The 280,282-nt window shown below is 54.9% G+C and overlaps 16 protein-coding genes, 1 long non-coding RNA gene and 1 pseudogene across 23 annotated transcripts in view; 9 read left to right on the top strand and 9 right to left on the bottom strand.

Moving 5' to 3' along the window:
* Window positions 1–50,772, top strand: part of LOC311202886 (butyrophilin subfamily 1 member A1-like) — a gene marked incomplete at both ends in the record, with an annotated part of 73,595 nt that extends 22,823 nt beyond the window's left edge. The window contains 6 exons of the mRNA XM_084277534.1: window positions 46,912–47,265; window positions 47,604–47,879; window positions 48,129–48,242; window positions 48,459–48,552; window positions 49,585–49,610; window positions 50,084–50,772. Of these exons, the coding sequence (XP_084133660.1) occupies window positions 46,912–47,265; window positions 47,604–47,879; window positions 48,129–48,242; window positions 48,459–48,552; window positions 49,585–49,610; window positions 50,084–50,772 (1,553 nt within the window). The remainder of the gene's footprint in view (window positions 1–46,911; window positions 47,266–47,603; window positions 47,880–48,128; window positions 48,243–48,458; window positions 48,553–49,584; window positions 49,611–50,083) is intronic.
* LOC311202955 (class I histocompatibility antigen, F10 alpha chain-like) overlaps window positions 1–64,980 on the top strand; it is a gene marked incomplete at both ends in the record, with an annotated part of 113,981 nt that extends 49,001 nt beyond the window's left edge. Inside the window, 5 exons of the mRNA XM_084277597.1 lie at window positions 62,397–62,660; window positions 63,412–63,687; window positions 63,764–64,036; window positions 64,119–64,223; window positions 64,928–64,980. Coding sequence (XP_084133723.1) covers window positions 62,397–62,660; window positions 63,412–63,687; window positions 63,764–64,036; window positions 64,119–64,223; window positions 64,928–64,980 — 971 coding nt within the window. The remainder of the gene's footprint in view (window positions 1–62,396; window positions 62,661–63,411; window positions 63,688–63,763; window positions 64,037–64,118; window positions 64,224–64,927) is intronic.
* Window positions 17,007–18,857, bottom strand: LOC311202798 (class I histocompatibility antigen, F10 alpha chain-like). 6 transcript variants are annotated; one of them, XR_014617930.1, is made up of 6 exons: window positions 18,679–18,857; window positions 18,330–18,602; window positions 18,125–18,247; window positions 17,893–17,966; window positions 17,567–17,715; window positions 17,020–17,124 (listed from the first exon to the last, which is right to left on the bottom strand). XR_014617930.1 is itself a non-coding variant. In XM_084277450.1 (5 exons), exons 1-4 carry the CDS (start codon window positions 18,845–18,847, stop codon window positions 17,926–17,928), a joined length of 606 nt encoding a protein of 201 aa, XP_084133576.1. In that variant the 5' UTR covers window positions 18,848–18,857; the 3' UTR covers window positions 17,007–17,124; window positions 17,893–17,925. The 6 variants fall into 6 exon arrangements, 2 of the variants coding, with proteins under 2 accessions (XP_084133576.1, XP_084133577.1); XM_084277450.1 differs by lacking the exon at window positions 17,567–17,715 and having other exon boundaries at window positions 17,007–17,124; XR_014617929.1 differs by having other exon boundaries at window positions 17,893–18,247.
* A 472-nt stretch (window positions 64,981–65,452) lies between the features above and the next one.
* Window positions 65,453–82,474, bottom strand: LOC311202954 (class I histocompatibility antigen, F10 alpha chain-like; the record flags this gene model as incomplete). The annotated part of the gene is made up of 6 exons (XM_084277596.1): window positions 65,453–65,637; window positions 71,932–72,036; window positions 72,120–72,392; window positions 72,469–72,744; window positions 73,382–73,645; window positions 82,360–82,474. The coding sequence occupies 6 exons, from the start codon at window positions 82,472–82,474 to the stop codon at window positions 65,453–65,455; spliced, it is 1,218 nt and encodes a 405-aa protein (XP_084133722.1).
* A 6,259-nt stretch (window positions 82,475–88,733) lies between these two features.
* LOC311202953 (butyrophilin subfamily 3 member A2-like) lies at window positions 88,734–90,386 on the top strand (the record flags this gene model as incomplete). Its single annotated transcript, XM_084277595.1, has 3 exons — window positions 88,734–88,995; window positions 89,331–89,555; window positions 90,352–90,386. 3 exons carry the CDS (start codon window positions 88,734–88,736, stop codon window positions 90,384–90,386), a joined length of 522 nt encoding a protein of 173 aa, XP_084133721.1.
* Window positions 90,387–111,528: 21,142 nt separating this feature from the next.
* LOC311202791 (class I histocompatibility antigen, F10 alpha chain-like) lies at window positions 111,529–113,703 on the top strand (the record flags this gene model as incomplete). The annotated part of the gene is made up of 4 exons (XM_084277442.1): window positions 111,529–111,604; window positions 112,095–112,358; window positions 113,098–113,373; window positions 113,450–113,703. Coding segments are annotated over exons 1-4 (858 nt in total), but the record flags the coding sequence as incomplete, so codon positions are not given.
* A 7,477-nt stretch (window positions 113,704–121,180) lies between these two features.
* LOC311202952 (class I histocompatibility antigen, F10 alpha chain-like) lies at window positions 121,181–254,427 on the top strand (the record flags this gene model as incomplete). Its single annotated transcript, XM_084277594.1, is given in 7 exon segments — window positions 121,181–121,244; window positions 239,381–239,644; window positions 241,828–242,103; window positions 242,180–242,452; window positions 254,067–254,098; window positions 254,100–254,189; window positions 254,389–254,427. Coding segments are annotated over 7 exon segments (1,038 nt in total).
* LOC311202885 (butyrophilin subfamily 1 member A1-like) lies at window positions 122,598–128,901 on the top strand (the record flags this gene model as incomplete). The annotated part of the gene is made up of 7 exons (XM_084277533.1): window positions 122,598–122,604; window positions 124,969–125,052; window positions 125,409–125,756; window positions 126,097–126,378; window positions 126,617–126,721; window positions 127,234–127,266; window positions 127,740–128,901. The coding sequence occupies 7 exons, from the start codon at window positions 122,598–122,600 to the stop codon at window positions 128,276–128,278; spliced, it is 1,398 nt and encodes a 465-aa protein (XP_084133659.1). The 3' UTR covers window positions 128,279–128,901.
* LOC311202881 (butyrophilin subfamily 3 member A2-like) lies at window positions 139,732–210,355 on the bottom strand (the record flags this gene model as incomplete). The annotated part of the gene is made up of 6 exons (XM_084277529.1): window positions 139,732–140,417; window positions 140,887–140,919; window positions 141,852–141,956; window positions 142,206–142,487; window positions 142,836–143,183; window positions 210,283–210,355. 6 exons carry the CDS (start codon window positions 210,353–210,355, stop codon window positions 139,732–139,734), a joined length of 1,527 nt encoding a protein of 508 aa, XP_084133655.1.
* LOC311202884 (leukotriene B4 receptor 1-like) lies at window positions 146,435–149,027 on the bottom strand (the record flags this gene model as incomplete). The annotated part of the gene is made up of 2 exons (XM_084277532.1): window positions 146,435–146,478; window positions 148,058–149,027. 2 exons carry the CDS (start codon window positions 149,025–149,027, stop codon window positions 146,435–146,437), a joined length of 1,014 nt encoding a protein of 337 aa, XP_084133658.1.
* LOC311202883 (olfactory receptor 14C36-like) lies at window positions 157,498–158,433 on the top strand (the record flags this gene model as incomplete). The annotated part of the gene is made up of 1 exon (XM_084277531.1): window positions 157,498–158,433. One exon carries the CDS (start codon window positions 157,498–157,500, stop codon window positions 158,431–158,433), a length of 936 nt encoding a protein of 311 aa, XP_084133657.1.
* Window positions 163,900–166,881, bottom strand: LOC311202805 (class I histocompatibility antigen, F10 alpha chain-like; the record flags this gene model as incomplete). The annotated part of the gene is made up of 6 exons (XM_084277467.1): window positions 163,900–164,153; window positions 164,370–164,396; window positions 164,534–164,974; window positions 165,051–165,326; window positions 166,065–166,328; window positions 166,818–166,881. The coding sequence occupies 4 exons, from the start codon at window positions 166,879–166,881 to the stop codon at window positions 164,559–164,561; spliced, it is 1,020 nt and encodes a 339-aa protein (XP_084133593.1). The 3' UTR covers window positions 163,900–164,153; window positions 164,370–164,396; window positions 164,534–164,558.
* LOC311202882 (class I histocompatibility antigen, F10 alpha chain-like) lies at window positions 168,281–172,447 on the top strand (the record flags this gene model as incomplete). The annotated part of the gene is made up of 7 exons (XM_084277530.1): window positions 168,281–168,393; window positions 168,950–169,203; window positions 169,623–169,886; window positions 170,546–170,821; window positions 170,898–171,170; window positions 171,250–171,354; window positions 172,440–172,447. 7 exons carry the CDS (start codon window positions 168,281–168,283, stop codon window positions 172,445–172,447), a joined length of 1,293 nt encoding a protein of 430 aa, XP_084133656.1.
* Window positions 187,447–190,069, bottom strand: LOC311202969. The gene is made up of 6 exons (XR_014617948.1): window positions 189,940–190,069; window positions 189,773–189,793; window positions 189,388–189,408; window positions 189,013–189,033; window positions 188,617–188,637; window positions 187,447–188,510 (listed from the first exon to the last, which is right to left on the bottom strand). It is a non-coding gene; the product is annotated as an uncharacterized lncRNA (long non-coding RNA).
* On the bottom strand, window positions 230,053–232,872 carry LOC311202880 (class I histocompatibility antigen, F10 alpha chain-like; the record flags this gene model as incomplete). Its single annotated transcript, XM_084277528.1, has 8 exons — window positions 230,053–230,057; window positions 230,224–230,253; window positions 230,552–230,578; window positions 230,716–230,817; window positions 230,900–231,172; window positions 231,249–231,524; window positions 232,194–232,457; window positions 232,809–232,872. 8 exons carry the CDS (start codon window positions 232,870–232,872, stop codon window positions 230,053–230,055), a joined length of 1,041 nt encoding a protein of 346 aa, XP_084133654.1.
* A 6,410-nt stretch (window positions 254,428–260,837) lies between the features above and the next one.
* Window positions 260,838–263,578, bottom strand: LOC311202951 (butyrophilin subfamily 1 member A1-like; annotated as a pseudogene). Its single transcript has 5 exons — window positions 263,524–263,578; window positions 262,386–262,406; window positions 262,122–262,154; window positions 261,008–261,622; window positions 260,838–260,866 (listed from the first exon to the last, which is right to left on the bottom strand). The product of its transcript is annotated as a butyrophilin subfamily 1 member A1-like (transcript).
* A 472-nt stretch (window positions 263,579–264,050) lies between these two features.
* On the top strand, window positions 264,051–266,841 carry LOC311202950 (class I histocompatibility antigen, F10 alpha chain-like; the record flags this gene model as incomplete). The annotated part of the gene is made up of 6 exons (XM_084277593.1): window positions 264,051–264,114; window positions 264,624–264,887; window positions 265,594–265,869; window positions 265,946–266,218; window positions 266,300–266,404; window positions 266,813–266,841. 6 exons carry the CDS (start codon window positions 264,051–264,053, stop codon window positions 266,839–266,841), a joined length of 1,011 nt encoding a protein of 336 aa, XP_084133719.1.
* A 6,423-nt stretch (window positions 266,842–273,264) lies between these two features.
* Window positions 273,265–279,892, bottom strand: LOC311202949 (ADP-ribosylhydrolase ARH1-like; the record flags this gene model as incomplete). Its single annotated transcript, XM_084277592.1, has 10 exons — window positions 273,265–273,837; window positions 274,528–274,711; window positions 274,783–274,862; window positions 276,084–276,189; window positions 276,274–276,372; window positions 277,381–277,629; window positions 277,686–277,759; window positions 279,404–279,478; window positions 279,567–279,651; window positions 279,805–279,892. 10 exons carry the CDS (start codon window positions 279,890–279,892, stop codon window positions 273,465–273,467), a joined length of 1,413 nt encoding a protein of 470 aa, XP_084133718.1. The 3' UTR covers window positions 273,265–273,464.
* Window positions 279,893–280,282: the final 390 nt, after the last annotated feature.

Below are 280,282 nucleotides of genomic sequence, written 5' to 3'. Positions count from 1 at the left end.
AGGTGGTGAGCACTGAGCCCATGCAGACAGGTAGAGAAGGTTTATTGGTCTGAAACCATTAGGTGGGCACTGAGAATGTTCCCCGCCCTCAGCCTCCACAGAGGAACATTGAGAGCATCGCCTGCCCTGAGGCCATGCAGACAGGCATTGAAAAGAAGTCTCCTCCTCTGAGACCACATGGACAGGTGTTGAACCAAACACCTCCTGGTTTGAGGTGACACAAACAGTCACTGACTAAAGGGACTCAACTCTGAACTATCATCATTACGCTTGCAGGTGAGGAGACATGGTGGATGTCTACACAGTGGACTCTTGTCTTGAGAGGGAGCAGAAGCAAAAATAACCTGGTCCCATCCCTGACAGGGCTGTGAGATGCAGGCAACACTTTTATCCATCAGGCAGGTGGAGACATCTGTTCCCTTGTGGCTCCTGTGCTGGCATGATGGGGCTAAGTGGGAGGAACTAGAAGGCAGGGAAGCCCAGCACCTGTCATCCATTGCTGGGGACTCAGAGATTGATGGACTGGAAGAGGGACAGCTTCCTGCAAACTCTAATTGAGTTTGAAGGCAAAGTCTCCTCTCAAGGAAGATCGGGTAACCCAGCAAGAGAAGTGGTCCACCAGCATGGAATGAACCTGGTACCTGAGGGCATTCATGGTTGTCTGCAGTGACCCAGAAAATACTCAGGCCTCAGGCCCCTCAGGATGACACCCAGCATGCAGAGTCTGTACAGCGGATGTTGGTGTGGAGTACAGTGATGGGTGCCAGCAAACTGGCTGTGGTGGACTGGGTGGACATCAAGGCACCAACTGTCCATTGCACGGAGGATGACAGGAGAATATGGATGGTGTCCCTCCCTCGTTCATGGAAGCCCACCTTTAGATACTGATGAGCATTGATCAGAGCCTCTCTCGGTTTTTCTCCAGATTAAACAGCCCCAGCTCCATCAGCCTTTCCTCATATGAGAGATGCTCCAGTCCCCTCATCATCTGTGTACCCTCCACTGGACTGTTTCCAGGAGTTCCAGTCATTGGTGAATCCATGCTGACCATTCCTGATAACCTTTGTTTCCTCCACATGCTTATTGATGACCCAGAAGAAGCTGTTCCATCACCTTTCCAGGGATGGAGGTGAGGCTCACTGGCCTGCAGTTTCCTTCATCCTCCTCCTGGCCCTTGTGAAAGACTGGAGCAATGTTGGCTTTCCTCCAGTCTTTCCTGGGGCAGGGCTGAGAGGGACGTCTGCTCCTGCAGCACTGAGGAGAGGAGTGTGGGCAGCGTCTGCAGAAGGGGAGGGGCTCTCGCCAGCAGGATGGGACCACACACAGCTCCCCACTGCAGCCTCCTGCTCTGCCCCACTGCCCCTCTCCAGGAGTTGCTGCAAATCTGTTACTGACTCTAAATGACAGGAAATATTCTAAACCCCCTGCAGAAAAAGTCGCTCACTGGATGGACACGAGCTGCCCAATGCAGCAGGCTGCCCAGTAAAGCAGTTGCACCTTTGCCCAGTTTGAGGTGCAGATTTACTATCTGTGGGTGGGACTTGAGGCTCCACCCCCAGGCAATGAGCTGAAGTTCTGTATCCTCCTACCAAAGTCCAGGGTCAGAAAATACAGCTGTAAGCAGGACCTGGCGACAAAACAGCAAAGTGAAAGCAACACCCAACCCATCCCCACCTGGTTGGCATGTGCTGGAGGTGGCTTTTCCTGGAACTGTGCCTCTCCCAGCAGCCTGTGCTGGGAAACAGCACTGGGTGAGGTTTAGCACCTCAGGAGGTGTTTCCTGTCACAGAAAGGCCTGATGTCCTTGTGTATGATCATTGTCACTGATTTTCCACCTGAGCCAGGGCCACTGGGTCCATCTGAGAGGGTGTGGGGTGTCTCAGGACATTGGTCTGTTCTGGAGGAAAAGGCAGGAGCCCATCAGTCCCAGGAATAAAAAGAGGAGAAGGAAGGGAAATTAAGTGGTGACCTTGTGTGGAAGGTGGGACAAGAGGACAAGGTAGGGCTCGGCACTTCAAGGGTTGGGATGTGCCAACTGTGCCCTGTTCCCTCAGGTACCTCAGATCCCTGGGCAGGACGTGGCCCCAACAGCCCTTCCCCATGCAGCGGCAGCTTGTTCCCAGCAGAAGGCCTTGGGTCCTGTATCCATAGCAGGGTGTGGGTATGGGGGCTCTATGGTGCCATACCCAGACCAAGGCAAGACCCTTTGACCTACAGGAAACTGCAGGCTGGTCAGTCTCACCTCTGTGCCTGGCAAGATCATGAAGCAGATTCTCCTGGAAACTATGCTCAGGAACATGGAGAATGAGGAGGTGACTGGGGACAGCCAACATAGCTTTACTAAGGGCAGTTTGTGCCTGACAAATCTGGTGGCCTTCTATGATGGAGTAACAGAGATGGTGGAGAAGTGAAGAGAGACAGACATGTCTTTGTCTTCCTGGACTTCTACAAGGCATTGGACACTGCCCAGCACAACATCCTTGTCTTTAACTTGGAGAGACGTGGGTTCGATGGATGGACTGTGCGGTGCTGGATAAATGACTGCACTCAAATTGCTGTGGTCAGCAGCTCAGTGTCAGTGTGTGCTGGCAGCTCAGAAGGCCACCCGTGTCCTGGGCTGGGTCAAGAACAGTGTGGCTGGCAGGTCAAGGGAGGTGATTCTGCCCCTCTACTCTCCTCTCGTGAGACCCCACCTGGAGTCCTGCATCCAGCTCAGGGGGCCCCAGTACAGGAAAGACATGGAGCTGTTGGAGTGAGGCCAGAGGAGAGCCACAAAGATGATCAAGGGGCTAGAGAGCCTCTCCTTGTTCAGCCTGGAGAAGAAAAGGCTCTGGGGACACCTCATTACGGCCTAACAATACTTAAAGGGATCCTAGAGGAAAGTGGGAGAGGGGCTGTTCACAAGGGAGTGTAGTGATAGGACAAGGGCTTCAAGCTGGAAGAGGGCAGGTTTAGATTAGATATTAGGCAGAAATTCCTTACTCTGAGGGTGGTGAGGCCCTGGCACAGGTTCTCCACAGAGGTTGTGGAAGGCCCATCTGTGGAAGTGTTTAAGGCCAGGCTGGATGAGGTTTTGGGTAACCTGATCTAGTGATGGGTGTCCCTGCCCATGGCTGGGGGGTTGGAACAGGATGGTATTTGAGGTCCCTTCTGAACCAAAGCATTCTATGACTCTATGATTCTATGACCCCAGGGCTGTCATGGAGACCAGCCCCAGGGGTGTCCAGGAAGGGCAGAAAGTGGGTTAGGAGGCAGAAAAAGGGCCATAAAAAACCTCAAAGTCAGTTCAGTGGGGGGGTACCATCCCTGGCCATTCTCTCTGTTACTGTGGTGGTTTGGCTCTGGCTGGAGGCCAGACGCCCACCAGAGTCAGCCTATCACTCCCCTTTTCAGTTGGACAAGGGAGAAAATAGATATTGAGGCTCAGGAGTGGAGATAAGGACAGGGAGAGATCATCCCATAATCAATGACATGGGTAAAACAGACTCAACACAGAGTGAAGGATAGAAAACTCTCTAATTTATTACTCTACACACTGAGAGAAACTGGAGTTGGATAATGAGAAGTGTGACCAGATCTTAAAGCAGCTCTCCCCCCCCCCCTCCATTCTTAGCAGACTTTAGTCAGGATTTTGCTCCCTTCTTCCCCCACATTGTGGCACAGAGAGGGGCAGGGACTGGGGGAATGGGGGTTTGGTCAGTTCCTTGCAAGTTTGTTTCCTTCTTGGCTGGGGGAGGGGCATTCATTCCACACCCTCCCCCTGCTGCACCCTGCTGTCCCACCAACGGCAGACAGTCCTTCACGAACTTCTCCAAAGTGACTCCTTTCCCACAGGGCTTCAGCTCTTCCCCAGCTGCCCCAGTGTGGGTCACTGCTGTGGGTGCAGTCATAAATCACAATGTCTCTCAGTCCCAGTCCTCCACGGGGTCACCAGCCTCCCCCAGTAAACCTGTTCCAGCACAAATCTCTCTCTTGCTCATCTCTGTGTCTCTGTCGCTCTCCATCGGCTGGAAGTGCTGGCAGGGGCTTGCTCCAGTGAGGTCACAGCATCTCCTGTCTGTCTCCCCCTGCTTCAACCAGTGTGGGGCCTCTCCATGGGCTGCAGGTGGGGTCTCTGTCTTTTCCATGGGCTGTGGGGTGACACCTGCTCCACCATGGGTTTCTCCACGGGCTGTAGGGGCATCTTTCTCTCCAGGATCTGGGATGCCTACTCCCCACCCCTCACCAGCCTTGGTGTCTGCAGAGCTCGTTACATCTTCTCACTCCCTTCTCTGGGGGCAAAATGCAGCTGCTTGCGGGTTTTTCCTCCTAAATGTGGTTCCCAGAGGTGCTGTCACCATCGCCGATTGGTTCCCCTGGTCAGCAGCTACTCTGGCCTTGAGTTGGCTGATGTTCAGTCTCCAGAGCCTGCAGAGAGCTGTAGCTGGTCCTCACAGCAGCCATTTTCTGCAGCCCCTCTCTTCTCTCCCAGCTACTCAAAACTGCTACATGGGGACACAGGGTGCTGGCAGAGTTGGGGGATTCCCAGAACCAAGACAAGGGGAGGCCTGAGTTGTGTGTGCGCCCAGCCTCCCAACCCCTGCCCCATGCTCACCCTGCAGGGAGCTGCCCCCAGGCTCCTGCTCCAACCACTGCTCCAAGCTCACTGCAAATCCCCTTCAGTGGCAGCCGGGAATCAGAACAAGTTCTCCAGGAATTCTTACAGCCGGACTTCATGTGCACAAGGAAAACTTTGTTGAAGTCCATCTTGCTCTGCTTGGGCAGGGTGGGTTGGAGCAGGGCTGAGAGGGACATCTGCTCCTGTGGCACTGAGGAGAGGAGTGTGGTCAGTGTCTACAGGAGGACAGGGTCTCTGTGGGGCTGCTGATGGGCTTGAAAGATGGTCAGGAAATGCTGTCCCTGAGTCAAATCTCTGGTCCCTATGTCTGCAACAAAAAACAGAGGCAGATGATCTCTCCATTGAACAGGATGTTGGGAAAGTGATGATCTCGACCCCCCCTGTCAGCATCAGTGAAGGTCTCCAGCCCCCGCTGGCAGTCCAGACAGACCCAGAATGGGGTCCAGATGGGCACCAGAGATACATGGGAGGAGAGGTGACAGAACTAAACTTCCCGAAGCACAGTCACACCCCCCAGATCTCTCCTTCAGGCCTCAGGGCAATATCCCCCATCTTCCTCTCAGAGTCCCTGACTACCCCCACAACCCACCCAGAATCACCTCCCAAATTGCCCTTCACCTCCACCTCCCAGCAGCACCCCCCTCCATGAACCCTCCTGGCCAGAAAGTAAATCTCGGAGGGGTGTCTGGCAGGTTCTGCCATGCTCTTTCCCTTTCTTGCACTTCTGTCCACTGACAGGATCTCATCCCAGGACCAGCACCAGCACAGCAGCGGCTGAACTTGGTCCTGTGACAACACACCATGGTGGGGCTGTGGCCCCAGTGTGCAAGAACAGGATGGGGAGGCAGAGCCTGGCTCTGTGCAGTGCCTGGGGTGTCAGAGGGTTGATGTCTCCTCTTGGCCCCCCCGATGGAGCTCACAAGGGGTGGAACAGGCAAGAATACAGTGGAGAAACAGGCTAGTGTCACAGTCTGGAGAGTGGGAGTCACCAAACACACCCAGGCACGGCCAGTCCTGCATACTGGCCAGCCCAGATGTGCCTTGCACACAAGGAAAGGAAGGAGAGCCACCCAGAGGAGCAACCAACTATCCAGTTACCTGGGCTGTGGGGAAGAAAAACCTGTTCCCAGGATACAAGGAGAGAGGAGAGCTGGTCACATCCCAGAGCCTGTCTCCAGCAGCTCTGGGCAGGTGAGAGGGTCCATCCTCATGCTGGTCTACCGGAGCTGCCCACCCTCACAGAAACATTGCCTTGGGCATTCCCAGACATAGGGAGGGAGATGATTGGCAAGGAGGGAAAGTGCTAAGCATAAAGACCATGGGAAAGGACCCCATGCCGTGCTGGAGCTCATGGACACTCACCCATCACTCTTGCATGCAATTCTTGTGGAAAGCAAAAGCAAAAAGAAGCCAATTTTGATCACGAGACAGATTTTCATTCAATGAGGGTGTGTCCTCATCCCTTCTGTCCTTTGCAGAAAGAGCTTTTTGATGAAGGCAAAATGTCCTTCTGACACAAACGTACCTTTCCTTCTCCAGAGAGCAACACTGAGGCAAATGAACCCAACCAAGAACACAAGGAGCACACCCATACCAGCCATCCAGGGACGGGCATCACGGAAAAAGGGAGCTGAGAAACAAACAGATCCATAGGAAAGGGGACTCACTTACACTCCTGTTTGTGGGGAGAAGGACCAAGAGACCCCCGCCCCACATCTCCCAGCCCTTCTCCCAGGATCCCTGGACTCATGGGGACAGAGTTCTCTCTCCTCATGGAAATACCAACACTACCTTGAAGCACACGAAGCTCAGGTTTTGTCACGCCCATCAACTGATTGGAAGGTGTGCACCCCTCCTGTGCCCCTACACCCCCACACTTCACCCCAAGCCCAGACCAAAGCTGCTCCAAGCAAGGCAGCAAACCCCTGCCCTGCTCCAGCACCGCAGGGGCTGGCTGCAGCCGTCATACCGGAGATGTGCAGGGACGCCTCCTGCTCCTGGTCGACGCGGCTGTTCCTGACCACGCAGGACCATTTCCCATCTCTGGTCCCTGTCACCACAATGAGCTCTTCGATGTGAAACAGGCCCCTTGCATCAGAGAAATATTGTTGGGAGACAGATGGGAGATGTTTTCCGTCACGATCCTTCCACAGCATCTCCGGTTGTGGGAACCATCCAGCTGATCGACACACCATCCGGATGCCTCCGCCCTCGTAATCCTCCAGAGAGAGCTGAGGGACAGAGCCTGTGGCTGGGGAAGAGCCCGTGGTTAGGGTCAGGTAAGGATGAGCTCAGCTCAAATGCCAGGACTGCATCCCATAGCAGAACCATCACAGGTCACATGGCAGCTGCGGGACCGGCCACAAAACCCACACCAACTTGTGCAGGGACTGCAGAGCATTGATCCCAACAGCGTCCAAACAGATCTCCCACCAAGCATCCTGGCAGAGCAAGACTGAGCTGCTGTACTTCAGCACCTCAAGGCTTTTTCTGCACAGACCTGTCTGTTTAAGAAGCCCCAAGGCTTCCAGACAAAGTACAAAGTCTCCTGCAGCACAGGGGGACAGGACAGAGGTCTGGGAGGGACACACAAGCCCAGGGACACTGGGACCACCCCCTAGAAAAACCACATCAGCAACGAACCTGCTACCTCCAGATCCACTGTAGCCTCTCTAGAGGAGAAACCATCTGTCACGGTGCAGACGTACTGACCATCATCAGAGGGTCTCAACCCAGAGATTCGCAAGTCCAGGCTTCCACTGGAGAGACCATCTCGGACCAACTCTGTCCTCCCAACATATTCCTCCATCTGCTCCCTGGAGAGGTCCTCCCCATGTCGGTAGTGGTGCACCGTTTCAGAGACCCGTTTCCGGATCCACCTGATGTCCCAGCTCTGAGCATCCATGGCTGGGGACAACTGACATCGCAGCACGACATCCTGCCCCACGGTGCCACGGAGAGGGTGGCCTGGTCCTGCCACATTCAAGTCAGCTTGGCCATGGAAAAGGACACAGAGACATGGAGAATGCATCGATGTTAATTTCGGGTACTGCAGGCCAGGGCTGAGCTTGGTGTGAGCGGGGCACGCTCCATGCCACAGGAGTTGCTTTGCCCTCGAGTGATCCAGAGACTCTGGTGAAACTGGAGCTGTCCTGGCAGAGCTCAAAGGAGAAGTTTTCCCAGCAGCAGGACCCTGCTCCAGAAAACAACCGCCACCCCAGCCAGCCCTGGTGAGAGCAAGAACTGTTTGAAGGGACCACTACAGGACAGGACTTAAGGGGTACCCAAGGCGAGGGATGTAAGGCTTAAATAGCCCAAGAGAAAGCAAAATCCACACAGGACTGAACTCTGGAGATGGCTTCCCCCACCCCACAGCAGCTCCCTGCCCCACATCTGCCACCAGGAACCAGTGAAAGCCCCACCAGCCCTGCAGGATCCCTACCTGATCCCAGCCGGAGCATGTGGAGAGTCACCCAATACCTCAGGAAGTCCCTGAGGTTCACTGGGAGCCGCATCTTCATCCACACTGGAGAGGAGGGAGGGGAAGAGAGGCAGAAGAGGGTGAAGAGGTTTATAGCCACCCAGGAGAGGCTGGTGAAGAACGGTTGCACCTGGCCCAAAGAGGCTCTTCAATCCCCAAACCCCTTCACAAGCAACTTGATGATGGAAGAAATCGGTGCTCCATGGCAGGATGGGACCATGTCTCTCTGTTGCAGCCCCTTCTCTGCCCCACTGCCCCTCTCCAGGAGTTATTGCAAATCCGTTACTGTGAATGGCAGGAAATATTCTAAAACCCCTGCAGAAGGAGAAGATGCTCACTGGATGGACACGAGCTGCCAGATGCAGCAGGCTGCCCAGTAAAGCACACCTTTGCCCAGTTTCAGGTGCAGATTTACCATCTGTGGGTGTGACTTGAGGCTCCACCCCCAGGCAATGCGCTGAAGTTCTGTATCCAGAGTCAGAAAACACAGCTGTAAGCAGGACCTGGAGACAACACAGCAAAGTGAAAGCAGCATCCTCCCTGTCCCCGCCTGGCTGGCACGTGCTGAAGGTGGCTTTTCCTGGAACTGTGCCTCTCCCAGCAGCCTGTGCTGGGAAACAGCACTGGGCGAGGTTTGGCACCTCAGGAGGTGTTTCCCATCACAGAAATGCCTGATGTCCTTGTGCATGGCCACTGTCACTGATGCAGTGAGCAAACCCTGACCAGACCCTGGTGAATAGTCCACCTGAGCCAGGGCCACTGGGTCCATCTGAGGGGGTGTGTGGGGGTCTCAGGACATTGGTCTGTTCTGGAGGAAAAGGCAGGAGCCCATCAGTCCCAGGACACACAAAAGGAGGAGAATGGAGGGAAACGAAACCATGAGCTGGTGGGGAGTGTGGGAGATTTGGACAAGATAGGCTGTGGATGTTTCTTGAAGGCCATCAAGGTTGAAGGACAGCCTGTGTGGATACGCTACTCCTGAGCTAAGAGGGCACCAAACGAAGAATGATTTCATCCTCAATTATGCTTGTGCTTTGCACTCCTGTGCTGGGTGAGCACAGGAGCTAAATTTACATGCAATCCTAAAGCAAAATCTTTCATAGACTTTAAACAAAACTAATTGTTGGGTTTGCACACACCTTCTAGAAGAGGGTGGCACAGGATGGCCCCTTATAGGAGTCCCTATACTGTTCAAGACAAATTGGAATACTTTGTGGATTAATCCACTATATACTGACAAAAATAATACTCACCTCCAAGTTTTAGAGGTAGAAAATCCAAATTTGGCTGAGGTAAAGTGTAGGACTATCAGTAAGACACAATCAGAGGGTTATATTTCCATAGGTCATTGCCCAAACTGCAGCTGGTCAATGCATGTGTACAGGAAAAAGCAATTTGGATATTGGAATATGCCTAGGGGACAGGGAGGGCACTGGTTGTGTGGAAAGGAAGCAAGAAAGGCCCTTCCCCCTGATGGATAGGAACCTGCACGGTAGGGCCCATGATTCCATGCAGTACTATAACCAACAGTTGAGAAGGGAAGGGTCAGAACTTTCCTAAAATGGACAAGAAGAACCCCCAGTGCCATAGCAATAAGGCCTACCATAGATTCCATAGTCTGGCTAGATGGTTTCTTCCTTGGTTAGGAGTAAGGGAATTAGAAAAGATAATGATAAACATTTCAGCTGCCATAGAAAACACTGAAACTCTGACCATAGGTGCAATCCAGGCTTTGCAAATAGAAACAGCTTATCCAAAGCAGTTATGCAAAACCAAATGGCTCTAGATCTGTTATTGACCCCTCGAGGAGGAGTGTGCATAATCATCAACACTGGCTGTTGTACATCTGTTAATCAAGAAGAATGAGTTGAGATGGATTTAGAGATAACCTGGGAAAACCCCCATATATTACATGAAGTAGCCCAAGATGGTTCTACTTTTGGATTTGAAGAAATATGGGCCAAACTTACCTCCTGGCTTCCTGATTTAAATTGGCTTCAGAAATTGTTTGTCCTTTCGATAGGACTGGGGATATTTATACCCCTAACTTGTATTCTAATTCAGTGTGCCTTTTGGCACTGCAAACATTCTGTGGGCAGTTATGAAGAATGGAAAAGAAACAAATTGAAACACGGCATAATCAGTGGCAAATATTGTAAAAGGACATTAGCAAAGGACAGAATATTGTAGGCTGTGAAAGAATTCACAGAGGGAAATGAAAAGCAGGGAATGAAGGAATGAAGGAGACCAATGAAAAGGACAGGGAATTCCTTAAAGGCCAAACTGATACTTTGTTCTAATCACATAGATAAATGAGCAAATTGTGGAAACTCATCAAGTATGATTGGTTTTAGTCATGTAGAGAGATGAGGACATTGTACACACTGATCAACTATGTAATCTATCCATTAAGCCTATTAACATTTAACCACCTGATTATCAAACCACTTCTTGGATCACAAGGAGTCAAGTCATTGATATCAAAAGAGTAATAAAAGAGGGTCAATCAGCAAACACCTAAGGAGGAGTGTTTTCTTCATCCCTTGGCCACCAGAGGACCCCCGAAGCCCAGCAGGAAGAACTATTACACATGCAACAAAAGCTCTGATGTATATAAATGATGTTGAATGTTTATGTAGATTAGCTCTTGTAAGTTGTATTGAATATGCATGATTTTGTAACATAACTTCTCTAGCATCTCATTAATTCGTTGGGGCACTCATGGTGGAGCGATCTCCAGTGCTGCCCAGCGCTGCAATGAAGAGTATCTGCTTAACAGTTACATCAGACTCTGACTGCTGAGTAAATTATCACACATGGATGGGACATGCCAGCCATGCCCTGTCCCTCTGCTCTCTTTCCTTGGGGACCTCAGAATGCTTCCCCAGCTGTCCCCAACCACCCAGCCCCACAGAGGGGCAGCCCATCCCCAACAGATGGGGTGCCAGGGGGCCTGGGATGCCAGGGGGCTCCAGGGTGCCATTCCCAGACCTGGGCAGCAGGACGAGGGTGAGCCCCATTGACATGTCAGATTGATTGGACCCAGCCCCAGGGGTGTCCAGGAAGGGCAGAAGGGGGATAGGAGAGATAAAAAGGGCCAGCAAACACACAAAATTGGTGCAGTTGGGGGATTACACCCCCAGATATCCTCTGTTTGTTTATTACATACCAGCAGCAGCATCATGGCGAGCTGGTCTGAGCATCAACACTGGCTCCAAGCAGTCGGGTGCCTGTGTTCAACTTTGTTCTTGCTTCCCGTAGCTCCAGCCCCTTTGTGAGCATCCCCCACCCCTTCCCATGGCCTGAAGGGCTCAGCCACCCCTGAACCCTGCTCACAGCACCTTCCCATCACATCCCATCCTATCACATCCCATTCAAACCTACCCAAATTCCATCCCATCCAAATCTATCCCACACCACCCCATCCCAACTGAACCCACCCCACCCCCCTCTTACCTGATCCCAGCAATGTGGCTCTGCTGACACACTGGGCCCTGCAGCACCAGTCACAGTGATCAATAGTGCTAAATATCACTTCCCAAGAGTCCCAGGTTGGGATGTTCTTCCCCTGCTCAGGAGTTTTCTCTTCTGCTGCCCCTAAAGCCGTTCTGTTACAAAGGGGCTTTTGTGCACAGAGCCCAGTCCCTAAACCAGCCACGAGCTGCTACCGCCTGTACCAAGTGCCCAGCTGGGAGGGGCAGGAGGGAAACACACCTCAGGCTTGATCCCAACAGGATTGTGTGGCGTGGAAGGATGTGGACAGAGGAGGTGTGTCCTGGGGACACAGGGTGCTAGCAGATTTGGGGCTCTCCAGAACCAAGACAAGGGGAGGCCTGAGTTGTGAGTGCTGCTGGTCTCCCACCCACTGCCCTGTGTTCACCCTGCAGGGAGCTGCCCCCAGGCTCCTGGTCCAACCCCTCTGCAAATCTCCTTCAGGGGCAGTCAGGAATCAGGACAAACCCCCCAGGAATCTCCACAGCCAGACACCATATTCACCTGCAAACCTTATTGAAGCCTGACCTGCTCTGCCTGGCCAGGATGGGCTGGGGCTGGGACGAGAGGGACATCTGTTCTTGCGGCACTGGGGAGAGGAGCACAGGCAGTGTCTGTAAAAGGGCACAGGCTCTGTGAGGCTACAGAGGGGTGGAAGGAGGTGCAGAGGTGCTGTCCATGAGGAACAGCTCAGTTCCCTCTGTCTCCAACCAAAGCCAGGGGTGGATGACCTCTCCTTTGAATGAGGCTGGTGGGAAAGTGAAGATACTGACGCCACTTGTCAGGATCAGTGAAAATCACCAGCCCCCATGGGCAGTCCAGACAGACACAGAATCTGCTGGGGACTAGGAACAGGGACAGGGGACTGCAAGGAGAGGTGAGCGACACAAACTGCTGCACACAGTGCCTCACCCCCAGATCCCTCCTTCAAGCCATATACCCCTTCCTCTTCACAGAGTCCCTGGCCACCCCAACCACGAATCACCTGCCATCTCCCACTTCACCTCTGCCTCCCAGCATTCCCTTCCATCCATGAACCCCTCCTGGCCCAGCACACAGCACCAAAAAGTAAATCCATGAGGGGTGTTGTGGAGGTTCTGCCATGCTCTTTCCTTTCTCACACTTCTCCCATCCTTGGGCAGGACAAGCTTGAGGTGAGCCATGTTGAGACCCAAGGTCATGACATCCTCAAGAACAGGAGGAGCCAGAGCATCAGGGACAGAGCTCAGCGCTGGGCAGGTTTCACCACCCTGGGGCCAGGATCTGCCCTGCACAGCAGGAGACAGGGCATCTCTTTCCTCCAAGAGATTCCATCTGGGTCCCCTCTATCCCTTCCTCCAAGTCGTTGGTGAATATACAGAACAGGGCTGGACCTGCAATGAATATGCATGTCCTGGGATGATGTAAGGTGATCACCCAATTAAAGGGCTAGAGAAACTACCCTGCTCCCTCCCTTTCTCCACCTCCCCCACTCCATGTCCCTCCCTCTCCACCTTTCCCTTCCAAGCAGCACGGTGCAAATAGTAGGTGATGAGGTAATTACTGACAATTGTGGTGGGTGGCTCTAATCCTGTAACAAAATAATCCTGACAGGGGCAAAGATCCCAACCAACCCTTTGATTGCACAAAGCAATTGAAAACTTTCTTCTGCAGTCCTAAAAGTAGGGGTTTACATTAAATTTGAGCAATGTAGTTTATTGGTTTCGGGGTGTTAGCCAGACAAAGGCACCATTTTTCAAGATTTGGTTGTCTGGGGGTTTGGTTGGTTTTTTCCACAAGGGAAATGATTTTTTTTTTCCTGGGGGGCACTAAAATAATAATTGCTTAAACATTTAGTTCTTCTTGAGGTGGACTTTAAGTTCAGATTGGATTCGTTTGGAGGAAAAAAACAGAGGAAAAACCAGAGGAAAAACAGACAGGAAAAGGAGAGAACAAAAGGGAGAAGGGGGTTGGGGTTGGAAGAAAGTGAAAGGGGAAGTAAGACCCCAAAAAAGGAGAAGAAATGGGAAATTAGAAACGGGGTGGTAGAAAAAAAGGGGGGGAAATAAAGAGGGAAAAGGGAGAAAGTTAAAATAAGAAATGAAGAAAAAGGGGGGGGAGGTTAAAAAAGGGGGGAAGGGTATAAAGGAGGGATAAAGGTAAGAAAACAAAGGGAAAAGGTGAAAAAGAGAGGGGAAAAGGGAAAAAATCCCGAATGGATGAGGATCACCCCATCCTTCCTTACCCTGGGGACTGGGTGGGTTCGGGTCTGCCTTCCCCACCCATGGCAACTGCGCAGGTACCACGGAGCCCCGTGCTGAGCCGGCGGGGGATGCGCGGGGCTGGGGGATGCTGAGCCCCGGCCATGGCCGGGCTGGAGCGGGTGCAGGTAGGGAGGAGCCGGGGGTGTCGGGCAGGGGCAACACTCGGACCCTGTGCAGCCGGGGGAAGGGGGACTGGCCGCAGAGGAAGGAGGGGGCCTGACCTCAGGGCTGGGGGTTACTGTGGGGGGGAACGTTGGGGCACCGAGTTTTTCCTTAATTTGTTTTTGTTTTTTAAATTTTTCGAGCTTTGTGTCTGACTTGGGCTTTTTGAATTTAGTTCATCACCTTTAATTGTGTTTCTCACCTCGAGGTTTGCTGGGTTTTTAAACTTTATTATTAATGTTATTACTTTAGGATATTTTTTTTCTTTGATTTATTTTTTTAAATTTAATTTTTTTTATTTTAAATTTTATTTCTTAGCATTAAATTTTATTTTTTACTTTGCTTTTTTATTTTCTCTCTTAGTTTTCTTTTAAGATTTGTTCTCAGTTTGGTTTTTGTTTGATTTTCTTTCTTTTTTTTAAAAAACATGTTATTTGGTTTTATAATTTTACTTATTTTTTATTTTAGTTCTTTTTAGGTTTTGTTTTTCAGTTGGATATTTTTAATTTCCCTTCCTTGTTTTGTTTGTTTGTTTGTTTTAATTTTAGTTCTTTACTTTGTATTTTGGGTCTTAGTTCTGGGGTTTTTTTCTCCTTCTTTCATTTTGGTTGCTTTGGTTTAGTTGTTTAACTTTTAAACTGTTGCCACCTTGAGGCCACTTTACAGCCTCTCTGCGCACTCCCCAACCCCCGCCCTGTAACTCTCACATCCTGCCCGGTGCCTGAGGCTCTCCAGGAGGAAACCGCCACCATGGAGAAGGGACAATCCACCCTCCCATCCCTGGGGCAACTTGGTGGTGTCCCCTGTGGGTTTTGAGAGGCCAGAGGACTTCCCCAAGCATCTCTCCTGATGCTGCCGTTCCCTGGGAGCTCCTGGCTCCGACCCCCGAAGCTCCTTTGAACAGAAATCTGACTTTTTCTCCCCATTTAGGGGGTCCTGCATCTGTGTCAGAGGATGGCAGTGGGCTTCCAGGACTCATCCCCGTTGGGGTTGGGATGCCCCAGGGGATGGTTTGTGTTTGCTCTTCCTCTCCCAACCGCGGGAAGGAACGTTTTGTTCCCAGGCTGACGGGGATGACACCAGGAAAGGTGAAGGTGCTGCCTGTGCTCATGGGATAGTTGCAGGAGGGCAGAGCCAACCCGAAACCTCATTTGGTTTCCTTTCTCCAGCTCTGAAGCAGCACCTCATGGAGCTTCTGTGGCTCCTCTGGGCACAATGCTCGATAGTGAGGTGGTTTTCCTCAGCACCCACCATCCCTCACACACCATTCAGGTCCTCCAAGCATCCCAGCCTGGGTAGGAGGATGCTCTGCTGGGAGGCGATCTACAGGTCCTGCCTGGGAGCTGGGGCTCAGCAGCTCTTCTGTCAGAAACATTTCCTAGTGAGTGATGAGGCACTGGCACAAGATGCCCTGAGCAGCCCTGTGGATGCCCTGTCATTGGCAGAGTTCAGGGTCAAGTTGTGAGAACCTGGTTGAATTGAAGATGTCCCTCCTGAAGCCACAGAATCCATTTGCTCCTTTGCTCTGCCTGGTTGGAGGCAGGACCCCTTTTCCTTACCAGAGCATTTATTAACTGTCTCCTGTAATTGCAAACCAGGTGGCTTTTCATCTAGAGAGCAGTCCACGTGTCTTGCCCGGCTACAGTGCAAGGACTGATCACAGGGACGATCCTACAGTGGTCCAACATGGCCTTTCCATAGCACTGGGTGTGAGGTTGACCCCACGGAGACATACAGCCACCAGGTCAGGATGAGGAGAGGTGTCCTCAGTATATCCACCAGCCCTGGGGAATTGCTCAGCAGCAACTGGAGCAGGGATCTTCCTGATGGTCTGTTTTCAGCCAGTTTTTCTCTGCAATTCTTGTACCTGGGCTCCCACGACTGAGGTAGAGGCACCACCCATATTCTCATGTCCTCTCCATGGTTATGGACAGTTGGTGCCTCAATGTCTGCCCAGTCCACCACAGCCAGTTTGCTGGCACCCATCACTGTACACCACACCAACATCTGCTGCAGAGACTGTGCGTGCTGAGTGTCATCCTGATCTTTGGGGGCCTGAGTACTGTCCAGATCACTGCAGCCCAGCACAAATGCCCTCAGGTACCTTCCACACTGGTGGACCACTTCCTTGGCTGCGTTATGCGATCTTCCTTGAAAGGATACTTTGCCTTCACGCTCAGTTGGAGCCATCTCCAGAGGCTGCACGAGGCTGCCCCCTTCTGTTACATCAATGCCACAGTCCCCAGCAATAGATAAATGCTGGGCTTCCCAGCCTTCTGGGTTTCTCCCTCTGACCCAACCATGCCAGCACGGGAGCCACAAGGGAACAGATGTCTCCACCTGCCTGATGGATAAAAGCATTGCCCACATCTCACAGTCCTGTCAGGGATGGGACCAGGTTGCTTCTGCCTCTGCTCCCTCTCAGGGCAAGAGTCCACTGTGTGGATGTCCACCATGTCTCCTCATTTGCCTCAGGGAAGGAGCCCTTCTTCTCAGTGCCCATCTGCAAGACCTCAGGGCAAGAGACTTCTTTGCAATAACTGTGTGGCCTCCAGGCAGGAGGCCTCCTTAGTGCACATCTAGATGGTTTCAGAGGAAGAAACTTTCTTCTCAGTGCCTGTCTGTGAGGGCTCAGAGCTCATCACCTCCACAGGGCGATGGCCCAAGAAGAGTTGGCAAAACATCTCTTTTTTTCCTTTTTAACATCAGGCATGATGTGCTACAGCCTGGAATATTTCTCATTAGATTGGGGCACGTGTGTGATTGTGTCCATTTATGACATCACACTGTGCCACCACTGCTGAGATCCATCACTGTGATACCAATCCAGTTTCTATCAAAAATCCTTGTAAGGGGTTGGCTCTGGCTGCATAGAAGGTGCCCACAGAGCTTCTTCATCACTCCCCTCCTCAGCAGGGCAGGGAGGGGAGGAGAAAAAGATGGAACAGGAACAAACTCCAAACCAAGGAGCTGAATAAAGCAAAAGCCTCAGGCAGAAGTAAAGGAAAACCAAAAGTTTTATTCACTGTTTCCCCACCAGCATTTATTCCCCATCAGCAGGTGATGTCTGGCCATTTCCCAGGAAAAGGGGCTCCAGTATGTGCAGCGGTTGCTCCAGAAAGCCAGCCCTGTAAATAACAAACATCCTCTGCTCATCCTCCTTTCTCTCAGCTTTCATAATCGAGCAGATGCCACAGGGTTTGGAATATCCCTTTGGTAAGTTGGGGTCAGCTGTCCTGGCTGTGTCCCCTCCCAAGGTCTTGCCCACTCACAGCCTCCTGGCCAGGGGTATGTTGGAGAGACAGCCTGGATGCTGGGCCAGCCCCGCTCCCCAGCAGCCAAATCCCTGGGCTGGTACCAACACCCTGCTCACTCCTGATGCACAGCATGGCCAGGGCTGCTGGGGGAAATGAACTCCACCTCAGCCAGACCCAACCCAGTCCTAAACACGGCACCATGATGGGCTGCTGGGAAGAAACCCAGCTCTATCCCAGGGAAAAACACCTCTACCCCATGATCCAAGGCTGGGAAACAAGCACAGGAAGGAAGTAAGGCAAACAAGGCATTTACCCCAGCCAGAAGAGCCACCAGTGTAGCACCATGTGCTGGTGCAGCATGATCAGCTCATTGCAAGCAGCTCCCAGCCTCTCCAGTTGGTGACAGCGCAGGGGCCACATCCAGGTCCCCCGGTCACTCATGGAGCAGTAAGACTGTGATCACTGCACGGATGGGAGGAAGAGACAGTGTCACCCAGGGAAAAGTCTCTGTCCCCAATACTCTGCTATAGTGGTCTCAGCGTGTCCCCCCCCAGCCCAGTGTCACTCTGACCATGGGTCTCAAGGGGGAGCACAGAGAGCTGGGCCTGCCCCATCCACCCCTCCAGTCCCATGTCATACCTTTGGCCAAGCTGCCAGAGCTCCCATCCGTGTCTATGGAGGAGAAACAGCTGCGAGCTGCCACGTCGTGCTATCTGTGGGCACAGTGCACATAAGAGGAGAGAGAAAGAAGCATCAGCATCCACTGTGCTTCACCATCAGGCTAGGAAGCTCTCCAGAGTGCTGTGTCTTGTGCTCACAGTTCCTACCAGCCCCCTGGGCTCTGCCTTCCTCCCACACCCTGGGGCTTTACCTATACTTCCAGATGCTTTACATCTGCACTTCCAGATGATGAATCCAGTGATGCTGATGACAGCCAGGATGGCAAGGGGAACAACCACCCACAGCATGATGGCCAGTGAGTTGGACTCTGGCTCTGGGAATGAGCAGGGTGGTGAGGAGGGGAAGGGCAGTACCCCCAGCCCACCCCTCCACATGCCCAAGGCCACCAGACTCACCCCACACAAAGACCCCCGGCTCGCCCAGGCTGACGTGCTCCACACGGCACCGGTACTTGTCCTGCTCCCCAGGAGGGGCCTCAATGGACACCCAGGTGTAGTAGGTGCCATCGCTGTTGGGCACGATGCTGCCTCGCTGGGTCTCCTGGTCCCTGACCTCACCATCCTTCAGCCAGCTGATGGTGATGGGCCGTGGGTAGAAGCCGTAAGCGCGGCAGTGCAAGGTCAGGATCCCCTGGGTCTCCTTCTTCGACACTCGGACCGTGGGGGTCTCTGGGGAGGGGGTGGCAGTGAGGGTTGGCACACACATCCACGCTGGCCCATCCCCAGGGTCCCCATCTCCACTCACCATTCCTCTCCAGCATGGCCTGCCCATAGCTCATGTATTTCATCAGCCACTCAGGGCAGATGTTCTCCAGGTAGTCCTTCATGTGCTTAATGGGAGTCCTGTCTGCCTCCCAGTTCCTCTTGGTGATTTGTGCTGCTGCATCTGCTGCAGTCAATGTCATTGTGTCCATGTCGAAGGCAATGAAGTCCCTCCCATTGTAGGCAATTTGCCAATACCCCCTGGTGCTATTGTCCTCCAGGAGGTCACAGCTGACTCTGCTCTGCAGTGTGTGAGCCCCTGAAACACGACCAGAGAGATGGGCCTGAGGGGCTGCTGTAGGCCTGGGCCTTCAGTGGGGCAAGGCCCCCCTAGCAGCACCCCCCACTCCATCTCTGTGTGATCCCCAAGGGAGTTGGGCACTGACACGAGAGCTGCCTCCATCCTGACCAGGGCCAACAGCACTTGGGGCATCATGTAAAGCTGTGACACAGAGCCCCGGCACCCAGGACATGGCTGAGCTGGCACCCAGCCCCTCAGAACCCTGGAACAGCAAGGGGATGGGACAGAGTCCTGAATGCTGGGTAAGCGAGCAGATAGGAGATGGCATGGGTTGCAGGAGCCCCTCTGGCTCTGGGGTGGGGTGTACAAAGGAATGGTGATGGGCTGGGATATGGGATGGGAACCCCTCTGGTTCTGGGGGTATTCACTGCCACAGGATGGTGAGGGCTGAGATACGGCAGCCAGGCCTGGGATGGGGTGCTGGGCATGGTGGGGAGAAGGCCAGAATGTGCTTGGTGGGGCACCCAGAGGCCTCCCTGGATCTGGCAGAAAGGATCCCATGGAGTGTGGGGCTGGGGAACAGGGGTGCTTGGAGTGCTCTGCCAACAGCACTGGGCTGGGAAGGATCGGCACATCCCAGTGCAGCAGCATGAGGAAGGGTAATATCTTCATGGGGGAGGAGGGAGTGGAGATCTCCCATCCCACAGAGCCCCTTCCCAGCCCACACTCACCCCCACTCTGGTTGTAGCGGCTCTGCAGTGTGTCCAGGTTCACTGTGGAAATCTGCTGATTGGTCTGTTCAATCTGGGTCTGCTCGTCCCAGTGCTGCTGGTCCAGGTTGGCCGCCATCCAGTCTGCCCGGGGCACCGTCCTCCCCTTCTCGCTGTCGTAGCGCGAAATGAGGTTCCCGTCCACGTACCCCATGGACACAAACTGGGGTACTCCTGGGCTGGGCTCTGACACTGCGGTGTGGAAGTAGCGCAGGGAGTGGAGCTCTGTGGGAACACAGGGGTCAGTGAGGGGTGGGGGGTGCAGGGTGAGGGTGCCCACAGTGATGGGGTGCAGGAGTGGGTGGTGAGCCTGGGTGGGGTTCCCAGTGCAGCAGATTGGGGTGCGGGGGTCAGCTTCAAGGGGAAGTGTCTGGTGGGAGGAATCTGTGTCCAGGATGGGGTTCTGCTTCCCATGAAGGGAAGCCGGAGGGTCCTGGTGATGAGGAAAGGGGGGGCTCTGTCAATGAAGGACCCAAGGTTCCCAGGAAGGGGGTCCAAGGGGGTCTCTGGCACAAAGGAGAAACTGATCTGTGGGAGCGTCTGGGAAGGGGATGGAAAGGGATGGAAGAGGATGGGAGTGTTCCAAGGGGGCACCCATTCTCTGGGGAGAGTGACTGGGGGTCTCTGCGCCGCAGGGTGGTCCAGTGTGCAGGGAATGGAGAACTGTTATCAAGAAACTGCGTCCAGTGGGGTTCCTGGGACCCACCCGCACTTACCACACGCCGCCCAGCCAAGGACCCTCAGCAGCAGAAGCAGCCCCAGTGCCCGGTCCAGCCCCATCCATCCTCTCCGGGTCCCAAATGTTCTGAGCCAAAGGAGCCCCACTCCAGGACAAACCTCGCTGCCAGCCCCGCCCCGAGACCTGCGATTGGCTGCGCCACCACCCGCCCACCAATGGCAGCCAGAGACTCTTACCAGTAACTCCCCCATGGGACCGCCTAGCCCCCCCACCCCCTCAGGGTCCCAGATCCCCCCCACAGCCCCATTTCACCTGTATACCCCAGGCTGGGGTCACCCCTAGGCACCCCATGTCGCAGTTCTTCCCCCCACACCAGTGCCACTCTCATCCCCTACCCTGGGACACCCTGAGACACCCAGACCTGTCTGTGGCAGGGGGACCCAGGCATCTGGCACCCCGTGGCTCTCCCCACCTGGCTCTAGCATCATGTGGGTTTGCGGGTGAAACAGATGGGACAAGGATAAAAACCTTCCAGAGAGTGTGGGCACCTCTGGGGCTTGGGCTAGCTGTGCCTTGTCCCTGCTGTCCCTCATGCACTGGGTCACTTGTGTCTGCCATCACCTGTGTCCTGTGTGCCTCAGGCTTGGCAGCGCTCCTGCCTGGCACTGCTCATACTGCATCTCCTGCACAGGTCCATCAGCTTACCAGTTCAAACCACTAAAACCACCTTCCAGAAGGATCTGGACTATCTTCTGCCCTGTCTCAGAGAATTCCTCTGCTCTCCTGCCCCATATGATGATGTCATCAGTGTACTGCAGGTGCTCTGGGGCTTCACCCCTTCCAGCGCAGTCAGGGTTAACCCCGGGGCAGATGGTGGGGCTGTGTTTCCACCTCTGGGACAGTCGATTCCAGGTGGATTGGGCACCCTTCCAGGGACAGCAAACTGTGCCCTGCTCTCTGCTGCCAAAGGCATCCAGAAAAATGCAGTAGTGATATCAACTGGGGCGTCCCACTGTGCTGCCTCTGACTCCAGTTCCTGCTGGAGCTCCAGCATGTCCAGCACAGCAGCGCTCGTGGGCAGTGTGACTCCATCCAGCCCACGACAGCCTGCTGTCAGCCTCCACTCTCCACTGGACTTCACACTGTTCTTAACAGAGGAAGCTCTCTGTGCCGGCACACATCAAGGGTCTGAGTCCAAGCCAGTGCAGAACACCCTGTGCCCACCTGAGCAGCGGGTACCCAGGCTGGGTCTCACTTTGCTGGTACTCAGGGACAAGTGCCCAGAGCCCAGGGGGACAGGAGGGCAGGGCTGCTGCCCATCCATCCCAGAGCTGGCTCAGTGGGCACAGCTCCGGCAGCGCTCGGCAGGGCCCCAGCCACGGGACACGGGGAAAGCTGGGAACTCCGAGCAGGTCGGTGCAGTGTGATACGAGGAGGACACGGGCACAGCCCGGTGCCTGGATACTCCCCGCTGCTGGTGCACGGGCTGAGCCCATCCCAGGGTCAGACTGTCCACCCTGGGGTAGCTGGGGGCTGCTGGGCATAGCAGTTCCTGTCAGGATGCTGCCCAGAAGGGCTCCCGACTCCCACTGACTCGGCACGGCTGAGCCACAGTGGGAAGTGGAGAGTCACAAGCACCAGTTCACAATGGGCAGCGGGGAAAAGGAGGGGGGACACTGGGAGCACTGAGGGCTCGTGGAAACTAGACCTAGAGAAACAGACCCCACAGGCTTCCACACACACATCCCCACCGTTGCCCACATCCTCAACGTACACCAAACGCACAGCAGAAACTCACACCAGAGCAGCAAGAGCCCTTCCTCAAGGTGGGCACAGGGGAAGGACAAGGGCTGGAGGGACAAACACAATGAGTGTTATGACTCAGCAAAGTGCAGGCACCTTCTGGCAGAGGCTGGAGCTGCTGGTAGAAATAGAATGTTTCAAGAGGGACCTTTTGTTTCCCGTGCAGCAGAACTGTGCTCAGAGGCTCACAGTTTCCGTTTGTGTAAAACCCAGTTTAAAACCACCTTCTATGTTCAACAACCATTCTCTTTGTGGTTTTTCTTGGTTTTGTGGGATTTTTTTCCTGTCTAACTGTCCTGCCCTGTTGTGTGAGGTTCTGTGACAGTTGCTAATTCCTTACAATTAGAGTTAGTGTTGATCTTGCAGTGTGTGTAATGCTGTGTTTGGGATTTCGGGTGTTGGTACCACCCTGATGGTTTAATTCATAGGCTCATATAATCATAGAATGTCCTTTTTAAAGCCATGCAATTCTTTTGTCCCTTTCATAGAATCATAGAATAGCATGGGTTGGAAGGGACCCCAAGGATCCTAGAGCTCCAACCCCCCTGCCACAGGCAGGGCCACCAACCTCCAGGCCTGGATCTACACAAGGTTGCCCAGGGCCCCAGCCAACCTGGCCTTGAACACTTCCAGGGATGGGGCATCCACTCTCTGGGCAGCCTGTTCCAGCACCTCACCACTCTCTCTGTGAAAAACTTCCCCCTAATATCTACTCTAAACCAACCTTCCTTTAGTTTTAATCCATTCCCCCTTGTCCTGCCATTGTCTATCCTTTTAAACAGTTGAATCCCCTCCTGCTTATAAGCTCCCTTCAGGTACTGGAAGGCTGCAATGAGGTTCCCCTGCAGCCTTTTCTTCTCCAGGCTGAACAAGCCCAGCTCCCTCAGCCTCTCTTCGTAGGGCAGGTGCTCCAGCCCTCTAATCATCTTTGTGGCTCCTGTGAACCCTCTCCAACAGTTCCACATCTTTCTTGTATTGGGGGCTCCAGCTCTGGACACAGGACTCCAGATGGGGCCTCGCAAGGGCAGAGCAGAGAGGGACAATCCCCTCCCTGTCCCTGCTGGCCACTCCTCTTCTGATGGAGCCCAGGATACCATTGGCCTTCCAAGCTGCAAGAGCACACTGCTGGCTCATGTCAAGTTTCTCATCCACCATAATCCCCAAGTCCTTCTCAGCAGGGCTACTCTCAAGAAGCTCTTCTCCCAGTCTGTATCTGTGTCTGGGATTCTTCAGGCCCAAGTGCAGCACCTGACACTTGGCAATGTTGAACCTCATTAGGTTCCCCCAGTTCCACCTTTCCAGCCTGTCAAGATCCCTCTGGATGGCTTCCTTTCCTTCTAGAGTGTCAACCACACCACTCAGCTTGGTGTCATCCACAAACTTGCTGAGGGTGCACTCAATTCCATCATTGATGTCATTGATAAAGATGTTAAAGAGCACTGGTCCCAAGACAGACCCCTGGGGGACATCACTGGTCACCGGCCTCCACCTGGACATAGACCCATTGACCACAACCCTTTGTCTATATTCTGTCAACCAGTTTCTTATCCACTGGATGGTCCACCCATTAAATCCACATCTCTCCAATTTAGAGATAAGGTAGATGACCTCTGTCCTGTCCCTTTGTGCCACAGGACACCCTACATGTTTTCTGGAAGCGTTAGGGCTTCTTGAGCAAAGATGCGTTGTTACAGGTGCTGCCTTGAGATACTGAATCTCAGCAGATCAGTCTTGCTCTTCCAGGATGTCTGGGAAGTGATCTGGGGCTGTTGGGCACCAATGCTCTGTGTTTCTGTACAAGTTGGGGTGGGTTTGGTGGCCAGTCCTGCAGACCTGTTGGGACCTATGATGGTTCTGCTATTGGATGTGTTCATCACTTTGAGCTGAGGGCACACCTACCTGACTGTTGTGGTTTCCATGGCAAGGTGTTAGGGGTGGGGATAGGGACTGTAGGAGTTGACTTCTGCAAGAAACTCCTAGAAGCTTCCCCCAGGTCCAACAGAGCCAGTACCAGCCAGCTCAAGGACAGACCCACTGCTGACCAATGTCAAGCCAATCAGTGATAGTGGTAGTGCCTCTGTGATAACATATTTAAGAAGGATGCTGTGACACAGTGGGATGCCCACACTGGAGCCAGCTTGATGTTTGGTGACAGCAATGGCTGAACATACTCCTGGGCTGCCAGACACAGGGTATCATGGCTGTTCCTGTCCTGCAGTACTGCACAAGCTGGAACTCCACCATCACCTTGAGTCAAAGGAATTGTGACCTGTGGATGAGTCCCCAGAATAACAGGACACCCTAAAGTGTCCATGGCCAGGAATAAGTGCCCCACAGAGCCTCTGCCCTTCTGCAGCAGAAGAGGAAACTCCTGAAGGCCACGGTGTTCCCTTCTCCCCAAGACCTCTGGGCTTCTTTTCCCTTACTGCTTCTCCTTTATTTTTCTTTGGCCTCCTGTTTTTTTCCTTCATTGTCCTGAATCCCAGGTGGACTCAGTGGAACTGGCTTGGATGGACAATTTGCCAGGGTCTGGTCAGGGCTGTGCTCATTGCCTCAGCAACAATGGTCATACATGAGAACATCAGCCCATTTTGTGAAGGAAACATCTTCTAAAAGTGCTGAAACTCCCCTGGTGCTATTCTCCAGCACAAGCTGCTGTGAGAGGCACAGGGTGCCTCACATGCCAGCTACAGACAGTAAATCTGAAACTGACACTGGCTTAACGGTTGTTGAGGTTTTAGTCAGCCTGGTGCAGTTGGCAGCTCATGACCACAGAGGGTTTTGAATATTAATTTCATTTAGGGCCAGTAACAGTTTTGCAATAAAACCTGGTGAGAAACAGTGGGACAGAGTAGGGCGCCTCACCAGGGACTCATGCACAGTCCTGTCTTGCCATTTAGCACTGGTTTCTTCCACCATTGGGGTGCTTGGTCAGGGGGTTTGGGGATTTCAGAGTCTCTTTTGGGGGCAGGTGCAACCCTTCTTTGCCATCCCCTCTTGGGCAGGTGTAACCCCCATCGCCCACCTCTGCCTCCCTTACCCTCCCTTCTCTCCAGCACGGATGCAGATGTGGCTCCTGGTGAGCCCCAGAGGCCTCCTGAGGTATTGGGTGACTCTCCATGTGTTCCTGCAGGAAGGGATCCTGCAGGGCTGGAGGGGGCTTTTTCCTGCTCCAGGTGACAGATGTGGGACAGGGAACTGCCATGGGGCAGGGGAAGCCGAGGGAGCTGAGCCCCACATGGGTTTCACTTTCCTTTGGGCTCTTTACACTGTACATCCCTTGCCCTGTGTTCCCCTCCCGTCCTTTGAAAATCAGTAAGTCCAACCAATCCCATCCTAAGCTAAACCAGATCCCTAAGTACCTCATCTACCCTTTTTTTAAACTCATCCAGGGATGGTGACTCAATCCCCTCCTTGGGCAGCCTGTTCCAGCCCTGACAACTCTTGCAGTAAGAAATGTTTTTCTAATATCCAATCTAAACCTGCCCTGGCACAGCTTGAGGCCATTTCCCCTTGTACTATCTTCTGTCACCTGGCTGAAGAGACCAACACTCACCTCTACAACCTCCCTTCAGGTAGTTGTAGGTGGTGATAAGGTCTCCCCTTAGCTTCCTCTTCTCCAAACTCAACAGCCCCAGATCCCTCAGCTGTTCCTCATATGATTTGCCCTCCATCCCCTTCCCCAGCCTGGTTGCCCTTCTCTGGACTCTACACTTGGCCTTGTTAAACTTCATCCCGTTGGTCTCAGCCCATCAGTCCAGTCTGTTCAGATCCCTCAGAAGAGCCTCCCTACCCTCAGGCAGATCAACACTTCCTCCCAGCTCAGTGTCATCTGCAAACTGACTGAGGGAGCATTCAATCCCTTCATCCAGGTCATTGATAAAGATGTTGAATAGAACTGGATCCAGGACTGAGCCCTGGGGTGCCACTCGTGACCGGCCTCCAGCTGGATTTGGTTCCATTCACCACCACCCTTTGGGCCCATCCATCCATCCAGTTTTTAATCCAGCTGAGGGTCCACCTGTCCAGGCCAGTGGCAGCCAGTTTCTCAGTCAGAATGCTGTGAGAAACCTTGCAAAGGCTTTCCTGAAGTCCAGGTAGACACATCCACAGCCTTCCCCTCCTCCATTCAGCAGGTCACCTGGTCATAGAAGGCAATCAGGTTAGTTTGTCAGGATCTACCTTTTGTAAACCCATGTTGACTGGGCCTGATCCCCTGGCCATCGTGTGTGCTGCATAATTGCTCCCAGACTGACAGGCCTGGAGTTCCCTGGATCCTCCTTCTGGACCTTCTTATACATGGGTGTAACACCTGCCAGCCTCCAGTCAAGAGGAACTTCCCCAGTCTGCCAGGATTGCTGGGAGATCATGGAAAGGGGTTGGGCAAGCACATCTGCCAGCTCTCTCAGCACCCTTGGGTGGATCCCATCTGGCCTCATTGATCTGTAGGTGTCTAATTGGCCAAGTAGGTCACTAATCATTTCCTCTTGGATCATGGGAGCTTTGTTCTGCTCTCCCTCCCTGTCAGCCAGTTCTTGAGGATGAATACTCAGGGAACATCCAACTTTACTATTAAGACTGAGGTAAAGAAGGAATTAAGGACCTCAGCCTTCTCCTCATCCCTTGTCACTAATGTTCCCCCTGCATCCAATAAGGGCTGGAGATTCTCCTTGACCCTCCTTTTACTGTTAATATGTCTATAGAAGGACTTTATATTATTTTTCACAGAACTGGCCAGTCTGAGTTCCAGTTCAGCTTTAGCCCTTCTGACTTTCTCACTACGTAATCTCACTAAATTCCTGTAGTCATCCCAAGACACCTGCCCCTTCTTCAAAGCCCATATTTTTCCCTCTTTTCCTGAATATCTTCCCCAATCTCTCTACTCAGCCAAGCTGGCTTCCTTCCTCACTGACTCCTCTTCTGACAGACTGGGACAGCCTGCTCTTGTGCTGCCAATATTTCCTTCTTGAGGAGCATCCAGCCCTCTTGGACTCCTTTGCCCTCAAGGGCTGCCTCCCATGGGATCTTAGCGAGCAGCTTTCTGAAAAGTCCAAAGTCAGCCCTGTGGAAGTCTAAGGTGGCTGTTTTGCTGTCTCCCTTCCTTACTTCTCCTAGTACTAAGACGTCTCCTAATACTAACTAGGAGAACTAACTCATTCCTCTGGAAAGCAAAATCAAAAAGCAACAAGTGATCAGAGGGAACAACCACTCACCCCATGGCCGATCCTGCAGGAGCAGCCAGAAATCAGGGTTATTCCCCAATTCCTTCTTTCTGGAGAGTGGGACAAGACCTCCAGGAATGGTTCCCTGCCAGCCAATCCCACCATCAGCCTCTCTAGATTTCAGCATGAACATCAGGAACCCCCCCAAAAAACAAGTCCTTCCTAGGGGCTCCTGTGCCAGGAGGTTTTGGTGGGGGAAGGGGCCAGAAGGACTCACCCAGCTCTCTGGACAGCAGCGCTGAAAAGCAAAGCCGGAGGAAGAGGAGGTCAGGAGAGCAGCTTGCTTCCTCAGTGGGTACAGCTTCAGAGGGTCTCTGGGACCTTCCCTCCAGCCAGATGCTCTGCCCATGCTCCCTGTCCTCCCATCCACACCCCACTGTGTCCTTGTCCCCTTCTGTCCTTACCCAAAGAGTTTTTTGATGAAGGCAGCACGTTCTTTGGGAGCAAATGTACCTTTCCTCATCCAGAGAGAAGCTACAAGGCCAAGGAGTCCAACAAGAGAGCACAAGGAGCACGGCCAGACTGGCCATCCAAGAATGGGCAACGTGGAAAAAGGGAGCTGAGAAACAAACAGATCCACAGGGAAAGGGACCGAGTTCCAATCATGTCTGTGGGAAGAAGGACCTAGAGACCCCCAACCCACACCTCCCAGACCTTGTCCCAAAAGCCCTGGCCTCAAGGGAACAGGGTCCTCCCGTGCCCCACACCCCTACACTGCACCCCAAGCCCAGTCCAAAGCTGCTCCCAGCCAGGCAGCCACCCCCCGCCCTGCTCCAGCGCCGCAGGGGCTGGCTGCAGCCGTCTCACCGGAGATGCGCAGGGACGCCTCCTGCTCCTGGGCCAGGCGGCTGTTCCTGACCACACAGGACCAGTTCCCCTCTCTGGTCGCCGTCACCACGATGGCATCTTCGGTGTCGAACAGGCCCCTGGCATCAGGGGAACGTCTCTGGGAGACCGAGGGCACATGGTGCCCGTTGGGGTCTTTCCACAGCACCTCCGGTTGCAGGAACCATCCGGCCGATCGACACAGCACCCGGATGCCTCCGGCCTCGTAACCCTCCAGAGAGAGCTGAGGGCCAGAGTCTGTGGCTGGGGAAGAGCCCGGGGTTGGGGTCAGGGAGGGATGGGCTCAGTTCCAAGGTCACCACCACATCCCTGAGCAGACCCCTCACAGCTCCCACCAAACCCACCCCAACCTGTGCGGAAATCACTGAATTTTGATGCCCAACAGCCCCAGATCTCCCCACAAACCTCCCGGCACAGCAGCACAGAGCTGCCCAGCTTCAGCACCTCCAGGCAGCATCTGTATCCCCAAGACTGCAAGACACTGTACCAGTTCTCCTGGAGCACCAAGGGACGGGACAGGGGTCTGGGAGGGACACACGAGCCCAGGGACACCACAATCACCCCTGAATGCACCAGACACTAACCTACCACCTAGAGATTTATCAAAGCTTCTCCATAAGAGGCAGCATCCATCACAGTGCAGACATACTGACCATCATCAGAGGGTCTCAGCCCAGAGATTCACAAGTCCAGATGTCCGTTGAGAGACCATCTCTGATCAGCTCTGTCCTCCCAACATATTCTTCCATCTGCTCCCCAGACACATCCTCCCCATGTTGGTAGTGGTGCACCGTTTCGGAGACCCTGTGCCGGATCCACCTGATGTCCCAGCTCTGAGTGTCCATGGCTGGGGACAAGTGACACGGCAGCACCACGTCCTGCCCCACAGTGACACAGAGAGGGTGGACTGGTCCCACCACTGTGAAGTCAGCTTGACCATGGAGAAGGACACAAAGACAGGAGATGGTGCCTACTTTATTGAGGGTGTTGCAGTCCAGGTCTGAGCTTGGTGTGAGCAGGGTACACTCCATGCTGCAGGTGTTGCTTTGCCCTCCCATGGTCCAGAGACCCTGGAGAAACTGGAGAGGGAGTGGGAGGACTGGAAGGAGAAGGAGGTTTCCTAGGAACCTGCTCCAGAAAATTACCTCCACCCCAGCCAGCCCCGCTCCAGCCACAACAGCCAAGGGAAAGCAAAAGCATGGTGGGCTAAGCTCTGGGCTGGGCTCCCCCCGCCTTACGGCAACTCCTTCTCCACATCTGCCACCTGGAGCAGGCAAAAGCCCCCACCTCCTCCTGCAGGATCCCTACCTGATCCCAGCCGGAGTAAGTGGGAAGTCACCCAATACCTCAGGAGGTCCTCGGGGCTCACTGGGAGCCACATCAGCCAGGAGCTGGAGAGGAGGGAGGGGAAGGGAAGCAGAGGAGGGCGATGGGGGTCACAGCCACCCCAGCAAAGAAGGGCTGTCCCAGCCCCAAAGAGTCGCCAAAATCACAGAATCACAGAATCTTAGGGGCTGGAAGGGACCTCAAGAGATCATCAGGTCCAACCCCCCTGCCAAAGCAGGCTCCCTATCTCACATTACACAGATAGGCATCCAGACGAGACTTGAATATCTCCAGAGAAGGAGACTCAACCACCTCCCTGGGCAGCCTGTTCCACTGCTCTGTCACCCTTACTGTGAATAAGTTCTTCCGCATGTTGGTGCGGAACTTCCTATGCTCCAGCTTACAACCATTGCCCCTAGTCCTGTCCCCACAGACCACTGAAAACGGGCTGGCCAATTCCCCCTGCATCCCAAGTCTAAGATATTTATAAACACTAATTAGGTCCCCCCTTAGTCTTCTTTTCTCCAGGCTGAACAGACCTTTCTTTTTGAAAGAAAGCAGCCGTCTGCAGAGCATATAAAAAGGAATGGTTCTTTACAATAAATCGACTCTTGCTTGCATCAAGCTGTGTCCAGTCTCTCTCCATCGCCGCAACTCCCAGCAGCATTCTATCCCTTCCCATCCCATCATATCCCAACACAGCCCATCCCACCCCAAGTCAAGTCAAGTCAAATCAACAAGTCACCCCAAGGCACCTCAAGGCACCTCAACTGAACTCAGCTGAAGTGAACACCAGTCAACACTGGTCAACTGAAGCCAAGTCAAGTGAACTCAGCTCAACTGACACCAAACCAAACCAACCCCACACACATCCCAACCCACCCCATCCAAACCCAACACACCCCTACACTACCCCACCACCCCCAGCTCCACTGGAGCACCAAACTCCACAGCATCAGCAGCCGCCACACCAGTCAGTACTGGTAAATATCACTTTCCCAGAGCCCCGGGGCGGGGGGGGGAATCCTTTCCCTGCTCAGGACTTTCCTCTTCTGCTGCCCCTAAAGCCTGCTCCTGGTCCAGGCGGCGGTTCCTGACCACACAGGACCAGTTTCCCTCTCTGGTCCCCGTGACCACGATGACGTCTTCGGTGTCAAATAGGCCCCTGGCATCAGGGGAATGTCTCTGGGAGACCGAGGGGACACGGAACACCTCAAGGGAGCTCAAGTCAACTGAAGTTGTCTCAAGTCAACCCAAGTCAACCCAAGTGACCGCAAGTCAACACATCACCTCAAGTCAGCTCAAGTCAGCTGAAGTCAAGTCAAGTGAACTCAACTCAACTTCACTCAGATCAACCCAAACCAACCTCAGACACATCGTAACCCACCCCATCTCTACACCACCCCACTGCCCCCAGCTCCACTGCAGCAGAAATCCCCACAGCAGCAACAGCCACACCAGTCAGCACTGGTAAATATCACTTTTCCCAGAGCCCCAGGGGGGGAAATCCTTTCCTGGCTCAGGACTTTCCTCTTCTGCTGCCCCTAAAGCCGCTCTGGTACAAAGAGGCTTTCGTGCACAGAGCCCAGTCCCTAAACCCAGTCAGGAGCCACCACCTGTACCGAGTGCCCAGCTCAGAAGGGCAGGAGGGAAAGACACCTCAGGTTTTCTCCCAACTGGTGCAGAAGGATACAGAGCTGGGGTCTCAAGGGAGCACAGGGTGCTGGCAGAATTGGGGGTTCCCAGGACTAAGACAAGAGGGACCTGAGTTGCACATGCCCCCTCCATCACCTGCCCCGTGCTCACCCTGCTGGGAGATGCCCCCAGGCTCCTACTCCAACCACTGCTCCAAGCCCGCTGCAAATCCCCTTCAGCAACAGCCAGGAATGAGTACAACCCCCCAGGAACCCCCACAGCTGGACTCCATGTTCACACGCAAAGCTTTATTGAGTCCTGTCCTGCTCTGCCTGGGCAGGATGGGCTGGGGCAGGGCTGAGGGGGACATCTGCTCCTGTGGCAGGGAGGAGAGGAGTGTGGGCAGGGTCTGCAGAAGGGCAGGGGCTCTGTGGTGGTTGTGGGGGTGGAATGGGATCAGGAGCTTCTGGCCCTCAGATACAGCTCAGTTCCATCTGTCCACACCCCAAACGAGGGTCGGATGGTCTCTCCATTGAATGCGGCTGGTGGGAAAGTGAAGATCTCAGCCCCACTGTGACCATCGATGAAAGTCACCAGCCCCCGCAGATAGTCCAGACAGACCCAGACTCTGCTGGGGACCCGGGACACAGACAGGGGGGTGTGAGGAGAGGTGAGAGACACAAACTGCTCTAACAAGTGCCCAACCCCCCAGATCCCTTCTTCAGGGCTCAGTTCCATACCCTCCTTCCTGTTCAGAGAATCCCTGGCCACCCCCATAGCCCACTGTGAAGCACCACCCACCTCCTCCTTCACCTCCACCTCCCAGCAGTGCCTCCCCTCATTGAACCCCTCCCGGCCCAGGACACAGGCCCAAGACGTAAATCTCTGAGGGGTGTCGGGCAGGTTCTGCCATGTTGTTCCCCATCTCACACTTCTCCCATCCTCTGACAGGACAAGCTCAGGATGAGCCGTGTCAGGATCCAGGGTCACCACATCTGCAGGGACAGGAGGAGACAGAGCATCAGGGGCAGAGCTCAGCACTGGGCAGGTTTCACCCCCCTGGGGACAGGATCTGCCCCATGGGGTCGGACACGGATAATCTCCGTCCTCCAAGAGATCCCATCCCGGGGCTGATCCCAGTATGGCCACGGCCAAGTTGAGTTTCATGGGAAATGGTGATCGGTGGGGCTGTGGCACCAAAACAGAGGAGCAGGATGGGGAGGCAGCGGCTGGGTCTGGTTAGTGTCTGGGATGTCAGAGGGGAGATGGCTCCTCGAGGCCCTGCCAATGGAGCTCACGAGGGGTGGGACAGGCCAGAACACAGTGAGGGCACAGCCCAGTGTCACACTTGGGGTCTGGGAGTCACTCAATACACTCAGGCATGGCCAGTCCTGTGAACTGGCCAGCCCAGATGCCCCTTGGACATGAAGAATGGGAGGAGAACCCGCCAGAGTGGCACCCAAACCCCCAATTACCTGGAGTGTGGGGCAGCAGAAACTTCCTCCAGGCTACAAGGAGAGAGGAGAGCTGGTCACATCCCAGAGCCGGTCCCAGCAGCTCTGGGCAGGGCAGAGGGTCCATCCCTGCACTGGTCTCCTGGAGCTGCCCACCATCCCTGGCACATGGCCTTGGGCTTTCCCAGCCCCAGGGATGCCAGGATGTAGAGGATGGGAGAGGAGGGAAAGGGCTGAGTGCAGAGCTCTTGGGACAGGACCCCACACCATGCTGGATCTCAAAGACACACTCACCCAGTGCTGCATCTCGTTCCTCTGTGAAGGAAACAAAACCAAATATTTGATCATGTGGGACAGATTTTCATCCCATAACTCCTCATGTATGGCGGGGAGATATCAAGGGAGACCCCAGATTGTTTGTTTCTGAGTAGTACAAAGGAACCTAAGGGTCAGGAATTGCTCCCTACAGCATGGCCACATTCCAGAGCTGGTCCCCAGCAGCTCTGGGCAGGGCAGAGGGTCCATCCCTACACTGGTCTCCATGAGTTGCCCACCCTCCCAGGCACACGGCCTTGAGCTTTCCCAGATCCAGGGATGCTGGGATGGAGGGGATGGGCAGGGAGGAAAAGGGTCAAGTACAGTGTGCCCAGGACAGTACCAATGTTGTCCCAGAGCTCATGGACACTCACCCAGTGCTGCATCCCGTACCTCTGGAAAGGAAACAAATATTTTATCAGGTGGGATATATTTTCATGTCAGAATGGCTTATGAAGAGAAAACAGAGCTTGGGCAAAGACAGAATTCTTAATTTGGAACTGAGAAATGCCCCCAAAGCCCAGGAATGGCTCTCTGCCCACTTCGCCACACCCCAGAGCTGGTCCCCAGCAGCTCTGGGCAAGACAGAGGGTCCATCCTCACACTGGCCTCCCCAAGCTGCCCACCCTCCCAGTTACATGGCCTTGGGCTTTCCCAGACCCAGGGATGCAGGATGGAGAGGATGGGCAGGGAGGAAAAGGACCGAGCATAGAACTTCCAGGAAATGTACCCCACACTGTGCCAGAGCTCATGGACACTCATCCAATGCTGCATCTCTTTCCTCTGGAAAAAAAAAAAAAAACAACACAACAACAATCTTTGATCAGAGAGGACAGCTATTCATCCCAAAACTGCCCATGAATAGCCGTCAGATCTCAGGCAGAACCCCAATTCATTTGGGAAGGGAAAAATCCCCAAAACCCTAGGACTGGCTCCTTCCACCAGACTCACCCAGGGCTGCATTCCGTTCCCCTAGAAAGCAAAACCAAGAAGCCATGTGTGACCAGAGGGAACAACCACTCACCCCAGGGCTGATCCCACAGGAGCACACAGAGCTTGGGCTTATCCCCAGCTCCTTCTTTCAGGGGACTAGGAACAGAACGCCCGGCTCCTGGGAATGGCTCCCTGCCAGCAAATCCCCCATCAGCCATCCAGGCTTTCTGGAGCTCAACCCCAGTGTCAGGAACCCTCCATAACAATGTCCCTGCCCAGGGGTTCCTGTGCCAGGAGGTTTTGCTGGGGGAAGGGGCCACCAGGAGTCACCGAGCTCTCTGGAAAACAGCAGTGCTGAAAAGCAAAGCCAGAGGGAGAGGAGGTCAGGAGAGCAGCTGGATTCCTCAGTAGGAACAACTCCAAGAGGGTCTCTGGGACCGTCCCACCAGACAGGTGCTCTGGCCGTGCTCCCTGTCCTCCAGCCCTCACTCCACTGTGTCCTTGTCCCATTCTGCCCTTGCCCAAATAGCTTTTTGATGAAGGCAACATGTCCTTTGAGGGAAAACATACCTTTCCTTCTCCAGAGAGAAGCTCCAAGGCCAAGGAGCTCAACAGAGAGCGCAAGGACCATGTCCAGAGTGGATTTCCAGGGATGGGCATCGTGAAAAAAGGGAGCTGAGAAACAAAGAGGCCCACAGGGAAAGGGACCGATTTACACTCACATCCGTGGGGAGAAGGATGAAGAGACCCCCGCCCCACACCTCCAAGCCCTTGATCTGAGAGCCCCGAGCTCAAGGGGACAGACTTCCCACTCCCCCAAATCCCCACACTGCACCCCAAGCCCAGCCCAAAGCTGCTCCAAGCAAGGCAGCCACCCCCCGCCCTGCTCCAGCGCCGCAGGGGCTGGCTGCAGCCGTCGCACCGGAGATGTGCAGGGACGCCTCCTGCTCCTGGGCCAGGTGGCGGTTCCTGACCACACAGGACCAGTTCCCCTCTCCGGTCCCCGTCACCACGATGGCGTCTTCGGTGTCAAACAGGCCTCTGGCATCAGGGGAATGTCTCTGGGAGACCGAGGGGACACGGTGCCCGTTGGGGTCTCTCCACAGCACCTCCAGTTGCGGGAACCATCCGGCCGATCGACACAGCACCCGGATGCCTCCGGCCTCGTAACCCTCCAGAGAGAGCTGAGGGCCAGAGCCTGTGGCTGGGGAAGAGCCCAGAGTTGGGGTCAGGGAGGGATGGGCTCAGTTCCAAGGCCACCACCACATCCCCGAACAGACCCCTCACCGCTCCCACCAAACCCACCCCAACCTGGGCAGGAACCACCCAACGTTGATGCCCAACGGTCCCAGATCTCCCCCCAAACCTCCCGGCACAGCAAGACCGAGCTGCCCAGCTTCAACACCTCCAGGCATCGTCTGCACCCCCCCAAGGCTGCCAGACACCATGCCAGCTCTCCTGGGGGATGGGACAGGTGTCTGGGAGGGACACATGAGCCCAGGGACACCACGACCACCCCCGAAAACACCACACCAGACCCAAACCTGCCACCTCCAGATACACCAAATCTTCTCCATAAGAGGCACCATCTGTCATGGTGCAGATGTAATAACCATCATCAGAAGGTCTCAGCCCAGAGATTCGCAAGTCCAGGCTGCCTCTGGAGAGACCATCTCTGGCCAGCTCTGTCCTCCCAACATATTCTTCCATCTGCTCCCTAGACACGTCCTCCCCATGTCGGTAGTGGTGCACCTTTTCAGAGACCCTGTGCCGGATCCACCTGATGTCCCAGCTCTGAGCATCCACAGCTGGGGACAAGTGACACGGCAGCACGACATCCTGCCCCACGGTGACACAGAGAGGGTGGTCTGGTCCCACCACAAGTCAGCTTGGCCATGGAGAAGGACACAGAGACAGGAGATGGTGCCTATGTTAATGGAGGGTGTTGCAGGCCAGCTCTGAGCTTGGTGTGAGTGGGGCACGCTCCATGCTGTGGGCGTTGCTTTGCCCTCCCATGGCCCAGAGACCTCAGAGGAACTGGAGCGGAACTGGGAGGACTGGAAGGAGAAGGAGGTTTCCCAGGAACCTGCCCTAGAAAACGACTTCCACCCCAGCCAGCCCTGCTCCAGCTACAACAGCCAAGGGAAAGTGAAAGCATGCAGGGCTGAGCTCCAGGCTGGGCTCCCCCCACCCCATGGCAGCTCCTGCCCCACAGCTGCCATCCAGAGCACATGAAAGCCCCCACCAGCCCTGGAGGTTCCCTATCTGATCCCAGCTGGAGCACATGGAGAGTCACCCAATACCTCAGGAGGCCCCTGGGGCTCGTCGGGAGACACATCTGCTGCCACACTGGAGAGGAGTGAGGGGAAGGGAGGTAGAGGAGGGTGATTGGGGTCACAGGCACCCCAGAGGGGATCTGGCAAAGAAGGGCTGCCCCTGCCCCCAAAGAGGGGCTGAAGTCCCCAAAGCCCCTGCACCAGCACCACGATGGTGCCAGAAGCCAGTGCTCAAGGGCAGGGTGGGACCGCAGACGGGTCCCCAGGGCAGCCCCTGCTCTGCCCCACGGCCCCTCTCCAGGAGTTATCCCAAATCCCGTATCAGCTCGAAATGTAGGGAAATGTTCTAAATGCCCTGGAGAAGGGAATCTTCTCACAGGAAGGAAATGAGCTCTGGGACTCAGCAGGATGAGGAAAACATAGATTTCCTTTCAGGGGGTGGGATTTGAGGCCCTGTAGCACAAAAAATGAGCTGACATTCCACATCTTCCTGCCAAAGGCTTGAAAAGCTGGAATCTAAACTCAACAGCCTCGGTGTCTGTGAAGCGGGTCGGCTTTATCCCAGCACCAGGCAGACTGGAGATCGCTCCTTCGGATGCAGGAGCGCCACTTCAAGCCAAGTTTCTCATATTTCACAGAATCACAGAATCCCAAGGTTGGAAAAGACCTTTGAGGATCATCATGTACAACCAATCCAATCCTATGCTAAACCATATCCCTAAGTACCTCATCAACCATTTTATGAACAAACCCAGGGAAGGTGACTCAGCCCCTTCCTGGGCAGCCTGTTCCAGCCCTGACAACTCTTTCAGTAAAAATTTTTTTCTAATATCCAATCTAAATTTGCCCTGGCACAGCTTGAAGCCATTTCCCCTTGTCCCATCCCCTGTCCCCTGGCTGCAGAGACAATTGCCCACCTCTCTGCAACCTCCCTTCAGGTAGTTGTAGGAGATGGTAAGGTCTCCCCTCAGCCTCCTCTTCTCCAAACTAAACAGTCCCAGCTCCCTCAGCCACTGCTCATATGATTTACGCTCCAGCCCCTTCCCCAGCCTGGTTGCCCTTCTCTGGACTCACTTGAGGATCTCAATGTCCTTCTTATGGTGGGGAGCCCAGAACTGGACAAAGTACTTGAGGTGTGGCCTCACCAATACCCAGTACAGGGGCACACTCCCCTCCCCAGACCCACTGGCCACACTGTTTTTGATACAAGCCAAGATGCCATTGGCCTTCTTGGCTGCCTGGGCACACTGCTGGCTCATATTCAGCCTGCAGTGAACCAACACCCCCAGGTCCTTCTCTGCCTGACAGCTCTCCAGACAGTCTACCCCAAGCCTGTGGCGCTGCATGGGGTTGTTATGTCCCATGTGTGGCACTCTACACTTGGCCTTGTTAAACTTCATCCCCTTGGTCTCAGCCTATGGGTCCAGTCTGTCCAGATCCCTCTGAAGAGCCTCCCTACCCTCAGGCAGATCAACACTTCCTCCCAGCTCAGTGTCATCTGCAAACTTACTGAGGGAACATTCAATCCCTTCATCCAGGTCATTGATAATGATGTTGAACAGAACTGGACCCGGGACTGAGCCCTGGGGGACGCCACTCGTGACTGGCCTCCAGCTGGATTTGGTTCCATTCACCACCACCCTTTGGGCCCGGCCATCCAGCCAGTTTTTAACCCAGCTGAGGGTCTACCTGTCCAGGCCAATGGCAGCCAGTTTCTCAGTCAGAATGCTGTGAGAAACCGTGTCAAACTCTTTCCTGTCTCTCCATGTCCCCCACTATTCCTGTACTCTATCACTGTGGTGACCGGCAGAGAGCAACACCCAATTCGATATGAATTTCAGGTGAAGCCATTTAATGGGTGAAATCCCACAGATTAGAGACATTTGTTACTGCAAACGTGGCAAGCTGAAAAACTGCTAATGTAAACATAAAAAAAACCCTGCTAATGTAAACATACACTGTTTACTCCCCACTGATTGGTTAATGATTATAGCGAGTTCTGATGAACCCAGATTTCTAGTGGGCCTGTGCCACGAGCATTGACACCAGGGGCAAGGCCACCGGTGAACTGCTGACAGTCCAGGCACGACTGTACAAGCCCTTTAGCCTCAGCAACTGACAGGTGGTGTTGTCGTTGAAGCACCCTGGCAGATTGATGAAAGGATTCATGTGATCTTCGAGCCTGTGCACAGCGCTCTGCTGAGGGAGCAGCCCACGCTGGTGCTGCCAACCTGGCTGCTCTCTGATTGCCTTCTGCCAGACCCTGAGTTAGTCCCGTGTGGCTGCCAATATGGGTAATAAAGTACTGATGCTGTTGGTTAGACAGGAGGAGCCAGAATTCCTTAAACAATCTATATAATCTCTCATCTGAAACCCCTTTCAATAGTGCCCGTTCCATTCGGGTCACTATTCCCACCACACACAGGGAGTCACAGACCAGATGAACCGGTTCGGCTTTCCGCTTGTCACACACTCTCACAACCGCCTGCAGCTCCAGCTGCTGATTGAGGCTTGGGCTCCTTTGAATAGCAAATCCTGCCATTTCCCATGCTCCTGCCATGGAATCGCAGCCTTCTGAGCTCTTCCCCCTGCATCAGTGAACACTGGAACACCCCGAACCGCACACCCAGACAACAAGGGCTTTTCTTCTGTTGGACAGTTCTGTGCTGCTGTAGAGATTCTGTGTGGTGGGTAATGCACTTTCACTTCCCCTGCACGGTCTGATAAAGCTATTTGCAGGGCAGTGCTGTTCCTCAAGGCCCAAGCTAAATACTCTGCTGCTGATGGAACAACAATAAATGTGGGTTCTGTTCCTGCAGTTTCTACTACGTGATTGTGGCCTTTTGCACTGACCTGGGCTGTCGTCTCCAAACACAGAGTTACAGTTCCCTTTGGCTGCATGGGCAGGAACACCCATTCTAACAGCCTTAAGGGACCTTTGTCATTAGTCCACTGCATTATAATAGCAAACACATGTTCTGTTTGATTAACGACTGTGACTCCTATGTCCCACTCAGCATCCCATCCATGGGTATATGTGTTTTTGATTTTGTTACTAATGACTTCCAGGGCCTTTTTAGCTTATTCTGACAGGATTCTGGGTGCTCCTGCATCACCTCCTCCCTTTAGCAATGCCACTACAGGTTCTAATTCCCTATTCATAATGCCACACAATGGTCTAACCCAGTTAGTATCTCCAAGCAGCTTTTGAACATCATTTAACGTGCTGACCTCAGCTGGGATCTCAATCCTTTGGGGTGTTACGGTACTTTTATCAATCTGCCACCCCAGAGATTTCCACACTGGCTTCTTTTGAATTTTCTCTGGAGCAATCTGTAACCCCTTGCTTTTCAAATGCCCTGTCAACTCATGAATCAAACTTTCAGTGTCCAAGTTTTTTCCCACAATCAGTACCTCGTCCATGTGATGATAAAAGATGAGATCAGGATGGGCTCTTCGTGCTGGAGCAAGTGCCCAGGCTACATAAGCCTGGCACACAGTGGGTGAATTTTTCATGCCTTGTGGGAGCACCACCCAATGACACCTTTCCATGGGTTCAGTTTTGTTTACAGTAGGGACTGAAAAGGCAAATTTCTCATTGTCCTGGTTTTGGTCAGGATAGAGTTAATTTCATTTGTAACAGCAGATGAATGCTGTGTTTGAGAGTAAAATGGGAGTAGTGCTGATAACACCCTGATGTTTCTAGTTGCTGTCAGTCAAGGACTTTCTCAGCTCTTCATGAGAAAGGAGGGGCGAAGCCAGGACAGGTGACCGAGCTGACCAAAGAGAGTATTCCACGCCAGTTACGTCCTGCCCAGGATATCGGGGGCTGACGGGAGGAAGGCCTGGGGCGGCTCCGGGACGCGCGGTTCTTGGGGGACGGTCGGGTTCTGGGACGGCTCTGGGTGGCACGGCCTGAGTTGTGTGGTTTGGTGAGAAACTGCATTGTGTATCAACAGCTTCATATATTTTGCTTTGAAGTCCTGTTAGTATTGTTACATTGTATCTTTCTGTTATCTTAGTAAACTATCCTTATCCCAACCCATGGGCCTCTTAATTTCTTGATTTTGGGGTTATTTGCCCCTTTCTCTTCCTTTTTTTCCCTTCCCTTACTTCTCACCCCCCTTCCCTCTTCCCTTTAACCTGCTCTTTTCCTTAAAGGAGCAGGCAGCTACATGGATCTTGGCCCTCAGCCGGGGTGAAACCACGACAGTCTTTTTGGCGCCCAACGTGGGGCTCGAAAGGTTGGGATAACGGTAGATCTGACCCTGACCCAATTGTAATTAAGTCAAAGTTGTGATAAGTACTTTGATTTAAGCAGTCTCTGGTCATGATGCTCTGGTATGTCCTCACAAGGCTGTGCTCACAGCTGTGGCATAAAAAGCACCGTCTGTTGTATGCAATCCTAGCAGGATCCTTTAACATCCTGGGACTGCAGCTCCTGTTTTCGTTCCCGTACCTCATTTTGGTGTATTTTATGAAAACAGTTTATGATACAGTGATATCGATGATCGTGAACGTGTTCTGGTATGTGTATGAGATTTTGCTGCCCTCTCTATTCTTTAGACAGGGAGGAGTTAATAACGGCAGCTGGTATGGTGGGAGTACAGAAAGAAATATCTATGCTGCTTTCTCTTCCTTTGGGCTAAATACAACAGCTCTGGTAACAGTTTTTGAAAATTTCCAATATCCCTGGGATATTCAAACTAGCATTTTGCTGTTGTTATGTTTGGTGAATATGGTTCTGCTTTTGTTCAATATTAAGCAAAGGTTTATGAATACCACTCAAGAGTGTTCTGCGAGGCCAGATAATCACGAGTGGCAGGGTACGTGGCAGAGTATGGGCAACTACCTAGGCACTTTCTCACATCCGATGTTTTGGAGTTTCACTCCCGAACAGTTACAGGACCCTGATAAAGTGGCTGCATATCTGAAAAGAAATTGCCGTAAGTTTCCCAGAGATGCACAGCTCACTGCACTGTGCTGGGCCCTGGCCACTATTTACCAAACACTGCTTGATAGCAGGCAGCACTGTCAGAGGGAAAGGAAGGAAAACAGACCAGCAGAAACTGCAGCTACTGTAACCACTGGGACTAACACTGAGGCCACTGTAACTTCTGTGACTAGCACTGTGGCTACTGTAACCTGCCCAACTGATGCTGCAGCTACTGCTGCCTCTACAGCAGATACTGCTGGTAAAACAAAAAATCAACCCACATCAGTATCTGTTGCTCCCGTACGAAAGAGGAAATACACAAAGAGAGTTGTTCCTGTAGTGAAGGATGAGGATGAGGATGAAATTGAATCAGGGCCACCTGATGAAGGTCAGGATAAAGCAGGGTCATCTGATGAAGGTCAGGATAAAGCGGGGTCATCTGATGAATGTCCGGATGAAGCAGGGCCATCCACACCATCTCAGGATAAGGCAAAGCCATCCAAACCATCTCAGGATAAGGCAAAGCCATCTCAACCATCCCGGGATAAGGTTGTTCCATCTCAACCATCTCAGGATGAGGTTGTTGTCACACGATCCCTGTCCCTGAGTGAGCTGCGTGAAATTCGAAAAGATTTCAGCCGCCGCCCAGGTGAGCACATCATCACTTGGTTGCTCCGATGCTGGGATCACGGGGCCAGTAGTCTGGAATTAGATGGCAGGGAGGCCAAGCAGTTGGCATCCCTAGCTAGAGAAGGAGGCATTGATAAGGCAATTGGGGAAAAGCCTGAAATCCTCAGCCTCTGGAGGCGACTACTGTCAAGTGTGAGGGAAAGGTATCCCATAAAGGAATACATCACATGTCAAACACCCAAGTGTAACAACCTAGAGGCAGTTATCCAGCACCTGAGAGAATTAGCTGTACGGGAGATAATTTATTATGATCTGGACAACTCACAGCTTCCCTCTGATCCTGATGACGTCCTATGCACCCCAGATATGTGGCGTAAGGTTGTACGAAGTGCACCAGCAGGGCACACCAATTCATTGGCAACAATGGACTGGAGTGATACGTATCCACCAACCGTATCTGAGGTGTCCAGCCACCTTCGGAGATATCAGGACAATGTTTCTCTCTCTGTGATCGCAGCGGTAGAGAAACTGGTCAAGCGACTTGACGAAAATGTGTCCAACTCCCAACCCGTATGCAGCCATGTTGCAGCTATTGGGAGAAAGCGTCCATCGTCCCAGAAGGGAGGATACAGTAGGTACACACCGCGAGAGACGCTGTGGTTTTACCTGCGTGACCATGGTGAGGACATGAGTAAGTGGGGTATGCAGCCCACCACAGCCCTTCAAGCACGAGTAAATGAGCTGCGAGGTAAAAGAATCGCATGTGATTCTGCCAGGAAGAACGCTGCACCAGTGAACAGCCAACACAGTCAGCGACAATAGAGGTGCCCTGCCTCCAGCCAGGTGGAGGAGAGGGATAACCGTGTTTATTGGACTGTGTGGATCCGATGGCCTGGCACGTCAGACCCACAAGAGTACAAGGCTCTGGTGGATACTGGTGCCCAGTGTACGATAATGCCATCGAATCATGTTGGGACTGAACCTGTTAGCATTTTTGGAGTGACAGGGGGATCCCAACAATTGACTGTGTTAGAGGCTGAAATGAGCTTAACTGGGAAGGACTGGGAGAAACACCCAATTGTGACTGGCCCAGAAGCTCCGTGCATTTTAGGTATGGATTACCTCCGTAGAGGTTATTTTAAAGACCCAAAAGGGTACCGATGGGCTTTTGGAATAGCTGCTTTGGAGACAGAAGAAATTGAGCAATTGCGTGCCTTGCCTGGACTCTCAGACAATCCTTCTGTTGTGGGGTTGTTGAAGGTCAAAGAACAGCAAGTGCCAATTGCTACAACAACAGTGCACAGGAGACAATACCGTACTAACCGAGATTCCCTGATCCCCATCCATAAGCTGATTCGTCAACTGGAGAGTCAAGGAGTGATCAGCCGAACCCGCTCACCCTTTAACAGTCCCATATGGCCAGTGCGGAAGTCTGATGGAGAGTGGAGGCTGACAGTGGATTATCGTGGCCTAAATGAAGTCACTCCAGGTATGAGTGCTGCTGTACCGGACATGCTGGAACTGCAGTATGAACTGGAGTCAAAGGCAGCTAAGTGGTATGCCACAATTGACATTGCAAATGCTTTCTTCTCAATACCACTGGCACCAGAGTGCAGGCCACAGTTTGCTTTCACCTGGAGGGGCATCCAATACACATGGAATCGTCTGCCCCAGGGGTGGAAACACAGCCCTACCATCTGCCATGGACTGATTCAGACTACACTGGAAAAAGGTGAAGCCCCAGAGCACCTGCAGTATATTGATGACATCATTGTATGGGGCAATACAGCAGAGGAAGTATTTGAGAAAGGAAAAAGGATAATTCAAATCCTTTTAGAAGCTGGTTTTGCTATAAAACAGAGTAAAGTCAAGGGGCCTACGCAAGAAATCCAGTTTTTAGGAATAAAATGGCAGGATGGGCGTCGTCAGATCCCAATGGACATTATCAATAAAATAGCAGCTATGTCTCCACCAAGCAACAAAAAGGAAACACAAGCTTTCTTAGGTGTTATAGGTTTTTGGCGAATGCATGTCCCAAACTACAGTCTCATTGTGAGCCCACTCTACCACGTAACTCGGAAGAAGAATGATTTCCAATGGGGCCCTGAGCAGCAACAAGCCTTTGAGCAGATCAAACGCGAGATAGTCCATGCAGTGGCCCTTTGGCCTGTCCGGACAGGGACAGATGTTAAAAATGTGCTTTACACTGCGGCCGGGGAGAATGGACCTACCTGGAGTCTCTGGCAGAAAGCACAAGGGGAGACTCGAGGTCGACCGCTGGGGTTTTGGAGTCGGGCCTACAAAGGCTCTGAGGCCAATTACACTCCAACAGAAAAGGAAATACTGGCCGCCTATGAAGGGGTTCGAGCCGCTTCAGAAGTGATTGGAACTGAAGCCCAGCTCCTCCTGGCACCCCGACTGCCGGTGCTGGGCTGGATGTTCAAAGGGAAGGTCCCTTCTACACACCATGCCACTGACGCTACGTGGAGCAAGTGGGTTGCACTGATTACTCAGCGGGCTCGAATAGGAAACCCTAATCGCCCAGGAATCGTGGAAGTGATCACAGACTGGCCTGAAGGCAAAGACTTTGGGATGTCACCAGAGGATGAGGAGGTGACACGGGCTGAAGAAGCCCCACCTTACAACAAACTGCCAGAGAATGAGAAGCAATATGCCCTTTTCACTGATGGCTCCTGTCGCCTTGTGGGAAAGCAACGAAGATGGAAAGCTGCTGTATGGAGTCCTACAAGACGAGTAGCAGAAGCTACTGAAGGAAAAGGTGAATCAAGCCAGTTCGCTGAGGTGAAAGCTATACAGTTAGCCCTGGACATTGCTGAGAGAGAAAAGTGGCCGATGCTCTACCTTTATACTGATTCATGGATGGTAGCCAATGCCCTGTGGGGTTGGTTGCAGCAGTGGAAAAAGAACAACTGGCAGCGTAGAGGCAAACCCATATGGGCTGCTGACTTATGGCAAGATATTGCTGCCCGGTTAGAGAAACTTGTTGTAAAGGTACGTCATGTTGATGCCCATGTGCCTAAGAGTCGGGCCATGGAGGAACATCAAAACAACCATCAGGTAGATAAGGCTGCTAGGATTGAAGTGGCTCAAGTAGACCTAGACTGGCAACGTAAGGGTGAATTATTCCTAGCTCGATGGGCTCATGATTCCTCAGGTCATCAAGGGAGAGATGCAACATATAAATGGGCTCGAGATCGAGGGGTGGACTTAACCATGGATGCTATTGCACAAGTTATCCATGAATGTGAGACGTGTGCTGCAATCAAGCAAGCGAAGCGGGTGAAACCACGACACCTTGGCATTGCCACACCTTCCACCTGGCTGTGGGAATGCTCCAGGGTGGATGATGGAAGGCCTGATGTGTGAATGGCTCCTGATGTCTCTCCTGATAGGAGATGGAGATGTGGAAGGAATGCTCTCCTGATGTTGGCTCATTGCATTGTCATTAGGTCCTTGGCACGAGCCACTTTCAGCCTGAGGGGTGGTGGTGTGGTAGAAATGAGGTTTGGTAGATGAGAGGAGAAAGGTTTGGTAGATGGTAGGAAAAGCATGAGGCTTGGTAGGTGAGAGGAGAGGAATGAGGTTTGGTAGGTGAGAGGAAAAATTGGGGATACAGTTCTGTTGGTGATTATTAAGGCATACTTCCAGTACCTTACAGCTGCCCAAGGAGGCGGTTGGGTCACCAACTCTGCATGTGTTTAACAGATGGGTAGATGAGGTGCTCAGGAATATGGGTTAGTGGAGGATGGGTCTAGTCGGACATGATGTTCTCAAAGGTCTTTTCCAACCTGGTAACTCTGTGATTTGATGATTCCCACCATCTTTCCCCTTCCTTCTCCTCCTTTTTAAGTTCCTGGGGTTGACAGGCTTCTGCCTTTTCCTCCAGAACAGAACAATGTCCCAGGACCCCCAGACCCCCAGAGATGGACCCAGTGGCCCTGGCTCAGGTGAACAATTCACCAGGGTCTGGTCGGGGTTTGCTCACTGCCTCAGTGACAGTGGTCACACACAAGGACATCAACACTTTTTGGGAGGGGAAACAGCTCCTGAGCTGCCAAACCTCGCTGGGTGCTGTTTCCCAGCACAGGCTGCTGGGAGAGGCGCCGCTCTGGGAAAAGCCACCTCCAGCCCCGTCACCCAGGCAGATGGGTAGTCAGTTGGGGGTCCCTTCGATCTCTTGTCCCTGGGAGCTCCTTAACACTTTCCTTTCTGACTCTGGGCTTTGGTGCCTGGAGGCGGAACTTCAGCTCCTCATCTGGGGGATGGGGCACCATCTCTGCACAGGAATTCTGAAACTAGGCTAACTTCCCTTATTTACACCAGCCTATTGCAGCTGGCCAGCAGTGTAGCTTCCGTCTCACCAGCAACTTCTCCTTCCCCGAGGGCTTAAAAACATTTCCCTTCATTTCAAGCCGTTATCAGATTTGGGATAACTCCTGGAGAGGGGCCGTGGGGCAGAGCAGGGGCTGCCCTGGGGACCCGTCTGCGGTCCCATCCTGCCCTTGATCACCAGTTTCTGGTTCCATCAGGGTGCTGGTGCAGGGGCTCTGGGGATTTCAGCCCTTCTTTGGGGGCAGGGGCAGCCCTTTGCCAGATCCCCTCTGGAGTGGCTGTGACCCCAATCACCCTCCTCTACCTCCCTTCCCCTCCCTCCTCTCCAGTGTGGCTGCAGATGGGTCTCCCGGCGAGCCCCAGGGGCCTCCTGAGGTATTGGGTGACTCTCAACGTGCTCCAGCTGGTATCAGGTAGGGAACCTCTAGGGCTGGTGGGGGCTTTCATGTGCTCTGGATGGCAGCTGTGGGGCAGGAGCTGCCATGGGGTGGGGGGAGCCCAGCCTGGAGCTTGGCCCTGCATGCTTTCACTTTCTCTTGGCTGTTGTGGCTCACAGCAGGGCTGCTGGGGTGGAGGTCATTTTCTGGAGCAGGTCCCCGCCCCTGGGAAACCTCCTTCTCCTTCCAGTCCTTCCGCTCCTACTCCAATTTCTCCGTGGCCTCTGGACCATGGGAGGGCAAAGCAACACCCGTGGCATAGAGCATGCCCGGCTCTCACCAAGCTCTGCCCTGGCCTGCAACACCCTCAATTAACATAGGTGCCATCTCCTTGTCTCTGTGTCCTTCTCCATGTCCAAGCTGACTTCACAGTGGTGGGAGCAGACCACCCTCTCAGTGTCACCGTGGGGCAGGATGTTGTGCTGCCGTGTCACTTGTCCCCAGACATGGACGCTCAGAGCTGGGACATCAGGTGGATTCGGAAACAGGTCTCTGAAACGGTGCACCACTACCGACATGGGGAGGACGTGTATGGGGAGCAGATGGAGGAATATGTTGGGAGGACACAGCTGGTCAGAGATGGTCTCTCCAACGGAATCCTGGACTTGCGAATCTCTGGGCTGAGACCCTCTGATGATGGTTATTACCTCTGCACCGTGACCGACGGTGCCTCTTATGGAGAAGCTTTGGTGGAGCTGGAGGTTTCAGGTTTGTGTGTGGTGCGGTGTTTGCAGGGGTTGTTGTGGTGTCCCTGGGCCCGTTTATCCCTTCCAGACCCATGTCCTGTCCCTTGGTGCCCCAGGAGAGCTGGCACAGTGTCTGGCAGCCTTGCAGGGGTGCCTGGAGGCGCTGAAGCTGGGCAGCTCAGTCTTGCTGTGCCGGGAGGTTTTGGGGGAGATCTGGGGCTGTTGGGCATCAACGCTGGGTGGTTCCTGCACAGGTTGGGGTGGGTTTGGTGGGAGTTGTGAGGGGTCTGTTCTGGCATCTGGTGGTGGCCTTGGAGCTGAGCCCATGCCCACCTGATTCCAACCCTGGCTCTTCCCAAGCCACAGGCTCTGGCCCTCAGCTCTCTCTGGAGGGGTACGAGGCCGGAGGCATCCGGGTGCTGTGTCGATCGGCTGGATGGTTCCCACAACCGGAGGTGCTGTGGAAAGACCGCAACGGGCACCGTGTCCCCTCGGTCTCCCAGAGACGTTCCCCTGATGCCAGGGGCCTGTTTGACACTGAAGACGCCATCGTGGTGACGGGGACCAGAGATGGGAACTGGTCCTGTGTGGTCAGGAACCGCCGCCTGGCCCAGGAGCAGGAGGCGTCCCTGCGCATCTCCGGTGTGACGGCTGCAGCCAGCCCCTGCGGCGCTGGAGCAGGGCGGGGGGTGGCTGCCTTGCTGGGAGCAGCTTTGGTCTGGGCTTGGGGTGCAGCATGGGGGTGTGGGGGCATGGGAGGACTCTTTCCCCTTGAGACCAGGTCTCACAGGAAAAGGTCTGGGAGGTGTGGAGCGGGGGTCTCTTGGTTCTTCTCCCCACAGACACGAGTGTAAACTGGTCCCTTTCCCTGTGGATCTGTTTGTTTCTCAGCTCCCTTTTTCCACGATGCCCATCCCTGGATGGTCGGTCTGGGTGTGCTCCTCGTGGTCCTTGTATTCTCCATTGGGATCATTTGCCTTGGAGTTTCTCTCTGGAGAAGGAAAGGTACGTTTGCTCCCACAGGATGTGTTGTCTTCATCAAAAAGCTCTTTGGGCTGGGATGGAAGTGGACAAGGACATGGTGGGGTGTGGGTGGAGAGGACAGGGAGCACAGCAAGAGTGCCTGGCTGGTCGGAAGGTCCCAGAGACCCTCTTGAGCTGTTCCCACTGAGGAAGCAAGCTGCTCTCCTGACCTCCTCTTCCTCCGGCTTTGCTTTCCAGCGCTGCTGTTTTCTAGAGAGCTGGGTGAGTCCTTCTGGCCCCTTCCCCCGTCAAAACCTACTGGCACAGGAGACCCCAGGAAGGACTTGGCTCTGTGGGGTTCCTGACAGTGGGGCTGAGCTCCAGAGAGCCTGGGTAGACTGGCAGGGGGATGGGCTGGGAGCATGCCACTCCCAGGAGTGAGGTGGTCTGGTCCTACTCCCCAAAAAGAAGGAGTTTAGGATCAGCCCGAGCTCTGTGTGCTCTTGTGGGATCTGCCATGGGGTGAGTGTTTGTTCTCTCTGGTCACACATATTTTGCTGGTTTTGCTTTCCAGGGAAACGGGATGCAGCCCTGGGTGAGTCTGGTGGAAGGAGCCATTTCTGGTCTTTAGGGAGTTGTGCCAAAGAGGAATTTGGGGTCTGCCTGAGCTCTGACAGCTCCTCATGGGCAGTTGGGGCATGACAAAATGTCCCACCTGATCAAACATTGCTTTCTCTTTGCTTTCCAGAGGGACAAAATGCAGCCCTGAGTGAGTGTCCATGAGCTTCATCACATCATGGGGTCCTGGCCAGGATTTTGGTGCTTGGACCTTTCACCCTCCTCTCCATCCCCTGGGTCTGGGAATGCTCAAGGCCATGTGCCTGGAATGATGGGCAGCTTGGGGAGACCTGCGTGGGGGTGGACACTCTACCCTGCCCAAGTACTCCTGGTCCCAGTATGGAACATGACCAGCACGAGGGAAGCCATTCCTGGGGATATTTGGGGGGTGGTTCCATTTCCCACACAGCAGTTTGGGGTCTGCCCAAGCTCTTCCTGGGCAGTTCTGGGGTGACAAGCTCTGCCCTCTGATCAAATATCGCTTTTTATTTTAATTTCCAGTGGAACGAGATGCAGCCCTGGGTGAGTGTCCCTGAGCTCAGGCACAGCCTTGGGTCCTGTCCTGGGATCTCGGTGCTTGGCCCTTTCCCTCCCTGCCCATCCTCTTCATCCTGGCATCCCTGGGGCCAGGAAAGTCCAAGGCCATGTGTCTGGGAGGGTGGGCAGCTTAGGGGTACCAGCGCGGGTATTGACCCTCTCCCTGCCCAGAGCTGCTGGGACCCGCTCTGGGATGTGACCAGCTCTCCTCTCTCCTTGTAGCCTGGAGGAAGTTTCTGCTGCCCCACACTCCAGGTAACTGGGGCTTTGGGTGTCACTCAGGGGGGTTCTCCTCCTGTGCGTCGTGTGCAAGGGGCTACTGGGCTGGACAGTGCGTGGGACTGGCTGTGCCTGGGTATTTTGGGTGACTCCCCAACCCAGAGCGTGGCACCGGGCTGTAACCCTGCTCTCTTGTGGCCTGTTCCACCCTTTGTGAGCTCCATCAGTGAGGCCAAGAGGAGCCAATTCCCCCCTGACATCCCGGGCACTGCCTGGACCCAGCCGCTGCCTCCCCATCCTGCTCCTCCATGCTGGGGCCGCAGCCTGACTGGTGCCTGTTCCTATGGGAGTGAGCTCGGCCGTGGCCATGCTGGGACTGGCTCTGGGATGGGATCTCTTGCAGGAAGGAGATGCCCTGTGTCCTGCCCCGAAGGGCAGATTCTGTCCCCAGGGGGGTGAAACTGGCCCAGTGCTGAGCTCTGCCCCTGATGCTCTGGCTCCTCCTGCAGATGTGGTGACCCTGGATCCCAACACGGCTCATCCCAAACTTGTCCTGTCCCAGGATGGGAGAAGTGTGAGATGGGGACCAACAGAGCAGGACCTGCCTGACACTCCTCAGAGATTTACGTATCGGCCCTGCGTGGTGGGCCAGGAGGGGTTCAGTGAGGGGAGGCACTGCTGGGAGGTGGAGGTGAAGGGGGAGGTGGGAGGGGATTCATGGTGGGCTCTGGGGGTGGCCAGGGACTCTGTGAACAGGAAGGGGCATATGCACATGAGCTCCAAAGAAGGGATCTGGGGGGTGGAGCACTGGGAACGGAAGTTTCAGTCTCTCACCTCTCCTCGCACCCCCCTGTCCCTTTCCCGGGTCCCCAGCAGAGTCTGGGTCTGTCTTGACTGCCCACAGGGGCTGGTGACTTTCATCGATGGTCACAGTGGGGCCGAGATCTTCACTTTCCCACCAGCCTCATTCAATGGAGAGACCATCTGCCCATGGTTTGCTGTGTGGACAGATGGAACTGAGCTGTGTCTCAGGGACAGCACCTCCTGCCCCACTTCCATGCCGCCCACAGCCCTGCAGAGGCCCTGCCTTTCTGTAGACCCTGCCCACATTCCTCTCCTCCCTGCCACAGGAGCAAATGTCCCCCTCGTCCCTGCCCCAGCCCATTCTGCCCAGGCAGAGCAGGACAGGACTCAATAAAGCTTTGTGGGTGAACATGGAGTCTGGCTGTGGGGGTTCCTGGGATGGAATTGGATAGGATGCTGCTGGGAGTACGGTTAGGGGTGCCCAGACCCTCCAGGGCATGGGAAGGGGTGGTGGACGCCGAGGAATGGGTTGGGGCTGTGGCCACACACAAGCCCTTTTTGGGAGGGAAACACCTCCTGAGGTGCCAGACCTCACGTGGTGCTGTTCCCCAGCACAGGCTGTGGGAGAGGCACCGCTCCAGGAAAAGCCACCTCCAGCACCAGATCCCACACAGAGGCGGGGAGGAGGTTGGGGTCCCTTTGCTCTCTTGTCCCTGAGAGCTGTTTAATGCTTCATTTTATGAGTGTGAGCTTTTGTAGGAGGATGCAGAAGGTCAGCTCCTTGCCTGGGGTGAGGCCTCAAGTCCCACCCATATGTCTAAATGCAACACAGGGCAAATTCCCGTTATTTACATCAACCTGCTGCATCCTGCAGCTCGTTTCCACCCCACCAGCGACTTCTCTTTACCTAGGGGATTAAGAACACATCCCTTCATTTTGAGCCGTTATTGGATTTGGGATAACTCCCAGAGAGGGGCAGAGGGGCAGAGATCCTTGTAGCCTGGAAGAAGTTTCTGCTGCCCCACACTCCAGGCAATTAATAGCAGAGGTGGGAGGGCAGATTCCCTCCAAAGGATGGGCCCACTTGAGAGATGGCAGAATTATAAACCCCCCGCAAACAGGCACGTGGAGTTGTCAGAGAAAAACACAATAGGACACACTGGGGAGCAGACTCCCTGCTTAAATTTTAAATCAAAACATAATAGGGAAAAATCTCTGCACTAAAATCCAATAGTGACTCAGCAGTGTGGAAGGTGTTTGAAAAATCACCCCAAGACAGGTACCTGGGTGCAATTAGGGAATGTTGGAAAAGGAGACATACCAGGGCACCGCTGGCAAATTGATTTCTCTGAGCTCCCAAGAAAAGGGGGGTGCAGGTACTGATTGGGACTTGCTGACACCTTTTCCAGATGGCCAGAGGCATTTCCTTGTAGAACAAACAAAGCCAGAGGAACAACTGAAGTATTATTAAATGAGACAATACCTCGATCTGGGGTACCTGTGGTCATCTCATCAGACAGAGGTACTCTAGTGCACAAGTAGTGCAGCAGGTAAGCAAACTTTGGAGAATTCACTGGCAATTACATACACCCTGAAGGCTGCAAGCCAGCAGGCAGGAGAGGAATTAATCACATGAGAAAACAACAGAAAGGCAAAATATATCAATAAACAAACTTGTATTGCTATCAAGGACAACCTATTGCACGACTTGGGATACATGTGAAACCTAGAGCCAAGGAAAATGTGAGTCATCTTGAGATACTGTATGAGAGACCATTTCAGACTAAATGCCAAGGGAAGGACCTGGACTAAGTAGGAAATAATTAATTACAAGATTATAGAGTTACTTTGGGATGAATTGGGCCTGGGATTCGACCTACAGATACTAAAAGATGAGAACACTCAGTTCTGAGTTAGTGACAATAACTGTACTTGGAAAAAAGAAATCTCAAAGTTGTACCTGATCCAGAGCTCAGTTTAGGGGGTAATAACTGTGCTTGGAATGATGGATGGAGTGACTTGAGGATAAATAAGACTACTGTGGATGTGGCTCAGTGGAATTTCATAGGGCTGAATGTCACATGCATCAATTTTGTATGGGACTCAGTTACAAACCTCTGCTTCCTGAGGTACAGCCAGTGCACACAACAGTCCTTATGGGTGACACTGTGTGGGAACCTATCACAGACCCAACCTGCTCATGGTCCCTGCAAACTGCCCAGCAGATACTGGTGGTTATGTGGAGATGGCATTAATAGAAAACAGCTCCCTGTGGGATGGAGCAGAATGTGCACTATAGGACACAGACTCCTAGAGCAAGTTCTAGAATCAATCTCAAGTCCCTGGTGGTCAGCACCACCAGGCCAGCAGGTCCAGGGAGGTGACTGTGCCCCTGTACTCGGCACTGGTGAGGCTGCACCTTGAATTCTGTGTCACTTTGGGTTTTGTTTCTTTGATTTTCTTTCTTATTTTGTAAAATGTCATTGTTTGATTTCATAATTTAACTTTTTTTTTGTTTTAGTTCTTCAGGGGATTTATTTTAGTTCTTTTTAGGTTTTGTTTTTTGGTTGAATATTTTTAAATTTTTTTAGGTTTTATTTTTAATTTAATTCTTTGCTTTTATCTTGGCTGTTAGTCAGGTGTAGGGTTTTTCCCTTTCTCCTTTCATTTTGGTTACTTTGATTTTAATGGTTCAACTTTTAAAATGTTGCCACTTTGAGGCCACTTTACAGCCTCTCTGTGCCCTCCCCACCCCTTGCCAGTGCTGCCCAAGTGCCCGAGGCTCTCCAGGAGGTCACTCTCACCACACCACCATCACCAAGAAGCCTCGGACCTTCTCCAGCCCCTCCCCAGCCCTTCCAACAGGTAGGAACCCCCTGTGCTCAGTGATCTCCCTGGTGGTTTTTTGCAGGGGTGAGAGAACTCCCCCAAGGCCCAACCTGTCTCCTGGCACTGCCATTCCCTGGGAGCTCCTGGATCCGACCCCTGAAACTCCTTTGAACAGAAATACATTTTTTCTGCCTGTTTTGGGGGTCCTGCATCCATGTCAGAGGATCACAGTGCGCTTCCAGGACTCATCCCCATTGGGGTTGGGATCCCAAAGGGATGGTTTGTGTTTGCTCTTCCTGCCCCAACCCTGGGGACAAATGGCATTTTGATGGGGGTGACACCAGGAAAGGTGAAGGGCGGAGCCAACCTGAAATCTTGTTGGGTTTCCCTTCTCCAGCTCCCTCATGGAGCTTCTGCTGTTCCTCTGGGCACGGTGCTCGATAATGAGGTGGTTTTCCTCAGCACCCAACAGCCCTCAGACACCCGTTCAGGTGCTCCAAGCATCCCAGCCTGGGCAGGAGGATGCTCTTCTGGGAGGTGATCTGCTGGTCCTGCCTGGGAGCTGGGGCTCAGCGGCTCTTCTGGGCTCACACTGCCCTCTCCTGACACTTGGGGGTGGAGACGTCCCCGGGGCTCCTCCAGCCCTGAGACCTCGAGTTGTGGAATCACAGAATGCTCTGGGTTGGAAGGCACCTTTCAAGGGCATCTAGTCCAACCCCCTGCTGTGAGCAGGGACACCTTTCACTAGATCAGGTTGCTCAGAGCTTCATCAAGCCTGACCTTGAAGGGATGGAGCCTCCACCACCTCTCTGGGCAGCCTGTGCAGGGTACTGGAAGGGGCTCAGTGTCCAGGCTGAACCCCTCCAACTCTCTTCAGCCTGTCTTCATAGATACTTCACCCCTTGATAATCCATGTGACCTCCTCTGGACCCACTCCAAGAGGTCCATGTCCTCCTTTTGTTGAGGGCTCTAGAGCTGGAGTCAGTACTGCACTTGGGTCTCAGCAGAGCAGAGAGGGAGAATCACCTCTCTCAATGTGCTGGATGCTGCAGCCCAGGATGCACTGGGCCAAGTGCTTTTCTGCAGGGCTGCTCTCTATCACTTCATCCCCCAGCCTGTATTGGGAGCAAGGATTGTCCCAACCCAAGTGCAGGACCTTGAGCATGGCCCTGTTGAACTCCATGAGGCTTGCATGGGCCCCCCTCTCCAGCTGGTCCAGGTCCCTCTGGATGACATCTCATCAATCCAGTTGAGTTTTTGGGGCAGTTGGGTGGGTGAGGAAGGCTTTGCACTCTGGTTCATGTGGCTTTAAAGCTGCTGGGTCGTAAGATAAGGGACAGTGTTGGCTGGTTAGTCCCCAACCCTGGGGTAGCTGTGGGGATGCCAATGTCCAGCTGCAATAAAGAGCTGTGGGGTTTCCTGACAGCTCAGCTTGGCTCATCTATTGGAAAACTGATGGAGCAGAACATCTAGATCCTCTTTTAAAAAGCCTCTTTTTAGCTTCCAACCTTCAAAACTGTTTACCTATTTGAAGAAAAAAACATCCTGAAAACGAGGGGTCTCTGTACCCGAGTGTTTGATCTGTTTGCCTCATCTGTTTGATCTGATGGGGAGTTTTACAAACTCAGGTTTCCTTCCCCAGTTTCCCTCTTGTGCTCAGTGACATCTGTTTCTTATGTGGCCACCTTCAAAATGCACCACAGAGAATTTGGTGTGGCTGTGACAGCTTGTTTGTGGGTCTCCACTTTATAATAAGGTAAAACTGGGTTTCCATGAGTGTGGGATCATGATTTTATTGATCAAGGTTCAGAAAGGGCTTCTCTTCTCCAGGAGGGCGGAACAACTAACAATAGAAGTGCCTGAGGACTGGAGGAGAGCCAATGTCACTCCAGTCTTTAAAAAGGGCAAGAAGGAGGATCTGGGCAACTATAGGCCAGTCAGCCTCACTTCTGTCCCTGGAAAGGGGATGGAACAGCTTGTTCTGGATGCAATCTCCAAGCAATTGGATGAGAAGGTCATGAGGAGTAGTTAGCATGGATTCACCAAGGGGAGATCGTGCTCCACCAATCTCATAGCCTTCTATGATGTCATCACTGGCTGGGTAGATGGAGGGAGAGCAGTGGATGTCATCTACCTTGACTTCAGCAAGGCCTTTGATACTGTCTCCCATGACATCCTGATAGCAAAGCTGAGAGAGCATGGGATCGATGAGTGGGCAGTGAGGTGGGCTGAGAACTGGCTGTCGGACCAAGCCCAGAGGATGGTGATCAGTGGAGCAGAGTCTGACTGGTGACCTGTGACTAGCGGTGCTCCCCAGGGCTCAGTGTTGGGTCCAGTCTTGTTTAATATCTTCATTGATGACCTTGATTAGGGAACAGCATCCACCCTCAGCAGGTACCTGATGATACAGAGCTGGGAGGAGTGGCTGACACACAGGACACTGCGCTGCCATCCAGTGAGACCTGGACAGGCTGGAGAGCTGGGCAGGGAGAAACCAGATGAGGTTCAACAAAAGCAAGTGTAGAGTCTGGCACCTGGGAAGGAACAACCATTTGTATCAGTACAGGCTGGGGGATGACCTGCTGGAGAAGAGCTCTATGGAGAAGGACCTGGGGGTCCTGGTGGATGACAGGTTGGCCATGAGCCAGCAGTGTGCCCTGGTGGCTAAGAGAGCCAATGGGATCCTGGGGTGCATCCGGAGGAGTGTGGCCAGCAGGTCGAAGGAGGTGATCCTCCCCCTCTACTCTGCCCTGGTCAGGCCCCACCTGGAGTGTTGTGTCCAGTTCTGGGCTCCCTGGTATAAAAAGACAGGGATCTCCTGGAGAGAGTCCAGAGGAGGCTACAAAGATGATTAAGGGCCTGGAGCATCTCCCCTATGAGGAGAGGCTTAATAAGCTGGGGCTGTTCAGTCTTGAGAAGAGAAGACTAAGCGGGGATCTAATTAAAGTTTATAATTATCTGAAGCAGGGGATGCAGGGGGAATCAGCCAGCCCCTTTTCAGTGTCTGTGGGGACAGGACAAGGGGCAATGGCTGCAAATTGGAGCGCAGGAACTTTTTCACAGTGAGGATGAGGGAGCCCTGGGACAGGCTGCCCAGGGAGGTGGTGGAGTCTCCTTCTCTGGAGATATTCAAGACCCGCCTGGACGCTTATCTGAGTGATATGTCCTAGGGAGCTGCTTTGGCAGGGGGGTTGGACCCAATGATCTCTCGAGGTCCCTTCCAACCCCTACACTTCTATGATTCTATGATCTTGCAGGGTTGACTGGAGCTTTTGCCAACTCTGTGTGGCAGATGTGGGGCAGGGGTCTGCCATGAGGTAGGGGGAGCTGACCCGGGAGCTCGACCCCACATGGGTTTCACTCTCCCTTGGGGTCTTTATGCCATATGTCCCCCATCCTGGGTTCCCCTTCAGTCCTGTCATGCAGTGCTCCCCTCCGATGCTTCTTGATAGCACTGGGGCTGGATGGGGTAGAGGTCGTTTTCTGCAGTAGGTAACAACTCCCAGGAAACCTCCTTCACCTTTGAGTCATCCCAATCCTGCTCCAGTTTCTCCAGGGTCTCTGGACCATTGAATGCCAAGCAACACCCACGGCATTGTGTCCTGCTGATGCCAAGCTTGCCCCTTGCCTGCAATCCCCTAAATAAACATCAGCACAATCCTTGTGTCTCTGTGATTTTCTCCCTGGCCAAGTGTGGTGGTTCAGCCCCAAGGAGTGGCTGAGCACCACCAGCCACTTGCCCACCTCTCCCTTGGAGGAGAAACAGACAGAGCCCCAGTGGTTTGGGATAAGGACAGTCTATAAGGTAAAAGAAGAAAAAATAAAGGGGGAATTATTTTTAAATAAAAGGAAAAGGGGGGAATTATTTTTAAAAAGGAGGGAAAAGTTTTTTAAAAAAGAAGGCAAAAAATGGTGAAAAAAAGAAATAGGGTTAAAAAAAAGATAAAATATGTGATCAAAAAAAGAGAGAAGATACAAAGCTGGAAAAGGCATTTTTCTCCCCAGTGGGTGGGGGCTGCCCCATCCTTACTCACCCAGGGGCCGGGTGGGTTTGGGTCTGCCCTCCCCGCCCACGGTGGGCGCACAGGTACCGTGGAGCCCCACGCTGAGCAGGCGGGGGATGTGCAGGGCTGGGGGGTGCTGAGCCCCTGCCATGGCTGCGCTGGAGCCCGTTCAGGTAGGGAGGAGCCGGGGGTGTCAGGCAGGGGGAGCCCTTGGATAGGAGTGGGACCATCCACGGAGGTGGGGTCTGACCTCAGGGCTGGGTTTACTGCGAGGGGAACTTTGGGGCACCGAGTTTTTCCTTCCTTTGCTTTAAAAAACTAATCTTTTAAACTTTGTGTCTGACTTTGGCTTTTTGAATTTTAGTTCATCACTTCTAGTTGTATTTTAATTGTATTTCTCACCTCGTGGTTTGCTGGGTTTCTTTATTTCTGAGGTTTTAATTTTATTACTTTGGGATTTTGAATATTTTTCTTTGGTTTAATTTTTAATTCATTTTTTCTATAATTTTATTCCTTAGGTTTTAATGTTCTTGCTTTGCTCTTTTATTTTCTATTTAATGTTCTTTTAAGATTAGTTCCCACTTTTTTGTTTGTTTGTTTGTCTGATTTTATTTCTTTGGCTTTATAATTTTACCTATTTTGTATTATTTTAGTTCTTTGGGGGTTATTTTAGTTCTTTTGAGGTTTTGTTTTTCTGTTAGATATTTTTTAATTTCCCTCCCTTGTTTGTTTATTTGTTTAATTTTGGTTCTTTGCTTTATATTTTGGTTTCTATTTTAGTTACTTTGTTTTTAATGGTTTAACTTTTAAAACATTGCCACCTTGAGGCCGCTTTACAGCCTCTCTGCTTGGGGCACCTCAGTGGTCTCCACCGTGGCTTTATGTGGGGATGGGATGACTCCCCCAGACCCCGTCCTCTCTCCTGGCACTGCCATTCTTTGAGATCTCTTGGCTCTGACCACCAAAGCTCCTTTGAACTGAAATGTGTTTTTTTTCTCCCTGTTTTGGGGGTTCCACATCTGTCTCAGAGGGTCATGGTGGGCTTCTAGGTCTCATCCTTGTTGGGGTTGGGATACCCGAGGGGATGGTTTGTGTTTGCTCTTCCTGCCCCAACCCTGGGGACAAATGGTGTTTTGTTCCCAGGCTGATGAGGGTGACACCAGGAAAGGTGAAGGTGCTGCCTGTGCTCATGGGATGGTTGGGGGAGACGGGAGGCAACCTGAAACCTCATTCGGTTTCCCTTCTCCAGCTCTGAAGTGGAACCTCATGAAGCTTCTGCGACTCCTCTATGCACGGTGCTCGATAATGAGGTGGTTTTCCTCAGCACCCCAACAGCCATCAGTTCAGGTGCTCCAAGCATCCCAGCCTGGGCAGGAGGATACTCTTCTGGGAGACGAGCTGCTGGTCCTGCCTTGGAGCTGGGGCTCAGCTGCTCTTCTGGGCTCACACTGCCCTCTCCTGACACTTGGGGGTGGAGATGTCCCCAGGGCTCCTTCAGCTCTGAGACTCGAGCTGTGGAATCACAGAATGCTCTGGGGTGGAAGGCACCTTTGAAGGCCATCAAGTCCATGTCATGATGTGTTGTGTGTCCTGTCTGTGTGTGTCCCAGTGACCATGGACAACTTTCACTAGCTCAAGTTGCTCAGAGCTTCACCAAGCCTGACCTTGAATGCCTCCAGGGATGGAGCCTCCACCACCTCTCTGGGGAGCCTGGGCCAGCGTCCCACCACCCTCAGAGGGCAGAACTTCTTCCTCATGTCTCATCTAAACCTGCCCTGCTCTAGTTCAAAACCACCACCCCTCATCCTATCACTCCCTGCCCTTGGGAACAGTCCTTCCCAGCTTGCCTGTAGGTCCCTTCAGGGACTGGAAGGGGCTTTGAGGTCTCCCCTGAGCCTTTGCTTCTCCAGGTTGAACAGCCCCAACCCTCTCAGACTGTCTTTGTAAGAGAAGTGCTCCAGGATGATCAGAGGATCATACTTGTGGCCTCTTCTGGACCTGCTCCAAGAGGTCCATGTCCTTCTTGTGCTGAGGGCTCCAGATCCTTTCCCCCGGCCAGAGACCCTTGTCACCAGCCATGGGATATGACCAGACTGGCAGGGAGACACTGCTGTGGATTTGGAGAATTTTCTTAGTTCCCTTATAAGAAATTTGGGGTCTGCACTAGCTCTGCCTGATCTTCATGAGCAGTTATCACATAAAACATGGTCCCACCTGATCAAACACTTTTTCTTTCCTTTCCAGAGGAACAAGCTGCAGAAATAAGTGAGTCTCCATGAACTCCAGCACAGCGTGGGGTCCTGTCCTGGGCGATCTATGCTTGTCCCTTTCCCTCCTTTTCTTTACTCATCTCCTCTCCATGGTCACACAGGTAACACCACAGGATGCTCCAGTGTGGGTCTCTCCATCGCTCATCTCTGTATCTCTGTCTCTCTCCACGGGCTGCAAGTGCTGGCAGGGCTTGCTCCAACATGGGACAGAGTGTCTTCTGTATATCTCCCCCTGCTCCAGCAAGAGGCCTCTCTTCAGGCTGCAGGTGGGGTTTTGGCCTCTTCCATGGGCTGTGGGGGGACACCCACTCCACCATGGGTTTATCCAGGGGCTGCTGGGGCATCTTTCTCTCCAGCACCTGGGACACCTCCTCCCCCACTTCCCTGCCCTTGGTGTCTGCACAGCTTCTCACTCCCTTCTCTATGGGCAAAAGGCAGCTGCTTGCATTATTTCTCTCCTAAATGTGCTTCCCAGAGGCGCTGTGACCATCGCTGATGGGCTCGGCCTTGGTCAGCAGTAACTCTGGCCTTGAGCCAGCTGGTGTTTGCTTTGTGGGACCTGCAGAGAGCTGCTGGCTGCTTCTTGCAACAGCCACCCCTGCAGCCTCCCTTCTCCACCAGAACCCAGCCATACAAAGCAGTCAGACGCACTGGACTTCACCAGGATCGGTGGGTAACTGTGCATTGTCCAGGTCATATTAAACCACCTTCCGGGCCCTGTTCCCTCGGGTACCGGGGGCCTCTCTCCTTGGAGATCCTTCTGCCTGGCTGGCACACGCCACCTTCACTGCAGGGAAACCTTTCACGCCTGACAGGAGTCGCCGCCAGAGGCTGAGGGCTCGCATCTTCTCCCCCCTCGCCTTGTCCATGCCCCTTCCCCACACAGGGAGCCCGGCTGCTTGGCCTCCCTGCCCTCTAGTTCTGGGGGTCTGGCCCTGTTACCGCGGTATCAGAGCAGCCCCACCTGCCTTTCCTAGACTTCCTCCGCTCTGCCAGAGGCTGCCGCCTGTCCGGGGCCGCTCTTTGCAGCCGCCTGTCCGGGGCCGCTCTTTGCAGCCACGATTGGCTGCTTCCCCTGCCACTCGTGGGCTCTGCACACTGATTGTCTAGAGCAGAGCCCACTGCTCCTCTCCTCAAAGTTGACAGCAGCAGTGGACGTGCAGGTTGGTTCCGGGGGGTGCTGTTGCTGGGGGAGGGGCTGTGGGGGTGGGTTTGGGCTCCCCAAGTCCCCCCCTCCTATTCCCTGCTGGGACCCATCACTTGTGACTCCCAGCTTCCCGCTGTGGCTCAGCCATGCTGAGTCAGTGGGAGTCAGGAGCCCTTCCGGGCAGTGTCCTCACAGGAGCTGCTTTGCCCAGCTGCCCACAGACCCCCTGGGGTGAACAGTCTGACCCTGGGGCGGGCTCAGCCTGTGCGCCAGCAGCGGGGAGTATCCAGGCAGCGGTTGTGCCCGTGTCCTCCTCCTGTCACACCGCACCGACCCGGCTGGAGTTCCCCGCTTTCCCCGTGTCCCGTGGCTGGGGCCCTGCCGAGCGCTGCAGGAGCTGTGCCCGCCGAGCTGGCTCTGGGATGGCCGGGCAGCAGCTGAGCTTCAACACAGCCAAGTGCCTGCACCTGCATTTGGGTCATAATAACCCTATGCCATGCTACTGGCTTGGGGCAGAGTGGCTGGAAAGCTGCCTGGCTGAGAAGGACCTTTGGCCATTGACTGACAGCCAGTGGGACATGAGCCAGCAGTGTGCCCAAGGCATGGAGAAGGCCAGCGGCATCCTGGGCTGAGTTAAGAACAGTGCGGTGAGTAGGACTGGGGAGGTCGTTGTCCCACTGTGGTCGGCACTGGTGAGGCGACACCTTGAGTGCTGTGTTCAGGTTTGGGCCCCTCACCACAGAGAAGGCCACATTGCTGAGGGCTGGCCTCTCTCCTTCCTCCACAGGAGTTTCTCTTGTGCCTGAAGTGGAGAGTGGAGACTGGCAGCAGACTGTCATGGGCTGGATGGGGTCACACTGCCCATGAGTGCTGGGAGTCTAACTGGGAATAAGTGGGAAACGCTCCCCATTGCGAGTGGCCCAGAGGCTCCAATTGTCCTGGCCTGAACGACCTCCTGGGAGGGAATTTCAAGGACCCAAAATGGTCCCAGTGATCAGCTTTCGCTTCTGCCAACCTGCAGAGATGGGATCTGCCCAGCGCCCAGTGACACTGGTGGCCAGGTGGTGGCACAGCCAATCGCGGTGCCCGGGTGGTGGTTCAGCCAATCGCAGGGCTCGTGGTGGGACTTCCAGCGAGGTTTATACCGGAGCGGCTCTTTCGGCTCACGCGGTTGCGATGCCATAGTGGAACCATGTGGCCGGCCTGGGCGCTGGGACAGCTGCTGCTGTGGCTCCTCGGTGGGGCAGCATGCGGTGAGTGCGGATGGGGACCCGGAGACTTTCCCTGGGCGTCGGGACTCCCTGGACCCCCTTTCCTGACACCGGTGCTCCATTCCCCCGGCACCAGGACCCCATTTGACCCTCTTCCACCCCAAATAACCAGCACCACCCCAGCTCCCCTTCACTGGGCCCCAGGAAATCCCTCCAGACAAAGGGGGAACCTGGTATCCCGTATCAGGGACTGGAGGCTCCCCTAGAACGCTCCCTCCAGCCCTGCCTTCACTTTCCTAACCCCACCAGGCTCTTCCCCCAGATCTGTTTCTCCTTGGTGCCAGGGACCTCCCTGCACACCCCTTCCTGGGCACCTTGAGTCCCACCCCACACCCATCCCCCACCTCCGTTATTGACACCAGACCCTCCTGGTGTTCCCTGGAAGCAGAACCCCCTCCTGGACACATCTCGGTGCCCCAACCAGTCATATGCTCCCCACAACGTGGGCCCCCTCAGCCCAGACCCCCCAACCCTCACTGCCCCCCATCTCCCCACAGAGCTCCACTCGCTGCGCTACTTTGACATCGGGGTGTCAGAGCCCAGCCCAGGGGTGCCCGAGTTTGTCTTCGTGGGGTACGTCAACAGGAACCTCATTGTGCGCTACGACAGTGAGAGGGGGAGGACGGTGCCCCGGGCAGACTGGATGGCGGCCAACCTGGACCAGCAGTACTGGGACAAGGAGACCCAAAATGGACAGAACAGTCAGGAGATGAACCGTGTAGACCTCAACACACTGCAGAGCCGCTACAACCAGAGCAGGAGTGAGTGTGGGCTGGGTATGGGCTCTGTGGGATGGGAAACCTCAGAAGGCCCTTCACTGCACCACAATAGTGCCAAGGCCTGTGGACCTCCCCCTTTCCCCCCAGCCCAGTGACCAGCAGCCCATCCCAGGCCTGACCACCACATCCCACCCTTCACCATCCCTGTAGCAGTGGAGATCCCCCCAAAATAACGGGCTCCCACCCCATGTACCAGCCCCCCACCACTCCTGTGGTACTTTGTACCATCCACCCCAGCTTGTACTCTCCCATCCTTCAGCTTCACTGAGGTCAAGAAGCGTCAGCATGATGCACTCAGTCCAATGCTCTGACTTGTCCGGCCTGTGGGGAGTCAGGGCTTGCACTTAGTGATGCTTATGGATCCCTTACAACTCAGAAGTTTCTATGATTCGTATCCCCAAACCTAGAGCCAGAAGGGCTCCCCCAACACATCCCACCTCCTAATCCCCTTCCCCAACATTCAGGAACCTGTCCCATCCCCTTGCTATTGCAGTGTGCCATGGGCTGGGTGCCAGCCAGCCATGCCCTGGGTGCAGGGGTCTGTTTCGCAGCTTTATGTGACACCCCAAGTGCTGTGGGCCCTGGGCAGGGTGGGGGCAGCTCTTGTGTCAGTGCCTGATTCCCTTGGGCCTCACACAGGGATGTAGTGGGGCGTGCTGCCGCGGGGCCTTGCCCCACTGAAGGCCCAGGGCTGCAGCAGCCCCTCAGCCTGGTCTCCCTGCTTGTGTTTCAGGGGCTCACACACTGCAACACATGCATGGCTGTGACCTTCTGGAGGACAATAGCACCAGGGGGTATTGGCAGTATGCCTACGATGGGAGGCACTTCATTGCCTTTGACATGGACACGATGACGTTCACTGCGGCAGATCCAGCAGCACAAATCACCAAGAGGAACTGGGAGGCAGACGAGACTTTCACTGAGCATGTGAAGCACTACCTGGAGAGCACCTGTACCGAGTGGCTGAGGAAATATGTGAGCTATGGGCAGGCCGTGCTGGAGAGGAAAGGTGAGGGGAGATGGGGACCCTGGGGAGGGGCCAGAGTGGATGTGTGTGCCAGCCCTCACTGCCACCCCCTCCCCAGAGCCCCCCACGGTCCATGTGTTAAAGAAGGAGACCCAGGGGATCCTGACCTTGCACTGCCGCGCTTACGGCTTCTACCCACGGCCCATCACCATCAGCTGGCTGAAGGACGGTGAGGTCAGGGACCAGGAGACCCAGCGGGGCAGCATCGTGCCCAACAGCGACGGCACCTACTACACCTGGGTGTCCATCGAGGCCCCTCCTGGGGAGCAGGACAAGTACTGGTGCCGTGTGGAGCACGCCAGCCTGGCTGAGCCAGGGGTCTTTGTGTGGGGTGAGTCTGGTGGCCTTGGGCACATGAAAGAATGGGCTAGGGGTGTCCCCCTTCCCTTCCTCACAGCCCTTATCTTCCCCAGAGCCAGAGTCCAACTCATCGACCATCGTGCTGTGGGTGGTTGTTCCCCTTGCCATCCTGGCTGTCATTGGCATCACTGGATTCATCATCTGGAAGCGCAGATCAGGTAAAGCTCCAGGGTGTTGGAGGAATGCAGAGCCTAGAGAGCTGGTAGGGGCTGTGGTCATGAGCCACATCTCTCTTTAGAGCCCCTGAGCCTGAGGGTAAAGTGCAGTGGATGTTGATGCCTCTTCCCCTCTTCTCTTATGTGCACCGTGCCCACAGTGAGCACGAGGTGGCAGCTCGTGGCTGTTTCTCCCCCATAGACATGAATGGGATCTCGGGCAGCTTGGCCAAAGGTATGACATGGGACTGGGGGGGTGGATGGGGCAGGCCCAGCTCTCTGTGCTCCCCCTTGAGACCCATGGTCAGACCGACACTGGGCTGCTGGTGTGGGACGCTGAGACCACCATAGCAGAGGGTTGGGGACAGGGACTTTTCCCTGGGTGACACTGTCTCTTCCTGCCATCCTTGCAGTGATCACAGTCTTACTGCTCCATGAGCTTTGGGAGTGAGCATGGTGTTGGTACCAGCCCAGGGCTTTGGGTGCTGGGGAGCGGGGCTGGCCCAGCATCCAGGCTGTCTCTCCAACATCCCCCTCCCTTGTAGGCTGTGGGTGGGCAAGACCTTGGGAGGGGACACAGCCAGGACAGCTGACCCCAACTGACCAAAGCAATATTCCAAACCCTGTGCTATCTGCTCGGCCATAAAAGCTGAGAGGTGGATGAACAGGGGATGTTTATTACTGACCATGCTTGTGTTCTGGAGCAGCCGCTGCGCGTACTGAAGCCCGGCTGCCCGGGATGTTGCTGGGCATCTCCTGATGATGGGAAATAGCAAATGATTCTTATGCTTTTCTTTTGCTTCTCCACATGGCTTTTGCCTTACTGAACTACCTTAGTACTGCACCTACTACTACCTACCTACTGCACCTGATGCCACCGATCATCACCCTGTGCCCACCTTCTGCAGGCACTTACCTTTTTTGGCAGCAGAAGGGTACAAGCACTCACCAACACCTCCTGCCTCTACTGCAGTCTCCTTCCTTACCACTTCTTTCTGTGCGGATGCATCCGGAGTCTTGGGAGAGATTTTCTCTGTTGGACACTGGCTTTTTCTCTCAGAAGAGTCCCCACCATTTTGGCAGAGACCCAGAACACTTCCTTGGGCTGTGGACCTACAAGCAGACCTCGATCTCCCCTCTTTCAGTAGCAAACCATGGCGCTTGTCCTGCCTCTCCAAGCCTTGGTAAAAAGTCTCTCCCCATCTTTCTTGCTTCATGGGGAGCTGCAGCAGTCACAGCCAGGCAGCTGGGCCTGGACATTGCTGCCTGGGCAGACCCTCATTACGTAGATGTCCAAGAACTGTGTCCCTGGACAGCATCAAGACAAGGACCAAGGAGACCAGGTGGCTAAAATTGGAGATGCTCAGGTAGATCTGGACTGGGAAGGTAGTCGTGAGTTGTTCGTAGTTCCATGGGCCTGTGGGACATGGGGGCTGAGACACCACAGACAGGAGGGCTCATGATGGAGATTGGACCTGAACTGAGCACTGCAGCCATCACCCAGGTCATGCATCAAGGTTAATGATGCACCAGAATCGAGGCAGTGAAGCTTCCTGGAGCAAAGGACAGTGGACATGAGCATCCCTCACCAGGGCCCAAGCGATGGCCACCCCCTGCCACTGTCCCCCGAGATCTGTATCCCCAGCTCGCCCACCTCTGTGTGAGATGGGGGTCAGCGTGGGGACACAAGGACAATGAGTTTGGGGGTCACCTCCTTCCTGTGTCATAGCGCCAGGGCAAGCAGGTGATAAAGGTGTGGGCACCTGCCTGGGTGGCTGCCACTGTCACCTGTTCCCAGCTCCAGCTCTCCGGTCCATACACGATGCTGCGTGGAGTGAGCAGGAGAAGAGCAGCGGCTCCTGGGGGATGGCAGCCACATGCAGCAGAGGGGATGGCTGGGGACACGGCAGGGATGCCAGGGGGGATACGGTGAGGATATGGGAGGGGATGTGATGGGGACACAGGTGGGACAGGGCTGGGAACACGGCAGGGATGGGGCAAGGAGATGGTGGGGATGGGTGTGGCAGTACTGCTACCCTGAGGGAGCAGCAGCATTAAACACCAGCCGAGCGAGCTGGCAGCAAAGTCTTGTGCCTCTTGGTCTGGTTTGGTTTTAAATCGGTTGGAAGCAGCAGCGCTGAGGGACTGACAGGCTGACTCCTGTTCTTCCCTCTGCTGTCAGAGTGGATCCAAAGAATGTTTGTCAATAGGTGCTTTATAAATAAATAAATAGATAAATAAATATACAGTTAAATAAATAAAGTGTCTATATTTTTATCCCCCCTCACTGCAGAGGACATAGCAGGGGACTTGGCAGGGACATGGAAGGGAAAAATGAGGACACAGAAGGGAAAACTGAGGACACAGCAGGGATGCAGTGGTGACATGGCAGGGACATGATGGGGATGGGAATACAACGGGGATGCAGCTGGGCATGTGGGGGAGACATCTGGGGACACAGCAGTGATGTGTTTGGGACATGGTGGTGATGGCTGGGGACATTGCAGGGACATGGTGGGGATGTCCCATGGGCATGGCAGGGATATCTGGGGATGCATCGGGGATGGTTATTCACACGGTGTGCTGGTGAGCCATGGTAGGGATGGGGGGGTGACACCAGATGCAGTGGGGACCCATTGGGGATGGGTGGTGGCAACAGGTGGCAGTTGGGACCTGTTGAGGACATTGTGTGAAGGGTGGTGGCAGTACCTGGCTGTGCAGGTAGGTGAGGATTGACACCAGGGGCAAGGCCACTGGTGAACTGCTGACAGTCCAGGCACGACTGTACAAGCCCTTTAGCCTCAGCAACTGACAGGTGGTGTTGTCGTTGAAGCTCCCTGGCAGATTGATGAAAGGATTCCTGTGATCTCCGAGCCTGTGCACAGCGCTCTGCTGAGGGAGCAGCCCACGCTGGTGCTGCCAACCTGGCTGCTCTCTGATTGCCTCTGCCAGACCCTGAGTTAGTCCCGTGTGGCTGCCAATATGGGTAATAAAGTGCTGATGCTGTTGGTTAGACAGGAGGAGCCAGAATTCCTTAAACAATCTATATAATCTCTCATCTGAAACCCCTTTCAATAGTGCCCGTTCCATTCAGGTCACTATTCCCACCACACACAGGGAGTCACAGACCAGATGAACCGGTTCGGCTTTCCGCTTGTCACACACTCTCACAACCGCCTGCAGCTCCAGCTGCTGATTGAGGCTTGGGCTCCTTTGAATAGCAAATCCTGCCATTTCCCATGCTCCTGCCATGGAATCGCAGCCTTCTGAGCTCTTCCCCCTGCATCAGTGAACACTGGAACACCCCGAACCGCACACCCAGACAACAAGGGCTTTTCTTCTGTTGGACAGTTCTGTGCTGCTGTAGAGATTCTGTGTGGTGGGTAATGCACTTTCACTTCCCCTGCACGGTCTGATAAAGCTATTTGCAGGGCAGTGCTGTTCCTCAAGGCCCAAGCTGAATACTCTGCTGCTGATGGAACAACAATAAATGTGGGTTCTGTTCCTGCAGTTTCTACTACGTGATTGTGGCCTTTTGCACTGACCTGGGCTGTCGCCTCCAAACACAGAGTTACAGCTCCCTTTGGCTGCATGGGCAGGAACACCCATTCTAACAGCCTTAAGGGACCTTTGTCATTAGTCCACTGCATTATAATAGCAAACACATGTTCTGTTGCATTAACGACTGTGACTCCTATGTCCCACTCAGCATCCCATCGATGGGTATATGTATTTTTGATTTTATTACTAATGACTTCCAGGGCCTTTTTAGCTTCTTCTGACAGGATTCTGGGTGCTCCTGCACCACCTCCTCCCTTTAGCAATGCCACTACAGGTTCCAGTTCCCTATTCGTAATGCCACACAATGGTCTAACCCAGTTAGTATCTCCAAGCAGCTTTTGAGCATCATTTAACGTGCTGACCTCAGCTGGGATCTCAATCCTTTGGGGTGTTACGGTACTTTTATCAATCTGCCACCCCAGAGATTTCCACACTGGCTTCTTTTGAATTTTCTCTGGAGCAATCTGTAACCCCTTGCTTTCCAAATGCCCTGTCAGCTCATGAATCAAACTGTCAATGTCCAAGTTTTTTCCCACAATCAGTACCTCATCCATGTGATGATAAAAGATGAGATCAGGATGGGCTCTTCGTACTGGAGCAAGTGCCCAGGCTACATAAGCCTGGCACACAGTGGGTGAATTTTTCATGCCCTGTGGGAGCACCACCCAATGACACCTTTCCATGGGTTCAGTTTTGTTTACAGTAGGGACTGAAAAGGCAAATTTCTCATAATCATCAGGGTGTAAGGGAATAGTGAAAAAACAATCCAAACGTCCCAATTTTTAGGTCTCACGTTTGGAGGTGGCAGACCGGGCTGCGAAGCTCCCGCATCTTCCATCACTTCACTGACTTTTCTTACCTCGTGCACCAAGCGCCATCTCCCGTCCTGTTCAGGGATGGTAAAAATAGGCGAGTTCCACGGGCTTGTGGAGGGCTGGATGTGTCCCTTGGCCAGTTGCTCCTCTATTCAATCCTGGAAGTGGGCAAGTTTTTCTTTAGTAAGCGGCCATCGCTCGACCCAAACGGGGGGTTGTGTTTCCCAGGTGACTTTTCAAGGAAGCTGCCCACTTTCAATGGTCGCCATCCAAACTCCTTCTGCTCTGTGCCCAGCCTTGCTCTCAGTGGATAAACGCATCCCTGAGCCTGGGGCACATCCCAACAAATGCTGCCAACCGATTCCTCAGGAGACAGTGATTTCTGGGGGAGTTGGGTGGGAGGTGTGGATGGGAGCGGTGGGTGTAGAGACCAAGTGGGTCCCTGATCCGATGGCTGACAAGGCAGCTTCTGGCCAGGCGGCTTCTGGATCGTCTCCGTAGGGCTTTTGTCCGTGTGCACAGGCTCCTTGTCAGTGTCCATGGGCTCAGAGAAGGGGGGAAGAATGAAAAAAGAGTGGAAAGAGAGAGAGAGAGAGAGAGAGAGAGAGATTGCAGTATCTACCACCCCAGAGCTGCAGTGTCCTGTCAGTCCAGTGTCTTCAGGTCCAGTGGGGGAACGTTCCCTCCACGTTGGTCACCTCTGTTCTTTTATTGTGTTGTATTCACTCCTTCCAGGAATCAATCAGCATATTCCAAGAGCTACTTTGTTTAGCCACCCCCCCACGCAGTGGTGGTGTGCCTGCCCAGTACCGTCACTGGGAGGTTTCAGGTGGTCTTCAGGGGTCTCCAGGCCCCTCTCTCTTCCAGACCCCGGGTCTGGGCGCATGCGCAGGGCTTGGGTTAAATTCACTCAGCTCTGCATTGGGGGCCATAGGAAGGCAGGAAGCATCTGGAGTAACAACTGCCCAGGAGGTCCAAAGCACAACTTTGCTTAAAAGCCCATTCAGTTATAAAGCTTGCAAACAAAACCACACCACACTATATGCTCAGAGCAACAGATCACAATTAGTAGCATTTAGCAAAACTGGAAATGCTGTTGCTATTGAGTGCCAAGAATAAGGTTAGAAGGTCAGAGAGAGAAGAGAGTAAAACAGGAAAAATAAGATATCACCACCCAGGGATCCAGCAGGGATCAGCATAAAGTTGTAGCCCTTGGAGGGCAGGCATGCACCAGGTGTCCCAAATCTGTATCTTTTATGCTCTCTGGCCCCACCCTTCTGCAAGGCTGAGGTGGTTCATCCCCAACCAGGGGCTGAGCACTACTCACTCACTCCCAGAGGGGAAAGAGACAGAGCCTCCATGGGTTGGGATGAAGACAGTTTATTGACAAAATCACCATGAAAGTACAACAGTAACAGCCAATTACACTCACACCTGGTGATAACACAAAGTTCCTTACCAACCCAGTGATTACAGAGTGTTGCACAACACAAGGACCAACCCAACCCCAGTCACACTCAGACTGCTCTAGAGGCACCAAGCCACTGCCCCTCCCCAACTAGCCCCTTTGATGGGGAAGTGATGTCAGGTGGTGTGGAAAACAGCCCTGGCAAACTCATCTCACCTGTGCTGGCTACTTGGAGAGGTTGACTTTGGCCTGGCCACAGCCAGGACACAGGCTGAGCACATCTTATGCAGTGTCCTGGAAATGAGTCAGTGGGGAATGGGGATCCCAAGGGGTATTTGACCCCCTGACTGGGCTGATGGAGCAATGAACCCTTTCAGTTGCCTCACACAGGATTTTAGCAAGAAGGGGCTCTGCCTCCACAGGGCCCCACTCGCCTGTCACTGTTCCTTATCAGATAGGGACAGGATCCTGTTTGTCAGGGTGGCTGCTGCCTGAAGGGCTGTCCTTGCAGGGACAGTGTCCAGATGGTTTATCAAATGAGGAAGTATAATGTCCAGTTTTTCAGAACAGCTGCTTTGAGATCAAGACTCTACAGGCCCTTCCAGTCTTGGGATGGATGATGGAGGCCCAAGTCCAAGGCCCCACAGATGTTGGCAGGATCAAGCCCCTTGTGAAGTGAGACCCAGTCCACAAAATGTTACCCTGACTCTGCAGGTTCTGTTATAGAATCATAGAATGGTCTGGGTTGGGAGGGACCCCAAGGACCACAGAGCTCCAACCCCCCCTGCCACAGGCAGGGACACCAACCTTCAGGCCTGGATCTACACAAGGTTGCCCAGGGCCCCATCCAACCTGGCCTTGAACACCCCCAGGGACGGGGCATCCACCCCCCTCTCTGGGCAGCCTGTTCCAGCCCCTCACCACTCTCTCTGTAAAAAACTTCCCCCTAATATCTAATCTAAACCTTCCTTCCTTTAGTTTTAATCCATTCCCCCTTGTCCTGCCAGTGTCTATACTTTGAATAAGCTGATTCCCCTCCTGTTTCTCTGCTCCCTTCAGGTACTGGAAGGCTGCAATGAGGTCGCCCCACAGCCTTCTCTTCTCCAGGCTGAACCAGCCCAGCTCCCTCAGCCTCTCTTCGTAGGGGAGCTACTCCAGCCCTCTAATCATCTTCATGGCCTCCTCTGAACCCTTTCCAACATTTCCACATCTTTCTTGTATTGTGGGCCCCAGAACTCCAGATGGGGCCTCACAAGGGCAGAGCAGAGAGGGACAATCACCTCCCTGTCCCTGATGGGCACCCCTCTTTTGAGGGAGTCCAGGATACCATTGGCCTTCTGAGCTGCAGGAGCACACTGTGGGCTCATGTGAAGTTTCTCATCTACCAGAATCCCCAAGCTGTTATCTTGCAAGACAGATAGTTTGAGACAAACCACTCATCCCGGTAGCACAAAATGGTATCTGAAACAATACCCAGGAGGCCACATCCAGCTTCTCCATTCACTAATGGGACAGTAAGACTGGGATCACTGCAAAGATGGGAGGAAGAGACAGTGTCACCCAGGGAAAAGTCCCTGTCCCCAATCCTCTGCTATGGTGGTCTCAGTGTCCCCCACCAGTAGCCCAGTGTTGATCCAACCATGGGTCTCAAGGGGGAGCACAGAGAGCTGAGCCTCCCCATCCACCCCTCCAGTCCCATGTCATCCCTTTGGCCAAGCTGCCAGAGCTCCCATCCGTGTCTACAGGGGAGAAACAGCTGCGAGCTGCCACCTCGTGCTCGCTGTGAGCACAGTGCACATAAGAGAAGAGGGGAAGAGGCATCAACATCTACTGCACTTTACCATCAGGCTCAGGGGCTCTACAGAGAGTTGTGGCTCATGACCACAGCCCCCCGGCTCTGCCTTCCTCCCACACCCTGGGGATTTACCTGATCTGCACTTCCAGATGATGAATCCAGTGATGGCAATGACAGCCAGGATGGCAAGGGGAACAACCACCCACAGCACGATGGTCGATGAGTTGGACTCTGGCTCTGGGGATGAGCAGTGTGGTGAGGAAGGGAAGGGAAACCCCCCTCAGCCCACCCCTCCACATGTCCAAAGCCAACAGACTTACCCCACACAAAGACCCCTGGCTCAGCCAGGCTGGCGTGCTCCACACGGCACCGGTATTTGTCCTGCTCCCCAGGAGGCGCCTCGATGGACACCCAGGTGTAGTAGGTGCTGTCGCTGTTGGGCACGATGCTGCCCCGCTGGGTCTCCTGGTCCCTGACCTCACCGTCCTTCAGCCAGCTGATGCTGATGGGCCGTGGGTAGAAGCCGTAAGCGCGGCAGTGCAAGGTCAGGATACCCTGGGTCTCCTTCCCTGACACTCGGACCATGGGGGGCTCTGGGGAGGGGGTGGCAGTGAGGACTGGCACACACATGCACACTGGCCCCTCCCCAGGCTCCCCATCTCCCCTCACCTTTCCTCTCCAGCACAGCCTGCCCGTAGCTCAAGAATTTCCTCAGCCACTTGGGGCAGGTGTTCTCCAAGTAGTGCATCCTGTCCTGAGCTACAGTCCCATCTGCCTCCCACTTCCTCTTGGTGATTTGTGCTGCTGGATCTGCCGCAGTGAACGTCATCGTGTCCATGTCAAAGGCAATGAAGTCCCTCCCATTGTAGGCGTACTGCTCATACCCCCTGGTGCTATTGTCCTCCAGGAGGTCACAGCCGTGCATGCGCTGCAGTGTGTGAGTTCCTGAAATATGACCAGAGAACCAGGCCTGAGTGGCTGCTGCAGCCCCGGGCCTTCAGTGGGGCAAGGCCCCCAGCAGCAGACCTGCGTGAAGCCTGAGGGAATTGGGCACCAACAGGAGAGCTGCCCCCACCCTGCCCAGGGCCCACAGAACTTTGGGCATCATGTAAATTGTGACACAGATCCCATGTGCCCAGGGCGTGGCTGGGCTGGCACCCAGCCCCATGGCACCCTTCGACAGCAAGAGGATGGTACGGGGTCCTGAATGTTGTGGGGGCAGGGACAGGAGATGGGATGGGTTGGGGGAGCCCCTCTGGCTCTGGGGTGGTGGGTACAAAGTACCATAGGCAGGATGGGGGCTGAGAGCCCCTCTGGGTCTGGGGGTCTCCACTGCCAAGGGGACAGTGAGGAGTGGGATGTGGCAGCCAGGTCTGGGATAGGGTGTTGGGTACTGGGAGGGGTGAGGATGTACTTCGTGGGGAGGGCCTCCCCAGCTCTGGGACAGGGGCCCATCTCATGCTGGGAACCTGGTGACAGTGGCACCAGGCAGGGCAGAATCAGCTTCCCCAGGCTGGGAAGGGCTTTCTGAGGGGGGTGGAGCTCTCACGTCCCACAGAGCCCCAGCCCAGCCCACACTCACCCCCACTCTGGTTGTAGTGCTTCTGCAGTCTGGCCAGGCTCACGTGGACAATTCTCTGATTGTCCCGTCCGATCTGGGTCTGCTGGTCCCAGTGCTGCTGGTCCAGGTTGGCCGCCATCCAGTCTGCCCGGGGCACCGCCCTCCCCTTCTTGCTGTCGTAGCGCGAAATGAGGTTCCCGTCCACGTACCCCACGGACACAAACTGGGGTACTCCTGGGCTGGGCTCTGACACTGCAGTGTGGAAGTAGCGCAGGGAGTGGAGCTCTGTGGGGACACAGGGGGCAGTGAGGGGTGGGGGGTGCAGGGTGAGGGTGCCCATAGTGATGGGGTGCAGGAGTGGGTGTTGAGCCTGGGTAGGGTTCCCAGAGCAGCAGATTGGGGGCTGGGGGGGCAGCTTCAAGGGGAAGTGTCTGGTGGGGGGAATTTGTGTCCAGGATGGGGTCCTGCTTCCCATGAAGGGAATCCGGAGGGTCGTGGTGATGAGGAAAGGGGGGCCCTGTCAGTGAAGGACCCAACGTGCCCAGGAAGGGGGTCCAAGGGGGTGTCTGGCACCAAGGAGAAGCTGATCTGTGGGAGCGTCTGGGAAGGGGACGGAAAGGGATGGAAGAGGATGGGAGTGTTCCAAGGGGGCACCCATTCTCTGGGGAGAGTGACTGGGTGTCACTGTGCCCTGGGGTGGTCCAGTGTGCAGGGAATGGAGAACCGTTATCAAGAAACTGGATCCAGGGGGGTTCCTGGGACCCACCCGCACTTACCACACGCCGCCCAGCCGAGGACCCTCAGCAGCAGAAGCAGCCCCAGTGCCCGGTCCAGCCCCATCCATCCTCTCCGGGTCCCAGATGTTCTGAGCCAAAGGAGCCCTGCTCCAGGACAAACCTCTCTGCCAGCCCCGCCCCGAGACCCGCGATTGGCTGCGCCACCACCCGCCCACCAATGGCAGCCAGAGACTCTTACCAGTAACTCCTCCCACGGGACCGCCTAGCCCCCCCACCACCTCAGGGTCCCAGACCCCCCCACAGCCCCATTTAGCCTGTATCCCCCAGGCTGAGGTCACCCCTAGGCATCCCGAACACAGTTCTTCCCCCCACACCAGTGCTGTTCTCATCCCCTACCCTGGGACACCCTGAGACCCCCAGACCTGTCTGTCCCAGGGGGACCCAGGCATCTGGCACCCCGTGGCTCCCCCCACCTGGCTCTGACACCATGTGGGTTTGTGGGTGAAACAGATGGGACAATGATAAAAACCTTCCAGAGAGTGTGGGCACCCCTGGGGCTTGCAGGAGCTGTCCCTTGTCCCCGCTGTCCCTCATGCACTGGGTCACTTGTGTCTGCCATCACCTGTGTCCGGTGTGTCTAGGACCTGGCAGCGCTCCTGCCTGGCACTGCTTGTACTGCATCTCCTGCACAGGTCCATCAGCTTACCAGTCCAAACCAGAAAAAACACCTTCCAGAAGGATCTGGACTATCTTCTGACCTGTCTCAGAGAATTCCTCTGCTCTCCTGCCCCATACGATGATGTCATCAGCGTCCTGCAGGTGCTCTGGGGCTTCACCCCTTCCAGCACAGTCGGGATCAACCCAGGGCAGATCGTGGGGCTGTTTCCACCCCTGGGGCAGTTGATTCCAGGTGAATCAACCCTCCCAGGGACAGCAAACTGTGCCCTGCTCTCTGCTGCCAAAGGCGTCCAGAAAAATCCAGTAGTGATGTCAACTGGGGCGTCCCACTGTGCTGCCTCTGACTCCAGTTCCTGCTGGAGCTCCAGCATGTCCAGCACAGCAGCGCTCGTGGGCAGGGTGACTCCATCCAGCCCACGACAGCCTGCTGTCAGCCTCCACTCTCCACTGGACTTCACACTGTTCTTAACAGAGGAAGCTCTCTGTGCCCACACACATCAAGGATCTGAGTCCAAGCCAGTGCAGAACACCCTGCGCCAACCTGAGCAGGGGGTACCCAGGCTGGGTCTCACTTCGCTGGTACCCAGGGACGAGCACCTAGAGCCCAGAGGGACAGGAAGGCAGGGCTGCTGCCCATCCATCCCAGAGCTGGCTCGGCGGGCACAGCTCCGGCAGCGCTCGGCAGGGCCCCAGCCACGGGACACGGGGAAAGCTGGGAACTCCGAGCGGGTCGGTGCAGTGTGATACGAGGAGGACACGGGCACAGCCTGGTGCCTGGATACTCCCTGCTGCTGGTGCACAGGCTGAACCCGCCCCACGGTCAGACTGTTCACCCTGGGGGAGCTGGGGGCAGCCAGGCAAATGACGCTGCCCGGAAGGGCTCCCGACTCACACTGACTGAGACTCAGCAGGAAGCCGGGAGTCACAAGCAGCAGCCCTCAGTGGGCAGCAGGGAAAGGGAGGAGGGGACACGGGGAGTGCTGAGGGCTCGTGGAACTGAAACCTAAATAAACACACCCCAAAGCCTTCTTCACGCACATCCCCATCATTGCTCACATCTGCAACGTACACCAAACCCACATCAGCAACACTGACCTCCCCAAAACCTTCTGCAGAGACTGACAGACCTCATCTCCCATCGGTGAGTGCTTATGTGCTCTTTGAGTCATCAAGCACAAGTCTTAGGAGCTCTGAGTCAATGGTGTAGTACTGACATCCTGACCAACACGCTGAACCAGTGGCTCGTTAACGTCTGTTAGAGCCAGAGACGTTTCAGGTGGGGGGGTTGTTGGTTTTTTTTTCTTTTTTTTCTTTTTCCTGTCTCATAGTCCTGTCCTGTTCTGTGAGGTTCTGTGAGAGTTGCTCTCCCGTTTTCAGCAGGGTTAGAGTTAATGTTAATCTTGCAGTGAGTGTAGGGCTGTGTTAGGGATTTAGGGTGATGGAACCACCCTACTGGTTTAGTTGTTGCCAAGCAGTCAAGGACATTTCAGCTTCTCATCCTGCCCTGTCTCTGAGACGGGGGAGGCAGTCAGTAAGCTGGGAGCACAGCTCCTCCTGGCACTCCCAACTGCTGGTGCTGGGCTGGATGTTCAAAGCCCTCATGGTCCCCATGGCCCTCAAGACCCACAGAACCAGAGGGGCTCCCACACCCTGGGTTCAGTGTGTCTGTGTCACAGCTTTACATGATGCCCCAAGTGCTGTGGGCCCTGGGCAGGGTGGGGGCAGCTCTTGTTTCAGTGCCTGATTCCCCAGGCCTCACACAGGGCTGGAGTGGGGGGTGCTGATGGGGGGCCTTGCCCCACTGAAGGCCCAGGGCTGCAGCAGGCCCTCAGCCTCATTTCACTGAGGGGGCTCACACACTGCAGAGCACAGTCAGATGTGATCTGGAGGACAATAGCACCAGGGGTTATTGGTAAATCCCCTACAATGGGAGGGACTTCATTGCCTTTGACATGGAGAGCACCTGTAGCAAGTGGCCGAGCAAATACATGAGCTACGGGCAGGCCGTGCTGGAGAGAAAAGCTGAGAAGATCCTGACCTTGCACTGCTTTGCTTACAGCTTCTTCTCACAGCCCATCACCACCAGCTGGCTGAAGGACAGGAGAAAGTCTCCCCCACGAACCCCCAGGGGCTGCCTGAACACAGCCACTGCCTCCCCATCCTGCCCCTCTGTGCTGGGGCTGCAGCCCCACCAGCGCCTGTTTCCATGGGATGGAGCTTGGCCATGGCCCTGCTGGTGCTTCCCAAGGATGGGATGTCTAGGAGGAAGATGTCCCATCTCCTGCCCTGCGGGGCACATCCAGGCCCCAGCGTGGTGAAACCTGCTGAGCTCTGAGCTCTGCCCCTGATACTCTGGCTACTCCTGTCCCCAGCAGATGTGGTGTCCCTGGATCCCCAGGGGTCCTTAAAAGCCACAGATCTGGTTGTGCTGGAGAGGAGGAAGGGGAAGATAGTGGAGGGCAATGGGAGTTGCAGGTGCCCCAGATGGGACAGCAAAGAAGGGCTGCCCATGCCAAAGAGGCTCCAATATCTCCCAAATCCCCTGCACGAGCACCCTGACAGTGGAAGAAACCAGTCCTCGAGGACAGGATGGGAACACACAGCTCCCCAGTGCAGCCCCTGCTCTGCCCCACTGCCCCTCCCCGGGAGTTATTACAAATCCGTTACTGACTCTACAGGGCAGGAAATACAAATCTCCTGTGGAAAGGGAAGTTGCTCACCGGGTGCTCAGGAGCTGCCGGATGCACCAGGCTCCTGGCCCACAAAAACCACTGGGGAGAACACCGAGGTGCCCCAGGGATGGAATGGGAGCACGGGGGAGGGGGTCCTACCTGCCGGAAAGGCCGGGGGAGGGGCTGGAGAAGTGCCATGGCTTCTCAGTGGTGCAGTGATGGTGACCTCCTGGAAGGAGAGCTCCTGGTGACAGCTGCCTCCTGGGGGTGTCGGTTGGGGGGTGCACACAGAGAGGCTGTAAAGAGGCTTCAAAGTGACAACATTTGAAAAGTTAAACCGTTAAACCAAACTAACCAAAATCAAAGAAGGGGAGAAACCCACAACTGAGACCCAACATACAAAGGAGAGAACTAAAATTTTTAAAAAAACAAGTGAAATAAAAATATCCAAGCAAAAAACAAAACCTGAAAAGAACTAGAATAACCCCCAGAATAACTAAAATAAAACACAGGCAAAATTATGAAATCAAATAATTATTTACAAAATAAGAAAGAAAAATCAAAGAAACCAAAAAACCAAAGAACTAATCTTAAAAGGGAATCAAAAGAGAAAATAAAAAAGCTAAGTAAGAAATAAAATTTAATGCTAAGTAATAAAATTTTGAAGAAAAAACAAATTACAAATTTTAAAACAAAATTAAGCCAAGGAAAAAATAAAATCCCATAGTAATAAAACCTTAGGAATAAATTTTTAAAACCCAACAAACCACGAGGTGAGAAATACAATTAAAAGTGATGAACTAAACTTCAAAAAGCCAGAGTCAGACACAAAGCTTGAAATATTAACATAAAAAACCAACAAAAGAAGGTAAAACTTGTTGCCCTGACGTTCCCTCTGCAGTAGCCCCCAAGCCCTGAGGTCAGACCCCTCCTCCGCCGCCAGTTCCCCTTTCCTGTGGCTGCGCAGGGTCCAGGGGTTCCCCCTGCCCGACACCCTCCAGCTCCCCCCTACACGCGCTGGCACAGAGCGGGGCTCCGCGGTACCTGCGCACCTACTGTAGGTGAGGAGGGCAGACCCAAACCCGCCTGGCCCCCAGGGTGAGGGAGGATGGGGTGGCCCCCACTCACTGGGGAGAAAAATGCCTTTTCCAGATTTCCCTCTTCCCTCTATTTTTATTCATTTTTTTTATCTTTTTCCACTTCCATTTTAAACCCTATTCCTTTTTTTATAAACATTTTTTGCCTACTTTATAAAAAAAATTTTCCTCCTTTTTAAAAATAATCCCCCCCCATTTCCTCTTTCAAACATATTTTTTTCTTTTACATTTTTAACCTTATTTTTTTTACCTTTTTTCATATCCTTATCCCCTGTTTTACCCTGTTCCACCTTTTTTAAATCTCCCCCCACCCCCATTTACCTTTCTTGGTTTTTATTTCCTCTCTTCACCCCTTTGTTTCTTTCCCCCCTTCCCCCCTTCTTTCTCCCCCCCATCTTTCTTTCCCATTCCACACTTTCTTGCAAGAAAAGAAACAACAGGATGGGCATCTTCAGACCCCCATGGCAGTTATCAATAAAATAGCAGCCATGTCTCCACCAACCAACAAAAAGGAGACACAAGCTTTCCTAGGCACTGTGGGTTTCTGGAGAATGCATATCCCAAAACACAGTCTCATTGTCAACCCTCTCTACCATGTAACCCAGAAGAAGAAGGATTTCCAATGGGGCCCGAGCAGCAACAGGCCTTTGAACAGATCAGACAGGAGACAGTCCATGCAGTAGCCCTTGGGTCTGTCTGGACAGGGCCAGATCTAAAGAATGTGCTCTACACCACAGCCAGGGAGAATGGCCCTACCTGGAGTCTCTGGCAGAAAGCACCAGGGGAGAGTCGAGGCCGAGCGCTGGGGTTTGGAGTTGGGGCTACAGAGGATCCAAGGCCCACTGCACACCAACAGAAAAGGAAATACTGGCAGCATATGAAGGGATTCGAACTGCTTCAGAAGAGACTGGGACTGAAGCCCAGATCCTCCTGGCACCCTGACCGCTGGTGCTGGGCTGGATGTTCAAAGGGAAAGCCCCTTCCACATGCAGCAAGGGAAACAAAGCAACTGGCAGTGCAGAGGCAAACCCGTCTGGGATGCTCCACTGTGGCAAAACATCTCTGCCCAGGTAGAGAACCTGACTGTAAAAGTACAGCATGGAGATGCCCACATACCCAAGAGCCGAGCAGCTGAAGAACATCATAACAACTAGCAGGTTGATCAGGCTGCTAAGATTGAAGTGTAGACCTTGATTGGCAAAGTAGGGGTGAATTACTTATAGGTGTTGGGCCCATGACACCTCAGGCCATCAAGGAAGAAATGCCACAGATGGACATAGATGGGCTCGTGGTCACAGGTCATCCATGAATGTGAAACATGTGCCTCGATCAAGCAAGACAAGTGGTTAAAGTCTCTGTGGTATGGAGGACGATGGCTGAAACACAGACATGGAGAGGCCTGGCAGATCGATTCCATAACTCTCCCACAGACATGCCAAGGCAAGCCATGTGTGCTCACAATGGTAGAAGCAACCACTGGCTGGCTAGAAACTTCTCCTGTGCCACATACCACTGGCTGGAGCACCATCCTGGGTCTTGAGAAGAAAGTCCTCTGGTACCATGGCACTCCAGAAGGAATTGAGTCAGACAATGGAACCCTTTCCAGAATAATCTCATAGACACCTGGGCCAAAGAACACGGCATCGAATGGGTGTGTCATAGACCCTGCCATGCACCAGCCTCTGGGAAAATCGAGAGGTACAGTGGACTGATAAAAACTATGCTAAAAGCAATGGGTGGTGGGACCCTAAAAAACTCAGATATGCATTTACCCAAAGCCACATGGCTAGTTAACTCCAGATTGTTTAATAGTCAAGCTCACCCTGCCCAATCCAAACTCCCAGGTACTATAGAAGGGGATAAAGTCCCTGCAGTGTGCATGAAAAACCTGTTGGGGAAGAGAGTCTGGGTTGTTCCTGTTTCAGGCAATAGGAAACCCATTTGTGGGATTGCTTTTTCTCAGGGACCTGGGTGCACTTGTTGAGTGATGCAAAAGAATGGGGAAGTCCAGTGTGTACCCCAAGGGGATTTAATTTCAGCTGAGGACAGTAGCCCAGTTGTTGCTGTATAAAAAGTCAGTCCACGGTAGATGGTCTAAATAATCAATAAATGATGTTATGAACCTCCCAAATCAACTGAAAATGTAAGATCTGGGCATCATGTAGATGGTGTGGAAAAATGTCCTGGTTCTGGCCAGGATGGGGTTAACTTCCCCAAGAGGCCAGCACAAGTAAGCTGAGTTGCCCTGGGCTGTTTTCCACCACCACCTGAGAGCATGCCCCCCTAAAAAGGGTCTGGTCAGTGGCCAGTCAGCATGGCTCTGGTTCCTGGGCAGTCTGAGTGCAGCCAGCTGCAGGGTTGGTTTTTGTATGATTGCATTATCACCTTGTCAGGTTGGCAAAGTGCCCTCTATTATCATGGGGTGTGTGCATTTTGTCCCAGTCTTTTGTTTTTGTGGTGGTCATCAGTAGACTGTCCCTATCCCAACCCACCGGGGCTCTGTCTGTTTCTCCTCCAAGGAGTGGTGTCGTGTGAGAGCAGCTGGTGGTGCTCAGCCACTGCTTAGGGCTGAACCACCACACTTGGCCATGGAGAAAAATGCAAGGACATGAGGATTGTGCTTATGTTAATTTAGGGTGTTGCAGGCAAGAGGTGAGCTTGGTGTCAGCAGTACATGCTCCATGCCACAGGCATCGCTTGGTGCCCCAATGGGCTAGAGACACTAGAAAGACTGGAGTAGGAATTGTAGGACTTGAAGGAGAAGGAGGAATCCTGAGAGTGGTTACCTACTGCAGAAATTGACCTCCACCCCAGTCAGACCCTGTGATAGTGAGAAACGTTAGAGGGGAACACTGCAGGACAGGACTGAAGGGGAACCCAGGGTGAGGGACACATGGCATAAAGAGCCCAAGGGAAAGTGAAACGTGTGGGGTCAGGCTCTTGGGTAAGCTCCCCCCACCTCATGGCAGATCCCTGGCCCACATCTGTCACCTGGAGCAGGCAAAAACCCCTGCCAGCCCTGTGGGATCCCTACCTGATCCCAGACGGAGCATGTGGAGAGTCACCCAATTCCTCCTGAGACCCCCAGAGCTTGCCAGGAGCCACATCTGTGGCCGTTCTGGTCAGAAGAGAGGGGAAAGGAGGTTGAGGAAGGTGATGGGGGTTGCAGGCACCGAAGAGCAGATGGTGAGGAAGGGCTGTCCATGCCCTTAAAAGGCTCCCAAACCCCCTGCATGAGCACCCCGACAGAGGAAGAAACTGATGCTCGGGGGCAGGATGGGACCACACATGGCTCCTCAGTGCAGCCCCTGCTCTGCCCCACTGCCCCTCCCCAGGAGTTATTGCAAATCCGTTACTGACTCTACAGGGCAGGAAATACAAATCTCCTGTGGAAAGGGAAGTTGCTCACCGGGTGCTCAGGAGCTGCTGGATGCACCAGGCTGCTTTAAAACCCCATCCTCTGCTGGCTTTGAGGTGCAGATTTACGTCTGTGGGCAGGATTTGAGGCCCCACTGCCAGGCAAGGAGCTGAAATTCTGCTGTTCTCATTGCCCTGTGAACCCTAAGGTTGCTTTTGGACCCATGCCACCCCATGGGGAAGATGCCCAGGATGTGATATATCTGCTCATGGTTGTCCTGCCATCCTGGAGAAGGGAAGCACCCCACAGTGTTGCAGGAGCCACCCAGGCTGGGGTATATTTCTGCACCCAACCCCACCATCCTGCAACACCAGTGGGGCTTTGATGGTGGGATGCATGGGAATTCAGACCCACTGCATCTCTCCCTACGCACATGAACACCCTGAGACCACCCCACCTTCAGGCATGTCCCCTCCAGCTGCATGACTGGCATGGTCCAAGCTCTCCAGCCCCAGGTCCACCAAGTTCTCCAGCTGCTGGTTGGGGTGCAGGTGATTCCCCAGCATCCACATCCCCTATGTTCATGTTCAGGAGGATCGTACCTGCTCCAGACATTGTCAGATCCAGCTGGAGATGGAGGTGGAGTGGGGAGCCACTGGGGACTCCCACATCACTCTCCATCTTTCCCCACCTTGAGCAATCAAATCATCATCCCGCAATCCTGGAAACTCAGTTCTACTTTATTGCACCTCATTTAAAGTGAGGACCAGTTGAGTGATTGTGAGTGAGAATCAAGGGGCAGGCTAGTGTGAGTGACACTGTTGTTGGTGTTTACTACAGGCCCCCTGATCAGGAGGAGAGAGTTGACAATGCCTTCTACAAGCAGATAGGAGTCACCTCATGATCCCAGGTGCTGGTCCTTATGGGGAACTTCAATTACCCAGGTATTTGTTGTGTGAGCAACAGGGCCAGGCATGTGTGGTCCAGACAGGTTCTGCAGTGTGTGGAAGACAACTTTCTGATACAGATGGTGGAGGAGCTGACAAGGGGGGTAGGTACTGGATCTTGTTCTAACCAACGAGGATGGGCTCATTAGGGAATTAAAGATCAGGGGCAGCTTGGGACAAAGTGACCATGAGATGGTGGAGTTCAAGATCCTGGGTGGAAGAAGCAAGCCAAAAAGTAGGATAGCTACCCTGAACTTCAGAAGAGCAAACTTTGATCTCTTCTGCAACCTAATAGAAGCCATTCCGTGGGCTGTGCTGTTAGAAGGTACATTGAGCAGCTTATGCATGTCCGGTGAGTGACTTCCCTGTGTCCCACACCCTGGGTTCCCCTTCAGTCCTGTCCCGCAGTGCTCCCCTGAAAAGTTTCTCAATTGCAACTGGGCTAGCTGGGGTGGAGGTTGTTTTCTGGAGCAGGTTCCCACTCCAGGGAAAACTCCTCCTTCAAGTCATCCTACTTAATTTTCTCCAGGGTCTTTGGAACATTGGAGGGCAAAGCAATGTGAGTGGCATGGAGCATCCACTGCTCATGCCAACCTTCACCCTTGTCCGCAACACCCTAAATCAATCAACACACAATCTCCATGTCTCTGTATCCTTCTTTGTTGTCAAGCTGAATTCCAAGTGGTGGGAACAGGCCACCATCTCCATCTCACCATGGGGCAGGATGTCACGCTGCCTTGTCAGTTGTCCCCTGTCGTGGATCCTTGGAGCTTGGATATCAGGGGGATCCAGCACCATGTCTATGAAATGGTGCACCACTGATGAAATAGGGAGCTCCTGTCCAGGGAGCAGTTGGAGAAGCATGTTGGGATGACAGAGTTGGTCAGACATAGTCTCTCCATGTCTGGAGAGAAGTCTGGATTTGTGAATCTTGGGATGAGACCCTCTGATGGTTGTCAGTACATCTGCACAGTGAAATGTGGTGCCTTTTATGGAGAAAGTGGTGTATTTGGATGTGGCAGGTTTGTGGTTGGTGTGGTGTTGCCAGGGAGTGGTTCTGGTATCCCTGGACTTTTATGTCCCTCTCAGACCTCTGTCCTCTCCCTTTGTGCCACAGGACACCCTACATATTTTCTGGAAGCGTTAGGGCTTCTTGAGCAAAGATGGGTTATTGCAGATGCTGCCTTGAGATGCTGAATCTCAGTAGATCAGTCTTGCTGTGCCAGGGTGTTTGGAGGGAGATCTGGGGCTGTTGGGCATCAATGCTCTGTGTTTCTGCACAAGTTTTGTGGCCAGTCCTGCAGCCCTGTTGGGACCTGTGATGGTTCTGCTATTGGATGTGGTCATTGTCTTTGAGCTGAGGGCACACCTGCCTGACTGTTGTGGTTTCTGCACAGGCTGGAACTCCAGCATCACCTTGAATCAAAGGGACAGTAACCTGTGGATGAGTCCCCAGAATAGCAGGGCACCCCAAAGTGTCCATGGCCAGGAATTAGTGCCCCACAGAGCCTCTGCCCTTCTGCAGCAGAATACTCCTGAAGGTCACAGTGTTCCCTTCTCCCCAAGACCTCTGGGCTTCTTTTTCCTTCCTTCTTCTCCTTTATTTTTCTTTGAACTGATGGTCTCCTGCTTTTTTTCTCCATTGTCCTGAACCCCCAAATGTCCTAAAACCACCAATGTGAAAGAGATGGACTCAGTGGAACTGGCTCGGGTGGACAATTTGCCAGGGTCTGGTCAGGGCTGTGCTCATTGCCTCAGCAACAATGGTCATACATGAGAACATCAGCCCATTTTGGGAAGGAAACATCTTCTAAAAGTGCTGAAACTCCAGCACAAACTGCTGTGAGAAGCACAGGGTCACTCACATTCCAGCTACAGACAGTAAATCTGCAACTGACACTGGCTTAACGGTTGTTCAGGTTTTAGTCAGCCTGGTGCATCTGGCAGCTCGTGACCACAGGGGGTTTGAATATTACTTTCATTTAGGGCCAGTAACGGATTTGCAATAAATCCTGGTGAGGAACAGTGGGACAGAGTAGGGGGCTGCACCAGGGACCCATGCACAGTCCTGTCTTGCCATTGAGCACTGGTTTCTTCCACCATTGGGGTGCTCATGCAGGGGGTTTGGGGATTTCAGAGCCTCTTTTGGGGGCAGGTACAACCCTTCTTTGCCATCCCCTCTTGGGCAGGTGTAATCCCCATCGTCCACCTCTGCCTCCCTTACCCTCCCTTCTCTCCAGCACGGATGCAGATGTGGCTCGTGGTGAGCCCCGGAGGCCACAGTCTAAGGTGGCTGTTTTCCTGTCTCCCTTCCTTACTTCTCCTAGTACTAAGACTTCTCCTAATACTAACTAGGAGAACTAACTCATTCCTCTGGAAAGCAAAATCAAAAATCAACGAGTGATCAGAGGGAACAACCACTCAACCCATGGCTGATCCTGCTGGAGCAGCCAGAAATCAGGGTTATTCCTCTATTCCTTCTTTCTGGAGAGTGGGACAAGACCTCCAGGAATGGTTCCCTGCCAGCCAATCCCACAGTCAGCCCACCCAGCCTCTCTAGATTTCAGCATGAACATCAGGAACCCCCCAAAAACCAAGTCCTTCCCGTTGGCTCCTGTGCCAGGAGGTTTTGCTGGGGGAAGGGGCCAGAAGAACTCACCCAGCTCTCTGGAAAGCAGCGCTGAAAAGCAAAGCTGGAGGAAGAGGAATTAAGTAGAGCAGCTTGCTTCCTCAGTGGGAACAGCTTCAGAGGGTCTCTGGGACCTTCCCACCAGCCAGATGCTCCAGCTGTGATCCCTGTCCTCCCACCCACACCCCACTGTGTCCTTGTCCCCTTTCATCCTTACCCAAACTGTTTTTTGATGAAGGCAGCACGTCCTTTGGGGGCAAAGGTACCTTTCCTTCTCCAGACATAAGCTACAAGGCCAAGGACACCAACAAGAGAGCACAAGGAGCACACCCAGACTGGCCATCCAGGGACGGGCATCGTGGAAAAAGGGAGCTGAGAAACAAACAGATCCTGTTTGGGCTCAGCTCCAAGGCCACCACCACATCCCAGAGCAGACCCCTCACAGCTCCCACTGGGGCTGTGGGACTGGACACCAAACCCACCCCAACCTGTTCAGGAACTGCAGATTATGGATGCCCAATCATCCCAGAGCTCTCCTGCAAACCTCCTGGCACAACAAGTCCAACATGCCGAGCTTCAGCACCTCAAGGCAGCCTCTGCACTGATCAGTCCTCATTCAAGAAGCTCCAAGGCTTCCAGACAATGTACCAGGTCTCCTGTCACACAAAAAGTATGGGCCAGAGGTCTGGGAGGGACACACAAGCCCTGGGATACCATCGTCACCCCTGGAAACACCACAACAAGCACAAACCTGACATCTCCAGGCCCACCATAGCTTCTCCATAAGAGGCACCATCCATCACGGTGCAGACGTACTGACCATCATCAGAGGGTCTCAACCCAGAGATTCACAAGTCCAGGTGTTCTTTGGTGAGACCATCTCTGACCAACTCTGTCCTCCCAACATATTTCTCCATCTACTCCACGGACACGTCCTCCCCATTTTGGTAGTGGTGCACCGTTTCAGAAACCCTGTGCCAGATGCACCTGATGTCCCAGCTCCAAATATCCTCATCGGGGGACAAGTGACACTGCAGCATGACATACTGCCCCACAGTGACACAGAGAGTGTGGTCTGGTCCCACCACTCTGAGGTCAGCTTTGGATAAAGACACAGAGACACAGAGATCACACCTAGGTTCATTTAGGGAGGGGCATCTCCTTCCTCTGAGAGATCCTATCCCAGGGTCTGGCCCAGAACAGCCACAACCAGGCTCGGTCCCACGGGAACAGGCAACAGTGGGGTTGATGCCCCAGCATCAAGGAGCAGGATGGGGAGGCAGCGGCTGGGTCTGGGCAGTACCCAGACCATACAGTACCCCCAGCCAGAGCAGAATCACCTTGAGCAGGCTGTAGAGAACAGCATCCAGGCAGGTTTTGAAAGTCTTGAGATGGAGACTCTACAACCTCTCTGGCCATCCTGTCCCAGGGCTCTGCCACCCTCAGAGGAAAGAAGTTGCTCCTCGTGGTTAGGTGGAACTTCTTATATTCCCTATAAATACGTCCCTGGAGATATTCAAGATCAGGCTTGATGGGGCTCTGAGCAACCTGATCTATTGAAGATGTCCCTGCTCACTGCAGGGGGGCTGCACTAGATGTCCTTTAGAGGTCCCTTCCAACCTAACACATTCTATGATTCTACTTTCAAATTTCTGCCCATTGCCTCTTGTCCTGTCCCTGGGCACCACTGAACACAGACTGACCCCATCCTCATGATACCCACCCCTCAAATATTTATCAGCATTGAGAAGATCCACCCCCCACCTCAGTCTTCTCTAGGCTAAACAGTCTCAAGTCCCTCAGAGATGTTCTAGTCCCCTCAGCATGTTCATAGCCCTTTTTCGCACCCTCTCCAGGAGCTCCTTGTCTTTCTTGACCCAGGGGGCCCAGCACTGCATACAATATTCCTGATGAGGCCTCCTCAGGGCAGAGCAGGGGGGCAGGAGAACCTCTCTAACCTGCTGCCCACACATTTCTCTTCCCTGACCCTGAGGACACGTTGCTGGTCATGGTCAGCCTGAGTTCCACCAAGACTGCCATGTCTTCTTCCACAGCGCTGCTTCCCAGCAGGTCAGCTCCTAACCTGTACTGGTGCCAGGGGTTATTCCTTGAGAGGTGAAGGACTCTACACTGGCCCTTTGCTATTTTGTGCCTGGTTCCTGCTTCCAGCTTTAGTTATTGAGTTTGGGCTTTGGTAGGAGGGTGAAGAGCTTCAGCAAAGCACCTAGGGTGGGACTCAAGTCCTGCCCAGAAGCAGAAGTTCCAAACCACAAATATAAAATGATGAGTGATTCTGAGAAGCGTGTTTCATAGAGCAGACAATCCTCTCCTAGAGGATGCATCTTTTTTTTTGCGGGGGAGTTCATTATTTCCTGTCGTTTAGAGTCAGTAACAGAAATACCAGAAATCGAGGTAAGTGGAAGTGGGTGGCAGCAGGGGCTGCACTGGGGAGCCGTGTGTAGTCCCATGCTGCCCTTGAGCACTAGTTTCTTCAGCCATCATGCTCACGCAGAGGGTTTGGGGATTTTGGTGCCTCTTAGGGGGCAGGGAAAGCCCTTCTTTGCAAGCCCCTCTGGGGTGGCTGTAACCCCCATCACCCTCCTCTGCCTCCCTTCCTCTCCCTACAGTCCAGCACGGCCACAGATGTGGTTCCTGGCGAGCCCTGGGGACCTCCTGATGTACTGGGTGACTCTCCGCATCTTCCAGTTGTGTTCAGGTAGGGATCCTGTAGGGCTGGCAGGGGGTTTCATCTGCTATGGGTGGCAGATGTGGGGCAGGGAGCTCTGGTGGGGCAGGGGGACCCCAGTCCAGGGTGGGCCCTGCATAGCTTGACTTTCCCTTGGGCTCTTTACACTATATGTCCCTCACCCTGGGTTCCCCTCCAGTCCTGTCCTGCAGTGCTTCTATCAAACGGCTCTCACTTGCACCAGGGCTGGCTGGGGTGGTGGTCGTTTTCTGGAGCAGGTTCCTGCTCCCGGTAAACCTCCTTCTCCTTCCAATCCTCCCACTCCCGCTGCAGTTTCTCTGGGGTCTCTGGACCATGGGAGGGCAAAGCAACGCCCATGGCATGGAGCGTGCCTGGCTCATGCCAAACTCAGCCCTGGCCTGCAACACCCTCAATTAACATAGGTGCCATCTCCGTGTCTCTGTGTCCTTCTCCATGGCCAAGCTGACTTCACAGTGGTGGGACCAGGCCATGCTCTCCGTGTCACCGTGGGACAGGACATTGTGCTGCCGTGTCGCTTGTCCCCAGCCATGGACGCTCAGAGCTGGGAAATCAGGTGGATCTGGCACAGGGTCTCTGAAACGGTGCACCACTACCGACATGGGGAGGACCTGTTGTGGAAGCAGATGGAGGAATATGTTGGGAGGACAGAGCTGGTCAGAGATGGTCTTTCCAGTGGAAGCCTGGACTTGAGACTCTCTGGGCTGAGACCCTCTGATGATGGTCAGTACGTCTGCACTGTGACAGATGGTGCCTCCTATGGAGAAGCTTTGGTGGAGCTGCAGGTGACAGGTTTGTGTCTGGTGTGGTGTTTCCAGGGGTGGTCATGGTGCCCCTGGGCTCATGTGTCCTTCCCAGACCTGTGTCCCATCCCTTGGTGCCCCAGGAGAGCTGACACGGTGTCTGGTAGCCTTGGGGGTTGCAGAAACTGCCTTCAGGTGCTGAAGCTGGGCAGCTCAGTCTTGCTGTGCCGGGGAGATCTGGGGCTGTTGGGCATCAACACTCAGTGGTTCCTGCACAGGTTGGGGTGGGTTTGGTGGGAACTGCAATGGGTCTGCTCTGGGATGTGGTGGTGACCTTGGAGCTGAGCCCATCCCTCCCTGACCCAGTCCTCATCTCTTCCCCAGCCACAGGCTCTGGCCCTCAGCTCTCTCTAGAGGGTTACGAGGCCGGAGGCATCCGGGTGCTGTGTCAATCGACCGGATGGTTCCCGCAACCGGAGGTGCTGTGGAAAGACCCCAACGGGCACCGTGTCCCCTCGGTCTCCCAGAGATGTTCCCCTGATGCCAGGGGCCTGTTTGACATCGAAGATGCCATCGTGGTGACAGGAACCAGAGAGGGGAACTGGTCCTGTGTGGTCAGGAACCGCCGCCTGGCCCAGGAGCAGGAGGCGTCCCTGCACATCTCCGGTGCGACGGCTGCAGCCAGCCCCTGTGGCGCTGGAGCAGGGCGGGGGGTGGCTGCCTTGCTTGGAGCAGCTGGGTCTGGGCTTGGGGTGCAGTGTGGGGGTGTGGGGCACAAGGGGACTCTGTCCCCTTGAGGCCAGGGCTCGTGGGACAAGGGCTGGGAGGTGTGGGGCAAGGGTCTCTTGGTCCTTCTTCCCACAAACTTGAGTGTAAATTGATCCCTTTCCCTGCGGATCTGTTTGTTTCTCAGCTCCCTTTTTCCATGATGCCCGTCCCTGGATGGCCGCTCTGGGTGTGCTTCTTGTGCTCTCCATTGGGCTCCTTGGCCTCGGAGCTTATCTCTGGAGAAGGCAAAATACATTTGCACCTGAGGGACGTGTTGCCTTCATCAAAAAGCTCTTTGGGCAGGGACAGAAGGGTATGAGGAAATAGTGTGGTGTGGGTGGGAGGACAGGGAGCCTGGTTGGTGGGAAGGTCCCAGAGACCCTCTGGAACTGGCACAGGGGACCCGAGCAGGGACTACACTTTCGGGGTCCTAATGTTGGGGCTGAGCCCCAGAGAGCCTGGGTGGGCTGGCGGGGGATTTGCTGGCAGAGAGCCATTCCCATGAGCAAGGTGGTCTGGTCCTGCTCCCCAAGAAGGAGTTGGATCAGCCCGAGCTCCGTGTGCTCCTGTGGGATCAGCCCTGGGGTGAGTGTTTGTTCCTTCTGGTCACACATCACTTCTTGGTTTTGCTTTCCAGGGCAACGGGATGCAGCCCTGGACGAGTGTCCCTGAGCTCCAGCATGGCGTGGGGCCCTTTTCCTGGATGCTTTGTGCTCAGCCTTTTCCCTCCTTAATGGTCCTGTACATCCCGGCATCCATGGGGCTGGGAAAGCTCCAGGCCATGTGCCTGGGAGGGTGGGCAGGTCACGGAGACCAGTATTGGGCTGTATCCTCTTCCCTTACCACGGATCCTTGTGCACTAGCCATGAGATGTGATCAGGCTGCAGAGATCCATTCCTGGGCTTTGGGGGCTCTGTTTACTCTCTTATGAGCAGTCACCACATGAAAAGCTGTCCCCTTTCATAAACATCACTTGTGGGGGGTTTATTTGCAGATTAGGGATGTCAGGGACTTTATCTTCTGGGAACTTCAACATCAACAAAGCCCTTGATAAAATAAACTTCCCCATGAAGAGGAAGTTCTATTCTTAGCAGATACTGGGGCTGAAAAATCAACCATTCAAAAACTTCCAAAAGGAATAGACCAAGGGAAAAACCATATGTCAGTAGTAGGAGCAAAAGAAGAACCTTTTAAAGTGCCTATTTTAAAAGATGTAGAGGTAGCATTCAAATAATAGACCCGCACCGCCCAATCAGAATCAAACAATACCCTATCCCTATGGAGGGCTGGAAAGGATTAAAACCTGTAGTTGACAGACCTTTGGAACAAGGAACTCTAGACCCATGTATTTCACCTCACAACACGCCCATTCTCCCTGTAAAAAACCCAGATGGGTCATACCAGATGGTGCAGGACTGAAGAGCGGTACATCAGCCAACAATTACCAAATTCCCTGTGGTGGCAAATCCATATACCTTATTGAGTCATATATCTCCCAAACACACTTGGTATAGTGTCATAGATTTGAAGGATGCTTTTTGGACTTGTCCTCTGGATGAGGCATCGGTGGGAACCTGGCTGGCTGATCAAGGCCACAGCTACATATCACCACAGTCCTGCTTGGAAAACAGCCTTGAGAAATCACTAACAAAGGGCTAAAAGCATGGGAACATGAAACTGTAGCAAGAGCTCTGCATACTTAGAAATTCCGTTGTGGTGATGGAAACCTGATACGGTGCAGGTGGCCTTTCCCCTGTCGTGGTTTTACCCCAGCTGAGAGCGGAGATCCAGGACACCCCCCTCTATTCTGGCCCCTAGTTATGTAACCCTCAAAGGTATTATATAACATTATGTAGTATAATTATGTGTATAATATATATTTTATATAAAATACCTATATTTTATATAATATATTTTATATAAAATATTTATTTTATTTTTATAAAAATGTTATTATAAATATTCAATAAGAGAATGCAATATTTAATATGAATATAAATGTAATTATTATATAACTATATATTATATAACAGCAGCCGGCTTGAATAAAGTGAACTTGTCGCTTTTAACCTTATTGCTGTGCAGTCTTTTCCTAGCGCCTCTTTGCACTTCCAAAGCCCCTGGATATACATTATTTCCCAAGATCTGGATTTTGGAGGCAGGAACTCGCAACAGGCATCCAGAGATTATTTTGCTTTTCAATGGGAGGACCCCAATACGGGATGAAAACAACAATTAAGACAGACTGTGTTACCACAGGGGTTTACAGAGTCACCAAATCTATTTGGACAAACTTTAGAAAAAGTTCTGCAAGATTTCACTATGCCCAAGGAGGTAAAATTACTACAATATGTGGACGATCTATTAATAGCAGGAGAAACTGAAGAGGGGACCCGAAACGCCACCATTAAATTGCTAAACTTTTTAGGGGGAAAGGGATTAAAGGTGTCCCGATCTAAGCTACAGTTTGTAGAGCAGGAAGTAAAATACTTAGGACATTGACTAAGTAAGGGGAAGAAAAAGTTAAATCCTGATAGAGTATCTGGGATTCTATCCTTAAGACCCCCACAAACTAAAAAGGAGGTTAGGCAAGTATTGGGGTTATTAGGATATTGCAGACCATGGCTTGAAAATTATAGTGAAAAGGTAAAATTCCTATATGAGAAATTAACTAATAACCAGTTTAAGTGGTTTATTGAAGATGATAAAAATTTGAGGAAATAAAGAAGACATTAATACAAGCACCTGTATTGGACCTCCCAGATCTAGAAAAACCTTTTTATTTATTTGTAAATGCATCAAACCAGACAGCAAATGGAGTTCTTACTCAGGACTGGGCAGGAATCAAAAAACCCATGGGGTATTGTTCTAAATTTCTTGATCCACTAAGCAGGGGATGGCCTGCTGGTCTCCGAGCTTTGGTAGCTACAGCATTATCACTAGAAGAAGTTAGGAAGATCACCTTGAGCTCTCCTGTAAAGGTGTATACCCCACACAATGTCAGGGATGTTTCACAACAAAAAGCAGAGGAATGGTTAACAGGCAGCCGGATCCTAAAGTATGAAGTTGTATTAACAGACTCCCCAGACTTAGAATTGAGAGGGACCTCTGCCCAGAGCCCAGCAGTTGTTGGGAGAGCCCTGGAGGAATTGCTATGTAATTGCTTAGAAGTAATTGAGACCCAGAGTGAAGAGAGGCCAGACTGAAGAGATACCGAGTTGGGAGCTGGAGAAGAGCTGGTTATAGATGGCTCCTCACGAGTGAAAATTGGGATATGCAGAGGATGCGTGTGTATTTGGGGGGGGTGAGGTGTCTCTGTGTTTGGGGGTCCCTGCAGCCCCAGGGGAGGAGTGCAGTTCTGTCCCCCCCCCACCTCCACCGCGGTGCCAGCCCCCCCCGCACCCCTCCCCGCAGAAGTGGCAGATCCAGCTGGGGGGGGCGGCCCTGAACATCTTCCTGCTGCAGGTGCTCGTGGAGGTGACCCCCCCAGGACCCCTCCGGGCCCCACATACCTCCCCGACACCCGCATCATCCGGGCTCAAGGACGGCACAAGGGGCAGCGGGGACAAGGGACACCTTCCCCGAGCCCCAGGGGTGCCTGTGGGGAGAGGGTTTTATGGAATTCAACAAGGGCAAGTGCAGGGTCCTGCACCCAGGGAGGAACAGACCCCACCACCAGTACAGTTAGGGGTGACCAGCTGGGAAGCAGCTCTGGGGAAAAGCCCTGGGAATGCTGGTGGGCACCAGGCTGACCATGAGCCAGCAATGTGCCCTCATGGCTGAGAAAGCCAATGGCATCCTGAGTGGTATCAAGAGAAGTGTGGGCAGCAGGTCAGGGAAGTTCTCCTCCCCCTCTGCTCTGCCCTTTTGAGGTCTCATCTGGAATATTGTGCACAGCTCTGGGCTCCCTGGGTCATAAAGGACAGGATGCTCCTGGAGAGGGGACAGCAAAGGGCTACAGAGAGGCTGAGGGGATTAGAACATTTCTCTTATGAAGAGAGAATGAGGGACTCGGTCTCTCTCAGCCCAGAGAAGAGAAGACTGAGGGGGGATCTTCTCAATGCTGATAAATCCTTGAGGAGTGGGTATCAAGAGGATGGGATCAGACCTTTTTTTAGTGGTGCCCAGGGACAGAACAAGAGGCAATGGGCAAAAACTGGAATAGAGGAAGTTCCACCTAACCATGAGGGGGAAATTCTTTCCTGTGAGGGTGGCAGAGCACCAGGCCAGGCTGCCCAGAGAGGTTGTGGAGTCTCCATCTCTGGAGACATTCTAACCTCGTGATCCTGGATGCTGTCCTGTGCAGCCTGCTCAAGGTGATCCTGCTATGGCAGGCGTTTGGCTAGATGATGTCCAGAGGTCCCTGCCAACCCCGGTCAGCCTGTGTCTCTGTGACTGCGCCGTTAGGTGGAGCTGTCCCCCGCGCAGCCAGCGCTGCAATAGAGAATGCCTGTCGTCTGGCACCACACTGGTGTTCCGAGGTTTATTCCCGGGTTTCAGTGACAGAAGGAGACTTTAGTAACGGCAGGATGTTGCAGTGAGCACACACCCCCTTCTCCTGCTGAAAAGGTAAGTGTCTGCACAAGGTGGGCACTGGCTGATGGTCGGTTGTGTCAGGTGCCGGAGCTGCAGGAAACAGTTCCAAGGCTGAGCAGTGTGTGAGGGGCAGAGAAGGAGATGGGTGGTTTCATAACCTGCAAGTACCTGCAGTGGGCAGGCTGAGAATGAGGCACCTTGGACCCTGGTGACCCACAGAAGCAGGACTCTGCTTCAGCCTCCAGCTTCACTACCAAATCCAGATATGGAGCTTTAACAGCTGCAGACACCCACCAGCAAGCTCTGCAAGGAGAACCTGGAGCAGCAGCACACAGCAGGTACTGTAAGAAGAAACACCTGCAGTAGGTGAGTGTCTATTAAGGGTCACTGAGGTGCCCCTCTGCCACCATCAGTGCAGAACCAAGGAAGACTACTGCCCCAGGGCTGCAAGTGCAAAACTGATGCCATGAAAAGCAGCAATCAAAACTCTCTCCCCTTGGTGCTGTGAAGCAGGTATTTACTGCAGCACTGGGTGCACAGGGGATCGCTCCTCCTAATGTGCTCTGAACGAGCCAGTTGCACAGCTTATATGCAGGTTGTACACACATACTCATGGCCTTTCTCCAGAAATTATTAACAGAGTCATTACTTTTATCAGAATTTACTATCATTGGTTTCCACCCTTTCCCACATGTGTGCCACAGTCTTTAAGTGGTCTTCAGGGATCCTGGTCATTGTTTACTTTGTCCACTCATCTTCACCACAGTGTTTCTGCCATGAACTACAGCCCATAAAGACTGCATTCACAACACCGTGATGGATCCCAACAGTGGTGGCAGAGTGTGATGTTGAGACCGGGCGCAACAAGGCAGCTGACCCAAACACAGTGTTTCTTTGGGAACTGGCTGGTCATCCCTCTCCCTGTGGAGGTGGTGAGCACTGAGCCAAAGCAGACAGGTAGAGAAGGTTTCTTGGTCTGAAACCATGTAGGTGGGCGCTGAGAATGTCCCCCACCCTCAGCCCCCACAGAGGAACATTGAGAGCATCTCCTGCACTGAGGCCATGCAGACAGGCATTGAGAAGAAGTCTCTTCCTCTGAGACCACATGGACAGGTGTTGAGCCAAACACCTCCTGGTCTGAGGTGCCACAAACAGTCACTGACTAAAGGGACTCAACTCTGAACTATCATCATTACACTTGCAGGTGAGGAGACAGGGTGGACATCTACACAGTGGACTCTTGTCCTGAGAGGGAGCAGAGGCAGAAATAACCTGGTCCCATCCCTGACAGGGCTGTGAGATGCAGGTAACACTTTTGTCCATCAGGCAGGTGGAGACATTCGTTCCCTGGTGGCTCCTGTGCTGGCATGGTGGGGCTAAGAGGGAGGAACTAGAAGGCAGGGAAGCCCAGCACCTGTCAACCATTGCTGGGGACTCAGAGATTGATGGACTGGAAGAGGGGCAGCCTCCTGCAAACTCTAGTTGAATGAGGTGAAGAGGCAAAGTCTCCTCTCAAGGAAGATCGGGTAACCCAGCAAGGGAAGAAGTCCACCAGCGTGGAATGTACCTGGCACCTGAGGGCATTCATGGTTGTCTGCAGTGACCCAGAAAATACTCAGGCCTCAGGCCCCCAAAGATCAGAATGACACCCAGCATGCAGAGTCTGTACAGCGGATGTTGGTGTGGAGTACAGTGATGGGTGCCAGCAAACTGGCTGTGGTGGACTGGGTGAACATCAAGGCACCAACTGTCCATTGCACGGAGGATGACAGGGGAATATGGATGGTGTCCCTCCCTCGTTCATGGAAGCCCACCTTTAGATACTGATGAGCATTGATCAGAGCCTCTCTCGGTTTTTCTCCAGATTAAAATGTCTTTCACGGGGCAGTGCTGAGAGGGACGTCTGCTCCTGCAGCACTGAGGAGAGGAGTGTGGGCAGTGTCTGCAGAAGGGGAGGGGCTCTCGCCAGCAGGATGGGACCACACACAGCTCCCCACTGCAGCCTCTGCTCTGCCCCACTGCCCCTCACCAGGAGTTGCTGCAAATCTGTTACTGACTCTAAATGACAGGAAATATTCTAAATCCCCTGCAGAAAAAGTCGCTCACTGGATGGACACGAGCTGCCCGATGCAGCAGGCTGCCCAGTAATCATAGAATCATAGAATGGTCTGAGTTGGAAGGGACCCCAAGGATCACAGAGCTCCAACCCAGCTGCCACAGGCAGGGACACCAACCTCCAGGCCTGGATCTACACAAGGCTGCCCAGGGCCCCATCCAACCTGGCCTTGAAAAAGTAAAGCACACCTTTGCCCAGTTTGACGTGCAGATTTACCGTCTGTGGGTGTGACTTGAGGCTCCACCCCCAGGCAATGAGCTGAAGTTCTGTATCCTCCTACCAAAGTCCAGGGTCAGAAAATACTGCTGCAAGCAGGACCTGGGGACAACACAGCAAAGTGAAAGCAGCATCCTCCCTGTCCCCGCCTGGTTGGCATGTGCTGGAGGTGGCTTTTCCTGGAACTGTGCCTCTCCCAGCAGCCTGTGCTGGGAAACAGCACTGGGCGAGGTTTGGCACCTCATGGGGTGTTTCCCATCACAGAACGGCCTGATGTCCTTGTGTATGGCCACTGTCACTGATGCAAAGAGCAAACCCTGACCAGACCCTGGTGAATCGTCCACCTGAGCCAGGGCCACTGGGTCCATCTGAGAGGGTGTGGGCTGTCTCAGGACATTGGTCTGTTCTGGAGGAAGAGGCAGGAGCCCATCAGTCCCAGGAATAAAATGAGGAGAAGGAAGGGAAATTAAGTGGTGACCTTGTGTGGAAGGTGGGGCAAGAGGACAAGGTAGGGCTGGGGGTTTCAAGGGTTGGGATGTGCCAACTGTGCCCTGTTGCCTCAGGTACCTCAGATCCCTGGGCAGGACGTGTCCCCAACAGCCCATCCCCATGCAGGGGCAGCTTGTTCCCAGCAGAAGGCCTGGGGTCCTGTATCCGTAGCAGGGTGTGGGTATGGGGGCTCTATGGTGTCATACCCAGACCAAGGCAAGACCCTTTGACCTACAGGAAACTGCAGGCTGGTCAGTCTCACCTCTGTGCCTGGCAAGATCATGAAGCAGATTCTCCTGGAAACTATGCTCAGGAACATGGAGAATGAGGAGGTGACTGGGGACAGCCAACATGGCTTTACTAAGGGCAGTTTGTGCCTGACAAATCTGGTGGCCTTCTATGATGGAGTAACAGAGATGGTGGAGAAGTGAAGAGAGACAGACATGTCTTTGTCTTCCTGGACTTCTACAAGGCATTGGACACTGCCCAGCACAACATCCTGGTCTTTAACTTGGAGAGACGTGGGTTCGATGGATGGACTGTGCAGTGCTGGATAAATGACTGCACTCAAATTGCTGTGGTCAGCAGCTCAGTGTCAGTGTGTGCTGGCAGCTCAGAAGGCCACCTGTGTCCTGGGCTGGGTCAAGAACAGTGTGGCCGGCAGGTCAAGGGAGGTGATTCTGCCCCTCTACTCTCCTCTCGTGAGACCCCACCTGGAGTCCTGCATCTAGCTCAGGGGGCCCCAGTACAGGAAAGACATGGAGCTGTTGGAGTGAGGCCAGAGGAGAGCCATGAAGATGATCAAGGGGCTAGAGAGCCTCTCCTTGTTCAGCCTGGAGAAGAGAAGGCTCTGGGGACACCTCATTATGGCCTACCGATACTTAAAGGGATCCTAGAGGAAAGTGGGAGAGGGGCTGTTCACAAGGGAGTGTAGTGATAGGACAAGGGGCGAGGGCTTTAAGCTGGAAGAGGGCAGGTTTAGATTAGATATTAGGCAGAAATTCCTTACTCTGAGGGTGGTGAGGCCCTGGCACAGGTTCTCCACAGAGGTTGTGGAAGGCCCATCCATGGAAGTGTTTAAGGCCAGGCTGGATGAGCTTTTGGGTAACCTCATCTAGTGATGGGTGTCTCTGCCCATAGCTGTGAGGTCCCTTCCAACCCAAAGCATTCTATGACCCCAGGGCTGTCATGGAGACCAGCCCCAGCCCCAGGGGTGTCCAGGAAGGGCAACAAGTGGGTTAGGAGGCAGAAAAAGGGCCATAAAAAACCTCAAAGTCAGTTAAGTGTGGGGGAGGCATCCCTGGCCATTCTCTCTGCTACTGTGGTGGTTTGGCTCTGGCTGGAGGCCAGACACCCACCAAAGTCAGCCTATCACTCCCCTTTTCAGTTGGACAAGGGAGAAAATAGATATTGAGGCTCAGGAGTGGAGATAAGGACAGGGAGAGATCATCCCATAATCAACGACATGGGTAAAACAGACTCAACACAGAGTGAAGGATAGAAAACTCTCTAATTTATTACTCTACACACTGAGAAAAACTGGAGTTGGATAATGAGAAGTGTGATCAGATCTTAAAGCACCTCTCCCCCCTCCTCCATTCTTAGCAGACTTTAGTCAGGATTTTGCTCCCTTCTTCCCCCAAATTGTGGCACAGGGAGGGGCAGGGACTGGGGGAATGGAGGTTTGGTCTGTTCCTTGCAAATCTGTTTCCTTCTTGGCTGGGGGAGGGGCATTCTTTCCTCACCCTCCTTCTGCTGCACCGTGGGGTCCCACCCATGGCAGAGAGTCCTCTATGAACTTCTCCAACGTGAGTCCTTTCCCACAGGGCTTCAGCTCTTCCCCAGCTGCCCAAGCGTGGGTCACTGCTATGGGTGCAGTCATAAATCACAGTGTCTCTCAGTCCCAGTCCTCCACGGGGTCACCAGCCTCCCCCCAGTAAACCTGTTCCAGCACAAATCTCTCCCTTGCTCATCTCTGTGCCTCTGTCTCTCTCCATGGGCTGCAAGTGCTGGCAGGGGCTTGCTCCAGTGAGGTCACAGCATCTCCTGTCTGTCTCCCCCTGCTTCATCCAGCATGGGGCCTCTCCACGGGCTGCAGGTGGGATCTCTGCCTTTTCCATGGGCTGTGAGGGGACAACCGCTCCACCAGCGCCTGGACGCTGCAGGGGCATCTTTTTCTCCAGCACCTGGGGTGCCTACTCCCCACCCCTCACCAGCCTTGGTGTCTGCACAGCTCGTTACATCTTCTCACTCCCTTCTCTGGGGGCAAAATGCAGCTGCTTGCGGGTTTTTCCTCCTAAATGTGGTTCCTAGAGGTACTGTCACCATCGCTGATTGGCTCCCCTGGTCAGCAGCTACTCTGGCCTTGAGTTGGCTGATGTTCAGTCTCCAGAGCCTGCAGAGAGCTCTAGCTGCTCCTCACAGCAATAATTTTCTGCAGCCCTCTCTTCTCTCCCAGCTACTCAAAACTGCTACATGGGGACACAGGGTGCTGGCAGAGTTGGGGGATTCCCAGAACCAAGACAAGGGGAGGCCTGAGTTGTGTGTGCGCCCAGCCTCCCAACCCCTGCCCCATGCTCACCCTGCAGGGAGCTGCCCCCAGGCTCCTGCTCCAACCACTGCTCCAAGCTCACTGCAAATCCCCTTCAGCGGCAGCCAGGAATCAGGACAAATTCTCCAGAACTCCTACAGCCGGACTTCATGTGCACAAGGAAAACTTTGTTGAAGTCCTGCTTGGGCAGGGTGGGTTGGGGCAGGGCTGAGAGGGACATCTGCTCCTGTGGCACTGCGGAAAGGAGCACAGGCAGTGTCTATACAAAAACAGGGGCTCTGCGGTGCTGCTGATGGGCTCGAAAGATGGTCAGGAAATGCTGTCCCTAAGGCAGATCTCTGGTCCCTATGTCTGCAACAAAAAACAGAGGCAGATGATCTCTCCATTGAACAGGATGTTGGGAAAGTGATGATCTCGACCCCCCCTGTCAGCATCAGTGAAGGTCTCCAGCCCCCGCTGGCAGTCCAGACAGACCCAGAATGGGGTCCAGATGGGCACCAGAGATACATGGGAGGAGAGGTGACAGAACTAAACTTCCCGAAGCACAGTCACACCCCCCAGATCTCTCCTTCAGGCCTCAGGGCAATATCCCCCATCTTCCTCTCAGAGTCCCTGACTACCCCCATAACCCACCCAGAATCACCTCCCAAATTGCCCTTCACCTCCACCTCCCAGCAGCACCCCCCTCCATGAACCCTCCTGGCCAGAAAGTAAATCTCGGAGGGGTGTCTGGCAGGTTCTGCCATGCTCTTTCCCTTTCTTGCACTTCTGTCCACTGACAGGATCTCATCCCAGGACCAGCACCAGCACAGCAGCGGCTGAACTTGGTCCTGTGACAACACACCATGGTGGGGCTGTGGCCCCAGTGTGGAAGAACAGGACAGGGAGGCAGAGCCTGGCTCTGTGCAGTGCCTGGGGTGTCAGAGGGTTGATGTCTCCTCTTGGCCCCCCCGATGGAGCTCACAAGGGGTGGAACAGGCAAGAATACAGTGGGGAAACAGGCTAGTGTCACAGTCTGGAGAGTGGGAGTCGCCAAACACACCCAGGCACAGCCAGTCCTGCATACTGGCCAGCCCAGATGTGCCTTGCACACAAGGAAAGGAAGGAGAGCCACCCAGAGGAGCAACCAACTATCCAGTTACCTGGGCTGTGGGGAAGAAAAACCTGTTCCCAGGATAAAAGGAGAGAGGAGAGCTGGTCACATCCCAGAGCCTGTCTCCAGCAGCTCTGGGCAGGTGAGAGGGTCCATCCTCATGCTGGTCTACCGGAGCTGCCCACCCTCACAGAAACATTGCCTTGGGCATTCCCAGACTTAAGGAGGGAGATGATTGGCAAGGAGGGAAAGGGCTAAGAATAAAGACCATGGCAAAGGACCCCATGCCATGCTGGAGCTCATGGACACTCACCCATCACTCTTGCATGCAATTCTTGTGGAAAGCAAAAGCAAAAAGAAGCCAATTTTGATCACGAGACAGATTTTCATTCAATGAGGGTGTGTCCTCATCCCTTCTGTCCTTTGCAGAAAGAGCTTTTTGATGAAGGCAAAATGTCCTTCTGACACAGACTTACCTTTCCTTCTCCAGAGATAAACACTGAGGCAAATGAACCCAACTAAGAGCACAAGGAGCACACCCAGACCGGCCATCCAGGGACGGGCATCACAGAAAAATGGAGCTGAGAAACAAACAGATCCATAGGAAAGGGGACTCACTTACACTGCTGTTTGTGGGGAGAAGGACCAAGAGACCCCTGCCCCACATCTCCCAGCCCTTCTCCCAGGATCCCTGGACTCATGGGGACAGAGTTCTCTTTCCTCATGGAAATACCAACACTACCTTGAAGCACACGAGGCTCAGGTTTTGTCACGCCCATCAACTGATTGGAAGGTGTGCACCCCTCCTGTGCCCCTACACCCCCACACTTCACCCCAAGCCCAGACCAAAGCTGCTCCAAGCAAGGCAGCCAACCCCTGCCCTGCTCCAGCGCCGCAGGGGCTGGCTGCAGCCGTCATACCGGAGATGCGCAGGGATGCCTCCTGCTCCTGGTCGACGCGGCTGTTCCTGACCACGCAGGACCATTTCCCATCTCCAGTCCCTGTCACCACAATGAGCTCTTCGATGTGAAACAGGCCACTTGCATCAGAGAAATATTGTTGGGAGACAGATGGGAGATGTTTTCCGTCACGATCCTTCCACAGCATCTCCGGTTGTGGGAACCATCCAGCTGATCGACACACCATCCGGATGCCTCCGCCCTCGTAATCCTCCAGAGAGAGCTGAGGGACAGAGCCTGTGGCTGGGGAAGAGCCCGTGGTTAGGGTCAGGTAAGGATGAGCTCAGCTCAAATTCCAGGACTGCATCCCATAGCAGAACCATCACAGGTCACACGGCAGCTGCAGGACCGGCCACAAAACCCACACCAACTTGTGCAGGGACTGCAGAGCATTGATCCCAACAGCGTCCAAACAGATCTCCCACCAAACATCCTGGCAGAGCAAGACTGAGCTGCTGTACTTCAGCACCTCAAGGCTTTTTCTGCACAGACCTGTCTGTTCAAGAAGCCCCAAGGCTTCCAGACAAAGTACAAAGTCTCCCGCAGCACAGAGGGACAGGACAGAGGTCTGGGAGGGACACACAAGCCCAGGGACACTGGGACCACCCCCTAGAAAAACCACATCAGCAACGAACCTGCTACCTCCAGATCCACTGTAGCCTCTCTAGAGGAGAAACCATCTGTCACCATGCAGACGTACTGACCGTCATCAGAGGGTCTCAGCCCAGAGATTCGCAAGTCCAGGCTTCCACTGGAGAGACCATCTCTGACCAACTCTGTCCTCCCAACATATTCCTCCATCTGCTCCCTGGAGAGGTCCTCCCCATGTCGGTAGTGGTGCACCGTTTCAGAGACCCGTTTCCGGATCCACCTGATGTCCCAGCTCTGAGCATCCATGGCTGGGGACAACTGACATCGCAGCACGACATCCTGCCCCACGGTGACACGGAGAGGGTGGCCTGGTCCTGCCACATTCAAGTCAGCTTGGCCATGGAAAAGGACACAGAGACATGGAGAATGCATCGATGTTAATTTCGGGTACTGCAGGCCAGGGCTGAGCTTGGTGTGAGCGGGGCACGCTCCATGCCACAGGAGTTGCTTTGCCCTCGAGTGATCCAGAGACTCAGGTGAAACTGGAGCTGTCCTGGCAGAGCTCAAAGGAGAAGTTTTCCCAGCAGCAGGACCCTGCTCCAGAAAACAACCGCCACCCCAGCCAGCCCTGGTGAGAGCAAGAACTGTTTGAAGGGACCACTACAGGACAGGACTTAAGGGGTACCCAAGGTGAGGGATGTAAGGCTTAAATAGCCCAAGAGAAAGCAAAATCCACACAGGACTGAACTCTGGAGATGGCTTCCCCCACCCCACAGCAGCTCCCTGCCCCACATCTGCCACCAGGAACCAGTGAAAGCCCCACCAGCCCTGCAGGATCCCTACCTGATCCCAGCCGGAGCATGTGGAGAGTCACCCAATACCTCAGGAAGTCCCTGAGGTTCACTGGGAGCCACATCTTCATCCACACTGGAGAGGAGGGAGGGGAAGAGAGGCAGAGGAGGGTGAAGAGGTTTATAGCCACCCAGGAGAGGCTGGTGAAGAACGGTTGCACCTGGCCCAAAGAGGCTCTTCAATCCCCAAACCCCTTCACAAGCAACTTGATGATGGAAGAAATCGGTGCTCCATGGCAGGATGGGACCACGTCTCTCTGTTGCAGCCCCTGCTCTGCCCCACTGCCCCTCTCCAGGAGTTATTGCAAATCCGTTACTGTGAATGGCAGGAAATAGTCTAAATCCCCTGCAGAAGGAGAAGATGCTCACTGGATGGACACGAGCTGCCAGATGCAGCAGGCTGCCCAGTAAAGCACACCTTTGCCCAGTTTCAGGTGCAGATTTACCATCTGTGGGTGTGACTTGAGGCTCCACCCCCAGGCAATGCGCTGAAGTTCTGTATCCAGAGTCAGAAAACACAGCTGTAAACAGGACCTGGAGACAACACAGCAAAGTGAAAGCAGCATCCTCCCTGTCCCCGCCTGGTTGGCATGTGCTGGAGGTGGCTTTTCCTGGAACTGTGCCTCTCCCAGCTGCCTGTGCTGGGAAACAGCACTGGGTGAGGTTTGGCACCTCAGGAGGTGTTTCCCATCACAGAAACGCCTGATCTCCTTGTGCATGGCCACTGTCACTGATGCAGTGAGCAAACCCTGACCAGACCCTGGTGAATTGTCCACCTGAGCCAGAGCCACTGGGTCCATCCGAGAGGGTTTGGGGGCCTCAGGACATTGGTCTGTTCTGGAGGAAGAGGCAGGAGCCCATCAGTCCCAGGACACAGAAAAGGAGAAGGAAGGGAAATGAAGCCATGAGCTGGTGGGGAGTGTGGGAGATTTGGACAAGATAGGCTGGAGATGCTTCTTGATGGCCATCAAGGTTGAAGGACAGCCTGTGTGGATACGCTACTCCTGAGCTAAGGGGCCACCAAACGAAGAACGATTTCATTCTCAATTATGCTTGTGCTTTGCAGTCACACTGGGTGAGCAGAGGACCTAAATTTACATGCAATCCTAAAGCAAAATATTTCATAGACTTTAACAAAACTAATTGTTGGGTTTGCACACACCTTCTAGAAGAGGGTGGCACAGGATGGCCCCTTATAGGAGTCCCTATACAGTTCAAGACAAATCGGAATACTTTGTGGATTAATCCACTATATACTGACAAAAATAATACTCACCTCCAATTTTAAGAGGTAGAAAATCCAAATTTGCCTGAGGTAAAGTGTAGAACTATCAGTAAGACACAATCAGAGGGTTGTATTTCCATAGGTCGTTGCCCAAACTGCAGCTGGTCAATGTATGTGTACAGGAAAAAGCAATTTGGATATTGGAATATGCCTAAGTAGGGGACAGGGAGGGCACTGGTTGTGTGGAAAGGAAGCAAGAAAGGCCCTTCCCCCTGATGGATAGGAACCTGCATGGTAGGGGCCATGATTCCATGCAGTACTATAACCAACAGTTCAGAAGGGAAGGGTCAGAACTTTCCTAAAATGGACAAGAAGAACCCCCAGTGCCATAGCAATAAGGCCTACCATAGATTCCATAGTCTGGCTAGATGGTTTCTTCCTTGGTTAGGAGTAAGGGAATTAGAAAAGATAATGATAAACATTTCAGCTGCCATAGAAAACACTGAAACTCTGACAATAGGTGCAATACAGGCTTTGCAAATAGAAACAGCTTATCCAAAGCAGTTATGCAAAACCAAATGGCTCCAGATCTGTTATTGGCCCCTCGAGGAGGAGTGTGCACAATAATCAACACTGGCTGTTGTACATCTGTTAATCAAGAAGAACGAGTTGAGATGAATTTACAGATAACCTGGGAAACCCCCCATATATTACATGAAGTAGCCCAAGATGGTTCTACTTTTGGATTTGAAGAAATATGGGCCAAACTTACCTCCTGGCTTCCCGATTTAAATTGGCTTAAGAAATTGTTTGTCCTTTTGATAGGACTGGGGATATTTATACCCCTAACTTGTATTCTAATTCAGTGTGCCTTTTGGCACTGCAAACATTCTGTGGGCAGTTATGAAGAATGGAAAAGAAACAAATTGAAACATGGCATAATCAGGGGCAAATATTGTAAAAGGACATTACCAAAGGACAGAATATTGTAGGCTGTGAAAGAATTCACAGAGGGAAATGAAAAGCAGGGAATGAAGGAATGAAGGAGACCAGTGAAAAGGACTGGGAATTCCTTAAAGGCCAAACTGATAATTTGTTCTAATCACATAGATAAATGAGCAAATTGTGTAAACTCATTAAGTATGATTGGTTTTAGTCATGTAGAGAGATGAGGACATTGTACTCACTGATCAACTATGTAATCTATCCATTAAGCCTATTAACATTTAACCACCTGATTATCAAACTGCTTCTTGGATCACAAGGAGTCAAGTCATTGATATCAAAAGAGTAATAAAAGGCAGTCAATCAGCAAACACCTAAGGAGGAGTGTTTTCTTCATCCCTTGGCCACCTGAGGACCCCCAAAGCCCACGAGAAAGAACTACTACACATACAACAAAAGCCCTGGTGTATATAAATGATGTTGAATGTTTATGTAGATTAGCTCTTGTAAGTTGTATTGAATATGCATGATTTTGTAACATAACTTCTCTAGCATCTCATTAATTCGTTGGGGCACTCATGGTGGAGTGATCCCCAGTGCTGCCCAGCGCTGCAATGAAGAGTATCTGCTTAACAGTTACATCAGACTCTGACTGCTGAGTAAATTATCACACATGGATGGGACATGCCAGCCATGCCCTGTCCCTCTGCTCTCTTCCCTTGGGGACCTCAGAATGCTTCCCCAGCTGTCCTCAACCACCCAGCCCCACACAGGGGCTGCCCATCCCCAACAGATGGGGTGCCATGGGGCCTGGGATGCCAGGGGGCTCCAGGGTGCCATTCCCAGACCTGGGCAGCAGGACGAGGGTGAGCCCCATTGACATGTCAGATTGATTGGACCCAGCCCCAGGGGTGTCCAGGAAGGGCAGAAGGGGGATAGGAGAGAGAAAAAGGGCCAGCAAACACACAAAATTGGTGCAGTTGGGGGATCACACCCCCAGATATCCTCTGTTTGTTTATTACATACCAGCAGCAGCATCATGGCGAGCTGGTCTGAGCATCAACACTGGCTCCGAGCAGTCGGGTGCCTGTGTTCAACTTTGTTCTTGCTTCCCGTAGCTCCAGCCCCTTTGTGAGCATCCCCCACCCCTTCCCATGGCCTGAAGGGCTCAGCCACCCCTGAACCCTGCTCACAGCACCTTCCCATCACATCCCATCCTATCACATCCCATTCAAACCTACCCAAATTCCATCCCATCCAAATCTATCCCACACCACCCCATCCCAACTGAACCCACCCCACCCCCCTCTTACCTGATCCCAGCAATGTGGCTCTGCTGACACACTGGGCCCTGAGCACCAGTCACAGTGATCAATAGTGCTAAATATCACTTCCCAAGAGTCCCAGGTTGGGATGTTCTTCCCCTGCTCAGGAGTTTTCTCTTCTGCTGCCCCTAAAGCCGTTCTGTTACAAAGGGGCTTTTGTGCACAGAGCCCAGTCCCTAAACCAGCCATGAGCTGCTACCGCCTGTACCAAGTGCCCAGCTGGGAGGGGCAGGAGGGAAACACACCTCAGGCTTGATCCCAACAGGATTGTGTGGCGTGGAAGGATGTGGACAGAGGAGGTGTGTCCTGGGGACACAGGGTGCTAGCAGATTTGGGGCTCTCCAGAACCAAGACAAGGGGATGCCTGAGTTGTGAGTGCTGCTGGCCTTCCACCCCCTGCCCTGTGTTCACCCTGCAGCGAGCTGCCCCCAGGCTCCTACTCCAACCCCGCTGCAAATCCCCTTCAGTGGCAGCCAGGAATCAGGACAAACCCCTCAGGAATCTCCACAGCCAGACACCATATTCACCTGCAAACCTTACTGAAGCCTGACCTGCTCTGCCTGGCCAGGATGGGTTGGGGCTGGGACGAGAGGGACATCTGCTCCTGCGGCACTGAGGAGAGGAGCACAGGCAGTGTCTGTAGAAGGGCACGGGCTCTGTGAGGCTGCAGAGGGGTGGAAGGAGGTGCAGAGGTGCTGTCCATGAGGAACAGCTCAGTTCCCTCTGTCTCCAGCCAAAGCCAGGGGTGGATGACCTCTCCATTGAATGAGGCTGGTGGGAAAGTGAAGATACTGATGCCACTTGTCAGGATCAGTGAAAGTCACCAGCCCCCATGGGCAGTCCAGACAGACACAGAATCTGCTGGGGACTAGGAACAGGGACAGACAACTGCAAGGAGAGGTGAGAGACACAAACTGCTGCACACAGTGCCCCACCCCCAGATCCCTCCTTCAGGCCATATACCCCTTCCTCTTCACTGAGTCCCTGGCCACCCCAACCACGAATCACCTGCCATCTCCCACTTCACCTCTGCCTCCATCAGTGCCTTCCATCCATGAACCCCTCCTGGCCCAGCACACAGCACCAAAAAGTAAATCCCTGAAGGGTGTTGTGGAGGTTCTGCCATGCTCTTTCCTTTCTCACACTTCTCCCATCCTTGGGCAGGACAAGCTTGAGATGAGCCATGTTGAGACCCAGGGTCATGACATCCTCAAGAACAGGAGGAGCCAGAGCATCAGGGACAGAGCTCAGTGCTGGGCAGGTTTCACCACCCTGGGGCCAGGATCTGCCCTGCACAGCAGGAGACAGGGCATCTCTTTCCTCCAGGAGATTCCATCTGGGTCCCCTCCATCCCTTCCTCCAAGTTGTTGGTGAATATACAGAACAAGGCTGGACCTGCAATGAATATGCATGTCCTGGGATGATGTAAGGTGATCGCCCAATTAAAGGGCTACAGAAACTACCCTGCTCCCTCCCTCTCTCCACCTCCCCCACTCCATGTCCCTCCCTCTCCACCTTTCCCTTCCAAGCAGCACGGTGCTAATAGTAGGTGATGAGGTAATTACTGCCCGATTAGTGACAATTGTGGTAGGTGGCTCTAATCCTGTAACAAGATAATCCTGACAGGGGCAAAGATCCCAACTAACCCTTTGATTGCACAAAGCAATTGAAAACTTTCTTCTGCAGTCCTAAAATTAGGGGTTTTCATCAATTTTGAGGAAATTATTGATTTTGGGCAGAGGCATAACAAAACCATCCTTTTTTTAAGGTTTGGGGTTTGGTGGGGTTTTTCCCACAAAGGAAATTTTTTTTTTTTTTTTTTTCTGGGAAGGTTGAGACATCTTTTTGTGGAGGCACTAAAATAACAATTTCTTAAACATTTAGTTCTTCCTGAGGTGGACTTTGAGTTCAGATTGGGTTTGTCAGCCTCAAATAACTTCAAATGGAAATTTCAGGCATTGTCGTTATGGAGGAAAAAACAGTGAAAAGCAGACAGAAAAAGGGGAGAATAAAAGGGGCATGAAGGGGGTGAGTGGAAGAAAGTGGAAGGGGAAATAAGATCCAAAAAAGGGAGAAGAAATGGGAAAATAGAAAGGGGGTGGAAGAAAAAAATAAAGGGGGGGGATAAAGGAGGGAAAGGATAAAGGAGGGAAAGGGAGAAAGTAAAAGTAACAAATATGCAAAAAAAAAAGGAGAGGAAAGGTTAAAATAAAGGGGGGAGGAGAGAAAAGTGGGATAAAGGTAAGGGGGGAAAACAAAGGGAAAATATGAAAAAGAGGGAAAAGGCAAAGTTGGAAAAGGTGTTTTTCTCCCCAGTGGGTGGGGGCCGCCCCATCCTTCCTCACTCTCGGGGCCGGGTGGGTTCGGGTCTGCCCTCCCCACCCACAGCAAACGTGGAGGTACCGCGGAGCCCCGCGCTGAGCCAGTTGGGGATGCGCAGGGCTGGGGCGTGCTGAGCCCCGGCCATGGCCGTGCTGGAGCCGGCGCAGGTAGGGAGGAGGTGGGGGTGTCAGGCAGAGGGAGCCCTCAGACCCTGCGCAGCCTGGGAGGAGGGGGACCGGCTGTTGATGGCGGGGGTCAGACCTCAGGGCTGGGGGTTACTGCGGAGGGAATGTCAGGGCGCTGAGTTTTTCCTTCCTTTGCTCTTTATAAAAAAGAAACTGTTAAGCTGTGTGTCTGACTGACTTTGAAATTTTTGTTCCGAGGTTTCAATTTTGTTACTTTTAAAAAGTTATTTTGTTTTAATTTTTTAAAATTTTATTTCTCTCTTTATTTTTAGTTCTTAGTTTTTTATTTCTTATTTAGATTTTATTTCTTATTTAAAAAAATCATTATTTGGCTTCATAGTTTTATTTTAGATCTTTGGGTTTTTATTTTAGTTCTTTTTAATTTTTGTCTTTCCATTGGGAATTTTTAAATTCACTTCTTTATTGGATTGTTTTGAGTATCTTAAATCTTGATTCTTTGCTTTTTATTTTGGTTCTTAGTAATGGGTTTTTTCCCACCTTTTCCTTTCATCTTGGTTACTTTGGTTTTCATGGTTTAATTTTTCAAATGTTCCCCCCTACCCGTGTGTTCCCAAGGCTCTCCAGGAGGTCACTGTCGCCGCCACCACCAAGAAGCCACCGAGAAGCCCAGCAGACAGGATGTTGGTGATGATCACTCTGTCATCCTCCCCCGTGTCCCACCTGTACGTCCCTGTGTCCATATGTCATTGACCCACCCATGTATTCCTATGCCTCCTGTGTCCCCCTCAATCTCATTGTGCTCCATGTCTCTGATGTCCCTCCCATATCCACCCATGTCTTCCTGTGTCCCCTCATGTCTTTCCACATGACCTTCTGTGTTGCTGCCCCATGTCCTCTGTCTCCTGTTTCCTATCCCTCTATTGCCCTATCCCCTTGCATCCCCCCCATGCACCCCTGTTTCCCTCCTGTGTCCCTGTATCCCTCCTCAACTCCCTGCCATATCATCTTCTGTCCTTCTGTGTCCCTAAGGTCCCTCTCATGTCCCCCTGTGCCCCCATGTCTTCACATGTCGCCTGTGTTTCCCCGTGTTCCCTTGTGCCTCCAGTGTCCCCATGTCCATACGATCTCCCCCCAACCACCTGTTCTTCCTGTGTCCCCCATGTCCCCCCTACCCTTCCCGTGTCCTCCATGTCTTTATATGTCCCCCTGTGCCCCTCCCATTACCCTGTGTCCCAGCCATGTCTTCCCATCCTGTCGTGCCCCCCATGTCCCCCCTGTACGTGTCCTTTGTCCCCCATCTCTGTCACTTGTTCTTTGTTTCCCCAGCGCCCCCGGTTTTCACACATGGGAGCAGCAGCTGCCCCAGCACTGGTAGATTCTCAGCACCCAACGTCTCTCAGACACCCGTTCAGGTGCTCCAAGCATCCCAGCCTGGCAGGAGGATGCTCTGCTGGGAGGTGATCTGCTCGTCCTGGCTGGGAGCTGGGGCTCAGCGGCTCTTCTGGGCTCACACTGCCCTCTCCTGACACTTGGGGGTGGTGACGTCCCCAGGGCTCCTCCAGCCCTGAGACCTCGAGTTGTGGAATCACAGAATGCTATAGGTTGGAAGGGACCTTTAAAGGCATCTAGTCCAACCTGTCTACGGTGAGCAGGGACACCTTTCACTCCATCAGGTTGCTCAGAGCTTCATCAAGCCTGATCTTGAATGCCTCCAGGGATGGAGCCTCCACCACCTCTGTGAGCCCTGTGTGAGGCCTGGGGAATTGAGCACCAACACTAGAGCTGCCCCCACCCTGCCCAGGGCCCACAGCACTTGGAGCATCATGTAAAGCTGTGACACAGACCCTCTGTGCCCAGGGCATGGCTGGGCTGGCACCCAGCCCCACGGCACCCTGTGACAGCAAGGGGATGGGACAGGGTCCTGGATGTCATGGTGTCAGGGATAGGAGATAGGATGGGTTGGGTTCGGGGAGTCACAGGGTGCCAGACGGCTGGGACCCCCCCAGGACAGGCATGTCTGAGGGTCTCGGGGTGCCCCAGGAGAAGGGGCCGAGAGTGGGACTGGGGTGGGGGGAAGAATTTTGGGGACGCAGGGGTGACCCCAGGCTGGAGGACACAGGCGAAGTCGGGCCGTGGGGGGGTCTGGGTCCTGAGGAGGGGTGGGGGGGCTGAGGGCCGGGCGGCCCCTTGGGGAGTCCCGGGCTGAGGGTCTGGGGGGCAGAGGGGCTGTGCCCGACCCCCACGCTGCTTTTGGCACTTTTGCTTCTGCCAACCTGCAGAGACAGGATCTGCCCGGTGTCCGGTGATGTCAGATGCGTTGGCGGGTGGGTGGTGGCAGAGCCAATCGCGGGGCTCGGGTGGTAACAGAGCCAATCGCGGTGCTCGGGGCGGGGCTGGCCCCGAGGTCTGTCCCGGCGCGGGGCTCGTTCGGCTCCTGTGGTCGGGGATCCGGAGCAGAGCGATGGGCCCGGGCCGGGTGCTGGGTCTGGGGCTGCTGCTGGGGCTCCTCGGCGGGGCAGCGTGCGGTGAGTGCGGGCGGGGAGCCTGATGACACCCTGCGTGCCAGAACCCCCCTGACCCCCTTTCCTGGGTTCCGGTGCTCCATTCCACGGGCAGTGGGGCCTCTCATGATCCACCTCCACCCCGGGGCACCAGGACCTCCCCAGGTTCACCTTCCCTGGGCCACGGGGACCCCTCTGGGATCAGGGCATCTCCAGTCCCCCTCTCTGCATCCCTAGGCTCCCACTGCACCTCGCCTGATCTGCTGCTCATTGACCCTGTGGATCCCCCTTCCAGGGCACTGCTGGGGCCCCCTGCGATTGACACCAGGGACCCCATGTCTTCCCAACCCAGCAAACAGGACCCCCTCCTGGACACACCTGACTGCAACCAACATCCCCCCACCTGTCACATCCCCCCTGAAGCTGCCACCTACACTGGGACCCCCAACCAGCCTCACTGCCTAAACCTGGACCCCCACCCCCCCACCCCTCATCATACCCTGTATCCCCACAGAGCTCCACTCCCTGCGCTACTTCCACGTCGGGGTGTCAGAGCCCAGCCCGGGGGTGCCCGAGTTTGTGTCTGTGGGGTACGTGGATGGGAACCTCATTTCACGCTACGACAGCGAGACGAGGAGGATGGTGCCCCGGGAAGTCTGGATGGCGGCCAACCTGGACCAGCTGTACTGGGACCAGCAGACCCAGGTTGGACAGAGCAATCAGGGAATTATCCGTGTAAACCTGGACACACTGCGGAGCCGCTACAACCAGAGTGGGAGTGAGTGTGGGCTGGGATGCAGCACCATGGGACAGGAGGACTCACAAGACCCACTTCCCCACAAGACCGTACCCTTCCCCACACTACTGCCCTGTGCCAACCCTTCCCTGCCTGGTGCCATTTTCTGAGGGCTCCCAGCCCAGATGTCCTGCAGCAGGAGGGGGCCATGGCTGCCTGTCCCAACCCTACAGTCCTTGGGATCCCTTGTTCCACAGCTGGGGAGGCTTCTGGGTGCCCCACCCAGGATACACCCTCCCCATCAGTGCCCACAACCCTATCACAGGAGAGGCCACAACATCCCACCCATCACCATCCCTGTGGCAGTGGAGACTCCCAGAACCAGAGGGGCTTCCACCCCATGTCCCAGCCCCTCACCATTCCTTTAGAACTTTGTAGCCCCCACCCCAAAGCCAGAGGGGCTCCCACAACCCATCCCATCTCCTGTCCCTGCCCCCACAACTTTCACAACCCTGTCCTATCACCTTACTGTCCCAGGGATCTGTGGGGCTCAGTGCCAGCCCAGCCATACCCTGGGCTGAGAGGGTCTGTGTCAGAGCTGTACGTGACGTCCCGAGTGCTGTGGGCCCTGGGCAGGGTGGGGGCAGCTGTTGTGTCGGTGCCCAATTCCCTTGGGGCTCACACAGGGCTGGAGTGGGGGGTGCTGCCGGGGGGGCCTTACCCCACTGAAGGCCCAGGGCTGCAACAGCCCCTCAGCCCCATCTCCCTGGTCGTGTTTCAGGGGCTCACACACTGCAGCACATGCACGGCTGTGACCTCCTGGAGGATGGCAGCATTAGGGGGTATCAGCAAATCGCCTACGATGGGAGGGACTTCATTGCCTTCGACATGGACACGATGACGTTCACTGCGGCAGATGCAGCAGCACAAATCACCAAGAGGAAGTGGGAGGCAGACGGGACTGTCGCTGAGCGCGTGAAGCACTACCTGGAGAGCACCTGTACCGAGTGGCTGAGGAAATACGTGAGCTATGGGCAGGCTGTGCTGGAGAGGAAAGGTGAGGGGAGATGGGGACCCTGGGGAGGGGCCAGTGTGGATGTGTGTGCCAGCCCTCACTGCCACCCCCTCCCCAGAGCCCCCCACAGTCCGAGTGTTGAAGAAGGAGACCCAGGGGAACCTGACCTTGCACTGCCGCGCTTACGGCTTCTACCCACGGCCCATCACCATCAGCTGGCTGAAGGACGCTGAGGTCAGGGACCGGGAGACCCAGCGGGGCAGCATCGTGCCCAACAGCGACGGCACCTACTACACCTGGGTGTCCATCGAGGCCCCTCCTGGGGAGCAGGACAAGTACCAGTGCCGTGTGGAGCACGCCAGCCTGGCTGAGCCAGGGGTCTTTACAATGGGTGAGTCTGGTGGCCTTGGGCACACAGAAGGGTTCCCCTCCTCACCGCCCTTCTCATCCCCAGAGCCAGAGTCCAACTCATCGACCATGTTACTGGGGATGCTTCTTCCCCTCGGTATCTTTGTTGTCATCGCCATCATTTGATTCCTCATCTGCAAGTATAATGCAGGTAAATCCCCAGAGTGTGGGAGGAAGACAGTGCCCAGAGGGCTGGCAGGGGCTGCAGGCATGGGCTTCAGTGCTCTGAGGAGCTCCTGAGCCTGAGGGTGAAGCACGGCAGATGATGATTCCTCTTTCTCTCTGCAGGGATGAAGGGCTATGGCAAGGCACCAAGTGAGTACTGGGGTGAGGTCTGGCTCCAGCCACTGCCCAGTGCCGGGGCAGTCTCGTGACTCTGGTTTCTGGCTGCTCACAACGTTTCCCCATCCCCTTTTTCCCTTGTCACCAGTCCCCAGGCTGGGGGAGGGGAGCACTCAGACTCCCAGAGCAGAGGGTTGGGGACAAGGAGGCTCCCCTGGGTGACACTGTCACTTCCTCCTGTCCCTTCAGTGATCCCCACATAACTGATCCACGACGGTTGGGGAGCTGGATGTGTTCCCCCGATGCCAAGGTGCTGGAGGCAGCTGGAGCTGATCACACTGCACCTGCCCACACTGCTGCGCTGGTGGCTCTGCTGGCTGTGGGAAATGCCTTGTTTCCCATGCTTTGGTAATTGCAGAATCCCATTTTTAGCATTGTTTTAATTTTGAAAGTGAATTCTTCTGCATGTGCACAAGCAATAAATGGTCCTAACCCTCTGGTGAGCTGTGCCTCCTCTCCTGGTTACTGGTCTGCTCTCACAGCCTTGAGTCAAGGGCTGTGCTGGTTTTCCCTTGGCTAGTGCTGGGTTTCTTCCCAGCAGCCCAGTGTGGTGTCATGTTTAGGACTGAGTTGGGTCTGAAGGTGTAGTTCATTTTCCCCCAGCAGCCCTGGCCATGCTGTGCATTGGGAGTGAGCAGGGTGTTGGTACCAGCCCAGGGATTTGGTTGCTGGAGAGTGGGGCTGGCCCAGCATCCAGGCTGTCTCTCCAGCATCCCCCTTTCTGGTAGGCTGTGGGTGGGCAAGACCTTGGGAGGGGACAGGACAGCTGACCCCAAAAACCAAAGTGATATTCCAAACCATGTGGTGTCTGCTCGGCCATAAAAGCTGAGAGGAAGGAGGAAAATGGGACCTTCATTATTTATGACTTTTGTCTTCTGGAGCAACTGTTGTGACTATTGAAGCCTGGCTTTCCTGTGGTTTGGATTTCTGAGGCAAAGTTTGGGGGGCAACCACAGGGGTGGCTTCTGCAAGAAGCTCCTAGAAGCTTCCTTCAGGTCTGATAGAGCCAATACCAGCCAGCTCAAGGACAGACCCACCGCTGATCAACACCAAGCCAATCAGTGACTGTGGTAGTGCTTCTGTGATAACGTATTTAAGGAAAAATCCAGCAAGTGTCAGCTTTTTGCTGCCAGAGAAATGAGTGAGAAGGTGTGAGAAACTTTGCAGCCACCAAGGTCAACGAGGAGAGGCAGGAGGTGCTCCAGATGAGAGATTCCCTTGCAACCCCTGGAGAAGACCGTGGCCAGGCAGGTTGTCCCTCTACAGCCCATGGAAGATGATGGGGAGCAGAGATCCCATGTGCAGCCCGTGGAGGACCCCATGCTGGAGCAGTTGGAGACACCTGAACAATGCTGTGGAAAGGCCATGTTGGAGCAAGCTCCTGGCAGGACCTGCAGCCTGTGGAGAGAGTCTCACACCAGAGCAGGTTTGCTGGGGGACTTGTGACTCCGTGGGGAACCAGGCTGGAGCAGTCTCATGCTGAAGGTCTGTACCCCATGGAAGTGACCCACGCTGGGGCAGCTGGTGAAGAGCTGAAGATGCATGGGAAAGGATTCACGTTGAAGTTCAAGGAGGACTGTCTCTTGTGAGAGGGACCTCATGCTGGGGCAGGGGAAGTATGTGGAGGAAGCAGCAGAGACAACGCATTATGAACTGACCACAACCCCCCATTCCCTGTTCCCCTCATCCCCCTGTGCTACTCAGCAGGAGGAAGGAGAGAAATTATGAATAAAGTTGAGCCTGGGGAGAAGGGAAGTGTGAGGAGAGGGGTGTTAAGGTTTGGTTTTATTTCTCTTTATCCTGCTCTGTTTTGATTGGGTTAATAAATTAGATGCATTTTATCCCGTGCTCAGTCTGTTTTACCCATGATGCTAATTGCAGAACGATCTCTTTCTGTCCTTATCTCGACCCATAAGCCTCTCATTATATATTTTCTCTTCCCTGTCCTGCTTAGGAGGTGAGTGGTAGAGTGGCATTATGAGCATTGAGAAGATCCCCCTCAGTCCTCTCTTCTCTGGGCTAAACAGCCCCAAATCCCTCAGCCTCTCTCTGTCAGAGATGTTCTGGTCCCCTCAGCATCTCCATAGCCCTTTGTTGTTCCCTCTCCAGGAGCTCCCTGTCCTTCCTGCCCCGCAGAGCCCAGCACTGCCCACACTATTCCCGATGAGGCCTCCCCAAGGTAGAGCAGAGGGGCAGGAGAACCTCCCTGACTTCTCTTGATACCCCCCGGGATGTCATTGGCTTTCTAGGCCACGAGGACACGTTGCTGGTCATGGTCAGCTTGGTGCCCACCAGCACTCCCAGGGCTTTTCCCCAGAGCTGCTTCCCAGCAGGTCACCCCTAACTGTCCTGGTGCTGGGGGGTATAACTCCCTGTGTGCAGGACTCTGCACTTGTCCTCCTTGAATTCAGTAAGATCAGTCCCTGCCCAGCTCTCCAGCCTTTCCAGAGCTTGCTGGATGGCAGCACAGCCTCCAGGCATGTCAGGCACTACTCCCAGTTCGGTGTCACTCCATCCTTTCATCCAGTATGGGCCTGAGAGACTGAGAGATGTTCACAGAGAGAACAGTGAAGCTGTGTAACAGGCTGCCCAGGGAGGTGGAATCATCATCCCTTGGGCTGTTCAAAAACCACATAGATATGGTGCTTCAGGGGAAGGTTTAGAGGTTACAAGTGTGTAGGGCTGAAGGTTGGACTTGATGATCTTGAAGGTCTTTTCCAACCTTGATGATTCTATGAAACTAAGAGGCTTTTTAGCCTCTAAAGTAGAACCTAGATGTTCCCCTCCATCAGGTTCCCAATGCCTGGGCCAAGCCCAGTGGTCCCCAAACCCCAGAGCCTTCCATCCCAGTGGGATGTTGGCATCCCTGCAGCCACCCCAGGGTTGGGGACTGACTAACCACTCCTGTCCCTTAGCTTATGACCCAGAACTCTAAAGCCACATGAACCAGAGCAAAAAGTATTCCTCACCCACTCAAGTGCCCCAAAAACTCAACCAGAATCAACTTTCCACCTTGCCCATTCCCCTCCTGGACCCATGACAGGGTCCCATACTGGGACCAGTGGTGTTTAATACCTTCATCAATGACATCAACAGTGGGACCGAGTGCACCCTCAGCAAGTTTGCAGATGACACCAAGCTGAGCGGAAGGGCAACACACCAGAGAGATGGGATGTCATCCAGAGGGACCTGGACAAGCTGGAGAGATGGGCTCATGCAAACCCCATGCAGTTCAACAAGGTCCTCCACTTGGGTCAGGACAGACCTCACTACCAATACAGGCTGGGGGTGATGGGATAGAGCAGCCCTGTGGAAAAGGACTTGGGGTGCATGACCCAGTGATGTGCCAGTCCCATCCTGGCTGCATCACCAGAAGTGTGGCCAGCAGCTTGAGAGAGGTGATTCTCCCCCTCTGCTCTGCTGAGACCCCACCTACAGTGCTGGGTCCAGCTCTGGAGCCCTCAGCACAAGAAGGACACGGACCTCTTGGAGCAGGACCAGAGGAGGCCACAAGGATGATCAGAGGGCTGGAGCACTTCTCTTACAAAGGCAGCGGAGAGGGTTGGAGCTGTTCAGCCCAGAGAAGAGAAGGCTCAAGGGAGACCTCACAGGTCCTTCCAGTCCCTGGAGGGACCTACAGGCAAGCTGGGAAGGACTGTTCCCAGGGTCTTGGAGAGATAGGATGAGGGGTGATGGTTTTAAACTAGAGCAGGGCAGGTTTAGGTGAGACATGAGGAAGAAGTTCTGCCCTCTGAGGGTGGTGGGACACTGGCCCAGGCTCCCCAGAGAGGTGATGGAGGCTCCATCCCTGGAGGCATTCAAGGTCAGGCTTCATGAAGCTCTGACCAACTTGATCTAGTGAAAGTTGTCCATGGTCACTGGGACACACACAGACAGGACACACGACACGTCATGACATGGACTTGATGGCCTTCAAAGGTGCCTTCCACCCCAGAGCATTCTGTGATTCCACAGCTCGAGGTCTCAGGGCTGGAGGAGCCCTGGGGACATCTCTACCCCCAAGTGTCAGGACAGGGCAGTGTGAGCCCAGAAGAGCCGCTAAGCCCCAGCTCCCAGGCAGGACCAGCAGATCACCTCCCAGCAGAGCATCCTCCTGCCCCGGCTGGGATGCTTGGAGCACCTGAACGGGTGTCTGAGGGCTGTTGGGGTGCTGAGGAAACCCACCTCATTATTGAGTACCGTGCATAGAGGAGTCGCAGAAGCTCCATGAGGTTCCATTTCAGAGCTGGAGAAGGGAAACCGAATGAGGTTTCAGGTTGGCTCTGCCCTCCCCCAACTGTCCCATGAGCACAGGCAGCACCTTCACCTTTCCTGGTGTCACCCCCATCAGCCTGGGAACAAAACACCATTTGTCCCCAGGGTTGGGATGGGAAGAGCAAACACAAACCATCCCCTTGGGCAACCCAACCCCAACGAGGATGAGACCTGGAAGCCCACCATGACCCTCTGACATGCATGTGGAACCCCCAAAACAGGGAGAAAAAACCCACATTTCAGTTCAAAGGAGCTTTGGTGGTTAGAGCCAAGAGATCTCAAAGACGGGCACTGCCAGGAGAGAGGTTGGGGTCTGGGGGAGTCATCCCACCCCCACAAAAAGCCACCGCGGAGACCACCGAGGTGCCCCAAGCAGAGAGGCTGTAAAGCGGCCTCAAGGTGGCAACATTTTAAAAGTTAAACCCTTAAAACCAAAGTAACCAAAATGAAAAGGGAAGAGGAAAAGCCCCACAACTGAGACCCAAAATACAAAGAAAAGAATCAAAATTAAACAAACAAACAAACAAACAAGGGAGGAAAATTAAAAAATATCCAACAGAAAAACAAAACCTCAAAAGAACTAAAATAACCCCCAAAGAACTAAAATAATACAAAATAGGTAAAATTATAAAGCCAAAGAAATAAAATCAGAGAAACAAAAAAAAAAAAAAAAAAAGTGGGTACTAATCTTAAAAGAAAATTAAAGAGAAAATAAAAGAGCAAAGTAAGAAAATTAAAACCTAAGGAATAAAATTATAGAAAAAATGAAATAAAAATTAAACCAAAGAAAAATATTTAAAATCCCAAAGTAATAAAATTAAACCCTCAGAAATAAAGAAACCCAGCAGACCACGAGGTGAGAAACACAATTAAAATACCATTAAAAGTGATGAACTAAAATTCAAAAAGCCAAAGTCAGACACAAAGTTTAAAAGATTAGTTTTTTAAAGCAAAGGAAGGAAAAACTCGGTGCCCCAACGTTCCCCTCGCAGTAAACCCAGCCCTGAGGTCAGACCCCACCTCCGCGGATGGTCCCACTCCTATCCGAGGGCTCCCCCTGCCCGACACCCCCGGCTCCTCCCTACCTGAACCGGCTCCAGCGCAGCCATGGCCGGGGCTCAGCACCCCCCAGCCCTGCACATCCCCTGCCTGCTCAGTGTGGGGCTCCACGGTACCTGTGCGCCCACCGTGGGCGGGGAGGGCAGACCCAAACCAACCTGGCCCCTGGGTGAGTAAGGATGGGGCAGTCCCCACCCACTGGGGAGAAAAATGCCTTTTCCAGCTTTGCCTCTTCTCTCTTTTTTTGATCACGTATTTTATCTTTTTTTTAACCCTATTTCTTTTTTTCGCCATTTTTTGCCTTCTTTTTTAAAAACTTTTTCCTCCTTTTTAAAAATATTTCCCCCCTTTTCCTTTTGTTTAAAAATAATTCCCCCTTTATTTTTTCTTCTTTTACCTTACAGACTGTCCTTGTCCCGAACCACTGGGGCTCTGTCTGTTTCTCCTCCAAGGGAGAGGTGAGCAAGTGACTGGTGGTGCTCAGCCACTGCTTGGGGCTGAACCACCACACTTGGCTAGGGAGAAAATCAGAGAGACGCAAGAATTGTGCTTATGTTTATTTAGGGGATTGCAGGCAAGGGGCAAGCTTGGCATCAGCAGTACACAATGCTGCAGGTGTTGCTTGGCCCTTCAATGGTCCAGCAACCCTGGAGACACTGGAGCAGAGTGGGATGACTCAAAGGAGAAGAAAGTTTCCTGGGAGTGGTTACCTACTGCAGAAAACGACCTCTACCCCAGCCAGCCCCAGTGCTATCAAGAAGCATTGGAGGGGAGCACTGCAGGACAGGACTGAAGGGGAACCCAGGATGGGGGACATATGGCATAAAGAGCCCAAGGGAAAGTGAAACCCATGTGGGGTTGAGCTCCCAGGTCAGCTCCACCTACTTCATGGCAGACCCCTGCCCCACATCTGCCACACAGAGCAGGCAAAAGCTCTGGTTGGCCCTGCAGGATCCCTACCTGATCCCAGCGAAACTATGTGGAGAGTCACCCAATAGCTCAGGAGATCCCCAGGGCTCACTGGGAGCCACAGCTGTGGCCGTGCTGGAGAGGAGGAAGGGGGAGAAAGTGGAGGGCAATGAGGGTTGCTGGTGCTCCAGATGGGATGTCAAAGAAGGGCTGCCCATGCCCTAAAGAGGTTCCAATACCCTGTATATGGTCTGTCTGTATAAATATGGAAGTTTTTATTTAAAGGGCACAGACATTGGAGGAGCGAGTCCCTCTGTGCCCGGTGCTGCGATAAAGAGTCCCCGCTGAACAGCCACCAAGGCTGCTGAGTTTTGATTCTGGCTTTTCGAGGGTTCAGTGCCCGGGGGAAGGGGCTGAGAGCGGGGCCGGGCTGGGGTAGGAAGAACCGTGAGTTGAGGGGCCCAGGGGTGACCCCAGGCTGGGGGATACGGGTGAAGTGGGGCCGTAGGGTGGTCTGGGGCCCTGAGGAAGGGTCAGGGGGCTGAGGGCTGGACAGACCCATAGGGAGTCCTGGGCCGAGGGTACTGGGGTGGGGTGGGGAGTGGGGGACCAACGACACGACGACACATGACTGTGCCCGCCCCCTGCGCTACTTTAGGCGCGTTTGCTTGCTTCTGCCAACCTGCAGAGACTGGATCTGCCTGCCGGACGGTGACATCCCACACATCTCGGGCTGCCATTGGCAGGCGGGTGGTGGCGGAGCCATTGGCAGGGGTGGGGCTGGCAGCCAGGTCTGTTCTGGAGCGGGGCTCGTTGGCCTCCTCTGGCTGATGTGGTCATGCCCCGGAGCGGAACGATGTGGCCAGGCTGGGAGCTGGGTCTGGGGCTGCTGCTGGTGGTCCTTGGTTGGGCAGTGTGTGGTGAGTGCAGGGGAGCCTTTTCCCTGGGCTCCAGTGCTCCATTCACCGGGCACCAAGACCCCTCTTGACCTACCTCCACCCTGGGCTCCCCTTCCCTGGGCCCCGGGAACTCCCCCCGGGCAAAGGCAGCCCGTGGTCCCTCCACAAGACAGCGGGTACTCCCTTGGAACGCTCCCCCCACCCCTGCACCTCGGTCCGGCTTTGCCTTCCCCCTGGTCAGGGACCAGGAGACCCAGCGGGGCAGCATCGTGCCCAACAGCGACGGCACCTACTACACCTGGGTGTCCATCGAGGCCCCTCCTGGGGAGCAGGACAAGTACTGGTGCCGTGTGGAGCACGCCAGCCTGGCTGAGCCGGGGGTCTTTGTGTGGGGTGAGTCTGGTGGCCTTGGGCACGTGGAGGGGTGGGCTGGGAGGGTTCCCCTTCCCCTCCTCACTGCCCTGCTTATCCCCAGAGCCGGTGTCCAACTCATCGACCATCGTGCTGTGGGTGGTCGTTGCTGTCCTGGCTGTCATCATCATTGGCATCATTGGATTTGTCATCTGGAAGCGCAGATCAGGTAAAGCCCCAGGGTGTGGGAGGAAGGCAGAGCCTGGGGGGCTGGCAGGGGCTGTGGGCACAAGCCTCAGCGCTCTGGGGAGCCCCCGAGACTGATGGTGAGGTGCAGTAGATGCTGATGCCTCTTTTTCTCTGCAGAGACTACAGGCTATGGCAAGGCACCAAGCGAGTACAGGGGTCAGGTCTGGCTCCAGCCACTGCCCAGTGGCAGTGGTCTCGTAGCTCTGGTTTCTGGCTGCTGCTGGTGTTACCCCATCCCCTTCCTCCCTCTTTACAGCCCCATAGTGGTGACATACTGAAGAGTGGGTGTCTACCCTTCAGTGCTCATGGTGCCATCCTGCTCTGCCAGTGGCTGCAGCGTGGCCACGGCTCCTAGCACGTGCACTGAGCCCGCAGCGAGCACAGGGCTGGCAGCTCGCCGGTTTGAGAACAAATTCCTTATGTTCTTATTTATTACAGACATTAAGGAAAAGCCCTTCCCAAAAGAGTTATCAGGTGCTGCAATAGGCTGCCCAGGGGGGGCAGTTGAATCCCCACCCCTGGGTGTGTTTAACATCCAGGGAGATGACATGCTTAAGGATACGGTTTAGCACGGGACAGGAACGGTTGGACTCAATCTCAAAGGCCTTTTCCAACCCGGTGATTCCGTGATTCAGACCAGAGATGGACCCAGTGGCCCTAACTCTTGCTGCCCCAGGAGCAGATGTCCCCCTCGGCCCCATCCCAGCCCAGGGAGCAGGGGGGCAGTGAGGGGGCTCAGAAGGTTTCAGCTGGGCTGGAGCTCATTTCCCCACCATGGCTGGTACGGACTGTGTGTTGTACTGATAACAGTGTGATGATACAATCGTTAGGAGCCACGTGGGGTTGCTCGCCCTGGGCTCCATCGTATCTCCAGCTGTCTCAGCTGTGACCCGTTCGTTGCAGATCTGACTCTTGCTGGGCTGAACTCTATGAAAGTCGAATTTTGCAGGGGGGTGGGACAGAAATGTGTTTGGGTCGGTGCCCAGACACGGTTAATGGGGGGTCAGGGCTCTGCCTGGCTCTGCTCACAACCCCCCTCTGAAGACCAGCCCAAGGACTCATCCAAAGGCCACTCTGGTGACAAACGTCCTTGGGGAGAGCTGAACATCTGAGGAAGAGGAAAGCTCCTGCCCCATCCGAGGTGAGGGCTGGGGATAGCCAGAGCAGGCAACAGAAATGGGTAGGAATGGGAGAATGGAAATGTGGCAGGGCATAATCATGAACACCCACCCAATTAAAGGGCTGTGCAAATGACACACACACACACACACACACACACCGCCCAGAAACTGGCAGAGAGCATACATGCTAATTTAGAAATGTTTGACCAGTAGCAGATGGTGGGGTAATTGTTAACCAGTTACCATCAATTTACAAAGCTTTTCCTAACCCTGTCACGGGAACAAACAGGGCAGATGGTGTGTGCTGGGGACCAGCTTTGTGCAGTTACCACCCAGCACCCGTCTCTGTGCAGACATGGAATAAATCCAATCCCTCTGTTCTGTGTGTGTGTTGGTGTCCTGTGCTGTGGGTCACAAAACAAGTTTTATGACAACCAGGGGGCTTGCTTTCCAGCACCCCGTGTCCCTGGGATGCCCCAGTTCTGTCCGCATCCTTCTTCCCAGCACAATCCTGTTGGGATCAAGCCTGAGCTCTGTTTCCCTCCGCCTCTTCTGAGCTGGGCACCGGGTGCAGGAGGCGGCTCCTGGCTGGTTTAGGGACTGGGCTCCCTGTGCCAAAACCTCTTTGTCCCTGAGTGGCTTCAGGGGCAGCAGAAGAGGAAAGTCCTGAAGGGGGAAAGGATTTTCCCCCCTGGGCACTGGGAAAGCGACACTTCCCAGTACTGACTGGGGTGGCTGCTACTGTGGGGTTTGGTGCTGCAGCAGAGCTGGGGGCAGTGGGGTGGTGTGGGAGTTGGTTGAGTTCAGATAGGGTGGGTTGGGATGTGTGTGAATTTGGTTTGGTTGACCTGTGTTGAGTTGAGTTTCCTTGACTTTGCTTCAGTTGAATTCCATTGGCCTCGCTGACCAGTGTTGACCTGCATTGACCAGTGTTGACCAGTGTTGACCTGCATTGACCTGTGTTGACCAGTGTCGATCAGTATTGACCTGCATTGACATGCCATGACCAGTGTCGATCAGTATTGACGTGCGTTGACCACTGTTGACCTGTGCTGAGAGGCCATGACCAGTGTTGACATGACTTGACCTGCTTTGACCAATGTTGAACTGCATTGACTTCAGTTGACCTGTGTTGACTGGCATTGACCTGCACTGACTTCAGTTGACCTACATTGACCTGTGTTGACCAGTCTTGAGGGGTATTGACTTCAGTTGTTGACTTCAGTTGAGGTGCCTTGAGGTGCCTTGGGGTGACTTCTTGACTGGACTTGACTTGACTTGGGATGGGATGGGTTCTGTTGGGATATGATGGGATGGAAGTGAATAGGATGCTGTTGTGAGTGGGGTGAGGGGGTGGCCAAGCCCTCCAGAGCATGGGAAGGGGAGGGGGACCCAGGGGAATGGTTTAGGTCTGTGGTCACACACAAGCCCTTTTTGGGAGGGGAAACAGATCCTGAGGTGCCAGACCTCTCCAGGTGCTGTTCCCCAGCACAGGCTGAGAAAGACACACTGATCCAGGGAAAAGCCACCTCCAGCAGCGGCACCCAGACAGGGAAGGGGAGGGGGTTTGGGTCCCTTTGCTCTCTTGTCCCTGGGGCATCCAGCTTTATTTTATGAGCCTGGACTTTGATAGGAGGATGCGGAACTTCAGCTCCTTCCCTGGGGTGGGGCCTCAAGTCCTGCCCAGAGATGGGAACTCTGGAACTGGGCAAAGTTCAGGTCTCTTGAGAGCCTGGAGCAGGCAGCAGCTTGTGCCCAGCAAGTGAGCAACATTTCTGGAGAGATTTGGGATCACTCTTGGAGAGAAGCCGTTGGGCAGAGCAGGGGCTGCCCCAGGGACCCGTCTCCAATCTCATCCTGCCCTCAAGCACCAGTTCCTGGCGCCGTCGGGGTGCTGGTACAGGGGCTCTGGAGATTTCAGCGCCTCTTTGGGGCAGGGGCAGCCCTTCTTTGCCAGAATCCCTCTGGGGGGTCTGTGACCCCCATCAAACTCCTCTATCCCCCTTCTCCTCCCTCCTCACCAGTGCGGCTACAGATGTGGCTCCCGGGGAGCCCCGGCGACCTCCTGAGATATTGGGTGATTCTCCATGTGCTCCGTCTGGGATCAGGTAGGGATCCTGTGGGGCTGGTGGGGATCTTCTAACGCTCCAGGGTGGGAGCTGCCATGGGGCAGGGGGAGCCCAGCCTGGAGCTTGGCCCTGCATGCTTTCAGTTTCCCTTGACTGTTGTGGCTCGCAGAAGGGCTGGCTGGGGTGGAACTCGTTCTTTGGAGCAGGTTCTCACTTCTCCTTCCAGTCCTCCCAGTCCCGCTCCAGTTCCTCTGGGGTCTCTGGGCCATTGGAGGACAAAGCAATGCCCATGTCATGGAGCGTGCCTCACTCACACCAAGCTCAGCCCTGGCCTCCAACACCCTTGATTAACGTAGGCACCATCTCCTGTCTCTCTGTCCTTCTCCATGGCCAAGCTGACTTCAGAGTGGTGGGACCAGACCACACTCTCCGTGTCACTGTGGGGCAGGACGTGGTGCTGCCCTGTCACTTGTCCCCAGCTGTGGACGCTCAGAGCTGGGACATCAGGTGGATCCGGGACAGGGTCTCTGAAACGGTGCACCACTACCGACATGGGGACGACGTGTTTGGGGAGCAGCTGGAGGAATATGTTGGGAGGACAGAGTTGCCCAGAGATGGTCTCTCCAGAGGAAGGCTGGACTTGCGAATCTCTGGGGTGAGACCCTCTGATGATGGTCAGTACGTCTGCATGGTGACCGATGGTGACTCTTATGGACAAGATTTGGTGTCTCTGGAGGTGTCAGGTTTGTGTCTGGTGCAGTGTTTGCAGGGGTGGTTGTGGTGTCCCTGGGCTCGTGTGTCACTCCCAGACCCCTGTCCTTTTCCTTGGTGCCCCAGGAGAGCTGGCACGGTGTCTGGCAGCCTTGGGGGTGCAGATGCTGCCTGGAGGCGCTGAAGCTGGGCAGCTGGGTCTTGCTGTGCTGGGAGGTTTGGGGGGAGATCTGGGGCCATTGGGCATCAACGCTGGGCGGTTCCTGCCCAGGTTGGGGTGGGTTTGGTGGGAGCAGTGAGGGGTCTGCTCGGGGATGTGGTGGTGGCCTTGGAGCTGAGCCCATCCCTCCCTGACCCCGGGCTCTTCCCCAGCCACAGGCTCTGTCCCTCAGCTCTCTCTGGAGGGGTACGAGGCCGGAGGCATCCGGGTGCTGTGTCGATCGGCCGGATGGTTCCCACAACCGGAGGTGCTGTGGAAAGACCCCAACGGGCACCGTGTCCCCTCAGTCTCCCAGAGATATTCTCCTGATGCCAGGGGCCTGTTTGACACCGAAGATGCCATCGTGGTGACGGGGACCGGAGATGGGAACTGGTCCTGTGTGGTCAGGAACAGCCGCCTGGCCCAGGAGCAGGAGGCGTCCCTGCGCATCTCCAGTGAGACGGCTGCAGCCAGCCCCTGCGGCGCTGGAGCAGGGCGGGGGGTGGCTGCCTGGCTGGCAGCAGCTTTGGGCTGGGCTTGGGGTGCAGGGTGGGGTGTGGCAATATCCACCTTGAGGCCAGGGCTCGCGGGACAATGCTGCATGGGGATGTGGGGCGGGGGTCTCTGGGTCCTTCTACCCACAGACACGAGTGGAAATCGGTCCTTTTCCCTGCGGATCTGTTTGTTTCCCAGCTCCCTTTTTCCACGACACCCGTCCCTGGATGGCCGCTCTGGGTGTGCTCCTGGCGCTCTCCATTGGGCTCCTTGGCCTCGGAGCTTATCTCTGGAGAAGGAAAGGTGCGTTTTCCCCCGAGGGACGTGTTGCCTCCACCCAAAAGCTCTTTGGGAAGGGTGGGAGGGGACAGTGACATGATGGGGTGTGGATGGGAGGACACGGAGCATAGCCAGAGCACCTGGCTACTGGGAAGGTCCCAGAGACCCTCTGGAGATGTTCCTGCTGAGGAAGCAAGCTGCTCTCCTCACCTCCTCTTCCTCTGGCTTTGCTTTCCAGCGCTGCTGTTTTCCAGAGAGCTGGGTGAGTCCTTCTGGCCCCTTCCCCCAGCAAAACCTCCTGGCACAGAAGCCCTGGCAGGGACTTAGCTTTGGGAGTTCCTGGGCTCCCGTTGCTTGGCCCTTTCCCTCCCTGCCCGTCCTCTCCATCCCCCATCTCTGGGGCTGGGAAATCCTCAGGCCATGTGCTTGAGAGGGTGGGCAGCTCGGGGAGACCAGTGTGGGGATGGACCCTCTGCCCTGCCCAGAGCTGCTGGGACCGGCTCTGGGATGTGACCAGTTCTCCTCTCTCCTTGTAGCCTGGAGGAAGTTTCTGCTGTCCAGTGGAACAGGTAATTGGGGGGTTGGGTGGCACTCTGGAGGGTTCTCCTCCCATTCCTCGTGTGCAAGGGGCAGCTGGGCTGGGCATTGCGTGGGACTGGCCGTGCCTGGGGTGTTGGGTGACCCCCAGACCCCAGACGTGGCACTGGGCTGTTCCCCCACTGTGTTCTGGCCTTTCCCACCCCTCGTGAGCTCCATCAATGGGGCCAAGAGGAGCCATCTCCCCCCTGACACCCTGGGCACTGTTCAGTCCCAGCCACTGCCTCCCCATCCTGCCTCTCCATGCTGGGGCCACAGCCCCACTGGTTCCTGTTCCCATGGGCTCAAGCTCAGCTGTGGCTGTGATAGGACTGGCCCTGGGATGGGATCCCTTAGAGGAAGGAGATGCCCCGTGTCCTGATACCCCAGATCCTGTCCCAAGGGCATGAAACCTGCCCAGCGCTGAGCTCTGCCCCTGATGCTCTGGCTCCTCCTGTCCCTGCAGACAAGGTGACCCTGGATCCCAACACGGCTCATCCCAGGCTTGTCCTGTCCCAGGATGGGAGAAGTGTGAGATTGGGAAGCGAATGGCAGGACCTGCCCGACATCCCTGATAGATCTATGTATTGGCGCTGTGTGCTGGGTCGGGAGAGGTTCAGTGAGGGGAGGCACCGCTGGGAGGTGGAGGTGAAGGGGGAGGTGGGAGGGGATTCATGGTGGGCTCTGGGGGTGGCCAGGGACTCTGTGAAGAGGAAGGGGGATGTACACCGCAGCCCCAAAGAAGGGATCTGGGCGGTTGAGCACTATGAAGGGAAGTTTCAGTCTCTCACCTCTCCTCGCACCCCCCTGTCCGTGTCCCGGGTCCCCAGCATAATCTGGGTCTGTCTGGACTGCCCGGGGGGGCTGGTGACTTTCATCGATGGTCACAGTGGGGCTGAGATCTTCACTTTCCCACCAGCCTCCTTCAATGCAGAGACCATCCGACCATGGTTTGCAGTGGGGACAGAGGGCACCGAGCTGTGTCTCAGGGACAGCACCTCCTGACCCTCTTTGATTCCACTAACCCCATCCCCACAGAGCCCCTGCCCCTCTGCAGAACCTGCCCATGCTCCTCTCCTCACTGGCCCAGGAGCAGATGCCCCAGTCAGCTGTGCCCCAGCCACCCTTTGAGGAAGGAAGCCAGCTTGGCTGAGGAGAGAGTTCCAGGAAGATATTCAGGAAAAGAGGGAAAAATATGAGCTTTTGAAGAAGGGGAAGGTGTCTTGGGATGACTCTATAGTTGTAGTGAGATCATGTAGGGAGAAAGTCAGGAAAGCTGAAGCCCAACTGGAACCCAGTCTGGCCAGTTCTGTACAAGAGAACAAAAAGTCCTCCTATAGACTTATTAACAGTAAAAGGAGGGGAAGGAGAATCTCCAGCCCTTACTGGATGCAGGGGGAACATTAGTGACAAGGAATGAGGACAAGGCTGAGGTCCTTAATTCCTTCTTTGCCTCAGTCTTTACTAGTAAAGATGGATATTCCCTGAGTCCTCATCCTCAGGAACTGGATGACAGGGACAGGAAGAATAACAAAGTTCCTATGGTTCAGGAGGAAATTATTAGCTACCTACTTGGCCAATTAGACACGTACAAATGAGTGAGGCTGGATGGGATCCACCTGAGGGTACTGAGGGAGCTGTTTTCCCAACCCCTTTCCACGATCTCCCAGCAATCCTGGCAGACTTGGGAAGTTCCACTCAACTGGAGGCTGGCAGGTGTTGCACCTATAGACAAGAAGGGTCAGAAGGAGGATCTGGGGAACTCCAGGCCTGTCAGTCTGACCTCAGTCCCGGGGAAGATCATGGAAAGGGTCATCTTCGAAGCCATCCTGCAGCACATGTGTGATGGCCAGGGGATCAGGCCCAGTCAACAGGGGTTTACAAGAGGTAGATTGTGGGGGGCTGCGGCGGGCCTGTAGACCCCTTGATTGAGAATATAGAGCTAGGCCTTGAAGATATCAAAGTGTACCCGTGAGAATGTGTAATGTGTACCCGTGAGAATGTGTAATGTGTACCTGTGAGAAGGTGTAGAACATCTGGAGAAGTAAAACAATTTTAAGGAATTTGCTGACTGTCACAGTTTTGTGTGGCTGGGTTCTGGTGGAGAAGGGGGTTCTGCAGAGATGGCACCTGCAAGAAGCAGCCAGAAGCTCTCTGCAGGACCCAGAGAGTAAACATGGGCTGATTGAAGGCCAGAGTGGCTGCTGACCAAGGTCAAGCCCATCAGTGATGGTCACAGAGCCTCTGGGAGTCACAGTGAGGAGAAAAACCCACAAGCAGCCGCTTTGTGCTCCCAGAGAATCACAGAATCACAGAATTGTAGGGGTTGGAAGGGACCTCGAGAGCTCATCGGGTCCAACCCCCCTGCCAAAGCAGCTCCCCAGCTCATATTGCACAGGTTGGCATCCAGATGGGGCTGGAATCTCTCCAGAGAAAGAGACTCCCCACCCCCTGGGCAGCCTGTCCCAGGGCTCCCTCACCCTCACTGGGTAAAAGTTCTTCCGCATGTTGGTGTGGAACTTCCTGTGCTCCAACTTGCAGCCATTGCCCCTTGTCCTGTCTCCACAGACCACTGAAAAGGGGCTGGCTGATTCCCCCTGCATTCCATTCTTAAGATACTTATAAACATTAATTAGATCCCCCCTTAGTCTTCTCTTCTCAAGACTGAACAGCTCCAGCTTATTCAGCCTCTCCTCATAGGGGAGATGCTCCAGGCCCTTAATCATCTTTGTAGCCCTTCTTTGGACTCTCTCCAGGAGACCCCTGTCCTTTTTATACCAAGGAGCCCAGAACTGGACAGAATACTCCAGGTGGGGCCTGACCAGGGCAGAGTAGAGGGGGAGGATCACCTCCTTTGACCTGCTGGCCACACTCCTCCTGATACACCCCAGGATCCCATTGGCTCTCAGCCACCAGGGCACACTGCTGGCTCATGGCCAACCTGTCACCCACCAGCACCCCCAGGTCCTTCTCCACAGAGCTCTTCTCCAGCAGGTCACCCCCAGCCTGTACTGATACAAACGATTGTTCCTTCCCAGGTGCCAGACTCTCCACTTGCTTTTGTTGAACCTCATCTGGTTTCTCCCTGCCCAGCTCTCCAGCCTGTCCTGGTCTCTCTGGATGGCAGCGCAGTGTTCCTGTGTGTCAGCCACTCCTCTCAGCTTTGTATCATCAGGTACTTGCTGAGGGTGGATGCTGTTCCCTCATCAGGGTCATCAATGAAGATATTAAACAGGACTGGACCCAACACCGAGCCCTGGGGAACACCGCTAGTCACAGGTCTCCAGTCAGATTCTGCTCCACTGATCACCACCCTCTGGGCTTGGTCCGGCAGCCAGTTCTCAGCCCACCTCACTGTCCAGTCATCTATCCCGTGCTCTCTCAGCTTTGCTATCAGGGTGTCATGGGAGACAGTATCAAAGGCCTTGCTGAAGTCAAGGTAGATGACATCCACTGCTCTCCCTCCATCTACCCAGTGGGAATTTGCCCTGTGTTGCATTTAGACATATGGGTGGGACTTGAGGCCTCACCCCACGCAAGGAGCTGACCTTCTGCATCCTCCCACAAAAGCCCACACTCATAAAATGAAGCATTAAGCAGCTCCCAGGGACAAGAGAGCAAAGGGACCCCAACCTCCTCCCCACCTCTGTGTGGGATCTGGTGCTGGAGGTGGCTTTTCCTGGAGCGGTGCCTCTCCCACAGCCTGTGCTGGGGAACAGCACCACGTGAGGTCTGGCACCTCAGGAGGTGTTTCCCTCCCAAAAAGGGCTTGTGTGTGACCACAGCCCCAACCCATTCCCCTGTGTCCACCACACCTTCCCATGCTCTAGAGGGTGCGGCCAGCCTTAACCATACTCCCAGCAGCATCCTATCCAATTCCATCCCATCATATCCCACGTCAAGTCAAGTCAAGACAACAAGTCACCCCAAGGCACCTCAAGGCACCTCAACTGAAGTCAACTCAAGGCAAGACCCGTCAAAACCAGTCAACTCAGGTTAACACTGGTCAACTGAAGCCAAGTCATTGAACTCAACTCAACTCAAGTCAACCAAACCAACCACACACACATCCCAACCCACACCTACACCACCCCACTGCCCCTGGCTCCTCTGCAGCACTAAACTCCACAGCGGCAGCAGCAGCCACACCAGTCAGTACTGGTAAATATCACTTTCCCAGAGCCCCAGGGGGAGAATCCTTTCCCTGCTCAGGATTTTCCTCTTCTGCTGCCCCTAAAGCCACTCTGGTACATAGAGCCCAGTCCCTAAACCAGCCACAAGCTGCCGCTGCCTGTACTGAGCACCCAGATCAGAAGGGCAGGAGGGAAACACACATCAGGATTGATCCCAACAGGAATGCGCTGGGCAGAGGATGCAGAGCTGGGGTGTCCTGTGCTCGCAGCATTGGGGCTCCTCAATATCAAGACAAGGGGGGCCTGAGTTAGGAGTGCCCCCCACCTCCAACCCTTTGCCCTGTGCTCACCCTGCTGGCAGCTGCCCCCAGGATCCTACTCCAAACACTGCTCCAAACTCACCGCAAATCCCCTTCAGCTCCAGCCAGGAATCGGCACAAACCCCCCAGAAACCCCCACAGCCAGACTCCATGTGCACCCACAAAGCTTTATTGAGTCCCGTCCTGCTCTGCCTGGGCAGAATGGGCTGGGGCAGGGCCGAGGGGGACATCTGCTCCTGTGGCAGGGAGGAGAGGAGTGTGGGCAGGGTCTGCAGAAGGACTGGGCCTCTTCAGAGCTGTGGGCGGTATGGAAATGGGGCAGGAGGTGCTGTCCCTGAGACACAGCTCAGTTCCATCTGTCCACACTGCAAACCATGGGCGGATGGTCTCTCCATTGAATGGGACGTTTGAGAAAGTGAAGATCTCAGCCCCACTGTGACCATCCATGAAAGTCACCAGCCCCTGTGGGCAGTCCAGACAGACCCAGACTCTGCTGGGGAACCGGGAAAGGGACAGGGGGGTGCGAGGAGAGGTGAGAGACCGAAACTTCCCTTCCCAGTGCTCCACCCCCCAGATCCCTTCTTTGGAGCTCATGTGCATATGCCCCTTCCTGTTCACAGAGTCCCTGGCCACCCCCAGAGCCCACCATGAATCCCCTCCCACCTCCCCCTTCACCTCCACCTCCCAACAGTGCCTCCCCTCACTGAACCCCTCCTGGCCCAGCACGCAGGGCCGATACGTAAATCTCTGAGGGGTGTCAGGCAGGTCCTGGGGTTTTCTTCCCCTTCTCACGCTCCTCCCATCTTCGGACAGGACAAGCCAGGGATGAGCCGTTTCAGGATCCAGGGTCACCACATCTGCAGGGACAGGAGGAGCCAGAGCATCAGGGGCAGAGCTCAGCACTGGGCAGGTTTCAATCTCCTGGGGCCAGGATCTGCCCCACAGGGCTGGACAGGGGACATCTCTTTCCTCCAAGAAATCCCATCCAGGTGCCGTTCCCAGAATGGCCAAGGCCAAACTCAGTCCCGTGGGAAGAGGCCCTAGTTGGGCTGGGGCCTCAGCACAGAGGACTAGGATGGGGAGGCAGCGGCTGGGTCTAGGCAGTGCCAAATGTGTCAGGGGGTAGATGGCTCCTTTTTGGCCCACCTGAGGGGGCTCACGAGGGGTGAGATATGCTAGAAGACAGTGTGGAAACAGCCCAGTGCCACACTCTGGGTCATGGAGTCACACAACACACCCAGGCGTGGCCAGTCCCATGTACTGAAAAGACCAGATGCCTCTTGCACACAGGGAACGGGAGGAGAACCACCCAAACCTCAGTTACCTGGAGTGTGGGGCAGCAGAAACTTCCTCCAGGCTACAAGGAGAGAGGAGAGCTGGTCACATCCCAGAGCCAGTCCACAGCTGCTCTGGGCAGGGCAGGGGGTCCATCCCCAAGCTGGTCTGCCTGAGCTGCCCACCCAGACAGGCACATGGCCTTGGGCTTTCCCAGACCCAGGGATGGGGGATGGAGAGGATGGGCAGGGAGGGAAAGGGCTGAGCACCAAGATCCTAGGACAGGACCCGACGCCATGCTGGAGAAAATGAGACACTCACGTAGTGCTGCAGCTTGTTCCTCTGCAAAGGAAATAGAGATATTGGATCAGGGGGGACAGATTTTCATGTCAGAACTGCTCATGAAGGGAAAACAGAGCTTGGGCAAAGATGGAATTCATGATTTGCAACTGGGAAATGCTCCCAAAGCCCAGGAATGGCTCCCTGCCAGCCTGACCACATCCCAGAGCCGGTCCCCAACAGCTAGGGCAAGGACAAAGGGTCCATCCCCACGCTAGTCTCCTGGCACTGCCCACCCTCCCAGGCACATGGAGTGCCAGGATGGACAGGACAGGTGGGGAACAAAGTCCTGGAAAGGACCCCATGATGTGCTGCATCTCATGGACACTCACTCAGGGCTGCATCTCGTTCCTCTGCAAAGCAAAGGGAAAGCAATTTTTGATCAGGTGGGACAACTCATCATCCCAGAACTGCCCATGAGGAGCTGTCAATGCTCAGGCAGACCCCAAATTGCTGTTTGGGAAGGGCAAAAACCCCCAAATCCCAGGAATGGCTCCTTCCACCAGACTCACCCAGGGCTGCGTCCCGGTGCCCTGGAAAACAAAACCAAGAAGCGATGTGTGACCACCGGGAACAACCACTCACTCCAGGGCTGATCCTGCAGGAGCACACAGAGCTCGGGCTGATCCTAAACTCCTGCTTTTGTCAGACTAGGAACAGAGCACCTCACTCCCAGGAATGGCTCCCTGCCAGCCGATTCCCCACCAGCCCACCCAGGGTCTCTGGAGCTCAGCGCCAATATCAGGAACCCCCCAAAGTCTAGTCGCTCCCAGGGGCTCCTGTGCCAGAAGGTTTTCCCGGGGGAAGGGACCAGAAGGACTCACCCAGCTCTCTGGAGAACATCAGTACTGAAAAGCAAAGCCAGAGGAAGAGGAGGTCAGGAGAGCAGCTTGCTTCCTCAGTGGGAACAGTTCAAGACGGTCTCTGGCACATTCCCACCAGCCAGGTGCTCTGGTTGTGCTCCCTGTCCCCCCACCCACACCCCACCAGGTGCTTGTCCCCTTCCGTCTTTCCCAAAGAGCTTTTTTGATGAAGGTAACACGTCCCTCAGGGGCAAACACACCTTTCCTTCTCCAGAGAGAAGCTATGAGGACAAGGACCCCAACGGAGAGCACAAGGAGCAATAGGAGCACACCCAGACCAACCATCCTGGGACGGGCATCACGGAAAAAGGGAGCTGAGAAACAAACAGATCCACAGGGAAAGGGACCGATTTCCACTTGTGCCTGTGGGGAGAAGGACCAAGAGACCCCTGCCCCACACCTCCCAGACCTTTTCCTGTGAGCCCCTGGCCTCAAGGAGACAGAGTCCTCCCGTGCCCCCACACCCCCACACTGCACCCCAAGCCCAGAGCCAAGCTGCTCCAAGCAAGGCAGCCACTCCCCGCCCTGCTCCAGCGCCGCAGGGGCTGGCTGCAGCCGTCGCACCGGAGATGCGCAGGGACGCCTCCTGCTCCTGGGCCAGGCGGCGGTTCCTGACCACACAGGACCAGTTCCCATCTCTGGTTCCCGTCACCACGATGGCGTCTTCGGTGTCAAACAGGCCCCTGGCGTCAGGGGAACGTCTCTGGGAGACCGAGGGGACACGGTGCCCGTCGGGGTCTTTCCACAGCACCTCCGGTTGAGGGAACCATCCGGCCGATCGACACAGCACCCGGATGCCTCTGGCCTCGTAACCCTCCAGAGAGAGCTGAGGGACAGAGCCTGTGGCTGGGGAAGAGCCCAGGGTTGGGGTCAGGGAGGGATGGGCTCAGGTCCAAGGCCACCACCGCATCCCCGAGCAGACCCCTCACAGCTCCCACCAAACCCACCCCAACCTGGGCAGGACCTGCCCAGCGTTGATGCCCAACAGCCCCAGATCTCCCTCTAAACCTCCTGGCACAGAAAGACCGAGATGCCCAGCTTCAGCGCCTCCAGGCAGCGTCTGCACCCCCTAAGGCTGCCAGACACTGTGCCACCTCTCCTGGGTCACAAAGGGATGGGACTTGGGTCTGGGAGGGACATATGAGCCCAGGAACACCATGACCACCCCTGCAAACACCGCACCGCACACAAACCTGACACCTCCAGATACACCAAAGCACCATCTGTCACAGTGCAGATAAACCAACCATCATCAGAGGGTCTCAGCCCAGAGATTCGCAAGTCCAGCCTTCCTCTGGAGAGACCATCGCTGGCCAGCTCTGTCCTCCCAACATAGTCCTTCATCTGCTCCCTGGACACGTCCTCCCCATGTCGGTAGTGGTGCACCGTTTCAGAGACCTGTTTCCGAATCCACCTGATGTCCCAGCTCTGAGCGTCCACGGCTGGGGACAAGTGACAGGGCAGCACAACGTCCTGCCCCATGGTGACACGGAGAGGCCGGCCTGGTCCCACCACTCTGAAGTCAGCTTGGACATGGAGAAGGACACAGAGACAAGGAGATGGCACCTACGTTAATTGAGCGCATAGCAGGCCAGGCTGACCTTGGTGTGACTGGGGACACACTCCACGCGGGTGTTGCTTTGCCCTCCCATGGTCCAGAGACCCTGGAGAAACTGGAGTGGGAATGGGAAGACTGGAAGGAGATGGAGGTTTCCCTGGAGCAGGAACCTGCTCTAGAAAATGACCTCCACCCCAGCCAGCCCTGCTCCAGCTACAACAGCCAAGGGAAAGTGAAAGTATGCAGGGATGAGCTCCAGGCTGGGCTCCCCCAGCCCCATGGCAGCTCCTGCCCCACATCTGCCACCCAGAGTGGGCAAAAGCCCCCACCAGCCCTGGAGGATCCCTACCTGATCCCAGCCGGAGCACATGGAGAGTCACCCAATACCTCAGGAGGTCCTCAGGGCTCGCCAGGAGCCACATCTGCAGCCCCACTGGAGAGCAGGAGGGGAAGGGAGGCAGAGGAGGGTGATGTGGGTCACAGACACCCCCCCCCCCAGAGGGAATCTGGCAAAGAAGGGCTGCCCCTGCCCAAAGAGTTGCCAAAATCCCCAGAGCCCCTGCACCAGCACCCTGATGGTACCAGGAACTGGTGCTTGAGGGCAGGAAACGAGCTGTCGGATGCAGCAGGTTGATGAAGAGAACGGAAATTTGCTGTTTATAGAATTTCTCTCTCTAGGTTGTACTTGAGGCCCCGCCCCAGGTTAGCAGGTCAAGTCCTGCATCCTCCTACAGAGCCCCAGAGTCTCAAATAAAGCCACAGTTTTGGTTTGGGTGGTGGGGTTCTGGTGGAGGTGATGGGCTGCTGGGGGGGTGCTAGAAGAAGCTAGACGTTTGCCCCAGGTCCAACAGAGCCAAAACCAGGCGGGATCAAGGTTGAAGTTGGCGTTGACCAAGGCTGAGCCTGTCAATGATGTCACAGCACCTCTGTGAATGACATTTAGGAGAAAAAATCCACAAGCAACTGCTCTTTGCCACCAAAGAAGAGGCTGAGAAGATCTGAGGAGCTGTGCAGACACCAAGGCCAGGGAGGAAGTGGGGAGAGGAGGTGCCCCAGTTGCTGGGGAGAAAGATTCCCCTGCAGCCCATGGAGAAACCCATGGTGGAGCCATGCAGGATGCTTGTTACCAAAGCCTGCTTTGGATGAGTCCTTGGGCTCATCTTCAGAGGTGGAGTGGTGAGAAGAGGCAGGTAGAGCCCTGAACCTGGGTCCCCGGCAGAGTCTGGGTCACCATGGGGGCTGGTGACTTTCATCGATGGTCACAGTGGGGTCAAGATCTTCACTTTCCCACCAGCCTCATTCAGTGGAGAGACCATCTGACCATGGTTTTGGGTGGAGACAGAGGGCACAGAGCTGTGCCTCAGGGAGAGCAGCTCCTGCCCCCCTTTCACCCTCTTCACAGGGCTCCCCAGGGTTGGAAGGGACCTTCAAAGGTCAGCTAGTCCAATCCCCTGCAGTGAGCAGGGACACTTTTCACTACATCACATTGCTCAGAGCTTCATCAAGCCTGATCTTGAATGCCTCCAGGGATGGGGCCTCCAACACCTCTCTGGAAACCTGTGCCAGGTTCTGGAAAGGGGCTCTGAGTTCCCCCCTTTTCTTCTCCAGGCTCAACAAGCACAACTCTCTCAGACTGTCTTTGTAGGAGAGGTGCTCAAGTCCTCTGATCATCTTCCTAGTGATCTCCTCTGCACCCATTCCAAGAGGTCCATATACTTGTTGTGCTCAGGGCTCCAGAGCACTGCAGGTGGGGTCTCAGCAGAGCAGAGAGGGAGAATCACCTCTTGACCTGCTGTCCAAACTTCTTGTGATGCAGCCCAGGATGAATTGTGTTATGGAGCCCCAAGTGCTTTTCTGCAGGGCTGCTCTCTATCACATCATCCCCCAGCCTGTATTGGGAGTGAGGATTGCCCCGATCCAAGTGCAGTATCTTGCACTTGGCCTTGTTGAATTCCATAAGGCTTGCATGGGCCCACCTCCCCAGCTGGTCCAGGTCCCTCTGGATGACATCCTGTTCCTCTGGCATGTTGACCCTCTGCTCAGCTTGGTGTTACCTGCAACTTGCAGACGGTGCCCTTGATCCCAATGTTGATGTCATTGATGAAGATACAAAACACTACTGGTCCCAGTATGGGACCCAGCTGTGGTCCAGGAGGGGAGTGAGCAGGGAGGAAAGCTGTCTCCCATTCGGTTTCTGGGGCAGTTGGGTGGATGAAGAAGGCTTTGCACTCTGGTTCAAGTGGCTTTAGAGTTGCTGGGTCATAAGATAAGGGGCAGGAGTGGCTGCAGGGATGCCACTGTCCCACTGGGATGGAGGACTGTGGGCTTTGGGCACTGCTCAGCATGGCTCATGCATTGGGAACCCGATGGAGGGTGTTGCAGTTTTGTGAGGCCGTGCTGCTGAGATGTTTTTTGTAAGCAGCAGGTACAGTTTTCTGCCAGCCTCAGTGTAAACTTCGGGCAATTCAAGGCCAAAGTCGCAGCTAGAGATACCCATAGTGCCTCTGAGAATCACATAGAGGAGAAAGCAACCCGGAAGCAGCTGCATTTTGCCACTGGAGAAGGGAGTGAGAAGATGTAACGAGCTGTGCAGACACCAAGGCCGGAGAAGTGCGGGGGAGGAGGTGGCCCAGGTGCCGGAGAGAAAGATGCCCCTGCAGCCCCTGGAGAAACCCATGGAAAAGGTCAAGACCCCACCTGCAGCCCGTGGAGGGGCTCCATGCTGGATGGAGCTGGTGGAGGCATAGAGAGGATGCTGTGACCCTACATTGGAACAACCCCCTGCCAGCACTTGCAGCCATGAGGAGAAACAGAGACACAGAGATGAGTGAGAGATTTGCACCAGAACAGGTTTTCTGGGGGGAGGCTGGTGACCCCACAGAGGACTGGGACTGAGAGACACTGTGATTTATGACTGCACCCATAGCAGTGACTCATGCCAGGGCAGCTGGTGAATAGATAAAGCCCTGGGGAAAGGATTCAAGTTGGAGAAGTTTTTTGAGGACTATTTCCTGTGGGTGAGACCCTGCGGTGCAGCAGGGGGAGGGTGTAGAGTGAATGGCTCCCACACACACCCCGGCCGAGAGGGAAACCAACTTGCAAGGGACTGAGCGAAGCCCCCATCTCCCAGTCCCTGCCCCTCTGTGCTGTGAGCTGGGGAAAGAAGGGAGTGAAATCATGACTAGAGTGAAGTCTGCTAAGAAGGGAGTGGGGAGGGAGGTTAGAGGTGTCTTAAGATCTGGAAAAGGAAAACAGCTCATGAAGAAGTAACCGAGAACCCCATTGTTTCCCAGTCCCTGCCCCCCCTGTACTGCGAGCAGGGGGAAGAAGGGAGCAAGATCATGGCTAAAGTCTGCTAAGACAGGAATGGGAAAGTGTTTTAAGATCTGGTTATGTTTGTTTTAAGATCTGGTCATGCTCTCAAATCCAGTTTCTTCTCTGTTCTTTGTAGTTGTAGTGTAGTGTAATAGAGTAGTTTCGCTCTTCACTTTGTGTTGAGTCTGTTTTGCCCATGCTGTGGGTAACAGAATGATCTCTCCCTGTCCTTATTTTGACTCCTGAGCCTCTTAAAATATATTTTCTCCCCTGTCCAACTAAGAAGGGGAGTAATAGACTGACTTTGGTGGGCATCTGGCCTCCAGCCAGGGCTAAACCATGACAGAAGCACACCTCAGGCTTGATCTCAACAGGATTGTGTGGCATGGAAGGATGCAGAAAGAGCAGGGGCATCCCAAGGACATATGGTGCTGGCAGAGCTGGGGGCTCACCAGAACAAGACAAGGGGAAGCCTGAGTTGCGAGTGCCCCCCACCTCCCACCCCCTGCCCCGTGCTCACCCTGCCAGGAGCTGCCCCCACGCTCCTGCTCCAAGCACTGCTCCAAGTCCACTGCAAATCCCCTTCAGCAGCAGCCAGGAATCAGGAAAAAAAAACCCAAGACCTCCCCCAGCCAGACTGTTCACAGGCAAACCTTTATTGAGTCCCATCCTGCTCTGCCTGGGCAGGATGGGCTGGGGCAGGGCTGAGGACTTCTGTTTCTGTGGCAGGGAGGAGAGGAGTGTGGGCAGTGTCTGCAGAAGGGCAGGGGCTCTGCAGGGCTGCTGGGAGAGTGGAAGTGGAGGAGGAGGTGCTGTCCCTGAGGCACAGCTCAGTTCCCTCAGTCCCTAACCAAAACCAGGGGCGGATGGTCTCTCCACTGAATGAGGCTGGTGGGAAAGTGAAGATCTCGACCCTACTGTCAGCATCAATGAAAGTCACCAGCCCCCGTGGGCAGTCCAAACAGACCCAAAATCTGCTGGGAACTGGGGACAGTGACAAAGAGGAATGAGGAAAGGTTAGAGACTCAAAGTGCCTTTTAGAATGCCTCAACCCAAAAATCCCTGCTTCAGAACTCAGGTACATATAGCCCTTCCTGTTCACAGACTCCCTGGCCACCCCCAGAGCCCACCGTGAATCAGGTCCTACTTTCCCCTTGACCTCCACCTCCCAGCAGTGCCTCCCCTCCCTGAACCCCTCCCGGCCCAGTACACAGCGTCGTGTGTCAAATCTCTGAGGGATGTCAGGCAGCATCTGACGGGCTTTTCCCCTTGTCATACGTCTCCCATCCTCTGACAGGACAAGCTCGGGATGAGCCGTGTTGGGATCCAGGGTCACCACGTCTGCAGGGACAGGAGGAGCCAGAGCATCAGGGGCAGAGCTCAGCGCTGGGCAGGTTTCACCCCCCTGGGGCCAGGATCTGCCTTGCAGGGCATCTCTTTCCTCCAAGAGATCCCATCCCAGAGCCAGACCCAGCACAGTCACAGCTGAGCTCGGTCCCGTGGGAACAGGCGCCAGTGGGACTGCATCCCCAGCGCAGAGGAGCAGGATGGGGGGCGCAGCAGTTGGGTCTGGGCAGTGCCTGGGGTGTCAGGGGGGAGATGGCCCCTCTTGGCCCCACTGATGGAGCTCACAAAGAGTAGGACAGGCCAGAACACAGCAGGGGAACAGGCCAGTGCCGTGGTCTGGGATATGGAGGTCACAGACAAACCGAGGTGTGTCCAGCCCTACGCAGAAGGCCAGTCCACATGCCCCTTGTATATGAGGAAAGGGAGCAGAACCACTCAGAGCAGCAACCAAACATCCAATTACCTGGATTCTGGGGAAGCAGAAACTTTCTCCAGACTGCAAGGAAAGAGGAGAGCTGATCAAATCCCTGAGCTGGTCCCCAGCAACTCTGGTCAGGTCAAAGGCTCCATCCCTGTGTTGTCTCCACAAGCTGCCCACCCTCCCAGGAACATCACCTTGGGCTTTCCCAGCCCCAGGGATGCAGGGATGGAGAGGATGGGAGAGGAGGGAAAAGGCTGAGCACAGAGCACCAGAACAGGACCCCACAGCTATCAAAGAGGGACTCACCCAGTGCTGCATCTCGTTCCTCTGGAAAGCAAGGAAAAAGAAATATTTGAACAGTTGGGACACTTATTCATCCCATAACTTCAAGAGCACAGAGAACTGGGGCAGACTCAAATTGCAGTTTGAGAAGTTCAGAAAGCCACCAAACCCCAGGAATGGGTCCCTCTACCAGACTCACCCAGTGCTGCATCTCGTTTCGGTGCAAACAAAACCAAAAAAAGATTACAACTACTTCCCCATGGCTCCTCCCACAGGAACAGAGATCAGCCTGATCCCAAAATCCTCTTTGGGGATTAGGACAAAACTGCCATGGTCCCTGGAATGGCTCCCTGACAGCCTATCCTTCATCAGCAGACTCAAGCTCTCTGGAGTTAATCCCTAATGTTAGGAACTACCCAAAGCCAAGTCCCTCCCTGGGCATCCTGTGACAGGAGGTTGTTCTGGTAGAAGGGGCCAGAAGGACTCACCCAGCTCTCTGGACAGCAGTACTGAAAAGCAAAGCCAGAGGAAGAGAAAGTCAGGAGAGCAGCTTGCGTCCTCAGTGGGAACAGTTCAAGACGGTCTCTGGCACATTCCCACCAGCCAGGTGCTTTGGCCATGCTCCCTGACCTCCATCCCACACCCCATCGTGACCTCGTCCCTTTTAGTCCTTTTCCCAAAGAGCTTTTTAATGAAGGCAACATGTCCCTGGGGGGCAAACGTACCTTTCCTTTTCCAGAGATAAGTAGCAAGGCCAAGGAACCCAAACAAGAACACAAGGAGCACGCCCAGACCGACCATCCAGGGATGGGCATCACGGAAAAAGGGAGCTGGGAAACAAACAGATCCACAGGGAAAGGGACCAATTTACACTGATGTCCATGGGGAGAAGGACCCAGAGACCCCCACCCCACACCTCCCAGACCTTGTCCCGTGAGACCTGGCCTCAAGGGGACAGAGTCCTCCCGTGCCCCCACACCCCCACACTGCAAACCAAGCCCAGAACAAAGCTGCTCCAAGCAAGGCAGCCACTCCCCGCCCTGCTCCAGCGCCGCAGGGGCTGGCTGCAGCCGTCTCACCGGAGATGCGCAGGGACGCCTCCTGCTCCTGGGCCAGGCGGCTGTTCCTGACCACACAGGACCAGTTCCCCTCTCTGGTCCCTGTCACCACGATGGCGTCTTCGGTGTCAAACAGGCCCCTGGCATCAGGGGAACGTCTCTGGGAGACCGAGGGGACACGGTGCCCGTTGGGGTCTTTCCACAGCACCTCCGGTTGCGGGAACCATCCGGCCGATCGACACAGCACCCGGATGCCTCCGGCCTCGTAACCCTCCAGAGAGAGCTGAGGGACAGAGCCTGTGGCTGGGGAAGAGCCCGGGGTTGGGGTCAGGGAGGGATGGGCTCAGCTCCAAGGCCACAACCGCATCCCTGAGCAGACTGACCACAGCTCCCACCAAACTCACCCCAGCCTGTGCAACAACCACCCAGCATTGATGCCCAACAGCCCCAGATCTCCCCCCAAACCTCCCAGCACAGCAAGACTGAGCTGCCCAGCTTCAGCACCTCCAGGCAGCATCTGCACCCCCCCAAGGCTGACAGACACCGTGCCAGCTCCCCTGGGGTACCAAGAGATGGGACATGGGTCTAGGAGGGACATATGAGCCCAAGAATACCATGACCACCCCTGCAAACACTGCATCAGACACAAACCTGAAACCTCCAGATATACCGTAGCTTCTTCATAAGAGTCACCATGGGTCACAGTGCAGACGTACTGACCATCATCAGAGGGTCTCAGCCCAGAGATTCGCAAGTCCAGGCTTCCATTGGAGAGACCATCTCTGGCCAACTCTGTCCTCCCAACATATTCCTTCATCTGGTCCCTGGACACATCCTCCCCATGTCGGTAGTGGTGCACCGTTTCAGAGACCCTGTGCCGGATCCACCTGATGTCCCAGCTCTGAGTTTCCACGGCTGGGGACAAGTGACACGGCAGCACAACGTCCTGCCCCACGGTGCCACGGAGAGCATGGCGTGGCCCCACCACTCTGAAGTCAGCTTGGACATGGAGAAGGACACAGAGACACGGAGATGGCGCCTACGTTAATTGAGGGTGTTGCAGGCCAGGGGTGAGCTTGGCATGAGCTGGGCGCGCTCCATGCTGTGGGTGTTGCTTTGCCCTCCCGTGGTCCAGAGACTCCAGGGAAACTGGAGCGAGAGGACAGGAAGGAGAAGGAGGTTTCCCAGGAGAGGAGCCCTCCTCCAGAAAACAACCTCCACCCCAGCAAGGCCCGCTGAGAGACACAACAGCCAATGGAAAGCAAAAGCATGCATGGCTGAGCTCTGAGCTGGGCTTTTCTTGCCCCACAGCAGCTCCCTGCCCCACATCTGCCACATGGTGTGGGCAAAACCCCCCCACCAGACTTGCAGGATTCCTACCTGATCCCAGCTGGAGCATGTGGAGAGTGACCCAATACCTCAGGAGGCCGCCGGGGCTCACCGGGAGCCACATCTGCAGCTGCACCGGAAAGGAGGGAGAGGAAGGGAAGCAGAGGAGGGCAATGGGTGTCACAAAAGAGATCTGGCAAAGAAGGGCTGCCCCTACCCCAAATTGGCTCCGAAATCCCAAGAGCCCCTGCACCAGCACCCTAACAGCACATGAAACCGGTGCTCAAGGGCAGGACAGGACTGCATACGGCTCCTCTATTCAGTCCCTGCTCTGCCCCACTACCCCTCTCCAGGAATTATCCCAACTCCATTACTGACTGTGAATGAAAGGAAATATTGTAAATACCTTTCAGAAGGAGAAGTTGCTCTTGGGATGGAAACGAGTTGCTGGCTGCAGCTGGCTGATGAAAAGAATGGAAAGTTCCCTTCTTAGAGAATTATCATTTCTGTGCAGGACTTGAGGTCCCACCCATTCCCCTCCACATTCTGCCTCACTAAACCCCCAGAGAAAGACAAGTTGCTCACTGGGTGGAACCGAGCTGCCAGGTGCACCAGGCTGATCAAGACCCGACCCTTTCCCAGTTTCAGAATTCAGTTATGGGAGTGTGACTTGTGGCCCCATACCCCACACAAGGAGCTGAAGTTCTGCCTGCAGGCACCAATGTCCACAGTCATAAAATGAAGCTTTAAGCAGGACCCAGGTACAAGAGGGTGAAGGGAACTCAACCCCCTCCGCATCCCTGCCTGGGTGCAGGTGCTAGAAGTGGCTGTTCCCAGACCAGCGCCTCTCCCAGCAGCCTGTGCTGGGGAACAGCACCCAGCGAGGTTTGGCACCTCAGGAAGTGTTTCCCCTCCCAAAAAGTGCTGCTGTCTTTGTGTGTGACCACCGTTGCTGAGGCAGTGAGACAACCCCGACCAGAGCCTGGGGAACTGTACGTCTGAGTCAGGGCCACTTGGTCCATCTCTGGGGGTTTAGGGGTCCCAGGACATTGGTTTGTTCTGGAGGAAAAGGCTGAAAACCGTCAGCCCCAGGAGTTGAAGGAAGGGGAAATGTTGCCTCTTTCGAGCGACGGAGGGAAGTCAAGGATACGCTCAATATGAGTGATCAGCAGGCTTCCATTTATTATGGCTAACGGCTTTCTGTTATACTATCGTTAATACATATTAATTGTCACTAATGCATATTATAATTGTCACAATTTGATTGGTTCTTGGTTAAAGGTTACATCACACATCTTGCGGTCTGGGAACGGTGCTTCTTTCTCATTCTCAGGAACAGCAGATCCTTGAAACACACCTCTTGTTTCTACACCTTGTTCCTGTGTAACATCGCTAGGGAGAGAGTTCAAGGATATTGTCTTCTGAGAGGAGAGCCAGGCCGCCGGCAGGCCCACTGTCCTCCTTGCCAATTTTTCCTTTTTAGTGTCTGTGTTACAAGAACTGCTTTTTGAGGTCTCTGCAAGGGCCCTTTGCAGAACACTCAATGAACATGACAGTAACTGTAAGACAAGTACCATAATTACCAAATCCAATAATCCAAATTTGACCATTGACAATATGCATCCTGAAATTCCCCAGTCATGAAACCAATTGTAAGTGCCTTGATACCTTTGCTGTTGCATTTGTTTGTTTTGCCAATCAGGAGTGTCAGGAGTGCAGATAACATCAGCCTCACGTTTTCCTACAGGCACCGATTGCAACCTGTGACCTTAGGCTGTTCAGAAATCATTATTTCCCTAATTTTCATTTAGCACAAACACATGCATTTTTCAAAGACTGTCAGATCATTCAAAATATCCCACAGCAAAGTTCATAGTCCACTGTGGCTGCAGTTGGAACACTTGACTTCAGTTACTGGGATCAGGATCTCGTCCTGGTTCATGCAAGCTCGATTTCTTCTGGATCCACAGCTTTATCCACTTGGCTCCCGTATCTGTAATGACACAGGCAGATCTCCTTCCCAAGTTAGTACCTGTAAATTCATTCTTAATAACACTTGACATTGACTTTTCTCTCTTCCCCCCCCCCCCCCCCTTTTTTTTTTCCAAGCCTTCTTTTAAACCTCCTGCATGGTTCACCATTGGAGGTACCAAACTGTTCTGTGACAGACAGCACTTGGACCTGGTGGAGCGCAAGGACCCGCCACACAGTCCCGTGTTCCATCCACCTCCCTCCGAGACTTGAGGGAGTTCCTTGAACTCTCTCCACCACCCACTTAGTCTCACATAAACTTTTCCCCAGTAAGTTCCGCAAGTGAGTAGGAATCAAAATACCCTGATGTAAACATTTTTCCCGTTCTGATGCCATCTTACATGCCCAGGCTGGGATGAGCAGCCTCTGCAGAGTGTCTTGGGCGTCAGGAGACAGTGATGGATTGATGAGTTCGCTGGGGATTGATGAGGTGTGGGTGGGAGTGGTGGATATTGAAATGGAATGTGTCCCTGACCTGATGGTTGTCGAAGCTGATAGTTGTCCATCTCCATAGGATTCTTGTCCCACTGCTGAGGTTCCTTGTCCATGGGGGCAACACTGCTCGGTGCCTTAGTTGGTGATTCTTCATATAGGTAGTCTCTCTCTCTCAGTAGGTTTTCGGGTGGGTGAGTGGGCAGTTCTGCAAACCCTTTCCCAGCAGGGCATGCCATCGCCTGCTCTGCTTTTTCAGCTTTTCAAGGACAGGCTGAAGTTGTTGATGCCAGTTAACATTTTCAACTGCTTCATGGGGTGTTTTTAGGCTCAGTAAAAGTTAGAGGTAAGCAGATACTAAAGGCAGTCGGTTGTACGTTTGTTTCCACATTTTTCCTTCCAAAGGTATAATAGTGGGGGAGCGGCGCAGGCCGTGGTGGCAGATTTACGCGCACTACTCACTCCTCTTCCCACTCAGTTCTGACAGATTTATCACTTTGGTCTGATAACACGGCATTATTACTTAGCACAGTAACCGGGGTAGGTGAAAGAGCACCCAGAAACAAAAACACATTCTTCATAGTAGATTTTATCCCTTTTTAAATCGGTTCTGTAGAATCCAGAACTGGTGCTAAAGCTGCAAAGGCTGAAGTAGCAGCTACACATTCCGCTAAAGTCCTTTTACTTAATTTCCAGAGAGTTAGTAACGACTTAGTTTCTTTCGCCCGAACTGAGGGTTTGTCAAGGATTTGAGCTCCAATAGCATCCCAAGTAGGTAAATCAAAAGCGCTGTCAAGGCTTGTTATCAGTTTTCTTTCTTCACTCCACAAAAAGGAGGGGTTTTAAAGACTTTTCATAATTTTTAGTCACTCTCTTAGACAGCAGATTGTGGAGGAGTTTCAGTACCACTTCGCCTTTTTTATCGAGCGTGTATTCCCCATGCTTGTCAGTGGTGGGGCAAAGGGTACTGGTGCCTCACAAGCCCCTGATGTTTTAAGTGGTTCAGCTGTTACTGATAGTCGAGTTGGGGCGGTAGGTACATAATCGCTTTCCAAGACTAACTTTCCAGGCTTATCCCCTTGATTTTATAATTGAGCAGACGCTACGGCTGCTATGTGTTTGGTTGTTTTTTTTTTCTTGAGCTCCCTCTTACAATCTATACCAGGAGCATTACGCTTTTCTAAAAAGCATTTTAATAAATCATACACCACTGTCTGTCAGCCATTTAACCCCGTGCACTGTAGCAGCCTTTTCCACAGACTCCGGTGGTGCGTGGCCAGCAGGACCCATCTATACGGTCGCCTGAGCGCGAAGGTAGTTGATCTGCCCTGAAGATACAAAGCTGCCTTTTCTTCTTGTGCCTCCTGGGCTGCACAGGACCGGAACCTCACTCACTCTCCGTGGGGCTGTGGCCGCAGTCGCCTGCTATCAGGTCCGTTCTCACCGTCTTTCAGGTCCCTGTTTGGGCATCATTTGTTGTGATGGAGGGAAGTCAAGGATACGCTCAATATGAGTTATCAGCAGGCTTCGATTTATTATGGCTAACGGCTTTCTTTTATACTATCGTTAATACATATTAATTGTCACTAATGCATATTATAATTGTTACAACCTGATTGGTTCTTGGTTAAAGGTTACATCACTCATCTTGCGGTCTGGGAACGTTGCTTCTTTCTCATCCTCAGGAACAGCAGATCCTTGAAACATACGTCTTGTTTCTACACCTTGTTCCTGTGTAACATCGCTATCAAAATACTGACCTTCTTCTCTATCATTTGCGTTGGGATGGTGCAAGGCCTACTCGTACTAATAAGTTACACAGGAGACTGCTTGAACAATTGCTCCATAGAGCCATGGCCTTGCTTCTCACGTAGCCACTCTTCCACACAGAGGGAAGGGATGTGTTGAGATGTGTTGAGTTGTGTGTTGGGGTTGTGTTGGGGTGTTCGCTGTGTCCACCCACCCGCTTCCCCATCACGCCCTCCCCATCCCACCCTCCCCACCCCCCTCCTCCTCCTCCATGGTTGTCCCCCCCTCTACCACTGTTGTCCTTCCCTCCCCCCTCCAGCTCCTCCCCCCACTATGGGTCCCCTTGGCCATGGTCCCTCGGGAGCTGCCAGCAATGGCTGAGATGTCCAGGAGCCGAGGCAGGAGACCCCCGCTGGCACTGTGGCGCAGCCCCCACCCCACACAGGCGTACAGGAGGGGGTTCATGGCGCTGCTGAGGAAGGCCAAGGCAGTGGCCGGTGGCCGAATCACCTTGGAGGCTGCCTCCAAAGTCCCACCACCACCTTGTAGGACCCCTGCCACCTCCAGCAAGCTGGCCAGGTGGTAAGGTCCCCAGGAGACAGCAAAGGCCACCACCACGGCGGCCACCAGCCGGAAGGTCCGACCGCGCCGGGACAGGTGGGTCTGGCGTAAGCGGCGCACCAGTAACCCATAGCCAATGGCCATGGTGGCCAACGGGAGGGCCCAACCCAAAGTGGTCTCCAAGAGGTTGTGGGCCACCAACCAGCCCCTCGTGCTGTGCACCCGCTGGCAGTGCCCCTCCTCCACCCGCAGGAAGACGATGGATGGGATGGCCAAGATGGAAGCCACCAGCCACGTCAGGGCTGCCATCCCATGAGCCAATCGCCTGGCGTGGCCCCCTGGGGTCACCACCGCTGCCACCGGCCTGGAGACCGCCAAGCAGCGGTGGAGACCCAGGAGGGCGATGAGGAAGACGCTGACGTACATGGCGGTGGCGCAGACATAGTGACACCCGCGGCAGACGGCCAAGCCCATCTGCCATTGGCCGACGCTCAAGGCCTGGAGGTAGATGGGCCCGGTGAGGAGGGTCACCACGTCGGCCACGGCCAGGTGGAAGATGAGGAGGACGGGGACAGTGCGCCTGTGGGCGGCGGCATAGCTCCAGAGGACCACGGCATTCCCGGGGAGCCCCACGGCCACCGCCACCCCCAGCAGGGTCATCCCCACCGCCGCGCCGGGGATGCGGGTGGCCGTGGTGTTAGGGGGTGACAAGGTGTTGGCAGGAGGGGACGAGGACATCATGGTGGGTGGGGAGGAGCTGTGGGGAGATGGGGACACAGAATCTTCCAGAGAAAACACAGGGCTCCCTCCATCCATCCATCCATCCATCCATCCATCCATCCATCCATCCATCCATCCATCCCTCCATCCGTCCATCCATCCCTCCCTCCCTCCCTCCCTCCCTCCCTCCGTCTGTCCATCCATCCGTCCATCCATCCTTCTCTCCACCCCTCTCTTGCCCCACCTCCCATCCCTCCACCCCACCTCCTGCCCACCCCAGGCCTCCACCTCACACCCCTCCTTCCTCCTCCCCCTCTCTGAGGTGTCCTCCTTTGCCTCTTTTAACCCTCCAGGATCTTCCTACCTTGGCATCCCCCAGACCTCCCAGTTGCACCCTCCCATCTCCAACTGGGCCACCCTCCCACTCACCTCCACACCTCCAACCTCCCAGTTGACCCCCCCAGACATCCCAGTTGTCCATGCAGACCCCCAGTTACCCAGAAACACCTCACAGTGGGCCACCACCCCACCCATTTTCCTTCCAGTTTCCACCCTCAGGGAATCCCAGTTTCCCCCCAGACCTCCCAGTGAGCTCACACCACACCCCCACGTGTTCCCACCAAACCAACAAGTCATGTTCTAGCCAACGTGTCCCAGGTCTCTTCAGTGTCCCTCCCACTCCTCTGCAATGACCTCCCACCCCACCCACCTTCCCTCCTGTACCTTGGGGACTCACATGCCCCTTCCCAGAGGTCCTGGCCCGGGTGGTGGACCTTCTGTGTCCCTGACACGGGTGGTGGCCGGTGACGGCTCAGTGTCACTTCCCCTCCACCCAGCTCCGGGCAGGAAACACTCATGCAAGAGGAAGGAGGGAGGAAAACCGCAGGGGAGGAAGAGTATCTGCGGTGTGGGGAAGGACCATGGACCTTAAATTGTCCCCTTGTGTGTGGGGGAGGAGGTGGCAGGAAGGGTGGCACTGGCAGGAGGTCCCCCAGTAAGGAAGAGGGGTGTGTGTGTGTCTGGTTGTTTCATCACACGGCTGAGGAAGAGATGAGAACACCCTGCGGTGGGCTGGAGGGGACAGGGGAGGTTGGCTTCTACTCACAGTGTGGCCAATGGGCCTTCTCTTCCTTTCCATCATCCATCCATCCATCCATCCATCCATCCATCCATCCATCCATCCATCCATCCATCCGTCTATCCATCCATCCAGTCATAGAATGGTCTGGGTTGGGAGGGACCCCAAGGATCACAGAGTTTCAACCCCCCTGACACAGGCACGGCCACCAACCTCCAGGCCTGGAGCTGCACAAGGTTGCCCAAGGGGGCATCCAACCTGGCCATGAACACCTCCAGGGACGGAGCATCCACCCCCTCTCTGGGCAGCCTGTTCCAGCCCCTCCCACTCTCTCTGGAAAGAACTTCCCCCTAATATCTCATCTAACCCTTCCCTCCTTCAGTTTCACTCCATCCTCCTTGTCCTGCCAGTCTCTGCCTTCAACAAGCTTTTTCCCCTCCTGTTTCTCTGCTCCCTTCAGGGACTGGAAGGCTGCAATGAGGTCCCCCCACAGCCTTCTCTTCTCCAGGCTGAACTCCCTCAGCCATTCTTCGTAGTGGAGGTGTTCCAGCCCTCTGATCATCTTTGTGGCCTCCACTGAACCCTCTCCAACAGCCCCACATCTTCCTTGTATTGTGGGCCCCTGCTCTGGACACAGGACTCCAGATGGGGCCTCATGAGGACAGAGTAGAGAGGGACAATCACCTCCCTGTCCCTGCTGCCACCCCTCTTCTGATGGAGCCCAGGATACCATCGGCCTTCCAAGCTGCAGGAGCCACTGCTGGCTCATGTGAAGTTTCTCATCCACCATGACACCCAGGTCCTTCTCAGCAGGGCTGCCCTCAAGGAGCTCTTCTCCCAGTCCCTGTCTGGGATTCTTCCAGCCCAAGTGCTCTCCCAAAGTTCAGGCTCCTGATCCCACTCTTTGCCAGGCCCACATTCCTCAAGATCACAAACTCAACCAGGGCATGGTCAGTGCAGCCCAGGCTGCCTCCAATCTTAACACCTTTAATGATCTCCCCCATGTTGGTGAGCACCTGGTCCAGCAGTGCATCACCTCTGGTCGGTCTGTCCAATACCTGAACCAGGAAGTTCTCATCTATGGACCCCGGGAGTCTCCTGCGTCCCTTGCAGGTCACTGTGTGATTTTCCCAGCAGATATCTGGGTGGTTAAAGTCCCCCATCAGGATGAGTGCCTGTGACTGCAATGCCTCCTGCAGCTGGAGGAGGAAGGCCTCATCAGCAGGCTCCCCTTGATCAGGCAGCCTGTGATAGACCCCTATCACCAGCTGTCCATTATTAGTCCCATCCCTAGTTGTGGTGGTTTGGCCCTGGCTGGAGGCCACCACTTCCCAGGGCAAGAACCTGCACAGGCTGAGTTTGGGAGCCAAGAGAAAAGAAAGCAGCTCTCAGGGACAGCTGGCAATTAGTGGCACTGTCACTAATAGAAGTAACAGGACAGTGGTGTGAGGGAACTGATGATGATGATCCAAAACTCTTTCATTTCCTTCCTGACAGTTGCTCTGTATCTCTTGTCAGAAGGTTCAACCTCTGGCATGAAGCTTTTAGGCACGTGTGCTTGGAGACAGTGGATTTCTCTGCCTTGACTGGAAAGGGAAGACTCAACAATTGCACCCAAGGAGTCCAAAGCCAGAGGAGACCATGCTCAGCCCTGCCCTGTGGAGGCACATGCACTGTGCTCCACAGTGAATGAAAAATGATCTGATGATGATCAGAGGTTGCACCCAATGATCTCTCAAGGACCCTTCCAACTCCTGTGATTCTGTGATTCTGTGATGGAAAGGCTGTAGTGTCTGCTGGAAGAGATTCCTGGGGCCCCAATATTTTGGGGCTGTCATGGATTTGGCTGTTCAAAGGAGATTATGTCACTTGTGTTGTCTCCCTCTGTGACTGGAGGGAGCTCATGAACACAGCATGTGACCAGCTGTGCCCAAAGACAAAGAGAGTAGGGGATGGGAGGTGCTTTGGGGCACTTTAGGATCGGTGTTGGCCACAACAACGTGTTTTCTGTCTGCTTGAGGCTCTCCAGTGTGCAACGTGGATGTTGGCAGAGGTAACGTGGACCCAAGCAAAGCTGAGAGGCATTGGTGTGAGGGGCCACACTGTGCAGCCACAGCCTTGAGCACAGAAAGCTCTGCTCTTAAAGGGGCTGCTCTGGCTCCCAGGTGGCTGATGAGAGAAACAGTGACATGGAGATGAAGGATGCCCACGAGGTGTTGAATACAAAGTGTCTTGACTTCACTGCACAGCCAACTGCGTTTGGAAAGCTCTGGATCAGTGTCCATCAGAGACCACTGATGTGGCTGGGCGTGGGATTGGAGAACAAAAGAGGCCTCAAGAAAGAAGTGATCCTTCTGTAGTAATTACTGAAACCTTCTCCCTTTGGCCACACTTCTGAAATCTTGCTAATTAACCACAGGAGAGCCAAGCAATTAAGAACCATCACCCCTAGAGACTTGGCTTGTTAGGGTGTTGGGCTTGTTAACGAGCCCTTTGGTGACACATCCCCCAACTGCAAGTATCTGACTGCCCTGGGAAGGAAGAAAGCAAACACCCAAGTTTCTGAGAGTGCCAGTGGACTCTGTTGAGGACCACCACCAAATACAGCATGGGGGGAGACCAGAAGAGCTGAGCTTCCTTTGGGGTCTGGCGAGGGAGGAAAGCAGAGCTGCTGGATGCCAGTGGAAAGTCAGACACTGAGGTGTCTGTGCCAGGAGTGGATGTGTTTCCCTGTGTGTGATGACCCAGCCCCAGTCCCTGTCCCCTAAGAACGGGGATCCTGTCCCACATGGGATGTTGGGGTCCCTTCCCAGAGACAGGATGATGTGGAGGTGCAGGATACTGAGCACACAGCAGTGGTAGGTAGCACACCTCCCATGCTCTGTAGAGGGTCCTCAGAGCTCCCCCAGTGCCACCCCTGCCATGGGCAGGGACACCCTCTACTAGCCCAGGTCATCCCAAGCCCCATCCAACCTTGCCTTGACCAGCTGCCCCAAAGGAAGTTCCCAAGAACACACCCACCCCGCAGATGTTGTCCAGTCTCTATGTCTGGTGGCACATACCTTTAATTGTTCTCTAGTACCTGCACATACCTTTGACCACCTGAACAGAGGAGAGAAGAATCCCACCTCCCATGGGCTCACGTCTCCTTCCCACCCCAGGACCCCCAACCAAGGAAAAGGTGCCTCAGCTGAACCTCTTCCCTCAGTAGGATCCCTGCCTGGCACTCTCTGGGTGTCCTGTCTCACAATGGGACAAAGGAAGTTGCTACTTAGACCTGACTCTGCCTCTCCATGGGGCTGTGAATCATAGAGTCATTAAGGTTCGAAAAGACATCCAAGATCATCTAGTCCAACTGTGAAGACACACCTCTCCTCAGTGGGCACAGGCGATGTCTGTGATGACTTCAGCCTGTTTTACAGCAGGTTCCCCTGGAGCCTGAGGGACACTACAAAGGATCCCAGAGGGCACAAAGTGCCACTTTGGGCTGCTCCTCTGCTGCTGAGCTTATCCAGGCTCTGTGGATGGAGGAAGCTCATGGGACACACTGCAGAGAGACAGCTCTGCCCAGGAGCATCTCCTCTGCGCAGCACCGCAGAGCCACAGGCTCTGTCTGTAGGCAGCAAGGGGAGAGGAGCAAGGAAGGGAGAGGTTAAAGGTAGCGTGGGGCAGGAGGGAAAAACCTTCTCTGTGCTTGATATGGTCAGACTGCAGCTGTGGGCACTAAACCTGCTGGAAGTATCCCCAAAGGGTGGAACATCACACAGGTATGGATCCTTTCCCAAGGACTTTCCCCTGGCTTAGAGGGGAATGATGTGCTCCAGAGCAGGGATCCCCCACTGTCCCAATTCATGGGACCAGGAGTAATGGCTCTGTTTCCCCAGGAAAGGCTGCAGGGCTGTGATGGTGTTTGCCCAGGGGTGCCTGGGGTTGTCCTTCCTGTCAGGGTCCCTGCAGCACTGCAGGGAGAAGCTGCAGGTGGCAGGATCAACCCCTCAGCAGTGCAGGGCTGGGTCCTTCCTCTGTTGAGAGGTGCTGTGTGATCAAGGTACGTTGCTGTGAGGATCTCTGCAGAGGGTCCTGCTCAAGAAGGATGCCAAGGCAGTGTTCACCTGGAAGGGAAGGGTCTCTGCTTTGAGCTTTGGCTGTGTGGGCAGTGTGACATGGGAATTTTCCAGAATTTCTCAGTTCTGCAGAAGGTGCTGAGACCCCATGGCTTGTTAGGAATTGTACAAGCTTCTCCTTTGCCCTGCACACACAGAGGTGCCCCCAGGTGGGGCTCCAGCCCTAGGAGGTGTCTGTAAAGCTGAGCTGAGGGGTGGAAACTGTGAGCAGTGGATGGAGAGTAAGTGGCAGGGGAAGGGATTGAGAGGGACCAGTCCCCAGAAGTGCTGTGGGAGGTGGATTCATGAACTTGCCATCCCTGGGGGTGCAGATGCCTTCCCTGGTCTCCTCACTCACACATTCAAGCCCCTCGGTCCTCACTGTCACAGTGTTGGGGTTTAACCAGGTCGGCAGCTAAAATAACCACTCAGATGGTCACACACCCCCCTCCCCCCACAGAGGCTTTGGGAGAGAATTGGAAACAAACAGTTAAAACTGTGAGTTGAGATAAAGACAGTTTAATAGGACAGAAAAGGAAGATTAAGATGATGATGACAATGGAACATGTCAAAGAAGTGATGCACAGCACAACACACATGCCACTGATGCTCAGCTAGTTCACAAGCTGTGGTCCTGCTGGTGGGAGAGCAGGAGAAGCCAAAAACATCCATGTCTTGCCTCACCTCAGCCTCAACACCCAAAATGTCACCATGCTACAAGCGATACTCACATCCTAAATGTGAACCCCAGCACCAGACCAGCAGGAATATCATCTTTCTCCCAGGTGAAGTCAGGACACACAAGGACATGGCTGTGAGTTGCCTTCCCAGCAGCCTGACTGTCAGGGAGAAGAATCACCCCAAAGCCCATGTGTGTCTCCCAGCCCCACACCCCTTGACACTGATACTTTGGGATGTTCCACTCTGGTCTCTCCAGGCCTTGTTCTTGCTCCTTGTAGTCTTGGGGGAGAGGAGTCAACAGCAGTTACAACACCAATGGTGTTGAGGTAGCCATTGAGGGAACCCACCTAACTCCCGTGCCAGGCCCCAGGGCTGTGGAGGGCTGGGAATGATTTGACCCTCCCATCAGAACACCCCACCTTTAGGCCAACTGCCTCTTTCTCTGAGGGGTCCTTGTTGACCTGAATGGTGCATTCAGGATGCCAGAGGGATGGGATGTCATCCAGAGGGATCTGGACAAGCTGGATTGATGGGCCTGTGGTGGGATGGTTTGACCCTGGCTGGAGGCCAGATGTCCAGCAAAGTCATACTGTCCCTCCCCTTTTCAGCTGGACAGGGGAGAAAATAGATATTGAGAGGCTGAGGAGTGGAGATAAGGACAGGGAGAGATCATTCTGCAATCAGCATCACGGGCAGAACAGACTCAACAGAATGAAGGACAGAAAACTCTCTAATTGCTGGCCCTGCCCTGCACCCCCAGTGACACCAGAGTCAGGTGATGAGTGACTAGATCTTAAAGCAACTCCCCCACCCCTCCCTTCTCAGCAGACTGCACTTTAGCCAGGATTTTACTCCTTCTTTCCCCACACTGTGGCACAGGGAAGGGCAGGGACTGGGGGAATGGGGGTTTTGGTCAGTTCATCACAAGTTGGTTTCCTTCTTGGCCAGGGGGGCATTCATTCCTCACCCCCTTCCCCTGCTGCACCGTGGGGTCCCACCCATGGCAGACAGTCCTCCATGAACTTCTCCAATGTGAGACCTTTCCCACAGGGCTTCAGCTCTTTACCAGCTGCCCCAGTGTGGGTCACTGCTGTGGGTGCAGTCATAAATCACAGTCTCTCTCAGTCCCAGTCCTCCACAGGGTCACTGGCCTCCCCCCAGCAAACCTGTTCCAGCACAAATCTCTCCCTTGCTCATTTCTGTGTTTGTCTCTCTCCATGGGCTGCAAGTGCTGGCAGGGTCTTGCTCCAACATGGGTCACAGCATCTCCTGTCTGTCTCCCCCTGCTCCATCCAGTGTGGGGCCTCTCCATGGGCTGCAGGTGGGGTCTGGGCCTTTTCCATGGGCTGCAGGGGGACACCCGCTCCACCATGGGTTTCTCCACAGGCTGCAGAGACATCTTTCACTCTGGCACCTCCTCCCCCCTTCCCTGGCCTTGGTGTCTGCAGTTTCTTACATCTTCTCACTCCCTTCACTGTGACCATCACTGATGGGCTCGGCCTTGGTCAGCAGCAGGTCCGGGCTTGAGCCGGCTGGTCTTTGCTCTCTTGGGCCTACAGAGAGCTTCTGGCTGCTTCTTGCAGAAGCCACCCCTGCAGCCCCCCTTCTCCACCAGAACCCAGCCAGGCAAAACTGCAACAGCTGTCTAGAGAGGTGGTGGAGGCCCCATCCCTGGGGGCATTCAAGGTCAGCCTTGATGAAGCTCTGAGCAATCTGCTCTAGTTACAGGTGTCCCTGCTCACTGCAGGGGGGTTGCACTAGATGACCTTTCAAGGTCCCTTCCAACCCAATGCTTTCTGTGATTCTGTGACCTCCAGAAGTGCCCACCATCCAGCAGTCCAGTGGAGAAGAAACCCTGGGGCATGGAAACACTGCTGAAGGTTGTCTGTGGGGAGCTGCAGTAAGCCCACCACATCCCTGGCTGAGAACTGAGACCCTCATAAACCCACCACCAGGCAGGTGAGGGGTTTAGAGGTGTGAGCTCGGAAACCAGCTCCCTCTGCCCTCAGTAGTGTCCAGTTTCTTCTTAGAGGAATGTCTGGATGCCCCTCATCTCAGAGAGGTGCCAGTGCAGGGCAGCTGGGACAAGGAGTGATGGACAGTCTGGCTGTCCTGACACTGCATCAAAGGACAGTCCCCTGCATCACGTGATGCACAAGATTTCACTTGGAGTGCAGTGGACATGCCAGGGCTTTCTGCCTTAGAAGCAGTCCTCAGCTGGGTGGGGCAACTTGAACTGAAGAAACCCAAATCTGCCCCCTCCCCAGCCCTGCTCTGCCAGCTGTCAAACTGGAGAACAATGCTGAAAAGCTCGTTGATCCCTTGAGTGGGTTTGACCTGAGATCCCCCCATGTTCCTCTCGACCTAGTGATGCAGGGCAGGACTGGCTTCTCCAGAGCCTGCAGCAGCCCCACCTCTGTGCAGGGGATCCAGGTGCCCTCTGTGTATCACTCCTGGTAACACCCTCAACCAGCACCAGGCAGAGCAGACGCCTCTTGAAAAGAGAGGGGCATTTTGGGAGGATCCCATGGGAACTGGGAGAGGTTGTCCTCTGAGAAGTCTGCTGTGACTTGTAATTCCGTAATTCTATTTTCTTCCTTGCACAGGTCCCCATGTGCATGTGGAAAAAATGTGCAACAGCAGCTCCATCAGCCAGTTCCTCCTCCTGCCCTTTGCAGACACACGGGAGCTGCAGCTCCTGCACTTCTGCCTCTTCCTGGGCATCTACCTGGCTGCCCTCCTGGGCAACGGCCTCATCATCACTGCCATAGCCTGTGACCAGCACCTCCACAGCCCCATGTACTTCTTCCTCCTCAACCTCTCCCTCCTCGACCTGGGTGCCATCTCCACCACCCTCCCCAAATCCATATTCAATTCCCTGTGGGATGTGAGGGCCATCTCCTATGCAGGTTGTGCTGCCCAACTCTTTTTCTTTCCCTTCTTTATGTTAGGGGAGTATTTTCTTCTCACCATCATGGCCTACGACCGCTACGTGGCCATCTGCAGACCCCTGCACTACGGGACCCTCCTGGGCAGCAGAGCTTGTGTCCACATGGCAGCAGCTGCCTGGGGCGGTGGGTTTGTCACTGCTCTGCTGCACGCTGCCAACACGTTCGCTCTGCCGCTCTGCCAAGGCAACGCCCTGGGCCAGTTCTTCTGTGAAATCCCCCAGATGCTCAAGCTCTCCTGCTCAGGCACCTACCTCAGGGAAGTTTGGTTTCTTGCAGTCAGCGTCTCTGTGAACTTGTGGTGTTTTGTGTTCATCGTGGTGTCCTATGTGCAGATCTTCAGGGCCGTGCTGAGGATCCCCTCGCAGCAGGGACGGCACAAAGCCTTTTCCACCTGCCTCCCTCACCTGGCTGTGGTCTCCCTGTTCATCAGCACAGCCGTGTTTGCCTACCTGAAGCCCCCCTCCATCTCCTCCCCACCCCTGGACCTGGCGGTGACTGTTCTGTACTCGGTGGTGCCTCCAGCAGTGAACCCCCTCATCTACAGCATGAGGAACCAGGAGCTCCAGGACGCGATCCGGAGCGCGATGCCACGGACATGTTTCCAGCAGTGGTAAAGTTCCTGCTTCTTTCTCCAGGGTGCTCCAGGTGTCTTCCAGAGCAGTTTGAGCTTGCTGTCTTCTCTTTATTGTTATTATAATTACTTCTGTGATAATGGTCCTACCAGAGTGTCAATGTTCCACCTGCTTTTGCCAAGGCACACCCCTCTGGAGCCTCTATAAAGATGTTAGAGTGTGGGTCAGAGCTGAACCTCTCGCAGCATCTCTGTCATCAGACAGGATCTCCTCTGTGTCATGTGTTAACAACGGGTTCATCTTCCAGCAGGCATTCCAAAAGTAGGCATCACCGACTACGTTGTGGCCAGGACGGTTGCTCTGCACACCCGGAGTGTTGTTTCCTCAACACCTCTTGGCCATGCTGTGACCGTTAAGATTCTGGACTCTTCAGTGTCTAGTGACACTGGAGGTGATGGCTGGTGACACTGAGTGGCATATCCGTGGCTGTCACACACTGGAGGGGGCAGATGTCATTTACAAGGAGCTACTTGGAGATGCTGCACATGGGTCAGGACAACCCCAGCACAACAAGAGGCTGTGCAGGGGCTGAGAGCAGCCTGAGGAGAAGGGTTTGGGTATTGGTTGATGAGAAGCTCAACCTGACCCATCTGTGTGCGCTGGCAGCTCAGCAAGCCCACTGTATCCTGGGCTGCTTCCCCTGCAGATAAACCAGCGGGTCGAGGTGGGGGATTCTGACCCTCTGCTCTGCTCTGGGGAGACCCCCTGGCAGCGCTGCATCCAGCTTGGCAGTCCCCAGGACAAGAAGGACACACAGAACTGTTGGAGTGAGCCCCGAGGAGGCCACAGAGATGATCCCAGAGTTGGAGCTCCTCTGCTCTGGATCCAGGCTGGGAGAGCTGGGCTGGCTCAGCCTGGAGAAGAGACTGCTGCTTCTGGAGAGACCTCTGACTTGGGAGACCTCCAGTCCTTCAAGAGGCTCCAGGAATGCTGGAGAGGGGCTGATGACACGGGCAGGGAGGGAGAGGCCCAGGGGAATGGCCTTCAGATGCAGGAGGGCAGCTGGAGAGGAGCTGGGAGGCAGAAATCCTTCACGGGGAGGGGGCAGGCCCTGGCACAGGTTCTCAGAGAAGCTGGGGCTGCCCTGTATCCCTGTCAGGGTTCAAGGCCAGGTTGGATGGGGCTTTGGGTACCTTGGGCTAGTGGAGAGTGTCCCACAAACCATGATAACTATTAATGTCTGCAACAGGGCAGTAATCTACCCAGAAAATGCTCCACAGTGTTTCCCAACCAGGTGTCTTCATCTCCTGGAGGTTTTCCCAAAGAGGTGGTGACACATTAGGAATTGCAGTAAAGCTTTTACATCTTTGTCAAGGATTTAACCCTTTCATCATCTCCCTGCCATCTCCCCTGGTGTCCTACCATTTCCTTCCTGTGTCCCCATCTCCCCCTCATCTCCCTGTCTCTTGTGTTCTCCTGTGTCCCCCCAATCTCTCTCATGTCCTTGAGTCCCTCTGTGCCCCCATGTATCCCCATGTTACCCTGTGTCCCTGGTGTCACTCTGTGGCCACCCATCCCTCCCATGTCACCCTGTGTCCCCCCATGTTCTCCCTGTCCCTCCTGTGTCCCATATGTCCCTCCAGTGCTCTGTGTCCCCCCATTCCCTCCCATGTCTCCCCAATCCCCTGTCCCTCCAGTGTCCCCCATGTCATGTCCCCTGTGGCCCTGCCATGTCCCTTCTCCCCCTCCCACCGCCCCCATTCCTCCCCCTGTGATAGGTTCTCAGTACCCAACATCCCTCAGACACCTGTTCAGGTGCTCCAAGCATCTCAGCCTGGGAAGGAGGATGCTCTTCTGGCAGGTGATCTGCAGGTCCTGCCTTGGAGCTGGGGCTCAGCGGCTCTTCTGGGCTCACACTGCCCTCTCCTGACAGTTCAGTGTGGAGACGTCCCCAGAGCTCCTTCAGCACTGAGACCTCCAGTTACAGAATCACAGAATGCTCTGGGTTGGAAGGGACCTTTGAAGGCCATCAAGGCCACATCATGTCGTGTCCCGTCCTCCACCCCCAGTGACCATGGACACCTTTCACTACATCATGTTGCTTGGAGCTTCATCAAGCCTGACCTTGAATGTCTCCAGGGATGGAGCCTCCACCACCTCTCTGGGGAAGCTGTGCCGGTGTCCCACCACCCTCAGAGGGAAGAACTTCTTCCTCATGTCTCATCTAAACCTGCCCTGCTCTAGTTTAAAACCACCACCCCTCATCCTATCGCTCCCTGCCCTTGGGAACAGTCCTTCCCAGCTTTCCTGTAGATCCCTCCAGGGACTGGAAGGAGCTATGAGGTCTCCCTTGAGCCTTCTCTTCTCTGGGCTGAACAGCCCCAACCCTCTCAGCTGCCTTTGTAAGAGAAGTGCTCCAGCCCTCTGATCATCCTTGTGGCCTCCTCTGGACCTGCTCCAAGAGGTCCGTGTCCTTCTTGTGCTGAGGGCTCCAGAGCTGGATGCAGCACTGCAGGTGGGGTCTCAGCAGAGCAGAGGGGGAGAATCACCTCTCTCGAGCTGCTGGCCACACTTGTGGTGATGCAGCCAGGATGGGACTGGCACATCACTGGGTCATGTACCCCAAGTCCTTTTCCACAGGGCTGCTCTATCCCATCACCCCCCAGCCTGTATTGGTAGTGAGGTCTGTCCTGACCCAAATGTAGGACCTTGTTGAACTGCATGGGGTTTGCACGAGCCCATCTCTTCAGCACGTCCAGGTCCCTCTGGATGACATCCCATCTCTCTGGTGTGTTGCCCTTCCGCTCAGCTTGGTGTCATCTGCAAACTTGCTGAGGGTGCACTCGGTCCCACTGTTGATGTCATTGATGAAGGTATTAAACACCACTGGTCCCAGTATGGGACTCTGTCGTGGGTCCAGGAGGGGAATGGGCAAGGTGGAAAGTTGATTCTGGTTGAGTTTTCGGGGCACTTGAGTGGGTGAGGAATTCTTTGTGCTCTGGTTCATGTGGCTTTAGAGTTCTGGGTCATAAGCTAAAGGACAGGAGTGGTTGGTGAGTCCCCAACCCTGGGGTGGCTGCAGGGATGCCAACATCCCACTGGGATGGGAGGCTCTGGGGTTTGGAGACCACTGGGCTTGGCCCATGCTTTGGGAACCTGATGGAGGGGAACATCTAGGTTCTACTTTAGAGGCTAAAAAGCCTCTTAGTTTCATAGAATCATCAAAGCTGGAAAAGACCTTCAAGGTCATCAAGTCCAACCTTCAGCCCTACACACTTGCAACCTCTAAACCATCCCGTGAAGCACCGTATCTATGTGGTTTTTGAACAGCCCAAGGGATGATGATTCCACCACCTCCCTGGGCAGCCTGTTACAAAGCTTCACCGTTCTCTCAGTGAACATCTCTCAGTCTCTCAGGCCCATACTGGATGAAAGGATGGAGTGACACCGAACTGGGAGGAGTGCCTGACATGCCTGGAGGCTGTGCTGCCATCCAGCAAGCTCTGGAAAGGCTGGAGAGCTGGGCAGGGAGTGATCTTACTGAATCCAAGGAGGACAAGTGCAGGGTCCTGCACACAGGGAGTTATATCCCCCCAGCACCAGGACAGTTAGGGGTGACCTGCTGGGAAGCAGCTCTGGGGAAAAGCCCTGGGAGTGCTGGTGGGCACCAAGCTGACCATGACCAGCAACGTGTCCTCGTGGCCTAGAAAGCCAATGACATACCGGGGGGTATCAAGAGAAGTCAGGGAGGTTCTCCTGCCCCTCTGCTCTACCTTGGGGAGGCCTCATCGGGAATAGTGTGGGCAGTGCTGGGCTCCGCGGGGCAGGAAGGACAGGGAGCTCCTGGAGAGGGAACAACAATGGGCTATGGAGATGCTGAGGGGACCAGAACATCTCTGACAGAGAGAGGCTGAGGGATTTGGGGCTGTTTAGCACAGAGAAGAGAGGACTGAGGGGGATCTTCTCAATGCTCATAATGCCACTCTACCACTCTCCTAAGCAGGACAGGAAAGAGAAAATACATATTGAGAGTTTTATGGGTCGAGATAAGGACAGGGAGAGATCGTTCTGCAATTAGCATCATGGGTAAAACAGACTGAGCACGGGATAAAATGCATCTAATTTATTAACCCAATCAAAACAGAGCAGGATAATGAGAAATAAAACCAAACCTTAACACCCCTCTCCTCACACTTCCCTTCTCCCCAGGCTCAACTTTATTCATGATTTCTCTCCTTCCTCCCGCTGAGTAACACAAGGGGGTGTGAGGAACAGGGAATGGGGGGTTGCGGTCAGTTCATCAAGCGTTGTCCCTGCTGCTCTTCTTCCTCCTCATACTTCCCCTGCCCCAGCATAAAGTCCCTCTCATGGGACACAGTCCTCCTTGAACTTCAATGTGAATCCTTTCCCATGCATCTTCAGCTCTTCACCAGACCCAGTGTGGGTCGCTTCCATGGGGTGCAGACCTTCAGCATGAGACTGCTCCAGCCTGGTTCCCCACGGAGTCACAAGTCCCCCAGCAAACCTGCTCTGGTGTGAGACTCTCTCCACAGGCTGCAGGTCCTGCCAGGAGCTTGCTCCAACATGGCCTTTCCACAGCATTGTTCAGGTGTCTCCAACTGCTCCAGCATGGGGTCCTCCACGGGCTGCACATGGGATCTCTGCTCCCCATCATCTTCCATGGGCTGTAGAGGGACAACCTGCCTGGCCATGGTCTTCTCCAGGGGTTGCAAGAGAATCTCTTATCTGGAGCACCTCCTGCCTCTCCTCATTGACCTTGGTGGCTGCAAAGTTTCTCACACCTTCTCACTCATTTCTCTGGCAGCAAAAAGCTGACACTTGTGGGGTTTATTCCTTAAATGCATTATCACAGAAGCACTACCACAGTCACTGACTGGCTTGGTGTTGATCAGCGGTGGGTCTGTCCTTGAGCTGGCTGGTATTGGCTCTATCAGACCTGAAGGAAGCTTCTAGGAGCTTCTTGCAGAAGCCACCCCTGCAGTTGCCCCCAAACTTTGCCTCACAAATCCAAACCACAGGAAAGCCAGGCTTCAACAGTCACAGCAGTTGCTCCAGAAGACAAAAGTCATAAATAATGAAGGTCCCATTTTCCTCCTTCCTCTCAGCTTTTATGGCCGAGCAGACAACACATGGTTTGGAATATCACTTTGTTTTTTGGGGTCAGCTGTCCTGTCCCCTCCCAAGGTCTTGCCCACCCACAGCCTACTAGAAAGGGGGATGCTGGAGAGACAGCCTGGATGCTGGGCCAGTCCCACTCTCCAGCAGCCAAATCCCTGGGCTGGTACCAACACCCTGCTCACTCCCAATGCACAGCATGGCCAGGGCTGCTGGGGGGAAATGAACTTCACCTTCAGACCCAACTCAGTCCTAAACATGACACCACACTGGGCTGCTGGGAAGAAACCCAGCTTTAGCCAAGGGAAAACCAGCACAGCCCTTGACTCAAGGCTGCGAGAGCAGACCAGTAACCAGGAGAGGAGGCACAGCTCACCAGAGGGTTGGGACCATTTATTGCTTGTGCACATGCAGAAGAATTCACTTTCAAAATTAAAACAATGCTAAAAATGGGATTGTGCAATTACCAAAGCATGGGAAACAAGGCATTTCCCACAGCCAGCAGAGCCACCAGCACATCAGTGTGGACAGGCACAGTGTGATCAGCTCCAGCTGCCTCCAGCACCTTGGCATTGGGGGAACACATCCAGCTCCCCAACCATCGTGGATCAGTTATGTGGGGATCACTGAAGGGACAGGAGGAAGAGACAGTGTCACCCAGGGGAGCCTCCCTGTCAACAACCCTCTGTTCTGGGAGTCTGAGTGCTCCCGTCCCCCAGCTCGGGGACTGGTGACAAGGGAAGAAGGGGATGGGGAAATGCTGTGAGCAGCCAGAAACCAGAGTCATGAGACCGCCCCAGCACTGGGCAGTGGCTGGAGCCAGACCCGACCCCAGTACTCACTTGGTGCCTTGTCATAGCCCTTCATCCCTGCAGAGAAAAAGAGGAATCAGCATCTGCCGTGCTTCACCCTCAGGCTCAGGAGCTCCTCAGAGCGCTGAAGCCCAGGCATACAGCCCCTGCCAGCCCCCTGGGCACTGTCTTCCTCCCATACTCTGGGCATTTACCTGCATTATACTTGCAGATGAGGAATCAAATGATGGCGATGACAACAAAGATACCGAGGGGAAGAAGCATCCCCAGTAACATGGTCGATGGTTTGGACTCTGGCTCTGGGGATGAGAAGGGTGGTGAGGAGGGGAACCCTTCTGTGTGCCCAAGGCCAACAGACTCACCCCATGCAAAGACCCCCGGCTCAGCCAGGCTGGCGTGCTCCACACGGCACCGGTACTTGTCCTGCTCCCCAGGAGGGGCCTCGATGGACACCCAGGTGTAGTAGGTGCCGTCGCTGTTGGGCACGATGCTGCCCCGCTGGGTCTCCCGGTCCCTGACCTCACCGTCCCTCAGCCAGCTGATGGTGATGGGCCGTGGGTAGAAGCCGTAAGCGCGGCAGTGCAAGGTCAGGATCCCATAGGTCTCCCTCTTAGACACTCGGACCGTGGGGGGCTCTGGGGAGGGGGTGGCAGTGAGGGCTGGCACACACATCCATGCTGGCCCCTCCCCAGGGTCCCCATCTCCCCTCACCTTTCCTCTCCAGCACAGCCTGCCCATAGCTCACGTATTTCCTCAGCCACTCGGTACAGGTGTTCTCCGGGTAGTGCTTCACGCGCTCAGCGACAGTCCCGTCTGCCTCCCACTTCCTCTTGGTGATTTGTGCTGCTGCATCTGCCGCAGTGAACGTCATCGTGTCCATGTCGAAGGCAATGAAGTCCCTCCCATCGTAGGCGATTTGCTGATACCCCCTAATGCTGCCATCCTCCAGGAGGTCACAGCCGTGCATGTGCTGCAGTGTGTGAGCCCCTGAAACACGACCAGGGAGATGGGGCTGAGGGGCTGCTGCAGCCCTGGGCCTTCAGTGGGGTAAGGCCCCCCCGGCAGCACCCCCCACTCCAGCCCTGTGTGAGCCCCAAGGGAATTGGGCACTGATACAACAGCTGCTCCCACCCTGCCCAGGGCCCACAGCACTCGGGACATCACGTACAGCTCTGACACAGACCCTCTCAGCCCAGGGTATGGCTGGGCTGGCACTGAGCCCCACAGAACCCTGGGACAGCAAAGGGATAGGACAGGGTTCTGAAAGTTGTGGGGGCAGGGACTGGAGATGGGATGGGTTGGGAGAGCCCCTCTGGCTTTGGTGTCGGGGCTACAAAGTTCTAAAGGAATGGTGAGGGACTGGGACACGGGGTGGAAGCCCCTCTGGTTCTGGGGTCTCCACTGCCACAGGGACGGTGATGGGTGGGATGTGGTGGCCTGTCCTGGGATAGGGTGGTGGACACTGAGAGGGAGGGGGTATCCTGGGTGGGGCACCCAGAAGCCTCCCCAGCTCTGGAACAAGGGATCCCAAGGACTGTAGGGTTGGGACAGGCAGCCATGTCCTCCTCCTGCTGCAGGACATCTGGGCTGGGAGCCCTCAGAAAATGGCACCAGGCAGGGAAGGGCTGGCACAAGGCAGTAGTGTGGGGAAGGGCACGGTCTTGTGGGGAAGTGGGTCTTGTGAGTCCTCCTGTCCCATGGCGCTGCATCCCAGCTCACACTCACTCCCGCTCTGGTTGTAGCGGCTCCGCAGTGTGTCCAGGTTTACACGGATAATTCCCTGATTGCTCTGTCCAACCTGGGTCTGCTGGTCCCAGTACTGCTGGTCCAGGTTGGCCGCCATCCAGTCTGCCCGGGGCACCGTCCTCCTCGTCTCGCTGTCGTAGCGTGAAATGAGGTTCCCGTCCACGTACCCCACGGACACAAACTCGGGCACCCCCGGGCTGGGCTCTGACACCCCGACGTGGAAGTAGCGCAGGGAGTGGAGCTCTGTGGGGATACAGGGTATGATGAGGGGTGGGGGGGTGGGGGTCCAGGTTTAGGCAGCGAGGCTGGTTGGGGGTCCCAGGGTAGGTGGCAGCTTCAGGGGGGATGTGACAGGTGGGGGGATGTTGGTTGCAGTCAGGTGTGTCCAGGAGGGGGTCCTGTTTGCTGGGATGGGAAGACATGGGGTCCCTGGTGTCAATGGCAGGGGGGCCCAGCAGTGACCTGGAAGGGGGATCCACAGGGTCAATGAGCAGCAGATCAGGCGAGGTGCAGTGGGAGCCTAGGGATGCAGAGAGGGGGACTGGAGATGCCCTGATCCCAGAGGGGTTCCCGCGGCCCAGGGAAGGTGAACCAAGGGAGGTCCTGTGCCCCGGGGTGGAGGTGGATCATGAGAGTCCCCACTGCCCGGGGAATGGAGCACCGGCACCCAGGAAAGGGAGTCAGGAGGGTTCTGGCATGCAGGGTGTCATCAGGCTCCCCACCCTCACTCACCGCACGCTGCCCCACCGAGGAGCCCCAGCAGCAGCCCCAGACCCAGCGCCCGGCCCGGCCCCATCGCTCCGCTCCGGATCCCGACCGCAGGAGCCGAACGAGCCCCGCTCCGGGACAGACCTCGGGGCCAGCCCCGCCCCCAGCGCCGCGATTGGCTCTGTTACCACCCGAGCCCCGCGATTGGCTCTGCCACCACCCGCCCGCCAATGGCAGCTCGAGATGCATCTGACGTCACCGGGCACCGGGCAGATCCTGTCTCTGAAGGTTGGCAAAAGCGAAAGTGAAAGTGCCGAAAGCAGCGCGGGGGACGGGCACAGCCCCTCTGCCCCCCAACCCTCAGCCCGGCACTCCCCAAAGGGCTGCCCGGCCCTCAGCCCCCCCAACCCCTCCTCAGGGCCCAAAGCCCCCCACGGCCCGACTTCACCTGTGTCCTCCAGCCTGGGGTCACCCCTGCGTCCCCAAAATTCTTCCCCCCACCCCAGTCCCACTCTCGGCCCCTTCTCCTGGGGCACCCCGAGACCCTCACACATGCCTGTCCTGGGGGGGGTCCCAGCCGTCTGGCGCCCTGTGGCTCCCCGAACCCAACCCATCCCGTCTCCTATCCCTGACACCATGACATCCAGGACCCTGTCCCATCCCCTTGCTGTCACAGGGTGCCGTGGGGCTGGGTGCCAGCCCAGCCATGCCCTGGGCACAGAGGGTCTGTGTCACAGCTTTACATGATGCTCCAAGTGCTGTGGGCCCTGGGCAGGGTGGGGGCAGCTCTTGTGTTGGTGCTCAATTCCCCAGGCCTCACACAGGGCTCACAGAGGTGTTGGAGGCTCCATCCCTCAAGACATCCAAGATCAAGGTTGATGAAACTCTGAGCAACCTGATGGAGTGAAAGGTGTCCCTGCTCACCGTAGACGGGTTGGACCAGATGCCTTTAAAGGTCCCTTCGAACGCTCTGCATGCTGTGATTCCACAACTCGAGGTCTCAGGGCTGGAGGAGCCCCGGGGACGTCACCACCCCCAAGTGTCAGGAGAGGGCAGTGTGAGCCCAGAAGAGCTGCTGAGCCCCAGCTCCCAGGCAGGACCAGCAGAGCATCCTCCTGCCCAGGCTGGGATGCTTGGAGCACCTGAACAGGTGTCTGAGGGATGTTGGGTACTGAGGACCTACCAGTGCTGGGGCAGCTGCTGCTCCCATGTGTGAAAACCGGGGGCGCTGGGGAAACAAAGAACACGTGACAGGGACGGGGCACAAAGGACACGCACAGGGGGGACATGGGGGGCACAAGGGGATGGGAAGACATGGGTGGGACACAGGGTAATGGGAAGGACACAGGAAGACATATGAAGACATGGAGGACATAGGAAGGGTATGGGGGACATGGGGGGCACACAGAAGAACAGGTGGTTGGGGGGAGATCATATGGACATGGGGACACTGGAGGGACAGGGGAACACGGGGAAACACAGGGGACATGGGGGAGGATGACAGAGTGATCATCACCAACATCCTGTCTGCTGGGCTTCTTGGTGGCTTCTCTGTGGTGTCAGTGATGGTGACCTCCTGGAGAGCCTTGGGAACACACGGGTGGGGGGAACATTTGAAAACTTAAACCATGAAAACCAAAGTAACCAAGATGAAAGGAAAAGGTGGGAAAAAAACATAACTAAGAACCAAAATAAAAAGCAAATAACCAAAATTTAAAATACCCAAAACAATCCAATAAAGAAGCAAATTTAAAATTTCCCAATGGAAAGACAAAAATTAAAAAGAACTAAAATAAAACCCCAAATATCTAAAATAAAATTATGAAGCCAAATAATGATTATTTAAAAAAGAAAGAAAATTGAAATAAGAAAAAAAAAAACCTTAAGAACTACCCTTAAAAGAAAATAAATAAAATTTTAAAGGAAAAAAACAGATTTAAAAGTAAAGCCAGAATAAATAAATTTTTTTTAAAGTGACAATTAAAATTGAAACCCGAGAACAAAAATTTCAAAGCCGGTCAGGCACAAAGCTTAACAGTTTCTTTTTTATAAAAAGCAAATGAAGGAAAACTCAGCGCCCCAATATTGCCCCTGCAGTAACCCCCAGCTCTGAGGTTACTGATGGTTTCGGGACTTTCACATCTGCCAATCTGCAGAGACAGGCTGCGCTCGGTGACGTCAGAGCAGGGCTACCACTGGCGGGTGGGTGGTGGCGCAGCCAATGGTGGGGCTCAGGGCGAGGTATGTGCTGGAGCGGTGTTCCTGTGGCTCCTGCGGACGCAGCTCCGGAGCCGAGCGATGGGGTCCGGCTGGGAGCTCGGCCCAGGACTGGGACTGGGACTGGGACTGGGACTGGGACTGGGGCTAGGGCTGCTGCTGTTGCTGGGGCTCCTCGGCGGGGAGGCGTGTGGTGAGTGCAGGCGGGGACCCAGAGCCCTTTCCCTGGGTGCCGGGACCCCCCTGGACCCCCTTTCCTGGTCTTTGGTGCTCTGTTCCCCGGGCACCGAGACCTCTCCTGACCCTCCTCCACACCAGGCTCCCCCTCCATGGGGTGCCCCCTCGGAATGTTCCCCCCTGCCCCTCCCAATCCCAGCTGGCTTCACCTTCCCCCAACTCAGACAACTCCCCCTCCTTCCCCCCTGCCACAATCTGCTACTCCGTGGGGTACCCTGTCACTGAAACCAGGGACCCTTCGGTCTTCCCTTTCTGGGAAGCAGGACCCCCTCCTGGACACACCTTGCTGTCCCAACATACCCCCACCAGTCACACCGCCGCCGCACCATGGGTCCCCACGCCCCCCACCCCTCACTGTGCCCCGTGTCCCCACAGAGCTCCACTCCCTGCGCTACTTCCACAACGCAGTGTCAGAGCCCAGCCCAGGAGTACCCCAGTTTGTGTCCATGGGGTACGTGGACGGGAACCTCATTTCGCGCTACGACAGCGAGAAGGGGAGGGCGGTGCCCCGGGCAGACTGGATGGCGGCCAACCTGGACCAGCAGCACTGGGACCTGCAGACCCAGATTGAACAGACTAATCAGGAGATTTACCCAGTGAACCTGGACACACTGCGGGAACGCTACAACCAGAGTGGGGGTGAGTGCGGGCTGGGACAGGGCTCTGTGGGTCAGGAAAACTCCCAACCCCTTAGAAGACCCTTCCCTGCATCACAATACTGCCCTGGCCTGTGCCAACCCTGCCCTGCCCAGTGCCATTGTCAGCAGGTTCCCAGCGCGAAGAGGTGCCTTGTTCCAGAGGTGGGGAGGTCCCCTACCTAGTGCATCCCTTCCCCTCAGTGCCCAGCACCCCATCCTAGGACTGGCTGCCACGTCCCACCCCTCATCATTCCTGGGATGGTGTAGACCCCCAAAAATAGATGGGCTCCCGCCCTGTGTGCCAACCCCTCACCCTTCCTATGGTACTTTTTACCTCTCAGCCCAGAGCCAGAGGGGCTTCCTCAACCCATCCCATCTCCTGTCCCTGCCCCTACAACATTCAGGACCCTTTCCCATCCCCTTGCTGTCACTGGGTGCCAGCCCAGCCACGCCCTGGGCACAGGGGGTCTGTGTAACAGATTTATGTGATGTCCAGAGTACTGTGGGCTCTGGACAGGGTGGGGGCAGCTCTCGTTTTGGTGCCAAATTCCCTCAAGCCTCACACAGGGCTGGAGTGGGGGTGCTGCCAGAGGCTCTTGCCCCACTGAAGGCCCAGGGCTGCAGCAGCCCCTCAGCCCCATCTCCCTGGTCGTGTTTCAGGGGCTCACACACTGCAGCGCATGCACGGCTGTGACCTCCTGGAGGATGGCAGCACCAGGGGGTATGAGCAGCACGCCTACGACGGGAGGGACTTCATTGCCTTTGACATGGACACGATGACGTTCACTGCAGCAGATGCAGCAGCACAAATCACCAAGAGGAACTGGGAGGCGGACGGGACTGTCGCTGAGCGCTGGAAGCACTACCTGGAGAACATCTGCCCTGAGTGGCTGAGGCAATACGTGAGCTATGGGCAGGCCGTGCTGGAGAGGAAAGGTGAGGGGAGATGGGGACCCTGGGGAGGGGCCAGCGTGGATGTGTGTGCCAGCCCTCACTGCCACCCCCTCCCCAGAGTCCCCCACGGTCCGAGTGTCGAAGAAGGAGACCCAGGGGATCCTGACCTTGCACTGCCGCGCTTACGGCTTCTATCCACGGCCCATCACCATCAGCTGGCTGAAGGACGGTGAGGTCAGGGACCGGGAGACCCAGCGGGGCAGCATCGTGCCCAACAGCGACGGCACCTACTACACCTGGGTGTCCATCGAGGCCCCTCCTGGGGAGCAGGACAAGTACCGGTGCCGTGTGGAGCACGCCAGCCTGGGCGAGCCAGGGATCTTTGCATGGAGTGAGTCTGGTGGCCTTGGGCATGTGAAGGGGTGGGCTGGGGTCCCCCTTCCCTTCCTCACAGCCCTGATCTTCCCCAGAGCCAGAGTCCAACTCATCAACCATCGTGCTGTGGGTGGTTGTTCCCCTTGCCATCCTGGCTGTCATCAGCGTCACTGGATTCATCATCCGGAAGCGCAGACCAGGTAAAGCCCCAGGGTGTGGGAGGAAGGCAGGGACCCACAGGGCTGGCAGGGGCTGTGGGCATAAGCTGCAGCACTGTGGGGAAGCCCTAAGACTGATGGTGAAGCACGGTGGATGTTGATGCCTCTCTCTCTCTGCAAGGAAGAAGGGCTGTGGCAAGACACAAAATGAGTGCCAGGATCAGGTCTGGCTCCAGTCACTGCCCAGTGCCAGGGTGGTCTCGTGGCTCTAGTTTCTGGCTGCTGCCGGCATTTTCCCATCCCAACTCTCCCTGTGCCACCCCTCTTTATATCCCTCTAGCAGGGATGTATGGAAGAGGTTGTGTCCCCCCTCTGGTGCTCGCAGTGCCATCCTCCTCTCCCAGTGGCTGCAGCGTGGCCACAGCTTCTGGGCCAGCCCCTGGCACATGCACTGAGCCCACAGTGAGCACAGGGCTGGCAGATCACAGCTGTTTCTCCCTCACAGGCACTGGCAGCGACAGGGTGTTGCAGAATGGCTTGAGCAGCAAGGCCATGAGCCTCTGGAGCCGCTGTCCAAGCAGTCGCCTGTGCAGCTGAGTGAGACCAGGCCCCGCGGCCTCTTGGTAAGAACAGAAGGGTCACCGATTGGTCAGCGTATTCTTGTGTGTCACACAGCATGGGCACAAGGTGTGGGAGCAGGAGGTGTGATAAGCAGTCAGTGTTCCTGGGACTGAGAAAGAGACACGATTCCCAGGCTGCAAGATGGGTGGAGTATGTAAATGGCACCTTTAGTTAACAGCCAGTTAGAATACAACAAGTACAACACGTGGTAGGAATGGTATCACAGGAAGTGTGTGCTCACTATAAAGTTGAAGTGCTTTATCAATCACATTGATTGGCAGCATCTTCCCTCTCGTCGCGGCAACAGGGAGCCTTCCAGCTCGTCCAGCTGTACGCTGTGGGACCAGGGCGGGGGTGGATGGGGCAGCCCCAGCTCTCTGTGCTCCCCTGTGGAACCCATGGCCTGAGAACCTCGAGCTGGGGAGGGGGATGCGGAGACCCCCCACAGCAGAGGGTTGGGGACCGGGAGGTGGCCCTGGGTGACACTGTTTCTTCCCTCTTTGCAGTGATCTAAGCCTAACTGCTCCCGGAAGGACCTGGGGGGCTGGATGTGGCCCCCTGTGCTCCCACCGACTGCATGCCAAGGTGCTGATGCAGAGAGCTGATGATGCTGTGCCTGCCCACGCTGCTGTGCTGGTGGCTCTGCTGGCTGGGAAAACACTTTGTTTGCAAAGCTTTGATAATTGAGCAGCTCAGTTGTTACCAGTCTTAATTTTGAGGTTGAAAGGGATTTATTCTGTGTGTGTACATGCAACAAATGCCTCCCACCCTCCAGCAGGCTGTGCCGCCTCTCCCCGTGACTGGGCTGCTCTTGCAGCCTTGGGTCGAGGGCTGTGCAGCTTTTCCCTTGGCTAGTGCTGGGTTTCTTCCCAGCAGCCCAGCATGGTGCCATGTTTAGGACTGTGTTGGTTCTGGCTGGGGTGGAGTTCATTTACCCCCCAGCAGCCCTGGGTTTTGGTACCAGACCAGGGATTTGGCTGCTGGGGAGCAGGGCTGGCCAGGATCCAGGCTGTCTCTCCAACATCCCCCTCCCTTGTAGGCTGCGGGTGGGTAAGACCTTAGGAGGGGACACAGCCAGGACAGCTGACCTCAACCAACCAAAGTGATATCCCAAACCCTGTGACATCTGCTTGCCCATAAAAGCTGAGGGAAAAGAGGAAGCACAGGGGATGTTTGTTATTTACTATATTTCTCTTCTGTATCAAACCCTGTTTGTACTGAGGCCTGGCTTCCTAGGAAGTAGCAGGACATTGCCTACTGCTGGGAAATAGTGAATCTTTTGCTTCTGCGCAGGGCTTTTGCCTTATTAAACCACCTTTGCCTTGATGTATGAATTCTCATTTCATCTTCACTTTCGTCCCGCCAACTCAGGCTCCTGACCCCACCGATCCTCACCCTGTGCCCACCTTGTGCAGGTGAGGAGGCCAATGATGGGCAGCATGCAATTTAATATTAATTAAGATTAAGTGATTTATTGAGATTTCATACACTTGTTACTGCAAACATGGCAATTAGATGACTGCTAATTGGTTACACGCACTGATCACTCTTAGTTGGTTGGTCAGTAAATATAAAAGGTTCTGATAAGCATATCCTATACCTAAGCATTATTAGTTTCTCTTTGATGTCTAAAACTATCTGCACACCTGCTGTGCTGACCATTCATCGTGGCTGGTTCATGGCATGTTCACTTACTCCCAAATACCTTCCCACAACTCCTTCTTGGTTCAGGGCAGTCTGTACCCCTGCCTTCAAGGACATTGTGTTTAGTGAATATGATTACAGAACCTTCAGCATGAGTAACTTCCCTGTCTCATGGGAACGCAAGGATCTTGTCAAGGCCAATCCCTTCTGTGATGAGAGTCAGGTTGCTGGCAGGCCTGCTGCCTTCCCTGACATGCAGGCACTTACCTCTTCAGCAGGAGAAGAGTGCGGGTGCTCACCAACCCCTCCAGCCTTTTCTGAAGTCTCACAGAGTCACAGGGGTTGGCAGGGACCTCTGGAGATGACCCAGTCCCACTCCTGCCAGAACAGGGTACCCTCGAGCAGGCTGCACAGGACAGTGCCCAGGATCACGGTGTGCGAATGTCTCCAGAGATGGAGGGAGACCCCCACAACATCTCTGGGCAGCCCGGCCCAGGGCCCTGCCACCCTCTCAGCAAAGTTCCTCCTCTGGGTTAGGGGGAACTTCCTCTGGTCCAGTTGGTGCTCATCACCCCTTGTCCTGTCCCTGGGCACCACTGAACACAGACTGACCCGACCTCCTGAACCCACCCCTGAGCAGTGGCGACAGTAATCACTGAGGTAAGCTCAGGGCCTGAGAGAGAGATCAGACTGTACAGAAGGGTTCCCAAGATCAGCACACCTCCCTCAACCCACAGTGAAAACCTGGAAGCTCACCCAAGTTTGCCCACCCCCTGATGTCACAGGATCCCACTCCCACCTCTCCCCAGCCTTAAGAGGGGTCCAGCCAGCCAGCCAGATGGGCAGCAGGAATGGGGCTCAGCCAGCTGACAGGTGAGTTTGGCTGGTGAAGGTCACTAATCTCTGGCTAGGAATTGAGTAATGGTGTCTACCCGGCGTAGGGCCACAACCCCAACACCTTCCAGTGTGGAAGTAGGAACCCAGTTCAAACAACCGCAGCAGCATGTTGCAGTGCAGGTCTTGGGGTGCAGGGAATGTCACAGCATGCTGGTAGCAGGAGACAGCTCTGATCAGGGCTGTGTGAACAGATAAGGGATCTCCTCAGCCAAGCTCATACCTGCAAGATGTGCTCAAAGATAAACTAGAAAGACTTATGAGCATTAGGGAGGCTGAGGTGGAGATAGATTGGTGGAGCCAAGCTCTGTCCTCCCAACGATGGAAATGTGAGCACCCAGGATCAGAGTGACCCTGTACCCTGCCCCAGGCAGGATAGACTAAATGAAAGGGATGAATGGAAGCAGCCAAGTGGCAAGTGCCTTCCATGCCTGTCCTTCCTCCCCAGGTTCCCCTGAGTAATAGATATGAAGCCCTACTGGAAGGTGACCAGCCAGATAATGAGATGGCTGATAGGATAACTGTACCTGAGGTAGCGTTCCGTCAGACAAGACCCCCCTAAGCAAACCATCAAAACATCCTCTGTTAGGAGAAAAGGTGGGTCATTTTCTTAGGGGATTCCCTTCTGGAGGGAACTGAGGGCCCGATCTGTAGGCCAGACCCTCTACATAGGGAGGTCTGCTGCCTTCAGGGAGCCTCAGTTAGTGTAGATTTGAGATTAGGAAAAAATTCTTCACTGAAAGAGGGGTCAAGCATTGGACCAGGCTGCCCAGAGAGGTGGTGGAGTCACCATCCCTGCAGGGTTTCAAAATTGTATGCACATGGCACTCCAGGAGATGGTTTAGTTGCCATCTTGGTATTGGACAGGCTGTTGGACTTGATGATCTCAGTGGTCTTTTCCAACTGTAAAGATTCTATGAAATAGGTGCTGCAGGTGTGGAAGGTCATTCAGTGTGAGATCCTGCCTTGGTAAAGATCAGAAGCCACACATATATAGAACATCTGAGGGCACACACTTTGTTGGTGTGTTTGCACCTGTAGAAGCTCAGAAAATCATTCAATGAGAACAAAACTCCATTAAAAATGAGCTGCTCTGTATGTCAGCAGGACTATGAAATATTTCAGAGGGTTGGACAGGAAGGAAAAGCAGCTGTTAATTGTTGGGGGGGGGGGGGGCAGTTGGGCTCATGAAGTCCAGTGGGCTTTGTATGACCTGTGTGGGTCTCATATTTAAATAGGTCAGTTTGTCCCTGGGAAAAGCAGCTTTTAGGTGGTCCTCATTGTGTTCTTCATGATGTCTGCCTGGTTGTTTATGTCTGAAACACTCCAAGTGACCCTGGGGGTTTGGGTGCAGGAACCTAATAGGGTAAACAGAACAAGCCACCACAACCCAGAGCCTGTGCACGAGTTGGGGGCTGAAGCAGCAGAGCAAACTGCTCATTTCCTGTGGTTTTTCCACAGGAAGTCTCATGCAGGCAGCAATGTCACTGTGGTCTGAGGTGCAGCATGATGCATCCTGCCTGCACTCCTTAGGGTGGACTAGCTCTCCCTACCTCAGAAATGTCTTGGAAAGGCTTTTCTGGAGCCATCCAGACCAGGATCACAAATGGTGGGGAGCTCCCCAGCCCCAGTCCATCTCAGTATGTCCAGATGCTGAGAGCTGCGTTACAAGGGTTACAGGAGGAGGCACTTGCCACGGGCAGGTGACAGGATGGACACGGTGCCTGAGGACAAGAACAAAGACCTTGGGGAACATTTGGGTTTGCACCATGTGTCTGTTACTTTGCTCTATATTCCCTCACCCTTTCCCTCCCCACTCCTCCCAGCCCATACCTTCCAGAAGCACTAAAGAAGATCATTTCCACGCGTGTGTGTTATCTCTGCATCCCTGAGCATCCTGGGATGTTTAACTCTGCCATGCAGGGAGATGGAAGGATTCTCACAGCATGGGGCAGAGACTTGAAGCACGTGCCCAAGGAAGAGGCAAATCTTATAATTAGCACAGGGAAATGAAATGAATATGCGTGTACTGGGATGATAGAAGGTGACCACCCAATTAAAGGGCTATGCAAATTGCCCCCACGGATGCACACCTTCAAGGAGCATGCTGTTAATTTAAATAAGCTTGACCAGTGGTAGGTGAAGTGATAATTACTGCCCAATTAGTGACAATTGAGCTGTTTTCTTCTAATTCTGATGGGGACACACACACACAACAACAAAATTATCAAAAACCTCTCTCTGCAGCCCTAATTTGGGTTTTGATCAATTTTAAGCAATGTAATTTAATTTTTTAGAGTTAAAATGGAGACAGAACAAAACCATCCTTTTTTTTTTTAGTTCTTTTTCTTGCAAGAAAATGTGGATGGGAAAAAGACAAAAAAAAAGAAGAAATGGGATAAAAACAAGGTGGGGAGAAAAAAGGGGGGGGAAGCAGGGAAGAGAGGTAAAGGCAGAAACAAAGGGGGAAAGAGGGGAAATAAAAAAAGACAAATGTAAAAAAGGGGGGGGTAAGGTTTAAAAAAGGTGGAAGGGGATAAAATGGGATAAAGAAAAAAACAAAAGGCACATAAATAAGGGTAAAAAGGTAAAAGAAGGAGGAAAAATATTTTTAAAAGAGGAAAAGCTTAAGAAAGGGAGGAAATATTTTAAAAAGGAGGAAATGGGTTTTTAAAAAAGTAGGCAAAAAAGTGGAGGGGGAAATAAGGAAAAGGTAGAAAAAAGATTTTTAAAAAACCTGAGGAAAAATGTGAACAAAGGTTAAAAAAAGAGGGAAAAGGCAATGCTGGAAAAAGTGTTTTTTTCCCTAATGGGTGGGGGTTGCCCCATTCTTCCTCAGTCCTGCGGCAGGGTGGGTTCGGGTCCGCCCTCCCCTCCTATGGTGGGGGCGCAGGTACCGCGGAGCCCCGCGCTGAGCCTGTGGGGGATGCACGGGGCTGGGGGGTGCTGAGCCCCGGCCATGGCTGCGCTGGAGCCAGCGAAGGTAGGGGGGAGCCGGGGGATGTTGGGTAAGGGGAACCCTTGGACCCTGCGCAGCAGTGTGGAGTGGGACCGGCTGCAGAGGAGGGGTCTGACCTCAGGGCTGGGGGTACTGAGGGGAAATGTTGGGGTGCTGAGTTTTTCCTTACTTTGCTTTAAAAAATAATCATCGGGTCCAACCCCCTGCCAAGGCAGGTTCCCTAGGACATATCACACAGGTCATCATCCAGACAGGGCTGGAATATCTCCAGAGAAGGAGACTCCACACCCCCCCCGGGCAGCCTGTCCCAGGGCTCCCTCACCCTCACTGGGTAAAAGTTCTTACGCATGTTGGTGCGGAACTTCCCGTGCTCCAACTTGCAGCCATTGCCCCTTGTCCTGTCTCCATGGACCATTGAAAAGGGGCTGCTCATTTCCCCATATGTCCCACACTTGAGATATTAATAAACATTAATCAGATCCCCTCTTAGCCTTCTTTTCTCCAGGCTGAACAGTTCCAGCTCACTCAGCCTTTCCTCACAGGGGAGATGCTCCAGGCCCTTAATCATCTTTGTAGCCTCCTCTGGACTCTTTCCAGGAGATCCCTGTCTTTTTTATACCAAGGAGCCCAGAACTGGACACAACACTCCAGGTGGGGCCTGACCAGGGCAGAGTAGAGGGGGAGGATCCCCTCCTGTGACCTGCTGCCCACACTCCTCCTGATGCCCCCCAGGATCCCATTGTCTCTCTCAGCCCCCAGGGCACACTGCTGGCTCATGGCCAACCTGTCATCAACCAGGACCCCCAGGTCCTTCTCCACAGAGCTCTTCTCCAGCAGGTCATCCCCCAGCCTGTACTGATACAAACAGTTATTTCTTCCCAGGTGCCAGACTCTCCACTTGCTTTTGTTGAACCTCATCTGGTTTCTCCCTGCCCAGCTCTCCAGCCTGTCCAGGTCTCTCTGGATGGCAGCGCAGTGTTCCTGCGTGTCAGCCACTCCTCCCAGCTTTGTATCATCGGGTACTTGCTGAGGGTGGATGCTGTTCCCTCATCAAGGTCGTCAGTGAAGATATTAAACAGGACTGGACCCAACACTGAGCCCTGGGGAACACCGCTGGTCACAGGTCTCCAGTCAGACTCTGCTCCACTGATCACCATCCTCTGGGCTCGGTCCGACAGCCAGTTCTCAACCCACCTCACTGTCCACTCATCTATCCCATGCTCTCTCAGCTTTGCTATCAGGGTGTCATGAGAGACAGTATCAAAGGCCTTGCTGAAGTCAAGGTAGATGACATCCACTGCTCTCCCTCCATCTACCCAGCCGGTGATGACATCATAGAAGGCGATGAGATTGGTCGAGCACGATCTCCCCTTGGTGAATCCATGCTGACTACTCCTCATGACCTTCTTCTCTTCCAATTGCTCCCTCAGCACATGTGGATGTATCCCATCAGGGCCCATGGATTTATGTGCATTGATCCCTCTGAGATGCTCCTGGACCACTCCCACCTCAACCAGAGGAAAGCTCTCCGTTTCCCAATCTCTCTTTCTTCCTTCCAGGGTCCAGGAGTCCCGAGGGGTCTTTGAAGTGAAGACCGAAGCAAAGGCAGCATTCAGTATCTCCACCTTCTCATTATCCCTTGTTACCAGCACACCCGCCTCATTCAGCAGGGGACCTACATTATCCCTGGTCATCCTCTTACTATTCACATATCTAAAAAAACCCCTTTTTATTACCCTTTATGTCCCTTGCCAGTTTCATTTCCAGGTGGGCTTTAGGCTTCCTAGTCGTGTCCCTACAGGCCCTGACAACATTCCTATATTCTTCCCAGGTGCTCAGACCCTTTTTCCACAATTCATAGACCTTCTGCTTCCCTTTGAGTTTACTCATTAGCTCCATGCAGGTCTTCTGCCTCTTTTTCCCGATTTCTTGCTCAAAGGTGTGCATCGATCCTGTGCTTGGAAGAAGTGCTGTTTAAATGCTGACCAGCTCTCACAGGCTCCCTTACCTTCTAACAGCATAGCCCATGGGATAGCTCCTATTAGGTTGCAGAAGAGTTCAAAGTTTGCTCTTCTAAAATTCGGGGTAGCTATCCTACTTTTTGGCTTGCTTCTTTCACTCAGGATCTTGAACTCTACTATTTCATGGTCACTTTGTTCCAGGCTGCCCCCAACCTTCGCTTCCCCAACGAGACCCTCCTTGTTGGTAAAAACAAGGTCTAGTACCCGCCCTCCCCTTGTAGGTTCCTGCACCATCTGTAGCAGGAAATTGTCTTCTACACACTGCAGAAATTGTCTGGACTGCATACGATTGGCCCTGTTGCTTGCCCAGCAAATATCTGGGTAATTGAAGTCCCCCATAAGGACCAGCACCTGGGATCTCGAGGTTACTTCTAGCTGCTTGTAGAATGTACTATCAACTTGCTCCTCCTGATGAGGGGGCCTGTAGTACACACCCACAACAGTGTCACTCACACTTGCCTGCCCCTTGATTCTTACCCACAAGCACTCAACTGATGGTTCATCCTACCCCAGGTGGAGCTCAATACATTCCAGCTGCTCTCTCACATAAAGAGCAACTCCCCCACCTCACCGCCCTAGCCTGTGTTTCCTAAAAAGCACACAGCCATCCATGACAGCGTGCCAGTCATCCAGGCTGTCCCACCACATCTCTGTGATTGCAATGAGATCATGGCCCTGCGACCACACAAAGATCTCTGACTCTTCCTGTTTATTACCCATGCTACGCGCATTCGCATAGAGGCACGTTAGGGGGGCAGCAGATGCAGGTATCCTCAACAGGTCACAGGGAGGTTTCTGACAGGGGATGGGCAATGGAGGCTCCACTGAGGAGTCCTCAGGGCAATCCACAGTATTTTCCCTACTATCATGTGGAACAACATCCCCAAGTCTGTCCCTGTGCCGTTGGCATTTATCTTCTTCTGTCATCAACTCTTCTCATGTCTCCCAAAACACTTGCCTGACCCCAGCAGCCTTCACGGTATCCCCGTTCCCCTTCCTAACTAGTTTAAAGCTCGCTCAATGAGCCCTGCCATCTCCTGGGCAAGGATCCGCTTTCCCCTTGGGGACAGCTGAGCCTCATCAACAGTCATCATGCCAGGAGCTGAGTACACCATCCCTTGGTCAAAAAACCCAAAGTTCCTATGCCAGCACCAGCCTTTCAGCCACTTGTTCAACTCCTGGGTTCCTCTAACCTGCTCTGGACCCATCATCCCACTAGTAGGGTAGAGGAAAATATTATTTGAGCTCCCCCTCCCACAACAAAGCACCCTAGGTCCTGCAATTCCCTTTTGATAGTGTGCAGGCTACACTTTGTGATTGCATCACTGCTTACTTGAATTATCAATAATGGGTAGTAGTCAGAGAATCTCACCAGCCCTGGGAGCCTTCTGGTGATGTCTCTGACCCAGGCTCCAGGGAGGCAGCACACCTCCCTGTGTGTAGGATCAGGTCTACATATGGTGCCCTCCATCCCCCTGAGGAGGGAATCACCTACCACAACTACCCTTCTCTCTTGCCTAACAGAGGCAGTCTTGAGGCGTGCGGTTGATCACCTCACTCTAAGCGCCCACTTCCTCTGAGGCAGAGGGGCTGCATTCATCTCCTCACTTACCTCCTCCTCAACTTTCAGGACCTCATACCCATTCCTTAGGAAAATCTGTGTGAGTGGGGTAGGCTGGCAGGGGCAGTGCCTATGACGGCAAGCTGGGACTGTCCTCCAGCCCTCCTCTGGGTTCAGGTCACTCCCTTCTAGCTGACCAGGACAGGGCAGGGGGACCGTCACCAGTTGCGGAGTGTCATTCCCTCTGGGATGCCAGGGAGCTACTCCACCAGTCAATCTCCTGCTCGCAGTCCCTAATGCTCCTCAGTCTCTCCACCTCTTCTTTGAGATCTGCCCCCATGCTAAGCAGATCTTCCACCTGCTCACACCTCACACAGGTGGAATTGCCGCCACCATCCACCAGCAGGAGCAGGCTCAGGCACTCCCTGCAGCCAGAGACTTGCACAGCCTCCCTCCTGGACAAGCCCTCGGTCTGGGTCTCCATGCTCTTAGTGGGGAAAGCCCTCTGTCTGCTGGAGACCACATGCCTGGGCAGGCCCTCGGTCTGGGTCCCCACTTTCTTAATGGGGCGAGCCCTCTGCCTGGTGGAGGCCATGTTAATTGTGGTCTCAGAGACTGTCAGTAGGTGAGGCAGTTCCCCGGGTGTTGAGACAGAACTTATCTGCCTGTCCACATGAGCTTAAAGCGTCAGCATTGTGCACATGCTGACCTCCCCTCTCTCTATGTCAGGTGGGCAGCAACACATTGCTGCCTTCTCTAAGGCTTTTTCAAGGCAGTGGGTGATGCTGGGGCCACTGTTGCCCTGGCAACGCCTACAACATATCCGCCTTTCTCATGAGAGAGCTACTGCTTACTGCTGGGTGTCTCTGCTGCACAGGGGCTTTTCCTGGCAGAGAAACCACTCCAAACGCTCTTGCAATTCACGTTCTATTGCTACGGCTCTGGCTGTGCTGGTTCTGAGCAGTCGACAGTGTGGACTAACCAACTATGTAAAGGATGTTACACCTAAAGGACTGCAATGTTAGCACGGGGTGTGTGTTGTGATATCCCAGGAGAAACAACTTCTCTTTAGAAGGGAATGATAGAAAGGATGAGGGAGCAACAACAGGAGGGATCTGAAGTCTGCAGGACCAGCTCTGTGGCTCTGTTAGCAAGACAAATGCTAAAGTTCACCACAAAAGCACATGTAATGAAGAGGAGGAAATGAAGCCCACAGGGAGATATTATCGGAGTGGGGTAGGTGGATGGGTGATAATGATCTCTCATGATAGAAAAACACTTCTGTTAGCAGGCAGCGGAAGTGTGAGATGGGAAAGAGCACAGAGGTGTCAAGCAATGACAACTCTCAAAAATGTACTTATTTCTGCTGTTTGCTGAGAAACCTCAGATGTGTCACTGCTTGACAGCTCTCAGAAATGTACCTATTTCTGCTGCTTGCTGGGCTGGGAGGGGTTCATGGAAGGGAAGTACAGCTGGGAGGTGAAGGTGAAGGGGGAGGTGGTTTTTGTTGGACTCTGGGGGTGGCCAGGGACTCCTGGAAGGAGAAAAAGGAGCTGAGCCCTGAAGGAGGGATCTGGTGGGTGAGGTACCAAGAAGCAGTTTGATTCTCTCACCTCTCCTCCCGACCCTTGTCCCTGTCCCAGGTCCCCAGCAGAGTCTGGGTGTGTCTGGACTGCCCGCAGGGGCTGGTGACTTTCATGGATGGTCACAGCGGGGTCAAGATCTTCACTTTTCCACAACCTCATTCAATGCAGAGACCATCAGCCCCTGGTTTGGGGTGGGTACAGAGGGAGTCGAGCTGTGCCTCTGGGACAGCACATCCTGCTCTCCTTCCATTCCCCTGGAACCCCACAGAGCCCCTGCCCTTCTGCAGACAATGTCCATGCTTTTCTCCTCAGTGCCATGGGAGCAGGTGTCCCTCTCGGCCCTGCCCAGGCAGAGGGACACAACTCAGTAAACATTTGTCAATAATGATGGCTGTGTGTGCTGCTTCTCTGTGTTTTGGTTCTGCAGAGTTTCAGTCAGTTCCTCACAAGTTTGTTTCCTTCTTGGCCAGGGGGGCATTCATTCCACACCCTCCCCCTGCTGCACCGTGGGGTCCCACCCACAGCAGACAGTCCTTCATGAACTTCTCCACCGTGAGTCCTTTCCCACAGGGCTTCAGCTCTTCCCCAGCTGCCCCAGTGTGGGTCACTGCTATGGGTGCAGTCATAAATCACAGTGTCTCTCAGTCCCAGTCCTCCACGGGGTCACCAGCCTCCCCCCAGCAAACCTGCTCCAGCGCAACTCTCTCCCTTGCTCATGTCTGTGTCTCTGTCTCTCTCCATGGGCTGCAAGTGCTGGCAGGGCCTTGCTCCAACATGGGTCACAGCATCTCCTGTCTGTCTCCTCCTGCTCCATCCAATGTGGGGCCTCTCCACGGGCTGCAGGTGGGGTCTGGGCTTTTTCCATGGGTTGCAGGGGGACACCTGCTCCACCATGGGTTTCTCCAGGGGCTGCAGGGGCATCTTTCTCTCTGGCACCTGGGGCACCTCCTCCCTCCCTTCCCTGGCCTTGGTGCCTGCAGAGTTTCTTACATCTCCTCACTCCCTTCTCTGGGGGCAAAATGCAGCTTCTTGCAGGTTTTTTTATCTCCCAAATGTGATTCCCAGAGGTGCTGTGACCATCACTGATGGGCTCGGCCTTAGTCAGCAAAGACTCCACCCTTGAGTCAGCCGATACTCACTGTGTCAAGCTGGCAGAAAGCTTCTGGCTGCCTCTTGCAGAAGCCCCACCTGCCCGCCCCCTCCCCCCACCCCCCCCAGCTATTCCCCTTCTCAGCCATAACCCAGCCAGGAAAAAACTGGGACAAGCAGTCAGTCCCAGTGTGGGGCTCCCCAGTCTGGAGGAATGGGGAGGAACTTCGCATGGTCAGAGAAAGTCTGTCAAGATGTGGTTAGAGGTCCTGTATGAAGAGGCTGAGACCCAGGCTTCTTTGACCTGGGGGAGGGGAGGGTGAGGGAAGCCCTCTTTGTGCTACGTGGAAAGAACATAAGAAAGGACGTCCACCTGACACTGCTGTTTTGATGGTCAGAATTGAGGTCAAAATAAAGGAATGTCATTCTGAGGGTAGTGCTGTGGTGTAAAATGTCACTCAGAGGAGGTGTGGATCATAGAATCATAGAATCACAGGGGTTGGAAGGGACCTCAAGAGCTCATCGGGTCCAACCCCCCTGCCAAAGCAGCTCCCCAGCTCACATTGCACAGGTCGGTGTCCAGACGGGTCTTGAATATCTCCAGAGATGGAGACTCCATGTCCTGGTTTTGGTCAGGATGGAGTTAATTTCATTTGTAACAGCAGATGAATGCTGTGTGTCTGGGACTGTCCGGACAGGGACAGATGTTAAAAATGTGCTTTATACTGTGGCCGGGGAGAATGGACCTACCTGGAGTCTCTGGCAGAAAGCACAAGGGGAGACTCGAGGTCGACCGCTGGGGTTTTGGAGTCGGGCCTACAAAGGCTCTGAGGCCAATTATACTCCAACAGAAAAGGAAATACTGGCCGCCTATGAAGGGGTTCGAGCCGCTTCAGAAGTGATTGGAACTGAAGCCCAGCTCCTCCTGGCACCCCGACTGCCGGTGCTGGGCTGGATGTTCAAAGGGAAAGTCCCTTCTACACACCATGCCACTGATGCTACGTGGAGCAAGTGGGTTGCACTAATTACTCAGCGGGCTCGAATAGGAAACCCTAATCGCCCAGGAATTGTGGAAGTGATCACAGACTGGCCTGAAGGCAAAGATTTTGGGATGTCACCAGAGGATGAGGAGGTGACACGGGCTGAAGAAGCCCCACCTTACAACAAACTGCCAGAGAATGAGAAGCAATATGCCCTTTTCACTGATGGCTCCTGTCGCCTTGTGGGAAAGCAACGAAGATGGAAAGCTGCTGTATGGAGTCCTACAAGACAAGTAGCAGAAGCCACTGAAGGAAAAGGTGAATCAAGCCAGTTCGCTGAAGTGAAAGCCATCCAGTTAGCCCTGGACATTGCTGAGAGAGAAAAGTGGCCAATGCTCTACCTTTATACTGATTCATGGATGGTAGCCAATGCCCTGTGGGGTTGGTTGCAGCAGTGGAAAAAGAACAACTGGCAGCGGAGAGGCAAACCCATATGGGCTGCTGACTTATGGCAAGATATTGCTGCCCGGTTAGAGAAGCTTGTTGTAAAGGTACGTCATGTTGATGCCCATGTGCCTAAGAGTCGGGCCATGGAGGAACATCAAAACAACCGCTAGGATTGAAGTGGCTCAGGTAGATCTAGACTGGCAACGTAAAGGTGAGTTATTCCTAGCTCGATGGGCTCATGATTCCTCAGGTCATCAAGGGAGAGATGCAACATATAGATGGGCTCGAGATCGAGGGGTGGACTTAACCATGGATGCTATTGCACAAGTTATCCATGAATGTGAGACGTGTGCCGCAATCAAGCAAGCTAAGCGCTTGAAGCCACTTTGGTATGGAGGACGGTGGATGAAATATAAATATGGGGAGGCCTGGCAGATTGATTACATCACTCTCCCACGAACACGCCATGGCAAGCGTTACGTGCTTACAATGGTGGAGGCAACCACCGGCTGGCTAGAAACATATCCTGTACCCCATGCCACTGCCCGGAATACAATCGTGGGCCTTGAAAGGCAAGTCCTGTGGCGACACGGCCCCCCAGAAAGAATAGAGTCAGACAATGGGACTCATTTCCAAAACACTCTCATAGACACCTGGGCCAAAGAGCATGGCATTGAGTGGGTGTACCACATTCCTTATCATGCACTAGCCTCTGGGAAAATTGGACGATATAATGGGCTCTTAAAGACTACCCTGAAAGCGATGGGTGGTGGAACATTCAAACACTGGGATACACATTTAGCCAAAGCCACGTGGTTAGCTAACTCTAGGGGATCTACCAATCGGGCTGGCCCTGCCCAGTCAAAATTTCCACATACTGTACAAGGAGACAGAGTCCCAGTGGTGCATATAAAGAGTATATTAGGGAAGACGGTTTGGGTCATCCCTGCTTCAGACAAAGGTAAACCCATGTCTGGGATTGCTTTTGCTCAAGGACCGGGTTGTACTTGGTGGGTAATGCAGAAGGATGGAGAAGTTCGATGTGTACCTCAAAGGGATTTGATTTTAGGTGAGAATAGCCAATATAATTAATAAGGTAGAAATTGTATTATAATAATTGCTAAATAACCCATTACTGTATATTCATTATTGCTATTATTGCTGTATGTTACTGTATGTTGTACCAATGGAGTTACTGCTGGAGCCATACAAATCAATGAAGGAAGAGTGCCATAGTGATAGGACCATGACCTGCCACCCCAAGAACTTTTTCCTCTTTCCCTTTGAAGATGCACACCTTTGATTCACAGACTATGAGCATGGACCATGTCAGGTGTATCGGTTGAGAGCCCAAGATGCAGCATGCAACAATCCAATGGCGCATACTGACATCATGAGAGACTGTTATGACGAATGGAGCCTGAAAATCATCATGGACTAAATGTTCATTCACTCAACAAACTCAGAGGAATGGTCCATACACTAAGGGAATAATACCTGTATGCACATGTGTGTGTATACATGTGTACATGCATATATGTATGTCTGAAACAAGAAACTGGTTGTACCCAAAAGAAACTGTTGGATACAGTCATGACGTAAATGGTATGGAATAAGGGGTGGATAATGTCCTAGTTTCAGTCAGGATGGAGTTAACTTCTTTTGTAGCAGTGGATGGAATGCTGTGTTTGAGAGTTAAAATGAAAGCAGTGCTGATAACACCCTGATGTTTTTAGTTGCTGTCAGACAGTCAAGGACTTTCTCAGTTCTTCATATTTCTCTATTCATGAGAAAGGAGGGGCGAAGCCAGGACAGGTGACCCAAACGGGCTAAAGAGAGTATTCCATGCCAATTCTGTCATGCTCAGTATAAAGGGGGCTGATGGGAGGAGGAGCGGGGCGGCAACAGGACGCGCGGTTTTTGGGGGACGGTCGGGTTCTGGGATGGCTCTGGGTGGCACGGCCTGAGCTGTGGGTTTGGTGAGAAACTGCATTGTGTATCAACAGCTTCATATATTTTTTGTTCTAAAGTCCTGTCAGCATTGTTATATTTTATCTTTCTGTTATCTTAGTAAACTATCCTTATCCCAACCCACGGGCTTTTGGTTTCTTGGTTTTGGGGTTGTTATTTGCCCCTTCTTTTTCCCTTCCCTTGCCTCCCCCGCGCCGCCCCCCGCCCCCACCTTCCCCTGCTCTTTTCCTTTAAGGAGCAGGCAGCTGCGTGGATCTCAGCTATCAGCCGGGGTAAAACCTCAACACCGAGGAGTAGAGATAAGGACAGGGAGAGATCATTCTGCAATCAGTGTCATGGGCAGAACAGACTCAGCACATAATAAAGGAAAGAAAACTTTAATTGATGGCACTGCCCTGCACCCCCAGTGACACCAGAGTCGGGTGATGAGAAGTGTGGTCAGATCTTAAAGCACCTTCCCCCAACCCTCCCTTCTCAGCAGACTTCACTTTAGTCAGGATTTCACTCCCTTCTGCCCTCCATTGTGGCGTGGGGACGGACAGGGACTGGGAGAATGGGGGTTTGGGTCAATTCCTCATGAGTTGGTTTCCTTCTTAGCTCGAGGAGGGCTCCTCATCCCCTTCCCCTGCTGCACCGTGGGGCTGCCACCCATGTGACACAGTCCTCCATGAACTTCTCCAATGTGACTCCTCTCTATTGGTGCACCATCTCTTCACCAATTGCCTCAGCACAGCTCCCTTCCATGAGGTGTTGACTTCGGGCCCAGACTGCTCTGGCCTGGTCCCCCCACAGAGTCACAAGTCCCCAGGCAAACCTGCTGTGAAATGGGTCGGTCTCTCCACAGGATGTAGATGGAATCTCTGCTCACTGCCATTATCCATGGGCTGCGGGGGGGACACCCGCTCCATCATGGGTTTCTCCACAGGCTGCTGGGGCATCTTTCTCTCCAGCACCTGGGGCGCCTCCTCCCCTCTCCCTGTCCTTGGTGTCTGCACAGTTTCTCACACCTTCTCACTCCCTTCTTCTGGGGGCACAAAGCGTCTGTTTGTGGGTTCTTTTTCTCCTAACTGTGATTCCCAGAGGCGCTGTGACCGCCACTGATGGGCTCGTCCTTGGTCAGCAACAACTTCTGTCTTCAGATGGCTGGTGTTTGCTCTGTGGGGCCTGCAGAGAGCTTCTGGCTGCTTCTTGCAGAAGCTACCCCTGCAGCCCACCAGAACCCAGCCACGCAGCACTATGACAGCACTCATAAACAAGCAGCTGGAGGAGAGGCAGGCCTCAAAATCCTTCCTGAGGTGGGGTATAAACCCAGGTCTTGAGTCTGTGTTGCTGGAAACGCAAAATCTAAGGGTGAGACAGCTCCTCATCTCAAAGCTGCTCATGGAAGAGCAGGAAGAGGTTGTGCAGACCACAGACTCATTCTTTCTGAAGAAAAAAAACCCAGAACCCAGGAATTACGCCCTGCAGCTGGCTTCCATCCCATGGCTACTACAGAGCTTCATGGGGCAGGGGAGAGATCACAGTGACTCACCCTGTTCTGCGTCATGTTCCACTGGAAAGGAAAAAAGGAAAGCGATATTATATTAGATGGGAGAGGTTTTCATGCAGTAACTGCTCATAATGAGGTAAAGAGAGCAAGAACAGAGCTGGGACTCCTTACTTGGGAACTGCAAAAAGCCCCCAAGGCCCAGGAATTGCTCCCTTGACAGCCTGGTCACATCCCAGAGCTGGTCGCAGCAGCTCTGGGCAAGGCAGAATGTCCATCCTCAAGCTGGTGTCCACAGTCTGACCACCCTCCCAGTTAAATGGCCTTGGGCTTTCCCAGCCCCAGGGATGCCAGGATGGAGAGGATGGGCAAGGAAGGAAAGGGTCGAGCACAGAGTCCCTGTGACAGGACTCCACACCGTGCTGGAGCTCACAGACTCACCCAGTGATGAAGATTCTTCCCCTGGAAATGAAAGCAAATCGATGTTGGTCAGCAGGGAGTGATTGGCATCATTAAACTGGGCTTACAGGAGCAAAACCAGGTCTGTAAGAACCCTGAGATCTTTATGGGAAGTGGATAGAGACAATCTGATTCCAGGAGTTCTCTCCCTGCCAGTCTGTTCATGTCCAACAGCTGTCCCCCATGTAGAGATTGGTGAAGAGGGACCAGGCCCTCACTGGTCCCCCCGAGCTGCCGAACACTTCAGGAACATCACCTTGGGCCGGGATGGAGATGATGTGCAGGGAGGGAAAGGGCGGAATACAGAGCACTTGGGAAAGGGCCCCACACCATGAACAAGGACAGAGAGGGACTCACCTCATGATGAATATCGTTTCCCTGGAAAGAAAAAACAATATTTGATCAGAGGGGACATCTTGCCATCCAGTCACTGCTCATGAAAAAGGAGAAAGAGCTCTTGAAGACCCAAAACTACTCCCAAAAGTGCAAACAGCCCTCGAACCCCAGGATGATCCAGCCTGATTACATCCCAGAGCTGGACCCCAGCAGCCTTTGCCAGGGCAGAGAGTCCCTCCCCACACTGGTCTACCCCACCTTCCCACCATCCCAGGCACATGGTGTTGGGCTTTCCTAGTCCCAGGGATGGGGGATAGAGATGGTGGGCAAAGAGAGGAAGAAAGGGCTGAGCACAGCCTGACCAGAAACAAGACCCCACAGCATTCCTGAACTAATGGAGACTCACCTGATACTGCATCTTGTTCCTCTGGAAAGCAAAGAGAAAGACATACTGGATCAGGTAGGATATCTCATCATGCCAGAACTGCCCATGAGGAGCTGTCGGAGCTTGAACAGACCCCAAATTCGCTTTAGGAAGGGACCCCCCTCAAAACCCCAGAACTGGCTACTTACACCAGACTCACCCTGGGCTGCATCCCGTTTCCCTGGAAAGCAAAACCAAGAAGTGATGTGTGACCAGAGGGAACAACCACTCACCCATGGTTGGTCCCACAGGAGCACACAAAGCTCGGGCTGATCCCCAACTCCTCCTTTTTAGGGACTAGGAACAGACCACTTCGCTCCCAGGAATGGCTCCCTGCCAGCCCATCCCCCGCCAGCCCACCCAGGCTCTCTCAAGTTCAGCCACAATGTCAGGAATCTCCCAAAGCCAAATCCCTGCCAGGGGCTCCTGTGCCAGGAGGTTTTCATGGGGTAAAGGGCCAGAAGGACTCGCCCAGCTCTCTGGACAGCAGTGCTGAAAAGCAAAGCTGGAGGAAGTGGAGGTGAGGAGAGCAGCTTGCTTCCTCAGTGGGAACAGCTCAAGAGGGTCTCTGGGACCTTCCCACCAGCCAGGCGCTCAGGCCATGTTCCTTGTCCTCCCGCCCACACCCTACCTGTCCTCATCCCCTTCTGTGCTTCCCAAAGAGCTCTTTGATGGAGGCAACACGTCCTTTGGGAGCAAACGTACCTTTCCTTCTGCAGAGATAAGCACCAAGGACAAGGAGCCCAATGGAGAATGCAAGGACCACGAGGGGCACACCCAGACCAACCATCCAGGGATGGGCATCGTGGAAAAAGGGAGCTGAGAAACAAACAGAACAGCACGGAAAGGGACCAATTTCCACTTACGTCCGTGGGAAGAAGGACCAAGAGAGCCCCGCCCCACACCTCCCAGCTCTTGTCCCGTGAGCCCTGGCCTCAAGGGGACAGAGTCCTCCCATGCCCCCACACCCCACACTGCACCCCAAGCCCAGCCCAAAGCTGCTCCCAGCCAGGCAGCCACCCCCCGCCCTGCTCCAGCGCCGCAGGGGCTGGCTGCAGCCGTCGCACCGGATATGCGCAGGGACGCCTCCTGCTCCTGGGCCAGGCGGCGGTTCCTGACCACACAGGACCAGTTCCCATCTCTGGTCCCATTCACCACGATGGCGTCTTCGATGTCAAACAGGCCCCTGGCATCAGGGGAACGTCTCTGGGAGACCGAGGGGACATGTTGCCCATTGGGGTCTTTCCACAGCACCTCTGGTTGTGGGAACCATCCAGCCGATCGACACAGCAGCCGGATGCCTCCGGCCTCGTACCCCTCCAGAGAGAGCTGAGGGACAGAGCCTGTGGCTGGGGAAAAGCCCATGGTTGGGGTCAGGGAGGGATGAGCTCAGCTCCAAGGCCACCACCGCATCCCCAAGCAGACCCCTCACAGGTCCCATTAAACCCACCCCGACCTATGCCAGAACCACCCAGCGTTGATGCCAAATGGCCCCCGATCTCTCGCCAAACCTCCTGGCATAGCAGGACTGAGCTGCCCAGCTTCAGCGCCTCAAGGCAGCATCTGCCCTCCCCCAAGGCTGCTAGACACTGTGCCAGCTGTCATGGGGCACCAAGGGACAGGACACAGTTCTGGGGCACGAGGGGACAGCACACAGTTCTGGGAGGGACACACAAGTCCAGGGACACCACGGTCACCCCTGCAAACACTACACCACACAGGACACAAACCTGACACCTCCAGCTTGACCAAAGCTTCTCCATAAGCAGCACCAGCTGTCACGGTGCAGATGTACAGACCATCATCAGAGGGTCTCAGCCCAGAGATTCGCAAGTCCAGCCTTCCTCTGGAGAGACCATCTCTGGCCAACTCTGTCCTCCCAACATATTCCTCCATCTGCTCCCCGGACACGTCCTCCCCATTTCGGTAGTGGTGCACCTTTTTGGACCGCTGATTCCGGATCCAGCTGATCTCCCATCTCTGAGCATCCACGGCTGGGGACAAGTGACAGGGCAGTACTACATCCTGTCCTATGGTGACATTGAGAGGGCGGCCTGATCCCACCACTCTGAAGTCAGCTTGGCCATGGAGAAGGACACAGAGACATGAAATGGCATCTATGTTAATTGAGGGTGTTGCAGGTCAGGGCTGAGCTTGGCATGAGCCGGGCACGCTCCATGCCACGGGTGTCGCTTTGCTCTGCCATGGTCCAGAGACCCCATAGAAACTGGAGCGGGAGAGGGAGGACTGGAAAGAGAAGAAGGTTTCCCAGGAGCAGGAACCTGCTCCACAAAACAACCTCCACCCCAGTCAGCCCCTGTGCAGCCACAGCGGCCAAGGAAAAGCGAAAGCCTGTGGGACTGAGCTCCGGGCTGGGCTCTCCTGGCCCCATGGCAGCTCCCTGCCCCACATCTGCCACCCAGAGCAGGCAAAAGCCCCCGCCAGCCCTGCAAGATCCTTACCTGATCCCAGCTGGAGCACATGGAGAGTCACCCAGTACCTCAGGAAGCCCCCAGGGCTCGCCGGGACCCACATCTGCAGCTGCACTGGAGAGGAGGGAGGGGAAGGGAGGCAGAGGAGGGCGATGGAGGTCACAGCTGCCCCTGCCAGAGGGAATGTGGTGAAGAAGGGCTGCCCCTGTCCCAAAGAGGCTCTGAAATCCCCAGAGCCCCTGAGTGAGCAGCTCTGATGGCGCCAGAATCCGTTGCTTGAGGGCAGGACAGGACTGCAGAATGGTCCCTGGGGCAGCCCCTGCTCTGCCCCACAGCCCCTCTCCAGGAGTTATCCCAAATCCAACAAGAGCTCAAAATTAAGGGGAATGTTCTAAACCCCCAGCGAAAGAAAAGTCAGTGGTGGAAACGAAACGAGCTGCTGCTGCAGCAGGTTGATGAAAAGAATGGAAATTTGCCCACAGGCAGATTAACCACTTTTGGGCGGGACTTGAGGCCGCAGAGCAGGCGAGTTGCTGAAGTTCCACATCCTCCTACCAAAGCCCACAGTCAGAAAATAAAGTCTTAAGCAGCTCCCATGGACAACCTGAACCCAGCACTTGAGGTGGCTTCACTGTCACTATAGGAATTCAGTGAGATCATGTAGGGAGAAAGTCAGAAGGGCTAAAGACACTCAACGCTGTCATCACGCTCAAGGTGATCAGAATGCTCCCTAACATAGAGGCCTACCCCACCTCCTCTCCTTCCCACTACATTTCCGTGATGGTGACTATGTCATAGTCCCCTTGTATTTGTGTTCTGCCTCAAGCCTACGTGGGCTGAGTCCTGGGGAGATTCTCCCCAAGGTGGCTGAGAGCCTTGGTTTGATGAGGTCCCACCTGGAGAACTTCTGCCTAGACCCAACTCCGTGAGTTTGGAAAGCAAAAAAACCCCAAACAACACCCCCCCACATGCCCCTCCCCCCATAAAAAAACACAGCAGAAGGTGAAAATGGCCAACGCTGCCAATGTCTGGTCTTGGTCAGTCAATGGCACTGTTGGAATTTGGAGGGAGACGTGGAAGGAGAAGGTTGGATCCAGTTGAAGGATGTCATGAGTTTTACCTCTCCATGTTCGGGCAATGGGGTCACATGGAGAGATGGAGGGTGGGATGAAAAGAGGGAGGGGTGGGGGAAGAGAGGGGTGGAGAGAAGGCTTGAGAGAGGGAGGGAGGGAGGGAGGGAGGGAGGGATCCCTGTGTTTTCTCCATTCTGTGGTCCTACAAGTTGCAACTCAGTGCTGAGGAGCCCTTGGGACATCTCCCCCTCAATTGCCAGGAGAGGGCAGTGTGAGCCCAGAAGAGCCACTGAGCCCCAGCTGCCAGGCAGGACCAGCAGGTCACCTCCCAGCAGAGCATCCTCCTGCCCAGGCTGGGATGCTTGGAGCACCTGAATGTGTGTCTGAGGGATGCTTTTGGTCCAGCCCTGCTCAACAGCACGCTGCTGGGAGAGGAGTTACAAGAAATCAGTTCATTTTCTGACACCGCAATGTCAAAGTAGTGCAGGGAGTGGAGCTCTGTGGAGACATGCGTGACAGTGAGGGATGGGGGTGCAGGGACACACAGTGCGGGGGGGACGTGACTAGTGGGGGGATTTTGGGGCACCGAGGTTTGTCCAGGAGGGGGTCCTGCTTCCCAGGAAGGGAAGACCGAGGTCCATGGTGTCAGTGATGGGGGAGGTCCCACAGAGATGCAGATCAGGGGGTGAGGGTTGGAGAGGGTTAAGGCAAAGCCAGGCCGGCGGTGGGCGGGAAGCGGGGGAGCATTCCGAGGGGGCACTCAGCATCCCGTGGGATGGACCGAGGGCTCCTTTCTACCAGGGGAAGTTGCCAGGGCCCAGGGAAGGAGAGCCCAGGGTGGAAGAAGGTCAAGAGGAATCCCGGTGCCCAGGGAATGCAGCACTAGTGTCAGGAAAGGAGATCTGGGGGGATCCCGGTGCTGAGGGAAAGGGCTCCGGGTCCCCGCCTGCACTCCCCACACACCGTCCGGACGAGGACCGTCAGCAGCAGCAGCAGCCCCAGCGCCCAGAGCAGCCACATGGTTCTGATCCGGTGCCGTGACAGCAGGAGGTGAAGGACTCTCACTTACTGCAAACGTCACTGAAAATCCCACCATGAGCCCCGTGATTGGCTGCGCCACTGCCCGGGCATCACAATTGTTTCCGCCACCGTCCAGGCCCCGCGATTGGCTCCACCACCACCCGTCCGCCAATAGCAGCTCAAGACACGTCTGACGCCACCGGGAGCCGGGCAGATCCCGTCTGCCGGTTGTCAGAGGCAAAAGCGAAAGCTGCTCATCAGGACCGTTTTGAGTCCTTGAAATTCCCTCCCAGGAGGTCGTTCAGGCCGGGACACACGGATCCTCTGGGCCAATTGCAATCGGGAGCGTTTCCCAGTCATTCCCAGTTAGAATCCCAGCACTCATGGGCAGTGTGACCCCATCCAGCCCATGACAGTCTGCCACCAGTCTTCTCTGCGGTGAGGGGCCCAAACCTGAACACAGCACTCAAGGTGGGGCCTCTCCAGTGCTGACCACAGCGGGACAATGACCTCCCCAGTCCTACTCACCGCACTGTTCTTAACTCGGGCCAGGATGCCGCTGGCCTTCTCCATGCCCTGGACACACTGCTGGCTCATGTCCCACCAGCTGTCAGTCAATGACCGAAGGTCCTTCTCAGCCAGGCAGCTTTCCAGCCACTCTGCTCCAAGCCTGTAGTGCGGCTTGGGAATTATGACCCAAATGCAAGTGCAGGCACTTGGCTGTGTTGAACCTCAGTGGCTACCTGGCCATCCCATAGCTGGCTCGGTGGGCACAGCTCTGGCAGCGCTTGGCAGGGCCCCAGCCACAGCACATGGGGAAAGCTGGAAACTCTGAGTGGTCGTTGGTGTGGTGTGATACGAGGAGGACATGGGCACAGCCCGGTGCCTGGATACTCCCTGCTGCTATTGCGTGGGCAGAGCCCACCCCATGGTCAGACTGACTCGCAGAAACAAACTTCACTGGTGGGGGTATATAAGGGAACATAAGAAATCTCATTTATAATAACTAACACATAAATAAGAGTCAATTTAATTACTAACTACTGCAAGATGCTTGGGGGGAAAGCCAATAAGGGGAACAAAGTAAATGAGAGCAAGGTTGTGACTCCTGACCCAAGCATCCCAAGGAATGTAGCACCTGTGACTGATAAGGAGGACAATCCTGCCCAGCTGAAGGATCACAACTATGCATGTGCCAGGGGAGAAGGTGAAAGGTCCAACCTGATGAAGACTCTGAGCCTTCAACCTGAGACCCCCAACGACCACCAGCAGGAGACAGTGCGCAGGCACAATTGGGAGGAGTTTGTGGTGGTGACTTCATGGGACTAATTTTAATACGAAGTGGGAACAGGTGATGCATATGTATAGGTGTATTGCAAAATGCCATTAATATGTAACATTCTACTGTGTGTAACTGAGGTGAATTGCCATGTTTGGGATGCACGTTTGTTGTGGAGCAATCCCACATACATCTACTTGTAATAAACATACCTACTGTGCAACCTTCTGGGTTGTAGAGTGTGTTTCCACAAGCCAGTAGGAGGGTGAAGAACTTCAGCAAAGCACCTGGGCTGGGGCCTCAAGTCCCAACCAGAAATATAAAATGAGTCGTTTTGAGAAGCCTGTTTCATATAGCAGCTCGTTCTCTCTTTGAAGAGGCCTCTCTTTTCATAGTGAGGGTAGAATATTTCCTGTCATTTAGATCCAGTAACAGATTTAACAAAATTTGAGGTGAGTGGTAGTGGAGAAGAGCAGAGGCTGCCCTGGGGAGCCCTGTGTGGTCTGGTCCTGCCCTTAAGCACCAGTTTCTTTGGCTGTCCTACTCATGCTGGGAGTTTGGGGATTTTCAAGTCTCTTTGGGGGTGGAGGCAGGGACAGCCCTTCTTCACCAGCCCCTCTAGGGTGGCTGTGACCCCCATCACTTCCTCTGCTTCCCTTCTCCTCCCTCCTCTCCAGCGTGGCCACAGATGTGGCTTCTGGTGACCCCCGGGGATCTCCTGTGTTTTTGGGTGACTCTCCACTTGCTCCAGATGGGATCAGGTAGGGATCCTGTGTCATTGTACAGACAGACGCACCATTCAGTGATCAATGCATTTTAGAATGCTCCAGCCCCTTTATTACAACTGCACAGACTCTTTATAGTAGCAACCAAACAACACGTAAGAACGCTATAGGCTAAAGGGTTGTTTTACACTTTTTCCTCTGGTCATCTTTTTCCGCCTCCTGCCTGTCTCTGGGCAGTCTGCACCCTGTCTCCATGCTCACCCTGTTCTGCGGACTTGCTATGAAGTGAGTGTTTTCTCTACCTCAAGGGATTGCAGGAATGTTGTCAAGGTCAATTCCTTTGGCCATCGGGGCCGGGTTGCTGGCAGACCCCACTGCCTCCCCCAACATCCCATCTGCGTCCCACTTCATCTTGGTGATTTGTGCTGCTGCATCTGCCACAGTGAACGTCATCATGTCCATGTCAAAGGCAGTGAAGTCCCTCTTGACGGAGGTGATTTGCCAATATCCCCTGGTGCTATTGTCCTCCAGGAGGTCACAGCCGAGCATGTATTGCAGTGTGTGTGAGCCCCTGAAACACGACCAGAGAGATGGGCCTGAGTGGCTGCTGCAGCCCTGGGCCTTCAGTGGGGCAAGACCCCCTGGCAGCACCCCCCACTCCAGCCCTGTGAGGTACAGGGGAGTTGGGCAGCAGAAAGAGTGGTGCCTCCACCCTGCCCAGGGCCCAAAGCACTCGGGGCATCACATAAGGTGTGACACAGAACCCCTATACCCAGGGAGTCTCTGGGCTACACCCAGTCCCACAGCACCCTGCAACAGCAAGGGGCTGGGGCAGGGTCCTGAATGTTGGGGGAGGAGGGTTAGGAAGTGGGATAGGTTGGGGGAGCCCCCTGCCTTGAGGTTGGGATGTACGAGTCATAGAATCTCATGAGTTGGAATGGACCCATAAGCATCAGTGAGTCCAAGTCCTGGCTCCACACAGGCCTCACTGATGAATCCACACTGCAGAGTTCAACTCTTTTCTTCCCATGAGCAGAAAACACACACACGAAAGGTTAAGTCTCACACAGGTGGATGACCCATGCTGCCCTCGTTTCTTCTTGTCTTGTGTGATCTTGATGCCAAGCCAACACAAGCCATTTCTCCTCTTCCATGCTCTTGGGAGGTTCTCAAGAAGAACTTCCCACATGTGGAGCAGTGGCTTCTTCCTTGTGTGGAAACGTTGGTGAGTGATAAGGTCCCTGCTCAGGCTGAAGCTCTTCCCACAGTTGGAGCACTCGAAGGGTTTCTCCCCCATGTGCAGCCTCTCATATCTGAAGAGCCTGTATTTCCCCCAGAAAGATTTTCACACTGGGAGCACTGGTAGGGCTTCTCCTCAGTGTGTGTTCGCTGATGGATGGTGAGCTCTGATCTCTGAGTGAAGGCTTTTCTGGCTTTTCTGATGGGAACTGAGGTCCGAGCTCTTCCCAAACTCCTTTCCACACTTTTGGCATTTAAAAGTCTTTCCTCCTCTGTGCAACCTCTGATGGCAATTGAGCTCTGACCTGTCTTGGAGGCATTTCTTGCACTGGGAACATTTGTTGAGACTTTCTTCTGCAAAGAGCAGTCAATCTCCCTTGCCCTGGGTGAATTCACCTTTCTGCTCCATCCCCAGGCATCCCTCCATCCCCCAATTGTCCTCACAAGCTCTCCCAAGGTTATTCCCTTCTGATTTTACCACCATTTCACCTGCTTCAGCTCCATCAGGACACGCCTGCTCCACACAGCTTCCTTCATCCTCCATCCACATCCTGTTTCCTGCAGGGTTAGATGGAGATGGAGTTACGTTTTGCCCACAATGGTTTGGTACCCAGTACAGCAGCTCTTTCCAGGGGCTGGTGAGGAGTTGTGGAATGGAGGATGACCATGGAAGGATGGACCACACCACTGGTACAACCCTCACTTGTTGGTGGGGTGCAACAAAGGCAATGCCTGCTGTGGCCTGCTCTCTGCCACCAAAGGAATTGAAAGGAAAGCATTTGCAGTGTCAATCGTGCCATGCCACTTGGCTGTTTTTGACTCTCTTTCATTCTGCAGTGCCAGCATGTCCAGCACTGCAGCACCCATGCACAGTGTGACTCCATCCAGGCCATGATAGTCCACTGTTGGTGCTTCTTCCCTCCCCCAGTCTATTATGGCGAGTGAGTTGGCATATGAACCTGGTGCACCTCTGACACATGGGTCAGGAACACTGGACTTCATCAGCATCAGTGGGCAGCTGTAAATCATTAGGATCATTGTAAGCCATCTCTCACATGGCTAACTCCTCCAAGTACTGAATACCTCGCTCCATGGTCATCCACTTGCCTGGCTGACACATGACATCTTCAATGAATGGGTACCTTTCCCTTACTCTTGATAGAAGTCACTTCCAGAGGCTGAGGGCTTGGTGCTTCTTTCGGATCACCTTGTCAATACCTCCTTCTCTGGACAGGGATCCCAGCTGCTTGGCCTCCCGGCCTTCTAATTCCAGGCTGATGGCCCCATTGTCCCAGCATTGGAATATCCAGGTGATGATGTGCTCCCCTGGAAGGCAGCTGAAATCTTTTGTTATATCACCCAACTCACTCCAGGACAAGAACTGGATGATGACCTCTGCTACCGCCTCTTCTTCAGGTTATCATGATGGTGCTGGGTCTATTTCTTCTTCTGTATAGAGGTGACTGGTATTGGTGCTCGTTGGCTTTCTGGCTCAGCTACAGGGTTGGTTTCTGAGGTTTGAGTAACCATAATGCTTGTTGTGGGGGTTAGAGGAGCTGTAGTGCCTATGGATCTGCTTTTCTTCTCTGGGTATTTGCTCATACTCTCACAAATGCCATGTCACCCCTGAGCCTTCAGCCCCAGGGGAGATCTCTTGGTGATATTCTGGAAACAATTTTTGGTAGCACATAAGACTTGAAAAACATTCAGGGGAATGAGCTACAGGCACATACTGGCCTGAATATCCCTGGGGTAGTCAGAGTTCTCAAAGGCTGTTGTAAGAAGCCTGAAGGGAAAAGGGGAGGAGAAAGCATTCCCCGGCTTCCGGCTCCTGACTGAGTGTCATTATTAAGCAATGCTGAGAGAAGTTGCCCAATATATGGGCATGACAGGGGTGCCTCATACAAATACCAGCTGAGGCTTACCATCATGGGTGATCTCTTGTCATAAGTCAGTATCACACAATGCAGCAGAATTAGAATCCCGACTCTCCTCCACAAAGTGACAAACAACAGGGTGGGGATAACAACAAGCAAGTGTGGGGTCACATACCAGAGCCAGGTGACCAAACAAAACACCACCACCAGCAGCGCCTCTTCGAATAACATGAGAAATATCTATCACAGCTTTTTTAACATGATGGGGTCAGATCTAGGTTATCCCAATCCTTCTAGCCCCATGTTTGGCCATAAAAAGGACTGTTGTGGTTCAGTACCAGATAGCAGCTGAGCACCACACGCTGCTCTCTCAGCTTCCCCTGGGAGGAGAAGCAGAGCCCTGCACTTCACAGGTTGCATTGAGGACAGTTTACTTCCCAGGCGAAGGAGGTGCTGTCCCTGAGGCACAGCACTGTTCCCTTTGTCCGCAGCCAAAACCATGGGCGGATGATCTCTCCATTGAATGAGGCTGGTGGGAAAGTGAGGATCTCGGCCCCACTGTGACCATCAGTGAAAGTCACCAGCCCCTGCGGACAGTCCAGACAGACCCAGACTCTGCTGGGGACCTGGGGCAGGGGCAGGGGGGTGGGAGGAGAGGTGAGAGACTGAAACTTCCCTTCCCAGTGCTCCACCCCCCAGACCCCTTCTTCAGGGCCCATGTCCATAAACCCCTTCCTGTTCACAGAGTCCCTGGCCACCCCCACAGCCCACCCTGAATCACCTCCCACCTCCCCCTTCACCTCCACCTACCATCAGTGCCTCCCCTCCATGAATCGCTCCCAGCCCAGCACGCAGGACCAATACGTAAATCTCTGAGGGGTGTCAGGGAGATTCTGCCATGTGCTTCCTAATCTCACACTTCTGCTGTCTGCTGACAGGACAAGTTCCAGATGAGCCGTGTTGGGATCCAGGGTCACCACGTCTGCAGGGACAAGAGGGGTCAGAGCATCAGGGGCAGAGCTCAGCCCTGGGCAGGTTCAACCATCCTGGGGCCAGGATCTTCCCAGTGGGGCAGGAGACAGGGCATCGCCTTCCTCATAGAGATCCCATCCTGTGGCTAGCGCCAGCACAGCCACTGCCAAGCTCCATTCCATGGCAACAGGCACAGGTGGAGCCTCTGCGCCAGCACAGAGGAGAAGGATGGTGAGGCAGTGGCAAGGTCTGGGCAGTGTCTGGGGTGTCAGAGGGAAAATGGCTCCTCTAGGCTCCACTGATGGAGCTCACGAGGAGTGGGACAGGCCAGAATACAGCAAGGGCACATCCCAGTGCCAGAATCTGGGTGTGGGAGTCACGCAGCACATCCGGGCACAGCTTAGTCCCAGACACTGTCCATCCCAAATGCCCCTTGCACACAAGGAATGGGAGGAGAACCACCTCCCATGGGTGGGAGCAGCACCCAAACCCCCAATTACCTGGAGTGTGTGGCAGCAAAAACTTTCTCCAGCCTACAAGGAGAGAGGAGAGCTAGTCACATCCCAGGGCTGATCCCAGCAGCTCTGGGCAGGGCTGCGGGTTCATCCCCATGCTGGTCTTCCTGAGCTGCCCACCCTCCCAGGCACATGGCCTTGGGCTTTTCCAGAAACAGGGATGCCAGGATGGAGAGGACAGGCAAAGAGGGAAAGGGCTGAGCAGAGAGCACCTGGGACAGGACTCCACAGTATCCTGGATCTCACAGACACTCACCCAGTGCTGCATCTCGTTTCCCTGGAAAGCGAAACCAAGAAGCTATGTGTGATCAGAGGGAACTGCTACTCATCCCACAGCTGTTCCACAGTAGCAGGTAAAGCTCTGGCTGATGCCCAACTCATTCCTTTTGGGGAGTAGGAAAAGACCACATTGCTCCCAGGAATGTTTCCCTGCCAGCCGATCCCTCCATCAGCCCACCCAGGCTCTCTGGAATTCAGCCCAAATGTCAACAGCCATCCAACCCAAGTCCCTCCCGGGGGTTCCTGTGCCAGGAGGTTTTGCTGGGGGAAGGGGCCAGAAGGACTCACCCAGATCTCTGGAGAAGAGCAGTACTGAAAAGCAAAGCCAGAGGAAGAGGAAGTCAGGACAGCAGTGTCCCACTTCCTCAGTGGGAACAGCTCAAGAGGGTCTCTGGGACCTTCCCACCAGCCAGGCACTCTGCCCACATCCCACCATGTCCTCATCCCTTTCTGTCCTTACCCAAAAAGCTTTATGATGGAGGCAACATGTCCTTCAGGGGCAAACGTACCTTTCCTTCTCCAGCAAAAAGCTCCGAGGCCAAGGAGCCCTATGGAGAGCGCGAGGAGCACACCCAGAGCAACCATCCAGGGATGGGCATCATGGCAAAGGGATCTGGGAAACAAACAGATGCACAGGGAAAGGGATCGATTGACACTCATGTCTGTGGGGAGAAGGACCAAGAGAGCCCCGCCCCACACCTCCCAGGAGCCCTGGCCTCAAGGGGACAGAGTCCTCCTGTGCCCCCACACCCCCACGTTGCACCCCAAGCCCAGCCCAAAGCTGCTCCTAGCAAGGCAGCCAACCCCCGCCCTGCTCCAGCGCCGCAGGGGCTGGCTGCAGCCGTCTCACTGGAGATGCGCAGGGACGCCTCCTGCTCCTGGGCCAGGCGGAGGTTTCTGACCACACAGGACCAGAGAGAGCTGAGGGCCAGAGCCTGTGGCTGGGGAAGAGCCTGGGGTTGGGGTCAGGAAGGGATGAGCTCAGCTCCAAGGCCACCACCATATCCCAGAGCAGACCCCTCACAGCTCCCACTGGGGCTGCAGGACTGGACACCGCAACTAACCCAAGTTGTGCAGGAACCAAAGAGCACCGATGCCCAATGGCCCCAGATCTCTGCAAACCTCCTTGCAAAGGAATGCTAAACTGCAGAGCTTCAGCACCTTGAGGCAGCATCTGCACTGACCCATCTTTATTCAAGAAACTCCAAGGCTGCCAGACAGAGGTCTGGGAGGAACACACAAGCCCAGGGACACCACGACCTCCCCTGCAAACACCGCACCAGACACAGACATGACACCTCCAGCTCCACCAAAGCTTCTCCGTAAGAGGCACCATCAGTCACAGTGCAGATGTACTGACCATCATCAGAGGGTCTCAGCCCAGAGATTCGCAAGTCCAGCCTTCCTCTGGAGAGACCATCTCTGGGCAACTCTGTCCTCCCAACATATTCCTCCATCTGCTCCCCAGACACATCCTCCCTATGTTGGTAGTGGTGCACCGTTTCAGAGACCCTGTGCCGGATCCACCTGATGTCCCAGCTCTGAGCATCCGTTGCTGGGGACAAGTGACACGGCAGCACAATGTCCTGCCCCACAGTGACATGGAGAGCATGGCCTGGTCCCACCACTGTGAAGTCAGCTTGGCCATGGAGAAGGACACAGAGACACAGAGATGGTACCTACATTATTTGAGGGTGTTGCAAGCCAGGGCCGAGCTTGGTATGAGCCAGGCACACTCCATGCCGCGGGTGTTACTTTGCCCTCTGACAGTCTAGAGATGCTGGAGAAACTGGAGTGGGAGTGGGAGGACTCAAAAGAGAAGGAGGTTTCCTAGGAGTGGGAACCTGCTCCAGCAAATGACCTCCACCCCAGCCAGTCCTAGTGTAAGTGAGAGCCGTTTGAAGGCTCTCCTCTCCAGCCTCTACCACCAGCCCTACAGGATCCCTACCTGATCCCAGCTGGAGCACGTGGAGAGTCACACAAAACCTCAGGAGGGCCCCGAGGGCTCACTGGGATCCACATCTATGGCCGCACTGGAGAGGAGGGAGGAGAAGATGAACACGGAGCTATTGAGTAAACTCAAAGAGAAGCAGAAGATCTATGAATTGTGGAAAAAGGGTCTGAGCACCTGGGGAGAATACAAGAATGTGGTCAGGGCCTGTAGGGATGCAACTAGGAAGGCTAAAGCCCTCTTGGAAATGAAGCTGGCAAGGGACATAAAGGATAATAAAAAGGGTTTTTTTAGATACGTTAATAGTAAGAGGATGACCAGGGATAATGTGGGTCCCTTGCTGAATGAGGAGGGTGTCCTGGTAATGGGGGATGCTGAGAAGGTGGATATACTGAATGCTGCCTTTGCTTCGGTCTTCACTTCAAAGCCCCCCCGGGACCCACAGACACTGGATGAAAGTAGGAGTGTTTGGGAAATGAAGAATTTCCCTCTGGTTGAGGTAGGGGAGGTCCAGGAGCAGCTCAAAGGGATTAATGCACACAAATCCATGGGCCCTGATGGGTTTCATCCACGTGTGCTGAGGGAGCTGGCAGAGGTGATTGCTGAGCCGCTCTCTATCATCTTCAACAGGTCTTGGAGGACAGGAGAAGTGCCTGAAGACTGGAGGATAGCCAATGTCACTCCAGTCTTTAAAAAGGGCAAGAAAGAGGAACCTAGTAACTATAGGCCAGTCAGCCTCACCTCTGTCCCAGGAAAGGTAATGGAACAGCTTGTTCTAGATGCCATCTCCAAGCAATTGGAAGACAAGAAGGTCATGAGGAGCAGTCAGCATGGATTCACCAAGGGGAGATCGTGCTTGACCAATCTCATAGCCTTCTACGATCTCATAACAGGCTGGGTAGATGGAGGGAGAGCAGTGAATGTCATCTACTTTGACATCAGCAAGGCTTTTGATACTGTCTCCCATGACATCCTGATAGCAAAGCTGAGAGAGCACGGGATAGATGAGTGGACAGTGAGGTGGGTTGAGAACTGGCTGTCGGATCGAGCCCAGAGGGTGGTGATCAGTGGAGCAGAGTCTGACTGGAAGTCTGTGACCAGCGGTGTTCGCCAGGGCTCGATGTTGGGTCCAGTCCTGTTTAATATCTTCATTGACGACCCTGTTGAGGGAACAGCATCCACTCTCAGCAAGTACCTGATGATACAAAGCTGGGAGGAGTGGCTGACACACAGGAACACTGCGCTGCCATCCAGAGAGACCTGGACAGGCTGGAGAGCTGGGCAGGGAGAAACCAGATGAGGTTCAACAAAAGCAAGTGGAGAGTCTGGCACCTGGGGAGGAACAACTGTTCGTTTCAGTAAAGGCTGGGGGATGACCTGCTGGAGAAGAGCTCTGTGAAGAAGGACCTGGGGGTCCTGGTTGATGACAGGTTGGCCATGAGCCAGCAGTGTGTCTTGGTGGCTAAGAGAGCCAATGGGATCCTGGGGTGTATCAGGAGGAGTGTGTCCAGCAGGTCAAAGGTGGTGATCCTCCCCCTCTACTCTGCCCTGGTCAGGCCCCACCTGGAGTATTGTGTCCAGTTCTGGGCTCCTTGGTATAAAAAGGACAGGGGTCTCCTGGAGAGAGTCCAAAGAAGGGCTATGTAGATGATTAAGGGCCTGGAGCATCTCCCCTATGAGGAGAGGCTGAATGAGCTGGGGCTGTTCAGTCTTGAGAAGAGAAGACTAAGGGGGGATCTAATTAATGTCTATAAGTATCTTAAGCAGGGGATGCAGGGGGAATCAGCCAGCCCCTTTTTAGTGTCTGTGGGGACAGGACAAGGGGCAATGGCTGCAAGTTGGAGCACAGGAAGTTCCACACCAACATGCAGAAAAACTTTTCCCCAATGAGGATGAGGGAGCCCTGGGACAGGCTGCCCAGGGGGTGTGGAGTCTCCGTCTCTGGAGATATTCAAGACTCGTCTGCACGCCGACCTGTGCAATATGAGCTGGGGAGCTGCTTTGGCAGGGGGGTTGGACCCGATGAGTTCTCGAGGTCCCTTCCAACCCCTACAATTCTGTGATTCTGTGATTCTCGGAGCACAAAGCAGCTGCTTGTGGGTTTTTCTCCTCACTGTGACTCCCAGAGGCGCTGTGACCATTGCTGATGGGCTCGGCCTTGGTCAGCAGCCACTCTGGCCTTCAGTCAGCCCATGTTTACCCTCTGGGTCCTGCAGAGAGCTTCTGGCTGCTTCTTGCAGGTGCCATCTCTGCAGACCCCCCTTCTCCACCAGAACCCAGCTACACAAAACTGTGACAGTCAGCAAATTCCTTAAAATTTTTTACTTTTCCAGATGTTCTACACCTTCTCACAGGTACACTTCACACCTTCTCACAGGTACACGTTACACATTCTCACAGGTACACATTACACCTTCTCACAGATACACTTTACACCTTGTCACAGGTACACATTACACATTCTCACGGGTACACTTTGATATCTTCAAGGCCTAGCTCCATATTCTCAATCAAGGGGTCTACAGGCCCGCCGCAGCCCCCCACAATCTACCTCTTGTAAACCCCTGTTGACTGGGTCTGATCCCCTGGCCATCACACATGTGCTGCAGGATGGCTTCGAAGATGACCCTCTCCATGATCTTCCCTGAGACTGAGGTCAGACTGGCAGGCCTGGAGTTCCCCAGATCCTCCTTCTGACCCTTCTTGTCTATAGGTGCAACACCTGCCAGCCTCCAGTCGAGTGGAACTTCCCCAGTCTGCCAGGATTGCTGGGAGATCATGGAAAGGGGTTGGGCAAGCAGCTCCCTCAGTACCCTCAGGTGGATCCCATCCAGCCTCACTCATTTGTACTTGTCTAATTGGCCAAGTAGGTCACTAATCATTTCCTCCTGAACCATGGGAGCTTTGTTATTCTTCCTGTCCCTGTCATCCAGTTAGTGAGGATGAGGACTCAGGGAATATCCATCTTTACTAGTAAAGACTGAGGTAAAGAAGAAATTAAGGACCTCAGCCTTGTCCTCATCCCTTGTCACTAATGTTCCCCCTGCATCCAGTAAGGGCTGGAGATTCTCCTTCCCCTCCTTTTACTGTTAATACGTCTATAGGAGGACTTTTTGTTCTCTTGTACAGAACTGGCCAGACTGGGTTCCAGTTGGGATTCAGCCTTCCTGATTTTCTCTCTACATGATCTCTCTACATCCATACAGTCATCCCAAGACACCTTCCCCTTCTTCAAAGGCTCATATTTTCCCCTCTTTTCCCGAATATCTTCTTGGAACTCTCTCCTCAGCCAAGCTGGCTTCCTTCCACAAAGGGGGGCTGGGGCGGAGCCGACGGGGGCATCTGCTCCTGGGGCAGTGAGGAGAGGACTGCGGACAGGGTCTGCAGAAGGGCTGGGGCTCTGTGGGGATGGGGTTAGTGGAATCAAAGGGGGGCAGGAGGTGCTGTCCCTGAGACACAGCTCAGTGCCCTCTGTCCCCACTGCAAACCACGGTCGGATGGTCTCTGCATTGAAGGAGGCTGGTGGGAAAGTGAAGATCTCGACCCCACTGTGACCATCGATGAAAGACACCAGCCCCTGCGGACAGTCCAGACAGACCCAGACTCTGCTGGGGACCCGGGACACAGACCGGGGGGTGGGAGGAGAGGTGAGAGACTGAAACTTCCCTTCCCAGTGCTCCACCCCCCAGATCCCTTCTTCAGGGCTCAGTTCGAAATACCCATTCCTGTTCAGAGAGCCCCTGGCCACCCCCAGAGCCCACCCTGAATAACCTCCCACCTCCTGCTTCACCTCCACCTCCCAGCGGTGCCTCCCCTCACTGAACCCCTCCTGGCCCAGCACGCAGTGCCAATACGTAAATCTCTGAGGGGTGTCAAGCAGGTTCTGCCATTCGCTTCCCAATCTCACACTTCTCCCATCCTGGGACAGGACAAGCCTGGGATGAGCCGTGTTGGGATCCAGGGTCACCACGTCTGCAGGGACAGGAGGAGCCAGAGCATCAGGGGCAGAGCTCAGCCCTGGGCAGGTTTCATGCCCTTGGGACAGGATCTGGGGTATCAGGACATGGGAAATCTTCTTCCTGCTAGAGATCTCATCCCAGGGCCAGTCCTATCACAGCCAGAGCCGAGCTTGAGCCCATGGGAACAGGAACCAGTGGGGCTGCAGCCCCAGCACAGAGGACTAGGATGGGGAGGCAGCGGCTGGGACTGAACAGTGCCCAGGCTGTCAGGGGAGAGATGGTTCCTCTTGGCCCCACTGATGGAGCTCATGAGGGGGGGGACAGGCCAGAACACAGCGGGGGAACAGCCCAGTGCCATGCTCAGGGTCTAGGAGTCACCCAACACACCCAGGCATGGCCAGTCCCACACACTGGCCAGCCCAGATGCCCCTTGCACACGAGGAAAGGGAGGAGAAGCCCCCAAAGCAGCATCCAAGCCCCCAATTACCTGTTCCACAGGACAGCAGAAACTTCCTCCAGGCTACAAGGAGAGAGGAGAGCTGGTCACATCCCAAAGCCAGTCCCAACAGCTCTGGGCAGGGCAGAGGATCCATCCCCAGGCTGGTGTCGCTGAGCTTCCCACCCTCCCAGGCACATGGCCTTGGGCTTTCCAAGCCCCAAGGATGGGGGTTGGAGAGGACGGAAAGGGCCGAGCACTGAGATCCCAGGACAAGGCCCCAGGCTGTGCTGGAGCTCAGGGACACTCACCCAGGGCTGCAGCTTGTTCCTCTGAAAGCAAAGAGAAACCATGTGTGATCAGGGGGACATCTTGTCATCCCCCAGCTGCCCATGAGGAGCCGTCAGAGCTCGGGCACACCGCAAATTCTTCTTTGGGAAGGGAAAACCCCCAACCCCAGGAATGGCTCCTTACACCAGACTCACCCAGGGCTGCATCCCGTTTCCCTGGAAAGCAAAACCAAGAAGTGATGTGTGACCAGAGGGAGCAACCACTCACCCCAAGGCTGATCCCAGAGGAGCGCACAGAGCTCGGGCTGATCCCCAGCTCCTCCTTTTCGGGGACTAGGAACAACCCCGCCTGGTTCCCAGGAATGGCTCCCTGACAGCCCAGACCCTGCCGGCCCACCCAGGCTCTCTGGAGCTCAGCCCCAATGTCAGGAACCCCCAAAGACAAGTCCCTTCTGGGGGCTCCTGTGCCAGGAGGTTTTGCTGGGGGAAGGGGCCAGAAGGACTCACCCAGCTCTCTGGACAGCAGCACTGAAAAGCAAAGCCAGAGGAAGAGGAGGTGAGGAGAGCAGCTTGCTTCCTCAGCAGGAACAGCTCCAGAGGGTCTCTGGGACCTTCCCACCAGCCAGGTGCTCTGGCCGTGCTCCATGCCCCCCCCACCCACAACCCACTGTGTCCTCGTCCCCTTCCATCCTTCCCAAAGAGATTTTGGGTGAAGGCAACAGGTCCCTCAGGGGCAAATGTACCTTTCCTTCTCCAGAGACAAGCTGTGAGGCCAAGGAGCCCAAGGGAGAGTGCCAGGAACATGCCCAGACCAACCATCCAGGGACAGGCCTCTTGGAAAAAGGGAGCTGGGAAACAAACAGATCCGCAGGGAAAGGGACCGATTTCCACTCGTGTCCGTGGGGAGAAGGACCAAGAGACCCCCGCCCCACACCCCCATGCAGCCCTTGTCCTGCGAGGCCTGGACTCAAGGGGACAGAGCCCCCCCGACACCCCCAGGCTGCACCCCAAGCCCAGCCCAAAGCTCCCCCCAGCCAGGCAGCCACCCCCCGCCCTGCTCCAGCACCGCAGGGGCTGGCTACAGCCGTCGCACCGGAGATGCGCAGGGACGCCTCCTGCTCCTGGTCCAGGCGGCTGTTCCTGACCACACAGGACCATTTCCCCTCTCTGGTCCCTGTCACCACGATGACATCTTCGGTGTCAAACAGGCCCCTGGCATCAGGGGAACGTTTCTGGGAGACCGAGGGGACACGGTGCCCGTTGGGGTCTTTCCACAGCACCTCCGGTTGCGGGAACCATCCGGCCGATTGACACAGCACCCGGATGCCTCCAGCCTCGTAACCCTCCAGAGAGAGCTGAGGGACAGACCCTGTGGCTGGGGAAGAGCTTGGGGTCAGGGAGGGATGGGCTCAGCTCTGATGCCACCACTGCATCCCAGAGCAGACCCCTCACAGCTCCCACCAAACCCACCCCAACCTGTGCAGGAACCACCCAGCGTTGATGTCCAACAGCCCCAGATCTCCCCCCAAACCTCCCAGCACAGCAAGACCAAGCTGTTGAGCCTCAGCGCCTCGAGGCAGCATCTGCAGCCCCCCCAAGGCTGCCAGATACCGTGCCAGCTCTCCTGGGGCACCAAGGTAGGAGACACAAGTCTAGGAGGGACATTGAGCCCAGGGACACCACGACCACCCCTGTGAATACCGCACCAGACACAAACCTGAGACTTCCAGATACACCAAAGCTTCTCCATAAGACTTGCCATCTGTCACAGTGCAGACGTACTGACCATCGTCAGAGGGTCTCAGCCCAGAGATTTGCAAATCCAGGCTTCCTCTGGAGAGACGATCTTTGTCCAAATCTGTCCTCCCAATATAGTCCTTTATCTGCTCCTCAGATACATCCTCCCCATGTCGGTAGTGGTGCAGTGTTTCGGAGACCTCATGACGGATCCACCTGATGTCCCAGCTCCGGGCATCCACACTGGGGTACAGGTAACATGGCAGCACAATGTCCTGCCCCACAGTGGCACGGAGAGGGCGTCCTGGTCCCACCACTCTGAAGTCAGCTTGGCCGTGGAGAAGGACACAGAGACACCGAGTTGGTTCCTACATTAATTGAGGGTGTTGCATGCCAGGGATGAGCTTGGCGTGAGCAGGGCACACTCCAAGCCATGGGCATTGCTTTGTCCTCCCATGTTCAAGCAACCCCAGAGCAACTGGAGCTGGACTGGGAGGTCTCAAAGAAGAAGTTTCCCAGGAGTGGGAACCTGCTCCAGAAAGCGACCTCCACCCCAACCAGCCTTGCTGCAGCCACAATGGCTAAGGGAAAGTGAAAGCATGTGGAGCTGAGCTCCAGGCTGGGCTCCCCTCACTGCATGGCAGCTCCTGCCCCACATCTGCCACCCAGAGCAGTTGAAAGCCCCCGCCAGCCCTGCATGATCCTTACCTGATCCCAGCCGGAGCACGTGGAGAGTCACCCAGTACCTCAGGAGGCCCCCAGGGCTCGCTGGGAGCCACATCTCTGGCTGCACTAGAGAGGAGGGAAGGGAAGGGAAAGGAGGCAGAGGAGAGTGATGGGGGTCACAGCTGCCCCAGAGTGAATCTGGTGATGAAGGGCTCCTCCTGCCCCAAAGAGACTCTGAAATCCCCAGAGTCCCTGCGCCAGCACCCCGGAAGTGCACAAAACCAGTGCTCAAGTATAGGACAGGACCACAGTTGGGTCCTCAGGGTAGACCTTCCTCTGCCCCACAGCCCCTCTCCAGCAGTTATCCCAAATCTGATAACAGCTCAAAATGAAGGGAAATGTTCTCAAACCCCACAGAATGAGGAGTTGCTGGTGGGACGGAAATGAGCTGCCGGATGCAGCAGGTTGACGAAAAGAACGGAACTTTGCCTACAGTCAGATTAACCACATTTGGGTGGGACTTGAGGCCCCAGCGCAGGCGAATGGCTGAAGTTCTTCATCCTCCTACCAGAGTCTAGAGTCAGAAAAAAAAAGCGTTAAGCAGCTCCCAGGGACAACCTGAACCCAGCACTGGAGGTGCGGCCTCACCAATGCCAAGTACAGGGGCACAATCACCTCCCCAGACTGGCCACGCTGTGTCTGACACCAGCCAGGATGCCATTGGCTTTCCTGGCCACCTGGGCACACTGCTGGCTCATATTCAGCCTGCAGTCAACAACACCCAAAGGTCCTTCTCTGCCTGACAGCCTCTCCAGCCAGTCTCCCCCCAGCCTGTAGCACTGCATGGAGTTGTTATGTCCCATGTGCAGCACTCTGCACTTGGCCTTGTTAAACCTCATCCCATTGGTCTCAGCCCATTGGTCCAGTCTGCTCAGAGCCCACTGAAGAGCCTCCCTACCCTCAGGCGGATCAGCACTTCCTCCCAGCTTAGTGTCATCTGCAAACTGACTGAGGGAGCATTCAGTCATAGAATCATAGAATCATAGAATGGCATGGTTTGGAAGGGACGTGCATACTTCCCATCAGGGCCTATGGATTTGTGTGCATTGATCCCACAGAGATGCTCTCGGACCACCCCCACCTCAACCAGAGGGACGCTCTCCATTTCCCGAACACTCCTGTCCTTGGTGACGAGGAGAGTGACCCTGGGTTTTGGTTGAAGGCACCAAAGAGATAAAACAAAGCATGGCACCATTGCCCACAGCCCATGAGCGATTTGAGGGCAGCAGCAGCAGAGCAAAACGCACATTTCCTGTGTTTTGCTGCAGGAAGCCTCGTGCAGGCATCACCCTCGCTGTGGTCTGAGGTGCAGCATGATGCAGGAGCACATGGTGCTCCAGGCAGGCTCCTGGTAGTCACCTTAGGGTGGACTAGCTCTCCTTACCTCAGAAACATCTTGGAACTTCTGGAGCAGTCTGGACCAGGATCACCAATGGTGGGGACCTCCCCAGCAGGCATAGCCCCAGTCCGCCTCAGTATGCTGGGAGCTTTCACCCTCTCCCTATGCTGGCGCCTGCATTATGAGTTTTACAGGAGGGCCTGGGAGGATGGACACACTGTGTAAGTGCATGAACAAAGACCTTGGGGATCATTGGGTTTGCACCACATTATCCTCTATGTAATAATAATTCCCAGAAACCACGGAAGAAGGTAATATCCAACAGTAAAGATCCCTGCCTTGCTATGGGTGGCCACTATCTTGTGCATCCCCGACCATCCCAAGATATTTAACTCTGTCACTGACACCTCCTGAGGTGCCAAACCTCATGTGGTGTTGTTCCCCAGCACAGGGTGCCCGGAGAGGCGCTGCTCTGGGAAAAGCCATCTCCAGCAGAGGCACCCAGGCAAGAACGGGGAGGGGGTTGCAGTCCCTTTGCTCTCTTGTCCCTGCAACCTTCTTAAAGCTGTATTTTCTGACCGTGGGCTTTAATAGGAGGATGCGGAACTTCATCTCCTTGTCTGCAGTGGTTAATCTGAATCTAGGTAAAGTTATGTTTTTTCCATCAACCTGCTGCATCCAGCAGATCGCTTCCTTCCCACGAGTGACTCCTCTTTCCTTGGGGGTTCTCTTCATTTCTACCTGTTTCTGGATTTGGGATAACCCCTGGAGAGGAGCAGTGGGACAGAGCAGAGGCTGTGATCCCCATCGCCCTCCTCTACCTCATTTTCACTCCCTCCTCTCCAGCGTGGCTGTAGATGTGGCTGCTGACAAGCCCCAGGGTCCTCCTGAGGTACTAGGTGACTCTACACATGCTCCAGCTGGGATCAGGTAGGGACCCTGCAGGGCTGGCGGGGGTATTCGCCTGCTCTGGGTGGCAGATGTGGGGCAGGAACTGACGTGGGGCAGGGGTAGCCCAGCCCAGAGCTCGGCCCTGCATACTTTTGCTTTCCCTTGGCCACTGTGGCTCGCAGCAGAGCTGACTGGGGTTGAGGTTGTTTTCACAGAATCATATAATCATAGAATGACATGAGTTGGAAGGGACCCCAAGGATCATAAAGCTTCAACCCCCCTGCCACAGGCAGGGACACCAACCTCAGGCCTGGATCTACACAAGGTTGCCCAGGGCCCCATCCAACCTGGCCTTGAACACCTCCAGGGGCAGGGCAGCCACCACCTCTCTGGGCAGCCTGTTCCAGCACCTCGCCACTCTTTCTGTAAAAAACTTCCCCCTAATATCTAATCTAAACCTTCCTTCCTTTAGTTTTAATCCATCCCCCTTGTCCTGCCATTGTCTATCCTTTTAAAAAGTTGAATCCCCTCCTGCTTATAAGCTCCCTTCAGGTACTGGAAGGCTGCAATGAGGTCCCCCTGCAGCCTTCTCTTCTCCAGGCCGAACAAGCCCAGTTCCCTCAGCCTCTCTTTGTAGGGCAGGTGCTGCAGCCCTCCAATCATCTTCGTGGCTCCTCTGAACCCTCTCCAACAGTTCCACATCTTTCTTGTATTGGGGGCCCCAGATCTGGACACAGGACTCCAGATGGGGCCTCACAAGGGCAGAGCAGAGAGGGACAATCCCCTCCCTGTCCCTGCTGGCCACTCCTCTCCTGATGGAGCCCAGGATACCATTGGCCCTACGAGCTGCAAGAGCACACTGCTGGCTCATGTCAAGCTTCTCATGCACCACAATCCCCAAGTCCTTCTCAGCAGGGCTACTCTCAAGAAGCTCTTCTCCCAGGCTGTATCTGTGTCTGGGATTCTTCCGGCCCAGGTGCAACACCTGACACTTGGCAGCGTTGAACCTCATTAGGTTCCCCCAGGCCCATCTTTCCAGCCTGTCAAGATCCCTCTGGATGGCTTCCTTTCCTTCTAGGGTGTCGACCACACCACTCAGCTTGGTGTCATCCACAAACTTGCTGAGGGTGCACTCAATTCCATCACCCCTGTCATTGATAAAGATGTTCAAGAGCACCGGTCCCCAGACAGACCCCTGGGGGACACCATGTGTCACCGGCCTCCACCTGGACACAGACCCATTGACCACCACCCTTTGGCTACCTTCTGTCAACCAGTTTCTTATCCGCTGGATGGTCCACCCATCAAATCCACTTCTCTCCAATTTGGAGATAAGGATGTGGTGGGGGACTGTGTCAAAGGCCTTGCACAAGTCCAAGTAGATGACATCGGTCGCCTTCCCTTCATCTACCGATGCTGTCACTCCATCAGAGAAGGTCACCAGATTGGTAGGGCACGACCTTCCCTTGGTGAAGCCGTGCTGGCTGTCCCGGATCACATGCTCTTCCCTCATGTGCTCCAACATGTCATCCAGGAGGATCTGTTCCATGATCTTCCCAGGCACAGAGGTGAGGCTCACGGCCTGTAATTCCCTGGGTCTTCCTTGTTCCCTTTTTTATAAATGGGAGTGACATGACCTTTTTTCCAATCCCCAGGGACCTCTCCTGACAGCCACGACTTTTCAAATATGATGGAGAGCGGCTCGGCAACCACATCAGCCAGCTCCTTCAGGACCCTGGGATGCATGTCATGCAGCCCCATAGACTTGTAGACATTCAGTCTCATGAGGCGGTCTTGGACTTGCTCTGCTCTTACAGTGGGGGGGGATTTCCTCCCCCATTTCCCACCTTGAGTTTTAGGGATGCAAGGTTCTGGGATTTGAGAATTATGAGAATCCTGGCTGCCAGAGAAGACTGAGGCAAAGAACTCATTCAGTACCTCAGCCTTCTCCTCATCAGTCGCAGCCAATTCTCCTTTCTCATTTACCAAGGGGGGTACGTTCTCTTTGGCCTGTCTCTTCTGGCCAATGTACCTGTAAAATCCCTTCTTGTTGTTTTTAACATCCCTTGCCAAGTTCAGCTCCATCTGCGCCTTGGCTTTCCTGATCCCATCTCTGCAAGTCCGAACAGCATCCCTGTATTCTTTCCAGGCTACACACCCTTGCTTCCAGAGCTTGTATTTGTCTTTCTTTTCCCTCAGTTTGACCAGCAGGTCCTTGCTTAGCCATGCTGGCCTCCTGCCCCTCTTGCCTGCTTTCTTATTCAGGGGGATAGAGAATCTTTGAGCTCTCAGAAAGGCATCCTTAAAGAGTAGCCAGCTGTCCTCAACATTTTTGTCTCTAAGGACCACCTCCCAGGAGATCTTGGCCAAAACGTCTTTAAACAGCCTCAAGTTTGCTCTCTTAAAGTTCAGTGTCCTGGTCCCACTCTTTGCCAGGCCCACATTCCTTGAGATCGCAAACTCAACTAGGGCATGGTCACTGCAGCCCAGGCTGTCCCCAACCTTAACACCTTTAATGATCTCCCCCACATTGGAGAGCACCAGGTCCAGCAACGCATCACCTCTGGTCAGTCTGTTGAACACCTGAACCAGAAAGTTGTCATCTACAGACTCCAGGAGTCTCCTGGACCTCTTGCAGCTCGCCATGTGGTTTTCCCAGCAGATATCCGGGTGGTTAAAGTCCCCATCAGGATGAGTGCCTGTGACCGGGATGCCTCCTGCAGCTGAAAGAAGAAAGCCTCATCGGTAGTCTCTCCTTGATCAGGTGGCCTGTAGTAGACCCCTATCACCAGCTGCTCTTTATTAGTCCCATCCCTAATCCTGACCCACAGGCTCTCAACCTGCTCCTGGCCACCTTCCAGAGAGAGCTCCTCACAGTCTATCCACTTTTTACATAGAGGGCAACCCCCCCACCCTTCCTTCCTAGCCTATCCCTTCTAAAAAGGCAATACCCTTCTACGGGGGTATTCCAACTGTGGGAATCATCCCACCATGTTTCCGTGATTGCAACTAGATCATCATTTTCCAGTGAAATCACGGTTTTCAATTCCTCCTGCTTATTACCCATGCTGCGCGTGTTCGTGTAAAGACACTTCATCTGGGCTTTCTGACTCACCACCTTTTTTGAGGAGCCCTCCCTCGAACCTCTGTGAGGAATCTGAAGCTTTCCTCCACTGCCTCCTAGAGGGACATTAGAAGTTTCCGGAAGGGGAGTCGGCCATACTACCTCCTCTGAGGAGTCCCCAGAAGTTCCTATGGGACACTGTAGAGGTATATCGCTACAGTCTTGTAGAATTTCAGCATCACCAGGCCCTTCTCTATCTTGTTGAGTTTCACCCTCTTCACCCTTCAAATCTAATATAAAGCTGGAGGCTACTTGCTGTACCCTAGCAAGCCTCACTATATCCCCTCCCCCCCTTCCTAACTAGTTTAAAGCCCTATCAATGAGCCCTGCCATCTCCTGGGCAAGGATCTGCTTCCCCCTGTAAGACAGGTGAGCCCCATAGGCAGTACTCATGCCAGGAGCAGAGTACATCCCTTCTTGATCAAAAAACCCAAAGTTCTTTTGCCGACACCAGCCTTTCAGCCAGATATTCAACTCATGGGTTCTCCTGACCTGCTCTGAACCCATCTTTCCACAAGTGGGGATAGAGGAGAATATTATTTGGGCTCCCCCCCTCCCCCCTCAACAAAGTGCCCTAGGTCTTGGGAAATGGGGAGCTCCTGTCCAGGGAGCAGTTGGAGAAGCATGTTGGGATGACAGAGTTGGTCAGACATAGTCTCTCCATGTCTGGAGAGAAGTCTGGACTTGTGAATCTTGGGATGAGAACCTCTGATGATGGTCAGTACATCTGCACAGTGAAATATGGTGCCTCTTATGGAGAAAGTGGTGTATTTGGATGTGGCAGGTTTGTGGTTGGTGTGGTGTTGCCAGGGGGTGATTCTGGTGTCCCTGAGCTTTTGTGTCACTCCCAGACCTCATGAGGTTTTAGGGATGGGGGATGGGAGGTGGGTTTTGGGCCGTAGGAGTTGACTTCTGCAAGAAACTCCTAGAAGCTTCCCCCAGGTCCAACAGAGCCAGTACCAGCCAGCTCAAGGACAGACCCACTGCTGACCAACATGCCTCTGTGATAACTTATTTAAGAAGGATGCTGTGACCCAGTGCGATGCCCACACTGGAGCCAGCTTGATGTTTGGTGGCAGCAATGGCTGAATGTACTCCTGGGCTGCCAGACAGCAAGGGTATCATGGCCATTCCTGTTCTGCAGTACTGCACAGGCTGGAACTCCAGCATCACCTGGAGTCAAAGGGATGGTGACCTGTGGATGAGTCCCCAGAATAATAGGACATCTCAAAGTGTCCATGGCCAGGAATAATCCCCCACAGAACCTCTGACCTTCTGCAGCAGAAGAGGAAACTCCAGCAGAAGAGGAAACTCCTGAAGGCCACAGTCTTCCCTTCTCCCCAAGACCTCTGGGCTTCTTTTCCCTTACTGCTTCTCCTTTATTTTTCTTTGGCCACCTGCTTTTTTTCTCCATTGTCCTGAATCCCAGAGGGGCTCAGTGGAACTGGCTCGGGTGGACAATTTGCCAGGGTCTGGTCAGGGCTGTGCTCATTGCCTCAGCAACAATGGTCATACATGAGAACATCATCCCATTTTGGGAAGGGAATATCTTCTAAAAGTGCTGAAACTCCCCTAGTGCTATTCCCCAGCACAAGCTGCTGTGAGAGGCACAGGGTGACTCACATTCCACCTACAGACAGTAAATCTGCAACTGACACTGGCTTAACGGTTGTTGAGGTTTTAGTCAGCGTGGTGCATCCGGCAGTTCATGGCCATGTGGTGAGAAACTTTTCCTTCCAGAGGGGGGTTTGAATATTAATTTCATTTAGGGCCAGTAACGGGTTTGCAATAAAACCTGGTGAGGAACAGTGGGACAGAGTAGGGGGCTGCACCAGGGACTCATTCACAGTCCTGTCTTGCCATTGAGCACTGGTTTCTTCCACCATTGGGGTGCTTGGTCATGGGGTTTGGAGATTTCAGAGCCTTTTGGGGGGCAGGTGCAACCCTTCTTTGCCATCCCCTCTTGGGCAGGTGTAACCCCCATCGCCCACCTCTGCCTCCTTTACCCTCCCTTCTCTCCAGCACGGATGCAGATGTGGCTTCTGGTGAGCCCCAGAGGCCTCCTGAGGTATTGTGTGACTCTCCATGTGTTCCTGCAGGAAGGGATCCTGCAGGGCTGGAGGGGGCTTTTTCCTGCACCAGGTGACAGATGTGGGACAGGAAGCTGCCATGGGGCAGGGGAAGCCGAGGGAGCTGAGCTCCACATGGGTTTCACTTTCCTTTGGGCTCTTTACACTGTACATCCCTTGCCCTGGGTTCCCCTCTCGTCCTTTGAAAATCATTAAGTTCAACCAATCACATCCTAACCTAAACCAGATCCCTAAGTACCTCATCTACCCTTTTTTTAAACTCATCCAGGGATGGTGACTCAATCCTCTCCCTGGGCAGCCTGTTCCAGCCCTGACAACTCTTTCAGTAAAAAGTTTTTTTCTAATATCCAATCTAAACCTGCCCTGGGGCAGCTTGAGGCCATTTCCCCTTGTACTATCTTCTGTCACCTGGCTGAAGAGACCATCGCCTACCTCTCTACAACCTCCCTTCAGGTAGTTGTAGGTGGTGATAAGGTCTCCCCTCAGCCTCCTCATCTCCAAACTCAACAGCCCCAGCTCCCTCAGCTGTTCCTCATATGATTTTCCCTCCAGCCCCTTCCCCAGCCTGGTTGCCCTTCTCTGGACTCTACACTTGGCCTTGTTAAACTTCATCCCATTGGTCTCAGCCCATCAGTCCAGTCTGTTCAGATCCCTCAGAAGAGCCTCCCTACTCTCAGGCAGATCAACACTTCCTCCCAGCTCAGTGTCATCTGCAAACTGACTGAGGGAGCATTCAATCCCTTCATCCAGGTCATTGATAAAGATGTTGAACAGAACTGGATCCAGGACTGAGCCCTGGGGGTGCCACTCGTGACCGGCCTCCAGCTGGATTTGGTTCCATTTACCACCACCCTTTGGGTCCATCCATCCATCCAGTTTTTAACCCAGCTGAGGGTCCACCTGTCCAGGCCAGTGGCAGCCAGTTTCTCAGTCAGAATGCTGTGAGAAACCTTGCAAAGGCTTTCCTGAAGTCCAGGTAGACACATCCACAGCCTTCCCCTCCTCCATTCAGCAGGTCACCTGGTCATAGAAGGCAATCAGGTTAGTTTGTCAGGATCTACCTTTTGTAAACCCATGTTGACTGGGCCTGATCCCCTGGCCATCATGTCTGTGCTGCATAATTGCTCCCAGACTGACATGCCTGGAGTTCCCTGGATCCTCCTTCTGGACCTTCTTATACATGGGTGTAACACCTGCCAGCCTCCAGTCGAGTGGAACTTCCCCAGTCTGCCAGGATTGCTGGGAGATCATGGAAAGGGGTTGGACAAGCACATCTGCCAGATCTCTCAGCACCCTTGGGTGGATCCCATCTGGCCTCATTGATCTGTAGGTGTCTAATTGGCCAAGTAGGTCACTAATCATTTCCTCTTGGATCATGGGAGCTTTGTTCTGCTCTCCCTCCCTGTCAGCCAGTTCCTGAGGATGAATACTCAGGGAACATCCAACTTCACTATTAAGACTGAGATAAAGAAGGAATTAAGGACCTCAGCCTTCTCCTCATCCCTTGTCACTAATGTTCCCCCTGCATCCAATAAGGGCTGGAGATTCTCCTTGACCCTCCTTTTACTGTTAATATGTTTATAGAAGGACGTTTTATTATCCTTCACAGAACTGGCCAGTCTGAGTTCCAGTTCAGCTTTAGCCCTTCTGACTTTCTCCCTACATGATGTCACTAAATTCCTATAGTCATCCCAAGACAACTGCCCCTTCTTCCAAAGCCCATATTTTTCCCTCTTTTCCCAAATATCTTCCCAAATCTCTCTACTCAGCCAAGGTGGCTTCCTTCCTCACTGACTCCTCTTCTGACAGACTGGGACAGCCTGTTCTTGTGCTGCCAAGATTTCCTTCTTGAGGAGCATCCAGCCCTCTTGGACTCCTTTGCCCTCAAGGGCTGCCTCCCATGGAATCTTAGTGAGCAGCTTTCTGAAAAGTCCAAAGTCAGCCCTATGGAAGTCTAAGGTGGCTGTTTTGCTGTCTCCCTTCCTTACTTCTCCTAGTACTAAGACATCTCCTAATACTAACTAGGAGAACTAACTCATTCCTCTGGAAAGCAAAATCCAAAAGCAACAAGTGATCAGAGGGAACAACCACTCACCCCATGGCTGATACTGCAGGAGCAGCCAGAAATCAGGGTTATTCCCCAATTCCTTCTTTCCGGGGAGTGGGACAAGACCTCCAGGAATGGTTCCCTGCCAGCCAATTCCACCGTCAGCCCACCCAGCCTCTCTAGATTTCAGCATGAACATCAGGAACCCCCCAAAGAACAAGTCCTTCCCAGTGGCTCCTGTGCCAGGAGGTTTTGCTGGGGGAAGGGGCCAGAAGGACTCACCCAGCTCTCTGGACAGCAGCACTGAAAAGCAAAGCTGGAGGAAGAGGAGGTCAGGAGAGCAGGTTGCTTCCTCAGCGGGAACAGCTCCAGAGGGTCTCTGGGACCTTCCCACCAGCCAGGTGCTCTGGCTCCCTGTCCTCCAGCCCACATACCACCATGTCCTTGTCCCCTTTCATCCTTACCCAAACTGTTTTTTGATGAAGGCAGCACGTCCTTTGGGGGCAAATGTACTTTTTATTCTCCAGAGATAAGCTACAAGGGAAAGGAGTCCAACAAGAAAGCACAAGGAGCACACCCAGACTGGCCATCCAGGGACAGGCATCATGGAAAAAGGGAGCTGAGAAACAAACAGATCCACGGGGAAAGGGACGGATTTACAGTTGCATCTGTGGGAAGACGAACCAAGAAACCCCTGCCCCACACCCCCATGCAGACCGTGTGCCGCGAGCCCTGGACTCAAGGGGACAGACTCCTCTCATGCCCTCACACCCCCACACTGCACCCCAAGCCCAGCCCAAAGCTGCTCCAAGCAAGGCAGCCACCCCCCGCCCTGCTCCAGCGCCGCAGGGGCTGGCTGCAGCCGTCTCACCGGAGATGTGCAGGGACGCCTCCTGCTCCTGGGCCAGGCGGCGGTTCCTGACCACACAGGACCAGATCCCATCTCTGGTCCCCGTCACCACGATGGCATCTTCAGTTTCAAACAGGCCCCTGGTATCAGGGGAACGTCTCTGGGAGACTGAGGGGACATGGTGCCCGTTGGGGTCTTTCCACAGCACCTCCGGTTGCAGGAACCATCCGGCTGATCGACACAGCACCCGGATGCCTCCGGCCTCGTAACCCTCCAGAGAGAGCTGAGGGACAGAGCCTGTGGCTGGGGAAGAAGGATGGGCTCAGCTCCAAGGCCACCACCACATCCCAGAGCAGACCCCTCACAGCTCCCACTGGGGCTGTGGGACTGGACACCAAACCCACCCCAACCTGTTCAGGAACTGCAGAGTATGGATGCCCAACCATCCCAGAGCTCTCCTGCAAACCTCAAGGCAGAACAAATCCAACCTGCCAAGCTTCAGCACCTCAAGGCAGCCTCTGCACTGATCAGTTCTCATTCAAGAAGCTCCAAGGCTTCCAGACAATGTACCAGGTCTCCTGTCACAGAAAAAGTATGGGCCAGAGGTCTGGGAGGGAAACACAGGCCCAGGGACACCATCACCACCCCTGGAAACACCGCAACAAGCACAAACCTGACATCTCCAGGCCCACCGTAGCTTCTCCATAAGAGGCATCATCAGTCACGGTGCAGACGTACTGACCATCATCAGAGGGTCTCAACCCAGAGATTCACAAGTCCAGGTGTTCGTTGGTGAGACCATCTCTGACCAACTCTGTCCTCCCAACATAGTCTTCCATCTAGTCCCAGTATGTGCAGTGCCCAGACCATACAGTACCCCCAGCCAGAGCAGAATCACCTCAAGCAGGCTGTAGAGAACAGCATCCAGGCAGGTTTTGAAAGTCTTGAGATGGAGACTCTACAACCTCTCTGGCCATCCTGTCCCAGGGCTCTGCCACACTCACAGGAAAGAAGTTCCTCCTCGTGGTTAGGTGGAACTCCTTATATTCCCTATAAATACGTCCCTGGAGATATTCAAGATCAGGCTTGATGGGGCTCTGAGCAACCTGATCTAGTGAAGATGTCCCTGCTCACTGCAGGGGGGCTGGACTAGATGTCCTTTAGAGGTCCCTTCCAACCTAACACATTCTATGATTCTATTTTCAAATTTCTGCCCATTGCCTCTTGTCCTGTCCCTGGGCACCACTGAACACAGACTGACCCCATCCTCATGATACCCACCCCTCAAATATTTATCAGCATTGAGAAGATCCACCCCCCACCTCAGTCTTCTCTAGGCTAAAGAGTCTCAAGTCCCTCAGAGATGTTCTAGTCCCCTCAGCATCTCCATAGCCCTTTTTTGCACCCTCTCCAGGAGCTCCTTGTCTTTCTTGACCCAGGGGGCCCAGCACTGCATAAAATATTCCTGATGAGGCCTCCCCAGGGCAGAGCAGGGGGGCAGGAGAACCTCCCTGACCTGCTGCCCACCGATTTCTCTTCCCTGACCCTGAGGACACGTTGTTGGTCATGGTCAGCCTGAGTTCCAACAGGACTGCCATGTCTTCTTCCACAGCACTGCTTCCCAGCAGGTCAGCTCCGAACCTGTACTGGTGCTGGGGGTTATTCCTTGAGAGGTGAAGGACTCTACACTGGCCCTTTGCTGTTTTGTGCCTGGTTCCTGCTTCCAGCTTTAGTTATTGAGTTTGGGCTTTGGTAGTATGGTGAAGAGCTTCAGCAAAGCACCTGGGGTGGGGCCTCAAGTCCCACCCAGAAGCAGAAGTTCCAAACCACAAATATAAAATGATGAGTGATTCTGAGAAGCGTGTTTCATATATCAGACAATGTCTCCTAGAGGAAGCATCTCTTTTTGCAGGGGGTAGAATATTTCCTGTCATTTAGAGTCAGTAACAGAAATACCAGAAATCGAGGTAAGTGGAAGTGGGTGGGAGCAGGGGCTGCACTGGGGAGCTGTGTGTGGTCCCACGCTGCCCTTGAGCACTAGTTTCTTCAGCCATCGTGCTCACGCAGAGGGTTTGGGGATTTTGGTGCCTCTTAGGGGGAAGGGGCAGCCCTACTTTGCAAGCCCCTCTGGGGTGGCTGTACCCCCATCGCCCTCCTCTGCCTCCCTTCCTCTCCCTACAGTCCAGCACGGCCACAGATGTGGCTCCCGACAAGCCCTGGGGACCTCCTGATGTACTGGGTGACTCTCCGCATCTTCCAGTTGTGTTCAGGTAGGGATCCTGCAGGGCTGGCAGGGGGTTTCATCTGCTATGGGTGGCAGATGTGGGGCAGGGAGCTCTGGTGGGGCGGGGGGACCCATGTCCAGTGTTGGGCCCCACATAGCTTGACTTTCCCTTGGGCTCTTTACACTATATGTCCCTCACCCTGGGTTCCCCTCCAGTCCTGTCCTGCAGTGCTCCCATCAAACGGCTCTCGCTTGCACCAGGGCTGGCTGGGATGGAGGTTGTTTTCTGGAGCAGGTTCCCACTCCCAGGAAACCTCCTTCTCCTTCCAGTCCTCCCACTCCCACTCCAGTTTCTCCAGGGTCTCTGGAACATGGGAGGGCAAAGCAATGCCCACAGCATGGAGCGTGCCCGGCTCATGCCAAACTCAGCCCTGGCCTGCAACACCCTCAATTAACATAGGTGCCATCTCCATGTCTCTGTGTCCTTCTCCATGGTCAAGCTGACTTCAGGGTGGTGGGACCAGGCCATGCTCTCCCTGTCCCTGTGGGGCAGGACTTTGTGCTGCCGTGTCGCTTGTCCCCAGCCATGGATGCTCAGAGTTTGGACATCAGGTGGATCCGGCACAGGGTCTCTGAAATGGTGCACCACTACCAACATGGGGAGGACGTGCCCGGGGAGCAGATGGAGGAATATGTTGGGAGGACAGAGCTGGCCAGAGATGGTCTCTCCAACGGAGAGCTGAGCTTGCGAATCTCTGGGCTGAGACCCTCTGATGATGGTTATTATGTCTGCACCGTGAAAGATGGCAACACCTATGGAGAAGCTTTGGTGGAGCTGCAGGTGACAGGTTTGTGTCTGGTGTAGTGTTTCCAGGGGTGGTCATGGTGTCCCTGGCCTTGTATGTCCCTCCCAGATCCCTGTCTCTTCCCTTGGTGCCCCAGGACACCTGGTACATTGTCTGGAAGCCTTGGAGCTTCTTGAACAAAGAGGGGTCGCTACAGATGCTGCCTTGAGGTGCTGAAGCTGGGCAGCTCGGTCTTGCTCTCCTGTGAGGTTTAGGGGGAGATCTGGGGCTGTTGGGCATCAATGCTGGGTGGTTCCTGCCCAGGTTGGGGTGGGTTTGGTGGGAGCTGTGAGGGATCTGCTTGGGGATGCAGTGGTTGCATCAGAGCTGAGTCCATCCCTCCCTGACACCAACCCTGGGCTCTTCCCCAGCCATAGGCTCTTGTCCTAAGCTCTCTCTGGAGGGGTACGAGGCTGGAGGCATCCGGGTGCTGTGTCGATCGGCCGGATGGTTCCCGCAACCGGAGGTACTGTGGAAAGACCCTGACGGGCACCATGTCCCCTCGGTCTCCCAGAGACATTCCCCTGACGCCAGGGGCCTGTTTGACACTGAAGATGCCATCGTGGTGACGGGGACTGGAGAGGGAAACTGGTCCTGTGTGGTCAGGAACAGCCGCCTGGACCAGGAGCAGGAGGCGTCCCTGCGCATCTCCGGTGAGATGGCTGCAGCCAGCCCCTGCGGCGCTGGAGCAGGGCGGGGGGTGGCTGCCTTGCTTGGAGCAGCTTTGTGCTGGGCTTGGGGTGCAGTGTGGGGACGTGGGAGCACGGGAGGACTCTGTCCCCTTGAGGCCAGGGCTCACGGGACAAGGGCTGGGATGTGTGGGGTGGTAGTTTCTTGGTCCTTCCTCCCACACACTCCAGTACATCCATCCCTTTCCCTGTGGATCTGTTTGTTTCTCAGCTTCCTTTTTCCACAATATGCATCCCTGGGTGATTGGTCTGAGTGTGCTCCTCCCCGTGCTCTTCTTTGGGCTCCTTGGCATCAGTGCTTATCTCTGGAGAAGGAAACGTACGTTTGCTTCAGAAGGATGTTTTGCCTTCATCAAAATGCCCCTTGGGCAAAGGACTGAATGGGACGAGGGCACGGTGGGGTGTGGGCAGGGGGACAGGGAGCACGGCCAGAGCACCTGGCTGGTGGGAGGGTCCAAGAGACCCTCTTGAGATGTTTCTCCAAGCCGCACTCCTCATGTCCTCTTCCTCTGGCTTTGCTTTTCAGGCCTGCTGGTATCCAGACAGCTGGGTGAGTCCTTCTGGCCCTTTACCCCAGCAAAACCTCCTGGCACAGGAGCCCCCGGGAGGGACTTGGATTTGTGGGGTTCCTGAGGTTGGGGCTGAGCTCCAGAGGGCCTGGGTGGGCTTATGGGGAAATAGTCTAGCAGGGAACCATTCCTGGGTGCAATGCGGTCTTTTCCTACTCCCCAAAAAGAATGAGTTGGGCATCAGCCCAAGCTCTACCTGCTGCTGTGGAGCAGCCATGGGATGAGTAGCTGCTCCCTCTGATCACACTTGTCTTTTTGTTTTTCTTTCCAGAGGAACGAAGTGCAGCACAGGGTGAGTCTTGTGGAAAGAGACATTCCTGACATTTGGGCCTCTTTGCACTTCCAAAACCATAATTTGGGGTCTGCCTGAGCTCTGCCTACTCTTCATGTGCAGTTATGGCAGGACAAGATGTCCTACCTGGTTAAATATTATTTTTTCCTTCTTTTCCAGAGGAACAAGGTACAGAACTGGGTGAGTCTTGTGGAGAGACATTCCTGGGGTTTGGGGTTTTTTGCACTTCCCAAACAGTAATTTGGGATCTGCAAGAGCTCTTCCTGTTCTTCTTGAGCATTTCTGGGGTGACAAGGTGTCCTACCTGATAAATATTGCTTTTTGGTTTTCTTTCCAGAGGAACGAGGTGCAGCACCGGGTGAGTGGCCATGGGCACCTGCACGACGTGGGGTCCTGTCACGGGTGTTCTGTGCTCAGCCCTTTCCCTCTTTGCCTGTCCTCTCAATTCATGCACTTTTCCTGCTTTGGGGAAACCAGCCCAGATTTGTCCCCTCTTCCCTTTGGTTCTCCCTGGGCATTAGCCATGGGACATGACCCGTCCAAGGGAGACATTCCTGGGGACTGGGGTCTTTTACCATTTCCCAAACAAGCAATTTGAGGTCTTGCCAAGCTCTGACAGCTCCTGTGGGAGCACTTACAGGAGGAGTAGCTGTTCCCTCTGGTCACACATCGCTTTTTGGTTTTGCTTTCCAGAGTGTAGCAGTTTTCTGTAGCAATGTGCTGGTAGAGAACTGGGGACTGCAGAGATGGCTGCTGTAAGAAGCAGCTAGAAGCTCTGCAGGCCCCAGAGAGTAAACATCAGCTGATTCAAGGCCAGAGTTGCTACTGACCAAGGCTGAGCCCATCAGTGATGGTCACAGCGCCTCTGGGAATCATATTTAGAAGAAAGAACTGCAAGCAGCTGCTTTTAACCCCCAGAGAAGGGAGTGAGTAGATGTGAGAAACTGTGCAGACACCAAGGCCAGGGAAGAAGGAGGGGAAGAAGAATGAGGTGCTCCAGGTGCCAGAGAGAGAGATTCCCCTGCAGCCCATAGAGAAGACCATGGTAGAGCAGGTGTCCTCTCGCAGCCCATGAAAAAGGATGGGAAGCAGAGACATCTACAGCCTGTGGAGAGACTGGCCCATGCCACAGCAAGTTTGCTGGGGGACTTGTGACTCTGTGGGAGACCAGGCTGGAGCAGTTTGGACCCGAAGGTCAGCACCCCATGGAAGGGAACCGGGCTGAGGCACATGGTGAGGAGATGACGCCCTAATAGAAAGGACTCACGCTGGAGAAGTTTGTGGAGGACTCTCCCATGGGTGGGACCCCATGGTGCTGCAGGGGAAGGGGTGTGTGTGGAATACCTCTCCCCCCCCACCCCAAGTAAGAAGGAAAACAACTCAGGAGGAATGTACTGACCCCCCCTCCCCATTCCCTGCCCCTCCCCACGCCACAATGGTGGGGGGTGGGGAAGGGAAGAAGGGATCAAAATTATGACTAAAGTCTTTGAAGAGGGGAGGGGTGAGGAGAAGTAGAGGTGATTTAAGATCTGGAGAAGGAAAACAGCTTGTGAGGAACTGACTGGAACCCCACTCCCCTTTTCCTGCCTCTCCTCGCACTGTGTTGCTGGGGAAGAAGGGAGTAAAATCATGAATGAAGTAAAGTTTGCTAAGAAGGGAGGGGTGGGGGAAAGGTGCTTTAAGACCTGTCTGTGCTTCTCATTGCCTGACTCTGGTTCACTGGGTGTGTAGTGCAGTGTAATGAATTAGTTTTCTTTCTTCTGTGTGGAGTCTGTTTTGCCCAATGCACTAATTGGAGAGTGACCCCTCTCTGTCCCTATCTTGAATCCTTAGCCTCTCAATATATATTTTCTCCCCTTTTTGGCTGGAAAGGGGAGTGATAGAGCGGCATTGATGGGCATTTGGCCTCTAGCCAGGGCCAAACCACTTCACAGAGGAATGAGATGCAGTACTGGGTGAGTGTCTTTGAGATCTGGGACACTGTGGGGTCCTATCCCCAGGTGCTCTGTGCTCGGCCCTTTCCCTCCTTGCCCATCCTCTCCATCCCCCATCCCTGGGTCTGGGAATGCCCATGGCAATGTGCCTGGGAGAGTCAGCAGCCCAAGCAGACCATCACGGGGATGGGCCCTCTGCCCTGCCCAGAACTGCTGGGACCGGCTCTGGGATGTGACCAGCTCTCCTCTCTCCTTGTAGCCTGGAGGAAGTTTCTGCTGCCCCACACTCTAGGTAATTGGGTGTCCATGGTGAACCATGTGTTCATGAGTGAACCCTATCCTTGTGCAAGCTCACTTTGTTTTTGGCTGGTCTTTCGTAGCCAGAGTCAGTTTCTTCTTGCATCTATTGTTTTGGCTCAAGGTCCATAACCAGGACCCATTATTTTAATTCAGAGTCCATAGAGATTTTCCATAGTGATAAGGGCACACGCCATCTTGTTCCTAAAAGTCTTAACATGCTGTATATTCTCATAGCTGCTGTAACTCCTCTAAAATCAAAATCATATTCTAAACTAAAACCAAAATAACCTAGAAGTTAAGCTGTTTTATTAGGGTGACTGTAACGATTTCCTCACCACGGGCCTCAGCACAGCTCCTTCCATGGGGTGCTGAACTTCAGGCCCAGACAGCTCCAGCCTGGTTCCCCACAGAGTCACAAGTCTCCCGGCAAACCTGCTGAGGCCTGGATCAATCTCTTTACAGGCTGTAGATGTCTCTGCTCCCCGTCCTTATCCATGGGCTGTGAGGGGACACCCGCTCCACCATGGTCTTCTGCGTGAGCTGCAGGGGAATCTCTCTCTCTGGCACCTGGAGCACCTCATTCTTCCTCCCCTCCATCCCTGGCCTTGGTGTCTGCACAGCTCCTTACATCTTCTCACTCCCTTCTCTGGTGGCAAAATGCATCTGCCTGCAGGGTTTTTTCTCCTAAATGTGATTCCCAGAGGCACTGTGACCATCTCTGATGGTCTTGGCCCTGGTCAGCAGCAACTCTGGCCTTGAATCAGTCATTGTTTACTCACCAGGGTCTGCAGAGAGCTTCTAGCTGCTTCTTGCAGCAGCCATCTCTGCAGCACCCCTGTTCTCCATTAAAACTCAGTTACTCAAAACTGCTACACCATAGCAAGACAGGGATCTTTACTGGTAGAAATTACCTCTTCCGTGGTTTCTGGGAATTATGGAAGGTGGGGATATAGAGGAAAATATGGTGCAAACCCAATGTTCCCTGTGCTCTTTGTTCATGTCCTCACACAGTGTGTCCATCCTCGCACCTCCTCCCATAAAACTCGTAACACAGCTCCCAGCATCTGGACATACTAGGACAGACTGGGGCTACGCCTTCTGGGGATGTCCCTACCATTGGTGATCCCACTTCAGATAGCTGCAGAAACACCTTTCCAGTGCCTTTCTGGTGGAAGGAACACGCCACACCTGACACCATGGCTGGTCACGCCCCAACCCTGGGGTGGCTGCAGGGATGCCAACATCCCCCTGGGATGGAGGGCTGTGGGGCTTGGGGACCACTGAGCTTGGCTCATACATTGGGAACCTGATGGAAGAGAACATCTAGGTTCTACTTTACAGGCTGAAAAGCCTCATCTTAGTTTCATAGAATCATCAAACTTGGAAAAGACCTTTGAGATCCTCAAGTCCAACCATCAGCCCTACACACCTGTAACTTCTAAACCACCTCCCAAAGCACTACATCTACCTGTTTTTTGAACTGCCCAAGGGATGGTGATTCCACCACCTCCCTGGACAGCTTCACTGTTCTCTCAGTGAACATCCCTTAGTCTCTCAGGCCCAGACTGGATGAAAGGATGGAGTCTACCCTCAGCCAGCTTGCTGGTGACACCAAACTGGGAGGAGTGGATGACACAGAGGAAGGCTGCGCTGCCATCCAGTGAGATCTGGACAGGCTGGAGAGTTGGGCAGAGAGGAATCTTACAGAATTCAACAAGGGCAAGTGCTGGGTCCTGCACCCAGGGAGGAATAACATTCCAACCCTGTGATCCTGGGTGCTGCCCTGTGCAGCCTGCTCAAGGGCACCCTGCTTTGTGGGGTGGGACTGGGTCATCTCCAGAGGTCCCTCCAACCCCTGTGACTCTGTGAGACTTCAGACTAAGCAGGAGGTGTCAGTGAGCACGCGCATCCTTCTCCTGCTGAAGAGGTAAGTGCCGGCACAAGGTGGGCACAGTGGGAGGATCAGTGGCATCAGGTGCCCAAGTTGCCTGGAGGAAAACTAAGATAACGCGAGAATTTGTACATCAAGGCAAAGGTGGTTTAATAAAGCAAAAGCAAAGATTTATTCACTATTTCCCATCAGCAGGTGATGTTCAGCTACTTCCTGGGAAGCCGGGATTCAGTACGCGCAACGCTTGCTACAGAAGACAACCATCTTTGGCTGCTCCCCAGCAGCCAAATCCCTGGGCGGGTACTCACACCCTGCTCACTCCCAATGCACAGCATGGCCAGGGCTGCTGGGTGGAAATGAACTCCACCTCAGCCAGACCCAACACAGTCCTAAACACAGCACCATGCTGGGCTGCTGGAAAGAAATACCAGCTCTAGCCCAGGGAAAACCAGCACAGTCAATGACCCAAGTCTGGGAAAGAAGCACAGGAAGAAAGTAAGGCAAACAAGGCATTTACCCAGCCAGAAGAGCCACCAGTGCAGCAGTGTGGGCAGGCGCAGCGTGATCAGTTCTGTGCAGGCAGCTCCAGCTGCCTCCAGCACCTCTACTGAGGTGAGAGTGCAGGGGGCACATCCAGTCACCCCCGCCCAGGTCCTTCCTGGAGCAGTTAGACTGCAAGGACATGAGGAAGAGACAGTGTCACCCACTGGCCCCAACCCTCTGCTCTGGGTGTCTCTGCCTCCCCCTCCCCAGCCGAAAGTCACTCAGGCCATGGGTTCCACAGGGGAGCAGGGAGAGCTGGGGCTGCCCCACCCACCTCCCCAGTCCCACCACGTACTTGCCGAGTTGGAAGGCACCCCATCTCTGCCTGTGAGGGAGAAACAGCCATGAGCCGCTGGCACTGTGCTCACTGCAGGCTCAGTGCATGTGCCAGGAGCCAGCCCAGGAGCCGTGGTCATGCTGCAGCCACCAGCAAAGGAGGATGGCACCATGAGCACTGGAGGGGAGACACCCCCTCTTCAATACGTCCCCACCATGGGGCTGTAAAGCGGGGTGGCACAGGAAGGAAGGGGATGGGGTAACACCAGCAGCAGCCATACACCAGAGCCATGAGACCACGCTGGCACTGGGCAGGGGCTGGAGCCAGACCTGACCCCTGTACTCACTTGGTGCCCTGCCGTAGCCATTTGTCCCTGCAGAGAGAAAGAGGCATCAGCATCCACTGTGATTCACCATCAGGCTTGGGGACTCCCCAGAGTGTTGCAGCTCATGTGCACAGACTCTGCCAGTGTCCCAGGATCTGCCTTCATCCCACACCCTGGGGCTTTACCTGATCTGCGCTTCCAGACAAATCCAATGATGCCGATGACAGCCAGCATGACAAGGGGAACAAACACCCCCAGCAATATGGCTGATGAGTTGGACTCTGGCTCTGGGGATGAGTAGAGCAGTGAGGAGGGGAAAGGGAACAACCCCAGCCCACCACTCCACATGCCCAAGGCCACCAGACTCACCCCACACAAAGACCCCTGGCTCAGCCAGGCTGGCGTGCTCCACACGGCACCGGTACTTGTCCTGCTCCCCAGGAGGGGCCTCGATGGACACCCAGGTGTAGTAGGTGCCGTCGCTGTTGGGCACGATGCTGCCCCGCTGGGTCTCCTGGTCCCTGACCTCACCGTCCTTCAGCCAGCTGATGGTGATGGGCCGTGGGTAGAAGCCGTAAGCGCGGCAGTGCAAGGTCAGGATCCCCTGGGTCTCCTTCTTCAACACTCGGACCGTGGGGGTCTCTGGGGAGGGGGTGGCAGTGAGGGCTGGCACACACATCCGTGCTGGCCCCTCCCCAGGGTCCCCATCTCCCCTCACCTTTCCTCTCCAGTACGGCCTGCCCATAGCTCACGTATTTCCTTAGCCACTCAGGGCAGATGTTCTCCAGGTAGTACTTCCTGTGCTTAGCTTCAGTCCCATCCATCTCCCACTTCCTCTTGGTGATTTGTGCTGCTGGATCTGCCGCAGTGAACGTCATCGTGTCCATGTCGAAGGCAATGAAGTCCCTCCCATTATAGGCATACTGCTCATAACCTCTAGTGCTACCATCTTCCAGGAGGTCACAGCCATACATGTGCTGCAGTGTGTGAGCCCCTGAAACACAACCAGGGAGAAGGGGCTGAGGAGCTGCTGCAGCCCTGGGCCTTCAGTGGGGCAAGGCCCCCTGGCAGCACCCCCCTAACTCTAGCCCTCTGTGAGGCCTGAGGGAATCAGTCACCAACACAAGAGCTGCCCCTCCCCTGCCCAGGGCCCACAGCACTCGGGGCATGACATAAAGCTGTGACACAGACTCACTGTGCCCATGGCATGGGTGGGCTGGCACTCAGCACCATGGCACCCTGCAACAGCAAGGGGATGGGACAGGGTCCTGAATGCTGGGGTGGACAGGAGACAGCATGAGTTAGGGGAGCCCCTCTCGCTCTGGGGTGAGAGGTACAAAATACCATAGGAATGGTGAGGGGCTGGGACATGGGGTGGGAGCCCCTCTGGGTCTGGGGATCTCCACTGCCACAAGGATGGTGAGGGCTGCAATGGGATAGCCAGCCCTCGGTTGGGTATCCACTGGGCAGGGGGGGGACGTGCTGGGTAAGGGGGCCTCCCCAGCTCTGGGACAAGGCATCCCCTCATGATGGGAACCTGCTGACAGTTGCACTGGGCAGGGCAGTGTCGGGACAGGCTGGGGCAGCAGTGTGGGGCAGGGAAGGGTCTTCTGGAGGGTGGGAGCTCTCCTGTCCCATGGAGCCCAGCCCAGCCCACACTCACTCCCACTCTGGTTGTAGCGCTCCCGCAGTGTGGCCAAGTTCACACGGTTCATCTTCTGATTGTTCTGTCCTATCTGGGTATTCCTGTCCCAGTACTGCTGGTCCACATTGGCCGCCATCCAGTCTGCCTTGGGTACCATCCTCCTTGTCTCGCTGTCGTAGTGCACAATGAGGTTCCCGTCCACGTACCCCACGGACACAAACTCGGGCAGCCCTGGGCTGGGATCTGACACCCCGATGCGGAAGTAGTGCAGGGAGTGGAGCTCTGTGGGGACACAGGGCACGGTGACAATTGGGGGGTGCAGGGACCCACGGTGCAGGAGGGATGTGACTGGTGGGGGATGTTGGGGCACCCAGGTGTGTCCAGGAGGAGGTCCTGCTTCCTGGGAAGGGAAGACCAGGAGGCAGCATTCCGAGGGAACACCCGGTGTCCCATGGGAGGGACGAGGGCTCCCCTTGCCTGAGGAGAATTTCTGGAGTCCAGGCACCAGTAGCCCAGGGTGGAGGAGGGTCAAGGGTTCCACTGCCTGGGGAGCGGAACACCCGTATCATAAAAGGGAGTCTGGGGGGGTCCCGGCACCCAGGGAAAGGGCTTCGTGTCCCCTCCAACACTCACCGCATGCCGCTCCGACAAGGACCCCCAGCAGCAGCCCCAGACCCAGTGCCTGGCGCGGCCCCATCGCTCCGGGCCGCGACCACATGAACCGAACGAGCCCCGCACGGGACAGACCTCACTGCCAGCCCTGCCCCGAGCCCTGCGATTGGCTCCGCCACCTCCTGTCCGCCAATGGCAGCCTGAGACGCCTCTGACATCACCGTGAGCCAGGCAGTTCCTGTCTCTGCAGGTTGGCAGAAGTGAAAGCTCTGAAAGCAGCGCGGGAGAGGGGTGGGCACAGCCTCTCCACCCCCCCACACTGTACTCTCGGACCGGGACTCCCCACGGGGCCGCCCAACCATCAGTCCCCCACCCTCTCCTCAGGGCCCTAGACGCCCCCACAGCCCCACTTCGCCTGTATCACTCCTGGGCCCTCCAGTTCTTCCCCCCTCCCCACCCCGGCCCCACTCTCGGCCCCTTCCGCTGGGGCACCCAGAGACACCCAGACCTGCCTGTCCTGGGGGGACCCAGGCGTCTGGCGCCCCGTGGCTGACCCCACCCGGCTCTGACACCCTGGGGGTTTGGTGGTGAAACAGATGGGACAAGGGTAAAAACCTCCTGAGGAGCGTGTGCACCCCCGGGGCTCGGGGGAGCTGTCCCTTGTCCCTGCTGTCCCTTGTGCTGTCCTTGAGACCAACCGGTGTTTGCTCTGTTGGGCCCGGGGGAAGCTTCAGGCAACTTCTTGCAGAAGCCGCCCCTGCAGCCCCCACCCCAAACTGCTGCACAGACCCACAGCTCAGGCCTCACCCCCAGGTCCTGGAAATTAGGACCCAAGCCTTTAGGCCCCAACTCCAGGCTCATGCCCTCAGGCCCCTTCCTCAGTCCCCAAGGACCAGACATGTTAATTAGCTTATCAGTCCTTTGCGCTTGTGCAGATCCTTCCAAGAATTGTGAGCGAGGGTCTCTGGTGGTCCTTGGAAGAAGGCCATGAGTCGTCCTCATGATGTACTTTCAACTTTCACCTGGAATGTGAGGGTCTTGCAAGCTTGCGGTGTTCTTATCAGTCTGAGCTAATTTATGTCTTTGTTTGTCAGTTTTTCTGTAGCAAGGGGATAAACGATGTATCGGTGGTGGATGCCATCCCACCCTCGAATCCTTGTTCCCAGAGATAGTGTGAGACTCTCACAAGTAAGTCCTTTGTTATGAAAAAGAAAGAAAAAGAAACAGACTTCCTTGTCCCTCACAAACCGTTAGTTCCCAGAGCTGCCCTCCATAACTATACTGCATAACTACACTACCTACATATCGTGATCCTGTACCCTCACATCAATTGCGATTAAAAACAGCTTAGTTACAAAGGTTAACATAGTTTAACTGCCTACTGCTTTGATTAACAAATTGATTATACAAGGTTTATTACAATCCCCCCTTTTTGTTTTTGCTATTTTGTTCATCAACTCAGGCAGCCCGGTGCCTGGATACTCCCCCCTGCTGGTCTATGGGCTGAGCCTGCCCCAGGGTCAGACTGTTCACCCCAGAGGGACTGGGGGTGGCCGGGCAAAGCAGCTCCCACCAGGACGCAGCTCAGAAGGGCTCCCGACTTCCACTGACGCGGAACAACTGAGCCACAGCGGGAAGCGGGGAGTCACAAGCAGCAGCTCCCAGTGATGAAAAGGAGGGGGGACCACGGGGAGAGCTGAAGGCTCGTGGAACCCTGTCATGGTTTCAGTTAGGATAGAGTTAACTTCATTTGTAGCAGCAGATGGAATGCTGAGTTTGAGAGTTAAAATGAAAGCAGTGCTGATAACACCCTGATGTTTTTAGTTGCTGTCAGACAGTCAAGAACTTTCTCAGCTCTTCATATTTCTCTATTCATGAGAAAGGAGGGGCGAAGCCAGGACAGGTGACCCAAACTGACCAAAGAGAGTATTCCATGCCAATTACGTCCTGCCCAGGATATCGGGGGGCTGATGGGAGGAAGAGCAGGGACAGTTCCGGGATGCGCGGTTTTCGGGGGACGGTCGGGTTCCGGGACGGCTCTGGGTGGCACGGCCTGAGTTGTGGGTTTGGTGAGAAACTGCATTGTGTATCAACAGCTTCAGATATTTTTGCTCTAAAGTCCTGTTAGCATTGTTATATTTTATCTTTCTGTTATCTTAGTAAACTATCCTTATCCCAACCCACGGGCCTTGTAGTTTCTTGGTTTTGGGGTTATTTGCCCCTTCCTTTACCCTTCCCTTGCCTCTCACCCCCCCCCCCCACCCCCCCACCCCCCCCCCCCGCCTCTTCCCCCCTTCCCCTGCTCTTTTCCTTTAAGGAGCAGGCAGTTGCGTGGATCTCGGCTCTCAGCTGGGGTAAAACCACGACAAAACCAAACCTAGAGAAACACACACCACAGCCTTCCTTACGCACATCCCCACCATTGCTCACATCTGCAACGTACACCAAACCCACATCAGCAACACTGACCTCCCCAAAACCTTCTGCAGAGACTGACAGACCTCATCTCCCATCGGTGAGTGCTTATGTGCTCTTTGAGTCATCAAGCACAAATCTTAGGAGCTCTGAGTCAATTGTGTAGTACTGACATCCTGAGCAACACCCTGAACCAGTGGGTCGTTAACGTCTGCTAGAACCAGAGAGGTTTCAGGTGGGGGTTTTGTTGTTTTTTTTTCTTTTTCCTGTCTCACTGTCCTGCCCTGTTGTGTGAGGTTCTGTGACAGTTGCTCTCCCGTTTTCAGCAGGGTTAGAGTTAATGTTAATCTTGCAGTGAGTGTAGGGCTGTGTTAGGGATTTATGGTGATGGAACCACCCTACTGGTTTAGTTGTTGCTAAGCAGTCAAGGACATTTCAGCTTCTCATCCTGCCCTGTCTCTGAGAAAGGGGAGGCAGTCAATAATCTGGGAGCACAGCTTCTCCTGGCACTCCCACTGCTGGTGCTGGGCTGGATGTTCAAAGCCCTCATGGTCCCCATGGCAGTCGAGACCCCCAGAAACAGAACCTACAATCTGGGCACAGGGAGTCTTTATGTGCTCCCCCAAGTGCTGTGGGCCCTGGGCAGGGTGGGGGCAGCTCTCGTGTCAGTGCCAAATTTCCCAGGCCTCACACAGGCTGGAGTGGGGGGTGCTGCCGGGGGGCCTTGCCCCACTGAAGGCCCAGGGCTGCAGCAGCCCCTCAGCCCCATTTCACTGAGAGGGCTCACACACTGCAGAGCACAGTCAGCTGTGACCTCCTGGAGGACAACAGCACCAGGGGGTACTGGCAAATCCCCTACGATGGGAGGGACTTCATTGCCTTCGACACGGACACAATGAATTCCACTGTGGCAGATGCAGCAGCACAAATCACCAAGAGGAACTGGGAGGCAGACAGGGCTGCCATTAAGCACATGAAGGACTACCTGGAGAACACCTGTACCGAGTGGCTGAGGCAATACGTGAGCTATGGGCAGGCTGTGCTGGAGAGGAAAGCTGAGAGGATCCTGACCTTGCACTGCTGTGCTTACAGCTTCTATTCACAGCCCATCACCACCAGCTGGCTGAAGGACAGGAGAAAGTCTCCCCTATGGACCCGTAGGGGCTGCCTGAACACAGCCACTGCCTCCCCATCCTGCCCCTCTGTGCAAAAAACCGGTCCTCGAGGACAGGATGGGACCACACAGCTCCCCAGTGCAGCCCCTGCTCTGCCCCACTGCCCCTCCCCAGGAGTTATTGCAAATCCATTCCTGACTCTACAGGGCAGGAAATACAAATCTCCTGTGGAAAGGGAAGTTGCTCTCCAGGTGCTCAGGAGCTGCCGGATGCACCAGGCTGCTTTAAAACCCCATCCTCTGCTGGCTTTGAGGTTCAGATGTACATCTGTGGGCAGGATTTGAGGCCCCACTGCCAGGCAAGGAGCTGAAATTCTGCATCCTCCTGCCAAAGCCCAGAGGCAGAAAATACAGCTGCAGTACCTGGGTGCAGGTGCTGGAGGTGGCTTTTCCCAGAGCTGCACCTCTCCCAGCAGCCTGTGCTGGGGAACAGCAAGTCAGGGCATCCCCACTGTGAGCTCTGCCAACAGTGGGGTGCAGAACTCCAGGGCACCAGGACGGGTGATTTCCACCACAGCCAGCAAATCCCACCTTCCCCAAACTCCCCCTTGCCCCTCACACAGCCACCGGCCCCACCACCCAGCAGTGCCCACCCTGGGATCCCTTTTGGACCCATGCCACCCCATTGATACACAATGCAGTTTCTCATTGAACCACACAACTCAGGCTGGGCAGCACAGAGCTGTCCCGACAAACTGGACCTTCCCCAAAAAACACGCGTCCTGGAGTCACCCGCTCCTCCTCTCACCAGCCCCCCTTTATACTGAGCATGAGGTGATTGGCATGGAATATCCACTTTGGCCAGTTTAGGTCACCTGTCCTGGCTGCGTCCCCTCCCTTCTCTTTAGTAGGGAAATAAGAACAACTGAAAAAGTCCTTGATTGCTGGACAACAACTAGAAACATCAGGGTGTTATCAGCACTGCTCTCATCCTAACTCCCAAACACAGCATTCCATCCACTACTAGAAAAGAAATTACCTCCATCCTAGCCGAAACCAGGACAGGGTCCCTTCCAACACAGAGCATTCTGTGAGTCCACAACTCGAGGTCTCAGGGCTGGAGGAGCCCTGGGGACGTTTCCACCCCCAAGTGTCAGGAGAGGGCAGTGTGAGCCCAGAAGAGGCGCTGAGCCCCAGCTCCCAGGCAGGACCAGCAGATCATCTCCCAGAAGAGCATCCTCCTGCCCAGGCTGGGATGCTTGGAGCACCAGGGCTCAGGCTTTTCCACAGAGGTCTCAGCCAAGTGTCTGGGACACATTTAATTAAAACCATGTTGTTTTCAAACACCGTGCCCAGAGGAGATGCAGAAGCTCTGTGAGATGCACCTCCTAGAGCTGGAGAAGGGAAACCCAATGAGATTTCAGGTTGACCCAACATCCCATAAGCAGAGGCAGCAGCTTCCCCTTTCCTGGTGTCACCTCCATCAGCTTGGGAACAAAATGCCATTTGTCCCTGGGTTTGAGGCAGGAAGAGCAAACACAAACCATCCCCTTGGGCATCCCAACCCCAATGGGGACCAGACCAGTGAAGAGACAGTAGGAAGAGACAGTGTCACCCAGGGACATCTCCCTGTCCCCAACACTCTGCTCTGGGGGTCTCAGCATCCCCCTTCACCAGCCCGATATGACTCAGGCCATGGGTTCCACAGGGCACAGGGAAGCACACTAGTGCTGAGGGGTGGGCGGTCCCTTGGACACTCAGGCTCCCATTGGCGGGCGGGTGGTGGTGCCAATCAAGCGGCTCGAGGCGGAGCTTGCAGCATGGTTTAGGGCATGCCCAGGGGTTGATCGGCCTTTTTGGTCGTGGTCCCAGAGCAGAGCAATGTGGAGCGATGTGGCCGTGCCGGGTGCTGGGGCTGCTGCTGGGTCTTCTCAGCGGGGTGGTGTGCGGTGAGTGCGGGCGGGGACCCGGGCAATCCTCTGGGTGCCAGAACCCCCTGGACCCCCTTTGCTGACTCCGCTGCTCCATTCCCTGGGCAGTGGGATCCCTCTTGATCCCCCTCCATCCTGAGCCACCAGGACCTCCCCGGGCTCCCCTTCCCCAGGCACAATCCCTTCCCCCTCCCCCGCCCCCAATTACATTAATTAATTGTAATGATATACCTAATTAGTTGTTACAAGCCCAGTTCTGTTCTGTGCACTGAACTATCACAAATAGCAAGATACTTGGTCAATACAGTCGCGTTACTTGAACTACCACAGCTGCCTAAGGAGTTCAGTTGCGTTCAATGAGCACTAACACGACAGGCTCAAATGAAAGAGGATTTTATTCAAGCAACAGTCACAGATTCTTTGGATTGGCAGTGATAAATTCACTGTCTGCAAACATTAGTAAATACTAAAGGTCTTTACTAACATGTTAAAAGATGTCCAGTAACTCTAGAGAGATTTCTAATTTTCCCAGGGGATGCACTCCCAGGGGAGTTCTGTGTTATCGCAGTTTGGCTGTGATATCTCCACTTTGTTCCATCCTCTGCGTAGCTGTCTCAGGGTCAATACGTCAAGCTCCCCTGACATTATTAACCTTAAAGTTTGCTTTGGGATTTATTTTGAAGGAGGGTGTTGAGGAACTTTATGGTTGAGTGGGTGCCTGGCATCTCAGCTGCTTATCACCCTGGAATGTTCTGCAAATGCTGAGCCTTTGGAAATAGGGTTTAACTTTTAAGTTACCATTACCTCCAGACATCATCCCACATCCCCTGCCCAGAATCTTCCTCAGATCTACTTCTCCTTGACCCCATGGATCCCCCTTCCTGGGTACCTCTTGTCCTACACCTCAGGCCCCCTTTCATTGACTCTGGGGACCCCTGGCTGTCCGGTCCCAGGAAGCAGGACCCCCTTCTGGACACACATTGCTCCCTCATCATCCCCCCTACCGGTCATATTCCCCCCCACCCTTTGATCTGTTCTCTGGGACCCCCACCCAACCTCACTGCCCACCCATGGAGCACCTGATCTTGGGCACCATCAGCTCCCAACCTTTACCATCTTCTGTATCTTCACAGAGCTCCACACCCTGCACTACTTTGACATTGCAGTGTCAGAGCCCAGCCCGGGGGTGCCAGAGTTTGTGTCCGTGGGGTACGTGGATGGGAACCTCATTTCACACTACGACAGCAAGAAGGGGAGGGCGGTGCCCCGGGCAGACTGGATGGCGGCCAACCTGGACCAGCAGTACTGGGACAGGGACACCCATATTGGGCAGAACAATCAGCAGTTTTACCATGTGGACCTGGACACACTGCAGAGCCGCTACAACGAGAGCACCAGTGAGTATGGGCTGGGATGGTGCCCTGTGGGATGGGAGAGCTCCCACCCTCCAAGGAGACCCTGCCCTTCCCCACACTACTGCCTTGGCCTGTGCTGACCCTTCCCTGTCCCATTGTCAGAGGGCTCCCAGCCCCCTGTCCTCTAGTGCAAAGGAGGTTGGCTGTCTGTCCCAGCCACACAGTCCTTGGCGTCCCTTGTCCCAGACCCAGAGAGGCTTCTGGGTGCCCCATCCAGTTTTAGGCCACTCACTACGAGAAGGATGTGGAGATGCTGCAGCACCTCCAGACAAGAGCAACGAAGCTGGTGAAGGGTCTGGAGCACAGGTCTTATGAGGAGTGGCTGAGGAAACTGGGCTTTTTTAGTCTTAATTAAAGGAAGCTGAGGGGAGACCTTACTGCTCTCTACAACTACCTGCAAGGAGGGTGTAGGGGGGTGGGGGTCAGTCTCTTCTCTCAGGTAACAAGTGATAGGATGAGAGGAAATGGTTTCAAACTGCACCAGGGGAGGTTAGGTATCAGAAATAATTTATCACCTCCCCTACAAAGAGAGTTTGAGGGAGCTGGGCTTGTTCAGCCTGGAGAAGAGAAGGCTGTGGGGGGACCTCATTGCAGCCTTCCAGTACCTGAAGGGAGCAGAGAAACAGGAGGGGAATGAGCTTGTTAAAGGGTAGACTATGGCAAGACAGGGGGGAATGGATTAAAACTAAAGGAGGGTTTAGATTAGATATTAGGGGGGAGTTTTTTACAGAGAGAGTGGTGAGAGGCTGGAACAGGCTGCCTAGAGAGGGGGTGGATGCCCCATCCCTGGGGGTGTTCAAGGCCAGGTTGGATGGGGCCCTGGGCAACCTTGTGTAGCTTCAGGCCTGGAGGTTGGTGGCCCTGCCTGTGGCAGGGGGGGTTGGAGCTCTATGATCCTTGGGGTCCCTTCCAACCCAGACCATTCTATGATTCTATGATTTACCGAAAGTGTAGTCAAGTATTGGAACAGGGTGGAGTCACCATCCCTGGAGGTATTTAAAAGGCATGTAGATACTGTGCTTGGGGACATGGTCTAGAGGTGGATTAGGCAGAGTTAGACTGTGGTTGGACTCTAAAATCTTGAAGGTCTCTTCCAACCCAAGTGATTCAATGAGAGGCTCCAACCCCATATCCCAGCACCTCACCCTTCCTATGGAGGCCAGCCATGCTGAGAGGGATTTGTGGATCTTGGTTGACAGCAAGTTACCCAGGAGCCAGCAGTGTGCCCAGGCAGCCAGGAGGGCCAAGCTTATCCTGGGGTCCATCAAGCAGATTGTCCTGCTCTGTACTGCTCTGGTGTGGCCTCACTTTGAATACTGGGTGCAGTTTTATGCGGCACAGTACAGGGGGGGACACAAAACTGTTGGAGAGTGTCCAGAGGAGGGCAATGAGAATGGGGAAAGGGCTGGAGGGGAAGTCTTATGAGGAGAGACTGAAGTCCCTTGGTTTGTTCAGCCTGGAGAAGAGGAGGCTGAGGGGAGACCTCATGGTTCTTTGTGGCTTCCTGACAAGGGGGAGTGAAGGGTCAGGCACTGATCTCTCCTCTTTGGCTATGATAGAACCCAAGGGATTTACATGACCCCCCTCGTGACAGGGGTGGTTTAGGTTGGCTGTTAGGAAGAGGTTCTGTACTGAGAGGATGGTTGGGAACTGGAACAGGCTCCCCAGGGAGGTGGTCACAGCACTGAGCTTGCCTGAGATCAAGAAGCGTCTGGACGATGTACTCAGTCCCATGCTCTGACTTGGCTGGGCCTATGTAGAGCCAGGACTTGAAATCTGTGATACTTAAGAGTCCCTTCCAACTCAAGAGATTCTATGATTTGTACCTCCCAACATAGAGGCAGAAGGGTTCCCCAACCCATCCAACCTCCTAACCCCACTCCCACAACATTCAGGACCCTGTTCCATCCCCTTGCTGTTGCAGGTTGCAATAGGGCTGGGTGCCAGCCCAGCCATGCCCTGGGTGCAGGGGGCCTGCATCACAGCTTTACGTGATGCCCCGAGTGCTGTGGGCCCTGGGCAGTGGAGAGGCAACACTCTTGCTGCTGTCCAATCCCCCTGTGCCTCACAGGGCTGGAGTGGGGGGTGCTGCTGGAGAACCTTGCCCCACTGAAGGCCCAGGGCTGCAGCAGCCCCTCAGCCCCATCTCCCTGGTCGTGTTTCAGGGGCTCACACACTGCAGCACATGTACGGATGTGACCTCCTGGAGGACAATAGCACCAGGGGGTATGAGCAGTATGCCTACGATGGGAGGGACTTCATTGCCTTCGACATGGACACGATGACGTTCACTGCGGCAGATGCAGCAGCACAAATCACCAAGAGGAAGTGGGAAGCAGACAGGACTGTCGCTGAGGACATGAAGGACTACCTGGAGAACACCTGTACCGAGTGGCTGAGGAAATACGTGAGCTATGGGCAGGCCGTGCTGGAGAGGAAAGGTGAGGGGAGATGGGGACACTGGGGAGGGGCCAGCGTGCATGTGTGTGCCAGCCCTCACTGCCACCCCCTCCCCAGAGCCCCCCACGGTCCGAGTGTTGAAGAAGGAGACCCATGGGAACCTGACCTTGCACTGCCGCGCTTACGGCTTCTACCCACGGCCCATCACCATCAGCTGGCTGAAGGACGGTGAGGTCAGGGACCAGGAGACCCAGCGGGGCAGCATCGTGCCCAACAGCGACGGCACCTACTACACCTGGGTGTCCATCGAGGCCCCTCCTGGGGAGCAGGACAAGTACCGGTGCCGTGTGGAGCACGCCAGCCTGGCTGAGCCAGGGGTCTTTGTGTGGGGTGAGTCTGGTGGCCTTGGGCATGTGGAGGGGTGGGCTGGGGGGGTTCCCCTTCCCCTCCTCACCACCCTGCTCATCCTCAGAACCAGAGTCCAACTCATCAGCCAGCGTGCTGTGGGCGGTTGTTGCCCTTGTCATCCTGGCTGTCATCGGCATCATTGGATTCATCATCTGGAAGCGCAGATCAGGTGAAGCCCCAGGGTGTGGGAGGAAGGCAGAGCCAGGGGGCTGGCAGGGGCTGTGGGCACAGTCCACAGTGCTCTGGGAATCCCCCGAGCCTGACAGTGAAGCACTGTAGATTCTGATGCCTCTTCCTCTCTTCTCTTATGTGCACTGTTCCCACAGCGAGCACGAGGTGGCAGCTCGCAGCTGTTTCTCCCCCATAGGCACGGATGGAAGCTCTGGCAGCTTGGCCAAAGGTATGACATGGGACTGGGGGGTGGATGGGGCAGGCCCAGCTCTCTGTGCTCCCCCTTGAGACCCATGGTTGGAGCAACACTGGGCTGCTGAGGGGGACAGACTGAGATCACCATAGCAGAGGGTTGAGGACAGGGACTTTGACTTGGGTGACACTGTCTCTTCCTCCCATCCATACAGTGATCACAGTCTTACTGCTCCATGAGTGACCGGGGGGCCTGGTTGTGGCCCCTGCGCTGTCACCGACTGGAGAGGCTGGGAGCTGCCTGCAGAGAGCTGATCATGCTGCACCAGCACACGGTGCTACACTGGTGGCTCTTCTGGCTGGGGTAAATGCCTTGTTTGCCTTACTTCCTTCCTGTGCTTGTTTCCCAGTGTTGGATCATGGGGTAGAGCAGGTTTTCTTCCCAGCACCCCAGCATGGTGCCGTGTTTAGGACTGTGTTGGGTTTGGCTGAGGTAGAGTTCATTTCCCCCCAGCAGTCCTGGCCGTGCTGTGCATCAGGAGTGAGCAGGGTGTTGGTACCAGCCCAGGGATTTGGCTGCTGAGGAGTGGGGTTGCCCCAGCATCCAGGCTGTCTCTCCAACATACCCCCTGCCAGGAGGCTGTGGGTGGGCAAGACCTTGGGTGGGGACACAGCCAGGACAGCTGACCCCAACTGACCAAAGGGATATTCCAAACCCTGTGGCATCTGCTCAGTTATGAAAGCTGAGAGAAAGGATGATGAGCAGAGGATGTTTGTTATTTACAGCGCTGGCTTTCTGGAGCAACCGCTGCACATACTGGACCCCCTTTTCCTGGGACATGGCCAGACATCACCTGCTGATGGTAAATAAATGCTGATGGGGAAAAGGTGAATAAAACTTTTGGTTTTCCTTTACTTCTGCCCAGGGTTTTTGCTGTATTCAGCTGCCTTGGTTTGGAGTTTGTTCCTGTTACACCTTTTTTCCTCCCCTCCCTGCCCTGCTGAGGAGGGGAGTGATGGAGAAGCTCTGTGGGCACCTTCTGTGCAGCCACAGCCAACCCCTTACAAGGATTTTTGATAGAAACTGGACTGGTATGACAGTGATGGATCTCAACAGTGGTGGCACAGTGTGATGTCATAAGTGGAAACAACCACAGACATGCCCCAATCTACTGACAAATATCCCAGGCTGTAGCACATCATGCCTGATGTTAAAAAGGAAAAAGAGAGGGGTTGGGGGTTTGGCCACCACCCCAGGGGCCAGGATGCGCCCTGTGGGGCAGAAGATGGGGCATCACCTTCCTTGTAGAGATCCCATTCTGGGGCTGGACCCAGCCACTGCCAAGCTACATTCCATGGCAACAGGCACTGGTGAGGCCTCTGCCCCAGTGTGGAGGTGCAGGAAGAGGGGGGGCAGTGGCAGGGTCTGGGCAGTGCCCTGGGTGTCAGAGAGGAGTTGGCTCCTCTTGACCCCACTGATGGAGCTCATGAGGTGTGGCACAGGCACAACACAGTGTGGGAACAGCCCAGTGCCACAGTCTGGGTGTGGGAGTCACCCAACACACCCAGGCACAGCTTGGCCCCAGACACTGACCACCCCAGATGCCCCTTGAACATGAGAAATGGGAGGAGAACCACCTCCCATGGATGTGAGTGGCAACCAAACCCCCAATTACCTGTAGTGTGGGGCAGCAGAAACTTCCTCCAGGCTACAAGGAGAGAGGAGAGCTGGTCACATCCCAAAGACGGTCCCAGCAGCTCTGGCCAGGGCAGAGGGTCCATCCCTATGCTGGTCTGCTCGAGCTGCCCACCATCCCAGACATATGGCCTTGGGCTTTCCCAGACCCAGGGGTGGCAGGATGGAGAGGATGGGCAAGGTGGGAAAGGGCCGAGCACAGAGCACCTGGGAATGGGACCCCACAGTGTCCCAGATCTCACAGACACTCACCCAGTGCTGCATCTCATTCCTCTGTGAGGTGGTTTGGCCCTAGCTAGAGGTGAAATGCTCACCAAAGCCACTCGCTTACTCCCCTTTTCAGCCATAAAGGGGAGAAAATATATTGGGAGGCTTAGGATTCAAGATAAGGACAGAGGGATCACTCTGCAAGTAGTGTCATGGGTAAAACAGACTCAACACAGAAGAAAGAAAACTAATTTATGACAACTACACTGCACACCCAGTTACACCAGAGTCAGGTAATGAGAAGCACAGCCAGGTCTTAAAGCACCTTTCCCCTAGCCCTCCCTTCTTAGCAAACTTCATTTCATTCATGATTTTACTCCCTTCTTCCCCAGCAACATGTCACGAGGAGGGGCAGGGAACGTTGAGTGGGGTTCCAGTCAATTCCTCACAAGCTGCTTTCCTTCTCCAGATCTTAAACTACCTCTACTTCCCCCCACCCCTCCTCTCTTAGCAGACTTTAGTCATAATTTCACTCCCTTCTTCCCCCCACAGGGGCCGGCTGCAGCCATTACACTGGAGCTGTGCAGGGACATGTACTGCTCATGGTTGAGGTGGCTGTTCCTGGCCACACAGGACCATTTCCCACTTCTGGTTCCTGTCACCACAATGACATCTTCAGTATCAAACAGGCCCCTCGACTCAGAGGAACGTCTCTGGGAGACCAATGGGAGACATTACCTGTCAGGGTCTTTTCGACAGCACCTCTGGTTGCAGGCACCATCCAGCCAAATGACACAGCCCCCGGGTGGCTCTGCCCTTGTAACCACCCAGAGAGAACTGAGGGCCAGAGCCTGTGGCTGGGGAAGGACCAGAGACACTACTATTGCTGTGGATTGGCTCGGCATTAGTCAGTGGTGAGTTTGTCCTTGAGCTGTCTGGTTGGACCTGGGGGAAGCTTCTAGCAGCTTCTTGCAGAAGACACCCCTGCAGCTCCCCCTTCCACAAAACCTTGCATGCAAACCCACAGCAGTCAGGTAGGGATGGCCTCAGCAAAAAGGTGATGGACACATCTGATAGTGGACCCATCATAGGTCCCAATGGACCAACCACCAAACCCACCCCAACTTGTGCAGGAACAACACGGCATTAATGCCCAACACCCCAGATCTCCCCCCAAACACCCCATAGAACAAGTCCAAGCTGTCAAGCCTCAGTGCCTGAAGGCAGTGTCTGCACTGACCTGTCTTTGTTCAAGAAGCCCCAAGGCTTCCAGAAAATGTGCCAGGTCTCCAGTGGCAAAGAGGGACAGGACAGAGGTCTGTGAGGGACAGACAACCCTAGGGACATGAGGATCATCCCCTGGAAACACTGCATCGGCCACAAACCTGACACCGCCAGATGCTCCAAAGCTTCTCCATAAGGGGCATGGTTTCTTCGTGTGCAGATGTACTGACCATCAGCAGAGGGTCTCATCCCAGAGATTCACAAGTCCAGGTTTCCACCAGAGAGTTCATCTCTGGCCAAATCTGTCATCCCAACATATTCCTCCATCTGCTCCCTGGACACGTCCTCCCCATTTCAGTAGTGGGGCATCGTTTCAGAGACATGGTGATGGATCCACCTGATGTCCCAGCTCCGAGTGTCCACGCCAGGGGACAACTGACATGGCAGTGTGACATCCTGCCCCATGGTGACATGGAGAGGGTGGCCTGGTCCCACCACTCTGAATTCAGCTTGACAACAGAGAGGGATACAGAGACTGAGTGTTGATTGATTTAGGGTGTTGCAGGCCAGGGTGAAGGTTGGCATGAGCAGTGCACGCCCCATGCCACTGGTTTTGCTTTGCCCTCCAATGGTCCAGAGACTCTGGAAAACTGGAGTGGGTGTGGGAGGAATGAAAAGAGAAGCAGTTTTCCCTGAAGTGGGAACCTGGTCCAGAAAAGGACCTCCACCCCAGCCTGCCCCAGTGCTAGTGAGAAACATTTGAGGGGAGCATTGCAGGACAGGACTGAAGGGGAACCCTGGGCAAGGGATGTACAGTGTAAAGAACCCAAAGGAAAGTGAAACCCCTGTGGGGCCAAGCTCTGGGCTCAGCTGCCCATGACCCATGGCAGCTCCCTGCCCCACATCTGTCACCTGGAGTGGGATTCCTACCTGCAGGAACACATGGAGAGTCACACAATACCTCAGGAGGACCCCACGACTTGCCAGGAGTCACATCTGCATTCTTGCTGGAGAGAAGGGAGGGGAAGGGATGCAGAGCTGGGCGATGGGGGTTACACCTGTCCAAGAGGGGATGGAAAAGAAGGGTTGCACCTGCTCCCCAAAGAGGGTCTGAAGTCCCCAAACCCCCTGCACAATTACCCCAATGGTGGAAGAAACCAGTGCTCAATGGCAGGACAGGACTGCACATGGGTCCCTGTGCATCCTCCTACTCTGTCCCACTGTTCCTCACCAGGTTTTATTGCAAACCCGTTACTGGCCCTAAATGAAAGTAATATTTGAAAGCCCCTGTAGAAGGAAAAGTTGCTCAGCACATGGCCACGAGCTGCCGGATGCACCAGGCTGACTAAAACCTGAACAACCGTTAAGCCAGTGTCAGTTGCAGATTTACTGTCCGTAGGTGGAATGTGAGTCACCCTGTGCCTCTCACAGCAGCTTGTGCTGGAGAATAGCACTAGGGGAGTTTCAGCACTTTTAGAAGATATTTCCTTCCCAAAATAGGCTGATGTTCTCATGTATGACCATTATTGCTGAGGCAATGAGCACAGCCCTGACCAGACCCTGGCAAATTGTCCACCTGAGCCAGTTCCACTGAGTCCATCTCTTTCACAGTGGTGGTTTTAGTACATTTGGGGGTTCAGGACAATGAAGGAAAAATACAGCAGACCATCAGTTCAAAGAAAAATAAAGGAGAAGAAGGAAGGGAAAAGAAGCCCAGAGGTCATGGGGAGATAGGGAGAAGGGAACACGGTGGCCTTCAGGAGTTTCCTCTTCTGCTGCAGAAGGGCAGAGGCTTTGTGGGGCACTTATTCCTGGCCACAGACACTTTGGGGTGCCCTGTTATTCTGGGGACTCATCTACAGGTCATAATTCCTTTGACTCAAGGTGATGCTGGAGTTCCAGCCTGTGCAGTACTGCAGGACAGGAATAGCCATGATACCCTGTGTCTGGCAGCCCAGGAGTATGTTCAGCCATTGCTGTCACCAAACATCAAGCTGGCTCCAATGTGTGTATCCCACTGCGTCACAGCATCCTTCTTAAATATGTTATCACAGAGGCACTATCACTATCACTGATTGACTTGACATTGGTCAGCAGTGGGTCTGTCCTTGAGCTGGCTGGTACTGGCTCTGTGGGACCTGGAGAAGCTTCTAGGAGTTTCTTGCAGAAGTCAACTCCTAAAGTCCCCATCCCCACCCCTAACACCTTGCCATGGAAACCACAACAGTCAGGTAGGTGTGCCCTCAGCTCAAAGGCGATGAACACATCTGATAGCAGAACCACCATAGGTCCCAACAGGGCTGCAGGACTGGCCACCAAACCCACCCCAACTTGTGCAGAAACACAGAGCATTGGTGTCCAACAGCCCCAGATCTCTTCCCAGACGTCCTGGCACAAAAAGACTGATCTGCTGACATTCAGTATCTCAAGGCAGCACTTGCAACAACCCATCTTTGCTCAAGAAGCCCTAACGCTTCCAGAAAACATGTAGGGTGTCCTGTGGCACAAAGGGAGAGGACAGAGGTCATCTACCTGGACTTGTGCAAGGCCCTTGACACAGTGCCCAACCACATCCTTACCTCTAAATTGGAGAGATGTTGATTTAATGGGTGGACCATCCAGTGGATAAGAAACTGACAGAACATAGACAAAGAGTGGTGGTCAATGGGTCCATGTCCAGGTGGAGGCCGGTGACCAGCGGTGTCCCCCAGGGGTCTGTCTTGGGACCGGTGCTCTTTAACATCTTTATCAATGACATCAATGATGGAATTGAGTGCACCCTCAGCAAGTTTGTGGATGACACCAAGCTGAGTGGTGTGGTTGACACTCTAGAAGGAAAGGAAGCCATCCAGAGGGATCTTGACAGGCTGGAAAGATGGGCCTGGGGGAACCTAATGAGGTTCAACACTGCCAAGTGTCAGGTGCTGCACATGGGCCGGAAGAATCCTAGACATAGATACAGCCTGGGAGAAGAGCTTCTTGAGAGTAGCCCTGCTGAGAAGGACTTGGGGATTCTGGTGCATGAGAAACTTGACATGAGCCAGCAGTGTGCTCTTGCAGCTTGGAAGGCCAATGGTATCCTGGGCTCCATCAGGAGAGGAGTGGCCAGCAGGGACAGGGAAGGGATTGTCCCTCTCTACTCTGCCCTCGTAAGGCCCCATCTGGAGTCCTGTGTCTAGAGCTGGGGCCCCCAATACAAGAAAGATGTGGAACTGTTGGAGAGGGTTCAGAGGAGCCACAAGGATGATTAGAGGGTTGGATCAGCTCCCCTACGAAGAGAGGCTGAGGGAGCTGGGCTTGTTCAGCCTGGAGAAGAGAAGGCTACAGGGGGACCTCATTGCAGCCTTCCAGTACCTGAAGGGAGCTTATAAGCAGGAGGGGATTCAACTGTTTAAAAGGATAGACAATGGCAGGACAAGGGGGAATGGATTAAAACTAAAGGAAGGAAGGTTTAGATTAGATATTAGGGGGAAGTTTTTCACAGAGAGAGTGGTGAGGGGCTGGAAGGGGCTGCCCAGAGAGGTAGTGGATGCCCCGTCCCTGGAAGTGTTCAAGGCCAGGTTGGATGGGGCCCTGGGCAACCTTCTGTAGACCCAGGCCTGGAGGTTGGTGGCCCCTGCCTGTGGCAGGGGGGTTGGAACTCTCTGTTCCTTGGGGTCCTTTCCAACCCAGGCCATTCTATGATTCTATGAAAGGGACAAAAGAATTGCATGGCTTTAAAAAGGACATTCTATGATTCTATGATTGTATGAATTAAGCCATCAGGGTGGTACCAACACCCGAAATCCCAAACACAGCACTACACACACTGCAAGACTGGCATTAACTGTAATTGTAAGGAATTAGCAACTGTCACAGAACCTCACACAACCGGGCAGGACAGTTAGACAGGAAAAAAAAACCACAAACCCAAGAAAAACCACAAAGAGAATGGTTCTTGAACATAGAAGGTGGTTTTAAACTGGGTTTTACACAAACTGAAACTGAGCCTCAGAGCACAGATCTGCTGCGCGGGAAATGAAAGGTCCCTCTTGAAACATTCCATTTCTACCAGCAGCTCCTGCCTCTTCCTCTAGGTGACTGCACTTTGCTGAGTCTTGACGCTCATTTTGTTTGTCCCTCCAGCCCTTGTCCTTCCCCTGTGCCCACCTTGAGGACGGGCTCTTGCTGCTCTGGTGTGTGTTGCTGCTGTGAGTTTGGTGTACGTTGAGGATGTGGACAATGGTGGGGATGTGTGTGTGGAAGGTTGTGGGGTCTGTTTCTCTAGGTTTAGGTTCCATGAGCCCTCAGTGCTCCCCGTGTCCCCCCCTCCTTTTCCCCACTGCCCATTGCGAACTGGTGCTTGTGACTCCCCGCTTCCCGCTGTGGCTCAGTCAGTGGGAGTTGGGAGCCCTTCTGGGCAGCGTCCTGGCAGAAGCTGCTTTGCCCGGCTGCCCCCACTCCCTCTGGGGTGAACAGTCTCACCCTGGGACAGGCTCAGCCTGTGCACCAGCAGCGGGAAGTATCCAGGCACCGGGCTGTGCCCGTGTCCTCCTCGTATCACACCGCACTGACCCGCTCGGAGTTCCCAGCTTTCCCCATGTCCTGTGGCTGGGGCCCTGCCGAGCGCTGCCGGAGCTGTGCCCGCTGAGCTAGCTCTGGGATGGATGGGCAGCAGCCCTGCCCTCCTGTCCCCATGGGCTCTGGGTGCTCAGCCCTGGGTACTGGCGAGGTGAAACCCAGCCTTGGTACCCCCTGCTCAGGTGGGCACAGGGCATTCTGCACTGGCTTGGACCCGGACCCTTGATGTGTGTGGGCACAGAGAGCTTCCTCTGTTAAGAACAGTGTGAAGTCCAGTGGAGAGTGGAGGCTGACAGCAGGCTGTCATGGGCTGGATGGAGTCACCCTGCCCACGAGCGCTGCTGTGCTGGACATGCTGGAGCTCCAGCAGGAACTGGAGTCAGAGGCAGCGCAATGGGACGCCCCAGTTGATATCACTACTGCCTTTTTCTGGATGCCTTTGGCAGCAGAGAGTAGGGCACAGTTTGCAGTCCCTGGAAGGGTGCCCAATCCACCTGGAATCGACTGTCCCAGGGGTGGAAACACATCCCCACCATCTGCCCTGGGCTGATCCTGACTGCGCTGGAAGGGGTGAACCCACAGAGCACCTGCAGGATGCTGATGATATCATCATATGGGGCAGGAGAGCAGAGGAATTCTCTGAGACAGGGCAGAAGATAGTGCAGGTCCTTCTGGAAGGTGGTTTTAGTGGTTTGAACTGGTAAGCTGATGGACTTGTGCAGGAGATGCAGTATGAGCAGTGCCAGGCAGGAGCGCTGCCAAGCCCGAGGCACACTGGGCACAGGCGATGGCAGACACAAGTGACCCAGTGCATGAGGGACAGTGGGGACAAGGGACAGCTCCTGCAAGCCCCAGGGGTGCCCACACTCTCTGGGAGGTTTTTATCCTTGTCCCATCTGTTTCACCCACAAACCCACATGGTCAGAGCCGGGTGGGGAGAGCCACGGGGTGCCAGATGCCTGGGTCCCCCTGCCACAAACAGGTCTGGGGAGTCTCAGGGTGTCCCAGGGTAGGGGATGAGAGTGGCACTGGTGTGGGGGGAAGAACTGCGATTCGGGGTGCCTAGGAGTGACCCCAGCCTGGGGGATACAGGTGAAATGGGGCTGTGGGGGGCTATGGGACCCTGAGGGGGTCGGGGGGCTAGGCAGTCCCGTGGGAGGAGTTACTGGTAAGAGTCTCTGGCTGCCATTGGTGGGTGGGTGGTGGCGCAGCCAATTGCGGGTCTCGGGGCGGGGCTGGCAGCCAGGTTTGTCCTGGAGCAGGGCTCCTTTGGCTCAGAACATCTGGGACCCAGAGAGGATGGATGGGGCTGGACCGGGCACTGGGGCTGCTTCTGCTACTGAGGGTCCTCGGCTGGGCGGCGTGTGGTAAGTGCGGGTGGGTCCCGGGAACCCCACTGGACCCAGTTTCTTGATAACGGTTCTCCATTCCCTGCACACTGGATCACCCTGAGGCACAGTGACACCCAGTCACTCTCCCTAGAGAATGGGTGCCCCCTTGGAACACTCCCCTTCCATCCTCTTCCATCCCTTTCCATCCCCTTCCCAGATGCTCCCACAGATCAGTTTCTCCTTGGTGCCAGAGACCCCCTTGGATCCCCTTCCTGGGCACCTCGGGTCCTTCACTGACAGAGCCCCCCTTTCCTCATCACCAGGACCCTCCGGCTTCCCTTCATGGGAAGCAGAACCCCATCCTGGACACAGATTCCTCCGACCAGACACTTCCCCTTGAAGCTGACCCCCGCACCCCAATCTGCTGCACTGGGAACCCCACCCAGGCTCACCACCCACTCCTGCACCCCATCACTATTGGCACCCTCACCCTGCACCCCCCACCTCTCACTGACCCCTGTGTTCCCACAGAGCTCCACTCCCTGCGCTACTTCCACACCGCAGTGTCAGAGCCCAGCCCAGGAGTACCCCAGTTTGTGTCCATGGGGTACGTGGACAGGAACCTCATTTCGCGCTACGACAGCGAGAAGGGGAGGGCGGTGCCCCGGGCAGACTGGATGGCGGCCAACCTGGACCAGCAGCACTGGGACGAGCAGACCCAGATTGAACAGACCAATCAGGAGATTTCCACAGTGAACCTGGACACACTGCAGAGCCGCTACAACCAGAGTGGGGGTGAGTGTGGGCTGGGAAGGGGCTCTGTGGGATGGGAGATCTCCACTCCCTCCTCCCCCATGAAGATATTACCCTTCCTCATGCTGCTGCACTGGGATGTGCCGATCCTTCCCAGCCCAGTGCTGTTGGCAGAGCGCACCAAGCACCCCTGTTCCCCAGCCCCACACTCTATGGGATCCTTTCTGCCAGATCCAGGGAGGCCTCTGGGTGCCCCACCAAGCACATTCTGGCCTTCTCCCCACCATGCCCAGCACCCCATCCCAGGCCTGGCTGCCACATCCCAGCCCTCACCATCCTGTGGCAGTGAATACCCCCAGAACCAGAGGGGTTCCCATCCCATATCCCAGCCCATCACCATTCCTTTGTACACCCCACCCCAGAGCCAGAGGGGCTCCTGCAACCCATGCCATCTCCTATCTGCTCGCTTACCCAGCATTCAGGACTCTGTCCCATCCCCTTGCTCTTCCAGGGTTCTGAGGGGCTGGGTGCCAGCTCATCCATGTCCTGGGTGCCGGGGCTCTGTGTCACAGCTTTACGTGATGCCCCAAGTGCTGTTGGCCCTGGGCAGGGTGGGGGCAGCTCTCGTGTCAGTGCCCAACTCCCTTGGGGATCACACAGAGATGGAGTGGGGGGTGCTGCTAGGGGGGCCTTGCCCCACTGAAGGCCCAGGCCTACAGCAGCCCCTCAGGCCCATCTCTCTGGTCGTGTTTCAGGGGCTCACACACTGCAGAGCAGAGTCAGCTGTGACCTCCTGGAGGACAATAGCACCAGGGGGTGTTGGCAAATCGCCTACAATGGGAGGGACTTCATTGCCTTCGACATGGACACAATGACATTGACTGCAGCAGATGCAGCAGCACAAATCACCAAGAGGAACTGGGAGGCAGACAGGACTCCCATTAAGCACATGAAGGACTACCTGGAGAACATCTGCCCTGAGTGGCTGATGAAATACATGAGCTATGGGCAGGCCATGCTGGAGAGGAATGGTGAGTGGAGATGGGGACCCTGGGGATGGGCCAGCGTGGATGTGTGTGCCAGCCCTCACTGCCACCCCCTCCCCAGAGACCCCCACGGTCCAAGTGTCGAAGAAGGAGACCCATGGGATCCTGACCTTGCACTGCCGCGCTTACGGCTTCTACCCACGGCCCATCACCATCAGCTGGCTGAAGGATGGTGAGGTCAGGGACCAGGAGACCCAGCGAGGCAGCATCGTGCCCAACAGCGATGGCACCTACTACACCTGGGTGTCCATTGAGGCCCCTCCTGGGGAGCAGGACAAGTACCGGTGCCGTGTGGAGCACGCCAGCCTGGGCGAGCCGGGGGTCTTTGTGTGGGGTGAGTCTGGTGGCCTTGGGCATGTGGAGGGGTGGGCTGGGGGTACTGCCCTTCCCCTCCTCACCACCCTGCTCATTCCCAGAGCCAGAGTCCAACTCACTGGCCATCATGCTGTGGGTGGTTGTTCCCCTTGCCATCCTGGCTGTCATCAGCATCACTGGATTCATCATCTGGAAGTGCAGATGTAAAGCATCTGGAAGTAGAGGTAAAGCCCCAGGGTGTGGGAGGAAGGCAGAGCCCAGGGGGCTGGTAGGAACTGTGAGCACAAGACACAGCACTCTGGAGAGCTTCCTAGCCTGATGGTGAAGCACAGTGGATGCTGATGCTTCTTTCTCTCTCCTCTTATGTGCACTGTGCCCACAGAGAGCACGATGTGGCAGCTCGCAGCTGTTTCTCCTCCATAGACACGGATGGGAGCTCTGGCAGCTTGGCCAAAGGTATGACATGGGACTGGGGGGGTGGATGGGGCAGGCCCAGCTCTCTGTGCTCCCCCTTGAGACCCATGGTCAGAGTGACACTGGGCTGGGGGGGGACACGCTGAGACCACTATAGCAGAGTATTGGGGACAGGGACTTTTCCCTGGGTGACACTGTCTCTTCCTCCCATCCGTGCAGTGATCACAGTCTTACTGCTCCATGAGTGACCGGGGGACCTGGATGTGGCCCCTGCGCTGTCACCAACTGGAGAGGCTGGGAGCTGCTTGCAATGAGCTGATCATGCTGCACCAGCACATGGTGCTACACTGGTGGCTCTTCTGGCTGGGGTAAATGCCTTGTTTGCCTTACTTCCTTCCTGTGCTTGTTTCCCAGCCTTGGATCATGGGGTAGAGGTGTTTTTCCCTGGGATAGAGCTGGGTTTCTTCCCAGCAGCCCATCATGGTGCCGTGTTTAGGACTGGGTTGGGTCTGGCTGAGGTGGAGTTCATTTCCCCCAGCAGCCCTGGCCATGCTGTGCATCAGGAGTGAGCAGGGTGTTGGTACCAGCCCAGGGATTTGGCTGCTGGGGAGCGGGGCTGGCCCAGCATCCAGACAGTCCCTCCAACATACCCCTGGCCAGGAGGCTGTGAGTGGGCAAGACCTTGGGAGGGGACACAGCCAGGACAGCTGACCCCAACTTACCAAAGGGATATTCCAAACCCTGTGGCATCTGCTCGGTTATGAAAGCTGAGAGAAAGGAGGATGAGCAGAGGATGTTTGTTATTTACAGGGCTGGCTTTCTGGAGCAACCGCTGCACATACTGGAGCCCCTTTTCCTGGGAAATGGCCAGACATCACCTGCTGATGGGGAATAAATGCTGGTGGGGAAACAGTGAATAAAACTTTTGGTTTTCCTTTACTTCTGCCTGAGGCTTTTGCTTTATTCAGCTCCTTGGTTTGGAGTTTGTTCCTGTTCCATCTTTTTCTCCTCCCCTCCCTGCCCTGCTGAGGAGGGGAGTGATGGAGAAGCTCTGTGGGCACCTTCTATGCAGCCAGAGCCAACCCCTTACAAGGATTTTTGATAGAAACTGGACTGGTATGACAGTGATGGATCTCAACAGTGGTGGCACAGTGTGATGTCATAAATGGACACAATCACACACATGCCCCAATCTAATGAGAAATATTCCAGGCTGTAGCACATCATGCCTGATGTTAAAAAGGAAAAAAAGAGATGTTTTGCCAACTCTTCTTGGGCCATCGCCCTGTGGAGGTGATGAGCTCTGAGCCCTCACAGACAGGCACTGAGAAGAAAGTTTCTTCCTCTGAAACCATCTAGATGTGCACTAAGGAGGCCTCCTGCCTGGAGGCCACACAGTTATTGCAAAGAAGTCTCTTGCCCTGAGGTCTTGCAGATGGGCACTGAGAAGAAGGGCTCCTTCCCTGAGGCAAATGAGGTGACATGGTGGATGTCTACACAGTGGACTCTTGCCCTGAGAGGGAGCAGAGGCAGAAGCAACCTGGTCCCATCCCTGACAGGACTGTGAGATGTGGGCAATGCTTTTATCCATCAGGCAGGTGGAGACATCTGTTCCCTTGTGGCTCCCGTGCTGGCATGGTTGGGTCAGAGGGAGAAACCCAGAAGGCTGGGAAGCCCAGCATTTATCTATTGCTGGGGACTGTGGCATTGATGTAACAGAAGGGGGCAGCCTCGTGCAGCCTCTGGAGATGGCTCCAACTGAGCGTGAAGGCAAAGTATCCTTTCAAGGAAGATCACATAACGCAGCCAAGGAAATGGTCCACCAGTGTGGAAGGTACCTGAGGGCATTTGTGCTGGGCTGCAGTGATCTGGACAGTACTCAGGCCCCCAAAGATCAGGATGACACTCAGCACGCACAGTCTCTGCAGCAGATGTTGGTGTGGTGTACAGTGATGGGTGCCAGCAAACTGGCTGTGGTGGACTGGGCAGACATTGAGGCACCAACTGTCCATAACCATGGACAGGACATGAGAATATGGGTGGTGCCTCTACCTCAGTCGTGGGAGCCCAGGTACAAGAATTGCAGAGAAAAACTGGCTGAAAACAGACCATCAGGAAGATCCCTGCTCCAGTTGCTGCTGAGCAATTCCCCAGGCAGGGTAGATGTGTTGAGGACACCTCTCCTCATCCTGACCTGGTGAACTGTACGTCTGTGTGAGGTCAACTTCACATTCAGTGCTATGGAAAGGCCATGTTGGACCACTGTAGGATCACCCCTGTGACCAGTCCTTGCACTTTAGCCTGGGCAAGAGACATGGGCTCCTCTCCAGGTGACAAGCTGGCTGGTTTGCAATTACAGGAAGCTGTTAATAAAGGCTCTGGTAAGGACAAGGGGTCCTGCCTCCAGCAAGGCAGAGGAAAGGGGGAAAATTGATTCCGTGGCTTTGAGAGGGACACCTTCATCTCGACCAGGTTCTCACAACTTGACCCTGAACACTGCCAATGACGGGGCATCCACAGGGTTGCTCAGGCCAACCTGTGCCAGTGCCTCACCACTCACTATGAAATGTCTCTGACATCCGGTCTCACAGCTTCACAGAGCTGTAGGGGTTGGGAGATCTAGTCCAACCCCACTGATAGAGCAGGATCACCTCCAGTAGGTCACTCAGGATCGTGTCCCAGCTGGTTTGGGATCTCTCCAGGGAAGGAGAATCCATAACTGGACAGCCTGTTCCAGCCCTCAGGCACTCACAGGGTGAAGCACTTTTTCCTCATGTTGGGATGGACCTTCCTATGTTCCAGTTTGTGCTCATTGTTCCTTGTCCTATTGCTGGGTACCACTGGGAAGAGTCTGGCCCCATTCCCTTAACACCTGCTGTTAGATATTGATGAGCATTGATCTCAGTCTTTGCCAGATTAAACAGCCCCAGCTCCATCAGCCTTTCCTCATATGAGAGATGCTCCAGTCCCCTCATCATCTGTGTACCCTCCGCTGGACTCTCACCAGGAGTTCCAGTCGTTGGTGAATCCTTGCTGGCCATTCCTGATAACCTTTGTTTCCTCCACATGCTTATTGATGACCCAGAAGAAGCTGTTCCATCACCTTTCCAGGGATGGAGGTGAGACTGACTGGCCTGCAGTTTCCTTCATCCTCCTCCTGGCCCTTGTGAAAGACTGGAGCAATGTTGGCTTTCCTCCAGCCTTTCCTCAAGGGGGGCCTGAGTTGTGAGTCCCCTCACCTCCTACCCCTTACCCCATGATCATCCTGCCAGGAGCTGCCCCCAGGCTCCTGCTCCAGCCACTGCTCCACATCCGCTGCAAACCCCCTTCAGCAGCAGCCAGGAATCAATGCAACCCTCCTTCCCCTAGGTACCCCCACAGCTGGACACCATGTTCACCTGCAAACCTTTGTTGAAGGCCATCCTGCTCTGCCTGGGCAGGATGGGCTGGGGCAGGGCCGAGAGGGACATCTGCTCCTGCGGCACTGAGGAGAGGAGTGTGTGCAGTGTCTGCAGAAGGGCAGGGAATCTGCAGGGGACCTGCCCCTGGCCACAGATGCTTTGGGCTGTCCTGATCTCACAGGGATTCATCCAGAGCTACCCATCCCTTTGACTCAAGGTGACTCTGGAGTTGCAGCCTGTTGGTACAGCAGCACAGGCACAGCCGCAATGCCCTGGCTGTCAGGCAGCCCAGGGGTACGTACAGCCATTGCTGTCACCAAACTCCTCCCAGACACAGCATGGGATGCTGATCAGCTCGACAGCACTACAGCCAGCAGTGAAAGTGAAAAGCAGCCATGAATGTGCACAGGACACTGATAGCCAGGAAGGCAAGCTAGCCCCATGGCAGGCCCCATAGCCTGACACCGAGAGATAACAGCAGTGACAGTTGGAAATATAATCTAGCACAGGGCATGCAAACTTATCCCAGCCACAGCCTGCATATTACCACATGGCTCCTAAGGATTCCATCATCACACTGTTCTCAGCTCTGTCTGCAGCAGGAATACAACACACAGCCCGTACCAGCCACTGAGAAGAAATGAGCTCCAGCCCAGCTGAAAGCCTCAGAGCCCCCTGCTCCCTGGGCTGGGACCGGGCTGAGAGGGACATCTGCTCCTGCAGCTCTGAGGACAATGAACATAGGCAGTGTCTGCAGAAGGGCCGGGGCTCTGTGGGGGGAGGGTAGAAGGGTTGCAGGAGGTGTTATCTCTGTAGCACAGCTCTGTGACCTCTGTCCACAGTGAATGTAACGTACCGAAGCCCAGAGTCAGAAAATAACATTGAGAGCAGGAACCAGAGACCAGAGAGCAAAGGGAAACCAACCCCCTCCCCGTCCCCACCTGGGTGCTGGTGCTGGAGGTGGCTTTTCCTGGAGCTGCACCTCTCCCTGCAGCCTGTACTGGGGAACAGCACTCGGTGAGGTTTGACATGGTCAGTAGCTGTTTCCCATCCAAAAAAAGGCTGATGCTTTTGTGTGTCACCACTGTCACTGAAGAAATGAGCTAAGGCCCAGCCAGACCCCAGTGAATTGTCCATCTGAGCCAGGGCCATTGGGTCCATCTCTTGGGTTTGGGGGTTTCAGGACATACTGGTCTATTCTTAAAAAAATGCAGGAGCCCATCAGTCCCAGGAACCAAAAAAGGAGGAGAAGGAAGGGAAAAGAAGCTGTGAGGTCAAGAGGAGAGGGGGAGAAGGGGTCAAGACAGTGTGTGGGGTAGTCTTGAAGTGTCAAGACATGACAGCTATGTCCTGTCCCTCTGCCATGTCCCCTCAAGAACCTCAGATTGCCAAAGAGGACATGTCCCCAGCTTCCCATCCCCATGTACGGGCAGCCCATCCTCAAGAGGTTCTGGTCATTCCAGGTGGCTGTACCCAGAGAAGGGGGTGGTTACAAGGATTCCTCAGGACCTACGGTTGGGTACCAGAAGGAGCCCCATTGAAACTTGGTTTGTCAGGGAGCATGGACCCAGCCCTAGGTGGGTCTGGGAGGGGCAGGAGTGGTTTGGGAGGCAGAAGGAGGGCCAGTAAAGCCCCAAGGTGGGTGCTGCAGTGGGGTCCCATCCCCAGTCTTGGTCATCCGCTGTGTGTTGCCTGTGAGGTGTCAGCAGCATCGCCAAGAGCAGCTCAGAGAATCAGTGCTGGCTCCAAGCAGCCCAGTGCCTGGGCTCAGCTTTATTCTTGGTTCCTGCAGCTCCAGACCTTTCCCGCTTGTCCCCACCACTTCCTCTTCCCCAGAGGGCTCAGCCAACCCCAGACCCCACTCAGAGTCCTACCCCATCCATACCCAGCTAAGTCCAACTCATTCAATCCCAACCTAAGCCACCCACATCCCAACACAACCCATCCAAGCCCACGCCAACCCACTGCCCCCGGCTCCGCTGTAGCACCAAACCCCATAGCAGCAGGCACAGCAGTCAGTACTGCTGAATGTCACTTTGCTACATAGCACCTCAGTTTGGGAAATTCTCTCCCTGCTCAGGAGTTTCATCTTCTGCCACCCCTAAAGCCACTGTTACAAAGAGGCTTTTGTGCATGGACCCCAACCCCACAAACAAGCACAGAGCCAATGCTATATGGAGCGAGTGCCCAGCTCGGAAGGGCAGTAGGGGAAGACAACGTAGTCTTGCCCCTGACAGGACTGCACAGTGTGGAAGGATGCAGACAGAGCAGGGATGCCCCTGTGACACAGGGAGCTGGCAGAGTTGGGGGCTCCCCAGAACCAAGACAAGAAGGGCCTCAGTTGTGAGTGGCCCTGGCCTCTCTCCTCCCCTGTGCTCACGCTGCTGGCAGCTGCCCCCAGGCTCCTGCTCCAACCACTGCTCCAAGCCTGGTACAAATCCCCTGCAACAGCAGCCAGGAATCAGGACAAACCCCCCAGGAACACTCATGTCTGGACTCCATGTTCACCCACAAAGCTTTATTGAAGCCCATCCTGCTCTGCCTGGGCAGGATGGGCTGGGGCAGGGCTGAAGAGGGACATCTGCTCCTGTGGCAGGGAGGAGGGGAGCATGGGCAGGATCTGCAGAAGGGCAGGGGCTCTGCAGGGGAATTTCCCAGCCATGGATCTTCGGGCTGCCCTGATCTTGTGAGGCCTCATCCACAGATCACCCATCAATTTGACTCGAGGTAACACTGGAGTTGCAGCTGGTGCAGAGCAGTGGCACAGGCACAGCCGCAATGCCCTGGCCGTCGAGCAGCCCAGGGGTACGTACAGCTATTGCTGTCACCAGACTCTTCCCAAAAACAGCACGGGACGCTGATCAGCTCAACAGCACTACAGCCAGCAGCAAAAGCAAAAAGCAGCCTTAAGACGGGAAACTGATAGCCAGGAAGGCAAGGCAGCCCCACAGCCCCGTAGCCTGACACCGAGAGATAACAGCAGTGACAGTTGGAAATAACAGTCTAGCACAGGGTGAGCAAACCTGTCCTGGCCATACCCTGCCTATCACCACATGGCTACATCATCACACTGTTCTCAGCTCTGTCTGCAACAGGAATACAACACACAGCAAGTACCAGCCACTGAGAAGAAATGAGCTCCAGCCCAGCCGAAAGCCCCAGAGCCCCCTCACTGCCCCCTGCTCCCTGGGCTGGGGCAGGGCAGGGAGAAACATCTGCTCCTGCACCTCTGAGAAGCAGAGCATGGGCAGTGTCTGCAGAAGGGCAGGGGCTCTGTGGGGCTGTGGGAAGTGTGGATGGGGGTCAGGAGGTGCTGTCCCTGAGGCACAGCTCGGTTCCCTCTGTACGCAGCCATAACCAGGGACGGATTGTATCTCCATTAAATGAGGCTGGTGGGAAAGTGAAGATCTCCTCTCCACTGTCAGCATCAATGAAAGTCACCAGCCCCTGCGGGCAGTCCAGACAGACCCAGAATCTGCTGGGGACCAGAGAAAGGGAAAGGGGCGTGGGAGGAGAGGTGAGAGACACAAACTGCCCAAACCAGTGCTCCACAGCCCATATCCCTCTTTCAGGGCTCATGTCTGTATCATCCTCCCTGTTCACAGAGACCCTGGCCACCCCCACAGCCCACCCTGAATTACCTCCCACTTCCCCCTTCACCTCCACCTCCCAGCAGTGCCTCCCCTCACTGAACCCCTCCTGGCCCAGCACGCAGCAGACACGGGTAAATTTCTGTGAGGTATCCAGCAGGTTCTGCCATGCTCTTCCCCATTTCACACTTCTCCCATCTGCTGACAGGATAAGTTGGGGATGAGCAGTGTTGGGATCCAGGGTCACCACATCTGCAGAAGACAGGAGGAGCCAGAGCATCAGGAGCAAAGCTCAACACCGGGCAGGTTTCACCACCCTGGGGCCAAGATCTGCCCCCTGGGCAGGAGAGGGGCATCTCCTTCATCCTAGAGACCTTATCACAGGGTTGGGCCCAGCACGATATGGCCATGTACAAGCTCAGCCCTGTGGGAACAGGCAATAGTAGGGCTCTGGCCCCTGCGGGGAGGAGCAGGATGGGGTGTCATTAGGTGAGTCTGTGCAGTGCCTGGGGTATCATTGGGGAGAAGGCTCCTCTTGGCCCCACTGATGGAGCTCATAACAGGTAGAAGAGGTTCACAATGGGTAGAACAGGCAAGAACATAGCAGAGGAACAGGCCAGTGCCATGATCTGTGGTGTGGGAGTCACTAAACATACTCAGACACGGACAGTCCCACACACTGGCCAGCCCAGGTCAGTACATGAGGAGAGGGAGGAGAACCACCCAGAGGGGCAACAAAATACCCAATTACCTGGACTGTGGGGCAGCAGAAACTTTCTCCAGGCTACAAGGAGAGAGGAGAGCTGGTCACATCCCAGAGCTGATCCCCAGCAGCTCTGGGCAGGGCAGAGGGTCCACGCCCACGCTGGTCTGCCCAGGCTGCCAACCCTTCCTATCACATTGCATTGGGCTTTCCCAAACGCAGGGATGGAAAGGATGGGAAAGGAGGGAAAGGAACAAGCACAGAGCACATGGGACAGGGCCTCTCGCTATGTGGGAGCTCAGGAACACTCACCCAGGGCTGCATCTCGTTTCCCTGGAAAGCAAACCCAAAAAGTGATGTGTGACCAGAGGGAACAACTACTCATCCCATAAGTGCTTCTGTAGGAGCTGACAGAGCTCCGGGTGATACAGAATTCCTTCTTTTGAGGAGTAGGACAAGACTGCCTTGCTCCAGGAAATGGCTCCCTACCAGCTTATCCCCCCTGTCAGCCCACCCAGGCTTTCTGGAGTTAAGACCAAATGTCAGGAACAACCCAAAGCCAAATCCCTTTCAGGGGATCCTGTGCGAGGAGATTTGGCTGGGGGATGGGGTCAGAAGGTCTCACTCAGCTCTCTGGACAGCAGCACTGAAAAACAAAGCCAGAGGAAGGGGTGGGGGGTCAGGAAGGTAGTTTTCTTCCTCAGTAGGAAGACCCAAGACACCCTCTTGAGATGTTCCCACTCAAGAGGGTCTCTTGGATGTTTCCACCGGCCAGAGAGTCAGGCCATGCTCCCTGTCCTCCCACCCACACCCCACCGTGTCCTCGTCCCCTTCTGTCCTTGGCCTAAAGATCTTTTGGATGAAGGCAACACACACTTCTGACACAAACACACCTTTCCTTCTCCAGAGAGAAGCTGCAAGGCCAAAGAACCCAATGGAGAGTACAAGGAGCACACCCAGACCAGCCATCCAGGGACGGGCATCATGGAAAAAGGGAGCTGGGAAACAAACAGATCCACACAGAAAGGGACCAATTTCCACTCACGTCTGTGGGGAGAAGGACCAAGAGACCCCCGCCCCACACCTCCAAGACTTTGTCCCGTGAGCTCTGGACTCAAGGGGACAGAGTCCTCTCTTACCCTGGAAATATCAACACTACCCTGAAGCACATGAGGCTCAGGTTCTCTCATGTCCTAAAACTAGTCAAAAGGTGTGCACCCCTCCCGTGCCCCCACACTTCCACACTGCACCCCAACCCCAGACCAAAACTGCTCCAAGCAAGGCAGCCAACCCCCGCCCTGCTCCAGCGCCGCAGGGGCTGGCTGCAGCCGTCGCACCGGAGATGCGCAGGGACGCCTCCTGCTCCTGGGCCAGGTGGTGGTTCTGGACCACACAGGACCAGTTCCCATCTCTGGTTCCCGTCACCACGATGGCATCTTCGGTGTCAAACAGGCCTCTGGCATCAGGGGAACGTCTCTGGGAGACCGAGGGGACACGTTGCCCATTGGGGTCTTTCCACAGCACCTCCGGTTGCGGGAACCATCCGGCCGATCGACACAGCACCCGGATGCCTCCGGCCTCGTACCCCTCCAGAGAGAGCTGAGGGACAGAGCCTGTGGCTGGGGAAGAAGGATGGGGGTCTCGGAGTGCCCCAGGGTAAGGGGAGGAGAGTAGGGCTGGGGTGGAGGGGAGATCTGCGACTTGCGGGTCCCAGAGGTGTCCCCAGGCTGGGAGATACAGGTGATATGGGGCCATGGAGGGCTCTGGGGCTCTGAGGAGGGGACGGGTAGGGGGGCGTGGGGGGACTGGGCGGTGCTGTGGGGGAGTCACTGGTAAGAAGCGTCTCAGGCTACCATTGGCTGGTGGGTTTTGGCAGAGCCAATCGCGGGGTGAGGGGCGGGGCTTGTGGCGAAGTTTGTCCCAGAGCAGGGCTCCTTATTCTCATGACATCGGGGACCCAGAGTGGAGCGATGAGCGATGGGGCCGGGCCAGGCACTGGGGCTGCTGCTGCTACTGGGGATCCTTGGCTGGGCAGCGTGCGGTGAGTGCGAATGGGGACCCAGGAACCCCCCTGGATCCTGTTTCTTGACAACTGTTCTCCATTCCCTGTGCACCAGACCACCCCAGGGCACAGAGACCCCCGGTCACAATCCCTGAAGACCAGGTGCCCCCTTGGAATACTCCCCTTACACCCCCTTCCATCCCCTTCCAACCATTTCCATCCCATTCCAAGATGCTCCCACAGATCTGTTTCTCTTTGATGCCAGGGACACCCTTGGATCCCCTTCCTGGGAACCTTGGGTTTTTCACTGACAGGGCCCCCCTTTCCTCATCACCAGGATCCCTGTCTTCCCTTCATGGGAAGTAGGATCCCCTCCTGGACACATACCCCTCCCCAACAGACACTTCACCTTGAAGCTGCACCCCACACCCCCAATCTGCTGCTCTGGGACCCCCACCCAGGCTCACCACCCAATCCTGCCCAAACCTTCACTATGGGCACCCTCACCCTGCACCCCCCAACCCTCACTGACCCCTGTGTCCCCACAGAGCTCCACTCCCTGCGCTACCTCCACACCGCAGTGTCAGAGCCCAGCCCAGGAGTACCCCAGTTTGTGTCCATGGGGTACGTGGACGGGAACCTCATTTCGCGCTACGACAGTGAGAAGGGGAGGGCGGTGCCCCGGGCAGACTGGATGGCGGCCAACCTGGACCAGCTGTACTGGGACCAGCAGACCCAGATTGAACAGACCAATCAGGAGATTTACACAGTGAACCTGGACACACTGCAGAGCCGCTACAACCAGAGTGGGGGTGAGTGTGGGCTGGGACTCTGTGGGATGGGAGATCTCCATTCCCTTCTCCCCCATGAAGACACTACCCTTCCTCATGCCACTGCCCTGTGATGCGCCAATCCTTCCCAGCTCAGTGCTGTTGGCAGAGCACTCCAAGCAACCCTGTCTCCTCACCCCACACTCCATGGGATCCTTTGTGCCAGAGCCAGGGAGGCTTCTGGGTGCCCCACAAAGCACATTCTGGCCTTCTACCCACCATGCCCAGCACCCATCCCAGGCCTGGCTGCCACATCACAGCCCTCCCCATCCTGTGGCAGTGAATACCCCCAGAATCAGAGGGACTCCCACCCCATGTCCCAGTCCCTCACCATTCCTTTGTACACCCCACCCCAGAGCCAGAGGGGCTCCTGCAACCCATGCCATCTCCTATCTGATCCCTCTCCCAGCATTCAGGACTCTGTCCCATCCCCTTGCTGTTCCAGGGTTCTGTGGGGCTGGGTGCCAGCTCAGCCATGTCCTGGGTCCAGGGGCTCTGCGTCACAGCTTTATGTGATGCCCCAAGTGCTGTGGGCCCTGGGCAGGGTGGGGGCAGCTCTCGTGTCATTGCACAACTCCCTTGGGGATCACACAGAGATGGAGTGGGGGGCGCTGCGGGGGGGCCTTGTCCCACTGAAGGCCCAGGGCTGCAGCAGCAACTCAGCCCCATCTCCCTCGTCGTGTTTCAGGGGCTCACACACTGCAGAGCAGAGTCAGCTGTGACCTCCTGGAGGACAATATCACCAGGGGGTGTTGGGAAATTGCCTATGATGGGTGGGACTTCATTGCCTTCGACATGAACACGATGACATTGACTGCAGCAGATGCAGCAGCGCAAATCACCAAGAGGAACTGGGAGGCAGACAGGACTGCCATTAAGCACATGAAGGACTACCTGGAGAACATCTGCCCTGAGTGGCTGATGAAATACCTGAGCTATGGGCAGGCTGTGCTGGAGAGGAAAGGTGAGGGGAGATGGGGACCCTGGGGATGGGCCAGCGTGGATGTGTGTGCCAGCCCTCACTGCCACCCCCTCCCCAGAGACCCCCACAGTCCGAGTGTCAGGGAAGAAGACCCATGGGAACCTGACCTTGCACTGCCGCGCTTACGGCTTCTACCCACGGCCCATCACCATCAGCTGGCTGAAGGACGGTGAGGTCAGGGACCAGGAGACCCAGCGGGGCAGCATCGTGCCCAACAGCGACGGCACCTACTACACCTGGGTGTCCATTGAGACCCATCCTGGGGAGCAGGACAAGTACCAGTGCCGTGTGGAGCACGCCAGCCTGGGCGAGCCAGGGGTCTTTGTGTGGGGTGAGTCTGGTGGCCTTGGGCACATTAAAGAGTGGTCTGGGGGGTTCCCCTTCAGCTCCTCACCACCCTGTTCATCCCCAGAGTCAGAGTCCAACTCGTCGACCATCGTGCCGTGGGTGGTTGTTCCCCTTGTCATCCTGGCTGTCATTGCCATCACTGGATTCATCATCTGGAAGTGCAGATCAGGTAAAGCTCCAGGGTGTGGGAGGAAGGTAGATGACAGGGGGCTGGTAGGGGCTGTGGGCACAAGCCACAACTCTCTGTAGAGCCCCTGAGCGTGAGGGTAAAGTTCAGTGGATGTTGATGCCTCTTCCCCTCTTCTCTTATGTGCACTGTGCCCACAGCGAGCACGAGGTGGCAGCTCGCAGCTGTTTCTCCCCCATAGACATGGATGGGAGCTCTGGCAGCTTGGCCAAAGGTATGACATGGGACTAGGGGTGGATGGGGCAGGCCCAGCTCTCTGTGCTCCCCCTTGAGACCCATGGTCAGAACGACACTGGGCTGCTGGTGTGGGACGCTGAGACCACCATAGCAGAGGGTTGTGGACAGGGATTTTGCCCTGGGTGACACTGTCTCTTCCTCCCATCCTTGCAGTGATCACAGTCTTACTGCTCCATGAGTGACCAGGGCAGCTGGATGTGGCCCTTGTGGTCTCAGCAGCTGGAGAGGCTGAGAGCTGCCTGCAGAGAGCTGACCACACTGCACCAGCACATGGTTTGTTACTGACCATGCTTGTGTTCTGGAGCAGCCACTGCGCGTACTGAAGCCCGGCTGCCCGGGATGTTGCTGGGCATCTCCTGATGATGGGAAATAGCGAATGATTCTTCTGTTTTTCCTCTGCTTCTCCACATGGCTTTTGCTTTTGCCTTACTGAACTACCTTTGCCTTGGTCCCCACAGGTCTTTTTTCATCTTATTTTTCTTCCCTGCACCTTGGGCACCTGATGCCACCGATCATCACCCTGTGCCCACCTTGTGCAGGCACTTACCTTTTCGGCAGGAGAAGGGTGCAAGCACTCACCAACACCTCCTGCCTGTTCTGCAGTCTCCTTCCTTACCACTTCTGTCTGTGTCGATGCATCATGAATCTTGGGAGAGATTTTCTCTGTTGGACACTGGTTTTTGCTGTCAGAAGTGTCCCCACCATTTTGGCAGAGACCCAGAGCACTTCCCTGGGCTGTGGACCTACAAGCAGACCTCGATCTCCCCTCTTTCAGTAGCAAACCATGGCCCTTGTCCTGCCACTCCAGGCCTTGGTAAAAGTCTCTCTCCAACTGTGTTCCTTCAAGTGAAGCTGCAGCAGTCACAGCCAGGCAGCTGGGCCTGGACATTGCTGCCTGGGCAGACCCCCATTACGTAGATGTCCAAGAACTGTGTTCCTGGAGAGCATCAAGACAAGGACCAAGGAGACCAGGTGGCTAAAATTGGAGATGCTCAGGTAGACCTGGAGTGGGAAGGTCGTCGTGAGTTGTTCGTAGTTCCATGGGCCTGTGGGACATGGGGGCTGAGACACCATGGACAGCTGGGCTCACAATGGAGGGTGCACCTGACCTGAGCACTGCAGCCATCGCCCAGGTCATGCATCAAGGTTAATGATGCACCAGAATTGAGACAGTGAAGCTTCCTGGAGCAAAGGACAGTGGATAAGAGAATCCATCTCCAGGGCCTGAATTAGGGCCACCTCCTGCAACTGTCCCCCGAGATCTGTATCCCCAGCTTGCCCACCTCTGTGTGAGATGGGGGTCAGACTGGGGACACAGGGACAATGAGTTTGGGGGGTCACCTCCTTCCTGTGATATAGCCCCAGGGCAGGTTGGTGATAACAGTGTGGGCACCCTCCTGGGTGACTGCCACTGTCACCTGTGCCCAGCTCCAGCTCTCTGGTCCATACGCGATGCTGCGTGGAGCGAGCAGGAGAAGAGCAGCAGCTCCTGGGGGATGGCAGCCACATGCAGCAGAGGGGATGGCTGGGGACACGGCAGGGATGCCAGGGGGGATACGTTGAGGATGTGGGAGGGGATGTGATGGGGACACAGGTGGGACAGGGCTGGGAACACGGCAGGGATGTGGCAAGGAGATGGTGGGGATGGGTGTGGCAGTACTGCTACCCTGAGGGAGCAGCAGCATTAAACACCAGCCGAGCGAGCTGGCAGCAAAGTCTTGTGCCTCTTGGTCTGGTTTGGTTTTAAATCGGTTGGAAGCAGCAGCGCTGAGGGACTGACAGGCTGACTCCTTCCCTCTGCTGTCAGAGTGGATCCAAAGAATGTTTGTCAATAAATGCTTTATAAATACATAAATGAATAGATAAATAAATAAATAAATAAAGTGTCTATATTTCTATCCCCCCTCACTGCAGGGGACATAGCAGGGGACTTGGCAGGGACATGGAAGGGAAAACTGAGGACACAGCAGGGATGCAGTGGTGACATGGCAGGGACATGATGGGGATGGGAATACAACGGGGATGCAGCTGGGCATGTGGGGGGAGACATCATGGGGACACAGCAGGGATGTGTTTGGGACATGGTGGTGATGGCTGGGGACATGGCAGGGACATGATGGGGATGTCCCATGGGTATGGCAGGGATATCTGGAGATGCATCGGGGATGGTTATTCACACGGTGTGCTGGTGAGTCATGGTAGGGATGGGGGATGACACCAGATGGCAGTGGGGACCCATTGGGGATGGGCGGTAGCAACAGGCGGCAGTTGGGACCTGTTGAGGACATTGTGTGATGGGTGGTGGCAGCACGTGGCTGTGCAGGTAGGCGAGGATTGACACCAGGGGCAAGGCCACTGGTGAACTGCTGACAGTCCAAGCACGACTGTACAAGCCCTTTAGCCTCAGCAACTGACAGGTGGTGTTGTCTTTGAAGCTCCCTGGCAGATTGATGAAAGGATTCATGTGATCTCCGAGCCTGTGCACAGCGCTCTGCTGAGGCAGCAGCCCACGCTGGTGCTGCCAACCTGGCTGCTCTCTGATTGCCTCTGCCAGACCCTGAGTTAGTCCCGTGTGGCTGCCAATATGGGTAATAAAGTGCTGATGCTGCTGGTTAGACAGGAGGAGCCAGAATTCCTTAAACAATCTATATAATCTCTCATCTGAAACCCCTTTCAATAGTGCCCGTTCCATTCGGGTCACTATTCCCACCACACACAGGGAGTCACAGACCAGATGAACCGGTTCGGCATTCCGCTTGTCACACACTCTCACAACCGCCTGCAGCTCCAGCTGCTGATTGAGGCTTGGGCTCCTTTGAATAGCAAATCCTGCCATTTCCCATGCTCCTGCCATGGAATCGCAGCCTTCTGAGCTCTTCCCCCTGCATCAGTGAACACTGGAACACCCCGAACCGCACACCCAGACAACAAGGGCTTTTCTTCTGTTGGACAGTTCTGTGCTGCCTTAGAGATTCTGTGTGGTGGGTAATGCACTTTCACTTCCCCTGTGTGGTCTAATAAAGCTATTTGCAGGGCAGTGCTGTTCCTCAAGGCCCAAGCTAAATACTCTGCTGCTGATGGAACAACAATAAATGTGGGTTCTGTTCCTGCAGTTTCTACTACGTGACTGTGGCCTTTTACACTGACCTGGGCTGTCGCCTCCAAACACAGAGTTACAGTTCCCTTTGGCTGCATGGGCAGGAACACCCATTCTAACAGCCTTAAGGGATCTTTGTCATTAGTCCACTGCATTATAATAGCAAACACACGTTCTGTTTGATTAACGACTGTGACTCCTATGTCCCACTCATTATCCCATCCATGGGTATGTGTATTTTTGATTTTGTTACTAATGACTTCCAGGGCCTTTTTAGCTGCTTCTGACAGGATTCTGGGTGCTCCTGCACCACCTCCTCCCTCTAGCAATGCCACTACAGGTTCCAGTTCCCTATTCATAATGCCACACAATGGTCTAACCCAGTTAGTATCTCCAAGCAGCTTTTGAGCATCATTTGACGTGCTGACCTCAGCTGGGATCTCAATCCTTTGGGGTGTTACGGTACTTTTATCAATCTGCCACCCCAGAGATTTCCACACTGGCTTCTTTTGAATTCTCTCTGGAGCAATCTGTAACCCCTTGCTTTTCAAATGCCCTGTCAACTCATGAATCAAACTTTCAATGTCCAAGTTTGTTCCCACAATCAATACCTCATCCATGTGATGATAAAAGATGAGATCAGGATGGGCTCTTCGTACTGGAGCAAGTGCCCAGGCTACATAAGCCTGGCACACAGTGGGTGAATTTTTCATGCCTTGTGGGAGCACCACCCAATGACACCTTTCCATGGGTTCAGTTTTGTTTACAGTAGGGACTGAAAAGGCAAATTTTTCATCATCATCAGGGTGTAAGGGAATAGTGAAAAAACAACCCAAACGTCCCAATTTTTAGGTCTCACGTTTGGAGGTGGCAGACCGGGCTGCGAAGCTCCCGCATCTTCCATCACTTCACTGACTTTTCTTACCTCGTGCACCAAGCGCCATCTCCCGTCCTGTTCAGGGATGGTAAAAATAGGCGAGTTCCAGGGACTTGTGGAGGGCTGGATGTGTCCCTTGGCCAGTTGCTCCTCTATTCAATCCTGGAAGTGGGCAAGTTTTTCTTTAGGAAGCGGCCATCGCTTGACCCAAACGGGGGGTTGTGTTTCCCAGGTGAATTTTCAAGGAAGCTGCCCACTTTCAATGGTCGCCATCCAAACTCCTTCTGCTCTGTGCCCAGCCTTGCTCTCAGTGGATAAACGCATCCCTGAGCCTGTGGCACATCCCAACAAATGCTGCCAACCGATTCATCAGGAGACAGTGATTTCTGGGGGAGTTGGGTGGGAGGTGTGGATGGGAGCGGTGGGTGTAGAGACCAAGTGGGTCCCTGATCCGATGGCTGACAAGGCAGATTCTGGCCAGGCGGCTTCTGGACCGTCTCTGTAGGGCTTTTGTCCGTGTGCAGAGGGGAGGACGCCGGCCAGAGCAGCGGCTGGAGAGGGGCGTGTCCATGCAAATCGAGAGCAGCGGGGCGCGCACGGGCTGCTGGGAGTGCTCGGTGCGGAGCTCTCCGCCGGTTTCCCGCAGCCGGGAGCAGCGGATCCCGGCGGGAAGAGGCGGGATAAGCAAGGGAATGCGAATGCGAGCGGGACGTGAGGGTGTTTTGGGGCCACTGTGGAGCATCCGTGATGTCTGTGAGTGCCGGCGGGGGTGTGTAGAGGTGCTGGGGTATGAAATGAAGCCATCCGGTTACCACTTGTAGGATGTTGGGAAGCAAAGGGGGGACTGAATAGTTCGCACCCGCCTTGGGGTGATCAGCGCTGGGGCAGAGATGCGCCTGCCCAGTCTGGCTGAAATCCTCTGTCTGGTGCCAGCAGGAGCAGCTGCTACTGGAGGAACTGGTGTCCCGGGTGAACCAGTGGGACCAGCTCGTGGGGGAGCTGGACTGGCGCGAGTGGACGTGAGAGTCCCGAGGGGGAAGATGATGATGGGCGGGGTGTCCGGCCCCTTCTGTCCCTCCCTTCCCCTCCCTGCAGGGCGCAGGAGGAGGATGCTCGCCTGGAGCGAGGCCTCAGCCAGCAGCGCCGCAGCTTCCCTCGCAGGGAGACCTGTGTCATCACCTGAGGGACCCCCCACGGGACACCCTCCCCCACCACCAAAGGCGGGGAGGATGAGGAGGAAGAAGGAGCAGCAAAGCCCTTGCGATCTGACCCCCATCCCCAGGCCCCTCTGCCGCTGCGGGAGGAGGGGGGGGGGGAAATGGGGCAGCCTCCCAACAAGCCCCCCGAAACCCAACATTCCCCACAAAGATTCACACACCCCACCAACACCCCCTGGGGATTCTCCTCTCCCAGGACCCCCCAACACCCCAAAGCCTTGACGCCGCTTCCTACAGGCCCCCCCTTCCTCCCCACCTGCCCCCCTCCCCTTTACCTCCCCCCTGAGCCCCACCCAGGCCCCCCTTCCTCCCCAGCTGCACCCTCCCCACTTTACCCCCCCAACAGCTCCCCCCAAGCCCCATCCACACATTAAATCTTTATTGCTTCTGGCTGCACTCAGTGACCTCTGGGGAAGGGTTGGGGGGGCGGGGGGGAGTCCCAGGGGAAGGAGGTGTCCCGTGGGGGGTCCCTCAGGTGATGACACAGGTGGGGTGTCAACAAAGACTCCCCAGTGAGATACAGATGGGGTGACACCAAAGACTCCCCAGTGAGACACATCTCACCTGACACTGAGTTACTCATTCTGGGTCCATCTTTCAATTTTGGCTCTCCAACAAGCTCCTCCAGCTCCCAGCCTGGCACCCTCCAGTGTCCAACTGGTCCCAGAGCACAATGTCACGTGGTTTGGACATCCTTGTCATGGGATTGTCATCCTGCCTTGGAGTAATTAAGCCTGGGAACCCATCAGCCACGGGCTGGGAAACCCCAGCATCCAACCTCCAGAGGGGCCCATCACCACTGTGGTGTTTAACAGTGCTGGGCCACCATCTCTTTGGGATCCCTTGACTCCAAGACCCCTTGGGCACACCACCTTTGGGGTGATTAACCACAGTGGTCCACCCCTCCTTCAGGCCATCACCCTCTGGATGCTGAGCCCTGGGGGCCCAGCACTTTGTCTTTCAAAAGACCTTCAGGCTGTGGTGCCCACTAAGGTGCCCACAAGAAGCCACCAGAAGAGTCTTCTACCATCCCGGGTGGCACCCGCAGGGCTTGTGGGCTCCTTCCTCTCCACCCATCACTGATGATGATGATGAGCCCACCCTTTGAACATGGGGCCCAAGTTCTGGGCTACCAGGAGAAGAGACTGAGCGACTGTGAGAGCCCAGTGAAGGGCCCCTGAGCTGCTCCATGTCTGGATGCCTCTTGGAGAAGCTGGTCAGCCAGAACTGACCAGCCCAGAGAAGGTTTGGCTGTAAGAGGTCTGCCCATGTGACATCTCAGCCATGGCAGTGACAGGACAGGAGGTGCAGGACACAAATCTGGACAGACAGTGATTTGAGAAGATGCTTTTTTACTGTGGGGGTGCCCAAGGCTCTCCGGGGAGATTCTGGGGTCTCTAAGAGTGGAGGAAAGTAGGGCCAGCAGGACGGGTCTGTGGTGGTCTCCAGGGCTTCTTTGAGCCCTTGAAGGGCACTGCTTGCCCCTAGGATCTCCCAGGGCTGTTTGGGACCCCTTCAGGACCCCACAAAAGTCCCAGCTCCCCCCGGGGTACAATGGTGTTTCCCTGGGCAGGGGACAGGAGGTGGCACAGGCCATATTGGGGGGGTGGGGACTCAGCATCCCCCCCAGGCCAGCGTGTGGAGGCGGTGGGCAGCATCGCGCAGCCGCCCGCGGTGCTCCAGGCAGCGGTGCAGCCCGGGGGGGACCTGGGCCAGCCCCCAGCGCAGCCCCCAGCACCCCGCGGCGATGGTCCCCGTCGAGTCGCTGTCCCCGCCGTGCAGCACCCCCCTGGCACAGAGGTCCCCCCAGCACCCCCCGGCTGCCAGCAACGCCTCCAGGGCCACCATGGGCGCATCGTGGCCGCTGCGCCCCGGCCACCCCTGCAGTGCCCAGCCCAGGTACCCTGCGTCCCGCTCGGCCGGGGAGGGGAGGGGAGGCAGCGTCGCTGGGCCATCGCGCCCCAGAAGGCCCCGGGACTCCAGGTACCTGCGGGGACATGGAGGTCAGTGGGAGCACTGGGGGCCCTGGGAATGCCGGGGGGCAGCAGGGACGTGGGGGGATTGGGGGCAGCAGGGACAGCGGGGGAATGGGGGAACTGGAGTCAGCGGGGATGTAGTGTCACTGGGGTCACTGGTGACACCGGAGCGGTGGATGCAGTGGGGACACCGGTCACAGCAGGGAAACCAAGAGCACTGGGGATACTGGGGACACTGGGGACACTGGGGGCAGCGGGGGTGTTCAGCCCTCCTCAGACACGCTTCCAGTGTTGAGGGTGGCAACACTGGAGGGATCTTGGGGACACTGGAGGGATCTTGGGGACACTGGGGACATCCTGGGGGCACCGGGGGCAGCAGGGACACAGTGGGCACTGGTGACCCCACAGATTGACTGGGCACCAGGGTCGGCAGTGACACCAGTGACCGTGGGGCAGGGGACACTGGGGACATCGAGGCTCTGGCACAGCACAGTGACACCAGTGACAGTGGGGCAGAGGACACTGGGGACATCGAGGCTCTGGCACAGCACAGTGACACCAGTGCGCTGCGCTGCCAGGACTGTGAGAGAGCCTTGTGGCAATGGGTGATGTCAGCAACCCGCTGAGCCCTTCCCGGTATCCCCACCACCCCCTCCCAGTGCTCCCAGTGACCCCAGCGAACCCTCCCAGTGCCCCCTCACCGGTGCCAGGCATCCCTGAAGAAGGGCCAGGCCTCAGCATTGTCCTCCACAGCCACCCCGGCACTTTCCACGTAGTCCCAGGCCAGGGGCAGGACCCGCATCAGCTCAGCCCCCCAGCGCTCCGGGGGCTCCCCCCGAGCCCCCAGCGCCCCAAAAAGGGCCACCGCCAGTGCCCCGAGGTACCCTGTGTGGATGGGGCTTTCAGAGGGGCTGCAGCGTGTCCCCCTGCCCTGCCCCCTCCTGCCTGGCACCCACCTGTGGGGTGGTGGTGGGTCATGCGCCCACTCTCGATGCTCACCCGGATCAGCGTCGGCAGCTCCCGGGCGTGCGGGTACCTACACCGGCACCACCCTGTGCCCCCCGGGCCGGGACCCCCGTCCCGATGCTGCCCCCCCCTTGGCCCTGATGTGCTGTTCCCCCATTTGCCCCTCCCCCCATGGCCCATCCCCCACACTCCTGTACGCCAGGGTCCCCCCCATGTCCCCTACCCCAGCCTGACACCCTCATATCCCCACCCCCCAATTCTGACACCCCCATGTCCCCCCCTCCGTGTCCCCATGTCCTCTTGTCCAGCCACTCACCCCCGTCCCCGTGACTGCCTGTAACCCCCCCCAGCCCTTCCACCCCCGACCCCTGTCCCCGCCGTGAAACCTCCCCAAGCCCTGACAGCAGCCCCCCCAAGCCCCCTGTGCCCCCATGTCCCCACCCAGACCTTCCAGCACCCACCCCTCCCCGCTGTGAAACCTCCCCAAGCCCTGACAGCCCCCCCTCCCCGAGCCCCCTGTGCCCCCATGTCCCCACCCAGACCCTCCTCAAACCCTTTGTGCCCCCCACATCCCCGCCGCCAGCCCTGACCCCTCCCCAAACCCTCTGTGCCCACCCATGTCCCTGCCCGAACCCTCCCCAAACCCTTTGTGCCCCCCATGTCCCTGACCCCAGCCCTGACCCCACCAACCCCCTGTGCCCACCCATGTCCCCGCACCTAACCCTCCCCAAAAATCCCTGCACCCCCATGTCCACCCCCAGCCCTGAACCCCCCCAACCTTCTGTACCCCCATGTCCCTGCCCAGACCCTCCCCAAGCCTTTTTGTCCCCCCATGTCCTCACCCTCAGCTCTGACCCCTCCCCAAGTCCCCTGTACCCCCATGTCCCTGCCCAGACACTCCCCAACCCTTTGTGCCCCCCATGTCCCCCCCAGCCCTGATCCCTCCCCAAACCCCCATGTCCCCACCCAGACCCTTCCCGAACCCTTTGTGCCTCCCCATATCCCCAACCCCAGCCCTGACACCCCTCCCCTCCCTGAGCCCCTGTGCCCACCCATGTCCCCACCCAGCCCTGACCCCTTCCTGAACCCCCTGTCCCCCCCCATGTCCCTGTCTCAGCCCTCACACCCCCCCCACCTCCCTGTACCCCCACGTCCCCACCCCAGCCCTGAACCCCCAACCCCTGTGCCCCCATGTCCCTGCCCCAGCCCTCACACCCCCCCCAACTCCTGTCCCCCACGACGTCCCCGCCCCCAGCCCTGAACCCCCCAACCCCTGTGCCCCCCGCCCCACCTGAGGCCTATGGCCAGGCTCCGCATGGCGGCCCCGCACCCGCTGCCCGTGGGGTTGAAGGGGATGCGGTACCCCGCCGGCTCCCCAGGCCGCAGCTGCGAGGTGCCTGGGGGGGGGGGTTGGGAAGAAGGGTTGGGGCCGTGAGACCCCCTGACCTGACCCCCCCGCACCTCCCCAGCCCCCCACTCACCCAGGATACTGGTGGGGCCCGGCTTGCGGCCCTCCATGTCGCTCATGGCGGCCACGTAGCGCTGAGCCAGCTCCTGCAGCAGGGCTTCCCCCTCCAGCCCTGGGGGCACGGCGTGAGGCCCCTCTGGGCGGGGGCACCCACAGCCCTCCCCCGGACCCCTCGAATGCAGGGACATGTGGGCACACCCCCCACTGATTCCCCCCCACCCCCCAATGACCCCCCAAAGCTTTGGGGTACAATAGAACCCACCCCCAGGAAAGGGCAGATGGGGAACACCCCACTGGGGTTTTGGGGGAACATTCAGAGACTCTCTGGAGCCCCCACCCCTCAGGGGGTGGTTGGGGGCACCTAAAAGCCCCTCCCAGTTTGGGGTAGGGTGATAATGGTGACCTGCCCCCCCCCTCCCCTTCAGAAATCCCCCAAAGAAATAAGGTCCCCCCAAGACCTCCATGTATAGCAGGGAATCCTCCCCCCCCCCCCCTCCCATCCCTGGGGTACACTGGGGACCCTCCCCTGTATCTGGGGGGGCCTATGGTGAGATTCCCCCCCATAAAAATCCCCCAAGCTCTGAGGAACCCCCACCCCCACGCTGTACAGCCCAGGGGTATACCCCCTACCCCCCCGCTTCCCATCCCTGGGTTACATTGGGGACCCTCCCCTTCATCTGTGGGGTGCAATGGTGAGATCCCCCCCATAAACATCCCCCCAAGTTCTGAGGAACCCTCAGACCCCACCCAATACATCCCAGGGGTATGCCCCCCATGCCCCCCCATCCCTGGGTTACACTGGGGACCCTCCCCTGCATCTGTGGGGTGCAATGGTGAGATCCCCCCCATAAACATCCCCCCAAGTTCTGAGGAACCCTCAGACCCCACCCAATACATCCCAGGGGTATGCCCCCCATGCCCCCCCATCCCTGGGTTACACTGGGGACCCTCCCCTGCATCTGTGGGGTGCTATGGTGAGATCCCCCCCATAAAATTCCCCCCAAGCTCTGAGGAACCCCCAGATCCCACCCTGTACAGCCCCCCACACACCTCCCCCATCCCTGGGGTACACTGGGGACACCCCCCCCTGCATCTAAGGGGTGCAGTGGGGGGGCACAACCTGTGGCCAGGCCCTCGGCAGTCGCAAGGTGCAGGACGGTGTCATCGCTGACGGGCCACTGCGGGGGCTCGAGGGTGATGGCCCCCAGCCCCCCCAGTTCAGCCAGTTCGGCGTGGATCTGGGCTCCGGAGGTGCAGTACTCCCAGAGACCCCCCCGGTAGCCCAGCGCGTCCCCCACCCCGCTCAGCACCATGGCGGCTTCGTAGGCTTCCAGCGAAGGGACGCTGCGGGGAGGGGCTTCAGGGGGGGCTCAGATGTGGGGGGACACCAGGGCCCACCCCCGCCCCCCTCCCCGGGACACTCACGTCTCCTCCATGGCGGGACCGGGTGCCCCTCAGGGTTCAGGCACAGGGCCAGCGCCAGGAGGGTGAGGGTGTCCCTGGGAGTGGGGGGACACAAGGGGGGTCCCCGTAGCTTTGGGGGTGGGAGGGGAGGGATCCCAGGACGGGTGCTGGGAAGGGAAGAAGTCCCCAAACTGAACTGAGAGGGGGCAGGGGGTCTTGGTGGGGGTACCCAGAGGGACGAGGAGAGGGTGGCAGAAAGCAAAGGGCTGGGGGTACCCCAAGGAGCCCCCGAATTGGAGGGGGAGGAGGGGGGCTGGGGGTGGTCTCAGTGAGCCCTGGAGGGGGTGGGGGAGCAGAACCAAGGTTCATCCCCACAGAGGAATGTCCCAGATTTATTCCCCTGGGCCACATTTTTGGGTGAGACCCACACACACACCCCAATCCACCCCTCCCATCCCCCCCTGGATTGGGCCCCGCTCCCACCCAATTAAGGGGTTTGGTTAATTAATAAAGTGGCTCATGGCAGCGAGAGGGTCGGTCTGTGGGTCACATCCAGGGTGGGGCTGGACACCCCCAACCCTGTCCCTGCTGACCCCCAGAGATCCTCCCCAGCCCCCCCAGGACCCCCCAAAGGTCCCAGCTCCTCCAGGTACAATGGGGGACAGGAGGTGGCACAGGCCAGAGTGGGGGGCTCAGCATGCCCCCAGGCCAGCACAGGGGGGATACGTGACAGCTCCCCCAGCCCCCCCAGCGCTGGTCCCCGTCCAGTCGCTGTCCCCGCCGTGCGGCACCCCCCTGGCACAGAGGCCCCCCCCAGCACCCCCCGGCTGCCAGCAGCCTCCAGGGCCACCATGGGCCAGCACGGCCGGGGAGGGGGAGGGAAGGGGGGGCAGCGTCGCTGGGCCCCCACCCCCCAGAAGGCCCCGGGATTCCAGGGACCGGCAGGTGAGGGACCCTCTGGGCCACCCAGACCCCCGGGGGTACCCACACCCCTCCCCATAGGGTGCCTGTAGGGTGCCCGCAGGGGATCTATAGGGTGCCTGTATTGTGCCCATTGGGTGCTTATAGTGTTCCCATAAGGCTCCTATAGGGTGTCCATAGGGTATATATAGGGTCCACAGGGGATCTATAGGGTGCCCGCAGGGGATCTATAGGGTGTCTATAGGGTGCTTGCTGGGGATCTGTGGGGTGCCTATACTGTGCCCATTGGGATCTGTGCTGCCTGGGGCCCCCTGCACTCCCCGCCCATCCCCTGCAGACACAGAAAGGTTGTTAAGAAATGGCTTTTAATGAAAAATCAGAACAAAACAGTAATCAAAGGTACTAACTACAGAATTAAAACCCTCCCTCCCTCCCATTTCGCCCCCATCCCTGCAACAGGGCTAAGTGAGATGGTAGAGCCTGGCAGGGTGTCGTCTTCCATGGGGACATCTGTGTCCACAGAGATGTCACAGACTGTGACAGTGTCCACATCCATAGGGACAGGACAGGTGTCCCAGCCTGAGACACTGTCCACATCCATGGGGACCGGACTGTCTGTGTCTCCACTGGAGAGGATGGACTGTGTGCAGACAGGGAGTGGGTGGTACTGGGGAAGCGATGCTGCTGTGCCCTGATGGCTGTAGGGCAGGAACAGTTGGGGTTGTCCCTGGGGGGCCATTGGTGTAAGCAGGCTGCTGGGTGTCTGCAGCTGTGTGGTCCCTGAAGCCCAGTGCCAGGCAGAGGAGCGATGCCGTGACTGAGCAGTGAGGGGGTTGCCAGAGGCAGACTGGTACTGGAACTGGGGAGCTCTGAGCAGCTGCCGCTTGGCAGATCTGCAGGGGGGAGAGGGAGATGTGTCAGGCTGGGGGGCGGAGGGAATCCCTCAGGCACCCGCCGAGCAGGCCCCAAGTGTGGACCAACCTCTGGTCTGTCCCAGGTGAGTGGGAGGGTGCAGGGAAGGGCTGCTGCTGCTGCTGCCCTGGCAGGTGGTGGAGGTTGGTGGGTCCTGAGAGACATGAACACACGCTGGTGACCATATCCCCAGCTGGGCCAGGAGCGTGCGCGAGGGCACTGAGAGGGAGCAGGGAGAGGGGCGAGAGGGGCTGTGCAGTTCCCCAGAGTGTGTCCCTGAGCAGCCACGAGTGGCCTCAGGCCTTACCTCCAGTGTAGGGGGTTGGGAAGATGGGTGGCATCGTGGTGGGGGCAGAGAGACCCCATGAAGTGCACCACAGAGGTGGGAGCGCCATGGTCGCTGGAGGGTCATCTCCAGAATGGTGTCTGGATGCTTCTGTTTGCGCGTATCCTTGGTAGGAACGGGGCCACTCCCAGAGTCCTTTGCTGCCCCAACAGCTTTGTCAGCCCTCCATGGGCATGGAAAGGGTTAACACAAAGGTTACAGGAAGAGTTACCCTCCATGGCTTCATCAAGTGGAAACCACTACAAAGTGCTGCCCCTCCAAGGTTCATCCTGCCACCCATCCTATTGGATATTTGTACCTGTGACACGCACAGTGGGATCCAGTGCACCCTCAGCAAGGTGTGGGTGACACTGAGCTGTGTGGTGTCTTTATACACTGGACAGAAGGGATGGTGTCCAGAGGAAAACTTGGCACATGTAGTTTTGTGTGCCTTTTGGAA

Source organism: Gallinula chloropus (assembly GCF_964237585.1).
Source record: "Gallinula chloropus genome assembly, chromosome: 32".
NCBI classification, from domain to species: Eukaryota; Metazoa; Chordata; class Aves; order Gruiformes; family Rallidae; genus Gallinula; species Gallinula chloropus.
Note: the sequence above shows the minus strand (reverse complement) of the source record. Positions and strands in the feature narration are given on the sequence as shown.

Excerpts from the sequence above, each read along its gene's own strand:
- LOC311202798 (XM_084277450.1), bottom strand. The coding sequence starts at position 18,847 with ATGGACACAATGACATTGACTGCAGCAGATGCAGCAGCACAAATCACC. Across the intron at positions 18,603-18,678 it reads GGCCATGCTGGAGAGGAATG|AGACCCCCACGGTCCGAGTG; the intron begins GTGAGTGGAGAT and ends CCCCCTCCCCAG. Across the intron at positions 18,248-18,329 it reads GCCGGGGGTCTTTGTGTGGG|AGCCAGAGTCCAACTCACTG; the intron begins GTGAGTCTGGTG and ends GCTCATTCCCAG.